Source organism: Eubalaena glacialis, chromosome 19 (genome assembly GCF_028564815.1).
Source record: "Eubalaena glacialis isolate mEubGla1 chromosome 19, mEubGla1.1.hap2.+ XY, whole genome shotgun sequence".
Lineage (NCBI taxonomy): Eukaryota > Metazoa > Chordata > Mammalia > Artiodactyla > Balaenidae > Eubalaena > Eubalaena glacialis.
In genome coordinates this window covers 12,875,437-13,154,828 of record NC_083734.1, presented here as the reverse complement: position 1 = coordinate 13,154,828, position 279,392 = coordinate 12,875,437, and the positions used below count along the sequence as shown (strand labels likewise).

General features: G+C 50.2%; 11 protein-coding genes across 16 annotated transcripts; 3 read left to right on the top strand and 8 right to left on the bottom strand.

Annotated features, from left to right (window-relative positions):
- Positions 1-6,323: 6,323 nt before the first annotated feature.
- Positions 6,324-30,242, bottom strand: TRPV1 (transient receptor potential cation channel subfamily V member 1). The gene is made up of 15 exons (XM_061175510.1): positions 29,941-30,242; positions 29,028-29,182; positions 28,801-28,953; positions 28,284-28,424; positions 27,839-28,137; positions 26,795-26,974; positions 24,080-24,238; positions 22,731-22,826; positions 21,466-21,536; positions 18,429-18,594; positions 17,928-17,994; positions 14,375-14,697; positions 13,283-13,410; positions 12,494-12,609; positions 6,324-6,496 (listed from the first exon to the last, which is right to left on the bottom strand). Exons 1-15 carry the CDS (start codon positions 30,225-30,227, stop codon positions 6,324-6,326), a joined length of 2,514 nt encoding a protein of 837 aa, XP_061031493.1. The 5' UTR covers positions 30,228-30,242.
- A 9,930-nt stretch (positions 30,243-40,172) lies between these two features.
- On the bottom strand, positions 40,173-60,377 carry SHPK (sedoheptulokinase). 2 transcript variants are annotated; one of them, XM_061175152.1, is made up of 7 exons: positions 60,142-60,377; positions 56,601-56,742; positions 50,886-51,069; positions 50,192-50,344; positions 48,754-48,929; positions 44,813-45,013; positions 40,173-42,803 (listed from the first exon to the last, which is right to left on the bottom strand). In XM_061175152.1, exons 1-7 carry the CDS (start codon positions 60,307-60,309, stop codon positions 42,391-42,393), a joined length of 1,437 nt encoding a protein of 478 aa, XP_061031135.1. In that variant the 5' UTR covers positions 60,310-60,377; the 3' UTR covers positions 40,173-42,390. The 2 variants fall into 2 exon arrangements, with proteins under 2 accessions (XP_061031135.1, XP_061031136.1); XM_061175153.1 differs by having other exon boundaries at positions 40,173-42,806; positions 60,142-60,356.
- Positions 60,378-60,824: 447 nt separating this feature from the next.
- Positions 60,825-79,731, top strand: CTNS (cystinosin, lysosomal cystine transporter). The gene is made up of 11 exons (XM_061175068.1): positions 60,825-60,913; positions 63,682-63,761; positions 67,837-67,915; positions 69,094-69,178; positions 73,510-73,613; positions 73,731-73,862; positions 74,568-74,667; positions 74,758-74,877; positions 75,938-76,108; positions 77,880-77,997; positions 78,268-79,731. The coding sequence occupies exons 2-11, from the start codon at positions 63,701-63,703 to the stop codon at positions 78,399-78,401; spliced, it is 1,104 nt and encodes a 367-aa protein (XP_061031051.1). The 5' UTR covers positions 60,825-60,913; positions 63,682-63,700; the 3' UTR covers positions 78,402-79,731.
- Positions 79,732-80,684: 953 nt separating this feature from the next.
- TAX1BP3 (Tax1 binding protein 3) lies at positions 80,685-85,660 on the bottom strand. The gene is made up of 4 exons (XM_061175240.1): positions 85,537-85,660; positions 82,426-82,545; positions 81,943-82,020; positions 80,685-81,649 (listed from the first exon to the last, which is right to left on the bottom strand). The coding sequence occupies exons 1-4, from the start codon at positions 85,573-85,575 to the stop codon at positions 81,512-81,514; spliced, it is 375 nt and encodes a 124-aa protein (XP_061031223.1). The 5' UTR covers positions 85,576-85,660; the 3' UTR covers positions 80,685-81,511.
- Positions 85,661-85,854: 194 nt separating this feature from the next.
- On the top strand, positions 85,855-86,731 carry EMC6 (ER membrane protein complex subunit 6). The gene is made up of 2 exons (XM_061176111.1): positions 85,855-85,963; positions 86,151-86,731. The coding sequence occupies exon 2, from the start codon at positions 86,199-86,201 to the stop codon at positions 86,529-86,531; it is 333 nt and encodes a 110-aa protein (XP_061032094.1). The 5' UTR covers positions 85,855-85,963; positions 86,151-86,198; the 3' UTR covers positions 86,532-86,731.
- Positions 86,732-101,548: 14,817 nt separating this feature from the next.
- Positions 101,549-111,974, bottom strand: P2RX5 (purinergic receptor P2X 5). Its single transcript, XM_061176869.1, has 13 exons — positions 111,840-111,974; positions 111,171-111,256; positions 108,112-108,262; positions 107,405-107,476; positions 107,045-107,120; positions 106,862-106,958; positions 106,528-106,608; positions 106,135-106,273; positions 105,506-105,642; positions 104,956-105,049; positions 104,741-104,806; positions 102,656-102,738; positions 101,549-101,705 (listed from the first exon to the last, which is right to left on the bottom strand). The coding sequence occupies exons 1-13, from the start codon at positions 111,972-111,974 to the stop codon at positions 101,549-101,551; spliced, it is 1,374 nt and encodes a 457-aa protein (XP_061032852.1).
- A 17,559-nt stretch (positions 111,975-129,533) lies between these two features.
- ITGAE (integrin subunit alpha E) lies at positions 129,534-184,209 on the bottom strand. The gene is made up of 31 exons (XM_061176868.1): positions 184,185-184,209; positions 173,901-174,021; positions 166,493-166,584; positions 165,173-165,240; positions 164,704-164,821; positions 164,335-164,481; positions 163,806-163,921; positions 163,057-163,208; positions 161,914-162,067; positions 161,169-161,319; positions 160,594-160,661; positions 159,170-159,305; positions 158,483-158,625; positions 157,979-158,119; positions 157,075-157,311; positions 155,917-156,047; positions 154,161-154,291; positions 152,785-152,948; positions 151,333-151,461; positions 148,278-148,351; positions 144,944-145,076; positions 143,011-143,109; positions 142,411-142,490; positions 141,634-141,711; positions 141,050-141,113; positions 140,860-140,967; positions 137,397-137,453; positions 136,975-137,070; positions 135,438-135,533; positions 130,813-130,923; positions 129,534-129,854 (listed from the first exon to the last, which is right to left on the bottom strand). The coding sequence occupies exons 1-31, from the start codon at positions 184,207-184,209 to the stop codon at positions 129,759-129,761; spliced, it is 3,516 nt and encodes a 1,171-aa protein (XP_061032851.1). The 3' UTR covers positions 129,534-129,758.
- Positions 137,657-140,075, top strand: HASPIN (histone H3 associated protein kinase). The gene has a single exon (XM_061176456.1). The coding sequence runs from the start codon at positions 137,660-137,662 to the stop codon at positions 140,003-140,005; it is 2,346 nt and encodes a 781-aa protein (XP_061032439.1). The 5' UTR covers positions 137,657-137,659; the 3' UTR covers positions 140,006-140,075.
- A 10,419-nt stretch (positions 184,210-194,628) lies between the features above and the next one.
- On the bottom strand, positions 194,629-223,419 carry NCBP3 (nuclear cap binding subunit 3). 2 transcript variants are annotated; one of them, XM_061176462.1, is made up of 14 exons: positions 223,176-223,419; positions 221,145-221,210; positions 219,133-219,238; positions 210,617-210,742; positions 208,647-208,775; positions 208,039-208,115; positions 207,188-207,296; positions 204,743-204,842; positions 204,340-204,443; positions 202,184-202,478; positions 200,570-200,724; positions 198,905-199,066; positions 197,852-198,014; positions 194,629-197,385 (listed from the first exon to the last, which is right to left on the bottom strand). In XM_061176462.1, exons 1-14 carry the CDS (start codon positions 223,356-223,358, stop codon positions 197,277-197,279), a joined length of 1,884 nt encoding a protein of 627 aa, XP_061032445.1. In that variant the 5' UTR covers positions 223,359-223,419; the 3' UTR covers positions 194,629-197,276. The 2 variants fall into 2 exon arrangements, with proteins under 2 accessions (XP_061032445.1, XP_061032446.1); XM_061176463.1 differs by having other exon boundaries at positions 207,188-207,278.
- Positions 223,420-230,554: 7,135 nt separating this feature from the next.
- CAMKK1 (calcium/calmodulin dependent protein kinase kinase 1) lies at positions 230,555-257,837 on the bottom strand. 4 transcript variants are annotated; one of them, XM_061176464.1, is made up of 19 exons: positions 257,702-257,837; positions 250,975-251,097; positions 250,458-250,859; positions 249,509-249,556; positions 248,623-248,676; positions 248,054-248,105; positions 247,668-247,801; positions 247,187-247,223; positions 246,304-246,325; positions 244,966-245,054; positions 241,521-241,720; positions 239,611-239,664; positions 238,909-238,982; positions 237,145-237,232; positions 236,796-236,924; positions 234,634-234,737; positions 233,872-233,969; positions 232,268-232,497; positions 230,555-231,526 (listed from the first exon to the last, which is right to left on the bottom strand). In XM_061176464.1, the coding sequence occupies exons 2-18, from the start codon at positions 251,005-251,007 to the stop codon at positions 232,277-232,279; spliced, it is 1,839 nt and encodes a 612-aa protein (XP_061032447.1). In that variant the 5' UTR covers positions 251,008-251,097; positions 257,702-257,837; the 3' UTR covers positions 230,555-231,526; positions 232,268-232,276. The 4 variants fall into 4 exon arrangements, 3 of the variants coding, with proteins under 3 accessions (XP_061032447.1, XP_061032448.1, XP_061032449.1); XM_061176465.1 differs by lacking the exon at positions 250,975-251,097; XM_061176466.1 differs by lacking the exons at positions 230,555-231,526; positions 233,872-233,969 and having other exon boundaries at positions 232,345-232,497.
- Positions 257,838-262,833: 4,996 nt separating this feature from the next.
- P2RX1 (purinergic receptor P2X 1) lies at positions 262,834-277,828 on the bottom strand. Its single transcript, XM_061176467.1, has 12 exons — positions 277,691-277,828; positions 268,555-268,702; positions 268,185-268,256; positions 267,660-267,729; positions 267,322-267,418; positions 266,938-267,018; positions 266,526-266,667; positions 264,760-264,887; positions 264,239-264,329; positions 263,753-263,818; positions 263,311-263,412; positions 262,834-263,204 (listed from the first exon to the last, which is right to left on the bottom strand). Exons 1-12 carry the CDS (start codon positions 277,825-277,827, stop codon positions 263,139-263,141), a joined length of 1,200 nt encoding a protein of 399 aa, XP_061032450.1. The 5' UTR covers position 277,828; the 3' UTR covers positions 262,834-263,138.
- Positions 277,829-279,392: the final 1,564 nt, after the last annotated feature.

Below are 279,392 nucleotides of genomic sequence, written 5' to 3'. Positions count from 1 at the left end.
ACCAGCCACATGGCTATCTGTCCACCTGGAGGGAGCAGCTGAGCCCCAGCCCCCTCTGTCCAGACCTGCTTTACTGATGCTCGGTAAGGGCTGGACCCCATGCGGGGCTTGGAGGGAGGTACTGGGAAGAGGAACTGATATGTCTTCCAAGGAGACTGAGGGGAACTTCGAGCTTTCTGTTGGGCGGAGGGCTGTCCAGGCAGAGGCAAAGCCTGAGCAAAGACCAGGGCTCAAGAAAGTTCGGCGAGTGGCAAGGAGCTGGTGTGGCTGGACCCGTGGGCAGTAAGAGGCTTGGGAACAGCCTGGGCCTGGAGCAGGAGCTGTGGCTGAACCTGGGGACAGCGGGGACGTGAGAGGGATCCAGGTCCTATAGGAGACAGCACAAGGGAGATGGAGGAGACCAGAGGCCAGGACGAGGCTGCCGTGGGGGCCAGCGGGGAGGTGGGCTGGCCATAGAGGAAGAGGTGGGCAGGGGAAAGGGCTGTGGGGACAGGAGGTGACTCTGCAGTTAGCGGGGGCCATTCTCAGCTTGAGCCACCCTCAGAGAACGCCCTCAGAGTCACAGGGAGCTGGGGCAGTGGGCGGGGCGGTGATTTCTGTAAGAAGAGCCCAGCTGGGTGGAGCTGGGGCCATTGGTGATCCTGACCCACATAGGAGAGCCCCCTGGAGGCAGTGTCTGGATCCGGTTGTCTTCAGACTGCAGTGAGGCTTGGAAATGGGAGAGCCTCCTCCCCCTGCCCGCGCGCCCCACCCACTAAACATGAGCAATCTTGGGAGAGGAAAGTCATCCAGGGGGTGCCCCGGAGTGCAGGCGCCTAGAGGCAGGGAGCTCTGAGGAGGCCTTAAGCATCCTATTGGGAGAGGATTGTCAGCACGCAGGTCCCTGGCCATATCCACAGTCACTGCCTGATAAGGATGGGCCGCCTTTACCACCTCCCTCAGCCCAAAATGACCTGTGGGGCTAAAGGCTGGGCTGGGCCAACACTGGAAGAGAGGGATGGAGGGCATGTCCCTTACCGCTCCCTGGGCCTCTGTTTCCCCTTCTGAAAAATGGGTCGAATGGTCCCCTACGTCTCTTATCCATGACCGCTGGCTGCTCCATCTTCTCTGCCCTGCCCGGTGAGTACGGGACAGTCCTGGGCTGCTGGAGCAGGAGGGGGTCAGAGAACTCTGGCAGGGGACTGCAGCAGCTCTAATTAGCTCCCTGAGTCACCCCATAAACCTGCGTTCCCACCTGCTGGACTCTCTTGCAGGCCTGGCCCTCACTCTATCTGGGATTGGGCGTCCTCACTTGGGAAGTGCCTCCCAAGACCTGGTACTGACTGGAATGGCCTTTCCTGGGAGACTGACCAGGCCCGGGGGCCACAGGGCCCACCCCCCATCCAGGGCTTGCTGACTCAGCTCCTATGAGCCGCCTGGGCCCTGTCCCTCTCAAGCTCTGGGGCCATCTCATCCCATCCTGAGCTCCCATCACACTGCTGCCCTGGAGAGCCACGTCCCTGGGGCCTGCGGGGGTGACAGGAGCCTCACCTCTGCCCTGGGCAGCTATGACTGTCCTCCTACCCCAATATCCCCAAACCTCAGGGAGGGGAAAGTTTCCCACATCCATCATATCCTGTGCTCTCACACATTCCCTGTGGCCAAGAGCTCATGTTCAGCTTTGTTTCCCCTGCTAGAGACCCAAGCTCCCTCCCAGCCCTCCCCTGAGGCCAACTGGCAGAGGGACACCTGAGGTCCTCGCTCTGGACACCCTGGGGCCTTGGAGGGCACTGGCTACCTGTTCGGCAAGACTCACCTGGTGAGGTCCAGGTGACAGTGGCTGCCCTTGTTCTCAGATCACCGCATGTCCGGGGCCCAAGGCCCCACAGTAGGATTATAGCTGAGGTGGTGAGAGGCTCTCATCAGAGGCAGAGGAATGGCTGAAATGAGGCGTCAGAGGCAGAACTTGCTGGGTCACCTGCCCTTGATGCCAGGCAGGCCACGCCCACCAGCCACAGCTGCAACGCCCGCCCACCCACCAAGTGCCCTGCCTGAGTCAGCCCCACACCCACAGGGCAGCCTCACCCCAGCCCAGGAGAAGGCAGGGGAGGCAGCAGGTGCTGAGGCTGAAGTTTTGGTCCCAGCTCTTCCCTCTTCTGTATTTGATGCTTCCCATCATGGGCCTCATAATAACTACTTCCCAAGGATGCTGTGAGAAGTCAGAGATCCTGCTGGTAGGAGGGCCAAATGAACTGTGGAGTGCTCAGCCCCGACCCCTGGGAGGCAAGGCCACAGCCAAGGGCTGGCCTGGTTGACCTCACAATGGCCACCCCCAAGACTTGTTTTCCGTCCTTCAAAGTCTGGGATCAAGTCCGCTCAGAGACAGAGGAAGTCCCCATTCAATGCTTCCCACCAGAAAGTGGGAAGGCAGACAGCCTCACCTCTAGACTGTATGACCTTGGGCAAGTCATTTCTCCTGAGACTCAGGTTCCTCATTGTGAAATGTGCAAAATAAACCCACCTTGCGGAGCTACCACGGGGCTTAAATGAGAGAACGTGTAGAAAAGGCGAGAACAAGGCCCAGAGCACAGAAAGGACTCCATAAACAGTGACAGCTATTAACTATTATTGTTTTTGTCCTGCATTCATTCTCCCAGCAACTGCCAGGCCACCTGCTTCCAAGGCCAGAGCATCAGGGGAGACTCTGAGCCCTCCCTCCCGGCCCAGGCCACAGCTGGGAGAGGGGGTGGAGCAAGGATGGGGCAGCCCTGCCGCTCTCCAAGAGTCACTCAGGAATTACACACCTGTTCCCACAGGCAAGGCAGGACTGGGATGGAGCAGGAAGTCTCCGCTGACAGGGGCGGCACCGGTGACTGCTGTGGCAGGGACGTCCTCAGCTGCCAAGGGGGCAAGGTCCCTTGATCTCTTGTCACAAGCTGCCAGGCCTGGGCAGAGGCAGAAGGTGGGTCAGGCTTCTGGCCATGGGACAGCAGGACCTGTGGCCAGTGAGGGGCAGAAAACCAGGCTCCGGGGCCAACAGGCTTCAGGTGTGGGTGAAGTAGGGGGCTGCTTTTGCAGTTTAAGTCAAAGGAGCCCCAAAGTTCCTAAGCGCACATCCCAATCTCATCACTGCCTGAAACTCCATTAAAGCCTGATGTTGGACCAAACGCAGTCCGCCCTCTATTGCTTCATTAATTGGCCCTCCTGACTCAGCCCCTCACCCCTCCCTGCTTGCTTCGGGCTGACTGCCTCTGAGCCCTAAGGGTGAGGCTGTTGCCCAATCTCAGCATCTGCATTTTGCCTTGTGTTAGCACATTTTCTCAATAGCCAGGCTGGCTAAAAAGGCCTCTGACTCCCACCCAAAGGTACACAGTGTGCCCAGCAAGGAGAAAAGGGAGCCCCCTCTGCTGTGTGTGGAGCAGGGGCTGGTCTGCATTCAATCCTATTTAATCCAACACATCATGAGAGCCTACAGTGGGAGGCCAGGCAGGGAAGCCAGGGGCCAGCGTGGGGTTCCGAACTGGGGAAAGTGGTCTCTACCCTCAAGGAGCTGTGAGCCACGTGGCAGCCAGGCTCGTACATGAACTGACACCCCACCGGACAGGCTACAAGGACAAAGAGGACTCAAGCCACCCAGGAGGAGGAAGTGCTTCTAATGGGAGGTGGGGGAGGGATTCAGAGAAGAGCATTTGGGTTGGACTTGGGAGGAGGGAGGACAGTCTACACAGGGAGAGCCACGGAGCAGGCACTCAGAGGCAAGAGACACAGGCACATTCAAGGTGTGGTGACGAGCTTGGGCAACATCTAAACTCAAGTCCGGCTGCAGCCAACTGAGTGGCCCCAGGCCACTGAGTCAGCCCTGACCCCTTAGGGGGACACACCAGGCAAGTGCTGAGAAGACCCACACACACACACACACACACACACACACACACACACACACACACACGTCCCAAGCCCTGCAGACATCAGGCCCAGGCTGCAGGCCCACAGGTAGCCCCTCCTCCAGGAGGGAGAAGGGAGAGGAGGGGTCTCGGGGGAGGGGGTGCAGCCAGGGAGGGGCCGACCCCTTGACCTGCTCTAGAAAATGCCCCACTTGGTGCAGTGAGGAAGGAGGGGGGACCAGGAGCCAGGCAGAGTTCCATCAGCAGCCTCAGGCCTGAGCAGACCCACCCAATGATCAGCAGCGGGTCCGTCTGCGTCCCAGTGGCCACAGATGTCCCTGGTTTAGCAGAGCTGAGCAGCCCGCCCATCAGGGATTCTGGGTGGTGACTCATGCTGCCTCCGAGTGATGGAGAGTGGAGGACATGGGAACGGAGAGAGATCAAGAGACAGCAACAGATAAAAAAAGACCAAGCTAGTTGCAGGTGTGTCCTCCTTTAAACAACCCAGGTTTACACAAAGGTTGTAATCATTCATTTTACAAAAGAACACCCATAAGATTCCTTCCAGCGCTGAGTTTGGAGGTTTGATCCAATTTGCAGAAATTTGAAAATATCTAATGTCTGCACATTGTCTGAGGGAGGCCTGCAGGTAAAACAAGGAGTCCCAAACCCAAACAGGAAGCAGAAGCCCGCACGTCTCCCTTCCAACCCTGGGCTAGGCTGGCATGCCCCAGCCCGTTCTCTGCCATGCAGCCTGGCACCACAGTCAAGTTCGGGCTTTGGAGTCAGATTTGCCTGGGGTCAGACCCAGGCATTGCTGTTTACTCGCTGTGTAAACTTACTAACTGTCCCAGTCTCAGTTTTCTCATCTATAAAATGGAGCTAATAATAGCTCTTCATGGGCTATTAGGAGGCTTAAAGGATAATGAACATGGAGCACTTCGCATAAACACTCCCTGAGTTCTAGCCGTCAGTGTTCTTCTGCTATGCTCATTTGCCGTGGTCTGGCCATGGCTCACTACACGCCCAGCCGCTTCGTCAACCAGACTCAGGCTCCTCTGTTGGGTTTGTGTGTGGAGGTAGATGTGCTGCTGGAGAACTTGGAGGAGGGGGTCCCAGTGTTCCCTCCGGATAGACCTCTCACAAAAGGGCTGAAGCCCGGCCGCAGCTAATGTCATCCTTCATCTTGAGAATCAACATCCAACAATTTCACGACTGGGCAGCTCATTCCACACTCCACAGACATAACAAAACCCGCCAGTGTTTGCGACAGAGGGCTTTTCTAGATCATTCTTTCTTACATTCTAGTCCATAAAGCAGGGATCCTCAAACTTTTCCATAAAGGGCCAGAAAGGAAATATTTTAGGCTTTGCAAGCTATTCAGTCTCTTGCAACTGCTCAGCTCTGTGTTGTAGCATGAAAGCTGCCAGAGACGGTACAGAAATGAATGGTTGCCTTGTGTTCTAATAAAAGTTTGTTAACCAAAACAGGTGGCAGGCCAGATTTGGTCCCTGGCCCACATTTTGCTAACTATGGTAGGTGTATGCATGCAGGAGTGCCCTCACCCACGGGTAACAACTACAGCCTGACCAGAGGCTCCTAGCCATACAAGGTAGTACACACACGCACGTGCACACACAGACCACATGGAGCCAATGAGCTACGCCGGCTCAATGACTGACATGGAGTTCACATTTGATATGACATATGTATTTATTTATGTACTTATCTGATGGATGGCAGGATGAGTAGAGGTGGAAGTAGGTACCACTGCAGGCGAGCAGGACTATGGCCACTACAGAGGGAAGATCATTAAAAAAATTCTTGCCACGTGGCTTTGGGACATGGTTCTGTACTTTTATTTGAACAGCGATAGAGCTAATATTTTTGGAACTGTGATGGATCACACAGAAGGAGGGAGTCACTCCGGAAACACCTGATTCTGGCAGAGCTGGGAATGGGGCCAGGTTCCCCCGCCTTCTCGGAGGAGCAACCATCGTCACCCCCAGACCACTCTGGACAGGGGAGATATTAAGCACAAAATAGGCAAGGGCTTCGGCATTTTATCTCAAAGAAGTGTTTTGTTCTAAAAGGTGTTTCCCTGGGCTTCGCTGCCTTTCACTCCCAGGAATATAAAATCAAAGGAAACTGGGGCATCGCATACATGCACGTGGCGATTTCTCATTCGCCATGTTTGATAAAGTCAGTAAAAACCGGAAAGCAATATCCTTTTGTGTTAGGAGAGTCAGTTGGGGACAGTGAGGGTTGCGTGACTATCTCTACCCGTGCATCCAGCAATGCCTCCTGCAGCTTGTTCCGTGTGGTCTAGGAAAGGGCCTGCGAGGAGGGTGCTGGTAGGGCCAGGCTGCTGAGGCATCACTGGTGGCCCCTACACACCCTCCACTGGAGACAGTCGGCTTTCCTAAGGCCCACAGGATTGAGAGCACCCTGTGTGGTCCCTCACTTCTCCCCTAAAGCAGCAGAATCCTTGATAATCTCGGCATCTTCTGGCTTGAGGGACCCCGCGAAGTGCTTCAGATGAACTTCCTCAGGCTGGGCAGGGTGCCTTTCTCGAGTACTTGCATCTCTTAAGAGGGGAACCAGGGCAAAGTTCTTCCAGTTCCTCCCTGCAGCTGAAAGATGAAATACTATTACTGCCTTGGAAGCAGCAAAACGATACCAAACAGTCGTTTGCTGGCATTACCACCCTCCAGATAAAAGGGGGCACAAGCACATCGGTGCTTCCGGAGCGCAGGGATCAGTGCCGTTTCCTCTTTCCTCACCTGGTCAAGGAGCCTCATCTGCTCTGGCAGCTCCTAAGTTCTCCTCCTCGACCCCACCCTGACTTGCTTGTGGCCTCAGGATTCTCCAGTGCTTGCTGCTCTCAGCCTCGGTTTCCTCCCTGCCCGTGTGGGAGGGAGAGCAATGCTGGGGCTGCCCTGGGAGCGGCTCCACACCAGGTCAGCTGCAGGGTGATGAACACCAGCCAAAGAATCAGGATTTGGGGTTCAGGCCCCACCAGGGAATAGTAGATTGGGAACAATGCCAAGGGAAACATGGTGACGCTGGGCCTTGAAGTGGGCTCTCATGTGTGGCCTGAAATCCCAGGAAGCCCCTGAGGAGGACCCACTGTCACCCCCATAGCAATCTCCAGCCCCTCCCTCCCCCCAGCAACCTCAGAGATGTGACAGCCAAGAGAGACAGCTGTACGTGCTCTCCTTCCACTTGCCAGAGCCCTCGTCAGCCAAGCCTTCTGGCTGGCCATCTTGGGTCTGATCTTTCTAGAAAACCAGCCTAAATTCACACCTTTCGCCCTCAGGCCACAATTCAGGCTCCTCTGCTGGTGTCCTGCACTGGTCACATCTCAAAGGCATCAGGAATATGGGAGGCTGGGCCCATTGTGACCATCCCAGCTGAATTCTCCAGGCCTTGGGTTTCCCCTGGGCCCGCAGGCTGACACTGGCCGGCCCCCGTCCACCACAGCCTGATACAAGCACCAGGAGGATGTTTCAGGGAAGGCATAGAAGCAGGAAGCCTCCACAGGGAGACAGGCCAGGTGCTTACTGAAGACACCATCTTCTGGCTGGATGCATCGTGGGGATACCCCCCCCCTCAGAGACCGCTTGGCCCAGCTCCAGTCCCTGGGCCCTCAAAGAAGGCATGGGGCTCCCAGTGCCTGCTTCCCACAGTCCTGATACGAAGACCCCCTCACGTGCTCTCCCTAGCTCAGCTACTGACCACTTTCCTCCCTGCCCTTTCTCTCTTGCGTTCCCTCACCCCTTCCCAATCACACGTGCTATGTGGGTGGGGAGAGTTCCTCGTTACCTGAATAATCTGACTATTCATTGTGGGAGTTTCCACTGTTATGAGGTTGTATAGGAAAGCAAAATCCTCAGGAAATACTCCCTAATTAAGCATAGGTGTGAAACCAGGGATCCTCTAACCATCTCCTAGCCCCTCCCCAAGTAACATGAGTGTGTGTATATCCCTGCCACTGGATCAATGTCTTTATTAATAGCACAGTGAAAGTGCGATGCCTCAAACAGCCAACAATGTCATGCAAACACAGTGCAAATCAACTGCAAAGTGAAACAGCAAATCTTGTAAAAAGGTGTGTGGTTTCATGAAATCAATAAGAGCAATGTTGGAAAACTACTCAAATCACTTGCAAAGCCATCTTTGAATGGCTCTGTGGTGAAGCTGGACCAGTTAACAACCGAAAAAGATAATAATATTATGACATGACACGGGGAGGGCTTCTAATGAAACTTGTGGGGAAAGTATAGGACTGCAGGAGGCCCTTGGGAGCACTGATGAAGCCCTTGCGTAGTTTTCCAAAAGTAAGCCTCTTAATAAAATAGATTTCCACTTCCAGCTCTGATGGAGTATCTAGTACTGGGCTAGCCATCCCGCTATAAACAATCATAAAACTGGACAAAATACATGCAGCAAATGTCTTCAGGCATAAGACAACAGACTGAGAAGCTGCAATTGCTGAGAGAAGTGAAATTCACAGGGTGAGCCCTGTGATCGCCCTAACGTATTGCTTAGGGACAAGTTCTCAGACTACAGTGCAGTGAGCTGGAGTCTAAGCGGAGCGTGGCAGTGCCTCTGAGCTAAGGAAGAAGGGAGCAGAATTTTGAGCAGCCGAAGCAGCTAGAATCTGTGGGACAGGGTGCAGGAGAAGAGGAAGAAGGGAGCTGTAGGGGTAGAGGTCCAGAAGTCTTTGGGGTGGGGTCCCCCCAAGTCCTTGGCTGACAGTTGGGCTGTACTTGCACAGGCTTCTCAGACAGTGGCTGCTATGGGGTTGAAAGTGGGACAGAGACACCAGAAGTTGAGCCGTACCGAGGGATATTGGAGATCCAGCCCAGCCAGTGGAGAGACTTCCTCACCACCCTTTTTCTACTCTGAGGATCAAGCTAAAATACCAGAAATACCCTACTTACTGTACATGCACTAGAGTAATATCTACTCAAGACCCACCCTAAAAAGCCTCAGACCAAGCCCCGACAAGATCCACAGTGGAAACAGTTTGGAGGTTGAGTCCTACAAGTTTGATGGGATTGGCAAATACCTTGGCATTTCCACAGATCTGCCACAATAAAGGTTAAAACTAAGCCTACACAAGTTCAAGGTGATTCATCAGTAACTGAACTGCCAACTAGGATAAAAATTCAATCAACTGTCTCTACAACATATTATTACAATGCCCAGTATACAATTTAAAATTACTAGACATACAAGAAGCAAGGAAATGTGACTCACAGCCAGGAAAAAACCAGTCAATAGAAACTGACCCTAAGATGGCCCAAATGTTGGATTTAGCAGATTTAGTAGGTGGACAATCAAAAGCAGTTATTATAAATATGTTCAAAGAACCAAAGGAAAACATAAGCTTAATGAGGGAACAGCTAAGGAATCTCAGGAGAGAAATGGAACCTATAAAAAAAAAGAACCGAATAGAAATTCCCTAACCAATAGCCTAACACTTGAAATGTAATATTCACTGGATGGGCTTAACAGCAGTTTAGAGACGACTGAGGAAAGTGTCAATGAATTTGGAGACAGATCAATAGAAATTATCAAATTTGAGAAATACAAAAAAATTGAGGAGAAATGAAAAAAGCCTCAGAAACCCACAGGACAATATCAAATGGTCTAACATGCATGTAAAAGGAGCAGATAGGGAGACTAAAGCAAAGTGTATATAGTTTCCAAAATATGTTTCCAAACATATTGACGTACAGATCCAAGAAGCTCAGCAAACCCCAAGCAGGATAAAACCAAAGAAAACCATACCTAAGCATATCTTAGTCAAACTGCTGAAAACCAAAGATGAAGAGAATGTTTTGAAAGCAGCCGGGGCTGGGGTTGGGGGCGGGGGCGGGGGCGTGGGAGGGCGGGGAGACACACTACAGACAGGAGAACAGCAATGCAAATTACGGGTGAATTTTCATCAGAAACAATGGAGGCCAGAGGACAGCAGAGAATCATAGTTTAAGTGTTAAAATTAAAAACAACAACAACAACAAAACCCTGTTTACTTAGAATTCTCTATCCAGTGAAAATAACCTTCAAACATGCAGATGAAATCAACATTTTCAGGTAAACAAAAGCTGATATAAAACTAATCTATACTGACAGAAATTCGATAGTTACCTGGGATGGGGAGGGTGGAATTGACTACAAAGGGGCATGAGGGTCTTTCTGCGGTGATGGAAATGTTCTGTAACTTGAGTGGGGTAGTGGTTGCCTGAGTGTGTACATTTGTCAAAACTTATCAAACTGTGCATTTAAAATGTGTGCATTTTATTGTATGTAAATTACATCTCAATAAAGTATACTTTTTAAAGTTTGTGAAATATAAAAAAATGAGCTTCTCGATGAAGCAATATCAAACATGCAGTGCCATGCTAACAGGCAAGTTTGCCTGAGAAATCATGCCCTTTCCCTGAACGAGCCAAAAAAACCCACAAAACTATCAACACTTGATTCATTTGTTCATTTAAGAATTAGCAACATTGGGCTTCCCTGGTGGCACAGTGGTTAAGAATCCGCCTGCCAATGCAGGGGACACGGTTTCGAGCCCTGGTCCGGGAAGATCCCACATGCCGCGGAGCAACTAAGCCCGTGCGTCACAACTACTGAGCCTGTGCTCTAGAGCCTGCGAGCCACAACTACTGAGGCCGCATGCGACAACTACTGAAGCCTACATGCCTAGAGCCCATGCTCTGCAACAAGAGAAGCCACCGCAATGAGAAGCCTGCGCGCCGCAACGAAGAGTAGCCCCCGCTCGCCGCAACCAGAGAAAGCCTGCACACAGCAACCGAGACCCAACGCAGCCAAAAATAAATAAATAAAATAAATAAATTTGCTTTAAAAAAAAAAAAAAAAGAATTAGCAACATCAGCAAATTGGCAAAGTAGGCAGCTCCAAACACCGATGCCTCCACAAAAACATTTTTTAAAAAGGCAGAAACTTTAGAACCAATGCAGTCAGAACTCTGGGGAACAGTCCAAGATTTATAGCAACTTAAAAATGTTAGGTAGCTAAAACTACAAAGCTCTTAAAAAAAAAAAAAAAAAACACAGGGGACAATCTTCCTGACATTGGATTTGACAATGATTTATTGGATATTACCCCCAAAGAATAGGCAACAATGGAAAATAATACATAAATTGGGCTTCATCAAAATAAACGTTTTGTACATCAAAGGGCAACTCACAGAATAGGAGAAGATATTGGCAAATCATATATCTGATAAAGAATTAATATCCGGAAGATACAAAGAACTCCTATAACTCAACAATTTAAAAAAAATTTTTTTAATGGGCAAAGGGCTTGAATAGGCATTTCTCCAAAGAATATCTATAGATGGCAAATACGCACATGAAAAGATGTTCAAAATCATTAGTCATTATGGAAATGTAAATCAATAAGATACTACTTCACATCTATTAGGATGGATATAATCAAAACAAAAACAGGAAATAACAAGTGTAGGTGAGGATATGAAACCCTGGTACGTTGCTGGTGGGAATGTAAAATGACGCAGCTGCTTTGGAAAACAGTTTGGCAGTTCCAGTTCCTCAAAAAAGTTAAACTAGAATTACCACATGATTCAGCAGATCTACTACCACCCAAAAGACTGGATAGTTGGAAATCAAAAAGAATCTCGTACACTAGTGTTCACAGGATTATTCACACTAGCCTAAAAGGTGAAAACAATCCTAATGTCAGTGAACAGATGAATGGATAAATAAAATATGGTATATACATTCAATGGAGCATTATCAAGTCAGACACAAAAGGACAAATATTGTGTGATTCCTCTTATATGAAGTACCTAGAATAGGGAAATTCATAGAGACAGAAAGTAGAATAGAGGTTACCAGGAGCTGGGAGGAGGGTGAAATGGAGATAACTGCTGAATGGGTACAGAGTTTCTGTTTGGAATAATGAAAACGTTTTGGAAATAGGTAAGAGTGATGCTTACACAACACGGTGGCTATAATTAATGCCACCAAATTGTACACTTTTAAAAAAATGATTAAAATGGCAAATTTCATGTTATATATATTTGACCACAACTTTAAAAAAAAAGAAAAACAGACTTAGTTGTAATTGTAACTCAAAATGTGTTCGATATAAGACTAGGTTTGCCTCATTTTTAGGTAAATATCTTCCATTGGACCTTTCATTTCATGTCCACTGTTAAAATGTTTACCACTAATGATTAAAGGACTTTTTTTGGTAGTGATTTTCCACAGGGCTCCTCTGTTCAAGGTGTACATTTTCTCCTCCCACTCTTCTCTCCTCTGCCTGCCTGGATGTGTTGGGCCAGGTGAGGGTCCCTGTTTGTGTCCGTAAGCCTCATGGAGCTGAGGGCAGACGCTGGGTGTGAGGACTGGGGAAGAGGAGACAGGGCACCCACAGGGAGGCTGGACGTGGGCTGACGGCTTCCTCTGGGGCACTGATGACTGGGGGGCGTGCAGAGCCAGCGGGCACGGGCACATGGTGCAGGCATGCGAGAGAGCACGGGAGCGCCCATGACTAGGTGGGTGGCTGACACCTGGGGCTGCTCCAGGAGTGGGGGACCCCGAGGCTTCAACTGCCCACCTTCCCCTCACCTCGGCCCGACCGCAGGGAGAAGCTCAGGGTGCGTTTAATGCCCTCACAGTTGCCCGGGTCTTCATTGATGATGCCCACGTTGGTGTTCCAGGTGGTCCAATTCACCTCGTCCACCCTGCAAGGGGAGGAGGTGAGGGAGCAGGGAGCTGGTGGTCCACAGCCAGCTTCCCAGCCCCGCGGGCCACGCCCGTAGACCAGGATGGGGAGACACAGCTGGCGAGAGGAGGGCCCAGAGGGGCCTGCCTTTTGGACACCACCCCTGAAGATGAGTTCTCTGACCACACTGTGGGACCCAGGAACTTTAAAGATTGGATTCCTGGTTCCGACCCTGATCGCTAGGTGACTCCTTCTGGATGCCTCATTTTCCAGTCTTTCATGTCTGGGTCCCACCATCTGGGATCTATGGTGGGGCCCCTATACCCACAGTCAACCCCTAGGGCAGCCCCTGTACCTACAGCTGCCTTGGGAGAGTCCCTTATGTTCATGACTGGGCCCAAGAAACCCTGGGAAAGGCTTATGTTCCCACAGCTGGTTCCAGGTGGGTCCTCCATACCCATGCTAAGCCCTGGAATGGCCCCTGTACCCACAGCTGGCTCCAGGTGGGTCCTCCATACCCATGCTAAGCCCTGGAATGGCCCCTGTACCCACAGCTGGCTCTGGGTGAATCCCCAGGCCCACAGGTGAGCCCTGAGTTAGGCCTCTGTACCCACAGCTGATTCTGGGTGGGTCCCAATATCCATAGCTTAGCCCCCAAGTTCCCCAAGCTTTGATTCTTGCCTGGGAATTACCTGAAACACCACCTGTAGTCGTCCTTGCCGTCAGCTGTGTACCCCACCTGCAGCAGCTTGCCTGAGCGAAAGGCCTTCCTCATACACTTAAGGAAGCTCTTCTCCGTGTCCAGGATGGTGATGGCTCTCTGCAGGACGACACAAAAGGCAGAGGGGCAGAGGGTTCATCCAGGAGCCGCCCCTGGCTGCCAGTGCCACCTGCCAAGATCAGCGTCTGCAGGGTCTCTCCCCGTCCCTGCGCCTCCGAGCCGGACCTCCAGAGCCCTCTGCACCAGGCTGGTTCCCACAGCCAGGTGGGTGCACAATCCATGGATGGAGCTCAGACCTGCACAGGCGCTGCTGGTGCCTTCCGGGTCTGGGCAGGGCAACCATGAGTTAGATGGAGTGTGCCAGCCCCCGTCCCTCCCCTGAGGAGCTCACAAAGGCGCAACGTAGTGTAGTGGTTAAGAGCATAGGCTCGGGGGTGAGACTGCCTGTGCCGAGTCCTGGCTGGGCTACTTACTGGTTACCTTGGACACAGATACCTAACTTCTCTATGCCTCGTGCCTTCATCCAAAAACAGGGAGAGTGAGAGTGCCCTCTTGGTAGCATTATTGTAGGATTAAAGAGAGCATGTAAGTAAGACACTTAGAACAGTACCTGGTGTAGAGCCAGTGCTACTTAATAAGAATGATGCTTTTATTATTAGTTGGAAAGGCAGACGCAGACCAGGTGTCTCAAAGATGCAGCTCTCAGGGCCCATCCCATATTAGCTGCTTCCCGAGTCTGGTCTCTGGTGCCCACTCTAGATGGAGTTCCTCTGCGACAGGCACCCCCGTGGGGCTGAACCCTCCATCTACTCCCCCCAGGGACTGCCCAGCCCACAGTAGACACAGAGTCTGCAAACACCCGCTGGTGACCCTGGGCAGGGACCCCCCTGTGGGGGGAGCCAGAGGGAGCCAGCTGAGGGAGAGGCTGCTGCCTGAGTCCGCCGCCTGGCTAGGCTTTCTGCACCCTCCCCAAAGCGTGCAGGGGCCCGTGCACCCAGCTGTGTGGAGCAGCAGCCAGAGCAGCCGACCCCCTCGTGCTGCACGCACCCCGCCAAGCGCCCACCTGCAGCTTCCAGATGTTCTTGCTCTCCTGTGCGATCCTGTTGACCGTCTCACCCATGAGGGCAATGAGCATGTTGAGCAGGAGGATGTACGTGAGAACCACATAGGCCAGTAACAGGATGACAAAGACAGCCTTGAAGTCATAGTTCTCCGTGAACTCCAGGTCGCCCATGCCGATGGTGAACTTGAACAGCTCCAGACACGTGGAGTACAGGCTGTTGTAGGAGCTGTCGGATGGCCGGCAGCCAGGACCTCGCCACCTGTGCGACGTCGACTCAGCCGACACGGAGTCATTCTTCCCATCCTCAATCAGTGTCACCACCGCTATAGGGCATGGCGAACATGTGGCTGGATGGAAGCCAAGACCCCAGGTTCCCCAACATGCACACCCACTACCCCCAGGATGGGTCTGCAGCAGGAACTCTGGTTTGGCTATGAGGCACCTTTGTGTGATTTTTGTTTTTAAAAGCACACCCTTGGGCTTCCCTGGTGGCGCAGTGGTTGAGAATCTGCCTGCCAATGCAGGGGACACGGGTTCGAGCCCTGGTCTGGGAAGATCCCACATGCCACGGAGCAACTAGGCCCGTGAGCCACAGCTACTGAGCCTGCGCGTCTGCAGCCTGTGCTCCGCAACAAAGAGAGGCCGCCATAGTGAGAGGCCCGCGCACCGCGATGAGAGTGGCCCCCGCTCGCCGCAACTAGAGAAAGCCCTCGCACAGAAACGAAGACCCAACACAGCCAAAAAATAAATAAATAAATGTAGTCATTTAAAAAAAAAAAAAATCTAGAAAAACAAAATAATATTTAAAAAATAAAAAAAATTTAAAAAAGCACTCCCTTCTTCAAAACTATCAGTTTTTCATAATATACTGTTTTATTAATAGAAAAATTTTATCATCATCTGCTAGGGGAAAAAATGCTAAAATAAATATATAAATATATATGCACAATGTGATACAGCCACATTTGTGCAGTGCACAAGCTGCCTAACCTTACATGTCAGCCCTGGGTCCACATCTACTTTCTCAGTCACACCTTTGTCTGCCTGTGCCCCTTAGAGGGTAGCCCAGAGCCAGCCCATTCCAGAACCATGGGGGCTAAGCAGCTCAGATCAGAATGGCTTCTTGCTGCATTCTGCACTCTTCTTTGGGAGATGTACTCCAGAGCCTGAGAGCTTCTATAGCAGTAGTGCCCCATGGTTACTGCATAACCCCCTTGGCCTTATCCCCTCCTGTGGCTCCTGATATGCAGGGCCTTCAGACCAAGTGCCAGAGCCCACAGTAATCCCTATCAGATCCCTTCCAGTCAAAGCTGCCCATCACTCCCAGACAGGATACCACGTGAACCATGTAACAGTAGGACTCAGATGGGGATCAAAGCAGGACTCAGTTGCTCAAAAAATGATGTGGTGTGTCAAAAGGGCACAGGAGCCAGCTGCAAGGGACTCCTAATGACCATTTCTCGGAGAATTTGAGCATGAAAAGAAATGATGATAGTAAGGAGTTATAACTCACTTAACAAAGTGAGAATCCACACACACACACACACACACACACACACAAAGAATCAAAGAGGCCCTACTGATGTAAATAAATAAATCAATGTAGGAGAATGGAAACCCCTTCCATTACATTACTGTAGGGAAAGCTCTTCCAGACAGTAGAATGCCAGCTAACAAACGTAGAAAGAATAAGTTAGAAAATTATCATTTGGCAACCATCACAGGATCAGGTGATTCAGGTGGGAACCATCAGTGGATGCTAAAACCACTGGGTGAAAGTTTGATGAGAAACAGGATATTTACAGTCTCAAAGCATCGCCTCACAAATTACTTATCAATTACAAAGGGAAAGATAATAACTTGACAGTGGATAAATCTGGTAGACCTACCAAAACCAAGTAACCAAAGTTAACATCACCAGAGGGAATGTAAATTGGTGCAGCTACTATGGAAAACAGTATTGAGTTTCCTTAAAAAACTAAAAATAGAGCTACCGTATGATCCAGGAATCCTACTCCTGGGCATATATCTGGAAAAAACAAAAGTTCTAACTCAAAAAGATACACGTACTCCAATGTTCATAGCATCACTATTTACAATAGCCAAGACATGGAAGCAACCTAAGTGTCCACTGACAGATGAATGGATAAAGAAGATGTGGTATATATATACAATGGAATACTACTCAGCCATAAAAAAAGAATGAAATATTGCCATTTTCAGCAACATGGATGTACCTAGAGAATATCATACTAAGTGAAGTAAGTCAGACAGAGAAAGACAAATAGTATATGATACCACTTATATGTGTAATCTAAAAAATAATATTAATGAATCTATAAGCAAAATAGAAACAGACTCACAGACATATAAAACAAAACTTACCATTATCAAAGGGGAAAGGGAAGAGGGGAGGGATAAATTAGGAGTATGGGATTAATAAATACAAACTGCTATACATAAAATAGATAAGCAACGAGGATATACTGTATAGCATAGGGAACTATAGTCAATATTTTGTAATAAACTATAATGGAAAATAACCTGAAAAAACATACATATATATGTGTAACTGAATCACTTTGCTATACACCTGAAACTAACACAATATTGTAAATCAATTATACTTCAATTTTAAAAAAAGAACCACAAAGTTATCACCAGAAATGGGACAGACAGACATCATGGGACTCCTGATATAAGGAAGACACACATTACTTCACTGACATTCTGACCAAACATGTATACCTAAATCTAATTGTGAGGAAACATCAGACAGACCCAAACTGAGAGACATTGTAAAAACTGGCCTTTTCTCAATAAAAATGCTAAGATCACAAAAGAGAAGGAAAGATTGAGGAACTGCTCCCAAATGAAGGAGACTAAACAGACTTGACAAGTGAATGTAATGTGTGATCTGGGATTTTCATTTCTGTAAAAGATATTTTTAGGACAATTGGTGAAATTTGAATAAGGCTGGAAAATTAGCTAATAGTCCTGTATTGATATTAATTTCTTGATTTTGATCATTATGCTGTGTTTATGTAAGAGAATGTTCTTGTTTTTAGGAAATACACACTGAAGTATTTAGCAGTAAAGGACTGATCATGTCTGCAACTCACTCTGTTCTTTTAAGTATGGTGTAGTGTGTGTGTGTGTGTGTGTGTGTGTGTGTATGTGCGTAGCTGGGAGAGAAAGTGATTTTTTAAATGTGGTAAAATTTGGGGAATCTGGGTAACGACTATAGAGAAGTTATTTGTACTATTCTTGTGACTTTTCTGAAATAACATCAAAATTTTAAAAAATTTTAATTGAGCCAAAATGCAGCTATACTATAGGTAAGCAGCACTTCATACCTCTAAAATGACTTAAAGTCTTTTATGAATCAATTTCTAGGTTCTCCTACTATTTCAGTGTATTCACTGGCCATCTGCTCTGTCACCTGCAGACACACACCCCGGTGGGCCTCTCCCCACCCAGCCCTGCAGGGTCCTCAGGAAGCTGAGGTCAGCGGGAGCCCCTGCCCCCCACCAGCCCTGACCAAGCCCGTTACCTGTGGAAAACCCAAATAAGAAAACGAGGTAAACAAACATGAAGCGACACAGGTCTCTCAGGATCATCTGCAGGAGAGAGCAGGCTTGTCAGAAGCAAATCAAGGCCGGGGAGGGGCCAAGGGAAGGGCCAGGACTGGGTCAGCCTGGGGGTTCATCTTGAGCCCAAGTGGAATCAGAGGACAGACAGGTAGGTTTGGTTTGGTGGTTTTCAGCTCAGGTGTCATGAGGGAGTCACCACAGCTCCCCCCACCCCACCCATGGGCCTTTTTCTGGTGGGAGAGGGGGGCCTGGCATGTGGCGGGTCAAGTTTCAGGGGAGCCCTCCAAAGCTGGGTCAAGGCCGGATTGCCTCATTGTTGGGGAATTCTCTGCAAAAGTGGGTCTTAAAGCAGCACTTCCCCAGACAACGCACAGAGGGTGGATGGAGTTTGTGGGACCAGGCCCCACACGCTCAGGAGGTAAACAGGCTCTGCGGAGAACTGCTCAGGCACCGGCACCCACCTTCTCAATCATGACAGCATAGATGCCCATCTGCTGGAAGCCGCGGGTGTAGTAGAGCATGTTGGTCCAGCCCATGGCCAGGGAGAAAACCATGGAGGCCACGTACTCCTTGCAGTGGCAGAAGTATAGCACGACGGTCCCCAGCATGAACAGTGACTGCACAAAGCTGACAGGGGAGGGACAGCAAGCCCTGTCCATGGGCACAGGGGGGCCTGCACCCTCACAGACAAGACCCCAGATGCCTGGACCTCTCCTCAGAGGCACAGCCCCAGGCCACGGGTGAGCTGGGGATGGCTGTCTTCCCTCCTTTAGCCCATGAGTCTCAGTGGGAGGAGTATCGCTCCCAAGAGGCAAAAATCTGTTCGGGGGGCGGGGGGAGGGGGTGTTGCATGTGCAAACTCTTATCCTTTTTACACGCAAAACACAGATATAAATACAGTACATAAACGCATATATAGTATATTTGTGGTAGGAGATTTCATGGGAGGGGCAATTAGGAAAAAAATTTCTAAAAAGGCAATAATGAAAAAAGGCTGAGAAACAGGGCTGTAGCCCCCATAGCCTCCCTGCCCAGTCCCTGGGAACAATAGCCTCAGGGACAACAGAGAACCTAGGAGGCCTAGGCCTCTGAGGAGGGCAGGCTGTGCTCTTCTGAAAGAGCCACAGGAAGAGTCTGCTGGTCACACCCTCAAACTCAGGAGCAGAGCCAGGGAAGATGTCCTTTCACTCTTTAGTCTGGTGAGGGCTGCCCTAGTCGGAGCCCTGGACAGGCTGGAGGACGTCTGGACGATCCTATGATCATTATCCTACGACGATCCTATGACAGGGTCTGCTCAGTGGTCCCTTCTTTACTTATTCATCCCAGGTCTCCTTGTTCATCATGGCCTCCTTGTTCATCATGGCCTCCTCCCGGAAGTGCCCGCCCAACAGCTGCATTAACACAGAAGACCACACTGACCACCCGACTTCCCATTTGTGTGTGAGAACCCAGCAAAAAGCCACCTCTGTGCTGATGTGAGTGTACTGAAAACTAGTGTCCCTAAACTGGCTCGTTAATCGGAGTTCTGCTGCAAAGAAAAACTATTCCTCGGCATCTGCAGACCCTTGGCCAAAATAAGAACTGACGCCAGCTGACATAGGCAAATGGAGTCCCCACCTAGGAATTCTGGAAGCTGGGAAGTAGTGAACAAATGGAAACTGACCTAGCAGACCCAAGAAAGCCAAATCCAAATCCATAGTGGGGAAACCTGAGAACCAACTCGTTTAATCAAGGAAACTCAAAAGGCTTAGGCACCTCTGGAGGGGAGGTGAAGAGACTGACATGAGTAAGAGTGGAGGTGTTGTCTCTGAGGAAGATAAAACAGAGGGTCTTTGGACCCGGTTTCATCAGACACCCATGAAAGCACTGGTATTTTACCCAAAACAGGAGATTATGTGATTTCTATACAAGACATTACGTAAAGCCCTCTTCTCCACTCAGCTCTCAGGAAGCTGGCAGTTAGACTTCTTCCCTCCGGATAGAAGATTGAAAAGATGCAACAGATTGACTTTGGACATTCTCCAACAAATTGTTTATCCAGACCAGACTATAATGGAGCTAAAAATTGATAAGCCCCATTCACACATTAAGAGCTTCCAACCAGCTTTTCAGTCCTCCACTCTTAATCATGAGCAGACGTCAAAGATTTCCAAATATTCTGAGAATGCCCTCTATATGAAAGAGAGAACAAAACAAGCAAATGGGAATCAACAATTTGGAGAAAACAAAAGCTATGCAAAAAGAAAAGAATTACCAAAAACTATCTTAATAGTCGTAGAGAGACAAAAGAAGATATTGCATCTATGAAACAAGAATAAAGTGTTATAAAAGGGAACAAATAGGAGCTTCCCTGGTGGCTCAGTGGTTAAGAATCCGCCTGCCAGTGCAGGGGACACGGTTTCAAGCCCTGGTCCAGGAGGATCCCACATGCCGCAGAGCAACTAGGCCCGTGCACCACAACTACTGAGCCTGTGCTCTGGAGCCTGTGAGCCACAACTGCTGAAGCCCGCGCGCCTAGAGCCCATGCTCCACAACAAGACAAGCGACTGCGATGAGAAGCCCGCGCACCGCAACAAAGAGAAACCCCGGCTCGCAACAACTAGAGAAAGCCCACGTGCAGCAACAAAGACCCAACGCAGCCAAAAATAAATAAATAAATAAACTTATTTTTAAAAAAATTAAAAAGGGAACAAATAGAATTTTTTAAAAAGAGCACTTAGGAATTAAAAACATGATATCAAAAATAATAAACTCAATAGAAAGACTGGAAATTAAAATTGATTTGAACCTCCCAGAAAGAAGAGCCAAAAATAAGGAGACAGAACACAAGTGAAAACATGTAAGAACTAGTTCAGGACTAGGTCAGGAGGTTCAATATACAAATCACAGGAGTTCCAGAAGAGAGATCAAGAAATAATTCAAGAAAATATACAAAAAATAAAGGACATAAATTTATAGATTGAAAGAGCCCACTAAGTACCCAGAACATTGGATAAAGATAAATCTGCATCAAGAAACATCAAGTTTCCAAACACTAGGAATAAACAGAAGATACTATAGGTTTACAAAGAGAAAAACCAAAACAGGTCTTAAAAGAGGATTCAGAATCAGAATGGCTTTGGACTTGTCACATTTAATATTGAAAGCAAAGAAAAAATGGAGAAATAGCTTCAAAATTTTAAAAGAATCTTATACCCAACCTCGCTATCAACCAAATGTGAAGGTTTAGTAGAAATATTTTCAGATGTGCCAGATTTAAAAGAAATTCCCTAGCACCTGGAACATACCTGGCGCAGAGTGGACCCTCAGTATTCCTCACCCAACAAACGTTTATTGGGTGCCTTCCATCATTCATTCAACATGTTTGTGAAGCCCTACTATGTTCCAGGCCCAGCGGATGTGAGAGAATGAGTGAGAATGAGCTGATTGCTGTAACCCCAGGTCTCATGGCCAAAAGATGCTATCTGCTACAGGGGCATAAAAGTCAGTATCACTTACAAAAGCATCTCACTGTAGCTGTCCACAAACAAGGTCTTCAGTGATGGCCGTCTCTGCAGGAAATATTGAATCTGCAGGTAAACAGAGTAAGATCCCAGGAAAGGTTAAACGGTGAGCGCCCAGAATGCTTCCTAAATGGAGCCACGATGGACCATGGGAGTGCATCAAAGCAAAGATAATGAAGACAGTGGAACAGGATGGCTCAGGCTAATGGGATAATGTTATGTACTCGGTCAGGAAGATTTTTTAGAATAGAGTGGAATTACAGCTATACCTAGAAGCAAAGATGGGAAGGAAAACCACCAAAATGTTATTAATTGTTGTGCTTGAATGATGGAATTGGGTGATTTTTTTTCCTTCTTTTTAATTTGTACTTTTTCTTCCTAATTTTCTCAAAGAAGTTTGAATTACAGTAAAAATTCTTTAACCATCCTCCACCGAACTAACTCTCCAGGACAAACCAGTGCTCTCCACTCCCCGAAAACATTCTGACAGATGCCCACAGTGCATGCTCCTCTCCAGGACACCCACACCCTCCTTGCCCTCGCACTGGGTAATCCTGTTTGCCAATAATGCTTTTTGCCCACCACACTTGCTACTGCAGCTTTGTACTTTACTATAATATAAACTAGGAGTGTGAAAATAAACAGAAACAGTTGTTTCTGTGAAGACAGAGTCCAGTGATTTGGAAAGACTCCTTAAAGGTGAGTAACTGAAAAAAAAAAAAGAGGTGCAGCTTAGATCAAAAAGATTAAGGGAAAAAAATCACAGTAATCTCAAATTCTGCATTCAGGTCCCTTTGTACGTGCAACAGTGGTTCCACATATATTAGAAGAATGGCCAAGGAATATGCGTGTTCGAGTTTTTAGTTAAAATAAAATGGTTCCAGTATACATATAGATTTCTTTCATTATTCTGAGCTTTAATGGGCTGTTTCAATTAATTAAACAACTACTAGTCATGATCCTGTCTCTTAAGAGGCTTCCACTCTATCTCTGTAATTAAATATTACATTCAGTGGAGAGCCCTGACTGCCGGTCTTCAAGCATGACTGCCCTGGGTCTGCAGGGACCCACTGGGCAAACCTGCACCCTCCCACAGCCGTGAATGCCTGAGGGTTCTCATCTTCACCTGTGTGTCTCTAAGCTCCTCTATCAGGGCTATTACGTGGCTGATGAATTAAAAAGTGGGTGAGCACTGAGTGAGTCTCTTGACTTTTTGTTTTGGTGATAGTGGAAACTCATGCAATTGGAAGGAATGCTTACCCCTCGGAAAAAAAAGTAGACTCCCCCTGCTACAGAAAGAATCTCTCCAGTGACTCGGAAATAGCCCCCAACGGTGTGTTTCAGCTTAAAGGGAGGCTGCAAAGGGCAGAGAAGTTAGTGATTCCATTCACTCATTCATTCACTCAACAAACATTTACCTGGTACAGAGCCCTGCGATTAAGACCCAGCCCCTTCTGGAGAGGTTCAGCCTCCATCAGGAGAGAGAGACACAAATAAAGACAATGCATAATTATGGGGACACCTGCAAGGAGGCCCCTCTGTGGGACCTGATTTCCAAAGTGGCAGCTTCCAGCTGCTAAGAGGAGTGTCCTTACTGTACTGTGCTGTCTCCTGGATGATATCCTAACCTGGAGCTCTGCTTGGCTGGGAGGACGGTGGTGGCAATAGGTGGAGGCACCCTCACAGATCCAATGTCATGTGCTTCCTGCTGTTCCCACAGCCTATGGCGAACCCCTGGTCTCCCAGAACTGTCAAGGTTCCCCACGGATGGTGGAGGGAGAGACGTCACACACACACACACACACGCGCGCGTGTGTGTGTCGTCCTTGTGTTTCAGCCACAGTTTTCCAGGGTGGGTTTCCTTCCAGCCTATCATCCATGTTTCATAAGCACTAGTTCACTAGCTTGTCTCATTAGCACATATTTCTTTTCTCTTAAAATAAAGTCATTAGATGGCCTTAATAGTTGTATAGAAATCCGGTTTCACCTAACTAGGAAGTTGAGTTTTTCAAACAAATTTACAAGCAAGGCAACCTGGAGATAAAGGCAGCAAGTTAAGTGCTTGGATATTGAATGGAAAGGACTCAATTCAGAAACTTGAGGGAGTCTGTGGCTCCTGGTAGCGGAAAAAGTCTGGTCTTAAGTTAATCTGATGCATAACGCAGGGCCTGGCTTAGAAGAAGCGCTCAAAGTATATGTCCAGGGAATGAATAATGTGCAAGTGAGTGAACAAAAGCAGGCAGGGGAGCGGGCTGGCAATGTGCTCAGGGCTGACGCCACCTGGGACCCTGAAGACACCCAGCCGAGCGGAGAGCTGCTTCTAGAGCCCCAGTTCCTGCATCCTTTCTAACCTAGTACTCCCCCTCTGCACTCAGGGACCTCAGCGACCACAGGCTTGGCCTCTCAGAACCCGGAGGCTAAAGGAGGGGCTGAGAACAGGAGGGGGGTGTGAGACGACCAGGAGAGGGAGGACCGAGCACAGGAACGTAAGATCTCCAGGTGACTCTTCCATGTCTCCAGGGTCTGGCCTGGGCCCGTGGTCTTGGGGTCTTATAGGAACGCCCACCCCCTCCCCTCGTCCCCCGCAGAGGCCCGAGCCTCAGGCGCACCCGGCCTTCCACAGGCCTGTAGTAGGCGGCCGTGGTGAAGATGATCATATACAGGCAGTAGATGAAGAAGTTGAAGTAGAAGATGCGCTTGACGAATCTGTCCCACTTGTCCTGCAGGAGGCGGTTGAGCGGCTCCACTAAGAGCATGTCATGGCGATTCTAAGGGGAGCAAAAAGAAGTGAGGCTCACCCGCGCACCAGGACCCATCTCACAGGACCACATCACACCCACGTCTCTGCATGACCACGCCCTCAGCCCGAGCAGCAGCGGAGGGTCACAGCTGGCTCCCCACGTGGCCCACCCTGCGGGCCTCAGTGTCTCTGTTGTGCAGCGAACAAGGGGTGAAATCGGACACATGACCCTAAGAGCCCCTGACACTCGAGAGCGTACCAGTGTTGCCCGACATTCTATGCCCACTCTCTGTAATAACGCTCTTCCAAGAGCCTACATCCTTGCTATTCCCACAGTATCGGGAAGAGGCTGGCACAGGCAGAGCCTAGCATGAGGCTGCTCGGGGAGGGGCCTCTGCATTCCTTAATTCTCCCATTTCCGGCCCTGAGTCAGACAGGCTATCCAGATGGGAGTGGCAATTACCTACGCACGAGACTGAAGGGAACGAGGAAGTCTTTCCTGCCATGAGTGGGCCCAGTGCCTGGGATACCACCATTACAAGTATTGCTTTGGGGCAAAAGTCTCACATCAACGAGCTCTCTGTAAAGTTCAAGTATTCCTAGGATGTGGATGAGCCAAAATCAGGTCATCCTAGCCTTTTTGGGCCGTTGAGTGCAACTCTGGCCCAGGCTGGAGCTCCCCAAATAAGGTCCATGGTCAGTGTCTTCTTGAGTACCTTTGGGGATGGGAAGCCCTCTGCTGCCCCAAGAAGCTTGTCAGGAAATTCTGCTCTCTGGAGCAAAGTTGGTCTTCTCTGCTTCCCACCAGTGGTCCCTGCTCTGCACTTGGGGCCCCAGTACTGCATTCCAGCCCTTGAAAGCCTCCAGAGATGTGCAGATGGCAGCCGTGGCCCCGGAGCCTTCTCCTCTCTAGGCCAAACACCCCAGTCCTTCTTGAGGTTGTTTCCTACCTGGGCCAGCCCTCTGGGAACACTTAATCAGGGATTCTGAGTCAGAGGGCCCAGATTCAGCATGGCAGCCCAGGTGGGTGCTGACAGGACAGAACAAAGCAAGCCAGGCCTCTCCCTTCTCTGGATTCTGCCCCCGTAGATGCAGCCTCTGCCCTGTGAGACATCATGGCAGCCCGTCATCACCAACAGCACAGACTGCAGCCCCCAAAGTCAGCCTCAGGGCCCGGAGCATCTGTCACCTTAGAAAGAGGGGACAGCAGTGGTGGAAGGATAAACTTTTCATTAAGTGGCATTGGGACCCTCATTTGGAAACAAAATAAGTAAGATGCCTACCTCACACCTACACAAAAATCAATTCTTGATAAATTTAAAAGCCAAACATAAAATACCTACAAAGGACCTAAATATAAGTTTTGGAAGATATGTGTGCAATCTTGAAGTGGAAAAGGCTTTCCAAAGCAAGACACAAGTCACAAAAGCTATGAAAGAAAAAGTCTAACCAATTCGACTCTCAAAATGAAAACTTTTTATAAGCAAATGATTCAAATTAAGTTTGCAAGAGACTAGGAGAAAATAAGATATCTGAAACATGTGCAATAGAGAAAGGATCAATTCATTTTATAACGAGAGCGTCTACGCACTAAAAGGGTAAGGCAAACAGTCCAGTAGAAGAGATGGCAAAGGACAATGAACAGGAGATCTACCAAAGAAATTTGAATGGTCGAAAACACATGAAAAAATTCTCAACCTCACGGTAATCAAGAAAACAAGAATTAAGACATCAATGAGATAGCATTTTGGGCTCCATGGGCTTAAACTAGGTTAAAAAAAAAAGATTGGTAATACCCAGGTTGGCAAGGACACAGGTAGATGTGTACCCATGGGTGGTGGGCAAGTGCATTCATGCAATCTTTTTGGAGGCCATACTTTCTGACTTAGCAATTCCAGTTCCAGGTGTCCTTCATAGAAAAATTCTCAAACCCATGCCAAGTGGCCGGTAGCATCGTAGTAGGAAAAAAAATAACGAAATAACTCAAATGTCATTCTGTGGATATTTACTCCCCATTCCTACTATGGAATACGTGCAGTAATTTTTTTTTAATACAGCAGACTCATATGTGCTGATATAAAACTATCTACAGGGACTTCCCTGGCGGTCCAGTGGTTAGGACTCCGCGTTTCCACTGAAGGGGGCCCGGGTCTGATCCCTGGTTGCGGAAGATCTCGTGAGCCGAGCAGCGCAGCCAAAATAAAAAATTTTTAAATTTAAAAAATAAAACATGCCACTAAGTGAAAAACATGGTTGTTCTGTACTATATATAGTATAATCCCATTTATATAAACAAAATGAAGCTACATGTTTTTATATGGTAGAAAAGGAGGATTCTTTTCTTGTCTATGTATTTTTGAAATATTTAAGTTTTATGGGAATATTATCATATATTGACTGTATGATGCAGTAAGACATTCGGTGGGAATGAATGGGGAGATGAGACCGCAGGGTGTAGGCCCCGGGTAGCAGGCTTCCACTGATGGGACGACAGGCAGAGCCAGATTAGGGAGTGGGGGTAGGGGCTGGGGTGCAGTGAGACCCAAAGCCCTTCCTGGCTGGGTCCCAGCCTCGGCCCACTCACAGGTGTCTCACTGCTGCTGTAGGCAATCACCTCCAGCACTGAGTTCTTCTCACAGGTGTCGATGCAGGACAGGTCATACAGTGAGGAGTGCACGGGCCCATAGGCCCACTCGGTGAACTTCCTGGACAGGTGCCTGCACTCGGGCTCCTGGATCTCCCTCTGGAGAATATAGGCCAGGACCTGCCCCAGGGATACAAGAGCCTGTTAGAGGTCAGCCTGGGGCCCTGCACAGGCTGCATCCCTACCAGCTCTGCTCCAAGAATAATTCTGCTTCCCAGCCCATTGGAGACCCCACCCAAGTCCCAGGAGAGTCCCACCCCCATCTAGCAGGCTCCTGACCACCATCAAGATCAATTTCCCACTGCCTCAGACCCCAACTGCAGCCACATCGGACCCATCACCTGATCACACCTGGCCCCCCATTTCTCCCATCTCCCAGTGAAGGACTGCAGTGGTCCACTCTAGAAAACCTCAAGCCAGAAGAAAATAAAATCCAAGAAATAAAACCAAGGTTATAAAGGTTATAAAACCAATGTTTTCATCCTAAGAGACTCAGTATGAACAGAGTCAAGCTCCCAGAATCCTCTGGTACTGAGAAGCCCCTTCCCCTCCAGTTCCCAATTGCCCAGCCCCACCTTCAGCCTTCCATGGCCTGACATCATCCACAGGCTTGGGCCTGCCCCACCCCATTAGGACCCCATATCACCCAAAAGTCCTACCTTCCATGAAAAAACACCAACAGCTTCTCTTTCCATTTCACCCTCAGCTCAACCCACCCCCATCCCCAGACCCCAGCACCCCACCCCCATTCTGCGTCTTGTCGGTGGTGCTCAGTGTTGGAAACCAGAAACGGCCACGCGTGAGCTGATGAATTCTGCTCGGCATCTCACAATTCCCCTGGCTGACTCTAATGCCCCCTGCCCTCCCTCTACAGGCTGGTGGGGCAGCACCAGGGCTCTGTGCACTGGCGATGCCAGAAGCTTAGGAAGGTAGGCAGGCCCCTCCCACAGCACCCCCTGCTCAGGCCTGATGCCACCTCCCTACCCCGATCTTCCCACTCCTGGCAGCCAGAGCCAACGGCGTCAGCCCCTTCTTGTTGGTGAGCTCCTCCAGCTTCAGCGCAGGGTGGAGTCTGGCCCCCAGGATCAGAATCTCATTGTACATGCTCGTCACAAACTTGGTGTTGTCGGCCGTGTTGTCAGCCACCTCCACCAGCGCGTGCAGCACAGTGTTGCCCATCGAGTCCCTGGCGCTGATGTCGGCCGACTGCCAGGAGTTCTGCAGCAGGAACTTCACGGTGCCCAGCTGGTTGGTGCACGCAGCCAGGGAGAGGGGCAGCTCACCTGCAGCCAACACAGGCAAGCGGTGGGCTTCCCCAGGAAGAGGCTGGCCCTTGCACCACCCGGCCTCCAACTCCCCCCCGTCTCCACCTCAAACCTCCCCTTAGCAATCATCGAAAAGCCAAGTGTCTACTGCGTGGTCTCCCCACCAAAATAGAAGCCAGGCCGCCCTTTGGTTTTCTTAAAGAAGTCCCCATTGGCCGCGGCCTGGACGTCGGCCCCGTTCTCCACCAGGAGGGTCACCAGTGCCATGTTCCGTCTCTCGATGGCAATGTGCAGTGCCGTCTGGCCTGTGGAGGACGCGTGCTGTTGGCTTTGTGCCCGTAGTCCTGCGGGGGCTGCCCAGACAGGTGCCGGGGGTGGGCCTGGGCAGAACATGCAGAATGACCCCCCACCAAAGGAGGCCCAAGGAGGCCCTGAGGCAGGAGTAGAGACCCCCAGAACAGGGAGCTGAAGGAATCAAAATTGCCCAAGTGTAAGGAGCACCAAGCCATCGGCGGGGGGGGGGGGGGGGGGCGGGGTGTGCAGGGACCCCCAGGACCAGGAGATCCCGACTCAGTGGCTGGGCAGGGAGTAAGGAGCTCAGAGGCTTTCCCGAGCGTGACGGTGCCCTCCTGGCTCCAGGCAAGCTTGCGGGCAGAGCCGTGCCGGCCCGGGCCTCCTAACCCTTGTAGTAGCTGTCCGTGTAGCTGGCGTTGACCAGCTCCTTCAGGCTGTCCGTCTGCCGGGCGATCTCCAGGAGCAGCGGGATGGTGTCGTTCTGCCCGTTGTGCAGGTTGAGCATGGCTTTCAGCAGGCAGGTCTTCCCCGTGTCCGGGTCTGCAAGACAAAGTGGGGGTCAGAGCAGGCAGCACGGCGGGGCCGCTCCCGGGACCTGGCGGCTTCTGGGCCACCTTTGAATTCGCTGTCCGTGAGATGCTTCTTGCTCTTCTTCAGAAAGAGCAGCAGGCTCTGCAGCTTCTTGCAGTTATTCTGAGCAACTGCTTCAAAGATCTTCCTGCGATCGTAGAGCTTGAGGTTCTCGGCAGCAGAGTCCTGGGGCGGCTGCCTATGGACCAGAAAACACCTTCGTTTCATACTCTGGTCTCAGCGCGGAGGCCTTCAGAGCCTGTCAGGGAGCACAGCTAAACCCCGAGGCAAACCGAAAGGGGAAAAAACATGATACAAAACCCACCGCTCAGTCCAGGCTGTAACAGGGAACAATGGGGCGCGTGTACCCCCGTTCTGTCCCCACCCTGTGTGTAGGCATCATCTAGAAAGTCTTTGCAGCCTCCACTTCCTCCAATACCCAGGCCACTCACTTCTCTGCCTGCTCAGAGGCTGGGGGACCCTGGAGGGGATGGAGGGCAGGGGTTTGGCTGGCCTCTGCTAAGTGAAGAAGCATCCTCACAGGGCCACAGAAGTCATCCAGCTCTGTGCAGCCCCTGTCCTGCTTCGGAGGAGGTGGGAGGCCTGGTGGTCTCTCACTGGAACTGTTTTGTACTCTGTCTAAAAGCATCCTGCGCTTGAGCCTTCCAACTTAAAGTCCTCATGATTAGGGCTGGTGAGCATTCTAGGCCTGGACCCAGAGATTGGCCAGCAGCTAGGATCAGCATATATGCCAGCATGTGTGGCCACATGTCCCGAAGGTCCTATGAGTACAGACGCTGGACCAGGCGACCTCTGGAGGCCCCCCAGCTCCCTAGCTCTATGACCTTCAGCCCATAAACTCGAGTATCACATGGTGTCTCCACGGCTGGGGCCTCAGCCAGCTGGGCCAGTTAGGCTCCTGGTGGAGAGCGAGACTGAGCTCCAGATGCAGCTTACCTGGCACAGGTGGGACCATCCCCAGGCCTCTGGACGATGACAACAGGGCTGACTGTGATGGCCGGGCAGGATGCCAGCTGACCTTCCTCAGAAGAGCAGTCCATGAGGGATGTGTCCTCCGAATCACCCTTTCCAAAGAGCCGGCTGCGGCTCTTGGCCACAGGGAAGCTGTGGGGCTTGGCTGGAGCTGGCCTGGAGTTAGGGTCTCCATCTAGGGGCTCTGGGCAGGAGTCCTCTTGAGGCAGGTCCTGAGATTCCCATAAGTCTGAGCTCCCCCATTTCTTCATCCTGTCAGATCCTCTGTGGCCCAAGAGGCGGCCTGCGGGCAGCCACCAAGATCGGGTTTGTTCCCAGCTGGAGGGCTGCATGACCCTAGCCCCCACTGCCCTTGTTGCAAAGGCCCCTGTGAAGCAGGACAGTCCAGAAGTCCAACAGCTGCTGCCCCCAGCCTTCCAGAAAGGAAGCTTTCAGGGGTGTTGTACCTCCCACCCCAGAGGCCTCAGGGGGAGCAGGCCTAGCAGCCCCATGGCCAACAGCCTCCAGGGATGAATGAGCCCCCAGCTTGGAACCATCAGGATGGATGGATCACTCCTCTTCTCTGGGCCTCAGTTGCCTTGTCTGCAGAGTAGGGATGATAACCACTGCTCTGCCTCCCTCCAAGATCAGAATAAGGGAAACAGGAGGAGAGGCTATCTCTGGCTGTGCATTTGGGGAGGAGCTCAGTGATGAGGATGGCTCAGCCCCAAAGAGCCGAGCAGTCTGCGTCCCCAGGAGCAAGGTGGCTGGCAGAGACCGACACTCACACTCCACACTGCATGGGCCCTTGGGTGCTGCGTGTCCCCCCCGCCCCCCATCAGCCACGCACTCTCCTGCCTTTGCTCTTCGGCCTGGCTGCTGCAACTGTTGAGTGTGCAGGGGATTTTTTGCACTTTTCGTCATCTTTGTGAAATTTGTATATTTCAAGCATCCTGGCCCGGAACTTTTAGACTTTAAGTGATTCAGGGTCGGTGGGCCTTCTAGGCCTGAACACCTGGAGTTACGCTGGCAGCTAGTGCCAGCACCTATGGCTGTAAACTTGTGTTGATACTGTTTTCCACTCCTTCTCAACCTCTTTTCCTACTCTTCCCCTCCCGACTGGGCATCATCACTCCCCGGTACCCAGCACTGTCCCACATCTCAGGGACCTTGGCCTCCACTGTGCCTCCACATGGGGTGCTTTTTCCTCCTTCTCCTCTTGTCCAAACCGCACCACCACTCAGATGCCGCCTCCCCACTGATGCCACTTCCTCCACGTCCCCGAATCCCTGCAATGATCGTGCTGCACCCTTCCCCCTCCAGAGGGGCCCAGCTCATTTCATCCCTCCTCACAGCCCTCTTAGCACCGTCCACCATGCAGTCTAGCAATTTCTATGCGTCACCGTTTTCTCTGCTCCCTGCCCTGTGAACTCCACCTGGGCAGGGCACTTGCCAGATCCATGTCTTTACGAAAAAAAAGCTGTGCTGGGAAATGAGTGAGATCAGATACAGACCCTTCTAGCTCCCATTTCCATAGGAAGTTAGAGAGATTCATGTTCCGGCAGTGGCTGGATTCCAGAAAACAGCAACTGAAGGAATGGGAGGCTTCTCAAGCCTGCACGTTCAAGTGAAAGTTCAGGCAGTGAAAACTCAGAGCATGTGGCTGGGCTGTGACAATAACTCGGCTATGATCTGATGCCCAGATCCAGGTGGAAAAAGAGGCAGCCTCACCATTTCGCATCCTGTGAATAGGACAGACGATGACTACAGGCTCGTTTCCCCTCCTGCCTGTTGTTCTGCATTCAGGAGGGCCTGAGTCTTTCTCTGATTCATCCATTAGGTGGAAACCCTGCTGCAGGAAGTATGCCCGGCCACAGAAAGCCCCACTTCCAACCAACACCCATGTGTGCATCCCATCATTCAACACCCATCCACTGACACTACTGGGTGCCCAGCCCTGTGCTGGGGGCACAGAGAGGACTGAGACCCCGTCGGAGACAGAAACCAGGTGCTGGCTGGGGCAGGGGAACCACAGCAGGGCCCGGGGTGCTGAAGAAGTCTTCATGGAGGAGGTGACAGATGAGCTGGGCCTGGAAGTGGAACAAGGCTGGGCTGGGACTAGGGAAGAGGATGGAGATCCCCAGAGTAGCTGATGAAGAGGAAGTCAGTGGGGTCAGAACCAGATGGCTGTCAGCCCTGAATGCCAAGGAACAAGATGTGGACATTATTGCTCAGATGGCAGGAAGCCATGAGAAGCTTCCCATCAAAGTCTGTTCATAGGATGGGGATCGTATTGGTGATTAAAAGGCACAGGAGGCTAATGAGAATGAGAAGAATTGATGTGTTTGAGCCCATGCTATGCAAAGGAAAACACTGTTCTAACACTTTACAGGCACTCACTCGCTTTATTCTCACATCTCTAAGAAGGAAATATTTTACAGATGAGGAAACTGAGGCACAGAGCAATTATATTACTTACCGGAGGTCACACAGTTAGTAAAAGGTGGAACCTGGATTTGATCCCAGGCAGCCTGGCTCCCGAGCCTCTCTAGCACTCTGCCATCCCTCCGGAAGGCTCAGGGCTCTTTCTTAGCCATGAAAATCAGCCCCTGACCTCACACCAAGAGCTGGGGGCCAATCAGACCAGGCCCTCCCAGCCCTGGGGCCAGGCAGGTGGGGACAATGCCCTTTCATTCAGAAGCCCCAAACCTGTAGCACCCTCCTGCTCAAAACAAGCATCCCAAGAAGCTCAAAACCCCAAAACAAACACAAATCAGGTCCAGGCCATATGCCAGGCCTGGCTCTCCCAGGAATGTCTCCCTTTGGATAAGGCTGGCTGCAAAACCAAAAATAAACCTGCTTCCCAACTAGCAGCTCTTAACAGCCCGGCAAGAGAGCACCTATTAGCAGGAGGCTCAATAAACCTTTCAGTGATGTTCTTTCATGCAGCTTTGCCTCATTCTCTGACTGGTCCAAATCTAACCAGACTCAGTAAGCATGAAGCAGCCCACACAGTGCTATCAGTCAGTCAGTCAACAAACCCTGAATCTGCCCTGCAGACCCTGCACCTGATTCCCTACTGGAGACCAAGCTTCTCCCAGGACAGAGGGAGGGACAGGGACTAAGAGGCCATTTGCTCTAGGCTGGGAGGGTGAACAGGGACAAGATAGTCTGCACTGCCAGGCCTGACGTGTGCCCAGCACTTGTGCCCCACGGCAATGCACCTGTCAGAATCAAACATTCTGCAGAGATGGGGGAATTTCCAACCGTGTTTTGGGGTGTCTGATGGAGATGGTGCTTCTGTTTTACATAAGATTCACAAATTCACCAATATGGACTAAAGGATGGTCTTGAGAAAAGACTTTGCCCAGCAAAGGCCTGGTTTCGCCTCTGGGTCTTTCTCAACCCCAGAGCCAGGAAGGACACTGCCCACCACCTGGGAGAGGCCTCCCTTCCCCTCTCCCCAATCCAGGTGAGACATCCTGGGGTACAGCTCTCCTCCTCCCCTCTCTGCCCAAAGCATCCATCTGCATCTGGCTTCCGTTCAGGCTTTTGGGAGCTGGTCCAGCACCCGGCCTTGATCATTCTCGTCTCCTACTGAGCATCTCCTAAAGAGGGATGGAGAGTTGGGTTTGCAACCCATGGATGAAGAGCCAGAGGAAGCCGACCAAAAACAGAGAGTGGAGGCTAGACAAGGACCCAGGGCTCCTGCCTGCCGGCCCAGCGCTCCTTCACTCCAGAGAGGACTACGCACCGAATCCTCCAGCCACAAACCGCTGGCCTCTGCAGCAGCCAAAGCCTCTTCACCCCAGGATGCCTCTGGTGCAGATAATACACAGTGATAATAGCAACCTCCGCTCTCACTTACCAAGTGCTCACAATTAGCTAGGCTAAGTGCCCTACGACTCCGGCACCACTTAAGACTCACCGTGGGCTTTGAGGAAGCCACTGTTATTACCCCCAGGTTTCAGATGGGGTAAGTGAGGCGCCGAGAGGCTAGTTGAACAGCCCGTAGTCACACAGCTGGGAAGAGGCATACCCCAGCTTTTGACAGCTCACTATGCTGTCAAACGCTTTTAGATGTTTCTAAAAGCGAACATCCAACTACAGAAGGGACTCACCAGCTAGACGCAGGCACACCCCAGACCCAGCAGGCGCGGCGAGCTCAAAGGCCGTTCTACTCGAAGGGAGAGTTGAGCTGCTGTGGGGAGAAGAGGTGCCTCCCCTGCCTCCCTCCGTGAGGGTCCACGGCCCCTCCCCGGGCTGCGGCTGCTCCGCACTGACAGGGATGGGCTGTGGGCGCGCTCTGGCACTCAAGGAAAACGTTTCCAGCAACGGTAGCAGCTGCTGTTGCTGAGGCTCCGATTCCCAGAGGACCCCAAAGTCTTTCCCATCATTTTTGCCCTTTTTTCAGAAACCACTTAGCTGCTGCCCTTCCTCCAACCATGCCAGGGCCACAATGCAATTAGCCACACGCAGCCCAGAACCAGCCAGAGCTGGTGACCTCAGCTCTCAAGGAAGAAGGGCGCTGCTCAGGCCTCCCAAACCCACCACTCCTGCAGACAGGGTGGTCTGGGGAAACAGCTCAACAAATGCACTTTCACAACCAGAGATGTAAATGGAGCACTGCTCCATTTTCAAAATGCAGAAGGAATGGGAAGGGTCGTGTCACCCATCATGCAGTCCTGGCCTGGCAATTAGGGACCTCCTGGTTTTGAGTGCTGCCTTTGCACCAACTCTGTGTGACCTAGAACAAGTCCCTAGCTCTCTTGGGCCTCTCATTCCCTGTGTGCCCAAATCTGGGGCAGGGATGATGGTGGGGGCACTTCTGCATCTGCCAGTTCCGGCCTTTCTCAATTGGGGTTCCTCACGGAACCACAGAACAGAGAAAATGATGAGGGTTTATTTTCTAACGCCTCCTAGTATGATCCTAAAGGAACAAGAGAAAAGTTAATTCATCACTTCCAATAGGGCTTCATTCCCTCCCGGAAACTGGCTGAGAAAAGTCTCAAAGTCTTACCAGGTGTGCATACAGGCTGCCGCCCAAAATGCCTGAGAAGCTGACCTAGCAGCTGCCCCTGGGAACTCGATAGGACTCCAATAAGCTGCGGGTCAGACACAGCCTGAAAAGAGCAGCCACATGCCAGAAAGGCCTCTTGTAGCCCTGCCTGGAGTAGCTTACGAGCTCCGACCCCTGAGTCAGGCACTGAAGTGCAGACACCACATGGATCCGGCATGCCTTTCTACAGTTTACAAAAAGCTTTCGCCACCCACTCTCCTAGGCCACGCGACAACCCTGCACAGTGGGAGGGTAGAGACTGTCGTAGCCATTTTACAGATGAGAAATCTGTGACATCTAGCAATTAGATGATTGCCCAAGTCACACTGCTGGTTGGGCCAGGAAGCTGGGCCCATTCCACCACGCCATACCATGTCCCCTGCTTGCACACCTTTTCATATGTGTGCCGTTTGATATGTGCCTAAAATTGAAGCTAAAATGCTTCAATTAAAATGAAACTTGGGGGACTTCCCTGGCTGTCTGGTGATTAAGACTCTGAGCTTCCACTGCAGGGGGCTCGGCTTCGATCCCTGGTCAGGGAACTAAGATCCCACATGCTGCACAGCCAAAACAAAAATAAAAAATAAAATGAAATGAAATTTTGGAATGACTAAGAACCTACTGTATAGTGCAGGGAACTCTACTCAATACTCTGTAATGGCCTATATGGGAATAAAATCTAAAAAAGAGGGGATATATGTATATGTATAACTGATTCACTTTGCCGTACTGCAGAAACTAACACGACATTGTAAATCAGCTATACTCCAATAAAAATTAATTTTTGAAAAAATGAAACTTGGAATTCATTCTTTTTTTTTTTTTGGAAATTGTGGTAAAATACGTATAACTTAAAAGTTACCGTTTTAAGCATTTTTAAGTGTACAGTTGAGTAGCATTAAATACACCTCGGTATGGAGACAGTGCCATGCAGACACTGGGTCAGGCACAGCCCCTGGCTCACACACTGCCTGGGCCAGGCCGGGGTCTCAGCCCTGAGCTGCCCCCCGGGCACAGGGGGGGAGACATCTGAGAAAGGCACTGAGAGAACCGGCCAGCCCAGGAGCAATGTCCAGCAAAGTGGTGGGTCACACTTCTCCACCAGGACCGTCCCCTTAGCCTCCAAGGTGATTTTTGCCTCTGGTGAGGACAACACGTGTCACTAAATGTGTCCCCTTTGTAACAGAGCCACTGGGGCTCACAACATCCCAGAGTCTACCTGGTACCGCACATGCTCCGAGGGCTGCAGGGGAAATCCTGGCCCTTCTCCTCCTTCCCCGACAGCTCCATGTTGGTCTCCTTGGCTGCCTCTCCTCGCCAAGCCTTTCCCCTCCACACAGGTGCTCCTTGGGACCCTTACCTCCTTCTTCCCCTCTCTGAGACCCTCACCCCTCCAAGAACCCATCTGACATTCCCAAGCCAGCGACTCCTTCACCCGGGGGGTCCAGCCCTGCCCTCTCCCCTGGGCTCCATCCCTGCCTCCCGGAATCTCCAGGTAAAGACCACAAACCCCTTCCCCTCAGCACAGCCCAAGATGGACTCCTCTTCCCTCCACATTCCCTCCCCTCAATGCCCCTGCCTATAAAGGCACCAACTTTCTTCTGGTCACTAAGTCCGGCATGCTTTGTCCTCTCTACCCTCTCCTTCTCTGTCCTCGCTGTCTGGGCTGTTTCTGTGGCTCACGTCCATCCCTCTCGGCAGCTGGCAGACAGTTCTCACCAGAAGTCCCAGAAGTGCCTCCTTTTCCCAGTCTAGGCTTCCCAGCCTGCCACCTCCCAGTCCATAGTCCTAGAACATTGTCCTGATCGTGGCCCCCTTACCAATCAAGGCCCCACCCCTCCACCTGGCACCCTGAGCCCACATCCCCAGTCCCCTCTCCCACCGTGGCCCACCTCCTCCTATCACCTAGACACACCTCCTCCCCAGTCACACCAACGGTGCCTGCCTCCACGCTTTTCCCTCGCCCTCCCTCTGCCCAACATCCATCCCACTCAACCCACCGTTACGGCCCAAGTGGCAGGTGAGACCTATGGATGCTGAGATTCTATCATTCAAATCCCACCTCCTCCAAACGATGCCTTCCTGGGACTACTGGTACATTTGATCACAATGACAACAATAATGGCAGACAGAGTGCCAGGTTCTGGGATAAGCACTTTATATGCACTATCTCATTGGACCCTTGCAAAGTTTCACGAGGTGAGTACCATTTTGTCCCCACTTTACAGATGAGGAAATGAAGAGCAGACAGGCTACGTAACCTGCCCAAGAACAGTGACAACTGTACTAGTCTCAGCTGGAGCTTCCTAAAATTTGTATTGAGCTTTAACTTCTCTGATGTTTGTACCCGGCTTTGCAGATTTTAATGGCTCCTGGGTGACACAGGCTCTGGCGCCCTCCGTTTCCCTCTCCAAGCCTAGCTCCGTGACTTTCCCAAAGGTGCATGCTGGCCCGGCTTTATCTGAACAGCACCTGCCCTGAGTGGTTCCACTAAAGTTCAGAAAACAGTGTTGGGACAGGACCTCAGGGCTGGGCCTCACCACCATCAGTGTGGTTTCTGGGTCGTAATTTGAAACACTGTGTTCTTGGATCTATGTAATGATGTGCCCATTAAAACTCCTTGTAAGTAGATCATGTTTTAATGATGACCTCTGGGAGCGGGCACTCCCTCCAAGCTCTGATGGGTACCAGAGGCAGCACGGGAAAGTGCTGGAGGTCTCACAGCAGGTGTCTGGTGTGACCTAGACTAAAACTGCTAACGTCAATAATGGCCACAGGTCTCTCTCTCTTTCTGTGTTACCACCATGGGGCACAGTGACCCTGGCAATGGGAGCCTAATAGATTTTTTTCATCCACCTGGGTTCTTCTCGGATTTGAAACCAGACTTTCTGGCACAGCTAGAAACCAGCAAACTCCCATGGGCTGAAAAAGGCTGATTACCAAAGTCGGGAACACTCATCCTGCCACCTCGGGAGGAACCTGGTGGGAAGCAGGCCGTGCTAGATCCAGCCCCATGGAGACTGGTGAAGGCACCACCGCAGGCACCCGTAACGCCCACATGCCCCCCCCACCCCCCCACCCCCCGCCAAGGACAGTGACAACACTACTAGTCTTGTCTAGAGCTTTCTAAATCTTGCACTGAGATTTCTAAATCTTGTCCTGATTTATGTGTCTTGCCTCCCAAATTTTAAATGGCTTCATGGGTCCAAGATTCAGATGGAAAACAGCAAACCTGGAAGAAAACTACTTTCATTTTCTCATTTGGTCTGTGCATTAGTGTCACCAGGTACTCACATGAGTCAGCTCCCGTGGAGGGGAAGGGTCTGTGAGAGGGGTCTGTGTGCTGCAGAAGCAGATCGGCTGGCCATCTGAGCTGGGGAGGGAGCCGACATCCACTCGGCACCCCATGGCTGAGCCCTGCTCTGCAGAGCTGGGACCCAGAGAGGGACCAGAACAGAGTGAGAAGTGGTTGGCGGGGTGCAGGCAGAGAATGGAAGCAGGAGTGAGGAGGCCCAGCTGTGTCAGATGCCAGCTGCATGAACTTGGGCGGTAGCTGAAGCTCCGGGCCTGCTTCTTCATCCACAAAACAGGTGAGAACACCTGCCTGGCCTGCTTTCAGGGGCTTTGCTGGGGATTAGCAAGGATATGGATGTGAATGGGCTCTGTGAGCTGGTAAGTCTCCAGGCAGGTCTGGGGGGTTGTACATCTCCTCATTATTTCAGCTCACATCTGCTGACTGCTGAACTGTATCCGGCCATTAGCTCGAGGTGGTGACTAATTGTTTTCTGATGAAAAAAACAAAATTTCCTTAATGTTCATGAGTCATGCAATGAGCATCTCTATACCAAGAACATCTCACTTTCAAAGATGTGGCCTGTTCATCTAATCATGCCTGAGAAGCGGTCAGGTGTGACCCACCCTCTTTCCTGAGGCCCACTGTGCACTTTGTGAACCCAGAGCGGTGAGTAGGGTGAATAGGGTGGTCTCTGCCCTCCAGGAGGCTGGGATGGATAAGGAGGAAGACCTGCTAGGCTCTCTCTGACGCTTACAGGGTGGGGCTCCCTGTAACAGGCACAAACCAGGAGCCAACAGGCCGTGCCAACAGCAAACATTGAGCGAGGTCCTGGATGCAGGTGTAATCCGGTGGCAAATATGCTGCAGGGGGACTGCAGCTGGCGGATGGCATCAGAGTCAGGCCTTGGACAAGGTGTAGGGTTCTGCCTTGTGAGGTGGACAACAGCCCAAGTTCAGATGCAGGAGGAGGACAGGGCAGAGAACACCTAATAGGGACCCCGCCCCCAAGGAGCTTTCAGTCCACTTTGAGAAGAAAAGGAAAACAGAGAACATGAAAACCACATAAACATCATATGTATGTAGTCAAAGGCCAAAGGATGGTGTGTGTGGCCGGGACAGGGGAGCGAGCGGGAGGGCTGGCGTTCACTCCTCTGCCCCTGGTTGGTTCCAGCCTCACCATCTCTCACAGGCTGTTTTCTAGGTTCCTCTAATTGGGACCCTTCTCCTACCATCCATCCTCCAATCCAGAACACACACTGCCAGCTATTCTCCCAAAGCCCAAGAATCCCCAATCCCCTCCCTCCCCTCCACTGCCCACAGGAGAAAGTCCAAACTCTCTGGCATCCACCACCCTTCCCCGTCTGCCCAACATTTTCAGCCACCACTCCCACGACACCCTTGCACCTGCCCTATGACCAAGTGACACCAGACAATTCACACACCCTGGTCAGGCCAATCACTTTAACATAAACACATTTGCCTAACCTGACCTCGCTGCCTAGAATGCCAAAGAAAGCGGGCTCTGGGTTTGGAATCCTAGAGTCGTGATCTTACGTAAGTTACTTAACGTTTCTGTGTTTCGGTTTCTTCATCTGTGAAATGGGGATAATATACCCACCTTCTAGGATTATTGTGAAGATCAAATGAGTTCAAACAAGTAGAGCCCAGATTAGCTTCTAGCCCATTGCAGGTACTCAAAAAACGCTAACTTTTGTTAGTAGCAATGGACTGAAACTTTCCAAGGTTTAGTTTTTCGATGTCACTTGCATGAAGAACGAATTGCTCCTCCTTCTGGGCATGTGGGTAAATCTGTTATAGCGTTTATTTCATTCCCTAGTGATGGGAATTCAACAATACATCACCGTGCCTGATAGAACACCCATCTCATAGTAGATGCTTCATAAATATGACTCACCTGGGTCTATGCTGGGACTTCTCAGGCACAGTGTCTACCATGGCTGTAGCAGTCAGGATGAACTAAGTTTTCCTGTGGTAACAAACAGCTCCCAAATCTCAGTAGCATCAGACATCAAAGGTTTATTTCTCAGCCACACTATGAGTCACTTGCTGTTTTGTGAGGGCTCTACACCACATTGCACTCATGTGGGACCCAGGGCAGCAGAGCCTCCTCTCTGGGACACCCCAGGTCACTTACAGCAAAGGGAACAGAGTGTGGCAAATCTCACATTGGCTCCAAAGGGCTTCTGCCTGGAAGCGACAAACTTCTATTGACGTTTTACTGGCCAAAGCAAATCAGGAGGGAAAGTGCCAGCCTACCATGTGCTTAAGATCAGGATATTGGCAAACAGCCCTAATGACCCAGTTCCTCATCTGAGGATCAGGATGGTACCTCCTGAGAGCGACAGCAGAAGCAACGAGTGGTTTATGACTTCAGCCTGGAGAAATGAGGCCCAGGCAGCTGTACTCAAACCCCTGCAGAGGCTCCAGGCCAAGTGCAATAGAAATGACAACAGGACTACCAGCTGGCAAGCTTGGACTGTGCAAGGCTTAGCCCTCAGAGGTAGAGTGGACACGCGGAAAGGGGACAGAGAGTTATGGTGCTTTGCAGGATACCTATCCAGCTCCTAATTTACATTTAGACTCCACCCACAGCATCCTGGGAATGCAAGACAGGCTGCCTCCCTGACGTCGGAGGGCCAGCTCCTCCTGATGGACAGGGCTCTCTGCTATCCTTTGGCCCATCCCGAGGTGACTTCTCTCTCAAAATGATGGTGTCAACACATTCTGGCCGAGAGAACAATTACATGACATTCCTGAGTGATCTGCAGCTGCTTGTCCCAGCAGAACCATGCGGCAGGCAGGGCTTCTGCAAGGACAACCTACAAATGATCCCCAGAGTTATGTCCAACCTCCCAAACCCAGCTCCGCGGCAGTGCCAGATTTACAGTCTTCCCAACGCAGAGAGGTGTGTTTTACTAAAGGGACAAGGCTCTGGAGGAATGAACTTTAGTATCTGAAATTCAATCAGCACAGCCAGGCAGATTAAGAGTTTCAGACAATCACATAAAGTGGCATTTACAGAGAGACATGACTGCTTCCCAAACTCACAGTTGCCCAGGTGCCTCAGAGTCAGGCACCTGGGATCACCCTTGAGAGTGTGGAAGTAGACACAGAGACGGTGGCCCTCTCCTGGAAGCCATTCCATGGTCATCCTACCAACCACGGGAAGGTTTAAGATGCTCTGGGATCCCTGCAGAGATGCCGACTCAAGTGGGATGTTTCTGCGAGCCAGGCACACATGGCGGGCCAGCAAGGCCCACACCAGGAGAAAGAAGAGCTGGGGCATTTGGAACAAGGGATTCTCTCTGCTTTCTCTCTAACAGGAGCATGCGCAGCTGCATCCCTTTCCTTGGAAGGCTTCCCAGGGATGCACAGGGGCAAAAACACACGGCTGCACAGACACACTCTTGGAAAAGAGTCTTGCTGGTGTCTGGTCAGACTCTTGGGAACAACATGCCTGAACGGTGGCATTATGCAGCATCTGTCCCCTTGGCTGGTCATGCCATCCACGTTTTCTTCTCTGTTCTGTGCCTTCAAGCCAGCTGTGCTGTGAGGGACCATGGCAGCACCAAGCAGGCTCTCCTTGGAGGGGAGGTACATGGCAAGAAGGCCAGCACAGATCCCTGCATCTTCATCTCAGCCAGCCTGCATCACTGTCCTTGGGTCGCCTCCTGCCCCAGCTAGCCGGCTGTGGCCAGAGAAGAACAAGATTGGGAAAGGGGCCTCAGGGTCACGTGGCACAATCCAGTAGGGAAGACTCTTCCAACAGTACATGTGACCCATCTTTCCCTTTCTCTCTCTCTCTCCCACATTTACATTTGCAACCAGCTCTCAGGTGAGTCTCTTTCAGAAGGCACTGATTTGGGATCTGGTTGATGACTCCTGGCTGCATTATTAGAGTGAGTGTGCCCTGAAGATTGGTCCTTGGTCAAAATGATGTCCTGAGAACAAGCATTGCTTAAAACTGCCCACAGAGCTGTCCAGGAAAAGCATGATCCCAAGATAAGGAGCGGAACGTTAATTAGATAAATTTTGCAACAGTCCTTTGGCCAATGAGTGTGCTAATACTCCTGCTGGTTAAGGTTTCTCTGGAGCATAACCAGAGCGGCCCCTACAGCTGCGTCTACATCCTGCCCATAGGACACTGGGAAAGGGAAAGCCCTCTGCACCTCCTGCTTCAGCACCTCGTTCCTGGACAGCGCACTCCCACTGCCGATCACCCGCTCCACGCCCCACTCTTGGAGCTGCTGAAAAGGAAGCATTGAGTGCAGGTTCTGAACGATGCCTCTGCACAGGGCCCGGGTCACGTGCCCCAGGGAGAGGTCAGAGGAGGAGATTCTGGTCACTGAGGCCAGCTGGTCTGGCAGGTGCCTCTCGCCCAGCACTGTTGGAGTGATGGTTAGGCAGGTGTCTCTCTGCTGTGCAGCAGCCTGGATCATGCGTGAGTACACAGTGGATTCTTCAATCTCCAGGCCTGCTGGGAACAGAGAAGGCCTGTGTGAGTTCATGGACCCCCTCGCTGCAGGCTTCAGAGTTCCCAGGGGGCAAGGATAGGTTGACTTGCTGCCTCTCCTCACTGTGGCTGGCTGCTTCCCAGCTCAGGACTCAGATATTCTGGCTAGCTGTGCTCTGCTCCAGACCCCAGCCAGCTTTCTCACTACAGACCCCAGCCCAACCTTCAAGGATAGATCTTGTAAGCGCTGCTGTGGGTCCTAACCATCCCGCAGCTGTGGGACTCTTGGTCCTAAGTGGACCAAATGCATACACTGATCAATAAGTATCATCACACCTGTTATTAGAGTCACAGGCATCCCAGGACCACAGTGCTGATCACAGCCCAGCCTGCCCCTCGGCAGAGGTTACGAACAACCAGTCTAGACCAGAGCTCAGAGTTCAATATGCATATGAATCACTCAGGGATCTTATTAAAACACAGCTTCTGATTCAGTGTGCCTGGGGTGGGGCCTGAGATGCTGCACTTGTCATCAGCTCCCAGAGGAAGCCAGTGCAGCTGGCCTGAGGACCACGCTTTTTGAGTAGAAGGTTCTAGATCAGTGCTTACCAACACTTGAGAGCACAGAATCACCTGAGGAACTTTTATAAAATGCCGTGCTCAGGCCCCACTCCTCTCCCCCAAGCCAAATAATCAGCTTTTCTAGGGGTGAAACTAGGACATCAACATTGTTTTTAAAACTCCACGAGTATTTCCAATGTATGGCCAAAAGTCCCCACGGAGTCTCAACATCAGCACATTTAACTTATACAAACTCAACTATACACCCTCAGGAAGGAGAAAGAAAAAACTATATTTTTTTCAATCAAATGAAACAATGTAGACCTTTCACAGGAGGTTAAGTTATATAAACTACTAGCCTTCAAAGCACCCTCTGTTTCATCAAAATAAGAACCATGAAAATGCAAAAGACTTTTCTTTTTGAAAAGCTTAGAGAAAAATTAAGTATTACCTACTCTTTCAGGGGTGAGCAAAACAGTCACTTCTGTATAAAGAGAAACACCAACCAACTCAGTAAACAGTTGACAGACTCGACCCAGTTAAAGCAGTATCTGAGTAAAGGGCTTGCCTGAAGGTTCTGATGACTGGTTCTGCATCTTTAAAACCTTTCTTGATGCAAGGCAAAACAAGATCAAAGTTCTGTTCTTTAAGTGGAGCATTCCTGAGGGATTCCCAGCCAAGGTGGCAGAGCTTACCTGCAATCCTGACACCCCCAGCCAGCCTGGAAGGACCGACGTGGGTCAGCAACACCTGTCTGCATGACCAGTATGAACTTCCCAGATGCTCCCTGTGGCCTGTGCCCCACCTAGTTATTCTGTTGGATGTTTCCTGAAATGACCTGATTTTGAGCTCCTACAAGTGACCCATGCATCTGATGAGCATGATTTCTGTTTCTAGACAGCTGGCCAGAAATTTCATTTCCACCCTAAGTACTTAGAAAGGGAACCTCTCCTGGAAGAAAGAGGTTACATCTTTCTCTGTTAATACAGAGCAGAGGAAGGCCTGATCAATTCCACCCTGAAGAGAGCAGGAAGACATCAGAGTTTCCAGGGACCCTTCCAAGAAAGGAGGAGAGGTGCTACTTGCCAGGAATAAGTGCTACCAGTCTTTTCACTCATTCATGTTTGATCATTTTATTCTCCGCTGTCTGTAGCCATCAGAAGGCAAACCTCAAATGCAAGGTTACTGACAGAGAAAGTAATAGCGGGGCCAGGGAGAGCCAGGAGACTATTAGGATACTCCACAGTCAAGGTTAGGGGAGAAGGTGCACCTCAAAAAAGAGAGTAGGTGATGGCAGCTCAGAAGTTGAAAGAAGGCTACAAGCTCAGATCCCTAAGGACAGAGGGAATGTGCTAGAATCTGGCTGGCTCTCAGACAAGAATCTAGAAACTTACAGCACATTCAGCACCAGGACACTGCCACGTAGAAAGGACAAGCAGAGAACACACCACTGTGTGGGCCACCCTTACCTAGATCCGCCATCCACTGGACCAGCATGTGGACGAACATGGCCAGCACGTTGCCCCCATTGAGTGATGCTGCCACCGCCAGGTAGGTCCTGTCAAAGTACGGGAAGTAGGCGACTGGAGCTGCAGGGTCTGGAGTCTGCACTGGCTGGAATCCTGAAGGCATGGAGGCTACCAGCTGCACCGAGGTGCTGATGTTGAGAACTGGATGGGGTCCAAAGAAAGCAGAGGTTAGGCCTGTTGGGCTAACTCAGAGGCCACAAGTCATAACAGGGTCGGGGGAGAGTGTGCCACAAATTCCTGGAGACTCCTCCTTTCAGGAGGCAGAGCCTAATTCTCCTCCCCTGAGTGTGGGCTGGACTCAGTGACTGGCTTCTAATGAAGAGAGTAAAACAGAAGTGACAGTGTGTGACTCTGGAGACCAGGTCATAAAAGGGCACTGCAGCTTCCGTCTTGATCACTTGCTCCGGGGGAGGCAGGTACCACATCGTAAGCAGCCCTATGGAGAGGCCCACTGGATGGTTGCTGGCATAACTGACCCCATCTTGGGCCCGTACGGTCCCCCCTGTCCTTCCGCTGACCCTACCCAGGACTGTACTAGCTGGTGAATCACTCCTCTGTCGTCAAGGGCTTTGTAGTTAGTAGATATTGTTTAACAACGGTCAGGGCCAGGTGGCCTCTATGCTCTGTTAGTTCCCAAACTATGCTGACTTTTGCTGATGTCTTCCCAGAGCCCATGAGACTAGTTACCCATTCAATCATCTTAACTTAGGGGTGCATGTCCTGTTTCCAGGCACCCACCCTCACGTCCTAGGTTAACTATAAAACTGTCCCAAAGGCCCCTTGGTGGTGCAGAATGCAGCTGCCAAGGCTTCCAGATCATTGTCTGCCTGATCCCACTCTGTAAATTACCCTAAAATAAACTGACCCATTGATTATATGGAGCTGCCTGCCTCATTTTTCAGTCTCAAGATGCATTCTCAGTTCGGTGGGTACTTTTCATTCCCTCCGTCCTCCAACACCTACAAGGAGCTGAGGCCTCCTGCCAAGAGCCACATGAGTGAGATGAGAAGTGGATCCTCCAGCCCAGTCAAGCCTTCGGATGACTGCAGTCCCAGCCGACTGACAGTGTGATTGCAATCTCACAAGGGACCGTGAGCCAGACCATCCAGCCACACCTAGACTCCTGACTCTCAGAAACTGTGTGAGATAATAAGTGTTTGCTGTTTTAGGCTACTAAGTATTGGAGTGATTTGTTACACAGCAATAAGCTACTATTCACAGAGAGTCAGACCTCAGCCCAAGTGTTTTGTTCTTTGGGAGGTTTCATTCATTTTTGGTGGGTACCACCTCCTTCTCATTTCCAAGGTGTGCTTCTCAACCTCCCTCCACCAGCAGGGATGCTCCCAGACCTAGAACAGAGGGGATGATTTTCTCCTCTAGATGGAGGCCAGAGCCTACAGACTGTCCCAGGAGTCTCTCCTCCATTTCTCACGAGATCTGGCCAGAAAGCCTGTTCCTCTCAGTCTGTTGGGGCTAAACTAACTGAGGTCAGCATCCAACTATCCTACCTACTGTGAGGCAGAGGCAAGGAGAGTGAAAACAAGTCTCAGAAAGTCAATAACCTTGACTTCCTGCCACATCAAGCCTTTCACCATGGCGATAAACCAGAAGCATCATGCCCTCCACCTATCCCCTCGGGGGGAAGTGTCAATGAAGGGGGCTGACCAGCCTTGCCCATGGACACCACACAGCTGAGCACAGGCCAGTCTAGAACCAGAGGCCACAACGAGCTCAGTGAAGACGGAGCCTAAATCTTAGCTTCTTCCCATTTGACCAGCGCCTCACTCACCATCTAGAAAGGACATTTATATCCAGGCACATGACAGCTCTCTGTGGAGGGAACAGCCTAAGATTTGAAGACTACCAGGTAGGCGGAAAGAGCCAGGCTCTTTACAGGCACCATCCCAGTGCATCACGACAACTGCCCCATGAGAAAGGCATCATCATCCTCATTTTGGATGATGACAAGGGCTCAGGGAGAAAATTCAGGAGAAAAAGTCGGGATTTTTGACCTTAAAAGATTTTATCACATATTTGCGCAAACAAAAGTGGCAGAATCTGGATATATGTACGTGTATAACAGATTCACTTTGTTATACACCTGAAACTAACACAACATTGTAAATCAACTATATTCCAATAAAAATTTTTTTTTAAAGTGGCAGAATCTCACCTTTCCCTCTCACCTAATCTTGAATTAAGAGGAATTACTACCAAACACAAAACAAAAAGTCACTTGAAATTTTATTTTTTAAGAATGTAATAAAATAGTAATAAACTACTGCTTCAGAGGATAGTGCTGGTCAGAGTTTTTAAACTCAGTGTTAAATTGTAATAGTTCTAACTGATGGAGGAAAAAAGATGTGACGACAAAGAAAATCCGAGTAAGATGAATGACTTCTCTGTTCCCCTTGATAACAAGGCGGGGCTCTCAAAGTGGGCCCACTCGGCCAGGCTGCCCTGAGGATCAAATGAAACACACAGCCTGCAATCACCCTGCTCGGGCAGGCAGACCCAAAGTCTACCCCAGCCCCAGGAGGGGCAAACGACAGCCCCCAGGCCATATCTAGCCTGCCATCTGTTTTTGTATGGCCCAGGAGTTAAGAAAGGCTTTTACATTTTTTTTTTAATGATAGCTTTATTGAGATGTAATTCAAAAAATTCACCATAAAATGCACCCTTTTAAAGTGTACAGTTCTGTGCTTTTTAGTATATTCACAGAGTTGTACAAACATCACTGAGATCTAATTTTAGGACATTTTCACCACTCCAGAAAGAAATCCCATACTGGTTAGCAATCAACCCCATGTCCCAGCCCTAGACAACCATGAATCTGCTTTCTGTCTCTATGGATTTGCCTATTCTGGACATTTCACAGGAATGGAATAATATACTATGTGGCCTTTCACTTTCATTCACATGTTATAGCATTTTAGCTCTGTGGATACACCACATTTTTAAAATCCATTTATCAGTCGATGGGCATTTGGGTTGTTTCTACATTTTGGCTATTATGAATGAGGCTGCTAGGAACATTTGTGTACAAGTTTTTTGTGCGGACATGTGTTTTCAATTCTCTTGCGTGTACACATAGGAGTGGAATGGCTGGGTCCCATGGTAATTCCATGTTTAACTTTTGAAGAACTGCTAGACTGTTTTCCAAAGGGACTGCACCATTTTACAATCCCAGTAGCATGTTCTTACCTTTTTAAAAGGTTGAAAAGAAATGAAAAGGAGAAGAATATTTCATGACACATGAAAATTTTATGAAATTCAGCATCTATAAATAAAGTTTTATTGGAACACAGCTATACCTACTCACTTATGCATTGGCTATGGCTGCTTTCCTGCCCCAACAGCTGTTAAGTAGTTATGATAGAAACAAAATGGCCCACAAAGCTTAAAATATTTACAATCTGGCCCTTTACAGGAAAACTTTGCCAGCCCCTGCCCTGGATTGCTGTCTCCCCTTCACTGTGACTCTCTTACATGGAATACAGGGAAGTCTGCGCTTCTACTCAGATCCGAGGAACTTTCATTGACAAACACACAATAACAAAAACCCTAATCTATTGAATAATAATCTATTTTCTTGGTCATGGAGACACATAGAAACCAGCCAACTAGAGAGTCATTTCCCTCACCTGTCTCTAGAGCAGAAAGGCACAGACTGTGGTCAGGACAGAAATTGCCCTGCTGAATTGTAAGCTCCCGGGGCAGGGGCTGCACCTGCAGGGATGATGGTGTTTTTCATGTTTGTAGAATAATGGTCAAGAGGACGCTGCGACTGCTGGCTATGTGTGCCCCTCGGACCCTGGCACAGAGCTGGGGCTCAGGAGGCCCCAGTAGAAGTCTGAGGAGAGAACCAAAGACAGACTTACCTGCATCTGTCCTTTGGGCCATACAGGAATAGACAGAGGCCTGCAAATCCCCCAAGGCCACGCCCACCTGTGTCCCCTTTGGGATCTCAAACCAGGCCTGGGAAGTTCTGCCTGCCACGTTGCCAGGCTCGGTGACGTCCGGGAGCAGGTGGACGGGAAAGCCTGCGTCCCTCAGTCTGCAAACCAAAAGTGGACAGCATATCTACCTGGTGCTTGGTTTTCTGTTGTTTCCAGGAAACTCAGCAACGGAAAGCGCAATAGGATACACATTCAAGAAGAGAGGGCAGAATCCAGTGTTTTCACAGAGGGCCTCTTTGGCTTTTTTTATACCATGAGGAAAAGCCTTGAGTTATTTAAAGAGTGAACCCTGGCTTTCAAGAGCTTGGGATGGGCCTTTTGGAGAAGAACGCAACCAGTTTGAGCAGAGGTGGTCAGAAAGAACTGGATAAGAAGCAGATTTCATCGGCATCCAGCCTCCTGCGTTTGCAGGGAGAGCAAACACTGTGCAAAGGGAGGAAGCTGGAGTTTTAGAGCAAAGTCACAGCTGGTTAGCACAGGCCAAACCAAAGTCAAACCCATCAGTCTCCTGAATACCAAATGCATCCATCACTCGCGGTTAGTGAACACGGGGCTGCCAATTTTATAAAACATGCTGGAAAGTCCTTTACCTGAACTACCAGGTGCTTTTTGTTTTATTACAGAGCTCAGAATTTGGGCCCTGAAGGCAGTGAACTTATAGGGCACTGGACTTCTGGACCTGAAAAGGCAAATGATTGTTTAAAGGGAGCTTAAAAGGCATCCCTTAAGCCTACTACTTCCATTTCTTAACCCTATTTTAAAATACATTAGGGTAGGGGAGAGAGATAGTTAGGGAATTTGGGATTGACATGTACACACTGCTATATTTTAAATGGATAACCCACAAGGACCTACTGTATAGCACAGGGAACTCTGCTCAATATTATGTAACAACCTAAATGGGAAAAGAATTTGAAAAAGAATAGATACATGTATATGTATAACTGAATCACGTTGCTGTACACCTGAAACTAACACAACATTGTTAATCAACTATATTCCAATATAAAATAAAAAGTTAAAAAAATAAAATAAAATAAAATATGTTAAAGAATGAAAGTTGTTCTTTGGAATCTACGGGCTGGCTCAGGGCACAGAAAGAACTGGGGAGCCCACCCTAGGTCTGGGCAACAGTGGAGGAGCAGGCAGCGTGGCGTGGTGGGTGGCGCCCCTCCCCAAGAACTTCACTTACAGTCAGGCCCACCCATGCCCAGGGACTGGAACAGGCTGGAGGGCGTTGGAACCTGATTCTTGGCCTCGTGGAATCCTCCATTATTCCCAGATGGGAAAGCCCCACTGAAGCTCCCGCTTTAGAGATTCTGCCCTTCAGCCTCAAGCCAGCCTGCGTGGTTATACTCACATCTCCAAGTTCCAGCTTTGGCTCCTGGTGTTGAAATATCCCCAGCTAGCGGCATTCTGGTCGGACATCAGGGGTCTTGTCAAGCCACACAGCATGGCAACCACATAGTCATGGATAGTGCCAGCTGCATCGTAGGACTTCAGGAACTCTGGGCTGTTTTTGATACCCCAAACAATTCAACGTGGTTTAATATTGACTTGAAAGCATGTGCTGCACCTAACTGTGGGCAGTGTGGACTAGACATGGCATAGCTGAGTAGCAGCCAGAACCCCACAGGCTGTGGATCCCCAGCAGCTGAACCTCCCAACCCCTCCAAGCCAAGCTGGCCAGAGTCAGCCTTAGGGGAGGGTACTCATAGGAGGACACACCGTGCCTGGGAAAGCAGGACATCAGCCGTTCTCAGCAGCCCTGATCCCACCGTGAACCCATCATGTGATCCTTGGCAAGTCCCTTGCCCTCTCGGGTCTCTTCTTTCCCCCTCTAGGTGAGAATCAGATAACAAATAAGAGCCCTCTGCAAAATGAAGCAGCGGTAGACCAAGTCTAAGTCTTGTGACTACACCCTGTGCTGGGCCACATTCACTGAGGGACAATCCAGCACATGGAGTGATGCTGACCAGCTAGAGGTACAGCTCCCTAGCCACTCTCGTCCCCCTGCAAATCCGTCACCCAATTCAAAGAACAGGTGTCCGTACCTATTTTTCAAAAGCCAGAAGATGGTTGCACAGCCAAACCCCGTGGCCACACTGAGATGAGACTCTGGCTGGGGCAGAGAAGCCAGGAACTTGCTGCCACACCGGCCATCCTGCCACGTTACCAAGTGGCTCACGGCTCTGGGCTCGAACACAGGGGCAGCCCCTGCCTTTGTCCATTCACAACCTGGAACGAAGGAGATGACCAAAAATGGAGAAAAGAGCAACGGACCGGCACCAGCATGTCCTTGAGACTACTCTGCTAGTGAGGTTATAGGACAGACTTTATCACCCATGGCAACGCTTCACTCACACTCAGGGGTTCTGGCCAGTACCCAGAAGAGCAGGGAGTGGATGGACATAGAGATTGTCATCCTGAGTGAAGTAAGGCAGACAGAGAAAGGCAAGTGATATCATATGATATCACTTATATGTGGAATCTAAAAAAAAAAAAAAAAAATAGAGGTACAAATGAACTTATTTACAAAACAGAAATAGAGTCACAGATGTAGAAAACAAACTTATGGTTACCAGGGGGGAATGGGGTGGGGGAGAGATAAACTGGGAGATTGGGATTGAGATATACACAATGCTATGTATAAAATAGATAACTAATAAGGACCTAACTAATAAGGACCTGGAGGTCCAGTGGTTAGGACTCAGTGCTTTCACTGCTGAGGGTCCAGTTCAATCCCTGGTCAGGGAACTAAGATTCCACAGGCCCCAAGGCGCGGCCTTAAAAAAAAAGAAAGAAAGAAAGAAAGAAAGGACCTACTGTATAGCACAGGGAACTCTACTCAATCCCTCTGTAATGACCTATATGGGAAAAGCATCTAAAAAAGACTGGATATATGTATATGTATAACTGATTCACTTTGCTGTACAGCAGAAACTAACACATTGTAAATCAACTATACGCCAATAAAAATCATTTAAAAAAAAAAAAAGAAGAGCAGGGAAGCGGTCACAGATATATGCACCTGAAGCTTATTAAGTTTCACCCAGGAAGGGGGAGTAAGCTGGGGATGGGATGGTCCACCCTCACAACTACGTTTCTGCCTAAAGCTGGGTTTCTTATCTCAGCCCTAAAGCTGGACATCTGCGGCTTTTTTTTCAACCCTTTTATCTGCTTCCAAAACTCTTTTGACCCTTTTTCTCCTTTTTACTTTTAGGACTATCATCTTTATTTTGTTTGTGTTATAAAATAAATACGGAGTTCTTACCATGTACCAGGTATTGTTCAAAGCACTTTAAAAATATTAATTTTTTTAATCTACATATTAGCCTTACAACATAGGTGTGATATTTATCCCCATTTTCACATAAGACGTATAAAGCTCAGAGAAGCTTTAAAAATCTTGTCAAAGATCACATAGCTACTAAGTGGTAGAGGCAGGATTCAAGTCCAGACAGTCTGTTCCAGAATCTGGCCTGATGGATGTTCTTTCTCTCATTTTCTTCTTCTTTTTTGGCAAAAAATAATAATAATAATAATTTAAAAAAATTTTAATTATACAAATGATAAGTGAATGCATTCTCAACATAAAATGTTCAGATATTACAGATAAAGCAAAAGGCCTGTTTGACCATCCCCATCAGAGTCCCAGCCCCCTTCCTGTCATTGTTAGCACCTGTAGAGTGTTTTTGGGTTTTTTTTTTTTATTTTTTGGCCGCGCAGCATGTGGGATCTTAGTTCCCTGACCAGGGATCGAACCTGCACCTCCTGCACTGGAAGCACGGAGTCTTAACCACTGGGCCGCCAGGGACGTCCCGTTGTTGGGTTTTTATACTCACACAACATACTCTCTTTGGTTTGGTTGATTTGCGCTGGGTTTTATTCTATTTTGGTTTTGTCTGTTTTTTAAAAACAAACAGTACTCTACTGTATGTATTTTTCTAGTGGTTGTTTTTATCATCCAGCAACATGTCCTAGAATTCTTTCCACGTTAGTACATGTGAACGCACCTGATTCTTTTCAACTACTGCATACCATTCTACAGCGTGGGGTACCAACATTTATTTAACCACTCCCCCATGGGTAAACGTCACAGCTTTCACTACAATAAACAAGGATGCCATGAGTGACCATGATTATGCCTCTTTTGCATATACATGTTAAAGTCCTTTTCCTGAACAGATTTTAAGTAGTAGGGCCACTGAGTCATAGTAACTCTTATTTTTACAGTGTATAATTTAAAAGCTTTATCCTCACCCCGCGCAATTAGCAAATGGGTTTCATATTAGTTCAGTTGGAAGTTTTCTTCCTGTAGTTGCTATAACTCTCTTATTTTTAACACCCTGCCAAACTGCCCTCCAAAACGGCCAAGCTAATATATACTACCAGGAGTGGTATTTTAAAAAACCAATTTTCCACCCACTTTGCCAACTCTTGACATTCTCAAACTGCTTTCTTACAATCCAGTGGGTGGAAAATGATTTCTCGTTGTTGTTTTCCTCTGCATTTTCCTAATTCCTAATGACACTGAGCATCTTTTCATATGCTTATTAGCTATTTGTATTTCCTCTTCTAGGAATTGCCTGTTGGTTTCCTCTGCCCATTTTTCCACAGGGCCATTGGTCCTTTCTTTGTTATTTGTTCTTTATATGCACCCATATTCGTCCTTTGTCTACTATATACTAGTGAATAATTTCTCCCTGTCTGCTGCTGGCCTTTTAGCTTGATTTTATGATCCCCACTTCTCTCCTGCTATTACTGAACCTGAAAATGGAATGTGGAAACTGGTGTAACCACAGGCCTCTCAGAAGACGCTAGTCACTCCCTCTCTTCTCCTCCAATTGGCGCCCTTGTGGAAGCACTTAGCTCTCTGCTCAGGTTACTGGTGTCTGTCTGTGTTGACTGCCTTGAGCGAGCCCTGGAAGACAAGGGCTGCATACCGTTTCTATGTCTCCCGCGGGGCCCAGCACAGAGCCTCATATATTGTAGGTCCCGAAACCAAACTGAATTACAGCCGCTATTAAAAGCAGAACGACTTGATCTCAAATATGATTTCACTCACTCTGCTAAGCAGGTATCATCGTCAAACAGTGGCTCTCCTCCTTCCCAGAAACAGAAACCAAAACAAGAAGGCATGCAGGTGGGCTCCATGAAATATTAAGCAGCTCTCTCCACCGATGTGGGCGATGGTTTGTGTGGTCGTTACAGAGTCCAGGAGACGGGCAGAAAGGAAGGCGTGTGACCAGAGCACAATCATTAGATCTCTGCTGTCCTCTTTGGGAAGGGTTTTAGTATTAAAAGGACGTTTATTCTCGTTAATGCAAAATTAAGGAGTTTAAAAACTTTTACAACCTAGACTCCCCGTGAGAGGTCAGCCCTAACACCAGAACTGGCCTCTGGCTCCTGCTAGTAATTGGAGCCAAGCAGCTCCCGTGGTCCCAGCTGGCCTGACGACAGGCAGACAAAGGGAAAGGAGGAGGGGGAGAGCCTGGGTGGGCTTCTGCAGTCACCCAGGCCCCCCCTGGGGACTGATCAAAGGATGCACCACCAGACCCCTGTCAAGCCACCGAGAGGCAAGTCACCACTCACTTGGCCCAGGGGAATCGGAATCACTGATTCTCTAGGCAGAGGAGGGGTGAATCCAATGTCCAACCTCCTTAACTGCAGCCTCCACCCCGCAAAGTAGCCATCCATACTATGCTTAAAACACCTGCAGTAAAAAGTTGATAGTTTTGAAGCTGGGTGATGGGTATGTGTCAGTTCATAATGCTGTTCTCCCTACATTTATGTCTATGTCGAACTTTCTATAATTAAAAAAAAATTTTTTTTAACACTTGCCGTAACAGGAGCTCACAACTTCCTACAGGAGCCTAATCATTGCTTGGACATCCTGTTGGGAAATTCCTCCCTTCATTGAGCTAGTGTGTCCTCCTGTGACTCTGGTCCTCCCGGGAGACTTTCAAAGTTCAGTGTCTGAAGTCAGACAGACTTGAGTTCAAAAGCTGGAGTCACGGGACTTCCTTGGTGGCACAGTGGTTAAGAATCTGCCTGCCAATGCAGGGGACATGGGTTCGAGCCCTGGTCCGGGAAGATCCCACATGCTGCGGAGTAACTAAGCCCATGTGCCACAACTACTGAGCCTGTGCTCTAGAGCCTGTGAGCCACAACTACTGAGCTGTGACTTCAGTCACAGAGCTGCAACTACTGAAGCCCGCGCTCTTAGAGCCCGTGTTCCGCAACAAGAGAAGTCCCCGCTCGCCGCAACCAGAGAAAGCCCGCAGGCAGCAACGAAGACCCAACGCAGCCAAAAATAATAATTAATTAATTAATTTAAAAAGAGAAAAGCTGGAGTTGCTACTTGCTGCTACATGACCCCGAGCATATTATTTTATCCTCTCTGAACCTCCGGGTCTCATGGGAGAGTAATGTAACCCACGTCATAAGGGTGTTGGGAAAATTCAGTGAGATCACACAGGTAACATACTTAGCTCAGCACCTGGCATGCAAAGTGCTCACTGCTGTTTTGCTGGCTTAATACTCCTCCTAGAGGCCAAACAGAACAGGCCACCCACCTCTGCACTGTGGCAGACCTCCTGAAAGAAGACGACCAACTAAATGATGCTTAGCAACCGTGCCCATGAAAAGGATGTGCCCTGGAATTGAAAAATCACAAATGTCTGTGATTATGTTAAACAACAAAAACTATGCCTAAATTCAGAAGAGTTTCCTCTGCGTCTTGGAATCTACAGCTACACTAATCTCTTGGTTGTTGACACTGATGCTCCAAGACACTGGCACAAAGAAAGAGAAGGCTGTGGAAAATCCACTCCACTGAATCCAACAGAGAATCAGAGAGAACTCACTCTTCTCCCTCTCCCTGTTCAGGAATAATGTGTGAGTGGACAGTTCACTTCATTACATCCTTTGAACAGGACAGGATGTACACAAAATGCAAGAGGCAGCAGAATAACCGGACCCTTCACAGAGAGCCCTTGGCAGCCCTTTTCTGGTTCCAGGTGAGGCAGGAGATAGATGGGCCCCAGGCTGAGCGGTTGGAGTCTGTCCCCTGCGGGCAGATACTCCAAGATGAAGGTAATAGCGGAGCGAAGAAGAATTGAGGGCTGCCCAGATAAAAGATAAAGAGACCACATATTCTTCATTCTCGAGATCAAGGAGCCCTTCCCAACTACACATGCACAGAAAGGCTCCTCGGGGGTCAAAAAGGGAAGGGGTGCCACTCCATAGTAGGTGATGTCAACCTACCCGTAGACCTCTTTGCTAGAATCCATCTCGGCTAAGAGATGTGCGCACACACAGGGGAGGACCCTGAGATAAACCAAATATGGACTCAGAGCCAGGCAAAGCAAGATGATTGGCCAAGGGAAACTCAAAAGAAATGCCCCATGTAAGTGATTCAAACTACCACGAGGGCGCGAGCCTCTGAGAGCCTCTGCCCCTCTGAGCCTGCCTGTGTGTCTATCCACACGTACCCTTTTTCCTCCTAATAAACACTTTACTTGTTTCACTACTTTCTGTCTCTTTGTGGAAATTCATTTCTACAAAGCCGACGGGCTAGAGCCTTATCACTGGCCTCTGGTCCCTGGTGGTCTAGTGGCTAGGATTCAGCACTCTCACTGCTGCAGCCTGACTTCAGTCTCTGGCCAGGGGAACCAAAATCCTGCTTCAAGCCGCTGCAGGCCGAGGCCACCTGAGATCACAGGGTGACTGTTAACAGCACGTGATCACCCCCAAGCTCAGCATACCTTGGCCTGTTTTCCAGAACATGACTCCGTGCATCTGTCCTGACACTCCGATGCCACAGACCTTGCAGAGCTGCTGCCGGGGAAGGGCAGCAAGGCACTCGTGGAGGGCCTGGATGATTCTCCTCACATCCTGCTCTTGCCCCTGGAAACAGAACAGGATACGTTGGACAGAGGTACACACACAGGCAGGGGAAGGAGGGCAGAGGCGTCAGGGACTTCCTGGGTGGTGGCTGCCCACCTAATTCCACCGAGGTCACTTCCAGGACCTGCTGAGGGGCCTCAGGGATGGGATGTGGGCCTGAGGGTTCTCCACTACCTCCAGCGGGGCCTGGAGTAGGAATGTGGTGGGCGAGGTCCCACTTCTCCCTTCACAGATGAGGCGCCGCTGTGGGTTAAGTTCAGCCAATGGCCCGGGCTCTGCCCCCTGCTGTGGAAGAGTCTGAGCTGAGAAAAGCACTGCCCTGCCCTACAGGTGCTTACTGTCCAGCAGGACCGGAAAACACAAGAAAGACCATGCTGCAAGGAGAAATAAGGCAAAGGTCTTTGGCAAGGCACATGGAGCATTGGGGTAGAAGAAGGATGGAACCCAGCAGGGAGGAACCCAGCAGGAAAGGTGTAGGCAAGAAAGGCTTCCTGGACTAAAGCACCTGAGGACCAGCCCTAGTGTTTGCTTCAGTTCATCCGTCTGGCAAACATTTCCCGAATGCCCTGAGGGCTTGCATTTGTTCCGGGGGCAGTGCAGGCACCCCCTCCTTGGAGTTAACCCTTCGTTTGTCAGCCTGCTGGCCTTGGGCTGTGGCAGTTCTTGGCTCCAAACAAACATGATCGAAGGAGTAGAAAGAAGAAAGGTGAGGAGGGGTAGGGTTGGGGAAGGAGAGGAGAGGGAGCACAGAGCATTTTGTTGAGGAGGCAACCCTACATCCTAACAAGACTCTTTATGCAGGAGAGACTACAGTAGAACTGAGCGGGCAGTAAAAGATGGGGCAGAGAGGAGATGCCTGGCTATGCATGATCCCCCAGGAGGGAAGAAATAAGACAGCGGGCAAAGGAAGAAGGAAGCAGGGAAGAGGCATTTGTTTACACCTGCCCTGTCCAACACGCCAGTCATCAGCTACACACAGCTAGTCTGAAATGAAATCTACATACCAGATTTCAGATTTAGTACGGAAAAAAAAAAGCACAGTATCTCATTAATAATTCTATATTGATTATTACATATGGAAATGATATGCTTGGATCCATTGGGTTAAAAAAATAAGCAATGAAAATTAATTTTACGGTTCCTTTTTACTGTTTTTTGATATGGCTACCAGAAAGTTGAAAATTACATGTGAGGCTCACATTTCCACTGGACAGTGCTGGTTTAAAGAGTTCCCACGTGGCCTGAACCCAGATGGTACATGAATGCAGGACTGTTTAAAATGGACCTTGGGTGGGTGAGCTGTGTAGGTAAGGACAGTGGAGGAGTGAAACAGGCCAGAAGGGAGTGAAGACAAGGAGGCACTCAGTGTGTGGGGAGTTTTAGTGGTGAGTGTGATGGGGGAGCAATTCTTGGACAGACAATGGATACACCCACAATGTCACAGGAAAGGTGCTGCCCCCATTCCTTGATTCAGAATATCAAGTGGTCTACATTCAGATCAAATGCTAGAAATTCAGATTTGAAAAAAGAATTTAGGAACTCGTTCAACCCTCCTCCCCCACACCCCTTTTTACAGATGGGGAAACTGAGGCCCAGAGCGGTAAAATTCATAACACAGAAAGGGTCACAGAGCTTCCCTCAAAAATCTTGATATTTTAAAGTTGCAAAGAGCTAAAAGTCTGACCTTCCACATAGCTGCCAAACTTGACTGTGGAGTACACAATGCTTCTAAAGAGTGAGAAACATGGACACGAGGAAAGACCAGAGCCACCAGGTGTTTCTATAGATCAGTAGTGTTTACCCCAGCGGTGATTTTTGTCCCCTCGGGGGCATTTGGCAATATGGAGACATTTTTGGGTGTCTCAGCTGGGGAGGAGGGTTCTACTGGCATGCAGTGGGTTAGAGGCCAGGGATGTTGCTGAACATCCTACAACGCACAGGACAGCAGCCCACAACAAAGAATCATCCAACCTCCAAATATCAACAGTGCCAAGGTGAAGAAATCCTGCTATAGGTGAAATTACAACAAGGCTGTTTGTCCCAGAGCACAACACACATGTGGAGGATGCAAGGGGGGCTATTACTGGCCTCCCCTAAACCCCTCCTTAGGCAGGTGTGGAGCACTGAGCGTGCCTGTAAACACAGAACACTGTGCTGGACACTGGGGGAAGTGGGGAAAGTAGTTTTCAAGAAGTGGCCCTATTTCAAGAGAAAAGGGCTCTGCCTAAAACCCACCCCTGTAATCCCAGCTCTGCTGCTTACCCCCACAGGGTCAGAGCTGACTTTGCCTCCACTTCATGGTCCATGAAGTGAGATAATCATTCTAAAATGTCCTGATGCTCCAACCAAACTAATTTTGAAAGGCTCTATGAAAATGAGAAGTGCTCCCGAAATCTTTATCCTCTGAAATGCTTCTGAGCAAGATGGACTCTGAACCCTAAAGGACTGAGTCCAGGTATGTGGCAAGAGCTTGTGAAAAACAAAGCTATTGGGAGTGGGGTTTGGCTCAGAAAATCGAGGTCTGTGGCTGGAAGGGGCCATAGAGGTCATCTATTTCAATTATAAGAACAAGCTGAGATCCGATCCAGGAAAAAAAAAAGTCATGAGGATACACAGAAAGTTCCTTGATATTAATTTCTATTATCAATGAACTGAACATAGAGCTACCTTTCTCAGAGAATTAATGGAATCCATCTCTGAGGATTGACATCCTTTCTGAACCCACAACTTGCAATTGAGCCCACTGTGGTGAAATTCTCCATTTCTATCTTGTAGCTTTCACAAAACACTAGTTTTCGTGTAGAATTATCAATCTGACCTTTTTCTAACATTTTAATTGAGGTATCTCTCAATGTCTATCTGTCCTGACGTCTTTCTTCCAAGGTGTCTCAGCCTTTGGGGCCAGGGGACTTTTGCTGTCCAAGTGTTTGAGTTCCTCCACCCACAATCCACTCCTGCGGGATGAGAGAGGGGCAGGTTACGCTGGATTTTGCGTCTGATTTCTCAAGGAAAACCCAGACACCGCCCTAGGGAACAAGCTGAATCCTGAATTTGAGGACACCTGCAGATGTGAGGAGCAGAGAGCCGCAAGAATGAGAAGGCGGCCTGAGATCGCTCCATATGCAGGAGAGCAATTTCCTGCAGGTCAGGATACAGAAAGTGGAGGGCAGAGAGCACGGGGATATAGCGCCAAGGTCAAGGCTCCCAAAGAAGGCCCGAGAGTGGGGAGATCGGTGCCAGCAGGTGGGAAAGCTCCTGGGAGGAGATCTATCGGATCGAGGGAGTTGCAGCGGGCAGGCAGAGATCAGGCAGGCTGGAGCAGTCAGGGAGACTTCTGTGAGGAGGAAGAGGGTGTCTGGAGGCTCCTGGAGGCGGCGAGGCTCCAGGGCGCTGCCTCACCTGGGGCCCCGCCGCCGCGCTCTGGGCCGCCGTCTCGGCCCGCGCAGGCCGGGCACAGCTCGCCAGTACCACGAACCCGGAAGGGTCGCCGCGCGCGGCCTCCACCAGGGCCGCCTTCACAGACGTGGTGCCCAGGTCGATGCCGAGAGTGACAGACCGTGCAGCCATGACAGCGATTGAGTCTGGGGCCGGGGCGCCCCTTCCAGCACACTTCACCCGGGACAGAGGCGCCGAGGCGGGGCCTCGCCTGCCAATCTTTCCAGCCACGCGCAACACGACGAATTCTCTTCTTCCCATTGGTTGAGGAAGGCCGAGTCCCGCGCACCTCGAGAGACGGGCCCCGGCTATAGGCGGAGCCGCGGTGGAAGGCGGAACCTACAGGCCCCGCCCCGCAGGGCAGGGTTTGCGATGTGGCCCGAGGCTTCGGCCTTGCTCACCAAAGTACCAATACCCCGAGTCTCGCTGGGGGATGCGAGAGCTTCTGTGACCCTAATAGTGACTTAACCCTCCCACATATCCGAGCCCCCATGTCTGCCAAGTTGCCTGAGACCCTCCGCTCCTCCCCAGCCCCAAACTGTCTTGCTGAGACGCGGGAAAACTACAGCTCCCAGGGTGCATCGCGCCGAGACCTGTACGCCGCGGATCAGGTGGCTCGAGTCAGGTGACTTCTGGTCCGCCCCACACTAAGTCAAGCCGGCCGGAGGAAGGTGGTACAGTCCGAAGCGGCTCCTGCGTCCCGTCTGGTCGGTCCCCTGAGTCTAGAGGACCTCAGGTGAGAGCCGACGCGGCTCCGACAGCCTCCCCGCCTCATTTCCCAGGCGGACCCCCTGAGGCCTAGAGACTGGCACGGCAAGTCAGTTCGGCAGCCTGCCGCGCATCCAGCCTCCCTCAGCCGCGCCAGGGTCCCTTCCCCGGCCACTAGTCCCGGCCTCGAGGCACCGGACAGCCCCCGGGTTGAAGGGCTCGGGTGGTAGTGAGTGGAGGCAGGGGACACCGGGCTGCTGAGGTGGTGTGGGAGGCTCTATTCCAGTGCAAGTTAGCGTCCCTTCCCCACTTTCTGCTTAGTTGTTGCCTGAATCTGGGTCGCAGAGTTTGCAGATTGCTTGGTAGAGGGGAGACACTGAGAGGACCACGTCAGGAACTCCTTTTGGGGTGCTGAGCGCCGGGCTGGGCTACGGGGGAGTGGGCAGGACGAGACCCGGCCCCGCCCTCCGGGCCTTTCAAGCTGGAGGAAGGGAGACTACTGGGCCCTGCCTTTTTCAACAATGTTGAGGAAAATTACAACCTAGGCTTCGGGAGAGCCTGCTAAGTGCCCTAGGCAACAGTTGTACTTCCTTTACATCGTTGTTTCTCCACCTTTCTTTCTTACCAACCCCTTCCCCTTGAAATTTTAATATTGCTGATAAAAGGACCACAAATCCTGCTTAACGTGTCATTTCATTTAAGTCCTATGATTTAGTTCCCACTGTCCCTGTTTTCACTTTAGGAAATTGGAGCTTGAGGAGGTTAAGCAGCACCCCAGAGTCACACAGCTAATAAATGGGGAGCTCAGGTTCAAACCTGTGCAGTCACTCTCCAGGGCACACATTCCTTGCCACTATCTGTTTTACTTCTCCAAGAGAAGAAGATCCAGGGAGTTCCAGGTTGTACAACAGGTGACAGGATTAACCGGATACCTGACCAAGTGGAGCTACCACAGGAAACCCCTGACCCCAGGTTGCCCCTGGGAGGGGATTGGGAGTGGGAGGCTTCTTGAAGCAGGTGGCATCTGAGTGAGGCCTAGAATATATCAATAGAATTTACACAGGAAGAGCAGCATGCCAGACAGAACCCATTGTGGTGAAATTCTCCATTTCTACCTCATAGCATTCACAAAACACTAGTTTTTGTGTATAATTATAATTTTTAATATTTTATTTATTTATTTATGCATGCATGCATGCATGCTGTGCCAGGTCTTAGTTGCGGCACGCGGGATCTTTAGTTGCGGCATGTGGACTGTTAGTTGTGGCGTGCATGCGGAATCTAGTTCCCCTGCCAGGGATCAAACCCGGGCCCCCTGCATTGGGAGTGCGCAATCTTACCCACTGGACCACTAGGGAAGTCCCTGTGTATAATTTTAACCTGATCTTTTTGAAACATGTAATCGAGCACATATCTCTCAAGTTCGTTATATCTGTCCTAATGTCTTTCCTCCAAGGTGTGTCAGCGTCTGGGACCAGGGAACTTCTGCTGTCCAAGAGTTTGAGTTCCTCAGTCTACATTCCAATCCTGTGGAATGAGACAGGAGCCGGTTAGGCCTGATTCTGCGCCTGAGTTCTCAAGGAAAACCCAGACTCTGCCCTGGGGAACAAAGTGAATCCTGAGCTTGAGGACATCAGCTAGTGTGAAGAGCAGAGAGTGGCAAGAATGAGAGGGGGGCCATTCCACATACACAGGAGAGCAATTTCCCGCAGGTCAGGGTACAGAAAGCAGAGGGGCAGAGAGCACAGGGATACAGCGCCAAGGGCAAGGCCCCCAGGGGAGACCAGAGAGTGGGGAGATGGGTGCCGGCAGGTGGGAAAGCTCCTGAGATAAGACCCAATGATCGGGGGAGCTGCAGCAGGCAGAGAGGCCCCTGGAGGAGACGGAGGGGCAGTGGAGGTCAGGCAGGCTGAAGCAGTCAGGGAGACTTTTTCGAGGAAGGGGAGTATCAGGAGGGTTCTTGAGGCCTTTTGGGGAAACTGAAACCAGAGTGGGGGCAGGGATGTTTCCACACAGACCTCTCATGGCTCTCCAACAGTTTGCAGGAATCCCCAGAGGCTGTCACAGGTGGCGGGGCAGAGCACTGTACACTGAAGCAGCATGTGGAAGCCAAGTTACAGATATTTATGCTCACCTGCCCCATCTTGACCCTTGGTTCACCTGTTGTGCGTGGGGGTTATGGGTACGCAGCAACGCATCTCCTTCACTTAACCAATGAGCTGCTACGGGGCTGATCCGGGGCTTGTCCCACACTGGGTCCCCTTTGTGAATGATCCCTGCCGGTCCCAGAGAAGTGACACTTGTCAAACAAAAAAGTCCTAATCAAGGGTCGGTTGGTAGCATTAACCCATAGACGCTTATCCCAGGACAGGAAATGAAGTTAATTTCCTTAAGGTTTATAGGTTCACAAAGTCAAATATCTGACCACAGTTTTAATATCTTCTGGAAAAAAGAACCCCCAGCCAATAAGGCTGCATTCTTTCTTTCTGTTTACTAGGTTGCACAAAGCAGTTGAAGAGGGAAAAATTCAGCATTTGTCCACTTCCTCAGGGTGGGACCTTACACAACCCACTTAGCCTCTCTGAGCCCATTTCCCCACATGTCCAAGAAAGATACGTCCTCCCTGGGGTCCCCTTCTCCAAGCTGGTGATACAAAGCCCATTGAAGTCACAGGTGTGAAGTGAAAGTCCTTTATGAACTGTCGGTGCCATGGTTCCAGGTGGCTTATTGTCCTCTTGTTGCTGAGCTGATCCAACTTTAACCTGAACTTCTCTTGCTGTTTGTTTTTCTTCCTAGTTCATTGAAATCGAGGAACATGATAAGGAGGTGGCTGGTTATTTTTATCCTTTTTCCCCTGAAGCTCATAGAGAAATGTGGTAAGTTTAGAAATGGATAAAGAGGGAAATGGAGTAAGTAGTCTGACTTGTTTGCCGCCAAAAGTTCAGGACCATCCAGATTGCATGTGTCTGCCTGCCCCTTGGCTAGGTGGGCACCCAGTGAGTGGAGCAGACCGAGGTCTGGAGTCCTGGAGTTTTACAGGGAGCCAGATGGTTCCACAGATAATTAGCCTTCTGCCCCGGGGTCCCTATTCCCTTTTCTGTATCACCAACATCAAACTGTGGAGCTCCGAAAATCTGGGATAATATCTGTAGAGAAGAGCTTGTGTTCCCACCCTGTGGACCTCACGGAGGGAGTTATGGGTCCTGGGAGATGCTGCAGAAGCAGGTGAGGTGGTCACCTTGTTGCACCTGGTTCTGCCAAGCCGTAGACACCTGAGGAGCCTGCCCGGCATCCCCTGGTACGATGAGAAAGCTCTTCCCTTAGACAGGGACCGAGGAGCCAGGGTGAAGCAGGGCTAGGGGCCTCACAGAATTCAGGCTGGTTGTCGAAAAACACGTCAGGGTTTGTGCATCCTTGTGAGGCTTGACCTTCAGAGCAGGGCCCTTAGAGGCCTGTATCATTCCATCAATTCTCCACTGCCCAAACATTGCTGAAATTCCTTCCACGAAAAGCTGTGTAGAGCCTCCAAGGACACCAGGCCCATTATTTTGATCATCTGGCTGTTGTCAAAAATCAAATACATCTTGGGAATTCCCTGGCAGTCCAGTGGTTAAGACTCGGTGCTTTCACTGCCAAGGGCCCGGGTTCAATCCCCGGTCAGGGAACTAAGATCCCACAAGCCTTGCAGCGCAGCCAAAAACAAATCAAATACATCTTAAAACCCCCAACTAAAGTTTCCAAATTAACCTTATACAAACTGTGCAAACCCTTGCCAAAGCTTCCCAAGAGCCACGCTCAGTGGGTGCACTGCTCCAATTATTTGGCCTCTTGAGTCTCTGAGAAAACACAGGTCATCTGATCAGCTCTTCCAGGTTTGTTAAACAATCAGTCATGTCACCTTGTAGTCACACCTTGTGGGTAAGCAATTTCCGAGAAAGAAGAGGTTTCTTCCAAGAAAGAAAGAACACCACGGAGTCCGGTGTTCTTCCAGACGAATGCCAGAGCCCCACTCCAGACCTGCCGGATCATATTGTCTGGGACTAAGGCCCAAAAGTGTGTACATGAGCCTTGGCCCGCTTTAAATAAAGCTCCATTAGTTATGCTAATGCATTGCCCTAGGAAAGAAGAACAAATCCAACTGCCACCACTCGATTATACAGAGGGCTGACTTAGGCCCAGAGAGGGTAGAAGTCTCTCCCAAAGTCACACAGCTACAAAGTAACAAGGATGGGACCCAAATAGGACCCCTGCTCCATTGTATCACTTTTCCCTTTTTCCTGAATGTCATAAGAGAATAGTCGGAGCCACCATAAAATCAAGTAACTGGAATTAGGTTTCTGACCTCATTGTGCTGTGCCTGTCTTGTCTCTGCTTTCGGGCGTGGTAATAGAGGACCAATGATGAGATCATTTGCCTTCAGAGTTTTTTTGCCCCTGACTTCTTTGGGGGGAATCTTGAGGTGCTGCCACCTAGTGGCAAGGACTTGCGCTCTGGACCAGGCCGGCCTAGGTTTAAATCTTGCCTCTACCGTTTCTGAGCTGTGTGAGCAGGACACTTGTCCTCATGGGATTCTCCACTTTCTTCTATCCGAAATAGGGATCACGTTGCCCGTCTCTCACTGTTATAGTAATTAGAGAATGGGAGTTCACAGTACAGCAGAGTGACTGGCGTGGGGTGGGAGGCATAGTGGGAGATGTGCCAATAAGGATTAGTTTTTAAAATGCAAAGACTCTCCTTGGGGGAACCTTCAGGTAGTCTCACCAAGACTCATTTGGTTATTCAGATGTGGTGTCCAGAGACTCCTGCCCTGGGGCAAACTTTAAAACATGGTTTCCCTGGATATGATATGATGCCAGCTTCCTAACTGCCTCCCATCTTGGGCTAAAAAATGTCCTGCAGGGTTTACATGATGATAAGAATAGTCACCAGCAATTATTTCGTACTCAGGCTGTGTGGAAATTGCATCACAGACGTCACCACGCTTTATCTTCACAGTGCCCCTGGGAGGGAGGTAGTGCTGTGCTCTCCATTTCACAGGTGAGGAAGTGGAGGCTCAGTGAGGTTAAGTACCTTACTCTCGGTCACACAGCTGCTGAGCGCTGCCATCTTCCTTGGGGCTAAGTGAGGGGAAGTGGTTGAACGCTGACCTGGTTCTCTGAGAGCTCACAACCTCCTCTTAAAATGCAAAGTCTGGAAGAGTCAAGGCCATGCGGATCTCCCACTCACCCTGACCACAGTCCCAGCAGAGCCCCAGGGACCCAGAATGTGGGTGGCTACCTGGCATCACTTTCAGTATCCCTGTCCTGGGCAGGATCTTGCTTATCTGATGTGGTCCTCAGGCTCTAGGTAGAAAGTAACAGCAGGGACCTTTAAGTCCTCCTACCTCAGCTGTGCAGCCCAGAACAGAGCCTCGGGCTGGTATGAGAGGGGTGAGTGTGAACAAGGAGGGGCAGAGCTGCCTCCAGGCCCCAAGGATACACCTAAGGAGGGGGTGGGGGGCGGGGACCATCCTACTCTGCTCTGGGCAGCTTGGCCTCCCAAGGGCCAGGGTGGGGACTGCAACGGACTGTGGGAATCAGCTTGGAGACTTGCAGGCACGGGCCGGAGCCTGCATCTGAATCCACCTGCAGGCCAGCCTGGACGAAGTGGCTCAGGTAGGGTCTGAGGTCCCCGGTCACAGAGCCAGGCCCCAGAGTGCAAGTTTCAGGCTGGCAGGTTCCCTTGGAGGAGATGAGGTTACTCTCTGCACCCCCCCTCCCTTCCCCCGCTCCCGCCAAGGTGTCCGGACAGAGGAAGAGAAACTACTAGGGAGGAGAACTGAGAAGGGGCTCAGACAGTGGAGGTTGAATTAGGGAACTTTTAAGTTTCCTTCCAACCTGAGCATCTAAAATTTCAGTTCTTCGTCTCTGCCTTTGAGGGGTCTGGGGAGACCTGGAGGGAGAAAGGAGACCTGGGCCCCACCTGTAGCCCCTACGCCGACAAGGACCATCTTCATCAAACTGAGCACCTGCTTTCCCCTGTGGACCCCCTTCCCAGCCCAGTCTAGATTCGTGATCACACCTTAGGCTGCGAAGGCCCTCAGGCGAGGGAGGTGAAGTAGACGCGTGCCTGGGGCAGTGAGAACACCTGGGTCTCGGGGGCTGCCCAGAGAACACAGGAAGAGGTCAGAGAGAAGCTAACTCACTCCTGGTCTGTGGCCAAGTTGCCCTGGAGTGTTTGGCTTCCCAAATCTGCTTCCTCCCTCACCCCCGAGGCCTATCTGTCTACCTCCTGCGTTAGCATCTTAATGCCAAGAAGAAATCTCCCATAGTGAAACTGTGTGCTGTTCACCAGTCTCTCCCGAGTCCCCAGCAGAGTCAGCCTCCGGAAGGGGATCAATGAATGGGGTGAGCTGGGTTTGTACAGGAGCCCAAAGGCAGTTTTTTAGAAACAGGTTAGCTGGGCCCCAGGTGTCTCTCTGAGACTACAGGAAGGGACAGGACCGGTTCTGCAGGGCCAATTTAGCTCCACGAACAGAGGAAACCATTGTGCTTTCCATCTGAAGAGGTGGTTTAAGCCCACGTGTTCCAGTCCCAGATTGTGGCTTGATTTCCTTTGAGCCAGTTGGGCCAAAAACTGGGACCAGGTTTTGGGCTCCATGGTTTCTATTTCTGGGTGAGTCCTACAGACCCCCAGAGCTCATCGGTGGGGGAGGAGGAAGCTACAGCATCTCCTGCTCAGGCCTGTGTCTCCCTCTGTTTCTGGCAGCAGGAGGGGAAAGAGCATAACAAGGGCATTTCCAGGCCCATCACTCACTTAGCCCCTCAGGATCTCAGAGTCTTTGCCTAGGGGATAGAGGTGGTTATAAATCAGACTTCACAAGTTCAAGCGGCAGGGGCCCTCCTCCCAGCGTCTCAGTGGGCCTGAGTTCTCTGACCTCATGACTCATGCCACTGATTTGGGTCGTTCCAGAGTCCACGGTCAACTTCTCTGTTCCTCCCACCGTGAAGCTGGAAAATGGAAGCTCCACCAACGTCAGCATCTCCCTCCCGTAAGTTCCCAGGCCCAGCTTTGTCCTCAGCCCGGCTCGTTCACCCCACAGCTGGGTCAGGGCTGACCCCCGGCTCAGTCTGTTCATATTTTAAGTGTGATGCCCTTGCCTCTTCACTTTAAGACAAGCCAGGGAAAGAAAGGCAGCGGCCCTAGGCTGCAGACCGAGGTCCCAAAGTCTCTCTCACCCCAACCGCTGAATCCTTGCTTCCAGTGGGAGGAGGATGACACGTGAGCCTTTTCCCCAGCTGAGAAGAGTCCTTGAGTGACCAGCAGTTGATGCCAGACTTCCAAGTGGTCCTTTCCAAGGTTTGAAGTATTTGAAGAGAGCCCTGAAGGTTGGGGCCAAGGAGCGAAGTCGCTTGGCAGTGCTTCTGAGATCACGTCCAACTGCATTGGGTGGATCCCACTGTGCAGCACTCCTGCTCGGCCTTGTCTGAGAGTCTCTCTAGCTGCCCTCTGCTGGTTCCCGCACGAGGGTGCCAACCTAGTCCAGACCGTGCCAGAGAGCCTACCTCCTCTGTATCCTTCCCTGCTTTTCCCAACTCTTGCCTCCCAGCCATGAGGATTCCCCAAAATGAAGATGTGGAACCCTGTTATTTTCTTCTCTTTACCCTTCTCCCTTTTCCTCACCTCTCCTGGGACGTCTGATCTCAAACCAAAGCTTTGGGACCAAGGCTCCCTAACAGACCCGCATTCCATCCCCAGATCCTGCCACTTTTGCACATCGACACCTTGTAAATCTGACACATCACCCCCTCAGCACAACTCTCCTCTCTGCAGAATTCTTAAGCAGCTTTCCACCGCCTTCCAAATTAACTCCAGGCCTCTAACCCCAGACTTGAGGTCCCTATGGGCTGCTCCCAGAGAGACATATCTCACTGACATATCTCATATCCCTGCTACCTGACCCTTCTCAGAAGCCTTTCCCACCAGAGCAGATGGCATGGTCCTGTCGGCCTCTGGACACCTCATGTGGCATTCACAGCCAGTTTCCCACCTTCTCGTGTTCTCACTGGCCACAGGGACCCTACCTCTCAACCCCCCAGGGCCAAGCACATAGCAGAGCCTCACCCTAATTGCTTGAGAAATGACAGGCCTGCTGTGAAATCCAGAGGGCTGGTTGAGATCTCACAGAGTACAACTTCTCAGCAGTAACCAGACTCTTGTCCTCCACAGGCGGGCTTTAAATGCAACCTTGGTGATCACTTTTGAAATCACATTTCGTTCAAAAAACGTTACTATCCTTCAGCTCCCTGATGAAGTAAGTAATGAATCATAACTGAGGGGCAGAAAACTACTGGATAACAAAACACATTTTAACTAAGTGCTTGTGTAAATAGGCCACCTTGTTTTTATACCGTGGGCTGCCCCTGTCCTATTATTCTAGAAATCTCAGATTTGGGCTTTGTTAGTCTCTTTGAGGATGGACGTTTTATGCTATGTAGATGGAATTAGGAAGGTGATGGTAAGAAATCTGAGGCAGAAATGGTTCTGAGAGTGTAGAAGAAATTCTTAAGATAGTTTATTTTTGTTTTTTTTTAAAAATTAATTTATTTTTGGCTGTGTTGGGTCTTCGTTTCTGTGCGAGGGCTTTCTCTAGTTGTGGCAAGCGGAGGCCACTCTTCATCGCGGTGCGCGGGCCTCTCACTGTTGCGGCCTCTCCTGCTGCGGAGCACAGGCGCCAGACGCGCAGGCTCAGTAGTTGTGGCTCACGGGCCTAGTCGCTCCGCGGCATGTGGGATCCTCCCAGACCAGGGCCCAAACCCGTGTCCCCTGCATTAGCAGGCAGACCCCCAACCACTGCGCCACCAGGGAAGCCCCTTAAGATGGTTTTTTAAGACATTGCTGCTCAAAGAGCATCCACGGACTAGGAGCGTTGTCTCTGCTTTAAAATCTTTTCTTTTTAATTGAAGTATAGTTGATTTACAATGTTATATTAGTTTCAGGTATACAGCAAAGTGATTCAGTTATACATACACATATGTATATATATTCTTTTATGTATATATTCTTTTTCAGATTCTTTTCCCTTATAGGTTATTAGAAAATATTGAATGTAATTCCCTGTGTTACACAGTAGGTCCTCGTTGGTTATCTATTTTATATATAATAGTGTGTATATGTTAATCCCAAACTCCTAATTTATCCCTCCCCGCTAAAACTTTTTAGAAATGCCCTATCCCAGACCTACTGATTAAAAATCTGCATATAAGCAAGATTCCCCAGATGATTTGGGTCCACATTAAAGTTTGCAAAGCACTGTTCTGAGATCCCATTGGATGAGTGTTATTTCCAAAAACCAGTGCCAGAGGCTGTCTGATATAATAGTGATGACTATTTATAGTCTTTATACATTTATCTGTTAATACATACCCTGCTTCCACCTTACCAAGGTTTTGAGCCAACTACCAATCAACCTGATTTTAAAACAAATTTTAAAACAAAGTAGGGGGAAAAAAAGAAACCAGACAAGATGAACACAGGGATGAAATTGATAGCCGTGAGGCTCAGCATGAGGCCCTGTGTGGTCGTAGAAATGAGCTGCAAATCAGCTCTGAGCCCCCTCGCAAGCAAACAGTATTGACTCATAATCAGATAAAGAGCGTCTACCTAAAGGACCTGAGTGAGAGGGAAGTCTCATCTCATAGACAGGGCCATTTCCCACAACTTCCCCCTCCTGCCCCGGGGTGTGAGGCCTGCTGCAGGGTAAGAAAAGCCGTTGGTTCTAAGAGCAGGTTGTGGTACTTAGCCCTCAGAGGTCTGGCTTGATCCACAGATCAAATTTAGACTCTGCGGAATGGACGCTGATCACTGAGTTTAAGGGCCAAACATCTAAGGGAAAGATTAATCTTTTAAAAATAAGTGAAAGTCAAGCATAACCTTAAGCCAAAAAAAAAAAAAAAAAGCCTGGACTGTATGATTCTTTGTGTGTAAAGTGCAAACACAGACAAAGCAGATCTATGGTGTTAGAAGAGTGGTTTCCCAACTGGTTTGCAAGGCAGAGATAGAGACACACGTGTAGAGAACAAACATATGGACACCAAGGGGGGAAAGTCGGGGCGGGGGTGGGGGGGATGAATTGGGATTGACATGTATACACTAATATGTATAAAATAGATAACTAATAAGAACCTGCTGTACAAATAAATAAATAAAATACTCCTATAGTAAAAAAAAAAAAAAAATAGTTTCCTTTTGGGATCAGCGGTGACCAAAAGGGAACAGAACACGGCTTCTGGGGTCTGGAAATGTTCCATTTCTTGATCTGGGTGCTGGGTGCACTTTTCTGCACATATGTTATAGTTCAATTTTTTTTTTAAGAATTTAATTTAATTTTATTTATTTATTTATTTATTTTTGGCTGTGTTGGGTCTTCGTTGCTGTGCACAGGCTTTCCCTAGTTGTGAGAGCGGGGGCTACTCTTCGTTGTGGTGCACGGGCTTCTCATTGCGGTGGCTTCTCTTGTTGCGGAGCATGGGCTCTAGGCATGCGGGCTTCAGTAGTTGTGGCACACGGGCTCAGTAGTTGTGGCACACGGGCCTCAGTAGTTGTGGCGTGCGGGCTCTAGAGTGCAGGCTCAGTACTTGCGGCGAACGGACTTAGTTGCTCTGTGGAACGTGGGATCTTCCCGGACCAGGGCTCGAACCCGTGTCCCCCGCGTTAGCAGGTTCTTAACCACTGCGCCACCAGGGAAGTCCCTTGTTCAATTTATTTATTATTATTATTTTTTTAGCGTAATGGTGGCAAATCCGTTTGTAGAATGACCTATCTGGGCACCAACCCACTCTTCCAGGCTCATGCCTCCCTGACCCATCCCTTTCTCTAACTACTCCTGTCTACTCCCTGTGCCTTTGGAAACCACTGGGTAGAACTTGGGGGTCAGGCAGGCGGTCTAGGAGCCTGCCCTGTGAGCCACAGGTGAGGTACATCACCCTGACACATCTCAGTTTCCTCATCTGTGGACAGAAGGTTAATAATGTCTCCTTGACAGGGCTGTGAGGATTAAAAGCAGTAGCAAGTATGAAATGTCTAGGATTGCAGCTGGCACATAGAAAGAAAGCACTCAGAAAAAAGATAGCAATACATTTTGCTGTGGACCTAAAACTGCTCTAAAAGATAAAGTTTATTGATTAAAAAAATTAAAAGCAGGACTTCCCTGGTGGCGCAGTGGTTAGGAATCCACCTGCCAATGCAGGGGACACGGGTTCGAGCCCTGGTCCGGGAAGATCCCACATGTCACGGAGCAACTAAGCCCATGCGCCATAACTACTGAAGCCTGCACGCCTAGAGTCCGTGCTCTGCAACAGGAGAAGCCACCGCAATGAGAAGCCCGTCGACACAACTAGAGAAAGCCCACGCGCAGCAACGAAGACCCAACGCAGCCAAGAATAAAAATTAATTACTAAAAAAATTAAAAGCAATTGTTATGATTTCATTCTGCCTGTATCAGTTAATTTCCAATCGGAAGATTTTCCTCTTACCTAGTTCTAGAAGGGACCTGGTGGCCACTTAGAAATATGCAAACAACAGTTGCCAGGAAAATCTCTAAAAATAAGAACAAATGAGGATGGGAAAGTAAAAGAGCCAAGAGTAGTACGTGTCATGAAGATGTAGCTCACAAGACATTGGCCACGAATTGGATCCCAGGCTTTGCAGCAGCCACTTACACCATTTCAATTGTCCTGCCAAAGCCCCCTGATTTCTGGGGATAAGAGCAGAAAGACAGTGTTCAAGGGTCCCTGAAGAAGCCACTGCAATCCAGTGAGCCGCATCCTCATGGTGCCCACAACATGGGTGGGAGGCGGGGCCTGAAGCATCATCCAGGGAATGAAGAGATGGGGGCAGGGGCACAGTGTGGTTCAGTAAAGGTATAACCCGCTCCCTGCCACACTCAGGATTTGAGAGCGTCAGGAAGCATGATTGGGAGGTCAGAAGTTGCAGGTAGGCCTCCACGTACTGTTTCTTGGAGCAGAGCTTTCGATGAAATTGGGCAGAAATGAGGGTAAGGATGTTCTCCCTGCCGGGCGTCTGGTGTGTGCACCTCTTCTGTTTTGTCGCTTGGCAGCCAGGCTGGGCGTGGGGCAGACATCCCTCTGTAGATCTGGAAGAGCCGTCCGTAGTAACGGAAGTAGAGGTAATAGCAGTCATCGTAGGGTAGTAGTGATGGTAAACACTTCACAGCTTGCTGCATGTCAGGCTCGGTGCCGTAAGCTTTATGGACATTATGTTGTTCAGAGCAACCCTGTAAGGTAGACACTTGTGTTATCCCCTTTTACAGATAAGCAAACCAAGATCGGAGCTCAAATAACTTGCCCGAGATCGAATGGCTAGTGAGATGAAGAGGGCCCTCCCACCATCCCTCAGAGATAAGCCAGGGGAGGGCCTGAGGGCAGGGCCCTCCTGCTCAGAAAGTCTGACACTGATGTGTGGGGGTTCCAGCTGGCTGATTAGTCCAACATTTCTCCCTCCTGTTAGGAAGCTCCTAGAAGGCAGGGGCTGTGTGTGACCTGTCCCTCCGTTCCCTAGTGCATGGCCTGGAGCTGGGGTCCCAGTAACTACGGGGTGCTGGACCTGATTCAGTTTTCCTAACAGGTTGTGGTCCCTCCCGGCGTGACAAATTCCTCTTTTCAAGTGACGTCTCAAAATGTTGGACAAGTTACCACTTATCTGCACGGAAATCACTCCAACCAGACCAGGTAGGCTGGCCTCCGCCCATGTGGGCCCTAAATGATGAGAAGGGGGATGGTGCTGGCAGGTGGGGTTTCCTCCAGAAGTCCAGCCCCAGCTCATCCCGGTCCCCACATTCTCTCCAGCCCAAGGATACGCTTCTCCGTGATCCACAGCAATGTCGTCAGCATCATAAACCAGGTGATCGGCTGGATCTACTTTGTGGCCTGGTCCATCTCCTTCTACCCGCAGGTGATCACCAACTGGAAGCGGAAAAGGTAACCCATGGAGCTTCACATGCAGCTTCACCTGGGGCTGGTAGGATGGGCATTCCAATGAGGCTGTGGGCAGCCTGGGTTCTGACTTACCCCTCTGCTCTTCTTTCTTCCTGTCCTTTCTTAAAAGTGGTCTGATGTGAAAGTTCTAAGCACCTGTGTAGGACTTGCAGTGCTGGCATTTGGTCTCTTGGGCAATTCAGCCCCTCCCTGCAAAAGCAACAAAATGGGGCTTCTCAGTTGAAGTGGAGAAGGGGCTGGGTGGGAGGAGCCCACCTGAATCTGCTGTGCTCCTGGTCCACGCAGCCCTGGAGGAATTTGTGTCAAGTTGTGCCCCAGTGCAGGAGTTGGATCCTTCGGCCTCGGAGACGAAAGCTGGCCCACCTTGATTTTAAAGACAAGGGCCCAGGCTTCATGCACCAAGGACACCTAGGCCACCAAGGAACGTGGGCCTCTGAGGGGCTGCTGAGCTGGGAACCAGGGAGGGAGGCGCTTCCTCTCTGCAGGAAGCCTCCAGACAATCCCAGGAGGGTGGGGTTCGGTGGCATTGGGGGTGGCATGGAAAGGGACCTGAGGACTGTGCGCTCCTTGAGGGAGCCAGGCCCTCCTTCCTGTGTGCTGGGAGCTCTGTCCCCTCCAGCCCCCGGCGGCCCCCAGTCTCACCCCCTGCTCCGCTTTGTCTCCCCGTCCCCCCACCCGCCTCCTCAGTGTCGTGGGTTTGAGCTTTGACTTCGTGGCCCTGAACCTGATGGGCTTCGTGGCCTACAGCGTGTTCAACATTGGCCTCCTCTGGGTGCCCTCCATCAAGGTACGGCCCTGCTCACCCCTGCAACCCAGTCAGAGCTGTCCGGTGGTCTGTCCACCCCTCACCCCCCAGCTTCTCTCCACTCCCAAACAGGAGCAGTTTCTCCTCAAATACCCCAATGGCGTGAACCCCGTGGACAGTAATGACGTCTTCTTCAGCCTGCACGCGGTCGCCCTCACCCTGGTTATCATGGTGCAGTGCTTCCTGTACGAGGTGAGCAGTGACCCTGGCACCCGCCGCAGCCTGCGCTGCCCAGGCCAACACCCAGCAGCACCTGCTGCCCATACCTGCCGTTTTACAGGAGACGTGGAAACCCCCAGAAGGGGAATGTGTCCGTTCACTCACATCTGCTGGCCTATTATCCAGACCCCATGCTGGGCACAGGGAACACCCCGTAAGCCCAAGTCCTCAGGCCGCCCCAGGTCTGGGGTGAGGGACACAGAGGGAGGCAGTGATGACCCAGCAGGCTGAGAGCTGAGCGGGCAGGGAGAGCACAGGCAGCTCGTGGGCCCCACGACTCAGCCAGGGAGGAGGGGGAAAGAGGGCACTGAGTTGTGGTCCGTGGAATGAGTGAAGTTCCCATGGCGATGGGGAAGAGGGCCAGGGTGGGGCACCCCAGCTGGCGGACAGAACTGTGAAGGCCAGGGAGCAGCGAGAGGGACCGTGAGCAGGTGGGGGTGGCCAGGGTGGCAGTGGAGGGAGCAGGAGAGGTCCTGGGGGGCTCTGGGGGCCGGGCTGAGGAGCCCGGGCACAGCTGTGTTGCTGGAGGGCCGTCTGCTGTCTCAGCAGGGAAGGACGTCGTTCGTTAGTGCGTATTTCAGGGCATCGCTGATGCTACTGTTTCCTTTCACTTCCCTTTGGGTGCACCACTTCCCTTGGGGAGTTCTCTTCCCACACACAAGGCCAGCCAGAACTGCTTGGCCCCCACCTTCACGAATCTTCTAGGTTTTCTTACCCTTTGCTGAGAAGGTTAGATGAGGGAGGGTTGCTTTTGGGAAAAAGATTCCAGAGCCAATCAGGCTCCCTCGGGTCGTGGAAGGAGCCTGGGCCGAGATGAGGTGCCAGGCCTCCAGCGTGATGGGGGCCATGTCCCCAGCACCCTTCACTCCTGGTGGGCTGTGAGGGACCCCGCTCTGCAACATGGGAACAAGAAGCAAACGGGCTCTTCAAGTCCAAGAGGATGGAACCAGAGACCCTGATAGTGACAAGGTACGGTTGGTGCTGGGCTCTCTGCACCCCACCCACCCCTTCCCCTTCCCCGTCTCATCCTCAGCGAGGCAACCAGCGGGTGTCCTGGCTGGCCATCAGCTTCCTCGTGCTCTCCTGGCTCTTCACACTCATCACCCTGATCATGGCCGCGGTCAGGGCCACTACGTGGCTGCAGTTTCTCTTCTGCTTCTCCTACATCAAGCTGGCGGTGACGCTGGTCAAGTATTTTCCACAGGTACCTCCAGGGTCTGCTTGCCTTTTCCACAGGTACCTCCAGGGTCTGGCCGTTAGCGTGAGAGGGATGAGACACAGACCCTGGACCCGGCTTCCTTGGGGCAGCTTCTGGCCGGGGTGAGATGTGGATGGAAAGCTACAGGGAGGAGGCTGGCAAGCCCAGCAGGAGTGGGGCCTCACAGAAAACCGGCTGTGACCACTACCTGCTCTTCCCAGGGGCTGGGAATCCCACGGGGAAGTCAGTGGCCGCTTCTCTGACTCACGCTCAGCTCTGAGAGTCAAGGGTCGTGCAGGTCACTCCCATCTCTCTCCAGCCCCACCTTTCTAATGACTTCAGCTTTGCCCCCCACCCTACCACCGCCACCCATTACCACCAACTGATGACCCTGACGAGCCACAGCAGGGTACCAGGAAGATGAGGTGGGAGGGGGGAGCCCACCACCATTCAGGGTCCTCGTTGTGAGCCCTCAGCACCCTCCCTCGAGTACTCAAACAGTCCTATTCAGAGCTGGGTCAGACACAGCTTAATAGTCAAACACAGCTTGCCCCGCAGGTGGAATGGCCCGGGAGAGGGTCAGGTGTAGAAGAACTGCCAACTGCAGGCTGAATCTAGGCCCTCGCGTTTAACTCGCCTTCCCAGCACAGGGAACCTTGTGTTCCATGGGCCCAGGAAGGAGAGCATTTTGGCCAGAGTCAGGGCCAGTACCCTGGAGGGCATTGGAGACAGAGCCATCCGCTTAAGGATGAGCAGGACTCGGTTCCGTGGACAAGAGAGAAGGGGCGCTCAGGCCGGGGCAGCCTGCACAAAGGCACAGGCAGAGAAGACCTTGCCGGCCCAGCACTGTGCAGCCAGGAAGGTGGGGCCAGGTCCCGGGGCGCTTGGGAAGGCGGCTTCAGAGTCGGGGGGAGGCTTTGGGGGAAGTGGGGCCTCAGTCCCTGAGCGTGGGAAGGCTCGGGCCTGGGAAACCTGGGAGGCAGGAGCCCCAGTTAGAGATGTTTGGAACCGTCCAGGACTGGAGAGGTGGCAGCAAATACAGAAGAGGGTGGGAGAGGGCAAAGAAGGGGAACTGACAGGTGGCTAACTGGGAGAAGACCACTACAGAGGCCAAGCCGTCCGCCCGGGTGGTGGGAAGGGAGGTCAACGGTCAGAGAAGCCCAGAGGGCACTGGCAGCAGGAAGAGGGGCGATGTGCAAGTGGGCTGGACCTGGGAAGCCCGAGGTGGAGGCCCCAGAGCCCAACCAGGGCTGAGGAGGGAGTTAAGTCCACTCTGCAGATGGGGAGACTAAGGCTGGGAGAATTCAAGTAACTCTCCCAGCGTAACATAGCTCCTCCGATGGTGGAGCTGGGATTCCAAACCAGGCCATCGGACTCCCAGGCCATGTTCATAAGCACAACATGAATTCAGTCCAGGCTGAGTTTGGGGAGATTCTCCATTTGAAGGTGAGCAGAAAACTCAGAGTTGCTGGAAAGCCGGGATAGGGAGGGCTGAAGAGGATGGAGAGGCAGCAGCTCCCCATCCCTCTGCCGGGGTTGGGAGGTGCGAGGGAAGGAGGAGGAGGGCTCTGCTGAGCACGCAGATGCGACCCCAGGACCCGCCCAAACCGTGCCCTCAGCCGAGGCTTGTCGGAGCCCAAAGGTCATTGTGTTTTTGGAGCTGAGGTCCAAGCGCATGAGTGGGAGGAATGAGAGCCGCTCTTGTTTGGAGCGGCGGTCACGAGGTGCAGGAGGCCGCCACTCAGCCCCCTCACCGCCCTCCGTCTGTCTGGCCCAGGCCTACTTGAACTTTTACTACAAAAGCACCGAGGGCTGGAGCATTGGCAACGTGCTTCTGGACTTCACTGGGGGCAGCTTCAGCCTCCTGCAGATGTCCCTCCAGTCCTACAACAACGGTGAGTCAGCCGGCAGGCCCGCCCACTTGGCGGGCTAGAGGCACAGGGCGGGGCCAGGCTTCCCGGAAACCACCCCTCCCCGACTTGGGGAATCCTAGCCAGTCCCAGCCCCCAAGGTGAGGCTCACCTCGGGGCTTTGGCAGCTAGAGGATTTGTGGTTTCCTGGGCAGATGAGCACCCCCGCCCCCCCGCAGCCCCACGTGCTCCAGCTGCTTCAGGAGCTGCCAACCTAAAACCAAAACCAATCCCATCCCTTCTGGCTGCTAACAGACCAGTGGACGCTGATCTTTGGAGACCCGACCAAGTTTGGCCTCGGCATCTTCTCCATCTTCTTCGATGTTGTCTTCTTCATCCAGCATTTCTGCTTGTACAGAAAGAAACCAGGGTATGACCAGCTGAACTAGCTCCTAGGGACCCAGCGGAAACAGCCCAGGCCCTGGGCCCTGGTGGGCAAGTTTCCACCAGGAAGGCTGAAGAAGCCGTCTGGAGTGCCGGGCTGGCTCCATGTGGAGAAGCACTCTCTTCCTCAGGGCCAAACTCCTTAAACTTGAACCAGCCTGCCTTTGTCCAGGACTCTTCCAGGCCAGGGAGGAACCTACCTCTGGGATAGGCACCTGACTGTGTGCAGAGATTAATGGCCAGGCCATTGGCGGCCCCTCCCAGACTCCCCAGAGGTCTCAGCCCCTCCCAGGCCTTCCTGGCCAGGCATCTGGCCCTCCTGCATCTTGATGCTGCATCTCTATTTTCTTCAAGGCTTCAGGCAGCACACAGAGCTTCTGGCAGCCGTCCCAGGCAGGATTGAGCACTGAGCTTGCAGCCAAAGGCCTCGCCCCAAGCAACCAGTGTTTCTGGGAGCAGCTTGAAGGACTGACCTTGCAGCTGGGAGAGCCAAGGGCGCTTTGCTGCCACTGCTGTGTTCAGAGACCAAGCAGCCAGGTGCCGTGGCCAATAGACCCGAGGTGCTGGTGCTGGTGGCAGGGGGACTAGGACTTTGGGGTTAGGCCTTGGGGTCCCTCCTCTGAAGGCTGCATTCTCTGAGCGCTCACTGTCCTGACACTCATTCTACGTAAATCCACTTCCACGACTGCAATCACAGGGGGCCCAGGCCAGGCTCTGGTAAAGAAACAGTATTTCTGAGCCTTGAGGTACCCAACAGATTGGTTCAGAACCGGGCTCACATCCAACACTCTCTGGATCCTTATCACACTAACGACCCTTTTGGATTTTTCATAGGGATGTTTTGGGAGTGAGTGGCTTACTTTCTTCTGCTTCTGCCTATCTCCACTTACCCATAGTCAGGCCCCAAGCCCCTCCAACTGCTCCTTACCCTGAGTCTGGAGTACAGGACACACACACACACCAGTCTGTGCCTTAGATGCCTGTTAGACTTGCCAGGTGGTGAAAACAGCTCCCCTGACGGGGAGGGCAGGCCCCCTTCCCTCACTTTACCCAGACCCCTACCTGAGACTCACCAATTTGTGGCTGTTCAGGAGCCTCAGATAAGGACTTAAGACCACCTCACACAATCCTCGTGGGCCCAACCTGATCCCAAAGCCCCTCCTTTCCCACTCCAAGCAGTTGTCCTTCCTTTGGAGGAGGGGAGGGGAGGGGAGGGGAGGGTCCCAGGACGTGCCTTGTACATGCCATGAGCTTGTCAATCCACTGTCATAGTTAACCACGAGATCAACATGAGGGGCCTCTGTCCTTAATTAAACCTGATTCATTTCCTCTGCACACTGAGCATTTGCCAGATGCAGGAGGCAGGGGTGTTGGCTTCAGAACCAAGTCCTTGGGGCTTAGGGAGACAGCCTCAGTCACTCGTGTAAGGAAATGCGTGGGATTTCGAAGTTCGCTGATTCCAAGGTGGCTGCGTGCCGACCCGGCATTTCATCAGGGGAGCTCTGTTGGGTGGCACAAGATGCCTACCTGCTCAGGGCCAGGTAGGTCCCACAGGGACCCTGTCTGTGTTACCAAGGGCATGGCACTCAGGCTGTGGTTGTGAGCACGGGTTGGATGAGGTCTTTAAGGACACGCGGGGGAAGGGTGGGGGAGGAAGTCTTCCAGATCCTCTAGCCAGGTATAAGTATCAAAAAACTTAGGATCTTGTTTCCCTAAAGCAGAAACTGCAGCTTGACCAAGCCCACACGCCTGTTTTATTTGGGCCACCCAGTCTGTGATTGGGTACCACACTTTAAAGATGGGAGACTGCAAAAATTTGACTTGGCAGTGCTAGGTGGGTCCATGAGTGGCAACAATTCCCAGAGCTGGTAATGCAGCCAGTGCTGGGCCAAGCAAAGGCCTCAGTGCTCCCCAGCTCACCCCCATCTCCTCAGATCACAGCCCCTGGAAACACTTGGGGCTGCATCCCTGGCTGTGCTAAACTGAATGCTCTTAAGAGTCTTAGCGGGTGGATGTTCTCCCTTGGTGTCCATGAGGTCCCTCCCCAATAGGAGCTGAGGCTAGGTTACATGAGGGAAGTTGGGGGTTCCTGGCCCAGTTCCAGTGAAGGTACTCCCAGACATTCCCACGGGGGCGGCCCTGGCCAAGCACAGCGTCAGCGGCCTTGGGGTTAGTTGGGCTTTGTCCAGAGCAGCAGGGGCCAAGTCAGCCAGCCTTACAACCAAAGCTCTCTCACAATTCACCCCCAAATATCCCTATCTCATGTCTCAGCAAAGACCTCTGATGAATGAATTCCAGCACTGTTTATTGGGCACAAGACGTGGGGTGGCTTCCTACTGCCCCATTTCCACAGTAACCAAAGCAAGGCTGGTTCCCTTGCTAAGAGTAATCCCCAGATGTGAATTAGCCGAATTCGAAAGTTGAACTGGCATCTTCAAAGAGTAAGATAAAAACGCTTTGTATCAAAGTTTTGATTAAAAAATACAAAGGTTAAACCCAAAGGCATAGAGGAAAATGGCAATCCTGAGAACTGCCCTGAAATGTCAGCCTCAAACCTTATCTGAATCCTGTAAGCAGGTGAACCCTGGGGAGGCCCATACCCCTTGTGGGGCGGGAGTGCGACGGGGTGAACTGCGAGCCTGCCTGGCTTCCATCTGGACAAACTTTCGTAGCGTCTCTGGCAGTGAGTCGAGTCCCCGCTGGGAAACACAGGGAAAAGCATGGGGCACAGGCACTGCGGAGCCAAGACTCGGGGGCAGTGCCCAGCCCTGCGTTTCCCAGCTACATGGTGCTCTCAGGAAGGGGGGGCCCCCTGCTCGCCTGCTGTGGCCCGGCAGCAGGGTCTGGGGGCCAAGCCTTGGTCACAGATTGGGGACTGACTCCAAATCAGCTCCAGGCCCTTGTTTCCAGTCCTCAGTGTCCAAGGGAGAGAGCTGGTCCCAGAGCTTCGGGCCCGTGGTGGGAGAGGGGAAGGCAGGTCAGGCCTCTGGGACTAGCTCTTGCCCTTCTAGGCGGGGGCCCAGCAACGAGCAGAAGCCAGGACGAGGGGCAGTGTGTGGAAGTGGTGTCGCCGTACAAAGGGCGGGCAGGCATGAGTCGGGGGCCCTGGCGGCTGCTAGGACAGCATGGACTGCTGCACGGCCTTCTGCAGCGACTGCCGCGTCACCAGCAGACGCACCACCTCCTCCGAGCGCTTGGTGAGCCGCTTCCGGGCCTGGTCGTGTGTGACCATGGTCATGTCCCAGCCGTTCACCTGACCCAGAGAGAGAACACAGCCCCCCTCAGCTCGCCGCCTTCTGGGATCTGAAAGTAGGACGGGCTTTGAGAGGCCTGGGTCTCGCAAGCTGGGGATGCCAAGCACCACCTCACATGCGCACACAGCGGAGAGCCAGCTTCCTCTGGGGGCGACGCCAGTATGGGCTCCAAAACGACTTCGGTGATTCTCCCAGGTGCCCAGGGAGGCAGGCAGGGGCAGCCCTACCACCCCCAAGTGCTTTAGACCCTCTGGCCCAAACCTTGTTTTTCCTCCTTTGGGACATCTGTTACCTGCATGATCTTGTCCCCAATCTGCAGCCCAGCAATTTCCGCAGGGCCTCCTTCGGATACCCGTGTGACGTAAATGCCCTGGAAACAGACAGCCCAAGTCAAGCACTGGGGTCACTGGACTGGCCTCTTATCCACAGAGCAAAGCCCAGCATGGCATACTCCTAGCCGTCTGTCTGTCCCGCACCCAGTATCCCCCAGCACAAGCTGTGTCGAACAGCCAAGGGAGAAGTAGAGTAGCCCCATGGATGCTACAGCCCCTGCTGCTAGCCTCCTGGGCTCTCTCTGAGCAGGCCTTCCTAGTGCTGGGAGGGCTGGGAGGCCCACCCCTACTTATTCCCACCAGATCATTTCTTGGACCTTCTTAGAGAGGACCGTTTGAGAGAGATGAGGTCTGCTCCTTCCACAAAGGCCCAGGAAGCAGAGACCCACCATCTCAGGCCTCTGTGCCCCACAGCGAGGTCCCCAGACCCTAGTCCTCCTCACCTTGTCCGTCTTATCTTCTGAGAAAGGATTCTGGGAGGGATCCTGGTCAATTCCACCTCCAATGCTGAAGCCCAGGATTAAGTTCTCACCTTGACGCAACTTGTGAATTTCAACTCTTTGCTGGCAAAGAGAAAAAGCGAGTTGGGGACGAGTGGGTATGGAGAGCAAATGTGTGGTCTGTGTCCCCTGCAGCAGCCTCAGGCGGCTGGGTAGGCTCAGAGCCATGCCACGGGGGTGGGGCCCAGGGCCTCCTGCAGGAATCCAGCTGGTCACCAGCCTGGGAGGCTGGGGGGTTGAGACTCATAACTCAGCCACATCAACCCACCCACACAACCCTCAGTCCCAACCTCTCCCAGCTTCCTCTGTCTCAGGCACCAGCCTTCTCAACACATGCTAAGCCCCTCCTGGCCCAAGAGCCAGGGTGCTTTGGCTGCTCTGAAGGAGGGCCTTTGTCCCAGGTGAGAGACCATACAGGGCAGGAGAGGTCAGGCCCTGAGAAAGAATGCAGGCATACTGCTGAGGCAGCTCAGATTGCTGAGCCAGCCCTGTCAAGGGCAAGCCCAGAGATGCTCGGGAAAAGCAGAGATCAAACTTGCACAGAAAGGAGGACGGGCTGTCATGGCCAAAGGAACAGGAGCAGAGGCTTGAAGGTGCTATGGATACATATCCATGAGACTGGAGTGTACAGCACAGGACCCAAACTGGGAGGTGAGATGAGGCTGAGCCCAGGTCAGGAAGGCCAGGGAGTGCAGGCCCAGGAGACTGGCCCAGAGGGAGGGGGCATCTCCCTAAGCCCCAGGCCCTGCTCTTGTGCAGTGGAGGAGGTGGAGAAGGGGCCTAGGGCTCTCCCACCATACTCTGAGGTTGCGGTCCCCATCTGTGCCAAGCTTCTTTCAAAGCCCTCAGCAGCCACCCTCCAGTCACCAGATGCTGGGAGCCAGACCGATTGCCCCACCCCAAAAGTTGACAGTTTTAACAGAAGAAAAACACAAAGCAAACGGTGACTTGATCTGGACTTGAGGGGCTTCACAAAGGAGCACCAGGCATTGGGCTGACCAGGATTTTGGCCACCTGACCTTGATTCTAGGCCCACTGGAGCTCTCAGAAATTGGGGAGTAGGGCTGGGGTCGGGCCTGATGGTAGATCATGGTCAGGTGTGATGCTAGAATGACCACTCAGGCAGTCGGTAGGGGAACAGATGTCTCAGAGAGGTGGGATGTGGAGGCCAGGGGACATGAGCTACTTAGGAAGTGAGATCAACAGACTCCAGACTGTTCATGGCCGAAAGGAGCCAAGGCGAGCTCCTGGCTGGCCACCTGGCCTGGCTGAACACAACCATCTCCCAGATGGGGACCCGAGAGGAGAAGGAGCATGTTGAGCTGGAGAGCCAGGAGCCATCCAGGCAGGTGTTCAGAAGGTAGACCGGCCTATGGAGCCAGAGTTCAGAGGAGAGGCCAAAATAGTTTTAACATTCTCAAAATGTTATCTACATGGGAGAGGGCACAGGGTAGGGAGGAGCCTCTTCCACCCCCATCCCCGATCCAAGACACAAGAGGGAGAGGCCAGACCCCACCCACCGTATTCAGACATGTTCCTAGTGTGAGAAGAATTGGAAGGTCATGGTCCTAGAGTTTTGAGGAAGGCCCGGGGACCAGTCATGACCTGCAGTAAGGGGGTTGCCGGAAGCGTGACACCTGAGGCCCACTGGACCTAGTTCCTCATGCGCAAACGTGTGCGCTCCTCCAGGCCTGCCTCTGCCTCCTCTGACACACACCTTTGCGCACCTTTGACTCACCCTTAAGATCAGAAAGAAGTACAGGCTCTACGACTGGGAGACAAGGCCCCGTCACTGACTTGCTGGGTGAGGTCAGGCAGGTTACTGCCTCTCTCTGGTTCCCCACCTGCACCCCTTTTTTCCAGCTAAGGAGCAAACCTGACCCCTTCTCTCTGGGGCAGCTAGAGAGCTGGAAAAGGCAGGCTGGTGCAGCCAGGGTGAAGCTGAAGACAGCTGTCAGCAGGTCCAACAATGTCTCCTCCTAGCCCAGGCCTGAGCTGGTGCTCTAAGCTGACCCTCACGTGTCAGCTTTATCAGTGGCTGCCTGTTCACACCACCTGACTGCAGGAGTCCCCAACACGCCCATCTGAGATACTGCAGCCAGTCCCAGGGCCCCAGGACTGGGACTTCCACCTGACCCGTGCCCTGTCCAGCAGGCATTTCTTCTCAGAGACCTGGCTCCTTCCTGAGGTCTTCTTCACACGACTGAGCATGACCAGACTTCTCTCTGGGACTCAATTTCCCCACTTCAGCCACAGAGTGGGCCTCCAGGCCCCATCCAGCTGTGGCATTGGCATCTGGGTCTAATGTCCCAGCCTCCCTTTGCCTATTCTAATAGCACTTGGCACCCAAGACCAGCCAAGGGAGGAGACAGGGGCCTGAGCTGACCCCAAAGGGTCTCCTCAGGCCCCAAGTGCCAGGTAGGGGACCTGGACTTTGCCCCAAGGGCTGGGGTTCCAGGGAACGTTCGGAGCAGGATCGAACCAGTTGTATGAGCCTTCACTCTGGACCGGGGGGCGATGGGTCCGAGAAGGAAAGGCTGCAGGGGAGGGGGGAGGGGCTGCTATGTTGGCCCCGACCACCTCCACCCCGCAAGTCTCCCTCTGGGCGGCGGCGCCGGCTGGAGCGGAGGAAGCACTTCCTCATTCCAGAGGCTGCGACTCATGGACGTCGGGGCCGGCGCCCGCCACCCGCGGCTGCCCGGCTGGGGACACAGATCCGGGAAGTGGGCGCTTTCCCAGACTCCCACAGCAGGGGCCTTTCTCCTCAATCTTCCCTGCCCCGGCCGGCTGAGAGGAGCCCAACGCAGTGGCGTTGGTGCGCGGGGTCTGGCCTCGATCCCGGCTCCTCAGGAGGCGCTTGGGTCCCAGCCATCTCTGTTGCATGGCTGGGGAAGACCGCGGCTCCGCTCCGGCAGAGCGGGAACCGGAGCTCTGGCTGCGAGTTTGCAGGAGACCCGGGCTCGACGCTTTGTCAACGTGTTTGGGGTGTCAGTTTACCTATCTGCAAAGTGGGGTCAAGCCAAGACGAGGAGGAGCCCGCGCGAGACCACTCACCACCACGGCGGTGACCGGCTGGCCCGGGACGTAGGACATCGCGACCCCAATCTGGTAACCAAGCACCGCTCAGTGAAGTCCGCAGCGAAAATCCCCAAGGCCTCGCCCTCTCTGGTTAACAAAGGCCGCCCAGCCCGGCCCGCCCCCTCATGAATAGTTAACGACGCTCCAGCCAATCACCGGCCGGAGCGCTCTCGGGCTTTCGGAAGTCCCAGCGCGCGCATAGAAAAGCGGAGAGAGGGGTGGAGCGTGCTCGGGGCACCCGCGGCGCATGCGCCAGAGGGGGTCGGGGGGGGTGGTGCGAGTTCCTGGCGACTGCGCAGGCTGGCCGTCCCAGCATCCTCCAGTGCAAGATGGCGCCGCGCGAATCCCTACCACAGGCTGCCTGAGGGAGCGTCGAGCTACTGCGTCCGCCGCCGGGTTCCAGGTAACTGGGCGAGTCTGGGAGGGAAATGCAGATGTGCCGCCGGCAACCCCGAGCCCTCAGCCTTTTCAGCGTCTTTCGAAGGTCCGAGACTGAGGGGTGCGAGGTCTCCGCAGCCCCAGGGGGAGGGGCGGCGCGAACTCAACTCGCCACGCTCCGGGCGCCACCTGTAACTTGGTTCTTTCCGCAGCCCCGCGTTGCTCCACGAGAAAGCAGAGGCCGAGCCCGGGCGGGTGCGATGGCCGCTGTGGTGGCCAAGCGGGAGGGGCCGCCGTTCATCAGCGAGGCCGCTGTGCGGGGCAACGCCGCCGTCCTGGATTACTGCCGGACCTCGGTGTCGGCGCTGTCAGGGGCCACGGCCGGCATCCTCGGCCTCACCGGCCTCTACGGCTTCATCTTCTACCTGCTCGCCTCCATCCTGCTCTCCCTGCTCTTAATTCTCAAGGCGGGAAGGAGGTGGAACAAATATTTTAAGTCGCGAAGACCTCTCTTTACAGGAGGTCTCATCGGAGGCCTCTTCACCTACGTCCTGTTCTGGACATTCCTCTACGGCATGGTGCACGTCTACTGAAACGTGGGCAGGGATGACTTTTTTAAAAAAACAAAAAAACAAAACAGATTGGGAGGACTGTTGCCAGAAATTAACACCAGGTAGACTTACCTAGTTTTTAAATTGTTGGAGTCGCCGCTTGTCCTGTAACGTTATAAATAATTTATATCTTAAGACAAAGAGCCTGTACTGTTCTTCAGATTAAATGAAGCGTGAGACCCTTTGTGGAGTTTTTTTCCTACCTTAACGCGTACCCCCTGGCTGCCATGGGTGCAAAATCGCCCGGTATTGACTCCGGGAGAGCTGGGACTGCGCCTTAGTTTCCTGTCCTTTCCTTGCATTTACACATAGGCCCCTCAGAGAGGGGCCACTAGGGCCTGAATAAGGAGAGAACTTACCGTTAACATCCTGAGAACTAATAACAGTTAATATTTATTAAGTGTGCCTTGTATGCCAAGCATTGTACCTTGTACCTTTTACACTCGTTACTTCGTTAATTCTAGCAATGTCCTTATGGGGTAGATGTGATTATTATTCCCCATTGATGAACCTGAGGCTCAGAGAGGCTAAATACCTCTGCCGGAGGAGGCACAGCTAGGAAGAGGCAGAGCCAGGATTCAAATGTAGGTCTCTTAATTGCTCTTACTGTATTGGCTGACTGTACCTTTTCAGAACCCAGCCTTCCCTCCCAACCACTACTCTCAAGGTATGAGTGGTGTCATTTCAGTTCCATTTCACCTAGTTAGAGCTAGCTGTTTCCAGTTTTTAAAAAGCAAGCTCTTTTTTTCTAGACACTGTCTAGTGAGAATTAAACAGACTGGATGATTAAGCTAATCTATGGGCTTGTCTAGAGTGTAAATGCCTCTGTCTATATGCTAATCCATGATCCCTCCCTGTCAGGAGGCTTATCTTAGAATAAAATGCATACATTTAATTGAGAAATAAATATTGCATTAGCGTTAAGTAAGGAACACGTTGCTTGTGGAATTTATAGTTTTAACTGGGAAGACCAGCATTACCTGATTTCACAAATAGTCAGATTATAAGAGCTATGAAGAGAGTACACGGGAGCCCCAAATCTAACCCAGGTTGCGGGGTAGCTTGCTTTTTTTTTTTTAATTTTATTTTATTTTTTATACAGCAGGTTCTTATTAGTTATCCATTTTATACATATTAGTGTATATATGTCAATCCGAAACTCCCAATTCATCCCACCACCACCACCATGACTACCCCCCCCCCCCCCCCGCCGCTTTCCCCACTTGGTGTCCATACGTTTGTTCTCTACATCTGTGTCCCAATTTCTGCCCTGCAAACCGGTTCATCTGTACCATTTTTCTAGGATCCACATATATGCGTTAATACAAGATACTTGTTTTTCTCTTTCTGACTTACTTCACTCTGTATGACAGTCTCTGGATTCATCCACGTCTCTACAAATGACCCAATTTTGTTCCTCTTTATGGCTGAGTAATATTCCATTGTATATACGTACCACATCTTTATCCATTCGTCTGTCGATGGGCATTTAGGTTGCTTCCATGACCTGGCTATTGTAAATAGTGCTGCAATGAACATTGGGGTGCATGTGTCTTTTTGAATTATGATTTCTCTGGGTATATGCCCAGTAGTGGGATTGCTGGGTCATATGGTAATTCTGTTTTTAGGTTTTTTTTTTTTTTTAAGATTTATTTTATTGATTAATTGATTGATTGATTGATTGCTATGTTGGGTCTTCGTTTCTGTGCTAGGGCTTTCTCTAGTTGCGGCAAGCGGGGGTCACTCTTCATCACGGTGCGCGGGCCTCTCACTATCGTGGCCTCTCTTGTTGCGGAGCACAGGCTCCAGACGCGCAAGCGCAGTAGCTGTGGCTCACGGGCCCAGTCGCTCCGCGGCATGTGGGATCTTCCCAGACCAGGGCTCGAACCTGTGTCCCCTGCATTAGCAGGCAGATTCTCAACCACTGCGCCACCAGGGAAGCCCTGTTTTTAGGTTTTTAAGGAACCTCCATACTGTTCTCCAAGGTGGCTGTATCAATTTACATTCCCACCAACAGTGCAAGAGGGTTCCCTTCTCTCCACACCTTCTCCAGCATTTATTGTTTGTAGATTTTCTGATGATGCCCATTCTAACTGATGTGAAGTGATACCTCGTAGTTTTGATTTGCATTTCTCTAATAATTAGTGATGTTGAGCAGCTTTTCATGTGCTTCTTGGCCATCTGTATGTCTTCTTTGGAGAAATGTCTATTTAGGTCTTCTGCCCATTTTTGGATTGGGTTGTTTGTTTTTTTAATATTGAGCTGCATGAGCTATTTATATATTTTGGAGATTAATCCTTTGTCCGATGATTCGTTTGCAAATGTTTTCTCCCGTTCTGAGGGCTGTCTTTTCGTCTTGTTTGTAGTTTCCTTTGCTTTACAAAAGCTTTTAAGTTTCATTGGGTCCCATTTGTTTATTTTTATTTTTATTTCCATTACTCTAGGAGGTGGGTCAAAAAAGATCTTGCTGTGATTTATGTCTAACAGTGTTCTTCCTATGTTTTCCTTTAAGAGTTTTATAGTGTCTGGTCTTACATTTAGGTCTCTAATCCATTTTGAGTTTATTTTTGTGTATGGTGTTAGGGAGTGTTCTAATTTCATTCTTTTACATGTAGCTGTCCAGTTTTCCCAGCACCACTTATTGAAGAGACTGTCTTTTCTCTATTGTATATCCTTGCCTCCTTTGTCATAGATTAGTTGACCATAGGTGCGTGGGTTTATCTCTGGGCTTTCTATCCTGTTCCATTGACCTATATTTCTGTTTTTGTGCCAGTACCATATTGTCTTGATTACTGTAGCTTTGTAGTATAGTCTGAAGTCAGGGAGTCTGATTCCTCCAGCTGTTTTTTTTCCCTCAAGACCACTTTGGCTATTCGGGGAATTTTGTGTCTCCATTCAAATTTTAAGATTTTTTTGTTCTAGTTCTGCAAAAAATGCCATTGGTAATTTGATAGGGATTGCACTGAATCTGTAGATTGCTTTGGGTAGTATAGTCATTTTCACAATATTGATTCTTCCAATCCAAGAACATGGTATATCTCTCTATCTGTTTGTATCATCTTTAATTTCTTTCATCAGTGTCTTATAGTTTTCTGCATATGGGTCTTTTGTCTCCCTAGGTAGGTTTATTCCTAGGTATTTTATTCCTTTTGTTGCAGTGGTAAATGGGAGAGTTTCCTTAATTTCTCTTTCAGATTTTTCATCATTAGTGTATAGGAGTACAAGAGATGTCTGTGTATTAATTTTGTATCCTGCAACTTTGCCAAATTCATTGATTAGCTCTAGTAGTTTTCTGGTGGCATCTTTAGGATTCTCTATGTATAGTATCATGTCATCTGCAAACAGTAACAGTTTTACTTCTTCTTTTCCAATTTGTATTCCTTTTGTATTTTTTTCTTTGATTGCCGTGGCTAGGACTTCCAAAACTATGTTGAATAATACTGGTGAGAGTGGACATCCTTGTCTTGTTCCTGATGTTAGAGGAAATGCTTTCAGTTTTTCACCATTGAGAATGATGTTTGCTGTGGGTTTGTTGTAGATGGCCTTTATTATGTTGAGGTAGGTTCCCTCTATGCCCACTTTCTGGAGAATTTTTATCATAAGTGGGAATTGAATTTTGTCAAAAGCTTTTTCTGCATCTATTGAGATTATCATATGGTTTTTATTCAGTTTGTTAATATGGTGTATCACATTGAGTGATTTGCGTATATTGAAGAATCCTTGCATCCCTGGGATAAATCCCACTTGATCATGGTGTATGATCCTTTTAATGTGTTGTTGGATTCTGCTTGCTAGTATTCTGTTGAGGATTTTTGCATCTATATTCATCAGTGAAATTGGTCTGTAATTTTCTTTTTTTGTAGTATCTTTGTCTGGTTTTGGTATCAGGGTGATGGTGGCCTCATAGAATGAGTTTGAGAGTGTTCCTTCCTCTGCAATTTTTTGGACGAGTTTGAGAAGGATGGGTGTTAGCTCTTCTCTGAATGTTTGATAGAATTCACCTGTGAAGCCATCTGGTACTGGACTTTTGTTTGTTGGAAGATTTTTAATCACAGTTTCAATTTCATTCCTTGTGATTGGTCTGTTCATAGTTTCTATTTTTTCCTGGTTCACTCTTGGAAGGTTATACCTTTCTAAGAATTTGTCCATTTCTTCCAGGTTGTCCATTTTATTGGCTTGTCGTAGTCTCTTAGGATGCTTTGTATTTCTGCGGTGTCTGTTGTAACTTCTCCTTTTCCATTTCTAATTTTATTGATTTGAGTCCTCTCCCTCTTTTTCTTGATGAGTCTGGCTAATGGCTTATCAATTTTGTTTATCTTCTCAAAGAACCAGCTTTTAGTTTTATTGATCTTTGCTATTGTTTTCTTTGTTTCTATTTCATTTATTTCTGCTCTGGTCTTTATGATTTCTTTCCTTCTACTAACTTTGGGTTTTGTTTGTTCTTCTTCCTCTAGTTCCTTTAGGTGTAAGGTTAGATTGTTTATTTGAGATGTTTGTTGTTTCTTGAGGTAGGATTGTATTGCTATAAACTTCCCTCTTAGAACTGCTTTTGCTGCATCCCATAGGTTTTGGATCGTTGTGTTTTCATTGTCATCTGTCTCTAGGTATTTTTTGATTTCGTCTTTGATATCTTCAGTGATCTCTTGGTTATTTAGTAACGTATTGTTTAGCCTCCATGTGTTTGTGTTTTTTACGTTTTTTTCCCTGTAATTGATTTCTAATCTCATAGCGTTGTGGTCAGAAAAGATGCTTGATATGATTTCAGTTTTCTTAAATTTACTGAGGCTTGATTTGTGACCCAAGATGTGATCTATCCTGGAGAATGTTTCATGCGCACTTGAGAAGAAAGTGTAATCTGCTGTTTTTGGATGGAATGTCCTATAAATATCAATTAAATCTATCTGGTCTGTTGTGTCATTTGAAGCTTGTGTTTCCTTATTAATTTTCTGTTTGGATGATCTGTCCGTTGGTGTAAGTGAGGTGTTAAAGTCCCCCACTATTACTGTGTTACTGTCAGTTTCCTCTTTTATAGCTGTTAGCAGTTGCCTTATGTATTGAGGTGCTCCTATGTTGGGTGCATGTATATTTGTAATTGTTATATCTTCTTCTTGGATTGATCCCTTGATCATTATGTAGTGTCCTTCCTTGTCTCTTGTAAAATTCTTTATTTTAAAGTCTATTTTATCTGATATGAGAATTGCTACTCCAGCTTTCTTTTGATTTCCATTTGCATGGAATATCTTTTTCCATCCCCTCACTTTTAGTCTGTATGTGTCCCTAGGTCTGAAGTGGGTCTCTTGTAGACAGCATATATATGGGTCTTGTTTTTGTATCCGTTCAGTGAGCCTGTGTCTCTTGGTTGGAGCATTTAATCCATTCACGTTTAAGGTAATTATCGATGTGTATGTTCCTATTATCATTTTCTTAATTGTTTTGGGTTTGTTTTTGTAGGTCCTTTTCTTCTCTTGTGTTTCCCACTTAGAGAAGTTCCTTTAGCATTTGTTGTGGAGCTGGTTTGGTGGTGCTGAATTCTCTTAGCTTTTGTTTGTCTGTAAAGCTTTTGATTTCTCCATCGAATCTGAATGCGATCCTTGCCAGGTAGATTAATCTTGGTTGTAGGTTCTTCCCTTTCATCACTTTAAATATGTCATGCCACTCCCTTCTGGCTTGTAGAGTTTCTGCTGAGAAATCAGCTGTTAACCTATGGGAGTTCCCTTGTATGTTATTTGTCGTTTTTCCCTTGCTGCTTTCAATAATTTTTCTTTGTCTTTAATTTTTGCCAATTTAATTACTATGTGTCCGGGCCTGTTTCTCCTTGGGTTTATCCTGTATGGGATTCTCTGTACTTGCTGGACTTGGGTGGCTATTACCTTTCCCATGTTAGGGAAATTTTCGACTATAATCTCTTCAGATATTTTCTCTGGTCCTTTCTCTCTTTCTTCTCCTTCTGGGACCCCTATAATATGAATGTTGCTTCATTTAATGTTGTCCCAGAGGTCTCTTAGGCTGTCTTCATTTCTTTTCATTCTTTTTTCTTTATTCTGTTTAGCAGCAGTGAATTCCACCATTCTGTCTTCCAGGTCACTTATCCGTTCTTCTGCCTCAGTTATTCTGCTATTGATTCCTTCTAGTGTATTTTTCATTTCAGTTACTGTATTGTTCATCTCTGTTTGTTCATTCTTTAATTCTTCTAGGTCTTTGTTAAACATTTCTTGCATCTTCTCGATCTTTGCCTCCATTCTTTTTCCGAGGTCCTGGATCATCTGCACTATCATTATTCTGAATTCTTTTTCTGAAGGTTGCCTATCTCCACTTCATTTAGTTGTTTTTCTGGGGTTTTTTCTTGTTCCTTCATCTGGTACATAGACCTCTGCCTTTTCATCTTGTTTGTCTTTCTGTGAATGTGGTTTTTGTTCCACAGGCTGCAGGATTGTAGTTCTTGCTTCTGCTGTCTGCCCTCTGGTGGATGAGGCTATCTAAGAGGCTTGTGCAAGTTTCCTGATGGGAGGGACTTGTGGTAGGTAGAGCTGGCTGTTGCTCTGGTGGGCAGAGCTCAGTAAAACTTTAATCCTAATCCGCTTGTCTGCTGGTGGTTGGGGCTGGGTTCCCTCCCTGTTGGTTGTTTGGCCTGAGGCAACCCAACACTGGAGCCTACCCGCTCTTTGGTGGGCCTAATGGTGGACACTGGGATGGCTCATGCCAAGGAGTACTTACCTGCTCTTTGGTGGGCCTAATGGTGGACTCTGGGATGGCTCACGCCAAGGAGTACTTCCCAGAACTTCTGCTGCCAGTGTCCTTGTCCTCACAGTGAGACACAGCCACCCCCCCCCGCCCCCCGCCTCTGCAGGAGACCCTCCAACACTAGCAGGTAGGTCTGGTTCAGTCTCCTGTGGGGTCACTGCTCCTTCCCCTGTGTCCCGATGCGCACACTACTTTGTGTGTGCCCTCCAAGAGTGGAGTCTCTGTTTCCCCCAGTCCTGTCGAAGTCCTGCAATCAAATCCCACTGGCCTTCAAAGTCTGATTCTCTACAAATTCCTCCTCCCGTTGCTGGACATCAGGTTGGGAAGCCTGATGTGGGGCTCAGAACCTTCACTCCAGTGGGTGGACTTCTGTGGTATAAGTATTCTCCGGTTTGTGAGTCACCCACCCAGCAGTTATGGGATTTGATTTTTTGTGATTGTGCCCCTCCTACCGTCTCATTGTGGCTTCTCCTTTGTCTTTGGATGTGGGGTATCTTTTTTGGTGAGTTCCAGTGTCTTCCTGTCGATGATTGTTCAGCAGTTGGTTGTGATTCCGATGCTCTCACAAGAGGGAGTGAGAGCACGTCGTTCTACTCCGCCATCTTGAACCAATCTCTCAATTTATTTATTTTATTTATTTATTTTTGGCTGCATTGCGTCTTAGTTGCTGCGCGCGGGCTTTCTCTAGTTGTGTCAACGGGCTTCTCATTGCGGTGGCTTCTCTTGTCGTGGAGCATGGGCTGTAGGTGCACAGGCTTCAGTAGTTGTGGCATGTGGGCTCAGTGGCATGTGGGCTCAGTAGCTGTGGCTCGCGGGCTGTAGAGCGCAGGCTCAGTAGCTGTGGCGCACGGGCTTAGTATCTCCGTGGCATGTGGGATCTTCCCGGACCAGGGCTCGAACTCATGTCCCCTGCATTGGCAGGCGGATTCTTAACCACTGAGCCACCAGGGAAGCCCACGGGGTAGCTTCTTTGAGGAAATAACATTACAATTAGGAAGCAAAGGTTGAGTAACAGTCAAGTGTGGAGAAGGGGTTACTTGCAAGAAAGTGCATGTGTGAGGGCCATTGAGAACAAAGGAGTTTGGCCTGTGTCTGAAAAGTTAGAGAGAAGAGGCCCTGAGGTAGAGCACAGTGGGAGGTTTTGCTGCTGAACTAAACTTGGGTCCACTTGTCCATGCGCAGTAAAACCAATCTACTTACACTGGGTTGTGGTGAAGGAAAGTGCAGTGCTTATTGCAGGCGCAAAGCAAGGAGACCAGGCAGCTAGTGCTCAAAAGGCCCAAACTCCCCGAAGGCTTTCAGGGAAAGGTTTTTTAAGACAGGGTGAGGGAGAGGGTTGCAGGGTGCATGATCAACCTGTGGACAGTCTTCTGATTGGTTGCTGTTGAGGTGACCAGGAGTTAACATCATCAACCTTCTGGTTCTAACGGGTCTGGGGTCTACGTGCTTGTGGGCAGCATACAGTTAACTTCTTCCACCTGGTGAGGGTTTCATTATCTGCAAAACAGCTCAAAGAACCTGGCTCAGAATGTTATCTATAGCCCTTGAGGAGGAGCTAAAGGTCTTTGACTTAGTTTAGCTATTATTTGCTTAGCTATTATTTTGTCTTGCTTGACTGTTTTCCTTTCTTTCTGTGTTTTCTCACTTCTCTGATTAAATTTCTTTGGAACTGGGGGAAAGCCTAGGAAGCTAAAGGTTTTCTACAGACAAGAGGCAGGTGGAGGACATTCTGTCCTGGGAAGGCCACATAGGGTCTTGCTCAATTACAGTTTGCCCTTGATACTAATAGCAGTTGGGTGGAGCCTTTGAAAGTTTTAGCTAGGAGTGATGTGATCAGATTGGGACTTTAGAAAAGAATCAGTTTTAGATCAGAAGGGGATCTGAGAGCTTGAATTCAGGTCCCCTTTTACAGATAGTAGGTGACCTGTGACCAATAGCAGAGGCCCAGGCCTCCTGAATCCCACTTTGGGCTGTGGGCCAGATGTTTTCACATGAAGCCAAGAAGCGGCTGAGGTGATAGCTTTGCGTCCTTCTCCCAGTGACCACCTCTGAACCCTTTCTCTGACCACCAACGAAGATGCTCACGTTCATGGTTTACACACCCCACCCCCTCTCCCAACCTCCCCGGTCCTTTCAGGGACTTCTCTAAGTGGGAAGGGAGGGTTCAGTCCTGATGCAGAGTGAGTCCTGCTGGGGGGTCTGGGGAAAAGTGAGCTGATTTACTTAACCATTCCTCTATTGTTGGGCAGTAAAACTGTTTGGAATGTTATTATAAAAAAGACTGCAGTGCATGTCTTCACATCTATATCATTTTGAGGGAATTTAATAAGCTACTAGAAGATAAAAACTTGATTCCAAATGCTTTCCAGAGTTTTATCAGATTATACTCATTAAATGAAAAGGACCAGTTTTATCAGTGCCTTCCTAGTCGTTTAATGTTTGCTCGAGTTTCCTTTCACTTGAATTTCTTTGCAAGACAATAAGGAAAGTAATATATTGCTCACTATTTGTTTCTTGTGTCTGCCTCTTTTGGTCTTGCCTTCTTTACATTTTCCTCTAAAACACCAGGTATCCATGAAAATATGAAGGAGAAAAAATCAGGACACATTTAAAGTTAACACCTTTTATTGTTGTATAACCAAATTAAAATGTCAGAAAATACATATATTGGTCAGGACCCAGAAAATGCTTGCCATCTCCCCCCTTTAATTCTGTGTGCTGGCCTAAGGGGAAACAGCTGAAAGAAAGGTGTCTTTTTTTTTTAATTTTTTTTGCTGCATTGGGTCTTCGCTGCTGTGCGCGGGCTTTCTCTAGTTGCGGCGAGTGGGGACTACTCTTCATTGCGGTGCGCAGGCTTCTCATTGCCATGACTTCTCTTGTTGCGGAGCACGGGCTCTAGGCGCACGGGCCTCAGTAGTTGTGGCACGTGGGCTCAGTAGTTGTGGCTCACGGGCTCTAGAGCGCAGGCTCAGTAGTTGTGGCGCGCGAGCTTAGTTGCTCCGCAGCATGTGGGATCTTTCCGGACCAGGGCTCGAACCCGTGTTCCCTGCATTGGCAGGTGGATTCTTAACCACCGTGCCACCAGGGAAGTCCCGAAAGGTGTCTTTTGTAGAAAGCATTCTTGGGTCCACTGGAGGATATGCTCTGAGGAGAGTTGTACCACTTGGGGAGGTGGGGGGCAGGTTGAAACCAAGTGGAGCCCTTTTCCAGACATGCAAATTGCCATTCCAAATGGGGTGATTTAAGGACTTCCCAGGGCACTGCAGACCGTAGCTGGGGTTCTCAGAGACACCTGGAGGAAGTCACATTCCCCCCTTTATGACTGGTTCCCCAGGGGTCAGCTAGCCACTGAGAAAGGAACTGATGGGGTTGGGGGGCACAAAAAGGCATCCATGACTGATCAGTCCTGATGACCACTGCATCAGGAGTAAAGGGTACTTTGCGCTTTTTTTTTTTTTTTAATAAATTTATTTTATTTATTTTTGGCTGCACTGGGTCTTTGTTGCTGCGCACGGGTTTTTCTCTAGTTGCGGCGAGCCGGGGCCACTCTTCGCCGCGTTGCGCAGGCCTCTCATTGCGGTGGCCTCTCCTGTTGTGGAGCACGGGCTCTAGGTGCGTGGGCCTCAGCTGCTGTGGCTCACAGGCTTCAGAGCACAGGCTCAATAGTTGTGGCACACGGGCCCAGCTGCTTCGTGGCATGTGGGATCTTCCCAGACCAGGGCTCAAACCCATGTCCCCTGCACTGGCAGGCAGATTCTCAATCACTGCGCCACCAGGGAAGACCGCACTTTGTTCTTTCAATGGCTGGTCCCTATGATGTCACATTAATAGCACCCAATTTAAAACTTTCCCATTGGCCAGCATCATGGTACTCCAAAGGCATGGAATAGGTAGATGGCTTTAGGCCAGGGCTTGAACATAAGCATAGACAATTCTTGTGATACTGAAATGTCAGCATGGAAAGATCTTGAGAGGCTGGCATGATCATCTTTCTGATGAGGTGCATCGAGGGAAAGGGGCTTTCCCAAGTTTGAAAAGTGCTCAAATTCCTGCTTCTCTTCTTCCCACTTCAAAGCCAGTTTCTGTAGGATTAATGAGCCTCCCACTCATTCACCAAGTTTATGCAAAAACGCGGGCGGGGGTGGTGCTGTGCAAAAGCAAGGGAACTGGCTGTGTGTGACACCATCCAGAAGCTTTGATGGGGGCCACTGGCCAGTCTGGCTTCCTGAGCATGGGGCCTCTGACATGTAGGGGAGAGGCCACCTGGAAAGCTTTGCTGGACTTGAAGAAACAATTAGGTTAAGTCCTCCATGGCAGTAAGTTTAAAGGGGCAACCCTTAAAATTAAAGAACGTCAACTTGATGAAAGACTCACAGAAGCTGCTCCAGTGACACCGTCTGTCTGCATTCCAGTTCCTCAGTTGCTCTTTCTCACGTCTTTTCTACGTGTGGTTCCCTGACCTGGATGCTTCCCCCGTCACCTAGTTAGACTGCTACTAACCTTTCTGACTTCAACTTGTGTGTCACTTCCTTGTGGAAACCTGGCCACTCCTCACTGAGGACTCTCAAAGCACCCCATCCTGTTTGTGATTGATGTGTGACCCCTAGACTCTGAGCACCTGGGCAGGGACCGTTTCTGTGCTGCTCGCCACTGTGTCACCAGCATTTAGTCCAACACCTGACACAGTAGGTACTCAATAAATATTTACTGACTGATGGAATAACTAGGGAGACATTTCCATTCCAGTATAAAACAGCACAACTGTCCCCAAGTGTTATGGCTGCTGCCAAGCGATTCCAAAAACAGGTTAAAAGAAACCAGACCAACTCCTAAGCAGCTGTGACCCATGCCCTTTTTACTGCCAAACATATGAGTAACATGCTGTGTTATCAGATCCAAGGGTTAGCCTTAGAGAGGAAGTGAAACACCACAGCAAATCACCTGGATTTTTCACTTTCTCTTCAGACAGCAGGTTGGGCTTGCTGACAGGTCACCTAGCAGCCCAGGGGAGGAGCTGCTTGATCTAGAAGGGGTCCTGTTCTGGGGACCACGCCCCTGTGCCCCAGAGGCTGGCCTCGCCAGAGACCTTTCCACCCCTCCAACCCTCTTGTCCAAAGGCCCCAGTGGAAGGGTGTTTCCTCCCCGCTAGAGTCAGGGCAGATGCTCAAACGGCACCCAGGTTTGCTGGGTGATGGGCAGCACTGCAGGCCTTGGCTGCCAGGTGGTTTCAACAACCGTGATTGAGTTCTAGATCCCTCCCCTTGCGTTTACGCTGGGGCTCCTCCGCCAGTGCAGAGGGAGAAGCGAGCCAGCCGGCTCCCCAGCCCAGCATATTCTCTCGCATCTGACAGAGGAGACTTGGTCTGACTGCAGGCGGCAGGAAAAGTTCATTTCCTGAGGGAAGGCGTGAGTAACCCAGTGGATTCTCAGCAAGACAGGTGAGCCTCTTGGAATTGGTAACACAGGTTGCCTCAGGGAACGGGTGGGAGGGAAGCTTTTCACTTCTTTTCTTTTGTACCTCTTAAATTTTGAGTCATTTAAGTATGACCTAGTCAAAATATTTTAATTTGAATGAATTGAGCATAATGCCACTTTCCTGAGGGAGGGAAGGGGGGAATCTGCTTGGTCTCACGGTAGCTTGCAGTAAGTCTGACCTGGAAATTGACGCCACTCACCAAAGCTGACCTTTTCAGAACCAGGCTTTGTATATCTCCTCAAGCACTGCTTCTCAAACTTTCGCGTGCACATGAATCACCTGGGAGTCTTGTTGAAATGCAGGTTCTGATTTAGGGGGATGAGGGAGGGGCCTGAGACTGCATTTCTAACAAGCTCCCAGACGATGCAGATGCTGCTGGTCCACGGACCACACTTTGAGTAGCAATGCTTTACAGCCACTGAGGGAGGGGGTTGAGGGCCAACCTAGTAACAACTGTTTCCACTAGACGATTGAGCGCCATTCGTCATCTCATTAGCCCTTCAGATGGAGCCTTAGAGGAGACAGGGAGGGAAGCCGAGCAGGGACACTGCAAGCCCCACAGAACAGCAAGAGCCAAACCACACAGGCAGATGCGTCTCTCATCTGGGTGAGACGCTATCCCCTGAGCTTCCCGAGGCTCTCCTTCCTCATGGCCAGCTGCCTCCTCACAGGTCCAGTCCTTTCCCAGTTGCCTCCTTGGCCACCTTTAAATTTCACGCCTGGGGGCAAGGCCAAATGTCCCCTTGGGTGTTGGCCAAGGTCTTTCTCTGAGGAGCCATCGTTCGCTCTAGGGATTTGTGCAGGTCTCAGCTAGAGGCTGGAGGAAGGCCGGATTGCTGGGCCCAGCTGTCATGTCTGTCGGCTCTGAAGGGAATTACATGCGTGCCCCCCTCCCTGGGGGCCAGGTCAGTGTCTCATTCAAGCATCTTTTGGACAGGGCCCAGCCCACAGCAGGCATCAGTGTTTGCTGTGTGAATGAATGAATAACTGAATGCCCTACTAAGTTCTTGGGAAAAATGAAAACACTTTAGGCCCCTGGCCTGCCCTCCACCCCTCCCCTCCCCAGGGCCTCTTCTGCATGAGCCCCTGTGGCCACTGGGAGGCTCCCCTCCCCCCACACACAACAAAAAGCTTGTAGCAGGATCCCAGAGCGCAGGAGGGATGGCTGTGCCTGGAAGCCCCGTCCCATGGGGATGACGATGACTCTTCCCAGTCCAGAGCTGTGGGCAGTTCTGCCCTCAAATCTTCACCAAATCTGCTGTCAGCCGACAGCTCTGGCTATGCCTCCACGGTCTGCAGGTTCTGCAGCTGCTCCACGTTCACCTTTCCATTCCCCTGGCGGCCAGACCTGTGTGTGGGCGGATGGGGGCACTGAGGACGCTTGGGAGCCCTGCAGGCAGGGACGGCCTCCCTAAAGGCAGACTCGCCTGCAGAAGCTCTGGCTGGCAGCGCGGCAGTGAGCGTTCGCAGAGAGCGGCAGTCTGAGGGGTCCCTGGCCGCAGCCCAGGCACGGGGAGGCGCTCAGGCCACGGCCTCTGGAGCTGGCCCAGCAATGAGCAGCCGCCGCGGCCCCACAGCAACAGGCGAGGCTGGCCAAGACCAGCAGGGCAACCGCTCTCTCGCAGGGGAAGGAGCTCAGGTGAGCACCCAGAAAGTGACAGTCAGGGAGCACGTGGGGGGCTGCTGGCACAGGCGTACCCCAGCAGATCTCCCAGCCTCTCCATCTTTCTTTCCTCACTCCTCTCCATCCTTTGCCTTCCCTCTCCATCCTGGCTCACCGCTCTCTCTTTCCCTGCCCAGGCCCAGCTCCCCACTGGAGGCTGCCAATCGCTGAGTCAGCAGAGAATGGATGCTCGAAGCAGAGGGCAGCCAGCCCCAGGTCAGTGAACGCCTCTGACGTAGTTGACGAGAGGAGAGTCAGGGAACCCTACTCACTGAGCTGGAGGTTCCCCTGTGTCCAGCCCCCCGGAACAAAAGGGAAAACAAACAGGCCCAGAAAGGGCCAGGCACCTGCTCAGGGGCACATAGCGAGGCAGGGAAGCAGAGCAGGCCCGAGGGCTGCCTCCTGACTCAGCCCAGGGCTCCCTCCCATGCCAGGCTGTGGTCAGGTCTACAGAAAGCGCCAGGCTGCCCGGGGCTTCTGGGCAGTGCTCAGGGAAGGGCAGCCTGCAGGTCACCTGTCAGCACAGCCACCACTGTCCTCAGGCTAGGGCAGCTCCAGAATTTCCACATCAAAGAGGAGCTTAGGGGAGGCATCTGATGAGGCGTGGAGGGATGAAGGGCTCGGTAAGGCAAAATAACCTGATGGAGAACTGGATTCTAGGAACCCACTGCCCAGGTTCAAATCCCAGCTCTGCCATTTATTAGCTGTGTGACTTGAGCAAGTTACTTGACCTCTCTGAGCCTCAGTTTCCTCATTAGTAGAACAGGGAATATTAATGTCCACCTCATTAGGTTGCTGAAAAGAGTTCACATGTACAAAGAACTCAGAGCAGTGCCCAGCAGGGTAAGCCTGAGTAAATGATAGTACTGTTACTGTCTTAACATGGGCACAGCATAGCAAGCAGACAGGTTTGTGGTCACTCAGGGGTACTGGAGGGTAACAGGCATCGTGGAGGGGCTAAAGCACCACCAGCACCCCTCCCCCCAGAGTCCAGCTTGGATGGGCTCTGCTGGGTCCCTGGCATCCTGCCTTGTGGCCAGGTCACCCAGAGCAGGGAGCACAGTAGCCAGCTGGGCTGTCTCTGCGGGCCTCGTTTCTGGCCCTTGGCTGGGCAGCCCCTCACCTGGCGGGCTGGAGGAGCTGCCCACACACACAGCCATTCTCCTTCTGGGCGCCGCCTCCATCCTGCACCTCTGGCTGCTCCGCCAGCCCCGCCGCGTCTGGGGCCACGCTCTGCTGCGAGGACTCTGCCATTCGGGCGAGGACCTCTAGGTCCCTGGGCAGGACATGACCCATTAACCCTGGCCTGTGGGTCCCACCTCCTCCCTGGGACTGGTGAGCCACTCGCCCTGCAGGGGGCACCCCTCTTCCCCCAGCAGCTCAGCAGGGGTGGCAGGTGCAGTCAGGGCTCAGGGCTCAGCCTGAGAACCAGGGCTGGGGTTCAGTCCAGGCAGATGATGTGGGCTGGCCCTCCGCCCCGTCCCAGGTTGGGGTGGGACTGAGGGAGCAGCGCCCAGTGCCTGTCCAGAGCCCACCATCTGCAATTTCCCTTTCCCATCCCAGCTCCTCCAGAAAGCCTTCTGCAAGGGCTGGGCCAGAGCCCCTTGCCCCTTCCTGTGCACCCAGCCATCAGGACCTCCCACTCATACTGTTCTCCTCCTCTGAACGAACGAACACACACACACACACACACACACACCCCACACCCTCCCCCCAAGCCCACTGCCCAAGAGAGCCTGGAACAGTGGGGGGAAAAAAAAATCCGTTTTTTTTTTTCCTTCCCTTACCACTCCAGCTTCCCTCAACCCAAGCTCACCAGGACCACCAAGTCCAAGAATCCTAAAATTATAGGTGCTGGAAGGCACTGTATGTAAACCAACACTCTCATCTCACAGAGAGAGAAACTGAGGCCCAAGGCGGCCTGGGACTGGTCCAAAGTCACCTGGGGAGACAGTGGCAGGGCCAGGCCTGGAAACCAGGTCTCCTGCCCATGGCCTGGGTGGTCTGGTCTTCTGCCAGCTGCTCTGAAGTAGAATCCAGTTTTGTTAAGCCGGTACTCAGAACATTCCGCCTTACCCAGCCCTTCCAAGGGAGCTCCCCGTATTCAGCCGTGCCTCTACCCCCCCAAACGCCGACATAAAACCAGGGTAAGGGTTCTGAGCCAGGGAGGGGGAGAGGCTGACCTAGTGGGCTCCCCTAGGGCCGCTGGGAGGAAGCATAACTGACCTCACTTCCTCGTATTTCTTGTCTCGGTAAAAGTGGCTCTTTTTGATGAAGTAGATGAGTACCAGGTCGCAGAAGAAAGACCCCTGCAAAAGAGTTGGGGTCCCTGACTCAGAATCCTAGACTTCCAGAGAGCACCCGGCCACTTGACACCAACTATATCCCATTTGATCCTGCAGCAACCCCTGAGGGGGGCTGCGCTCAGAAAGAGGCACCTTTGTCCAAGGCCACAAAGCTGGTCCGCGGTAGAGCCAGCCTGTGGTCCGTCTGACCCCTCAGGTTGAGCACCCCGCACTACCCTGATGCCATCGAATCACGCCTTCAGCCAGTGTCTGCTGAGCACTCGCCAGTGCCAGGCACTGCCCTGGGGTGCGGGAAAGAGTAAGACAGACAATGAGACCCCCTGGGGACTCCCCCTCTGGTGCAGGAGACGAGCATATAAATTGTAAATTATGACAGAGGAGTGACCACGTCCCATGATGGGGAGAGGAGCAGGGGGAGCAGAGAGAAGATGGGACTCTGCTCAGCCTGGGGAGGGACATCTGGGCCGAGTCTTGAGGCTGAATAGGATTGTATATAAGGACAAAGGAAGGAACGCTCGGGAAGGGCACTGCAGAGGACAGGCTCGTCACGCCTGGGAACAGGGCCAGGAACAGAACTGTGGCAGTGCGGGAAGATCCCTCTAGTAGGCAGTGAGAGAGGGACTGGAGGGTATCTGAACAACAGGGACACCACAGCAGCGGTCAAGGAAAGATGAGGCCTGAGCCAACCCAGCGGACCGACCCACTGACGCCTGAACACAAGCTCTTCAGACTAGAGTGGATGGCGCAAATACCAGTCTCCTCCACCAGAGGGCGACTCCACCCACTGCACAGAGAGGAGGGGGGTGGGGGTGGGAGAGGGTTGGTGGAGGACCACAGGTGAACCAGGTCCTCTGACCCTGGGCATGGCACAACTCCCCCCCCCCCCCCCAGATGCCAAAAAGGTTATCAATTCCTTGTTCCACAGAGAACACTCCTCCCACCCCCCACCCAGCCTCTACCACTTTTTCCCGTTACCTTCATTCCACAAGTGTGTCCCCAGATGCCTGTGTTCTGAATTACCCACATCATAAGAAAGTGATGTCTGAAGGTGGCCCCTGTCTAGGGAAGTTACCTATGCAAACATGCAGGGCTCCCCAACAATGTTGCTGCAGTTAAGAGGAGTCCCTTGGGGCCCACTTTCATCCACTGACCACCTCTCAGGAGCATGGCCTCTTTGAGTCCTGCGACAGGACACGGTGTTCCTGGTCTCAATAAAAAGTCAGTCCTAGGTCCTCCTGGAAGCCCCCATGGGGCTGCTGTGACCTGGGACAGGGCTGCCAGAAACCTTGGCAAGGGGCTTGCTGGTATGGGTGTGAGCCACTCTGATGACTGCCTTGTCTTTAAAAAACTTCCAGAAAAACAAAGGGGCATAAAAGATCCAGGGGAAGCCTTTCCCTGCCCTCCAGCTGTTACTTCCTCTCCGGTGGCCCCTCTGCCCAACTGAAGGGATAGACCTGGACTACAGCCTGACTTCCCTGCCTCTCATCTTTTTAGCCCCGTGATTCACACCCAGGGGGCAGTTTGGCGATGTCTGGAGACATTTTTGGCCATCACAGCTGTGGGGGAAGGTGCTGCTGGCGTCTGGTGGGTAGAGGCCGAGGACGCTGTCAGACACCCTACAATGCACACAGTCGCCCCACAAAAAAAGTGATCTGGCCCTACATGTCAACAGGGCCGTGGCTGAGAAGCCCTGTGTATAGCCGGATCCTGCCTCTTTCTAGCAGAAGTAGAGACAAGGCTGCGCAGGATCCCAGAGAACCCCCAGCTGCAGAGCCACAGGCAGAAGCCTCTCTGGCTCTGGAAACAGAAACCCAGGCAGTCATGGCCACCTGGGGGCTGCTGGAGGGGTGTGAAGTCCCAGAGAGCCCTCTTCACCCCCATCCGCACTGACCTCCCCAGTTCTGGTTCTTTCTGGAGCACTGGGACAACTCCCCTGGGGCAGTGTCCCCCCTGCCCGCTCCCGCAGGTGCTCGGAGGGTAAAGGGGGTGGGGGAGAGGTACTCACCACACCCATAAGCGCCACCCCTGAGCCCACGTTGATGATTGTGGGGATGATGTTGAACTTCCCTGCCTGGAGCCCAGAGAGACAAGGTCGGGTGAGGAAGGCAGCAGGACAGCAGGATCCCCAGGGACTCCACCAGAGCCAGCCTGGGGTCCCCCCAGCATGCCCCACCCTCCCAGGACCTGCCCAGCTTCAGAAGGGGCGCCTCACCCACACACCTTGCCATTCACCATCACATCAAAGCGGATCCCGTAGGCTTTAAACAGCGTGCGGAACTCCACCCCAGCTGCGTCTCGGTAATACTTGGCAAACCTGGGGGAGACACGGCTCGGGGAGCCCTCGGCCTGCCTGGGTCTTCCCTGTTTGGCAATACAGGCTCCGCTGCCTTGGAGATTTATAACCCCCCCACCCCAGGACCCTGGCATTCAGCAGCCCCAGGAAAGGTTGGAGACCCCCTTGCTGATGTGAAATAAAAGATTCGTTCAGATCTTTGAAGTTCTTGCCAGACGTTCCCCAAGAGGCAAGGGCTTTCCCACTACTGCTGGGCCAACCCGGGCCACCAAGGCACTGATGGGCCTGACCCAGGCCTCAGCTTCAGGGCAAGTCCAGAGCCATGGCTGATGCTTCTCTCCCAGAGGCCCCCTGGCGGCCTCCCTGCACCTCCCACTCTGACACCCACCCCCAGGAAGGGGTGTCATAGCACTGGCACCCAGGCAAGGACACGAAATGTGGACAGGGTCATTAGGTGGCAGACTTAGCCCCAGTTACCTGAAGTTGTACCCAGAAGAGAGAGAGTTTTCTGAAAATCTGTTGTCCAGACGGTTAAAATAATAGCGAGGGTAACATTCAGAGGGAGCTCTATCAAGGTCACAGTTCCATTCAATCTGAATTCCTATCACACCACCCTTGATGCAAAAGAGACAAGAATCAGTGCACAGAACTTTCTGGAGATTGAGAAGTCACAGACCAGCTCTTCATGGAGAGCTCGGGCAGGGGGTTGGCCCCACTGGAGCATCCTTCCAGGAGGGAAGTAGAAGGCCCAGGGTTCACACCTCTGGGGTGACTGAGAAAAGTACGTCGCTGACAGCCCATACCCTCCTGCTTCGCGCTCCAGGGAGAAGGGAATGACCCGAGCGAGCACCTACTGCAGGACTGGCACCTCACACCACAGCCAGGGTGCCAGTGGGGCTCCTGGCTCGGTTTCAGCGGATGCCCCAGGACTCAGAAGCAGACGCAGGTGCAAGTGTGGCCCTCACCGCGTGCAGCACAGCTAATTCTGAGACAGTCCCTGGGCAGGTGACTGCAGGGCCACCGCATCCCATGGGTCCTCCTCCACACCCCCTCCTCATTGCAGAGCTCAAAGCTCAAGCCCAGAGCCCTCCAGCCCCACCACCCACCTGCACAGCTATCTCCTGGAAGCTGCTCCCCGTCCAGCTGACCACAGACCCAAGTCGGAAGATGGGGCAGTAGGGGTCCTTGGGGCCATATTTACAGGACTTCAGGAAAGCTCTGTCTGTGGTGTCCAGCACATTTGTCCTGGGTGGAGGCCATGAAGAGCCAGTGAAAGGAAGGTGAGACTTGCTGTTCCCAGGCCAGAAACCGGGCCTGACCCACACTGAGCCCTTGACTTTAGCCCCTCCTCAGATCCTGACTGCTTTCCCACCCCCAACAACCTCCAGTAAGAAAGGACACAGCCCTGCCGCCACTGCACGGGAAAGGGTGCCCCCTCATCACCCAGTGGGTCATTCCACACTGCGTCACATACACACCATGCACGCGGGCCCACGTACTTGGAGAAGTTGAATTTGGGGAAACGAATGAAGTTCTTTATGTAAACAGTGAAGTCTTCAGCTCCGCCCAGGAGTGGCTTCCTGAAAACCAAGGCAGGACAGTCTGCTCAGGAGGCCCTGCCCCGCCCCCTCCATGCCTGTGCTGAGGCTGAAGCCTGTCTGCTCCCTGGGTGCCCTGGAGTCTTTGCAGAGGACAGTCAATTTGATCATGTCGGGGTGGTCCTGGGGCCTTTGTGGGGTGTCCTGGCTTCTTCCGCAGGACACGTCTCCACCATCGGGCTGGGACCCGCTGCCCAGGGCTGGGCCTCAGGGTCCCGAGGTTACAGCCACTCACGCGGGCCTGGACTTTGTCTCCACCGGGCACCAGGCGAAGATCTCACAGGTGCCCTTTTGCTCGCTCCCCACCCGCAGACAGCGGCCAGTCCTCACTCCTGCAAGGGTGGGAGACGGACAATGCCAGGAACCTCCTGGTTCCAACTCCCCTTCTGCCCCCAGCCCTGTCTACTCCAGGCCTCACCATTTCCAGCCACAACCGGCTCCCCAGGAGGGCAGTCGCTGTCCTCACAGCACAAGGCATCCGGAATGCTTTCACTCTGCCAGGAGAGAAAGGGTGCCTGGCGGGGGGAGGTGCCTGCAGGGGCCCCTTCTCAGAACCAGGTCCCACCCCAGGGTGAGGCCAGGGGTTCCTCCCCTGCCTGTGGCGGCTCAACCCTTGAGAACCTGCTTCTCCCCTGAACAGTGCAGGTATGCACACTGGTGCACACATCCCCCAGGGCCCTTGGAGGGGGTCGAAACCCCTGCCTCAGGAGAGGGGTGGACCCCAAGTACTGCTGGCAGCTCTCCCACCCCCTCCCCAGTTCTCTGCACCAAGACGCACCTCGGCACAGGTTTCCTGCCGCTGGTTGGGGGTCACGACCAGGTTGGTGATTACAAAGAAGACATTCTCTCCCTGAGAAACCAGAGGGAGGTTGAGGAACCCCTTCCTGCCACTGGGGTCCCCCCTTCCCGGGGCTGCCTGGCAGGTGGTGGGACCTCTGCATGGGTGTTGCAGACACTGGGGCCACAAAATCAGTGGATCCCACCCACGAGCCCACTGACCTCGGAGTCCCAGAGCAGGTGTCCTTAGAGGGGTCTCTTCCATGCCCACAACCCCAAACCATTCTGACCTCAGCCCCCAGGGTCCAAGCTGAGATACAGGAGGAGAGAGAGGAGAAGGGGCAGTGATAAGATGGCCCGGCCCCGGCCCAGGGAACTGCTCCCAGGGACAGCGGCCAGTATAAGGGCGGGGCTGTCGGTGCCAGGCCACCCGACTCACACTGACCTGCAAGTTCTCTGGGTCCCATTTGGTCTCAACAGGCTCAGGGTTTGATGGGAACAGAGCAGCCCCGTAAGGCACAGTTGGGGAGGGCTGGGGTTTGGCATGGGGGAAAGGACCTGGGCAGAGTCTATCTGCAAACCCTGCAGCCGTCCCAGGCCAAGGGAGACAGTGAATGGAGGTCCCTGGGTCCCCAAGCAGTTTCCCATGTCACCCACCCGGATCCAGACCCTGCCAGCCTGGGCCCTTGTGCTGGGTGGGGCTCAGACCTGGGGTGGGATGACATAGTCGGCAACATCCCAGAGCCGCTCCCCAAGCTCTGAGGTGTTGGTGAAGGTCACACCCTTGACTTTGGTGATAATGCTGCTCTGCAGGGACGAGTCGGTGTCTTGGTAACATTTCTTCACCAGGAACACCCAACTGCAGGGAGGGGCAAGCAGGTGGGCGTCAGCCTCATTGCTGCCCTCAGGAAGTTTCCCCAGGCCCCCAGGGTGTGGAGGGGGCAGGCTTGGGGCTCCACCTTTCCCACCAGCTCCTGGGCAGGAGTCACAACTCCCTCTGCCGCCTGAAAGCCAGTCCTGCAAGCAGCAGAGGTGACAAGCAACCCCAGAAGCGAGAGGCTGCTGCTCTCAGGAGCCAAGGCCCTGCAGCCGGGCAAGCTAGGGATGAAACCGGCTCACCCCGCACTTGCCATGTGACCTCGGGTGAGCCAATGAACTCTGGGGGTCAACACAGGGCTAAGTGCACCTCCTTCCAGAGGGGTGAGGATGGTTAAAGGACATGGTGCACAACCTGGAACTTATCAGGAGGAGACCTCAGACAGACCCAAACTGAGGGGCATTCTACAAAATTAGAGTGCAAAATCCTGTACTCTTTGACACCCAAAACACAAGCAACAAAAGAAAAAATAGGTAAGTTGGACTTGATCCAAATTAAGAACTTTTTTGTGCATCAAAGGACACTATCGACAAAGTGAAAAGACAACCCAGAGAATGGGAGAAAATATTTGTGGGTCACATAACTGATAAGGGTCTAGTACCCAGAATATACAAAGAAGTCTTACAACTCAACAATAAAAAAGACAAGTAATCCAATTTAAATATGGGCTAAGGATTTGAATAGATATTTCTCCAAGAAAGACATACAAATGGCCAATAAGCCCGTGAAAAGATGCTCAACATCTTTAGTCAGGAAATGCAAATCAAAAACCACAGTGAGACAGTACTTCACACCCAATAAGACAGCTGTAATCCAAAAAATGGAAAATAACAAGTGTTGGTGAGGATGCAGAAAAATTGGTACTTGCTAGTGGGAATGTAAAAAGGTGTAGGTGCCGTGGAAAGCAGTTGGGTAGTTGCTCAAAAGGTTACCATATGACCTAGCAATTCCACTCCTAAGTATGTACCCAAGATAATTGAAATCATATGTCCACACAAAAACTTACACATGAATGTTCTTAGCAGCATTATTCCTAATAGCCAAAAAGTAGAAACAATCCAAATGTCCAACAGATGAATGCATAAACAAAATGTGGTGTATCCATACAATGAGATATTATTCAGCAATTAAAGGAATAATTTACTGACACAGGCTACAGTATGTATAAATCTTGAAAACATTATGCTAAGTGAAAGAAGCCAGACAAAAAAGGCCACATGTTGTAATGATTTGATTTATATGAAATGTCCAGAATGGGCTATAGAGACAAAAAGTAGATTAGTGGTTACCAAGGGATGGTGGTAGGGGAGAATTGCAAATGGCTGTTAATAGACACAGGTTTCTTTTGGGGGTGATGGAAACGTCCTGGAATTAGATAGTGGTGATGGTTGTACAACATTGTGAATGTACTAAAAACCACTGAATTGTGTAATTTAACATGGTTAAAATGATGAATTACATGCTATGTGAGTTTTACCTCAATTTAAAAATGGTTTTTAAAAGATCCTGCACTCAAAAAAAAAAAAAAAAAAAAAGATCCTGCACTCTCCAAAAAATGTCAGTGTCATAAGATACAAAGACTCAGGAGTGATTCCAGATTAAAGGAGACATGACAACTGAACACAAGACATGATTTCGGATTTTCTTTTCTTATAAAGGTAATTTTGGGGACAATTTACAAAAGGTCTATTGCGTAGATGATAATATTTTTATGTTAATTTCTGAATTTTCATGCTTGTACTTCATTAAATAAGAGAATTCCTTGTTTTTAAGAAATACACATGGAAGTATTTAGGAGTCAAGAGACATCATGCCTGCAACCTACTCAACAGAAAAAAATTGCACATGTATACACACACATAGAAAGAGAAAGGGATAAGGACAACACAAATGTAGTAAAATGTTAACATTTGAGGAATCTAGGTGAAGGGCATTAAAAAAACTGTACTACTCTTAAAACTTTTCTGTGAGTATAAATTACATCAAAATACAAAAAAATACATTTTTTTAATGAGACGGCACACGTAAATTGCTTAGCACAGCGAGTGCCAGGCACAGAGGAGGAGCTCAGTGAATTTAACACATCAACTTATTACTGAGGTTACTGTTAATTAGAGATTGTCCAGGTCAACCCCCCTTGGTAAAGTTGGGAAAACTGCGGCCAGAAGAGGGCAGGAAGCCGCCTTCCTGAGGTCATGCAGCAGTGCTGTGGGATGCCCTGCCTCTCCCAGGCACCAACCAGGATGCTTCCACCCTCATCTCTGGGGGCAGAGCTGGCATGTCCTGGGCCCTAGGCTGTCCCATCTCCAAGGACCTCTGAGAGGGTTGTGACCCTTGAGCCAACCAGCCATTTTAGTAGGGACACACTGGGCCTGGCCTGGACAGAAACATTCAGCAAATACTCAAGGGACAACCACCACCATTCATTCACTCATTCGTTTCACACCTGTCCCCTAAGCAGTTAGGGGACATCAGGCAGGCCCCGCCCTCATGGCGTCCCCAGACTGACAAGGGCAGTCAGCACAAACATTAAGCAGATGATCCCCTGAATAAGCATGTAATTGCATTGTGGGAATTCTGGGGAGGAGCATCAAGAGCCCAGGTGTGAAGGATGAGTGGGCGCCAACCACGTAGGGGAGGAAAGGGAAGCCTGGCTGAGGAGCAGTAAGCCAAAAGGCCCTCAGGTGGGGGGCAGCCAGGTGCCTTAGGGATGAAGCTCGGGGATGAAGCCCAGCCTCCGGGTGGGAGCGAGGTGAGGTCAGGGCTGCCCTCCCTGGAGGAGCCTCTGCTGCTCCCCAAGTCAGGAAGTAGGAGGGACTCAACAGCATTAACTAAAGGAATAAAAGAGGCACATCCGCATCCCAGTTGTCTGGTGTCATTTCGTCTTCACCTGTCCCCTCCCTGCTTGGGGGTGAGGCCTCTGAACAGTGCCTGGCTGACCCCAAGGAGCTGCCCCTCAGCTGATGGTGCCAGCTCCTGCAGGGCGGGGGAGGGGGGCAGACAGGAGAGCTGGGTGCCAGGGAGGGTACAGGGTTTCGGGGCAGGACCCCCAGAGAGGCCAGCCACGGGTGGGGCGAGCTAGCCAGAAGGGAGTTCTGGGACATGCCAGGCTCATGAGTTGCCCCTGCCGGGAGCTTGGCACTGAGTTCAGTGACTATAAATAAACCACCGGGGGCCTGGGCCAGCCCGGGCTAGGGCCCAGGGGGGCTGCCATGACAGCTGCAGCCCAAGCCCCTGCAGCCTCGCCCCCTTCCCAAAGCCCCAGCACTGGGGGCCCCAGCCCTGGAGGAAGGAACTGCCCACGGAAAGCCTCACAAATGGGGGAACCCAGGAACCCCGGCGCATCTCATCACCTCAAGAGCCCCTGGAGAGTTGAGGGCTCCCTCCTTACCCCCACCCTTAAGCCCAACGGTACAAGAAGGGCCGCCTCCCCGAGCAGGGTCCCAGAGCCCAGTCACAGGGCACCCCCGGCGCCCCCAGGCCAATTCCCAGCCCCCGGAGGCCACAGCTAAGGCCCCGGCCGGCCCTTCCCCCTCCCCGAGCCCCGGAGAACTCACACCACCAGGTAGGTCAGGATGGAGACCTGCAGCAGCCGGTAGAGCAGGCCCACCTTCTTGTTCTTGGCGATGACGTACTTCTCGGTCTTGTAGTCTAAGAGCGACTGGTAGAGCCCTTTGCAGCCCGCCTGCCCCATGACGCCGGCTCACCTGTCCCGCGATCGCGTCGCCACACGTGTGCCGCATGGAGCCGCCCCCGCCGCCGCCCGGCCCCCAGTGTGGGCACCGCTGCGCCCGGGTGCGCGGCTCACCGGGCGGGGGCCGGCGGTTGGCGAGGCCGCGGCAGCGCCGCCCGAGGACAGGCGGGGGCCTCGGACTGCGACCTTGCCTCCTCCCCTGACTGTGACAGTGACACCGCCGGACCGCCGCCCGGCCACTGGCCTGCGAGGGCCCTCCCGGCGATCGCCGCCCGGGAGGGGTGCGGTGAGAAGAGGGTCTCCTTTGGAAGCAACGCCCCCCCTTCTCCGCCCCCAAAGAAATCCCGGGGTTCCTCCTACTGAATGGCCGGGGAAACTGAGGCCAGGGGAGGGGGACCTACAACACAGGAAGTGGAGGCGAAGAGGGGATAAAGAGCATTGACAGAAAGATACAAACAGGTTTCTTGATTTTTCTTGCTCCTTGGGGCAACCCTCGCCCTCCCCTCACAGGATGGGGGCTGGGATGAAGTGCGCGTTCCTACTGCAGCAGCTGTGGCCCGTTTAAACCCCACACTCCGGGGGAGTCAGTTGCCAGGCAGGCCCCAGTGGCCAGAGCAAGGAGAACTCTGTAGGGCAGGGAGGAGGGGTGGGGTGGGGATGGGGAGACAGGCAGCCAAGGCCTGGGATCTTCAAGATGCCTGGAGAGAGGGCGGGGCCAGCTGTGGAAATGCTCCCAAAGCAAGAGATGGACCTCATCTAAGCTGCTGAATCTGCAACCCCTCACCGACACAGTGGAATTGAATTAGAGGCGGTGGGAACGGAGATGAGGACACCTCTGAGAAGATCAGGTTCAGAACGTGGGACAGCCATCGAGAGGCGGGGTCCTGGCTGAGCTCGGTGTGCGTGTGCACGTGGTGCTGGGCTGTGCACGCTCGTTTTCTGCATTTCACTCACTGCCAGCCTGCAGTCTGACCGGAAGCGGTCCTGCTCCTCTCCCTAGCCTGCCTCTCACACAGGAGTAAGTTCCCTTCCCTGAACCACAGGCTCTGGGAGTTGGGAGTTGGGGGTTGGAAGGGACCCTAAAGTTCACCAGGTGTGACCTCCTCTCAAAGTAAAAGCCCCAGGGCAGCACGTCTCCAGTTTTAGTTTTAGTGAGCGTGGGTATCATTTGGAAGAAAAAATGCAAATTCCTGGGCCCCGCCCCAAATATTTTCATTCCCTTAAGACTAGGATGGGGCCTGCAAATCTGTATTTTGCTCTCAAGCTGCCATTTCGGAAGCACAGATTTTTGCAACTGTTCATCAATTTCAATTCAAATGCCATTTCCTTAAAAAAAAAAAAAAAAGTCCTGTTCTTACTACCACCCACCAAAAGCGCCTCCACCCCAAACACTTTCTATCCCATTACCCCTTCTTATTCCCTTAGAGCCCCTGTCACTCTTGAATATGATCTTATTTACTTATTGTCTGTGTCCCCCACTAAGACCATAAGCTCCAGGAGGGCGGGGACCTTGCCTTTGGCCATCTCTGCACCCCACGCCCACCGCTATGACTGCTATATAATATGTCAGTACATATTTGTTGAGTGAAACTCAGGCCTGACTTTTTAAACAGAGAGATTTCAGCTGCCACCCTGTTCCAGTCATGACTGGGGATTTTGGAAGCTGACATCATCCAGGGGGAAAGGCTTAGGAATTGTCACCAGGCCTCCCTTCCTCACTCTCCTGCCAGCCTCTTCCTCAGCCCTCCCCTCACACGGCTCTCCAACACTCAGAGGAGATGCAGCCTCAGTGGAGTGACATCACGCCTTATGAGGAGGCCCACCAACCTGCTCGTTTGCCCTCCAGTGTGGGCAGCCCCTCCTGAACCCCCCATGGCCCAGCCAAGACTAGGCTGCAGTTTCTGACAGAACTATCCAGATGCTTTACAGACCACGTGAGGGACATCCAAAGGGGAAAGCGCTGCTCTCAGGGCTAGGGCCAGACCCCTCCTTGTGGGCTCCCTCACAGCTTCTTAGGCTAGATCCAGACCCATTAGTGGGTCAGGACATCAGTTTACTGGGTTCCAACCAGCATATTCACAAAAAGAAAATATCAGAGTGTGTTTAAGGAAGTAAGTGTAGACAGTTTGGTGAAATGTTTGTTTGAAGTATGTGTGTGCGTATAATGACGTGTAATATATTTCTTCTTGTGGGTCATGGTCAAAACAATGTGAAAAATACTTCCCTGGAGCTGCAAACCTAAGTATCTGCAATCTACCTCCGTATCACTGGGGCTGGCTCACCTCCCCAAGTTCAGATCTAACTCCCATTATACCCAAAGTGGGAGAAGGGGTCTTTGCTTTTTTATTGGCCTCACATGCAGAAGTTCCCATTACCAGGGATCGAACCTGCACCCCCTGCAGTGGAAGCGCCAAGTCTTAACCACTGGACCACCAGGGAAGTACCAGGGTCTTTGCTTTTTACGTTTGCATTATTAGAAGTTCAAGTCAGGGATGTTTCCAAATCCAAGATGAATTCTTCACTTGAATGAAAACTGCCTGCTGTCTTTGAGTGGTTTTTCCAGTCTCTACCTAAACCCATCTCAACAGGCACCCTGTTCAAATGATCTTCGCCACCACTACTGTGCGAATGCTTATCAGCTTAGCAAGTAGTAAGTCAGGGGTCAGGGGTGAATGGCTAGTCCTCAAAGTAGTCAAAGCCCCCTTCCCTCGCCTCCCCCAAAGGCATCCACATCATGCTTCATTATAATGAGTGTCGTCCACCTTAAAGAAAGGGGCTGGCAGCGAAGGGCTTGACCAATCTCATCTGGTTCGTAAGACTGTCTCGTTGGATGATTTAAGGTAGCTGCAGTGAAGTGATGGGGAATTATAAAATGAACTCAAAAAATATTCTCCAAAAAATTAAAAGGAAGCAAAAGAGAAATAAAATACAAATCTCATAAAATAACACGGTCCTTGGAGGAGAGGTTCAGAGGTTACTTATACCTAACGAACGAGGTTCAATTTCCCACCCCAGAGGAGAGGAGGGCTCAAGCGAGGCCTGAGATAGGAAATCTGAATCTGTCCTAGGACACAAAAGGAAGTCATCACAAGGCAAGGAGAACCCTCCTTCAGAGCCCGAAATATCCTGGATGACCTAGAAGGGACAAGAGTGGGAGAGGCGTGGCATGGAAAGGGTTTCATGAAGCAATTCATCCTTTAATTTTTCTTTTGCTCTGAGGAGTCCTGCTCTGATAAACACATTCCATTAATAGACATTACTGGTCCATTTAAGAAATAGCATTTCTCAGGGTATATGCCCAGTAGTGGGACTGCTGGGTCATATGGTAGTTCTATTTTTAGTTTTTTAAGGAACCTCCATACTGTTTTCCATAGTGGTTGTTATCAATTTACATTCCCACCAACAGTGCAGGAGGGTTCCCTTTTCACCACACCCTCTCCAGCATTTATTGTTTGTAGATTTTTTGATGATGGCCATTCTGACTGGCATGAGGTGATACATCATTGTAGTTTTGATCTGCATTTCTCTAATAATTAGCGATGGTGAGCAGAGTGAAGTATGTCAGAGAGAGAAAAACAAATACCGTATTCTAACGCATATATATGGAATCTAAAAAAAAAAAAAATGGTACTGACAAACCTAGTTGCAGCGCAGGAATAAAGAGGTAGACATAGAAAATGGACTGAGGACTTAGGGTGGGAGGGCGAAACTGGGATAAAGTGAGAGTAGCATTGACATATACACACTACCAAATGTAAAATAGTTGGCTGGTGGGAAGCAGCAGCATAGCACAGGGAGAGCGGCTCGGTGCTTTGCGATGACCTAGAGGTGTGGGATACAGAGGATGGGAGGGAGGCTCAAGAGGGAGGGGATATGGGGACATGTGTATGCATATGGCTGATTCGCTTTGTTGTGCAACATCAACTAACACAGTATTGTGAAGCAATTATACTCCAATAAAGATTAAAAAATTAAAAAAAAAAGAAATAGCAGATATTAATGTTGCTTCAAAGAGTCAACAGAAAGAAGGAAGCCTGTCTCTGCAGGAAGCATTTCTGAGTCCTGTCTTAAGTGATGGGTTCTTACTCATTACTCAGTTCTCAGAATGTGACCTGGGGAAAAACTCCACTGAGGTGTCACTTTAAAAGAATAAACCGTCAAATGCTGGTTCACTGGGCACTGAAAAGGATGAAGGTTCAAACTCAAACCGACCAAACCCACACAGCGGCGCCAGCACGAACGCGGTACACGGTAGAGAAAGATGGTCTTGCTCCGGCTCCTGCGGCCTGCAGGGCTTTCCCCACAGCCTTCACGGAGCAGCCCTCGTCCATCCCCACCTCTCCCTCCTCGAGTTCACAGGATTGTAGTGGTGCACCGAGAGCCAGCAGGACATCCTCGCGTGAGACCCGAGAGTGGGCGCGGCGTCCACAGCTCCTGCACTCAGCCCTCCCATAGAGTCTTCCTCTTTGTTGCAGTCTCTATCCCCACCGGCCTTTCTGGCCTCACAAGCCCTTTACGCACACCAGCTTCAGGGGAACTGACTGACAGCTTTATCACATCCCGCACTTTCCAACCCCTGTGCCTTTGCTCAGGCGGGTCTCTCCTCAGTGCTTCATGGCTTCAAGGCTCAGCCTTTACAGGGCTTTGTCTCCTTCACAAAGGCCTCCTGGATCCCTCTCCTTCTTTAAATTCCCGAAGGACAGGATCCGATCCGTATGTTTCAGGGAGTTACAGCTGAGTGCGTATCTTATCTGTCCTATAGGGCTATGAAGGCAGAAAAGGCTTTACCACTCTGCTCCACTGGGTCTATAATGAGATAACTGGTCATCCAGAACAGAAGGGGGGATGGGGGGAGGGAGGGAAGGAGGAAGGGGGGAAGGTTGATTCCTGATCATCCTGCCTCTACCCATTAGCCTGCATATTTGACGTGTCAAGAGTAGAGTGACTAAGCTTTTTTTTTTTTTTTTTCCGGTGAAGCCTTTATTTTTGAGTGTATATTTCAACAGAGATAATTCTACTACAGCATTATGTTAAATTTGTCTCCTGAAGCAACTTGTTAGTCATCAAGACTCCAAGTCTGTGCTGAGCGCTACCCATTGACAAAGCGTAATCAGATGAACAAACCCTGATCTCATTAACTAGTATCTCACAGGGTATGGGTCTTGACATCAAAGATCACCCAGAGTGCTTGCCCCAAAAGCCAATTCCTAAGCCCAAGCCAGACTAGAGCATCAGGACCTTTAGTGGGTAGAGCCCAGGAACCTGAAGAGCTGAGCTCCACCTGTGCCTCTTCCCCAGCAACGCCTATAAACCTCCACTACACCTGAGCTGCCACTCCCCTACACCCTGCCCGCCTGTAATGAAGCTTCTGTGGAAAAACATTAGACCTGAAGATTCCTCCTTAAACTAGCTGATGGCCTCGGGCAAGTTGTTTCCTCCTCCACGGAACAGCTAATGGTGCCTGGAGTGACTGATAGGCGGCTGCAAAAGTACAAAGCCTGGGGTAGAACAGATGCTTTTTCTTAAATGACCCAGCCTAAACAGAGTAGGTCTGTGAAGCTGGATGGAAAAATATGTTACGTATTTATTTTTACTACACTTTAACTGAAATTTAACATTTCCTTCAATTATGAATGTAGGCAACAAACCATAAGAGTATTAGCAGTACCTGTATCTTAACACCAATAGAAATTACAGATATTTTCCCATTTTTCTTTCTTAATAAAGAAGTATGTATCTCCATATCGTAAAAAAAATTTTTAATATTCTGATCACTGTTTCAATATAACTGGTTCTTTATAAACTTATATATTTAAAAACAAGCTGATGGATGGATAGATGGAAAAATACGATAAAGCAAGCATGGTAAAATGTTAATGGAAGAAGCCAGGTGTTCAGTGTAAAATTCAATTTTTCTGTATGTTTGAAGATGTTCATAATAAAATGGTGGGAAATTATCTGAGAAGGCGTCCCTAGGCTTCAGCAGATCGACAAACGGGTCTATGGCAAACAAACAAGTTAGGAACCCCTGACCTAGAGGTACTAGTGTCCTTAACTTGCTACTCTACCCGTGAGTTCTTCACCTAGGAGGCAAAGGACCCCAAGCCCCAGTGTAGAATCCAGGAGTTAGGCTGGTAGCCTTTCCTAGACTAGGAAATCAAAAGGTTTGCAGAACCAAAGTGGGCCAGTGGGGTTTTCTCCCACCCCAGCAGTCCAACGTTAATCTCAGACCTCACAGCTCTCAAGAGAGGAAAAAATTCCTGACCACATTCATCTTTGCTCAAAATTACACCTGCTCCAATACAGAAGTGGCAAAATACTATAAACAACTTAAATGTTCATCAATAATGGTGTAGTTAAATAAATTATGGTACCTCCCAAAACAGATACACAGGACAACAAACCATCCATTAAAAAGAATAAAATAGATTTCCAGTTCATATAAAATGATCTCCAAGATAGATTAGTAAATGAAAAAAAGCAAAATACAGAAGAGAGTATACATTATATACTACGATTTGCAATTTTAAAGGATGTTTTTATATGCATAAACTCTCTCTTGAAGAATGCACACAAAAAAGAAACTGGTAATCCTGGTTTTCTCAGAGGAAAAAAAAAATGGACAACTGGGGGCCTGGGGCATGAGGGAGACTGATTTTTGCATTGTTTGAATTCTGTTATCATGAGTATGAACCATTACCACGTGAAGAGAATAAATAAATTCACTGTTCCTGAAAAAAATAAAAAGAAAGAAAGAAAAAATTACCCCAGGGTAGGACACTAGTCAAACCCAGGAAACAAGGCCAAGAGCTCGAGAACATCTGTCAGTGCTCTGGGCAGGGCTAGCCCAGGCCCACTTCCCAGACCCTGGAGAGAAGATGCCTCCCCAGAGAGCACACCTTCAATCCCCCGACCACTCAGGACTGCAGCTGGTTATAGGTCCTAGGAGTTGACCAACCAGACCCAGAATCCAATCCTGGGGCAGAGGGAGGGGGAGCAGAGCTGCCAGCTGCCTCTCCTGGAGGCTGGCACCCTGGTCCTGTCTTCCCTGTGATACTTAGGAAGAGTTCCTCATTTAGACAGACCACCAGCAATACTACTGCTTCCTAATGCCCAGCAGCAAATCTGCAAGACTCAGTTCCCCCGCTTCTGGAGAGCACATTGCTCTCTAAGTCAAATCACCCTTACTTGCAGGATACAAAATTAATGCACAGAAATCTCTTGCATTCCTATTCACTAATGATGAAAAATCTGAAAGAGAAACTAAGGAAACACTCCCATTTACCACTGCAACAAAAAGAATAAAATACCTAGGAATAAACCTACCTAGGGAGACAAAAGACCTGTATGCAGAAAACTATAAGACACTGATGAAAGAAATTAAAGAAGATACCAACAGATGGAGAGATATACCATGTTCTTGGATTGGAAGAATCAATATTGTGAAAATGACTATACTACCCAAAGCAATCTACAGATTCAATGCAATCCCTATCAAATTACCAATGGCACTTTTTACGGAACTAGAACAAAAAATCTTAAAATTTGGATGGAGACACAAAAGACCCCGAATAGGGCTTCCCTGGTGGCACAGTGGTTGAGAATCTGCCTGCCAATGCAGGGGACACAGGTTCGAGCCCTGGTCTGGGAAGATCCCACATGCCGCAGAGCAACTGGGCCCGTGAGCCACAATTACTGAGCCTGCGCGTCTGGAGCCTGTGCTCCGCAACAAGAGAGGCCGTGATAGTGAGAGGCCCGCGCACCGCGATGAAGAGTGGCCCCCGCTTGCCACAACTAGAGAAAGCCCTCGCACAGAAACAAAGACCCAACACAGCCATAAATAAATAACTTAAAAAAAAAAAAAAAAAAAAAGACCCCGAATAGCCAAAGCAGTCTTGAGGGAAAGAAACCGAGCTGGAGGAATCAGACTCCCTGACTTCAGACTATACTATAAAGCTACTGTAATCAAGACAATATGGCACTGGCACAAAAACAGAAACATAGATCAATGGAACAAGATAGAAAGCCCAGAGATAAACCCACGTACCTATGGTCAACTAATCTATGACAAAGGAGGCAAGGATATACAATGGAGAAAAGACAGTCTCTTCAATAAGTGGTGCTGGGAAAACTGGACAGCTACATGTAAAAGAATGAAATTAGAACACTCCCTAACACCATACACAAAAATAAACTCAAAATGGATTAGAGACCTAAATGTAAGACCGGACACTATAAAACTCTTAGAGGAAAACATAGGAAGAACACTCTTTGATGTAAATCACAGCAAGATCTTTTTTGATCCACCTCCTAGAGTAATGGAAATAAAAACAAAAATAAACAAATGGGACCTAATGAAACTTCAAAGCTTTTGCACAGCAAAGGAAACTACAAACAAGACGAAAAGACAACCCTCAGAATGGGAGAAAATATTTGCAAATGAATCAACGGACAAAGGATTAATCTCCAAAATATATAAACAGCTCATGCAGCTCAATATTAAAAAAACAAACAACCCAATCCAAAAATGGGCAGAAGACCTAAATAGACATTTCTCCAAAGAAGACATACAGATGGCCAAGAAGCACATGAAAAGCTGCTCAACATCACTAATTATTAGAGAAATGCAAATCAAAACTACAATGAGGTATCACCTCACACCAGTTAGAATAGGCATCATCAGAAAATCTACAAACAACAAATGCTGGAGAGGGTGTAGAGAAAAGGGAACCCTTTTGCACTGTTGGTGGGAATGTAAATTGATACAGCCACTATGGAGAACAGTATGGAGGGTCCTTAAAAAACTAAAAATAGAATTACCATATGATCCAGCAATCCCACCACTGGGCATATACCCAGAGAAAACCATAATTCAAAAAGACACACCTACCCCAGTGTTCACTGCAGCACTATTTACAATAGCCAGGTCACAGAAGCAACCTAAATGCCCATCGACAGATGAATGGATAAAGAAGATGTGGTACATATATACAATGGAATATTACTCAGCCATAAAAAGGAACGAAATTGGGTCATTTGTTGAGATGTGGATGGATCTAGAGACTGTCATACCGAGTGATGTAAGTCAGAAAGAGAAAAATAAATATCGTATATTAACGCATATATGTGGAACCTAGAAAAATGGTACAGATGAACCGGTTTGCAGGGCAGAAATTGAGACACAGATGTAGAGAACAAACGGATGGACACCAACGGGGGAAAGCAGTGGGGGGTGGGGGTGGGGGTGTGATGAATTGGGAGATTGGGATTGACATGTATACACTGATGTGTATAAAACTGATGACTAATAAGAACCTGCTGTATAAAAAAAAAATAAAATTAAATTTAAAATTTAAAAAAAATTTGAAGAAAATGTTGATAGATTCACATAAGTGAATATATCTATAATAGATTCAAATGAAAAATAAAAGAAAACTGCAATGCATGGAAATATTATTTTAGGAAAGATTTATATAGCTATGACAGTAAGCCTTCCTATTCAGGAACTTGGTGTGGCCTGCCATATGTGCAGATCTTATTTTGTGTCCTTCAGTAAGATTTCACATTTCTTTTATTTAGGTTCTTTAACATTTTGTTAAGTTTAAAATAGTGTGTATTATAAGCGGTATATTTTCCCCTGTCCATTTCTAACTGGCTACTACTCATATTAAAAACAAAAACAATAAGAAAAACATAAACAAAACCCAACTTATCAGTTTGTGTCTTATGTAACTTTATAACTTCTTATAAATTCTTATACCACTTTATAAATTCTCTTTTTAATTCTAGTAATCTTTTACTAGATTCTCATGGGTTTTTGAGACCTCTACAATTACAGACAAATTATGCTTTTCTAATATTACAAAATTATTTCATACCCTTATCTATTTCATCAGACTGGATCTCGACAAACAATGAATCACATTATTAAGAGTCAGTATCTCCTGTGCCTGATTTTAAGGAAACAGCCTCAGAAATTTGCCATTTAGCATGATATTTGCTAAAAATTTTTGGTAAATGTCTTTATCATTATGCAATAACTTCCTTCCCTTCCTAACCTACTTAGAAGTTTTATTAGGAAAAGTTGCTAAGTGTTATCAGATCCCTTCGTAGCATTTTTCATATAACCTAATTGTTTTTCTCCTTTAATTTGCTGTTGTAAAAAATTCAAGTTTTGTTTTAATTCAGACTTCATCTTTAATACTTGACAATGAGACTGCCCTAAGACCAGAAAGTGCCAGATGCCATCCAGGAGCGACTGGAAGGACACTACATAATGCCTCTCTTTGTCCTGATTAATGTTTTGGACACTGAATTCTGCTTTTTCAAATATGAAAATTGCCACCCCTCCTTCATTTTTGTTTGCATTTTCCCAATATCTTTGTCTATTTATTTTTCAAATTGCTTGTTATCTTGTTTTACAAGTGTTTCTTCAAATAATACACATTTGAATCTGACTTTTCAGCCCATCTGACAGTCTCTGTCTCCTGAGTTCATTCACGCTTAGGGAAGTAATTAATGTATTTGGTTTTATTCCTTCCATCTTAAATACAATCTCACTTTCCTTCTTCTTACTTTTGTTGCTGAATTAGCCATTTTTCGTCCCTGTCATTTTTTCCTGTTCCTTTTTCCTCCCTGTCATTCCTCTGTTTGCCTTTCTTTCCAGTCAATTTTGAAGTCCTACTGTGCTTTAAAGATCAGCTCATGCCTACATATTCCTGAGTCATCTTCAAATATATATATTCTATCAAAAGAAAATAATAATGTTATACAATATGTGGGGGCTTCCCTAGTGGCGCAGTGGTTAAGAATCTGCCTGCAAATGCAGGGGACACGGGTTCGAGCCCTGGTCCGGGAAGATCCCACATGCCGGGGAGCAACTAAGCCCGTGCGCCACAACTACTGAGCCTGCGCTCTAGAGCCCACGTGCCACAACTACTGAAGCTCACGCTCCTAGAGCCCGTGCTCGGCAACAAGAGAAGCCACCGCAATGAGAGTCCCGCACACCACAACGAAGAGTAGCCCCCGCTCGCCACAACTAGAGAAAGCCCATGCACAGCAACGAAGACCCAATGCAGCCAAAATTAAATTAATTAATTTAAAAAAATGTTATACAACATGTATTTTTATACTATATGTATTTTTAACACACGTGCACCAAGCATCTATAGCTGCTCACACCTCCCTCAACCCCAAACAGGATAGAAGCTTTAGTTCTAGGTTACTGTTAAGTTTTTCTTTAAAGGATGACTCTTCTATTTCAAAAGTCCCTACTTAGCATTTATATGACAAAGTCCTAGTCACATTATTATTATCTATTTAACTTTAATAATACATATATTGCAAGGTTCGTTGCTCCCATTATTCCTCTCCTTTTTGTCTTTCCCTATCTTGGGATTTCTGTTCTGAACCAACTGTCATTTGATAGAGTATTTCCCCAAGTGTTGTCCTCAGATAAGTACATGGACAGAATACTTTTTAAACGCCTGCACTTCTGAAAATGTTTATTTTGCCCTGACGAATGGTATCTTTTCCTGGTTGTTAATTTTGGGGCCTTAGTCTTCTTCCCTCAGGATTCTACAAATGTGGCTCCAGGAATTTAACTGCTAGTGTTGCTGATAAAAAAAGTCTGAAGCTAATTGATTCTCTTTCCATTGCAAATAAATAATCTGTTCTTTGGGTCTCAAAACTTTAAGATTCGTCCTTATCCTTGGACTTCAGGAATTTCACCAACATGTGTCTACACATATATTCTTATGTTAATCCTGCCTGGGAGTCAGAAAGACAATTACTTCTCTACTTATTTCTTTTCTACCTCCAGACTCCTTTATTTCATGTTATGACTTCTGGATCTGTCTTTTGAATTTATCTCTAGATAATTCTATTCTACATTGTCGGGTATATCTTGAGCTTCCAGATGTGACTCAAGAAGTATCATAATCATAATCTTTACCTATTTAATTTTTTAATCAAAAATTAAATTTGTTGTATATGAAAGCTGTTAAGAGTAAATCCTAAGTGTTCTCATCACAAGAAAAAATTTTTTTTTCTATTTCTTTAATTTTGTATCTACAGGAGATAATGGATGTTCACTAAATTTACTGTGGTCATCACTTCATGATGCATGTAAGTCAAGTCATTATGTTGTACACCTTAAACTTACACAGTGCTGGATGCCAGTTATATCTCAGTAAAACTGGAAGAAAAAAATTAAATTTGTTCTGATTGCAAAAAAAAAAAAAATCATTCCATTTCATGGGAAAATACACGGTCTTGCCGATATTAAAAAAAAAAAAAAAGGAAAGTAAAGCTACAATTATATACCCATTAAGCAAACAAAGTAAAAACAGAGATCCCAGGCTCGTTCATGCTGCTGATAACCACGTAATGTGGTTCAATCTTTCTGGAAAGCTATTTGGCATTGAAGGGCAATTACCAAAATGTGTTTAAGTCCACTTCTGGAAAAAGCTTTACAAAGTGTAATGACCTACACAAATTTAAGTTACTGATTTCCCCAAACACACATTAACCCAAGGTGTTGCCTTTCCCTATCCCCCCAAACCTGCATTCAGCAGCAGCATTTTGTCTCTGACACTGCTCCTTGAAAATGGTCATAAATTATCACAAATGGTAGAAGTTATGATCCTGTTTATGTAAAACACACACAAAACAAAACCCAAAAACCCAGGTACTTGTATATGTACATATGTGACTATTTACAAAAGCACCAAATATGGTCTGGAAGGATACATGCTAAGCCAGCTGACCTCAGCTTCTAAGGAGGGGCACAGGATGGGGCAAGGTTGTGACTAAAGCACATTTTCACTTTTCACTCTGATCTCACTCTGAGAGTGTATCTACGTATTACTTACATACTTTTCAAAACGTCCTTCCACTAATCAAAATAAAGTCAACTGGAGTTGGGAATTGTCTATTTAGGTGCATCCAGCTACCTCCTGAACTCTTGATATTTGAACAACTGCCCTTCCTGAAGTGATTAAGAGTCCCTTGATTCCATTTACTAGAGCTGTTCTTAAAGTAATGGTAAAATTCTGGCACTATTGCAAGGTTATAATTAGGGCTAGGAGACCCCAAAATACCTACAGCCTGATCTTAACCAAATATCCCTCCTTGTATGGATATTACAGAAAATGTGCACAGACTAATATACTAGTACAGATAATTTTAGACTGCTGGGCTTGGCTGAATGGAATGCTCCTTTCTCAATGTCTAATTAGGCCTAAATAGTTTGACCAATTTAGATATTCACATCTGCTTATTTCATCCCTCCAACAATCAAATTCAAAGTTCAGATGTTATCATGAGAGAGAAAGGTTATTTGAATCAGCACTCACTAGCCTGTAGCAGGGGAGATGAAAACAAGAGAAACCACAGGGGCACTTTCCCCCATGCTAGTGTGCAGCTGGCCCCATCTTAGTCCTTTTCTGGCCGGGACACTGGCCCTGTGACATGACCCACTGTCCTTGGATCTATGCAAGCTTTGGCATGTCCTGTTCCCAGGCAGAGGAGGGTGAACAGGAAATGGGAAAGGTCTGGCACTAGACGGGCATCTTTTAGAAGGAAGACAAGGCTTTGGCCCAAGCCACAGCACATGAATTTATACAGTGTAACCATGTCTCCATTTAAGTCTCTTCCTCCTCACAGACTGGTCCCTTACGAAGCCTCCTGACTACAATGACATTGGTCTAACCCAATCAGATCAGCCCAGCTCAGTCAGTCAATAGCTTACAGATGGTCAATATAAGTCTTGGCTGTTACAATCGAAGTGGGATCTTATTTGCTATAAAAAAAAGTATAAAAGCAGGGACTAAAAGTCACCTATAATAATGAAAACTTGGACACAACTCCTGAGCCCACCAACAGGGAAACACCTAAGCAAACTTACTTCTTTCTTTTCCTTCAAAGGCACACCTCAGAGATATTGCAAGTTCGTTTCCAGACCACCACAATGAAGCAAATATCATGATAAAGCAAGTCATACAAATCTTTGGTTTCCCAGTACATATAAAAGTTATGTTTACACTATACTGTAGTCTATTAAGTGTGTCATAGCATTATGTCTAACAGAACAATGTACATACCTTAATTTAAAAATAAAAAACAAAAAAATTACAATAGTAACATCAAAGATCACAGATCACCATAACAAATGTAATAAAAGTTTGAAATATTTCAGAAATTACCAAAAACGTGACAGAGACACGAAGTGAGCAAATGCTGTTGGAAAAATGGTGCTGACAGACTTGTTCAACACAGGGCTGCCACCAACCATCAGTTTGTAAAAAATGCAGTACCTGCAAAACCCAATAAAGGAAAGTGCAATAAAACAACATGTGTCTGTAAATAAGATACATTAATAAATGTAGCAGCACTGAAAAACAGAGAATGGTATAATAAAGGGACCAACATATAAAGGAATTCCTGAAACAAATAAAGCAGACGGATTCTGATCAACAGAAAAGCTGATCATGCCAGACAGGCAAGATAAAGGGCTCCATGAGAAGTGGACGGGACCCCAACCAAGCCCCAGTGACCGCCCAGAGGCAGAGTGGCAGGGAGTGGGACCGAGGGCAGGCTGTGAGGCAGGCAGAGGGCATGCAAAGCTCCCATGAAAGTCAGGCCCAGGGATAACTGCTCAGAGCCCCACAAGTTCCAGCCAAAGACGTAAGGATGAGAAAAAGTATATCAGAAAGACTCCAAATTACCATTATGTGCAGATAGGATTTTGAAATCAACAGAAAAGCTATTAAAAAACCGAGTCCAGTAAGATGGCAGATAAGATAAATATTCAAAACAACCAATACAAACTCTATATAATCAGGGGGAAAAAAGGTATTTTTCAGAGTAGCAGTAAAAAATATAAAAATGTAAATGCAAAATATAATACAGCTGGAAATTAAAATCTTTGTAAATTAAGACCTCTCTGAAGAAAATTACAAATCTTGTTGCAGGGTGTTTTAAAAAATCTCAGCAAGTGGAGAAATGCCATACTTCTTTTTTTTCCTTTTTCTTTTTTTGATGGCTAAGAAGTGGGTTTATTTAGAGAGAAACACACTCCCCAGACAGAGTGGGGGCCGTCTCAGAAGGCAGGAGGCCAGAAATGTCATATTTCTAAGTAAGAAGATAATACTATAAAGATAATGATTCTCCCCAACTTAATCTGTACATTTAAATTAAAACCCCAAAAGGTTTCTTTTGGGATTCTGAAAAACTGATACTATGAATTACCTGAAAAAACACAATCAATAATTAAAAAAAAAATAAGAATGAAAATGACCTATCAGATAATCAAAATTTACTGCAAGGTTAAAAAGAAGGCTGATATCAAAAACAGAACACCATTTCCACACTGATCAGATTAGCAAAACAGTTAAAATTTGATGATGCCCAGTGGTGGCAAGGGCACAGAGTGGCACTTACATATATTCTAAGTGGGACTGCAAACTGGTAAACTTTTTTGGAGGTCAAGTCACATCATATGTTGAAATATTTTATGTTTTAAAAAATTTTTAATTTAATTTAATTTATTTTTGTTTCTAGAAGCTGCACCACGCGGCACGTGGGATCTTAGTTCCCTGACCAGGGATCAAACCTAAGCTCCCTGCACTGGAAGCGCAGAGTCTTAACGACTGGACCACCAGGGACGTCCCATGTATCGAAATTTTAAATGCACATAACCTTTGAGTCAGTAATTGTGCTGAGAACTTACCCATCACTATACTTGAAAAGTGTGCCAGGATACCTGTTTAAAGATGTTCATCGCACCTTTTCTTTGTAATAAAAAAAGAAATGGAAATAACCTAAATACCCACCTGTGGGGACTTCACAAGTAAACTCCGACACATCCACATATAACATAGTATATTATGGAGCTGTTAAAAAGAACAGGGTAGATCTGCAGGTGCTGCTAGTGAAAGACTTTTCTAAGGTCTATGAGATGAAACAGCAAGGGGTGGAACACTGCAAACAATTCAATCTCACTGAAAACGTTTATACTGGTATGCATAGGAATATTTTGAAGGAATATCTGAAAAACCATTAACAGTGGTTGCTTTTGGAAAGAGACATTAGAGGTGGGAGAGGAGAGGGAGACTGCCTTTTCATTTTTTAGATCCCTTTCTGCTGTTTTGAACTTTTTATTTGCATAATGCTAAAAACTGTGGTTCCTTCCATTGTGGTACTGGCACAGGAACAAACAGATCAATGAAACAAAACTAGATTTCCACTAGTGTGTGTGTGTGTGTGTGTGTGTGTGTATACACACTAGTATATATATTCTAATATATATTTGAATAAATGATAAACTGTTATTCATCTGGAAATAATAATATAGTTAGACTTTAGGTCATCAAGAAAACAGAAACTGGGATTTCCCAGGTGGCACAGTGGTTAAGAATCCGCCTGCCAACGCAGGGGACATGGGTTTAAGCCCTGGTCCAGGAAGATCCCAGATGCTGCGGAGCAACTAAGCCCGTGCACCACAACTACTGAGCCTGCGCTCTAGAGCCCGCGAGCCATAACTACTGAGCCGACATGCCACAACTGCTGAGGCCCGTGTGCCTAGAGCCCGGGCTCTGCAATAAGAGAGGCCACTGCAATGAGAGGCCCGTGCACCGCAACTAGGATCAGCCCGCGCTCGCCACAACTAGACAAAGCCTGCGCACAGCAACGAAGACCCAACGCAGCCAAAAAAAATAAAGAAAGAAAATAAAATAAAAAAGAAAATCAGTTATGCATCCGGGGAAAAAAAAACAACTCAGGTTAAATTCCCTAATTCACACCTTATACCCACATAAATTTTAGAAAAAAATCAAAATTTAGAAGAAATAACAATGAAAGCACCTGAATTAGATAAAGAAGACCAAGGGATCAGAGGGATTACTTTCTACATTATATACGTCTGCACTGTTTAATTGTTTGCAATGACTTTTATTACCCAGGAAAACAAAGACTGTCCCACTGCAGGTTTGGGAGTGGGGAGATACGGTCAAGTTTTAACAGCATGGAGCATACAAATAAAATAAAATCAGATACGAAGAGCGAAGCCAGCCTGTAAGTAGGCCCTAATCTTGATTCCACCTCCTCCTGCGGATGAGCGAGCGCTCTCTCACTGAGGCACGATGGTCCCCTGAGCAACTCACTCAGCAGGAAGCCAGGCGACGATCGGCACAGGATGTTAAGTAGACACTACAAAACAAAGTCCTGGCCTTCTCCTCTCCCCCCTTGTTCCTGTTTTGGTGACCTCCGTTTTTCCACTTTTTACATTTGTCCTGGGGGTGCTTTTTTGTGGCCTCATTTGAAATAATAGGCCACATCTTAGGATCTGAAAGTGCCAAACTAGGAGCTGCTTTCGACCACTGTCCCCCAAGCTATACTTCGTGGAACACTATTTTGGAAGATGTTAACAGAAACAGCAGGAAAAAAGCTCTCTTAGGCAAATAAGGCTGGGAAATGCTGTATAACTGCATAACCTCCTCTTGCGGGGGCGGGGGGGGGAATCACAAAGTATATTATATTTGCATATTAAAGGCACATCTGTAAAGAAAACAGTTTTATTTAATACCAAATGTCTCCCAAGTTTCATTTTTGCACAATGCACAGACACTTTGGGGACAATGTATGGTTAAAAAACAACATTCCACAAAACAATGTGCTAGATTCTGCTCTCGATCATCCTAAAGGAAAAGTAATCCACAGGACACCAAGTCTCTAGAAGTCTCCAGGACTGGTTGGTACTCTCTCCCAATGGATGAGGAAGCTGGTCTAATTTTCTTCTTCCAGTAGATTCTCTGATTTCAGCTGGGCCTTCCTTATTCTCTCCAAGTTCAGTTGTTGGTATTTTCTTTTAAAAAAGCCACACTAAAACAAAGGGAGGGAAGCCCAATTACAGGCCTAACCTAACCATCTGTTTTAGAAAACCATCTACCTGGTTGTTGCCAAAATAGCCCCCATGCTCCTCTGCTTCCTCTGAATCTCTCCTGATAATCCAATCCTTCAAGACCCATCTTAAATACTGCCTTTCCACAAGCCTTTCCTGTGCTCAGTCCCCAGTCAGAAGTGATTTTCCACTTTCCTCTGAACCCCCAGAGCACTTTAACATTTTTAACTTAACTAATTCTGCAAAGTACTACAGTTTCAGCTGTACTGGGTCATATATCTATGTAAAAGTACTCAGCCTACTGGGCTGAGGGTAGAAAGAGATCAAGTACAGCCTCCTACACATCAAGAAACTCACAACCTAGTGAGAAGAGAAATAACTGGAATATAGTGTGACGACTACCCCTTGGAAGGGTTTCTAGAGGGGAGCTCAAAGGAAAAGCATAAAGCTCAGCTCAGAGGACTCAGGAATCTCTGGGCTGAGTTTTAAGGGAAGAGTGAGAGCAAGTCAAAAAGAAGGAAAGGGCTTACGGGTGTAGAGAGCCTAACTGCTAACACAGAGACACGAACCTATTTAGTTCAGTGTGTTGAGAAAAAAGCAAGACTTAAGGGTGGAGAAAGTAGAGGCCAGAGTGGAAGGTCTTGAATAGCAGTGAAAGAGTCTCAACATCAAAACAGGGGAAGGAAAGGAAAGGACTTAAATAGGGGAACGACAATCAGGTTTGTTTTAGGAAAACATCTCTGTACTCCAATTCTTCAATTAGATCTTTATCTTCTTCAGACAGAAACTGTCTTACTCATTTGCCTCAACAGGCGCGTAGTTGAAGGAAGAGGGGAAGGTGGTCACGAGGCCAGGGAAGCTGCTCTAGGTCAGGGGCTGGCTGTCCTAAGGAGGACTGTGCCCAACACCAGAACCTTTATGAACATGAGTGGAACCGACCTTGACTAGGATGACTATAATCACGATCAAAACCAGAAGGCCACCAACACTGCTTTTAATAATGAGAGACAGAGAATACGCCTCCTCATCTTTCAGGAAGATGACAGTGATCTGGAACAAAACAAAGAGATCATCCAATAAGTCAGGTAAGGCAAAATGAGAAAAAAATTTCACGTTATTTTAAGGAGCAAAACGTGAGAACTTGGCAACATACAGTGTATTGATCAAAACTGATGACAGGGGACTTCCCTGGTGGTGCAGTGGTTAAGAATCCGCCTGCCAATGCAGGGGACACAGGTTCAAGCCCTGGTCCAGGAAGATCCCACATGCCGCGGAGCAACTAAGCCCATGCGCCACAACTACTGAGCCCACATGCCACAACTACTGAAGCCTGCGCGCCTAGAGCCTGTGCTCTGCAACAAGAGAAGCCACCGCAATGAGAAGCCCGTGCAATGCAACGAAGAGTAGCCCCCGCTCGCCGCAACTAGAGAAAGCCCACACGCAGCAACGAAGACCCAACGCAGCCAAAAGTAAATTAAATAAATAAATAAATAAATAAATAAATAAAAATACTGATGGAATTTTAAAAAAAGTGTACACACCAATGGTTTTTAGTATATATACATTAAAAAAACTGATGACAGTAAAGCAAAAAGCTAAACATTTCCTGATGCAGCATCTAAAATTATCTGATGAGATTTCTGGTTTCTGCTTCCACATGTAAGGAGCTTGGAAGTCACCACTCCATGCTAACAAGTAAAAAGCTGAACAAACTGAAAAATCAACAATTTTTGGATCCCTAAGACAGCAGAGGCCACAAGGCAAATTGCTGCCCCCAAGAGCGGAGGGAGAGACAGAGAGACTGACACAGAGAGCAGAGGCTCACCAGCACCAGGGAAGGAAAACCTGAACTGCAACTGATGGGCTGCTGGAAGCGCAGTGCTGACAACCCTGGGGCTTACAAACTCCAGGAAACCCAGTCGCGGGGCTGAGGTTTTCTCCAGGAGCTTGACCAGGTTCCCACAGTAAATACTGGAGAAAAAACCCTTCATGCTTCCAGCAGGGGGAGGGGAAGAGGAACCATTCTGAAATAAGCCAGAGAACTCTCATCTTAACAAGGCCTGTCCTCAGGGGAAACTAGTTAACTAGCCTAACCTGCTGGGTAATATCAGAGCCTAACTGTCCTGGGGGAAGGGAAGTACCCAACTCAAGCCCACTCTAGCCATCCTGTCCCACCTAATGGGGTTGAAAAAGACTGAGAAACAGGGGTGAAGTTCGCAGTCCAGAGGCACAGGCTCATTAAAAGACTGAGGCCTAATCACAGAACGACAGCACACTGCCTCTCCCCAACACCTCACCACATTCATGAAGGTCCGTCTACAGCAGTTCCTTTTACCTGGTACAGCGTGTCCAGCTACCAAGAGAAAATTACCAGGCATACCAAAAAGCAAAAAAACACAACTTGAAGAGACAGAGCAAGCATCAGAACCAGACACGGCGAGAATGTTGGAATTATCAGACCAGGAATTTAAAACAACCATGATGAATATGCTAAGGGCTCTAATGGTTAGAGCAGTCAGCACGCATGAACAAAGAAAAAGAGCAGACAGGCAATGTAAGTGGACAGATGGAAATCCTAAGAAAGAACCAAAAAGAAACGTTAGAGATGAAAACCCGCTGTAACAGGAAATGAAGAATGCCTATGATGCGCTCATTAGTAGACTGGACATGGCTGAGGAGAGAATCTCTGAGCTAGAGATAGCAACAGAATCCTCGAAAAGCAAAGAAAACAAACACTAAAAACAAAACGAAAGAAAAAAAAAACCAGAGCACAGGAAAATTATCTGATGACCAAAATACTTTATACAAACTATTTTGCTCTCTTATCTAGGAGAGTTAAGTCTGCCAGGAGACTGTGACCTTCTGTTTGAGAGAGAGAGAGAGATTCTATATTAAGGAGTCTCTGACAGTTCAATAGAGGGTCCCAACAAATTAAGATCTCTAGGTTTTAAAGAACACTGAAAGACGGAAAATCAAGATTCTACATCCAGGTATGCCCCAAGCTCACCATCTTCAAAATGATTTCTAAGTCCCTTCCAACTCTGTTCTGACAACTCTTTTTGATCTTCCCTAATGACTGATAGGACATTTTCTGACATGAAATACATGACAAAGATAAGGGTCTGCTCTTCACCAGACTAACGTCAGTGACACAGTAATAAATGCAAAATGGCATCCACGTGTACTATTGAAAAGCCCTTCCATTAGAAGTCATCCCAGCATTACTGTCCAGAGGCCCTCTCCATCCCAGGGCTCAAGTGGAAAACCCAAGGGATGTGCTTCCCAAGTGAGACCCAGACATGGCCCTCCCAAGTTGTGCCCAGCACACAGACCATGGCCAGAAGGCCATCAAGACATCTCTGCCTGCCCAAAACACTGAATTCCCTTCATCCAAGTGTTCAAGCACCAAGGTTAGGGATGCTTTGGAGAGAATTTCTGTATGGGATGGAAGGCTGGACAAATTTACCTTTGAGGCCTCTTCCAATTAAGTCATAAACACTTCCAAGGGTTGACCCTCCAGGCACTGTTTAACTCATACAAGCTGAACTTAAGTTCTGGGCCTTGGGAATAGCGAGGGAGCAACTCAACAGAGAAGAAGAACAGGAAGAGAGCTGGTTTTTTCCTTCATGGAAGAGTAAAGTGGGGGGCAGCGGGGAGTATGGGGAGAAGACTTGAGAACCTGAGGTTTAAGAAAGTAATGAAAGGAAGTCCCAAGATGACAGTAATGTAACATGTCAGGTTTGAGTAGAAGTACTCCTATTTCTCAAAGCCTCTTCCCTTTTTCCTCTTCCCAAACCACAGGTTCTTAAAGTGCCCTAAAGGTGTCCTGGTAGAGGTGAAGGGAGAAGCAGGACACAGAATACCCCTGTTTGTAGCAAACACTCTTGGTGGCCCACCCAACAGCCATTCTCTCCTTTCCTAGTTTGTTCAGAAGTCATGACTGGTCTAAGCTGATCATGACAAAGTCATCCCGCTTTGCCAGTGACTGACATGAGATCTAGTTCTCACTAATAAGTTATAAGGAGATTATCTGCTGGGAGTTTTTAGGAAAATTGTCCTCCTTGAAAAGGGAAGGCTGGAATTCCCTGGCAGTCCAATGGCTAGGACGCTGCGCTTCCACTGCAGTGGGCATGGGTTCAATCCCTGGTTGGGGAACTAAGATCCCACATGCCACACATAGTACAGCCAAAAAAAAAAAAAGAAAAAAAGAAAGAAAGAAAAGGGAAGACAAATGAGGAAAAACTCCTTTTGCTACTGACCTCTTGGCTTCCTATTTTGTACACTGCCATGTGAAAATATATCGCTGGGAGAAGTGCAAAGTGGCAACTTTGTGGCAGCCACAAGGGAAGGCGTCCCCAGCACACGGATGGTAGAGCACAAGATTCAAAGGAGCCAGGCCGTTGACACTGGTCTGCCTCCCTCACTGGATAAACAACAGAGGCCTTTATGGCACATTAGCACTAGTGTCTTGCAGCTGAAATGTAAATACTTTGCTTGGGGTCCTGAATTTTAAAAAAGGAAAATCATCGTGGGGACTCTATGCTATAGAAATAAAAGCATCAGTAAGTAAAAGGGGGGAATTTATACATAAATTATTTAAGAATGTGCATGTAAGAAACTGTTAACAGTAATTCCCTTTGGGAAGAGGGAATCAGGGGTGTGGAAAGGGGGAAGTAAAGGAACCATTATTTTTTGTTTGGGATCTTTGTGTAAGGCTTGGATTTTCTTGCTTTTCTATTTAGTAAAAAAAAATCTGAGCAATGGGATAATGGGGCACTTTTCTTTCTTCCATATCATTTTCTGTATTAGAAATACTTAAAAATAAAAGGAAATGTTTTTCCTAACATGTTTGGAGAACTGCGCCTTTCCCCTCCTCCAGGGAGGAAATCAGAGGACCTAATGTTTAGCGATCCAGCCTCACCCTCTTGACATTCCTTCCAATACTGAATCATGCCTAACTACAGAGCTCACAGATGGACCATCTCTGACGCCGGCAGCACATCTAGGTGAGTGTCAACAAGAATGACAATTCAGGGTGGCACACACAGTATTCGGCCCACAGACCACAAAGGTCAGTCTGACTTGCAGTCGTACTTCTGCAAAACGAATCCAAGGGTTCTAGTACTTAGTCTAAGACTTATAAAAAAATTATGCATTCCTGAGTATTGTAACTGTGCAACATTGTAACTAAACACTGATACCACACACTAAGAAGAGAGTTGTTATATACCCCCTCCCCAAAAATTTCTCACCTAAGAAATTTAAAAAAAAAAACATTTTCAAATCAAAGTATATATAGCTGTTGATTCCAGCCTAGTTATTTCAACTGAGACTTCCTCTGCTTAGGTCTCTTATTCAGTTGCCTCATTTCAGAGACAGAAAAACTGAGGCAGAAGCTGAGTAACTCAAGGTCACGGAGGCAGTTGCTGGCAGAGTCAAGATCAGAGGTGATAAGACTAAAACATGGAAGAGGGCAACAGCCAAGTGTCTGTACGGGGGCGCTAAGGCCAGGCACAGTTTTCCCAGGACATCACCCAGAAAACGAGAAGACAGCCAGGGATTACCTTAGTTCTATGGTTCTCTGCATTGAGCCCCTCATATAGAGATTTGTTGAAAGATATTTCACCAAGGATCTGCAGCTCAGTCACATCTCTTCGTAACTATAAGATGGGGAAGAAAAAAAAACGAAACACATTTTAGACATGGACTTACTGTTCCTTTTTTTTTTTTTTTTTAGTTAACTGTTTAAAAAGTTTTTATTGGAGTATAGTTGATTTAAAACAGACTTACTGTTCTTGGACAGCACTAATCATCTGTCCCTTTAAACGTGTTCCTTCTCCAGTATTCCTCAGCAACCACAAAGTTACCCAAGCAAGAAAACTGCAGTTATACCTCAACTTTTCCCTTATCCTTTACTTCATGCCACACCCTCATTGACCTAGCCACACGCCCCAAGTCAGTTGTTGATGATTCTTTTTTTTTTAGCCTCTCTTGCACCTGTCCCTTTTTCTCCATCCTCATTGCTACTTCTTCAGCTCAGATCTCATCATTCTCACCTGGATCATCACAAGACGTTAAACTAGACTTTAGTCCCTACCTTTTTTTTTTTTTTTTTTTTTTTTTTTGCGAGGGCTTTCTCCAGTTGCGGCAAGTGGGGGCCACTCTTCATCGCGGTGCGCGGGCCTCTCACTATCGCGGCCTCTCTTGTTGCGGAGCACAGGCTCCAGACGCGCAGGCTCAGTAATTGTGGCTCACGGGCCCAGTTGCTCCGCGGCATGTGGGATCCTCCCAGACCAGGGCGCGAACCCGTGTCCCCTGCATTGGCAGGCAGACTCCCAACCACTGCGCCACCAGGGAAGCCCTAGTCCCTACCTTTGAATGAGTCATCAGGGAAGGCCTAAGAGGTAACATGTGAGTTAAATATAAGAAGAAATCACATACATGGAGATCTATGAGAAAAGCAGTGTCATGCAGAAGGAACAGCAAGTACAAAGAACCTGTGGCCAGAACAATATTGGCAAACTGGAGTATAAGAAGCAGGGAAGAGGCGGGTACTAGGAGATTAAGTTGAAGAAGCAAGCAGAGACCAGATCACAGGGTGCCTTGCACACCACTGAAAAAGACAAATTTTAATCTAAGTGTATTCAATCTTTTTTTAAAAGCAGATAAGTGGCACAGTGTCTTCTTTTAAAACATAGCTGTTATATGAAGAACGTTTGTAGAGAGCATGGCAAAAGCAGAGGCAAGAGCAGAGAGAAGGATAGTGCAATAAACCCAGTAAGAGGGGTGGCCTGAACTACAACAGTACCAGTGGAGATGGAGAGAAGTTAATGGATTTAGAATATACTGGGGGGGCAGGGGGTAGACTCACAGAGCTTGCTGCTGGAACAGATATGGGGATGAAAGAAAAGGAATCGCAAGTAATTCCTAGAATTCCTAGTAAGTAACCCGAATAAGTTACCCTAGTTAGTAACCCTGAGTAAGTGGGTAAGCAACAGGTTGGGATAGGAGGTGGATCAAGAGACCTGTTTTGGACATGTTATATTTGGAGATGCTATTATCCTTCTTAGGGTAACAGCAGGAGAATCAAATCTCAAGTACCTGTTCTGATTGACTCAAGGAGACCTCTGCAGCCACGGTTACATTTTCTCTATCCGAGGTGACGTTACAGCTCACTGAATGCCATTCTTCCACATGCTGGAAGAAGGTGTGTGTTAGTTGGCACAATTCCTCTTCGGGTGGAAAAGCCGGGAATTTTAACACTTGGCACACAGAGCACCTCAAGGTCCCGGAATAGAGGGTGTGAGCAGTTTCTGCGCTCACTTGGCTCGAGCAAAGCCGCAACCCCGGCAAACGTGACCCAGTGTAGAGGCTAAGGGGCGCCTTGGGACCGCCCTGCCTGTGCTTTCAGGGGAAACCTCGGAAAAGTAGAATCCGTGCGTCTCACGTCACCCGCTTCAGAACCTCTCCCTCCCTGCCGCCCCGCCCCGCCCCGCCCCGGCCTCTCGGACGACCGCGCTCACCTGAACCAGATCGCTCCCACAAACGCGCTCCGGACTCTGGGTGCACACAGTGTGAGCCTGAAACAAGACCCATTCCCGCGACGCAATGAGAAAGCCAAACCGCCATACTTATCCGCCCTCTCCCACTTCCCGCGAGACCCATCGTGATTTGCGGGCGCGAGGCCGGGCGCTAGGACCCGGCGGGCAGGCGAGCCGGGGCTCGGGTCTGTGTCTCTAAGAAGTCTCGCGGTGTTTGCATTTGAACTGCCTGGCGGGGGTCGGCGATGGCGGCGTCACTCCCGCGACCCGGCAGTCAGCTCTTTCGAACGTATGGGGTAGCCGGCGGCGGGGGACCGCGGCGGCGTCCGGGCCAGGCAGCGGTGCAGTGGTTCCCGCCGCAAGACCGGAAGCGTTTCTTCAGCAGCAGTAGCAGCGACGCCAGCGGCGGCGGCCCCTCGCAGTCTGTCGTCTCCGACGATCCTGACGACCCCGACTTCCGCGGCAGCCCGGTGGGTCAGCGGCGGAGGCGCGCTGGCGGCCGACTCTCCAAGGACCGGCCGAGTCTGATCGCGACCCCGAGACGCCTGAGGCTGCGAGCGCGGTGCCCGCAGAAGTGCAGCACCCCTTGCGGCCCGCTCGGACCGCCGCCCTTCCCCAACGGCCACCCAGGCCTCCTGAGCCCGGACCTCAGTGTGTGCGGCCAGCCCAGGGACGGCGGCGAGCTGGGCACCAGTGCCTCCCTGTTGAGTTCTCCGGCCTCTCCCGGCCCCGGGTCCCCTGCGCCAGGAGACAGCATCTGCGCCGACCCCTCCGCCTTTCTGGATGCAGCCTCTGAAGCTCCGAGCGGCTTCCAACTCCCAGAAGCTTCCCTGGACCAGGCACCTCCCCCCTCTTCCCAGGAGGCAGAGACAGCAGGAGGCAGGATCACCAGGTTGGCCCACCAAGCCCGTGCCAGCCTCAGGTCAGCTCTCTGTAGCTTTTTGGACTCAGGAAATCCTGAGGATTCTGAGCCTGGGCCAGATGGGAAGAATATGTGGGAGTCCTGCTGTGACAGGGAACTGGTAGGGAGGAGGCTGGAGAGCCCAGGTTTATCCAGCACGGGTAAGAAGAGGGCCACGGACCAGGACTCCGGTCGAGAGGCTGGGTCTCAGGAGGCTGTCCAGATAGGATACGGGGAGGCCCGTGGGTGCAAGGGCGGTATGGCACCTGGGAAAAGCAACAGGCCTGAGAGAACCGGGCCAAGACGGAAAAGGAAGCATCAAGAGACAGCAGAAACCTCCCTCTGCCATCACCACCAGTTTAAAAAAGGCCAAAAGATGGAAAATGATTCATTCGTCACCCAGGACCTGACTCGTTTACAGAATGCCTGCTCTTGGACCAAAGCCAGGGCCTCCTTCAGCTTCCACAAGAAGAAGATGGTGACCGCCGTGTCAAAAGTGTGCAGCGTCTACACCATTGCCAGTTCTCTCTCTGATTCCCTCATATCAGAATATTCAAACCTTCCTGTCACAAACAGAACAAACAGTGCCCTGTACCCTTGGCACTTCTCCTCCATGTATTTGCTCACCCCCTTAAAGACACTACATGCCACAGAAAAAAAAGCATCCGATGCAGAAAAGGTTTATGGGGAATGCAGTCAGGAGGGTCCTATCCCCTTCAGCGACTGCCTTTCCTCAGAAAAACTGGAATGCTGTGAGAAGATTGGGGAAGGGGTGTTTGGTGAAGTGTTTCAAACAGTTGCTAACCACACACCTGTAGCCCTAAAAATCATTGCTATTGAAGGACAGAAGTTAGTCAATGGAGCTCATCAGAAAACTTTTGAGGAAATCCTGCCAGAGATCATCATCTCCAAAGAGTTGAGCCTCTTGTCTGATGAGGTATGCAACCGTACAGAAGGCTTCATTGGGCTGAACTCGGTACACTGTGTTCAAGGATCTTACCCTCCCTTGCTCCTCCAGGCCTGGGATCGCTATAACTCAACCAAAGGGTCTGCAAATGACCGGCCTGACTTTTTTGAGGAAGACCAGCTCTTCATCGTGCTGGAATTTGAGTTTGGAGGGATCGACTTAGAGCAAATGAGAACGAAGCTGTCCTCCATCGCCACTGCAAAGAGCATTCTGCACCAGATCACCGCGTCCCTTGCCGTGGCAGAGGCATCGCTGAACTTTGAGCACCGAGACTTGCACTGGGGGAACGTGCTCTTAAAGAAAACCAGCCTCAAAGAGCTCCACTACACCCTCAATGGGAAGACGAGGTCCATCCCCACCCGAGGGCTACAGGTCAACATCATCGACTACACCCTGTCACGCTTGGAGCGGGACGGGATCGTGGTTTTCTGTGACATTTCCATGGACCAAGACCTGTTTACAGGAGAAGGTGACTACCAGTTTGAGATCTACAGGCTGATGAGGAAGGAAAACAACAACTGCTGGGACGAATATCACCCTTATAACAACGTGCTCTGGCTACACTACCTCACAGATAAGATCCTGAAACAAATGACCTTCAAGACCAAAGGTAACACCCCTGCCTTGAAGCAAATGAGGAGAAAGATCAAGCATTTCCATCAGACTATGTTGAACTTCAGCTCTGCCACAGACCTGCTCTGCCAGCACAGTCTGTTTAAGTAAGCTGGGGTTGCTGACCGCCCCCAAAGGAGAGGGCACAGGTCTGGAAGCCCCTGATGCCGTTTTTAACCTCTATCCCCACAGCAGGGTGGGATTCCTGTTCTTAACAGGTTTCCAATCAGCTTTTCAAACAAGAATTTTGTTTCCAAGTGGAAGCTGAAATGTTTGTTGAAATGTTTAAACTTAACAAATATTCTTTAAAAATAAACTATACATGAGAACAAGTGTTTACAACTGAAAAGCCCTCTTTCTGTCAGCAGACTCCATTTTGTAAATTCCTTTCCACATGTTCCTTTTTGAGCCTTGACACTTTGTGTAGCCTGAGCAGGAAAAAAAAAGGAACGCCCAGGCCTCAGCTGTCACACTGATCAGAGCCTGTCGCCGTAGGTGTCATAAGGCTGGCTTTGACAGACGAGGAGCCAACTGAGCAAAGAGGCTGTAGCAGAGCAGAGTCCTGGCAGACAGACTGCAAGGCAAGCGGGAAGGAAGACGGTAGGCAGTTTACAGGGGGACGTGCGAGAAATGCCACATGTTTATCAAGCTCATTGGCCAGTCACAAAGAGAAGCAGAATTTATCGATGATTTTCAAATGGAAAATAAATTTCTCCATGGCTGCTCAAAAGGTTTGAATTTTGCTTATTTTTTCATCAAGGGAAGAAAAACTGGAATGTCGCTTTAAGGGCTGAGTGGTTAATATTCCTTGTGAACATGACTTCGGTAATTTACTCCTAAAATGTGTTCCCAGGTTAACTAATCTTTTTCTACTCCTTTTCTAGAGTTCTAGTTTTTATACCTTTGAGAATCCACAGTCACTCTGGAAAGAGATGTGATGGTGATATAGAACCACCTCTATGTACCTGAGTCTTGGTCAGGTTCTTCACTCTTATGACCTGGAAACCTTGTAATTTAACTGGAACACAAATTTGCAGCTGGAACTCGGCTCCAAAGAGGTTCTCCCCATGTATCTGCAAAATAAGTCAGAGTGGGAAGTCACGGCTGGTGTTGCTTTGCCACCTGTGGCTTTGCAATGACAAGCACAGCACTTACATTGAAGAGGAACTCTTTGTGGTGGGAAAGCCCCTGGCTTGTGTTCATGTATGTCACCGATGGTCTGCATTTGAGAGGACATGGGTTAGGCCTCAAGGCCCCTTTCTCATTTTAAAAAACCTCAATGCTACCAATTGGATACACTAGGACAGAGGGCACCTGATCCTTAATAGGGATCAAAGCTGAATATCAAAATGTAAGGTGGTGGTAGGGCAGGTGGGATCAGGTTAGAATATTCGAATTCTGTATATTTGGGCTGGTTCTGTATCTAATTATAATGCCTTAGAGTGGCCTTACTTTTTTCCTTCCTTTGTTCCCAATCCCATAGCCCCTCTCTTCCCTCCTTAGCATCACATCAGTTCCCTTTTGTATCAAGACCAGTTGGCACTGCTCCTCCTTTGATTATGACCATGGGGTTTCTAGGACCCAACTGTTAGTGCCCTAGACGTCATTGGGCGCCGGGGTTCTAAGCAGCCTCCTCTCAGGGAAGGGCAATGCCCACATCTACCCTGACCACAAGTTCCACCCACAAGAGAAAATGCCTGAAGCTGTCCCGCAGGTGTGGGCCCCTTGGAAGTACTTACTTGGGAAGAACTGCAATGAAGGCATGTTTGAAATGAAGGCTGTGGGTCTTACTGACCAAAGACCTTCTTTCATTGGAACTAGGAAATAAGAATGTCAGTTTATAGCACACCTGCTTTGTATACATGGCTTCTTACCTTGGCTTCCTGGGATCACTGGGGGTCAGATAGAAAAGACTCTGGGAGATAAGCAATTAGAGTGCAGAAGACGCTCTAGAAGACCATACTTAGAGAAACTGATTTTAAAAGGGTTTCTCAACCTTGATAATATTGACATTTGGGGCCAGATAAGTCTTTGTGAGAGGTTGTTCTGTATATTGTAGGATGTTTAGCAACGTTCCAGGCCTCTACTCACTAGATGCCAGTAGCACCCGCCCCAAGTGGTGCCAGTCAAAAGTGTCTTCAGGCGTTGCCCCTGGGGGCAGAATCACCCGTTGGAGAATTTTCCCAACACCGTACCCGACTCTACCCCAAACACAGAGGTTTTGCAGAAGACAGAGCTTCTCTGAAGTTAAATGAACCAGAATTAGAGCTCCAGTCCAAAGCTCATTCTTCCAGACCATACCATAGTTTTACTTTGTCAGTAAAAGAACATTTTAAATATCTTCGGTAACAAGAAGGGAAAGCCAAGTCACAGCAGGGACACACGTGCCTTCTCAGGGCTCACTGAGGTTCCCCTTCCTGGGCAGTGAGGGAGCCAGAGCTATTACGCACGCACATGGGAGGGAGGCTTCTTGCAGGGCCACAGGCTGGGCCTGCTGTGACACAGGCATTACTTACTTGGTGATTGTCACAGCGATGTCGGCTGTCCTGTTTGGAAAGGCACTCTCCTCCAGCTGCCAAACTAATGAAAAGTTTGCCTGTTTAAACAAACAAAAAAGGTCACTTGATTCCCCTTTATACCACTCACAACTCAAACTGCTTCCTACTAACTAAACAGACCTGGGAAACATAATTCATACTCCTCATGTTTTTGTAGCACAGCATGCTTCAAGGTCCGTTATTCCACGTTACGCCTCACAATGTCAGGGTGGAGTAAGTGGGGCAGACAGGATTATTCCCCTTTACAGTTGAGGACGCTGCTTCAGAGATTTCCCACAGCACAGAGATTATCAGTGGCAGATCAGGGACTCATAACTTCGGGTCTGATGCTTCTTCCATACTGCCCCCAGCTTCACTCTGCTGCACTGGGGTGCGTCAACCATTTATCTGTGGCTGTATCCCTCACCCCCACCACTCCCTACTCTCAGAGCACGCTTGGCTGCTCTGAGCACTCTAAGAGAAGTGTGGAGACCGCAACTGAGATTCTAATGAGACTGCGAAGTAGAAGACACCAATCCCAGGGTAGTGAGAAGAGTCAGCCAATCAAAACAGACTCACAGATGACCTCTTGAGTATGGGGTGACCGATCTTGCAGTTCATCACCAGGACAGAAGCAGTTGGTTTAGGGTCATCACACTGAATGTTTGGAGAAGGAGGCTGTTAACATAAAAGACGTTGTTTTTGTTTTGTTTTGTTTTGTTTTTGACATTGATTTTAAAAGGCAAAAAAAGAGCAGTTTCCTTACACCAATTCAACATGCCAGATGCCCTGCCAGGAGCCAGGGACACAAATAAATTAGACTTTGTCCTTGTCTCCCTCACAAGCTGGGCAGAAGGGCTCAATACTAGATGGTTGAGGAATTTAAATACAAGGCCTAAGGAGTGGTTCTGTGAGAGTAGTACAGAGAAAAGCAGTAGAGAAAGATGAGGTCCAACCAGGAGGATTCAAAGTCTTCATGGGAAAGGAGACATTTGAACTGGGCCTTGGACCAATGCAGATTTCATGTACTGAGCCAGGCAGGAAGGCCAGCATGAGCCCAAGCACTGCCATGCAGCCTTTTTCAGCCACGGTTCCTCATCCAGACCACTGAATACAGAAAATGACTTGAGTGACTACTATTTTCTTAATTCTCTCAAGGATGTTGCATCTAGTTCCATTCTAGATGCTTAGGAGATCATGGCATTCTTCTCATGTATTGGATGCTGTCTTAGCCCAAATAGCCTCAGACCACTAGGGACACACTCGTAGTATGACAAAGCCAGGTTTGTTGACTCATTACAATGAGGAAAACTGCACTGTGGTGTATCCCACCAAACAAAGGAAAAAATAGTTATTAAAGGATTCTGGGGAAAGGTGGAATTCGGGGAAAATGTAAACAAAGCAGTGTTTTGATAGGCCCAAAACAAAGCAGGGCTGTGTGTAAAAGGGCCACTCAGCATCAGGTCTGGACTGCAAAGTGGACTCAGGGACCCATTTCCTTGGAAACTATTAAGGTGAATGTGAAAAGTTACGTCCAGAAACATTTTATCTGAAGCTCCAAGCCTCAGATGGAAAATGAGAGAGCTTCTCTTTGTCAAAGTGGCTTAGACTCTCCAGGCAAGAGTAAGATGGTTTCATAATTACAGATAAAACTTCAAACAGCAAAGTTGCTGACTGCCTATGATTTTAGGGAACAAAATTTCTCAGTGTTACAATACTTTACAGCTGCAGGGTGTCCTTGGGAGAAATACTGTTTCCTAGTATCTTGCAGCTGGTTTTGAGTCTGTGCTCCCAGGCTGATGAAAGGCTGAGCAGACTCTTACTTTCCAGTCCAAGCTACTTTATTAGAGATTATCTCTCTCTCAGAACTCTAGTTAAGAAAGGCTGCAAGGGGACTTCCCTTGTGGCGCAGTGGTTAAGAATCCGCCTGCCAATCAATGCAGGGGACACGGGTTCGAGCCCTGGTCCGGGAAGATCCCACATGCCATGGAGCAACAAATCCCGTGTGCCACAACTACTGAGCCTGCACTCTAGAGCACGCGAGCCACAACTACTGAGCCCGCGTGCCACAACGACTGAAGCCCGCGCACCTAGAGCCCAGCTCCGCAACAAGAGAAGCCACCGCAATGAGAAGACCACACACCGCACGAAGAGTAGCCCCCGCTCGCCGCAACTAGAGAAAGCCCGCGTGCAGCAACGAAGACCCAATGCAGCCAAAAATGAATAAATAAAATAAATAAATTTATTAAAAAAAAAAAAAAAGAAAGGCTGCAAGCAAAAGGAGTGATTGGGCAGCAAAATAGCACCATTGAAGATTTTTAAAGCAGAGAATGACATGATTGGATCCACGGCATATAGTTGGATTAGAGGGGGGATCCATCTAGTTAATAATCATTTACTGGATGGACCAGGGTGAGGCCGGAGGCAGAGTTAGGAGGTTGCCGTAACAAAGCAAGTATGCCGGAAGGGAAAGCCATGAGCAGTGTGGTTCCCAAACTGCTGTCATAGTTACCTTTTGTATCCTCTTAAACTGCAAGTTTCTGGGGTAATTCAAAGCCATGCTTGTCATGTAGGAATCTTCCCCAGAGTTAGTTAGGCTAATGTTCATGCTCAGCTCCTTTGTGAGACCCACCACCAATTCCTGCCTGCACAGGGTAGGCAAATAGATAAATGTTACCAGTTTATTTAATCTGTACAAACCTCAGTGCAATACAACAGCACCTTTTAAACTAACTTCTTAGATAAATTGCTTAAAGGATACATTTAGCCTAGATTTTCTTCCCCTCAACATAAGCAAACATCTGGACTGCCACACCTCAGCTGCTGTGTGACATGACCATTTATGTAATGTTTACCATGTGTCAAGGACTGTGTTAAATGCTTCACACGCTCAGTCAATCCTCGTAATAACCCTATGAAATAGTACGGTTGCTCTCTGTTCTATAGAGAAGGGAACAGAAGCCAAGGGAGGCTAACTAACTTGCCTGAGGTCCAGCAGCCTCAAAAGGGAGTTGGGAGAAGTGGATCTAAATCCTGTTTCTACCACCAACGCACTGTGACCCTAGGCAACGTACTTCGTGACACAAATTCATCCATCTCACATACATTTACAGAAGACTTTCTCTGTGCCAGACACCCTGCTCGACATGGGAGAAACAGCACGCGGGGGACAGATGCTGCCCCTGCCCCTGTCTTGGCCTCAGCCTTCCCACCCACAAAATCATCCCGGCCCTTCCAATTTAAAGGCTGTGGGTTAAAACATGAATCTGTTCAGCCTGGAGAAGACTTGGGGACATGTAAGTGCTTCTTTCCATCCGCTGAGGCACCATGGGGCCCCTCAGTAATTGAGACCTACAGGGAAACATATTAACAACAAAGAAAACTTTCTAACCCTCTGAAAGGTTCAAAGATGGAATGTGCAGCTCTCGAGAGTAATGTGACCTGTGTCTTGTTGTGTTGTTTTTGTTTTTATCACAGCTGAGAAAAGGATAGATTGGAGGGCTAGAGGGGGCAGAGGCAGAGCCTGTCTGGGCGATGATACAGGCCTGAAATCAGACAGTAGTAGTGGGGATGGGGAGGGGGTAGAAACCAGAGGTGATAAGGCCGTGCTAGCAAGCAACACAGAAAAGAGAGAGGAGTCGAGGATGCCTCCTGAGTTTCCAGCTTGGATGACCGAGTGGGGCTAGTCATGAGGGAGAGAACACAGGGCGAAGACCAGAGGGCGGAAGTTGATCAGATGGGTTCAGTCCAGGGCATGATGAGAGGTGCCCAGAGGATAGGAAGGCAGAGATGTTGAAATGTCAGTAAGGTATCCTGTTCTAGAGCCCAGGAGAGAGATCTGAGAGTCACTGGAATATTTACCAGGGGTTCTCAACCTGAGGGCCGGGGCAGTTTCAGAGGGCCCCAAATGCAAACACCAATGTATGCAAGTGTGATCTTCTAGGGAGAAAGCTCTGTAGTCTCCCTTAGATTCTTCAGGAGATCCACATCCACAAAAAAGGTCAAAACCATTGAGACATTTGGATGCTAAGGATTAGGTTCAATACTTTTGAAAAAAGAAGAGACTGCTGGCTGTGAACACTAGAGGGTGATGTAGGGCCAGCTGTTTCACTGTCTACTTCACAAGGACGTGGCTGGGACGGCTTTCTTGGCTGTAATTAATTCTGTTAGAAACAACTGCGTCTCCTTGTTAGGCTGGCTTCCAAAGCACTCAAAAGCCTTGAATTGGATCCTTAGTGACTGAGAGGGGCAGCGCTAAGCCATCCACATCTGAAACGCCAGTCCTGCAAATGTCTATGAGAAGGCTTACCAGGACTCAGAGAACAGTGCTCTTCCCCAGAGATGCCAACTCCGGCCAACTGGCCATCAGTGCCATGTCACACACACAGCACTAGGAGTCACGGAAGGCATTTTAAGACCACCACATGTCCAAAACCAAACTCATGATCTCTTCCTCCCCACCCTGCCTTCCAAAACAATTCTTCCAAAAGCTTCCCTAATTCGGTTCTTGACATCACCATCATTCTAGAATGCAGTGTGGTCCGACAGAACTTTGGCAGTAATGAAAATGACCTATTCTGCGCTGTTCAATACCACTAGCCATATGCGGATACTGAGCACATGAAATGGGCCTAGTGCAACTAAGGAACTAAAATTTAATTTTAATTAATTTCAATTTAAATAACCAAGTGTGACCAGAGCCTATTGTATTGGACAGCACAGTTCTAGATGCTCAGGCTGAAGTGTGGAAAGACTTCTTAGACCCCTCTCTTTCTCTCACTCCCCACATCCAATCTGTCATCCAATCCTTTGGGCTCTAACTTCAAAATATAACCACCTTCATTGCTACCACCCTGGCCTAAGTCACATCACTTCTCACCCGAGTTACTAAAATAGCTCCCTACTATTGTCCCGCCTCCTCCAATGTAGGAGCCTACAGTCTACTCTCAACACAGCAGCAAGAATGATCCTATTAAAGTGCACGGTCATGTCATTCCTCTGACTTCTCAGCTCGCGGTAAAAGTCCTCATGGAGATGCAGCCACGTATGACCTTTCCTCCCCTCACGTGACCTCTCCCTCCCTCATCTACTGCAACTATGCTGGTGTCCTGGCTCTTCCTCCCAACTCCAGGGCATTTGCAGGTGCTCTTCCTTCAGACACCTGCAGAGTTCATTCCTCCACCTCCTCTTGCACGCACCCAAATGTCACCTTCTCCATGAGCATTCTCCTGACCACTCTATTTAAAACTGCCACCCCACCTCGCCCCGGCATTCCCTCCCACCTTCGCTGCCTTCTTTCTCTTCATAGTGTTGATACATCTCATCAACACAAAGTTGACTTATTATCTTCTCCCCCTAAAAGCACCAGGAGGGCCGGGATTTTTGTGTGTTGCTTACTGATGTATCTCTAGCACCTCGAGTGCTGGGCACAGAGGAGATGCTCCATAAATATGCAGTGAATTAAGTAATTTGGTTAAGAGGTGAGCCAGGGAAGGGGTTACCTCTAACTGAGGTGGTCCTAGCAGTGAGAGACACTGAGTTACGAAAATAGCGTTGTCCGGGATGTCCAGAGACCTGGGTGTAAGTTCACCCAATGATCATGTGACCCCACACAGGCCCTCAACTACTGAGTCTGTTGCCTAATCTATAAAATAGGAATACAAATTTCTGTCTTTCCTCCCTCCTTGGGTGCGTGGGGAAGCAAGAGATAATAAGTGCAGAAGCCCTTTGTGGGCCATGAGGGGAAGGGGGAGGAAGTGAGCGATCCCTCCTGGTGAGGGGTTTGCCCAGGTAAGCCTTCAGGAGGAAGTTAACTGCAGAAACCGTGACGACTGGATTCAACTCACTGAGAGAGGGTGGTGGCCAACTGTAGCTCAGCGACACAAAACAGCTTATTCTTGCAGGCCTTCTCGTAGGGCAGCTGTAACCAGACAGAGAGGGGCAGGATCAGCCCAGGGACCCCGCCATCCCTGCCTTGCTTCATGATCTTCTCCTTAGGACAGTCCTGTCCCTCCTGCTGACTCTGACAAGTGCAGGTGAAGGTTGACAGGCTGGGGTTGTGTCCACATGGCCATGAGAGCTGTGACTGTGACATTCCTTGGCTTGTCAGGGATGGGGATGTGCTTGGTCCTACAACACAGGTACCATGCGTCAGGCCACTGGCCAAGGTCAAAAATGGGGTGACCTTTGTGAAACGGTGGGAGTGCCTGTCACTTTCATATTATGCTAATTAAGCAGCAACACTCACAACTCACTATTTTGAACATTTGGGGGAGGAAAACCCAGGTGAAGAAAAGCTTCCTTAGTCCTCTTAAGTAGAGCAGCAACAGCAAGGGACAAAAGGGGGTACATGACAAATATTGTCAAGGTCCAGTCCCGTGAGGTCCTCTACCCCCATGGCTAGTCTTCTCTGTAGGTTAAATATTCTCCCTTGCAATCTTGCCTACACCAAACAAATTCAGAAAGTCGCACTGGGTCCAAAAGGCCCAGTCAAGGTTGAAAAGCTCCAGCTCAGGCTGAAAACAAGTTTTCTAAAGGAGCTGGTCTATTTTTTATTCTGAAGGAACCACAGCCAGCTCTCTAACTGGGGAATCTCTGCATTTATCTTCCCAGCAGCCAGTGACCATTGCAGCAGCTTTATTAAACAGCAGCAAGGACTGTTTCCATGACCTGGAGCTAGAGTGGGAGCCCAGAGCTAGAAAGAAAACCTTCTGCTTCCCAGAGAAGGGAGATGCAGTTCGCAGAAGTCAGACCTTGGAGCTCTATCTGACTGGGTCAACAATTGGGGGCAGGCTTTTTTAGTTTTGTTTTTAATACAGCCAAGCAGCCTGCTCTCTTTCAGCAGGATTACAACACCCTAAGCTCCCAGCTAGAACTCATTCTCTGGAAACATCTATGTGCCTAACCTAACCATTTCTCCTCATCCATTTTATCAGTGGGATAATTTTTTAAAAATCTCTTTGCCAAACCATCAAACTAATAATTGATTAAGGTAAGAATCCTGAATGGATGTTAAACAGGATATATGCATAATCTCAAAGCATCTCCCCCTAAGATACTTATTAATTACAAAGGGAAATAGCACCAGGAATGGGACAAATTAACATGACGTGCCTCGGATACGATGCACTTAGAGGGATGAGACTTCATTTCTGGGATATTCCTGCCCAAAATGCATAACCTGAATCTAACCATGAGGAAACATCAGACAAAGTCAGGCTGAGGAATATTCTACAGTATAACTGGCCTGTACCCTTCAAGAATGTTAAGGTCATTAAAGACAAAGAAAGATTGAGAAATTATTCGAGATTAAAGGAGACTAAACAAAAGTAATGAATTATCCTGATCCAGAAAAAAATTTTTTTCTTTTGCTAAAAAGGACATTAATAGGACAACTGGTGATATTTGAATAAAGTTTATAGATTATAGTATTTCATCATTGTAAATTTCCTGATTTTGATCATTGTACTGTGGTTATGTAAGAGAGTGTCCTTGTTTTTTAGGAAATACATACTGAATGAAGTATTGGGAGTAAAGAGGCATCATATCTGTAACTAACTCTCAAATGGTTCAGAAATATAAATTTCTGAGACTACATATGTATATATGTAAGATATATATGAGATTTTATATATAGAGAGAGAGAGAGACAGAGAATAAAGCAAATGTGATAAAAGGTTAAAATGTTAACATCTGGGGAATCTGGATAAAGGATGGGAATTCTTTGGACAATTCTAACTTTTTAGTAAGCAAAATATTTCAAACTAAAGTTTTCTTAAAACAGAATATATATAATTAGTGATAATCTGCTTATTGACAAAACTTTATTATATTAGTTCTCCCAGTCTTTTCTGAACCATCTGTCAATGCCAAATTTTAAAAAATTATTTAGAAAATTAATATACTATTATAAATTTAAAATAAATTTGCCTAAAAAATTAAAATGAGAATCTGCTCGTCGGGAACCTGATTCTCCCTCTTCCTGGGCAGACGAGCAATAGGAACAGTCACCCTGATTATGTTGTTCTCTTATTTCTATTTACCATTCGTGATTGATGCATTGGGTGTTAACCAAAACTGGAGCTAAAGGCTTATATAACTGAATTAATATAGAGCATTCTTGTACAAATATTGGACAGTTGTGTCCTATGATTACCTAGAAATATACTTCTGCTACCTGAAGCTTTTCTGTGCCAGCATGAACTACTTTTGGCTTATTTTTATTTTTGGGGGTTCAATGCATTCCAGCTAACTGTAATTATTACTTTTCAATGCTCATGTTATCACTTCTTTGATCCTGCTGATTTTTCTGTACCCCATAAGACTGTCTAAATGAACACTGACAGGGCCTGAGTGGGAACAAAATCTCCTTAGATATCATAGAATCAAGAAATTTTACTGTTTTTTTTCCCTCTCTGATTTCCTGTAGTTATGAGAAAAGTTTTTTGTGACACTATCCATCTGCTAGGGTATAGGTCTGGTGGGCCATTCAGCCTGAAGGCCTGGGCAGGACCTGGGCAGGCAGGTATGCCAAAGGGCATCCTCTCTGCAGTGCGGGGCAGGTGGGCTCCAGTCCAGTCCCCACACAGGACCCTCACCACACCGTTATCAGAGACTCTTGCCAAGGTGGGCAATGTATTCATATGCTTCATTAAATATGTAGCAGGCACTTTTTGTGAACATAAAAGAACTAGCCTTGGGGGTGGTGTGGAGACGTGTATTACCCACCAGTGAGGTCCTGGGCAAATTAACACCATCTCAGGAACTCTATATCCCCATTTGTACAGTGAGGGGCCTAAATGCTGTCTGAAGACCCTCCCAACTTTAACATTCTTTGAAGATAGGGGAGCAGGTACTTTTAGGGGGATGGCTCCCAGGAGAGTCTGGTCCTAGCTGAGTCACCTGGAAGATGGCAGAGGGCTCAGCATAGAAGTCCAGGATAGGCTGGGGATGGTCCCTCCGGCCCTCGGGGGTCTGGAGTTGGTAGCTGACCTTGACACTGATGTTGGAGAAGCAGTCCTCCTGACAGAGCTGCAGAGTCACCAAGGAATGCAGGGTTGGAGTTGGATGTGGGGGAGAAGATGACAAGGAGAATACTTTTAACTTTGATGTAGTCACAATAAGAAATAAACAATGAAAGTGGTTAAGCCAGGATTCCTAAGCCTCTTCCAAATAAGCCAGGCTGCCAAGAGCACTGGGAAAATCCCCCTTGATCTGCCATGGCCTCGGGCATCATAACTCCCTATGGTTCCTGCCCCAATCACAAAGGGATTCTGGCCATTGGGAGTTAAAAACTGGCCTGGGCTTTATTCAGAGTACAAAGGGGAGCCATGAAAGGGAAGAGTCATGGTCACATCTGTGTCTACAAAGATCTTTCTCTAAGCAACATGGAGGATATACTAGAGAAATAAAAACTGAAGACCAGGAGATGGCCTGGGATGCTGTTTGCCATTCTCTTTATTTATTGAGCCTTTTTGCCAGGTGGGAGCTTTGAACACCTGAGAGTAGGTAAGCACGATTCCCAGGTGGAAAAGGTAGTTATGCTTGTATTTAAGGAAGCCATAGATTTGCTAGAAACTCGTTCTTAATCCATTTAACAATCAACAGACGTGGGAACAGATGTGTAGTAAGAAGCATAATTTACGAGTTTATTGGAATAAATGATCCTTTTAGGTCCACAACTCTGGGTCCTGTCAGGCTCTGGGTCCTGACAAATACATTTCTTATGTCTCTAGGCACATTTGTCAGGAGTAAACTTTTATAAATCACAACTTTTGTCTTTCTGTTTCTACTTTCTCTCGTTCAGGTTTTCTGATGTTGACTCACGCAAGGGCCCTCTGCCCCACTTTTATTATCAGGTGAGGGAGGGAGCCCTGTTATTCCCAATTTATTACCAAGAAAAATGTCAGCAGTTAGAGAATTTCCCTTTTTGTCCAGTTTCTAGGAAGCTCAGAGATCTACATAGTGTTCGATTTTGGTAGGTTTCTTTTTTTTCTGACCACTCTGCACAGCATGCGGGATCTTAGTTCCTGACCAGGGATCGAACCCATGCCCCCTGCAGTGGAAGTGAGGAGTCTTAACCACTGGACCGCCAGGGAAGTCCCTCGGTAGGTGCCGCTTGTGGGATCTTAGTTCCCTGACCAGGGATCAAATCCGGGCCCTCAGCAGTGAAAGCACAGAGTACTAACCACTGGACCGCCAGGGAATTCCCCCATCATCTGGTTCTCAATCTATTATGATTAGTTCAGTTGCCTCATTTGTGTGTATGGGTATGTGTGTTTCATTGCATGCACCTCAGTTCTTTTCTCAACCATACAGACCCCTCTAGACTTTTCTGGAAACTCCTCCACTTACCTGTCCCTCTGTGGGAACCAGCAGGAAGGGCTCACAGAGACGGGGGCCCGTGCCCCACTCCCTAAGGGAGCTCTGACACAGCCTCTCATCTGAACACTGCAGCCTTTTCCTCTGCTTCACCACATCCACGTCCAAAGTGAAGTTCAGAGAGGTCTCTTTGAGGCCTGGGAATGAAGACCAGGTCTTCCTGATGAGACTGGGACGGGCAAGCCCCAGACAGAGGGCCCTCCCATGAGTCCCTCCTGAGTGGTGCCCCCACGTAGGCACTTCCCCAAGTTTCTTCTTCATTTCAAAGGTACTTTTCTCATGTCTTCTGGCACCCAGCTAGGGTCCCTCAGTGCACCAGCCCCAAACCTGGAGCAGCACATCCCAGGGGCTGAGTCAGTCTTCCCTAGGGGAAGAAGCGCTTAGGGGGAGGCCGGGATTGAGGGGGGAAATGAGGAGGAGCAAAAAGTCAAGGAATGGAGAGAGAAACCATAGAGTAAAACCTGAGGATAACAGAGCTGGAGGCACCTTGTAGACTACCTGGGCCAGCTCCCTTACTGTGGAGAAAAGAAACCAGGGCCCAGAGAGTGAAAGACGCCCTCCCAGTGTCACACAGCCACCCAGCAGCTGCCATTCGGGCTCTGTGGCCTGAATCTTTCAGCCTATACAGCTGGAACTGATAGGCCTGCCCTTTCCTAATTAACAGATTTGATCATGGACTCTTGCAGTAAAGCCAGCCCACCTGGGAGAGCACATTCTGACCTGCAGGAAGCAGGGAGACATCTCCAGGATTGTTACTGAGAGATTAAGCCCTGGGGACGGTTGCTGGGGGATTGTTCTGGCGGGGATCTCTTGGGTTGGCGGTAAGTACCTGGGTTGTGAAAGCCATGCCTTCTGGAAGTTCTCCCAACCAGTGCCAACTAAGGGGATGGGAAGGGAGGCCAGGCCTCCGGCAGGTTATCCAATCCCCCTGGGCCAGGGAGACACAGTGAGCAGGGAAGGGGAGAAGATGTAAATCAGGGAGAAAGAGGACAGGCACTTCTCAGGAGCCCTACACACATGCACAGGTGTGGGCACAGTAGGTGGAGATGGAGAAGTGCCGGCCCTTTTCTGAGTCTTCTTTCAGAAACTCAACCCTTCAACCCAAGGAAGGGATCCAGTGCCCCTTTTCCCAACAGGGTCAGAGAGACCCCTTCAGAGTGTAGACTTGACAGCAGATCACCCTTTTCTGGGGCGGTTCCCATTAAATTGAACCTAAGGTCAAAGGAGCTAAAGTCTAATAGAGGGATTTCATAACACCCTGCCCCCACCCAGCCCTCTCTTCCTGCCCCCGACTGAAGCCAACAGGGACTGACCACAGCACTGGACGGGTCAACTAGGTTGCCTGTTACCTGACTCAGCAGCTGGCGACACATAGCTGACTTCAAAACACAAATTCACATTCACGCTGCTGTAGAAGCCAATGGGCAGTGCCTTGGGGGTGAAGGTCATGGACAGCTTCAGACGAACCACAGGTCTTGAGCTAAACAAGACAGCAAAGAGGACCATGAGAAGGGACCACAGGACTTCTGGATCAGTGCCTGGGCTCCTTCCTTCATTCAATGAATATATATTGAACACCTCTCTTATGCCAAGTGCTATTCTGAGTCTTCAGGGTACTACAGGGAAAGAGATAAGGCCTGCTCTAGTGGGAAAACAGACAACAAGCAAATAAACAAGAAGAAACAGGAAAATCCTATGTACAGGAAATGCTATGATAAAAATAAAATAGGATTGGGACTTCCCTGTCGGTCCAGTGGTTAAGACTCTGTGCTTCCACTGCAGGGGGCCCGGGTTCGATCCCTGGTCAGGGAACTGAGATCCTGCATGCCGCGCAGTGTGGCCGAAAAATAACTAACTAACTAACTAAATAAATAAATAAATAAAATAGGATAAGGTAATAGAGACTGGGGGCTACTTAGCTGGTGGTCAGGGATGGCCTCACAAATGAGGAGACGTTTAAGTTGAGCTCTGTTACCGAGAAAGAGCCCACTCTGTGAAGATCTAGGGGAACTGCATTACAGGCAGAAAGCACAGCTGATACAAAGGGCCTGTGGTAGGAATGAGTTTGCTTTGTTTGAGGAACACAAAAGTCAGCATAACTGGGGCACAAGTAGTGAGACAGAGAGTAGACAAGTGGCGGGGATGGAGGGGTCTGCAGGGCCAGGCCATGGTAAGGAATTCTGATTTTACTCTACGTGGGAACCACTGAGGGGTTCTGAGCAGCAGAATGCAGGGGTCTCTCTGGCTGCTGTGGAGAACGGAGCACAGGGAGTAGAAGCAGGGAAGGACGCCATGGCAGTGGTCCAGGCGAGAGGTGACCATGTCATCAACTACTAGGAAGTACTTTGGAGGCAGAGCCAACAAAAACTTGTTGATGGGATGGCAGGGAAAGGAAAAAGAGGAATCAAGGATGACTCTTGGGTTTTTATCCTGAACAAATGGCACCCTTTGCTGAGATGGGAAGCTCGGGGAGGGGCAGGTGGGGACAATGAAGGGTGGGTGGGAATGAGTCCTTTTTTTTGGCCGCCCCACGGGGTTTGGGGGATCTTAGTTCCCTGACCAGGGACTGAACCCACGCCCTCTGCAGTGAAAGCACCGAGTCCTAACCACTGGACAGCCAGGGAAGTCCCCTTTTTTGTTTTGTTTTTAGACATGGTAACTTTGCGATGCCTGTGTTGAATAAACAGCCGAGTCTGGAGCTTTGCGGAGAGCACAGGGCAGATTGGTGCCCCGCCAGATTATTTATAGCCATGGGACTTGATCACTCACTTACGGATGGAGCACAGAAGCTCTGAAATTAGTAATAGTAATAATAGCAGCCATCCCTGAGCACCGTGCTAAATACTTTGCATAGATCCTCTCAGTCCTCCTAACTCTGTGAGGTAGGTGCATTGTTATTCCCATTTATAGATAAGAAAATTGGGACTTAGAAATTCTGCCCAAGGGCACACCGTTAAGTGCAAGCTGAGGTTCAAACCCAGTTGGGCAGAGCCGGTGCCCTTAACCACTGCACTTACTCCCTCCCATCAGTGCCTGGTGTCTTCATGAGGTCACTTAGGGCAGGGCAACTGGGTGAAGCTGCCAGAAGGCAGAGCAGACCCCTACCGGAGCACAGCCGCCTGGCCCAGAGCGCCCACAGTGATGTCAGCAAGGCCGTCGCCACTGAAATCTAAGCCACCTGCCACCGATGTGCCGAAGTACTGGAGTCCTGGGGCCACCACTGAGGCTCTGATCCTCTGTGGATCGAGAAACACAGGTGTCAGGGAGGGAAAGGGGTTTCCTTTTGGTTTAACTCAATCAGCAGATTAGCCTTTGTCCCCACCCCAGGGAGCCCTCAGCTGAGGAACTGGAAAGAAAACGTCAAGGTTCTCCCAGGGAGGCTTGAAGGGGGGTGGGGCTTGACAGGGAGAGTAAGGAGAGCAGGGGGTGGGGAAGAGTAGGGTCGTCCCAGGAAACAGTCAGGGGTCAGTGCAGCGGGCACAGGGAGTACTGGGCACGAGCAGTCCTCCTGGGGGGCTGAGGGGAGGGTGGCTCTGAACTACATTTCAGAAACACCACTGAAGCACAGGGTGGAAGATGGGGAAGAGGAAGGAGCCAGGGCAGGGGTGGTGGGGACGGAGAGGAGGGGCTGGGTTTGGGAGACAGTAGGATCTTTAGGAGGCAGAGGCCGACAGGCTGAGCTGAGGTCTGGGATTAGCCCGGTTTCTGCTGTGAGCAGGGGAGGGGTAGGGCCCAGAGGAGCAGCAGGTCTAGGGAAGAGGATGCTTTCAGCTAGCTGGACATCCTGAGAGTGAGACGCTGGAGGCCGTCCAGGGGAGGGGCTCAGGAGCAGCTGGACACACAGGGCTGAAGCCTGGAGAGAAACTGCAGCTGGATGTGAGTGAAAGTGCCCATAAAAGATGTAGCGTGGAAGTTGGCAATGGATTCCTGGGGGATGAGAGCTAGGCTTGGGGTGGGGGGAGGGGCTGGGTGGGAGACAGGAGCCAGAGAAGGGACAGAGAGAGGAGAGAGGATCTGAGGCAGGCCCATGGTCAGGAAAGCCAAAGAAGGAGGGAGTCACAGGTCAGGAAAGTACATGGATGTTGCCCCAACCTCTAGCCCCACGGGCAGGGTCTGAGCTGGGAACCTCCAAGTGACTTCTGTCCTTCAGCCCCCTGGGACCTGCCTGGCACTTAGGACTGGAGCTGGCTTGGGTCTCAGGCCATCATATCTGGGGAAGGTCAGAGTCCCAGAGTAGAGGCAAGAGAGAGCCCTGCGGATCACCTGTGGCTGGTAGGTAGAGAGGTCAGCCAGCTGGTTGGTAGAGTGTCCATTGTAGATGTACACGCTGCCGAAGCCTACACCATCATCTGCCCCAAAGTCTTCCAGGGGGGCCCCGATGGCCACATCTATGAGCTCATCCTGACTGATATCCCCCACTGTCGCCATGGCAAAGCCAAATCGCGCATAAGTTAACCTGGGGTGCCCACTCAGCGTGCGTACCAAGGAGAAGGAACCATCCTGTAAGGCAGAGAGGCAGCTCAGCCCTCAAGACAGGGATGCGGGGTGCCCACCCCATTGCCACCCCAGGAAGCATGCTCAAGGACTTGTTGATTCTGATTCTCCAGCAGGGAGGGAGTCTGTGGCTCAGAAGGGGCAAGAGACCTTCCCAAGTTTGCACAGTGAGTGAGTGGTGAAGCTGGAGTCCTCCTGCCTTGCAGTCTAGGACCAAGAGCTGCACCCCTCTGCTCCCATGATTGGGGTACTGGACTGGCAATCAGGAGGCCTGGCTTCTCGCCTTGGTTCCACCACACACTTGCTCTGTAAACTGGAGCAAGTCTCAACATCACTGAGCCTCAGCGTTCTCATCTGTAAAATGGGAGTAACAGCTGCCTCCCATAGTTACTGTGAGAAACAAGTGAGATCACAGACAGGATGTGCTTTGTCAACCGTGCAGCTATTTGCGATGTCATCATCATCAACATGAGATGATGGGGTGGGGAAAGTAAGAAAGTGGGGGAGGGGACGGAGGGGAGCAGTCACCCCACCAGGCTGCCATCCACCCTGAGCTCCCCATCACCGCCCTCTGGTGCAAGGCAGGGCCGGGGCGCTCCCAGCCTCTGTCACCTCAGCCCCAGGCTGATCAGCCACAGCCTCAGCCAACTTGCGAAGATGGTGACTCTCCCACCTGCTTGTTCACACGGTACACATAGACTCTGCCCTCCTCGCCTTGAACGTGGTAAAACGGGGCGGCCACCAGCAACAAGTCTGTGGTCCCATCCATGTCGACGTCCACAGGGCACAGCTCAGAGCCAAAATAGGACCCCATCTGCAGGCCAGAGGGAACGCAGCTCACGGGGAGTGCCGGGGAGGCACGCCCCCACCGCCAGACCCCTCAGCAAAGCTAGACCTCTGCTCTTGCTCTTCCTGGACCACCAAATTTGGGTCAGACCAGATCAATTTGTTCACCAGAATAACACAGGAGACTGGGTGAACAGCCTGATCCCCCACGGCAGGGGAAACCAGCTGGCGCTCAAGACACGCAGAGCCGGGGCGGAGGCTGAGTTTTGCCTGAGTTCTGCCCAGGCTGGGTCCCCAACCCACTGTGTGCCCTGGAGCCCACCCCTTTCCCTCTGGGACCTCCAGATCCCCATCTGTAATAACGGGGGCGGGGGTCCTTCTCCAGCAGTACCTGCTCGCCCTCCAGCACTGGTACAAAGTTGGTCTCTTTGCCCTCCTTCCGGAGCTCAAACACAGCCCCTCGCTGCTTGTGCCGTGGAGCCCCTGCCACATAGGAGAGGCCACAGGCCTTGTGCAGCACAGCCACCGAGTAACCTGTGGGGGGGTGGGGAACTGTGATCAGGACCTCCCACCGGGCCACTCCTTTGTCCCCCCCCACCTTCCCAGCCAGGACTTCGAAGCAGCTTGGGCAGGGAGGCAGAAATGGAGAGACTATCTTTCTCGTCCTTTTAAAATCATCAGCGGTGGCTCCACTTTCCATGCGGCTGCTCACACACATGTGCCCCACTACATAGATGGGATAGACACACACGATCATACATACAGCTTCACTCAAAATACACTCCACACACATTCATCACCCACGTTCATCACAAACGCAGTGCATGAAGACTGAGGGGGGGTGAAGGGTCACCCACCGCCATTGCTAATGGAGAGGCCCTACCTCCCTAGGCAGCTGCCGGGCCCTGGCGCTTTGGTACCAAACAGGCCTAATTCTCAGCCTCAGGCTCCCTAAGTGGGGCCCGTCCCTCAGTCCATGTGACCGACCTGGGCCCTCTCCAGCTAGGAAGCCCACTGCAGCCTGTGTCCCTGTACAGGCCCCGCCCACACCCAGGTAGCCTCCAGGCCCCGCCCTCACCCAGGTAGCTGTACTGCACAGCCTTGGCATCCACTGCCGTCTGGTTCAGGAAGCGGCCCTTGCGGCTGCTCATGTTGTAGAACAGCGTGCCCCCCGACCAGTCGAAGGCCCCTACAGCACCGAGCAGCACCTGCCCCTGCAGGGGACAAGGGTTGGCGGCCATCTGAGCGGGAGGGACCCAGGGCCAGCCAGGGTGGCCTTGGGTCTACCTGCCAGCACAGCAAACCTTGCAGGGGGGATGAGGGGCATTCAATGCACCCGGCCAGAGATGCAGGAGGAAGGCGAGAGGCAAACACTGGGTTCCTGCCTTGTACCCATGACCCTGTCAGGGCAGCTGTCCCTGCAGTACCAGCAACCCCCGGGGCAGAAATCCAACCTGGGGCCCAGATGTTGAGCATTTAAAAAAGTATGACTGAGGGACTTCCCTGGTGGCACAGTGGTTAAGAATCCACTTGCCAATGCAGGGGACACAGGTTCAAGCCCTGGTCCGGGAAGATCCCACATGCCGTGGAGCAACTAAGCCCGTGCGCCACAACTACTGAGCCTGCGCTCTAGAGCCTGTGAGCCACAACTAGTGAGCCCTCGTGCCACAACTACTAAAGCCTGTGTGCCTACAGCCCGTGCTCCGCAAGAGAAGCCCCCACTCGCCGCAACTAGAGAAAGCCCGCGTGCAGCAACGAAGACCCAACACAGCCAAAAATAAATAAATTTAAATAAATTTTAAAAAAAAAGTACGACTGAGCAAAATGGGGCTCATGTCCTCCGAGGCTGCACAGCCTGAGTCTGGCACCCAAGGCCCACTAGTGTCGAGTGACGTGCTAACCGCGCTTCCACCACATGCAAGGACGGTGTCCTCACTGCCCATATCCCTCCCCGTCTGTGGGGAACAGGGCCTCTGGTGGGGAGAAGTACCCGGCTTGGTAGGCAAGCCCCAGGCCTGGGTGTTACCAGTCTGTGTTAAGGAAGCTGCTTAATCCTTGAGTGCAGGACGAAATGACCTCCTGTTATAAACAGGGCCGTTCTCTCCTTGACCTCAAAGGTCCAGGTTAGGGCGAGCACACAGAAGTGTTTTCCTTTGTCCTAAAATGGCTCTTTCATGGGACTTCCCTGGCGGTCCAGTGGTTGAGACTTTGCCTTCCAATGCAGGGCGCACAGGTTTGATCCCGGGTTGGGGAGCTAAGATCCCACATGCCTCGGGGCCAAAAAAACAAAATATAAAACAGAAGCAATATTGTAACAAATTCAATAAAGACTTTAAAAATGGTTCACATCAAAAAATCTTTACGAAAAAAAAAATCTTAAATTGGCTCCTTCAGAGGCCTCACCACAGGAGGGCACTGAGAGCCAGGGGACCCTGAGTCCCTGGGAGTCACCGGGGCCCCTCCTCTGTGGAGAGCCTGCCTGGCGCTGAGTCGGCCACGTACCTCGTCCAGGATCTGGGCGCTGAACCCGACCTGTGCCAGCTGGTAGTGGAGGGCATCTCCGACTGTGCCTGGAAGCCAAGAAGCCCAGTGAGACTGCTGTGGGCCGAAGTGAAGGGAGAAACCAAGTCGGGGAAGGGTCCGGCTTGGCCTCCTCCCAGAGGGAAGGATGTTCTGGTAGGATGGGACGAGCATCAGGCTGGAGTAGAGATCTGGGTCCTGCTTTAGCAGCTACTGGCAGCAGAGCTGGGAAGAGGGCTGTCCCCTCCCTCTTCCTGGGCCTGAGTTTCCTCACCTGGGAGCTCCTGGGAGCAGGAATCATGCCCCAGTCATCCCTCTTCCTCCAGCACCAGAAAGAGCTTCTCATCAGAGTTTCATGGAATTTGGGGGAAGTGAGGAAGGCTGGGGATATTGTTGCCTTTTTTAGAGATGGAACAGCTGAGGCTCAGAGAAGTGACAGGAGTTGCCAGCGTGCCACATGGAGGGAGGACAGGAGCGGGGCTGGAGCGCGGGCCTCGGGCCTCCTGCTGAATTGCCGAGGGGGCCGCCACAGGGTGGCCAGGGACCTGGAGCCTCACCTTCCACGCTAATGATGCTCTGCTGCAGTTTGCTCAGCAGCCCATCCAGCGCTGAGTAGTTGGTCACCTTGAAGGCATGGTCCTCATCGGGGTCCGAGGCGATCAGCTTCAGCTCGTTGTACGCCCTAGTTTTATTAAATGCATCTCCCACCTGCACAGAGGCCCTGGGTCAGTGGGCCAGCTCCACGAGGGCTCTCCAGGCCCGGAGAGAGCGCTGAGCCCCTCCGTCTGGCCTTCAGGGCCCCCCATCACCTACCTCCTCCTTTCCCTGCTCCCTGCTCCCTTCTCTCCCACACACTCTACGTGTGTTTTCCTGAACACACCAGGCTCCTCACCTCTGCCCATGCTATTCCCTCTGCCTGCAGAGCCCTTCCTGCCTCCCCTGTGCCCTAGGTCAGCTACTCCTCTTTGTCCTCCAAGACTCAGTTCAGCACCAGCTCCTCCTGGAACCTTCCCTGACATCCCTCCTGTGGGCTCCCAGGGTGTCCACTGCTCTCCCCATCACTGCTGGGTGAGTGAGCTGTGACCACCACTGGGAAATGAGCCGTCTGGGGGAAGACCCTGAGTGGGGTGGGGGGGTGCGGGGTGCATGGGACACGGGGGCTGAAAGAAGAGAAGTTGGTGAGTGTTTGTGACTGCAGCAGGGTTTGGTAAGCTGCTTACTGAAGCCCTTCTAGGAGCCCTGGCTCCTCCCCACCCCAGGCTGTACAGGGTCATGAGGTACCCCCCAGCTCCTGGTTCTTACCCCAATGGCAAAGCGCTCAACACCTTGCATCTTTGTGGAGTCGATGACAGTCGTGAGGCTGAGGGGGTCCCCGAATATGTCCCCATCAGTGAGCACCACCATGACCTTGGATGCCTTTTCTCTGGAGCCATGGCTTGGTGTGAAGATGTTGTCTCTAAATCGGGGAGAGTAAAGGGAGAGAACTTTGCCAAAGGGATGACTGAGCCCTGGAGAGATTTTATTCACTGACCTGTTTTAGAATTGAAGAGGATTAAGGAGCCCTCCTGGGAGAACAAAGGCCCAAAGAGGGGTGGTGATGTCCCTGGGTACACAGCTGGGTGGGTGGAGGTGAGGCTGCAACACAGGTATTCTTACCCCTCACCTGCTCCCAACAGAAAGGTGCTGGACAACTAGAGAAAGCCAGTGCACAGCAACGAAGACCCAATGCAGCCAAAAATAAGTAAATAAATAAATTTATTTTTAAAAAAAGAAAAAGAAAGGTGCTGGACAGCACTGGAGTCTATTCCTCGTGTGTACGTGTGGGAATAATAATGATATTAAAAACAGTGGCTAAGATTTACATAGAACTTAGGTGCCAGGCACTCTGGTATGCACCGTACATATTTTAAGGCAAGTACTATTATTATTATTATTATTATTACTGGCCACACCCTGCGGCTTGCAGGATCTTAGTTCCCCGACCAGGGATTGAACCCTGGCCTCAGCAGTGAAAGCGCCAAGTCCTAACCACTGGACCACCAGGGAATTCCCTATTATTCTCATTTTAAAAGTGAGAAAATTGAAGCATAGAGAGGTTAGGCAACTCGCCCAAGGTCTCACGAGTACAAACTGTAGCTGGGATTGAACCCAGGGAGCCTCCCCACTAAGCCCCTCTGATAAGCACTGTGCCCTACCGCTGCTCGCAGGAGGAGTCTTTGGAAGAATTTTTGGAGGACTGTCTTGGGGTGTCATCTATCAGCCAAGGCTGGGTTGGAAGACCTCACAGTGTCCCCTTTCAGCCAAGGAAGAGCCTGAACCCTGACCCTCTCCTCTACACAGTCTGTCCAGCCACCTTCTCCAGGTAGGATGCCTCAGAGCCTCTGGGCAGGGCCGTAGACTGGCACTCAGTAGGTGTACAGGTAATTCTGTTGCCCTCACACTCACAGGACGTGCTGCATGGCAGAGGCAGTCTTGGTGACATTCCCCACTTGAGTGATGTTCTGGACTCTGGCGAGGGAGGCTGTAACGTCTTGGCTGTCCTGAAGGTCAAGCTCTGTCTGGATGACTTCCCCATATTGCACCAGGGCAAAGCTGCACTGCAGGGGAGGGGCCGAGAGGGAAGGAGTTTGGCAGAGTTGCCCAAGGCCACCCCTGCCCCTTAGATGGCTCCGCCTGGAAGCAGTGGAAGAATCCACTCATTCCTCCTAGTCTCTGCGCAGGAGGAGATGCTCAGGCAGAGGGAAATCTCTAAGCCAGTGGGGTGGAGGAAGGTGTGATAGTAATGGCTCCCAGTGAATCACAGACTTCTCCTTGAATCCATGTCCCTGTGTAGTCCCCCTCTTCCACACTGACTCCGGGATAGGCCAGGTGATTTGCTTTGGCCCATGGGACATCAGCAAATGTGATATAATCAGAGGTTTGGAAAGTGCTTGCCATGAAAGAGTTGGGCTGGGCTGCTGGAGACCCATGGTCCAGACAAGCGAGGGCATCTTAGGGTCCAGTCAAGCAACCAGATGTCTGCAGCTGCAGGAATAACTCTAGGCAAGACCAGCAAAAGAACCACCCAGCTGAGCCCAGACCGAACAGCTGACCCATAGAAGGAGGGCAGATCACTGGTGGATGTTTTGAGGCGGTTTGTTCACAGCGGTAGATAACACACAAGCTGTGTGAGTCCAGCTCTTAGGGAAGCCCACCTCAAAGCACTTCTCATAGATGTTCTTCATCATGTTGGAGATGAAGTCTTTGGCTCTCTGGAAGTCTGGGGGATCAATGCTTCCTGAGCCATCCAGGATGATGGCGATCTCGGTGCCTGGGCCAAAACAGGGAACAGGTCAGGAGTGGGCTTGGCATCTGGGGCAGGAGTGAGGGCAACTCGTCCTGCCCTGAAGGGCACCCACCCAGTTCAAGCCCTGAGGACTCAGTTCAGGGAGGGCATCGGTGCCGTTCCCAAGAGTGAAGCCTTTGTCTCAGAGGCAGAGAGAGAGCCAGAACCTGCTCAGGCTCTGACATGCTACGTGAGTCACTCCCAGCACCCCCACTCTCTGGGCCTCAGTTTTCCCGTCTGTAAGATGGAGAGAGACAGGGCTGGGACTGGCCAGGCCTGTAGAATCCAGCCACTGCTCTCCATCTCTTGGACCTAGGCACGCCTCACCCCTGGAGGTCGCCAGCCTAGGGAGTCAGCTCTGACAGCTCTGGGAGCAACCCAGATTTGCCTCTTCTCACCAGCTGCCTCCTCGTCCTCGTCCTCTGTCTCCTCCTCCTCCTCCACCTTCAAATCCCGGCGCTGCCTGGCTGTGTTCTCCATGCTGCCTTTTCTGTTCCTGGAGCAGTCTCCAGCATCCACAGGGGCATCAGGGTCCAGTAATTTTTCTTTAAAAAGTACACATGGAAGAGCTCAGAGTCAGACGGCCTCTTCGTTCACCTCCAGGTAAGCCTGCTCTTAGCTCTGCCCTGGTTCCTTCACATGGGGCCTAAGCCTGCCTTGCCCTCTCCGGGCCTCTGTGTCCCTCTGCATCTACCACGGGCTGGCGCCTCTTCTTGCAGACCCCAGGATATCCCTTCAGAGCTGTCCAACGAGGGTCCAGTCCTTACCAAGATCGGAGAAGTAGACCTGGGCACGGGGACGGAGGTCAGGGGCCAGCAGGATGCAGTTGCCTGTGAGCTCTGAGCTGAGGCTCTGGGGCCACCGGGTCGGCACTTGAATGCAGATCTAGAGGAGGGGGAGAAAAGGAGGGGAAAGCCCGGGTCACCCCCAGCCCAGGCCCCCTCGTCGCAGCCACACCCACACCCCCACGTCAGAACCCAGTGGCTCAACCAGGCAGGGGACGCAGGAACAGCTTGCTCACCCCTCACCAGGGGTAGGAGTCGCTGCCAGGGTCAGTGTGCTGGGTCACACAGAGTACCCAGCTCAGAGCCGCTGTCAGCCCTGGGGCTGCCGGGGATACCGTTGGGCTCAGCCCTGAGAATAACACGCCAGTCAGGACTGGTATCCACACGGTCAACCACAGGGGTAGCACCAGCTCCCCAAGGCCCTCCATCCTCCCTCGCCACACATACTCACCAAAACACCATGGTGGTTCCGGACAACTGTCACTCCACGGTACTTCCTCTTTGGGATGGGGACATTCTCTGAAACAGTGAGGCCCAGGTAAGGAGGGGGAAATGCTGGGAGGCAACCCAGGAGCCAAGGTCAGAGGGCACAGGGCCATCTTGGTCAAAGCCCCATGAGGAAGAGCTGGCCACTCAAGAGCATCCTCTAGAAGCTGGATGGGGGGGGCCTTCAAGGAGAGGCCTCTCTCCCAGGCTCATTTGGTGTCTCATTCAACATAAGCCCCGTGATGTCTGCTCTGTGCCCGGCCTGCGACAGATGGTGATAGGGATCCAGAAACACTGAGACCTGGTGCTGGTCCTCCAGGGGCCCCTGGGCTGGTGGGCAGGCAGGCAGAGAAGCACCAGCTGGCAGGTGTGTGCAGCACCAGGGAGGAATGGCAAGAGGCTGAGGGACTGGCCCTAGAATCCAATGAACTCTCCCCTCTCAAAGTCCCGTCTCCGGGGAATCTTACTGCCCCACATCCCCAGGGGCAGAAGTGTAGCTCCTTCCCCTCCCTCCCCACTGTGGGCCTCAGGAGACTTGCATTTTTGAGTCCCAGGACCACTCAGTCGCCCTGCTGGACCGTGTACCCTTCTGAGGCAGAGATGGAGGCTGTTCAACACAGCGCCTCCCACAGAGACCAGGACCCCACCTGACATGGCCCAGCGGTCGTCAGCAAAGTGGGCCTTCAGTTGGGCTGGGCGGGATGGGGAGAGTTTGGTCAACGAGCGAATTAGGTCCATTCCTTTGTTCATTCAAACAGCATTATTGAGCGCCTAATATATGGCAGACCCCATGCTAGGCGCTCGGATGGCCACAGTTAGATTGCGGGGTGGCGGTGGGGGGAAGGGCTGGGTTCTGTTGAGGCGTGGTGAGTTGCGGTAGGTTGGGTTTTGGAATCGGGTGGAGTTGGGTTTGCATCTGTGGTGCTGCTCAGATGCGTGACCTTAGTCATAGTGGAAACCAAAGGACTTCTCTGAACTGTAGCTTTCTCTTCTGTAAAATGGTGTGGTTTTGAGGATTAAAAGTCTGCGAAGCACTTAGCAGAGTGTCAGGTGACTCAGTAAGCACTCCATCCATTTTAGGTTTCATTTTTGTTGTTAGGATTGGGTCCGGAAAGGTGGGTTGGGGGTTAGGGTTGGGTAGGGATGGGATTGGGCACCAGGATGGAAGGCTTGCTGTGGCTGGTGGTGGAGTCTAGGGCGGAGAGACCGGAATGGTTGGGCTGAATGAGTGGGATTCCTAGAAAGGAGGTCCTGGGAGCATTCCCGGGAGCAGGGGCTGACTTACCTACTGGCTGGCAATGGAGCTCATCCTGAATGAGGGAACACTGATACAGGGGCCCTGCCGTCCTGCTGGTTCTGGGGCTGGTGACCAGGAGCCTGAGCCAAAGAGTAGGCAGCAAAGTTGAGCTGGTCAACGATTCCCTTTTCCTCCCTACCTGCCCAGACACAGTCCTTCCATTCCAGGCCCACAGACCCACAGGTTCCCTGTGGGGAAAACTATGGAGAAGACCAGACCTGGAAAGGCGGGCAGGCTCCCAGCCCAGGATGGTGGATCTGCATTACGAGGGAGGCATGGGCTCAACATTTGCACAGCTCCAGGCAGGAAATGGCTAAATGCATCCCCTCTCTGCCTGTTGGCCCACCCTGACAGAAATGGGGTGATACTGGTGGTAAATAAAGACTCGCTGCTCTTTGATGGCGGTGGGGGGAACCAGGAAGCCACCAGCAGCACAGTTGCTTCTGTTGGGGGCAGTGCTGCCTCCCTAGTGGCTGCAAGGGCGCCTGCCCCACCTGGCCCCAGTGACAGCACTTCCTGAGAAGAGCAAACTTGTGCCCCTCTCCTAGGGGCAGGTCAGAACTGGAGGTTCTGGGCCCCTCAGCCTGGTTAAGGCAGCCTCAGGAGACGTGATTCCCAATGGCAAACTCTGCCCCCTGCCCAGGGAGACAGCAGAGAGCCAGCGTCAGCCTAAACATTCTCAGTGTGCATGCTGCCCAGGGAGGATCAGGGCTGCCCCGAGACAGGGAGAGAGCTCCCCAACCTAGGAGCTGTGAGTAGGGGGTGTTGGGGAAGGGGCCCGAGGCTGAGCTTGGTAACAGTGAACCAAGTCCAAGGTTTTATGCTGAGGGCAGTAGGAAGCCACAGAGGACTTTATAAAGGGGAAGCTTTATAAAGGGGAAGCTTTATAAAGGGGATTAGACAGGTCATGATAAGTTACAGTGGTTTGGGGGCCAGGAACGAGGTCATGTTTCCACTTCCTCACCTCCCGTTACTTGACATTTTAAAAAATTATGAAATATATCATTCACTTATCTCCATGGGTGACAGGATAATAATAAAATCTACACCTGTGTGTGTGCCCTACCCAGCTTACCCCACCCCAAGCTGACTTCCACCCCTGACAGGGCTCCTGTCAAGGTCAGCGGTGGTCCACACATTGCCAAATCCAAGGGACACCTTTCTGCCCTCATCTTCCTCAACCTCTCAACAGCCCGGGGCATAAGTAACCATCTCTCCCTTGAATCACTTTCTTTTTGATTCCCCTGACCTCTCTCACTACTCCTTCTCAAACTCCTTTGCTTGCTCATTCACTGTCTGACTTCTAAATGTCACTGGTGTCCCGGGGCTGGGTCCCTGTTTTCCTCGCCCACACACTCTCCCTGGTGATTGATCCCCTCCAATCCCTGGCTTCAATACACCTATCAGTGCTGACATTCCCACCTTTATATCTGCAATGCTAGCATCCCTCCACCAGAAGCCAGACCAGCACAGCTCTAGAAAGCAGAATAATGACCTGCCCCGCACAGAGAAGTCCATGTCCTAATCCCCAGAGCCCATGAATACGCTACTTTTTATGGCAAAAGGGACTTCGTAGATTAAGTTAAAGATCTTGTGTTGGGGAATTTATCCTGGATTATCTGGGTAGGCCCAATGTAATCACAAGGGTCCTTATCAGACCCTTTAAAAATGGAGGAAGGGGTCACAAGCCAAGGAATGCAGGCAGCGCCTAGAACCTAAAGGAAGTGAGGAAACAGATACTCCCCTTGAGGCTCTAGAAGGAACACAGTCCTGCTAATGCCTTGATTTCAGCTCAGTAAGACCCACTTTGGACATCTGACCTCCAAAACTGTAAGATAATAATTTGTGCTGTTTTAAGCCACTAAGTTTGTGGTGAATTGTTACAGCAGCCCTAGGAAACTAATAAATAAACAACTGCCCATTGTCTAATAGGCATCTCAAACTTAGAATGTTCGAAACAGAACTATGGTCTTGTTCTCCCTTGCCTGAACTGAACCGTTCCATCTTCCCTGACACAATACATGGCACCACCAACCACTATGTTCTGAAGTCCAAAGCCTGGGGGCACCCTTGCTTCGTCTTTTCACTCATCCCCTTCATCAAATCCATCAGTAAACCCTGTTGGTTCTCCTCCAAACTATATCTAGAGAGCATCTCTTCTGTTTCCCCTGCCACCATCATCTTGCCTGGTGTGTAGTAATAGCCCCCTGTTATTTTTTCTGTTGTTTGCTTTTTAAATTTGCTCCTGGGACTTCCTCGGTGGTGCAGTGGGTAAGACTCCGAGCTCCCAATGCAGGGGGCCCAGGTTCGATCCCTGGTAGGGGAACTAGATCCCGCATGCATGCCACAACGAAGATCCCACGTGCCTCAGCTAAGACCCGGCATAGGCAAATGAGTAAATAATAAATAAATATTTTTTTAAATAAAATAAAAAATAAAATAAATTTACCCTTGTAAATTACACCACGTCACTCCCCTGTTTCAGCTGCCTCCCATGCACTTAGGCAAAGAGTCCATACCCCTTGCTGCAGCCCACGGGGCCTTACACGATCTAGCACCTCCCCACCGCTGAGACTCCGCTCCTGCTCCTTTGCTCTCCAAGCTCTAGCCCCACACTGGCTGGCTTCCGTTCCTAGGCTGCCCCCAGCTCTTTCCTGGCTCGGGCCCTCTGTCTTGCTGTGCCCCCTCTCTCCCCAACCTGGCTCATTCTCATTCCTTGGCCTCGCTTAACTGTCACCTCCTCACAAATGCTTTCTCCAACCAGCCTCACCTCACAACCCAGTTACTCTGCTTTGCATCGTCCCATTTATTTCCTTCCCAGAACTTGTCCCCGTTTGATAGCATCCTGTTTACTTGTTTACTGTTTATCATCTGTCTCTCCCCCTAGACTGTAAGTTCCCCAAGGATCTTGTCTCTCTTGTTTGCCATGCTATCTCCAGCACCTGGAACAGCGGCTGGCACAGAGCAGGGGTTTGGTAAACATTTGTTAAATGACGACTGAACAACAGCCGAGGCAGCACATGAGGGGGCTAATCTGGGGCAAGGCTGAGGGGCAGAGGACCACGGGCAGCTGAGCTCTGTGGGCTTGCAGCTGAGCCCCTAAATTAGGTCGCCTGCTCAACAACCTTGCCTCTTTCCCCAGACCCCTCCCAGCCTGAGCCTCAGCCCTGGGCCCAGCACCTTATTCTCTGCTCCCCTGCAAAGGTGGGCTCAGAACTGGGATCCAACCCGACCACGTCTTGGTGGGGTAGGTGCAGGCCTGGAATAGCCTCAGCTCTCCTTCCTCCTCTAGGCCTTGGCCCAAGCTGCTTCTTCCACTTGCAATGCCTTTCAGCTCCTTTTCCTGCAGAACAATCTTCCCAAGCGCCAGCTCCTCAGGAAGCCTTCCCAAAAGAAGGAGCACCTTGACCCCCTCCAAGCCCTCCAGGAAGCCCTCACTACTGGACACCTACACTTATCCCTGGCTTTTGTTCCCACCTAGACTGTGAGTTCTGGAGAGATGACCATGGACAGCTGCACAGGCTGTTCACTGCAGAACCCAAGGTTGCCACCCATATCACAGTCACGCAATGCCAGGGGCCCGGGGCCCCGTCTGAGCTGCCTCTGCCACCCACCCCTTTAACCATCTCCACCGTGGTGGGTGGTCTCTTGATCTCCAAGTTTATCGACTGAGTGGCTGGCAAACTAAACTATAACTGAGCTCACCATCAGCTGACAGCCCCAGGGACCCTATTACCTGGGCTGAGTACAGCCCAGCTCCTGGCTTCACCCAGCTGTAACTAATCTCTGTCCTCAGAGTCTATTCCTATACCGCCCAGGGGGAAGGCCTTCGTTACATTCCACTCCACCCCACTGCAGCGGCCAAGTCCATGATGCTGCCAGCCCTGGCTGTTACATCTTACAGAGAAACAACATGAGGGAGAGAGAGGCACGTGTCATCCTTGCACGAGGAGCCCAGCCTGTTCCTCTGTGGCCGGGGCGGCCAGAAGCGCGCTTCCTGCCCTGTGCAGCAGCCCGTGGTCTCAGGCTCCAAGGTTTGAGGCAGGAACCCAGAGGTGCCTCCCACCACATCCTTCTCCCCTGCACGTTCAAACCCGTGAGACCCTCTCTGCTTCAGCAGGTGTTCAGGGAGGTTTTCTTGGGCCCAAGTGGGCTCTTCCCCCGCCCCTGGGGGGCTCGGAGGCTTCTGCTCTGGGTACTTCGAAGTCCCCTCCTCCACTGTGGCCTTTCGGCTTGGCCTTTTTTTTAATATATAAATTTATTTATTTTATTTATTAATTTTTGGCTGTGTTGGGCCTTTGTTGCTGTGTGCCGGTTTTCTCTAGTTGCGGCGAGTGGGGGCCACTCCTCGCTGAGGTGCGTGGGCTTCTCATTGCAGTGGCTTCTCTTGTTGCGGAGCACGGGCTCTAGGCGTGTGGGCTTCAGTAGTTGAGGCATGTGGGCTCCATAGTTGTGGCTCACAGGCTCCAGAGCGCAGGCTCAGTAGTTGTGGCGCATGGGCTTAGCTACTCCACAGCATGCGGGATCTTCCCAGACCAGGGCTCGAAAAGGTGTCCCCCGCGTTGGCAGGCAGATTCCCAACCACAGCGCCACCAGGGAAGCCCTCGGCTTGGCTTCTGAGGGAGGGGGGTTAAAGTCTGTTGGGTCTGAAGCTGGAGTGGGGAGGGCCCTGCTGGGGTACTGGAGGGAGGGGGCTGGGCAGGAGATGGTCACAACATGGCTGAAACCCGGCCTTGACCTTGACGAGTGGGGGGAGTGCAGAACGCTCACGCATTGCAAACTTTGGTAAAACTGAATGCTGACCCAGCGTAGAAGCCACGATCCAGCAATTCCACTGCTGGGCACCCTGTGCCTGATAAAAAGAAGTGCATTCACCCAGTGAAAGAAAGTGCAGAGCTGGGCCGGGGGTGGGAGCGGGGGTTAACTCTCGCCTGGGATGTGCATGGAAGGGAGCACGTGGCTGCAGGGGGCTTATGCGAGGCTGGTCCTGTTCTGCCTCTTGATCTGGACGCCGCTTACGTGGGTGGCTCACTTTGTGAACATTCGCTGAGCGGTACTCTGATGACATGCAGTTTTCTGTGCAATAGTGCAGCAATAAAACTTTACCAAGACAAAACACAGCAATGCTTACTTTTAATTCTTCTTCCTGGAGCCAGAACATTCCTAACAACCTTCTCACCACCCTTCAAGCCTTTCAGGCTCCCCAAACCTTTGTGCCGGGTGACAAAGCATGGCCCACCTCCCCCATCCAATGTCTCATCACGCTCAGTTTCAGCCACCAACACCTTCCCAGCCCCCCCACCTGGCTCAGGCTGGCTTCCAGACTTCTGACCAAGCTGCTCTCAGCCCCGACTCCCCCTCCCATGCCTTCTCACACTAATTCCTATTCAGCCCCTAAGTCCCAGTGTCGAGGTACATCCTTTGGCTGAAGGACACACGCGCCTCTATGTCCCCAATGCACCCTGGACGTCCCCACAGAGCAGTCTTCACTCCTCCTGTCATCGACCAACTTGTCTGTTTCCCGCAAGAGCCTGGGAGCTCCATGAGGGCAGGGACTGTGTCTCCTTTAGTATCTTATCCCCCTAGCTTTGCCTGGCACTGAGTAGATGCTCCATAAATACTGATGAATGAATGAATGAGTGAATGGGCCCTGCCCTCACCACTTAAACTTAAATCTAATGGTCACCAGCCCCTTCACTGGACAGTGAGGAAATCAAGCATGGGGTCCGAGCCTGCCTGGCTGGCGTGGTCATGGCCCAAGTCCAGGGCTATGAGGCTGCCTCGGGAGCCACCACTGCCCACCCATCTGCCACCAAACAGAGCTCCACTCAGCCAGGAGCCCTGAGTGCCTCACCTGGCTCTGCCTCAAAGCTATCTGGACCCTGGGCTCATGGCTCAGGGGTGCCAGGTCTGAAGGAAGCCCCTCACCATGGACCAGAAGCAAAGCAGCGGCAGGTGAGGGGGTGGAGCAGGGAACCAGCCAGGGGCAGCTGGGCAGTGGAGCAAGCACAGAAAGAGCCCTGCCACGAACAAGACAGGGAGAGGAAGGGCTGCTCTAGAGTAAGGGAGACTAAAGAGATACAGCCACGATACGCAACACAGGAACCTTGACTGAACCCTGGCTTCAAAATGAGCAGCTCTAAACGTCATCTTGGTGACAACAGGGGACGTTGGAGTGTGTGTCGTGACCCTTCACTGCAGAACTTCTCCTAAAACCAAAGACATGTCTCTAATCAGCACACCACCACTACCTCCATCTGATAGAATCTACATTTGATTTACTTGCTTCTTGTCTATTTCCCCTGAGCATAAGGCTTTGTGTCTGCTTTGCTCACCACTGTTCCCTCAGGGCCTGGCACACAGTAGGTGCTCTTGTATAAATGCTTGCGGAGTGAATGGCCATGGTATAAATGATTCTACAACTTGCCTTTTTCATTTTACAATGTGTTTCGAGACTGATCCGGTTCATAACCACTGCACTCAATTCGTTCATTTTACCTGCTTTCAGTGTCTCATTGGATGACTCACACCTCATGTCTTCCATTTTTCCGACGATGCTTATTTCAAAACAATGTCACAGTCAATATCTCTAGGTGTGCCCCAAAAGTTCCCTAGGGTTGGTATCTGGGGGTGGAATCTCTGAATCAAGGGCTGCCTGCATCCTCAGCTCTACCTGATATGGCAAAATGATTCTGCCAGGTGGTTATACCAACTCACATTCCTACAAGTTCCTGTTTCACCACATCCTTACCAGCAGAATGCTATCAGACTTAAAATGTTTTACTTATCTAATTGGTGGGTACAGATGAGAAGTTTAAAATACAAAGTAATGCGTATTGATCTTAAATTTGGCCGGAAATTGTGCCAAACACTTTATGTGCATGAACTCAAATACTCTTTGCCACAACCCTGTGAGGTAGGAAAATATCACCCCCACTGCAGAGATGAGAAACTGAGGCTGGGGGTTGCGTGCCTTGCTATAAATACAGAGCGAAGCTGTCACCGAACCACGGCGACCAGATGCACAGCCTCCTGGTAACCACCACGCCCGCCTGCCTCATATTTTCCATTTAAAAGAAATATTTTCCGTCACTGTCCAAAATTTCTATGTTGAGCACGTTACTTTTGTAACAGACAAAAGAGCCTGGATAAACTTTATTTTTAAAGTTTTTTAGCCTCCCCTCCCCCACCCCCGGAGAGGCCAGGGTGAGGAGAGGGGCCGGGGCTGGGAGAACGGGCCCTGAGCTAATGGCCTCTCCCCTGCACGCCCTTCTGAAAGGGGGTTCTCCCCAGGCTGGGGGGTGGGGTGCCGAGGCCTTGTCTGGGGGCCTTCTCAGGCTCCCGGAGGGCTCCTCAGTCCTCACGCACACTGCCCCGTGCGCCAGGCCGCACTCACCAGGTCTGGTTGGTGCTGGAGTCCTGATGCAGAAGGGAGTTGAGCACGTAGGGGACGTCTCCCTTGGGAGTCACCCAGGTCCGGACCATGTCCACGTTGAAGGCGGCCAGGGGAGCCAGGCCTGAAAAGAAAAGAAGAACATTTAAAAAGAGAGGCACCGTTGTTCCATCACATCCTGCAGTGCCACTATCCCCATTTTACAGATGAGGAAAGCGAGACTCCCAAGGATTTTTTTTTTTGGATGCACCGCATGGCATGTGGGATCTTAGTTCCCTGACCAGGAATCAGACCCATGCCCCATGCAGTGGAAGTGCGGAATCTTAACCACTGGACCACCAGGGAAGTCCCCCCCTACCAAGAATCTTTTTTCCATGGGAATAGGACTGGAATGCAGGCGTGTCTGACCCAGAGCCCCTGGTCCTCCTACTAAACCAAGCTGTGTTGGCACCAAGTCCCCCTCCTCCAGGAGGCCTTCCTTGGTTCTGTCCCAGAGCACTTGCTACCTTCTCACACCTCCCACTGTGCACTTTCTACACCTGCCACGGAGCACATGCTCATCACCGTGTCATGTACCAAAGTTAAAATAGACTACGGGCCCCAGGGTGAGGGTCTGCATACATTCTGTCTACGTACCTGCCCATCAAGTGACCCAAGAGAGAACACGTGTCCTCAAAAATACCTCAGAAAAAGAATGTTTATAGCAGCTTTATTTGTAACAGTCCCAAACTGGAAACAACCCAAATGTCCATCAACTGGGGAATCGATAAACTGACATATTCAGACCATGGAATACTACTCAGGAGTAAAAAGGAACGAACAATTGACACACACAGCAAGATGGGTGAATCATGAATATCATTATGCTCAGTGAAAGAAGTCTTACATAAAAGAGTATCTACTGTATGATTCCATTTATATGATGTTCTAGAACCAGCAAAACTAATCTATAGCAAAAAAAAAATATTGCCTGGGCTGATGCGGGATGGGGATTAACTGGGAAGGAGCAGAAAGGAGCTTCCTGGGGTGATGGAAATATCCTATATCTCTATAGGAGTTTGGATTACAAAGGTGTGCATTGTCAAAAATACATCAAATGGTCCACTTAAAATTTGTGTGTTTCACCGTAGGTAAATTTTACCTCAAAAAAAAAAAAGAACCATAAGGAAATACTGAACTCTAGTTGATATGTATGATGAAATGTTTAGGGATGAAGTGTGCTGATGTCTGCAATTTACTTTGAAATGCATCAAAATATAAGACGGCTTGATGGATGGATAGATGAATATATATGGATGGATATAAATAAACATATTTTTATATATGTCAATTACAATTGTCAACATTTTGTTATATTTGCACTATCACACACATATTTTACATATATGTAATATACAAAAATATATATATTGTAAAATCTATACATTGTAAAATCTAAGTGTTGTATGTGGTTGTCCACTGCACAAGTTTTTCAAATTTTCTGTACGTTTGAAATTCTTCACTAAAAATTTTGGGGGGAAAATTGATATAGACAAATTGTCCCCCAAAGAGGCTGTGCCAATTCATATTCCAAAAACAGAATGGAAGGCCTATTTCCTCACAGCATCGCTTGAGCAGACTGTGCGGACCTCCTCATCCTTGTTTTAAAAGAGTATCTCATCATTTTGTTCCCAAACTATTTTTTAGGGCTTCCCTGGTGGTGCAGTGGTTAAGAATCCGCCTGCCAATGCAGGGGACACGGGTTTGAGTCCTGCTCGGGGAAGATCCCACATGCCGCGGAGCAACTAAGCCCATGCGCCACAGCTACTGAGCCTGCGCTCTAGAGCCCGCGAGCCACAACTACTGAAGCCCACGTGCCACAACTACTGAACTCGCGTGTCACAACTACTGAAGCCCATGTGCCACAACTACTGAACCTGCATGCCACAACTACTGAAGCCCATGTGCCACAACTACTGAAGCCCGTGCACGCCTAGAGCCTGTGCTCCGCAACAAGAGAAGCCACCGCAATGAGAAGCCCGCGCACCTCAAGGAAGAGCAGCCCCCCGCTCACCGCAACTAGAGAAAGCCCGTGTGCAGCAACGAAGACCCAACACACAGCCCCCACAAAATTAATTAATTAATTAAATTTTTTTTTAAAGCCCAGCTCTTTAAAAAAAAAAAAATTTGAAAAAAAACCCTATTTTTTACATTATGAGTAAAGTCAAGCCTCTTATTATAAGTTTGTTTCCTGCTTATTCATATACATTATCCATTTTTATGAGGTCTTTATTGTTTTCTTACTAATTTATAAGAGCCTTTTGTCCAAAAGAAATTGTCAACGTGTTAGAGACTGTTTCTCACTTAGCTGTTTGTTTGACTGGCTTATATTTTTCCCCACATCTACATTTATTATGTAGTCAAATTATTTTTCCTGTATGACTCGAGTTTTGTGTCATGCTTCCCCACTCAGAGATTATTTAATTCACTCATGCTTTCTTTGATATTTTCTTTGTTTCATTTCTTGTGCTTGAGTCTTTGATTCATCTAGACTTTATTTTTGCATATATCCGGCTTTACTTTTTCTCCCCCCAAAATGAAATTGTCTCAACATTACTTCTCAAATAGCTCATATTATCCCCGCAGATCTGAAATACCACCTTTATCATTCTCAGAATTCTCATGTGCGTTTTGGCATCTCCAGGGACTCAGTTCTGCCCCATTGACCTTACTGTCTCCTGCTTGGACACATTCATTAGTCTCCTGACCTTTCTCTTCCAAGACTTCTCCCTCCGGGTACATCCTTTCCGTACCAGTTGCCAGAAAGAATTTTTAAAAGCATGCTACTCCACTGCTTAAAATTCTAACTTCTTGGAAATTAAGCAATGTACTTCTAAATAACCTAGGGCCAAAGATAAAATCATAATGGAAACTTTAAAATATTTTGAACTGAATGAGAATTAACATAGGACAAATCAAAACTTGTGTGATACAGTTAAAGCAGTGCTTAGAGGAAACGCAGAGCCTTAAATGCATATGCTAAAAAAAAAAAGAAAGGCTGAAAACCAGTTATCTAATATTCCATCTCAAAAAGCTAAACGAATAGCAAATCAAGCCCAGAGAGAGTACAGGAAGAAATAAAGACATGAGCATATATCAGTGAAATAGAAAACTAACCTACAGTAGGGAAAATCAACAAAGCTAAAGTTTAGTTTTTCGAAAGAGTAATATAACTGATAAAACCCCCTAGCAACACTGATCAAGAAAAAAAAAAAGGCAAACACATAAATTACCAATATGAATGAAAAGAGGACATCAGAACAGAGCCTAAGACATTTATGAAATAATAAGAGGATAGTATATACAACTTTATGCCAGTAAGCTTGACAATTTAGGTGAAAAGGACAAATTCTTTGAAAAATAAATTTACCAAAACTGACAAAAGAAGTGAAATCTGAATAATCCCAAATTTTAAAAACTGAATCCATTAACTCCAGGCCCAGATGGCTTCACTAGTGAGCTCTCCCAAACACGTAAAGAAGAAATACCAATCTTACATGAACTGTTCCAGAGAAGAGAAAATGAGAGAACACTTTCCAATCATTTTGTGGGGCCAGCATGACATTGATATTAGCACCTGACAAGAGCGACACATGAAAGGAAAATTAGCAATCTCTCTCTTGAACGTAGATGCAAAAATCCTAAACAAAACATTAGCAAATCAAACCCAGGGGTATATAAAAAGCATAATACCTTACAACCAAGTGGAGTTTATTTCAGGAATGCAAGAGTGGTGTGACGTTCGAAAAGAATCAATTTATTCATCATGTTAACAGAAAAAAGAGGAGAAAAAAAATCATATGATCATTATGATAGAGGCTGAAAAAGGTATTTGATAAAATACAATACTGATTTGTAATTTAAAAAATTCATAGCAAACTAGGAATAGAAGGGAATGTCTTTAATCAAGAATATCCACAAAAATCCTTCAGCAAACATCATTCTTTTTTTTAAATTTTTTTTTTTTAATTTTTGGCCACACCACGTGGCACACGGGATCTTAGTTCCCCAACCAGGGATAGAACCCACGCCCCCTGTGGTGGAATTGCAGAGTCTTAACCACTGCACTGCCAGGGTTATTTTATTTTATTTTTATTTTATTTTATTTTTTTATTTTATGCCACGCAGCTTGTGGGATCTCATTACCCTGAACAGGGACTGAACCCACGCCCTCGGCAGTGAAAGCGTGGAGTCCTAACCAACCACTGGACCGCCAGGGAATTCCCAACATCATTCTTATTGGTGAGTTATTGAAAGCTTTCCCCCTAAAATCAGAAATGAAACAGGGATGCTCACTCTTACCACCTCTAGTCAACATTTTACTGGAGGTTTCACAGCAGTAAGAAAAAAGAAAAAATACAGAGCACAAAGATTAAAAAGGAAAAAAATAAAACTGTCATTATTTGCAGATGACATGATTAAATAAGTAGATTGAAAAATCCAACAGATCCACAAACATTGAGAATTAATAAGTGCCTTGAGCAAGGTCATGGGATACAGAGGCAAAATACAAAGAACCATTGTACTTCTATGCACCATCAATGATCAAATGAAGAATGAAAAATTTTAAAAGATGCCGTTAACAAAAGCCATAAAAAAATCAAGTGTCTAAAAGTAACTCTAACTAGAGATATGCAAAACCTCTACACTAAGAACTATTAAAAGATTGGGAGAGATTAAAGATCTAAAATGAAGGAACAGATGATGTTCATGAATTAGAAGATTCCATGTTGTTGTCAGTTATCACTATATTGATCTATAGCTTCAATACAACCACAATCAACATCCTAGCAAATTATTGGGGGAAGGGTGATGTTAACAAGCCAATTTAAAAAATTTATATGAAAATGCAAAGGGCAAGAATAGTCAGGCACTCTTGAAGAAGAATAACAAAATTTGGGGACTTATCATTTATCAAGATTATTATAAATTTATAGTTATTAAAACAGAATTATATTGGCACAAGGATAGAAAACAGATCAATGGGACAGAGAGTCCAGAAACATATGGGCACCTGATTTATGACAAAGGTGACAGTGAGGAACAGTGGTGAAAGAATGCTCTTTTAAATAAATCGTGCTGGGTCACTTGGATATCAATATTGAAAAAAAAATTAATCTTGACTCTTCTCTCACATCATACACAAAAAGTCAGTTCCTGATGAACTGAAGATTTAAATGTGGACTTAGATAGACCATATATCTAAATATGAAAAATGAAACAATGAAGCTTTTAAGAGAAAACAAAGGACCTTGGGGTAGACAGATATTTTTTAAACAGGACACAAAAAACACTAGCTATAAAGGAAAGAATTGATAAGCTGAACTTCATTAAACTTAAGAATTTCTGTTTATCAAAAGACATCATTAAGAATGAAGAGGCAAGCCACGGAGAGAGAAAAGATGTTTGCAATACAAATATCTGACAAAAGATTCATATCAGAATCTGTAAAGAGTTTCTACAGATCAATAAGAAAAAGGCATGTAAGCCAACAGAAAAAGGACATTTCACAAAAGAGATTATCCAAATAGCCAGCAATCATATGAGAAGGCACCATTAGACTTCACAGAAAGGCAAACTGAGATCACCATGTGATACCACTACACACCCACCAGAATGGCTAAAATGAAAAAGAAAATACCAAGTGCTGACAATGATGTGGGGCTACTAGAACCCTCAAATACTGCTGGTGGGAATGTAAATCAGTACAATCACTTTAGAAAACCGTTTAGCAGTTATCAACTAAAGCTGAGCATATGTGTAACTCATGACCCAGCAATCCTACCCTAAGGCAAAACCCCAATAGAAATGTGTTCATATATTCACAAAAAGACATGTACAAGAATTTTCATAGCCTCACTATTCATAACAACCCCAAACTGGAACAACCCAAATATCCATCAACAGTAGAAAAAATATGCTGTGGTATATTCACCAATGGAACACTCTACAGCAATGAAAATAATCAACAACAAGGTGGGTTGGATCTCATAAATACAGGAGCAAAACAGAACATACTGTATAATTCCATTTATTCAAAGTTCAAAACAGGCAAACTAATCCATGGTATCAGAGGTCAGGAGAGTGGTTACTCTTGGGGGTAAGGTAATAACTGGAGGGGGCCACGGGAGGTACTTCTGGGATGTTGGTAATGTCCTCTGTTTCTTGAAATTGGTATCAGCATGTGGATTTGATTTAATCTGAAAATTCACTGATCTGAATTTGTCCATTTTTGCATGTATTGTCTTCAAAAAAGTTTACATTAAAAAATAATAAGTGCGGGGAGGAGGGAGGGATAAATTAGGAGTTTGGGATTAACAGATACACACCACTATATATAAAATAGGTAAACAACAAGGATTTACTGTATAGCACAGGGAACTATGTTCAATATCTTGTAATAACCTATAATTAAAAGAATATGAAAAGAATATATATGTATATGTATGTATGTATAACGGAATCACTTCGCTGTACGCCTGAAACTAGCACAGTATTGTAAATCAACTACAGTTCAATAAAAAAATAATAATTGCAAGTGTCTGAAGCACATTGAATACACAAAAATTCCAGGGGTTCATAATGATACTTAAAAGACAGAAAGAAAACAAAAATAAATCAAAACACTGCATTTTTCACCATTGTAAGTAATGAGGGCATTATGCCCTTACTCTGAAAATTGACTATTAAAGGGAAAGCATTAAGCAATTTTTTTGCCTTTCCTGTATGCGCTGCATTTCAGGGTCACCAAATGGTCCTAGTTGACCACAAAAAGTTCTTTACAGAAGAATCGTTACTAATGAATGTGGAAGGAATAATACAACCATAAAAACACAATTTTGCAAGTCATAATGAAATACAACAATTAAATCAGGCCACGATCATCAATGGATGAAACTAGTTAGATGAAATTTTGATAGAGCACTTCACAATTAGGCTGACCCCCGCCCCAGCCCACTAGTTCATCTCAGCGCAGCTAAGAGTGGGCCCCCCAGGCATGTGTGCCTCCTAGTATGACCCCCTAGGAAGAATACTGGGGCCCAAGATACTGCATTTCTAACAGCTCCCATGTGATGCCCAGGCTGCTAGTCATCAGACCACACTGAGAAGCAACTCTCTAAAATACGTCGGCAAAGGAAACAGAAAAAAGGGAGTGAGATAAATGCAGGACGTATGGCAAAATCCTCCTGATTGTTTAGAGGATGCTCGCCAAAAAAGTTAAACCTGAATTTAATGAAGGCATTAGCCCTAACTTCCAAGTCTCGGGTAATGTAGGGGATTGAAGGACCAATCACATCGAGAGGAAGCAAACGCACAAACCCTGAAGATGTTCTGCAAGACAAGCAACTGAGCTCTGCAGTAAAGTGAAGATTTGAAACAGACACACAAACCTCAAAAATGAGCAAGGGGGTCACTCTAGACTAAGAAAGGCATAGCAACCACACGTGATGTGTGGGTCTTGTTTGGCTCTTGATTTGAACTGTTAGAAATAGACATTTTGAGACAGTCAGGAAGATTTGAGTTAAGAACTGGGTATTAGATGATACCAAAGAATTACTGTTAATTTTGTTGGGTAATGACAACATTATGGCTGTGTAAGAAAACATCCCCAAGTACTTCAGAAATGTGTATTGAAGTACTGAAGGGTGAAATGACTGATGTTGGGGATTTTCTTTCAAACAATGCTTCCGAAACATTAATGTGCAAATGAATCACCCAAGTATCTTCTTAAAAATGCAGATTCTGATTCAGTAGGTCAGGGAGTGGGGCTAAGATCCTAGTCTAACCGCCGCTAAGTGATGCCAGGCTGCTGTTGGTCCCCAGACCAAACTGCGAGCAGCAAGGCTTTAAAATACTTTGGTAAAGGAAACAAAAAGGGACAGTGAGATATATAAATGCAGCAAGCGCAGCAAGATCTTGATAGCTGTGTCATCTGGGTGATGGGTATATTGGGTTTATTAATGTTATTTGCTTTATTTTTGTACATGCTTAAAACTTTGTTAAAAACCAACCTTCCAGGGACTTCCCTGGTGGTCCAGTGGGTAAGACTCTGTGCTCCCAATGCAGGGGGCCTGGGTTTGATCCCTGGTCGGGAACTACAATCCACATACATGCCACAACTAAGAGCCCGCATGCCACAACTAAAAGATCCTGCGTGCCGCAACTAAGACCCTGTGCAGCCAAAATAGATAAAACATTAAAAAAAAAACACAAAAAACCAACCTTCCAAAGGCTGAAGGAGCAGGCACCCTGTGAGAGGGTAGTGTCCACTCTCTCCTCTCAATTCCCAGTCCCCCTCCCCAAGCCTGGCACAAAATAGGCATCTGTACTTTATTCCTTTCCCTTTATACCTCTGCCTTGCCTGGAATGATTGGTGGTGACTCATAAAAATATACCATGTGCTAAAATAAAACTTGTTTTAAAATAATGGGGCAGGTCAGAAAAACTAAAAAGGGAGAACTACCCACTTCTTACAAGGGGCGACCGGAAGGCATTCTTTCCCCCTTTTACCATCTGTGTGACTTAACAGACATGAATTGAAACCCCTGTGATAAGTCCAGTCTCCTCCCCCGGCATCCATGGTACCTCCCTGCCCAGCCCAGTGCCCCCTCTGCCAGCTCTGCTCTCTGGCTCGACACCCCACTTCCTGAACACCATCTGCATACCTCCCACCGCAGGGCCTTTGCACAAGCGGTTCCCTCTGCCCAGTGTGCCTTCCTCGTCACTCTCCCACCTCTGCCCCATCCTTTGGGGCCCTGCCCCAGGAGCCAATCCAGATTCTCAGTCAGAGTACCCCAGTGGTCCCTGAGCTCTCTCGGCATCCTGTGGGGTCTCTGTCTGGCTCTGACTAAATCGTGTCTGGGTCAGAGTGATCTGTGATAAAGTCTGTCTCCCCAAAACTGTAATCTGATTTGAGTCATCCATGACACACCCCCAACCACAGAGTCCAGCTCAGCACAGTGCCAGGCCCAGATGAGGTGCCCTGGAAACATCAAAGAGGGCCAGAGATTCCTGATCCCCTACCCCACGCCCCCATCCCCATTTTTGCTTTGTTCAACGGAGGGATCTTGGTGCAAGATTCTTGAGGGGTGGGAAAGGGGAGGAGATAAGCAGAGAGACCATTACAGCCACCATCCTGGACCACCTGCTGTCTTCCAGGTACCATACTCAGGTGCTGAGGCTCAGAGAGGTCGGGTGATTGCTCGTGGCTCATCAGCAAATTGAAATTTGTGTCTGGGGCCCAGGTCTGCCTATTTCTAAAGCCTTTAATAAAAGCTGGAGGCACTGCGGGGGCGAGGGGGGGTATGGTGTAAACAGAGACCTGGCTCCCTGTCGTGCCAGCAGCTCAGAGCTGGGGCAGAGCTCTGGGTTATCGAGCTGGTGATTAGGTGAGTGAGAACACATTTATGTGTGTGTGTGTTCAGGAGTGTCACCGGGTCCGCTGAGCTTTCCCATAAGGCCAGCCAGTGCCTGGGGTCCGCCAGGCGCGGGCCGCCTTGCTGGGGCAGACTTCCCCCAGGCCCCTGCCATGGTCTCTCTGCTCGGGCTGTGCCTCCGTCAGGGGACCCCCTCTCTTCCCACTTCCCACTTCGACTCAGAGAAGAGAGCATGAGCCCAGGAGGGAGACAGTCCTGAGTCCAAATCCTCGCTCTGCCACGGAGCCCCTGAAGGACCTTGGGCTTGTCACTTCACCCCAGTCTCCCCATCTGTGATTGGGACCGTGCAGACTAGTGGGGCAAGGCCGGGCGCAGCATCTGACATCTTGCAGGCTCAGTATGTGGGTGCTAATGTCAGTGTTATAACCACAAGGGAGGCCTGTCACGTTCTCTGACAGCCTTGCCCTCCAGCTCAAGCCCCCCTCTCGGGCTGCCAGTGGTGAGAGCCCTGCTGAACCAGAGTCTGTCGCCACGCCGCCCACAGGGCCGCCTCTCCAAGCTGTCCCTGCCACACAGGCCTGCTGAGTCAGAGTCCCCTCCATCCTGTCAGCCACCACTGCCCGCACCCACCCCCTATCTCCCCCATCACGCCGGGCACTTTAAATATACATTCTCACAGTGCTGTTCTCGGTTTAGCAAACTGAACCCGGAGGGGTGGATGCAGGGCAGGGAACGGTTTGCCTGAACTTATACAAGGAGCCGGGCCATAGAACTAGGACTAGATCCAGCCGTCCTGACGCCCAGTCCAGAGCACCCAGAAAGGCCTGCAGGCCGCCTGTCCCGTGGGGCAGCTCACCCTCCACCCACCCACCTGGGTCTTCCATGTTGAGCCTCATCGTCTCAGCCCCAAACCTCATACCTCGGTCCCCCACCCTGGCCCCCTTCACAGGCTACCTAATAACCATGGCCGACAGGTCTGGAGCAGACAGGGCTGTGCTCTGTGCTAAAGTGCTTGTGGATTTTCCTCCTCAACATTTCTCGTAAGTGTCTCCCCCTCCCCATGCCCTCCGGCCCCAGCCCCCCCGGACGGGACCTCGGCAGCGGCTCCTCACGGGCCGATCTGCCTCCCCTTTCTCCAGGACTCCGCCTTCTACACCACAGGCACGTCCCATTGTCACCTCCGGGCTAGGGGCCTGCTGGCCTTCCCACTGCCCTCAGGGTGTGGCCCGAGCTCCCTCAGCCTGGCACTCTGGGCCCCCACACTCTCCACCAGCACCCTGACCACCCACATGGCCCCCAGCTTCTCCCCAGGCCAGCCTCCCAGAGAAGGTCGGAGGCGTCTGGCTCCTGCGTGGACCGCTCTCCACACCTGGCTGGCCCACGAAAGCTGTGCTCGTCTTACCTCTGCCTGGGACGCCCTTTCCCCATCCCCTGTGTGCCACCTGAAGGCATTCTCAGTGGGCCCTCCGGCTGGGGACAGAGGGTCAGGGTCATGGTGTGCGTGCGGCCTGCTCCCCCCTTGGGCCCAGCGTGTCCCGGTTGTGGCACGCAGGCAGCGTCAGAGCAGACAGCTTTCTGTCCCCACTCAAGCCTCACCCTGCGTCTCCTTAAACACACTCCTTACACCCGGGTCTCTGTCCATACTGTTTCTCCTGCACAGAAAGCCTCCCTCTCGCCCCGCACCACCTGTCTGCACTTGCTACGCACCTCCCCCATCCTCAGGGCCACCGCGGACACTACGGTCCCCCACCCTCAATGGCCAAGGTTTCCCATCACACACTTGCACTCAGGTCTGGGGTTGTGCCCCGGGCAGAGGCAGGTCTGACACCTCCCCACTCCCCCAGCAGGACCCAGCAGGGCCCCAGGCCCCAGCCTGAAGTTGGTGCGACAGCAGAGCCGGCCCTGGACTGCTGGCTTGTGTACCACTGTAAGGTTTTACAGGCCACTAGCACAGTTCCCTTCCTCACACGAGCGATGGAGACGCAACCTCTGAGACCCTGGGGGGAGAAGTGAGTGGCTGTGGTCACAGAATGAGTCAGGGTGAAGACTGACCTGGGAACAGCAGGCTGCATGGTAGCAGGATGAGATGGGCAGCTCCAGGGTTTCAGTGTGTTTGTATCTGCATCTGACTGCCTCAGACAACTCATGTTATCTCATCTGCTCCCCCAGATGAGAAGTGGGCATCACCACAGTGGGTGCTTGGGAAGGGTGGAAGGTCAGGCCAGGAACAGTTTGGATTCTCTCCAGCCTAGGGAGGTGCAGCCAGACACAGGATGCAGGGCCCTGGGCCTGGGGTCACTGTCTGAGGGGCTCCTCCACCCTCCCTGGCATCTCCTTGTCACTTTCTCAGACTCTCTCCAGCTCTTAAGACTCAGCGCCAATCTCACTTCCTCCAGGAAGCTCTTCATGATTGGTCCATCCCTAAATCTCAGGACCTCACAGCTTGGAGCAGAACTGTCACAGTTCCACTTCTCCCACTCAGACTGGAGCTGCTGGGGCCCTGCTCTTACCCCCAGCCCATAGCATAGCCGAGGTGCGGGGTAAGTGATCTCATTGCACTTCTGCTCCATCTTGCTCTCTGCTGCCCGTCAGCCTGGGGAGTGCCTTAGCCTCAGAAGGGGTTTGATAAATGTCATCTGGATTGACATTGCTGAAAAAGGTGCTGGGGTGATAACGGGTCCTTCCAGAGGCCACAGAAGACAGAGACAACCAGAAGACCAGAGTGACACCAGGGTTAGTGTCCCAGGCCACGGGGTATTCTAGAGCTGGGAGGCAGGCAGAGGCTTGGGCTTGAGCCCCGTTTCTACTAGTACTTGCTTGTAACTATGGCCAGTCATTACCCCTCTCTGGGCCACAGTCACCTCCTCTCTACTGGGATGGGGTGGACCAGGGTATGGACACACTTGGTGATGGGGGATCAAAGCCTTAAGCCATAAAAAGCGTGAGACCTTCTCCACACACCACATGTAACTGAAAGTAAAGGGAAGTCTAAACTGTAAAGTAAGGAAAAGGAAGTTCAACAAAGTTTTGATCTTTCTACGATGACTATTTTGATGTTTTTTAAATATCAAATGTTAAAAGGTATCCAAAAATGTATGCTTTGCTCGTGCCCCCATGCACGTTTGGCCTGCCTCTTGGGTGATCTGGCCCCATGGTGGGTGCTAATTCTGAGCCCCCTCCCAGCCTGGCCTCAGCTCTCAGCCACCGTCTGGCGTTCACTAGCTGGCCCCCACCCATCCCTTAGGGAGAACTCAGGCTCCCAGCAGCCCTGACACTACACCTGCCTGATGTCCAGTCTCATTCTTCTGACCAGCTCCTGGCCAGCGCAGGAGGCCCCCGGGAAGCCTGCCAGATCACTACACAGGACCACCCTCACCTCAGGCTTGATCTGAGCAGCGCCCAGGGGCTCGCTGACCACGCTTATTCTCATCCCTGGGGCCTGGTGGCTGGGTGCAGGCTCCTGGCTTGGCTTGCCCCAAGGGGCTTCCATAGGAGTTTTAAAGGCCATATGGGACCCCAGGCAGTGGAGAGGGCATGTCCCCTCCCCCATACAGGTTCTCGTAGGGGCCCTAACATCAGGAACAGGAAGCAGGCTCCCCCTACGCGTTCGCCGCACACAGGGTCCTCACCCTCCTCAGCTAAACCAGGGGGCTCTGCTGGGCGGGTGGGCCGCACCAGCCTCCACACTCTGGGGACAAGCTTGGCACAGACCTGAGGGGCTGCCTGGAGTGGGTTCCAGGGGAGAGGGCCTGCGTGGGGAGGGGAGCTGGCGGGAGGAACAGGAGGCAGAGCCCTGGAGTCCAAAGCCACACGCTGTCAGCAGCCAACAGAGCCTCAGAGGTCCTTCCTAGCCTGGGGGTCTGACCCACGGAGCAAGACGGGCTTCCAGGGGGGAGTCCCCAGACTTTCTCTGACCTCGGGCTCTGAGCCCCACCAGACACACAGATGGACAGGCTGTGCAGCCCCTCGGGGCAGGGGGTGAGGCTGACTTACTGGTCATGCAGAGCAGAGTATGGAAGAGCCACATCCTGGCTGGAGCAGAGGCAGCGGCGTGGGCCTCGACTTGCTCAGCTTCCCTCCTCAGCTCCAGGGCTCGGGCAGCCAGGAGGCGGGGACAGAGGCGCACACACAGGCAAGGACCACAGGCAGACAGGCACTTTCAAGTAGACACAGACGCTCCACTTGTACACAGCTGGCTGCGTAGCTTCCTCAGCAGTTGTGGGCTGGGTCCTGGGAGCTTAGAGACACCTGCCAGCCCTGCCCCATCACCCACGCTTTGGTGGAACAGTGAGCCGAGGTTTGGCCTGGGAACAGGGCTGGATGATCTCAGCAGATGTGTGAGGTGCAGGAGCAGTATTAATCCAGCCGTTGTTTATCACCCACGTGGGTGGCTCCCAGCCCCATGCCCTGCCCCGGAACCCGCCACTACACACCTCACCCCAGCGCCCGGCCCAGGGTCCTTCCTACAGAAAGCACCCTCACAGCTCGGGGCTCCGGCACTCCGCCTGTGCATGCGAGGCCCTGAGACTGCGGAGGGTCAGGTGAGTGGGAAGACCCACGCGCTGCCTGAATCGCTGCCTCAGTGCAGCTTTGGCTGCATTCTCTTTAACACCTGACTACAGCCCATGATGTGGAACTAACCTAACAGAGCTCTGGGATACCAGAACAACGGAAGAAGTGAAACTCCATGCATCTTTCAGCACACCTTTGATCCAACCCAGCAGCCCAGAGGACACACTGCCAACGGCCTGCAGTCATATTTAAATGCCAACTTCACGATCTGTCCAACTTTCCCTGTGTGACCACGTCTGTCGCAGAAGGAATTCTCTCCCGCCCCTCTGCTTCCCAGACTGTTGGCCGTGCAGAGCTGCGCTGTCCAACAGAACTCGGCGATGAGGGTCTAGAGCCGCACGGCCCAACATGGGAGCCCCTAGCCACACGTGGCTACTGAGCCCTTGAAATGTCACCAGTCACTGAGGAACTGAATTTCCAATTTTATTTAATATTAATTAATTTACAAGCAAAAAGGCAGGGGACTCTGTGTCTCTCTCACATGAATGTCTGCATCTCCAGGGAGAGCACTTTGAAGTGTTAATATAAGTGTTAAAACACAGCAGACAATGGTGTTGACTTAATGACTAGATGAAAATCAATTTTATCTTGTTTCTCACAGTGAAAGCCTGCTTGGCCAAAGTTCTGTAAAGACTGATGTCACTTATAACATTCTTGCATTGTTTGCTTTGGTCTGACAAAATACCTCCAACTAGCACGATAGTTCCCTGATGTTACACGGTTGTTAGAATAGAGATTACGGTTCACTGTTTTTCACAGTATATACCTTCCAACAGAGAAGTTAAACAGATGAGAAAGCAAAGCTCCGGGTCTGATGAGTCGTCTGCCAGAGCACAACGAAGATCATCCGAAGTTGGCTTAACCTCGTCATAGGCCAGGGTGCTGGTTGTCTTCCCACACTCAGGGCTCAGTGACTCTTTCCCTCCCTGTTCCCAGTGCCAGGGGCACTTGGCAGAGCAAGGAGGGGCTCCCCTCCCACCACTGGCCCAGAGCGGGAGAGAACAGACCCAGGCCGCAGAGCAGGGCAGCAGTAGGGACAGGTTGGAACCCACGACTGCAGCCTGCTGGAGGTTTCTGAGAGAAAACAGGACTTTAGTTTGGAGTGTGAACTTTAGGACATCTCTGGAGGCCGGGCAAAGTTGATGAGTGGATGCTGGAACAGGTGCAGGGCCATTTTCTGCATCTTTGGAGACTTCCAGAAGGCTGACTCATCCTGCATCCATCCGAGATGTATTTTCCAAGCTTGTTGGTGCCAGCACAGCAGACCCCTGATCACGAGCACGCAGGGGCCCTTCAAGCCCTTCTGACAGTAACTGCTGTCCCCACAAACCCAGACTTAAGGTCCCAAGTCAGAGCCAGGCTATATAATCCTCCCGGTTCACAGAGCCTAATGCAAGGCTGGGCATTTCAGTAGCTACATCCAAAAGCAATGTGAAAATGGCTTCTTAACTCATTTTACTCTAAACAAATGTTAAGGGACCAACTTGAGGGAATTCTACAACATAACCGGACTGAACACTTCAAAAACGTCAATATCATAAAAGGCAAAGAAAGGCAAAAGAATTGCTCCACATTATAAGAGACTAAAGACAGGATATTAACTGTAGTGTGTGATCCTGGATTGTATCCTGGACCAGAAAAAAACATTATTGCGACAGTTGGCAAAATTGAAGCATGAACCACGGATTAGGTATTACTGTACTGATTAAAATTATACATTTCCTGAATTTGATAACAATACTCTGGTCATATGAGAGAATGCCCTTGTTCTTAGAAAATGTACACTAAAGTATTACATTTAGGGAGTAAAGGGACGCGATGTATGCAAATAACTCTCAAACAGTTCGTGGTTGGTGGGGGACAAGGGGGTGAGGGGGGAGGGAGGGGAGGAAGAAAAGAATGAATAGTGAAATGTGGCAAAATGTTCTTTGTTCTACCCTCGAAACTATTCTGTAATTGTTCAATTATTTCACCATAAAAAGTTTTAAAAGTTAGGGGATGGAGGACACACGTTCAGCCTGAGCTAAAAGGACTAACTGCTTTGTCTGGAGAGTGAGTGGACAGCACAACTCACCAGGGGATGGGGGCTGTCCCCACAGGCCTGCCTCATCGCCCCCAGACACAGGAAACATTGCTAATTACCCACTTGCCTTCTGAGTCCTAGGAGGCTGGGAGGAGGGCATTTGGAAGAGTGAGGATGTTACTGAGACTAGACACGGGACTGCAGCGGAGGACAGAGCTGGCAAAGGGGCACCGGGAAGACTGAAAAGCAGTCGTAATCACTCCCATTGACTGAGCGTCAGGAGGGGACGCAGACTCAGTGCCAAGGGCCTTCCACGCAAGCCCTCATCTGATCCTCACAGCCACCATACTCGGTTATCCCGATTTTGCAGATGAGGATGCTGGCTCAGAGGTAGAGGTTAAGTAATTTGCCCAAGGCCATATGGCTAGTAAGTGGCCGAGGTGGACTCAAATGGGTCTGTTTCCTCCAGAACCAGGACTCTGAACTACAAACCCTACTGCCTTCAGACCCATGGATCAAAATCCCTCCCAGTCTGTGAGCTTTTAAAAAGCAGTGACCTCATTCCACAAACACATACTGGGACCCTTGCATTACTGGGTGCCATGGACTGAACTGTGTCCCCCTCCCCAAATTCATATGTTGGCGCCATAACCCCCAATGTGACTACATTTGGAGATAGAGCCTTTAGGAGATAATTAAGATCAAAAAGGTAGGGCCCAGGACTTCCCTGGTGGCGCACTGATTAAGAATCTGTCTGCCAGTGCAGGGGACACAGGTTCAAGCCCTGGTCGGGGAAGAACCCACATGCCATGGAGCAACTAAGCCCGTGCGCCACAACTACGGAGCCTGCGCTCTAGAGCCCGCGAGCCACGACTACTGAGCCCGCGTGCCACAACTACTGAAGCCATGCACCTAGAGCCCATGCTCTGCAACGAGAGAAGCCACCGCAATGAGAAGCCTGTGCACCGCAACGAAGAGTAGCCCCCGCTCACCGCAACTACAGAAAGCCCGCGCACAGCAACGAAGACCCAAGGCAGCCAAAAATAAATAAAATTAAAAAAAAAAAAAAAAGGTAGGGCCCTAATCCAATAGGCTTGGTGGCTTGAGAAGAGGAAGAGACATCTCTCTCTCCAAGCGCACACACCAAGGAAAGGCCATGTGAGCACACAGTGAGATGCTGTCTGCAAGCCAAGAAGAGAGGCCTCGTGCGAACCCAACTCCTAGCACCCTGATCCTGGACTTCGACCTTTAGACCGTGAGAAAATAAACTTCTGTTATTTAAGCCACCCAGTCCACGGCATTTTGTTAGAGCAGCTGAGCTGATTAAGACACTGGGCTACCTCCTAAAAAATCTCCCAAGTGAAACACAGAATGGTGCGTGTGCACTGGGGAAGGGGGGCCGAGGGGGGAAGGGAGCAAGGGAGAGGATCTCCTTCTCCCTTCATAACGCAGGGCTGGGGAGGGGGTGTTGCACTGGCTCATGGAACCAAGGGTGCAAGGGCTTAGGCCTCTTGCTTGCCCCCAACTCCTTCCCATCCAACTTACACTCCTGATGCTCCTTGGGAAAGCTCAGCAAAGATCCTAGAACTCACATTAGCACTAGAAGGAAACCTGGAGGTCATCCCACTTGAGCCCTTCATCTGACAGGCAGGGACACTGAGGTCCCAAGAAGCGAAGGGACTCGCTTGGGTTTTTTTTCAAGTCTGCAGATGAGATGAAACGAATCCCCAAGGCTCCGGGCCCAGCCCCAGGCGTCACCCCATTTGACCTCCCCACAAAAGACATTCTACCTGAGCAAAAAAGTGCCGTCTCCTGCTCACGGGCCCTCTGAGGAACTCCTGCCACTGAGAAGAGGTGACGCATTAAACACATGATAGCCCCAGGAAGGGACGGGAAGGCCTCGTCACCTCTCCTCCTGTCGATGGTGTGGTCTCTTGCTCTAACCAACAATGGTCCCGAGGCAGGGGTGACACAGTCTGAGGTAACACAAAATCTCAACAACTGAAGACTCTGTCATCCAGAGGGGGCCTCTGGAGTTGCTCCAACAAAACCAGCTAAGAACCCCGGGTGCCGGGTGCTGACTTTGGTGGGTTAAAGACCACCCATACCCTAGAGTTGTATTTATAGCAGAGCAAAAGCCCACTGCAATGCCTCACAACTATTAGAAATACGCTTTTGAGCCAGCATTTCCCTAACCGCTCCCAGGAACATCCAAGTTCTGTGAAACGTTCATAGAATTTCATTTTTTTAAAAAAGGCTACAGTATTATTTTTCTTCTAAGATTTATTTTATAAACATGTAAGAAAAGTTCTACATTATTATTGGTCAGACTACACAACAACAGTCTGCCTTGAAGCCAGTATGCTGTTCTCAAGATGATCAAAGACATTCTGTCCTTTTAGTTCTTCAAAGAAAAAAATGGTTTGACTTCTAATTTACTTCTTATTGTGTAAGATTTAAAAGCAAATACTTGTACATCAACTTATTTGTGCAGCAATTAATTAATCTGTGAAGCCGTCATTTGCTGTTAACTTTAATCCAAATTGCCTGTTAGCATTTCACCACAACTTTAAAACTGCTCCGCATGACAGCGGGAAGCCTACTTTAGGCAAAAGAGCTGCTGCCAGGAACGAGTCCTGTTTCTTTGTGTCTTCTTTGGGCTGCTGTCACTTCCTCACCAATTGGATCAGATGCTAAGAATCGGCCCAGCAGTCTCTCTTTGGGGCCTCTGATCCATCCGCCGGCTTCCTTTCTTGGTCTCCTGGGTGCAGATGAATGCTTTCTAAAAAATATTCTGGATTATCTACATGACTCTCTAGCAAATTCTTTATAAAGCCAGGTAAGCTTCAGCTCAGATATAGCCAGATCATCAAAATTTGAATTTCATGGAGGTCTACTTGATGAGATTCTTTCTTATGCAAGTGCAACTTATGCACTTGTGAACAACCTTCCTCTTTTTTGAATCGGGTAGTCTCCGCTAGAAGCAGACTAGCCTGCAGACAAAGGTGCCAGAGCTGGGTTGGGTTCCCACAATTCATTCATTTGCCAAACACTTTTTAGGCACCATTTACTCTGGACTGGCCTGGTAGGAGGAACAGAGATAACAACATGAAGAAGCCTGCTCACAGGGGCTGCTAGCAGGGAAAACAAAACATGAAAATAAAGTGTTGTGTGTACAAGGCAGAACCACGAGGACTAGCCTGTAGGAGGATGCCGGGGCTTCAGAGAATGGCGCTGTTCCGGCAGCTGGGGAATTTACACATCCAGCTATGTGTATAGGGGATCTGCCAGGTGCCAGGCACGGCACTCGGACTGGGGAACCCCATGACCAAGCCAGATGTGGCCCTGCTCTCACGGAGCTCACAGTCTAACAAAAAGACAAAGTAGGAAGAGGGAACTGCGATCCAGTGTACCGGTGTGCTGGCTTGAGGGGGTACAGAGATTTGGCATTACATACATATTTCACTTAGGCAAACATAACGGTATTGGTCTGAAAAAGTTAGGAAAAAGAAAAAAGACAAGGAAAACAATTTTAAGCCATCTGGGCCATTCCATCTGCCCCTCCGCTCCCCGAGCAGACAGGCGGGAGGGCCTGAGGTGAGCCTGTGCCCCTGCTGCTCCTGTGGCCTGTCTCGGTTCCCAAGAGCCTCTTCAAAAGCGAACTGCTCGCCTCGGTGTGAGTCTAACACCTACAAATAAGTGTTGCTTGCATAACACGGCCCTATTTGCATGCTAACCACTTCTCCTGGTGCTCAGCTAAAGAGACTGTGACCTATTCCCGCACAGGCAGGAACCAGCCGCACTGCACCTCGCGATAATGGTCTTCAACATGGCGCCTTCCTCAGGGTGTCCGAAAGGAGTTTTGATTACACTCAAGTTTTATCCTAGGCATGACTTTATAACCTAACCCTGGAATGTAACAAGACTCCTTCGTGGCAGTACCACGGGACACATAACAGGGCCAATAACCTGGCTCTGGAAGTTGCAGGTAGCTTCCTGGAGAGGTTTATAAGTCCTTGAGGATGAGGGAGAGGAGAAGGCAAAGCTGAGGTGGGATGAGGAGAGGACCAGCGGGGTGTGTCACTGGGGGGAGGAACAGCACTGAGCAAAGGCTGGGAGGCTGGTGAGATCAAGATGCCTCCAGGAAACCAGTAAGCAGAAAGTAGGGGAGGATGGGGAGAAGAGGCTAGAGATACTGCCAGAGGCTAGATCTTGACCAGCCTTGTGAGCTATCAAAGGAGTTCAGAATTTATCCCATCGGCAATGGTGATGCTTTTAGGCAGAGGAGTAATAGGAATAACCTTCTTAAGGATGTTCATCCTGAAGCACATGAAAAGATGCCCAACATCATTAGTCATCAAGGAAATGCAAATCAAAACCATAATGAGATACCAATTCACATCAAAAAATAACAAGTCTTGACAAAGATGTGGAAAAATTGGAACCCTCATAACGTTGCTGGGGGGAATGGAAAATGATGCAGCCACTTGGAAAAACAGTCTGGCAGCTCTTCAAAAGGTTAAAGATAGAGATACCAGAGGACCCAGCAATTCCACTCCTAGGTATATAACCCAAGAGTAATGAAAACATACGTCCATGTAAAAACTTGTACATGAATTTTCACAGCAGCATTATTCATAACAGCCAAAAAGTAGAAACCCACCGGTCCATCAACTGATGAATGGATAAACAAAATATGGTATATCCACACGATGGGACATTACTCAGCAATAAAAAGAAATGAAGTACTGATATATATTACAACATGGATGAACCTCGAAAATATGTTTAGTTAAAGAAACCAGTCACAAACAGCCACAAAGTGTATCATTCCCATTTATATGAAATGTTCAGAATAGATAAATCCATAGAGACAAAAAGTAGTTAGTGGTTGCCAGTGGGGAAGAAGGAATGGGGTACTGTGAATGGGTACAGGGTTTCTTTTTGATGATGAAAATATTCTAACATTGATTATGGCAATGGATGCACAACTCTGTGAATATACTAAAAGCCACTGAAGTGTACACTTTAAATGCGTGAACTGTATGCTATGTAAATTATATCTCAATAAAGCTGCTAACAACACCGAAAGTTCATCCCAGCTGCAGTGTGCAGAATGGAGAGGGAGAGACAGGGGAGAGGAACCAGTAAAGAGGCTGCTGCGGGGATGGAGTGGGAGAAGACAGTTTCTGACCTAAGGCGAGGGACTCATGGGGTCAGGCTAGAGGAGGCCAGGGGAGGAGAGGTTCCATTGTGTGCTGGGCTCCACAAGCTCTCCTGGGTAGTTGGCACCTCTCCCAAGGCGGAGAGTGGAAAACAGAAATGAGGTATCTGTAAGTATTATCAAGCAGCAAAAACGTATCTAAAATCTCATATGTGTAAAGACTAAACCGACTGTCCATCTTTGCTCCCCAACTCCCAAGAAAGGGCCTGGGCTTCCAGAGCACTCGTAAGATGCTGCAAGATCTGAGTGCTTGAGTGGGCTGGCGAGTGAGAGGCTAAGGCCAGTAACTTTGGGAAATAAAACTTAACGTCTTTAAAGGTAATTTTCTGGGCTCTGCGTGTTTGTGAGAACTGCAAGCCTGCTGAAGTAGGCATTTTTCTTGGTCACGTCAGTTTTAACTACACACCACCGCCCTTCCTGAAAGTCTTCCTTGATCCCTAGCAGAAGACTGGTGAGGGCTGAAAGGCCATGGGACAAGTGGGCCTGAACTACTGGTGGGAAAGGGTCATGACTGGGAAACACAAGGGAAAGTCTGAGAAGGGGAGTTTTCTGAACACTGCAGAGAGCATGTCAGTGGGGACCCTGACCACGGGGACCTCTTTGTCTCACTAGGGGCCCAGAGACTGGAATGGGGTGGGGGTAGTCCCGTCCACAACCTCATGCACACCCTCAGTTGTCTCCTTGACCCTCCCTGCACCTGCCGCAGACACTGGTGCTGGCCAGCCCGCTGCAGCCACCGCTCTGACACAGCAAAACACCATTAAGACGCACCAACGAAGCCAGCAGCTCTGGTACCAGCCCATTCATTTGCTAGAAGGGGAAACTGAGGCCCAGGCCCACGGAGCAGAGCCAGGGGTCAGCGTCTCTGACTCTACAGCCCCTGCACTTCTCACTTGACCAACCGCCCAGACCCTGGCCCCTCCTCAAGAACCTGGTTCTCAGCTGTGTGCTTCATGGGCAAAGAGCTGAGAAACCTCAGAAACCTTAGGTCTCAACTGGCAGAGAAACCCGAACCAGCTCTTTCCTAGAATCCCACTAGGAAGCTGAAACATATCATGGTTACATGCTCTCATCTTTCTACAGGGAGGGAAAAAGCAGGTTAACCAACAAAATATGGACAACACAGTTCTTGTTGCAACTCTCAAGTCTCCCCGCCTTTCTTTATTAAACAAAGCGTTCGTTCCGCCCTCCATCGCACCACACTGCAATCAACTAATCATGTGACCATTAGCTCAGGCACGAGCAAAGATCTCTAGAACCCTGAGCTGCACTGGGTGCTGAACATTCCAGACAGGTGAGGGGTTGTGACATCACACAAGCAACACAGGCTTTATTCTCTTTAACTCCTAAGCTCTACTGAATTGAAGTAAAACACTATTTTTAAGCCTGCAGAGGAATACAACACTAAATACTTCAAAATAAAAATCAGACAGGAAGACAAAATAATCTACCACCTTCTCATGGTAAAATAAACTGAAAGGAGTTTAGAAATAAATGAACTAAAATTTCTATAACTATTATCTTATTTGCCAGTTTTGAAGAAGTCTCCAAGTGCCAGAACTTGGAGACAGAAAGAATAAATAACAGTGTATCACTTCTGAAGTGATTATAAATGACAGGTTCCCATCTCAGGTGGATGGGTATTTTTCCCTACAGCGGCCAAAAAGCAAGTTAAACTCTATGTACAACAGACAGACTATACACTTAGGATCATTTAAAAATAATGAGGCTCCCCTCTTTGCCTTCTTCCAAAGTATATAATATATATTTAACAGCACATAAGAAGACACCACTTGAGCTTCCCTCGTAGCCAACAGGAAGTATTTTCACATATAAAAATTAAAAATTTTAACTTTTAAATCATTAATATTTTTCAAACATAATACAGACTTAAAAATTGTTCAACATTAACCCATGACCCCACCCCTAGCACAAAAATCCACCCCAAATCCCAAAGTCACAGTTTTTTGTTCCTAAAAATCCCACAGCACTGAACTTGATCTTCACTTCAAGCTGATCACTAACAAGGCCCCCTAACAGAAATCCCCAGGGAGGAACGAAGGGCGATCGACGCTGCGGCTCTTATCTACCTGGGCGGCACGGGTGCACCTCTGAGGTCAGGTCCATGAGATTCGGCCCCCACACTAGGATCCTGGAAGGGTGAGCTGGCAGCTTCCCTCATCTTCCCCCTCGAAGGCTGTCCAATAAGCACCTGGGAATTGACTTTTCTTGGGAAAAGGGTGCTGGTAACAGCTGTCAGGGCCAAGGCAATAGTGAGAAGTTCAGTCCTCTGCTCTTTGGATGAACTGTGTAAAACATTTCTTTCAAAAGACACAATGTTAAAAATATTAAGAAAAACGTCTACAAAATCTGGAGGGCTGCCTTTTCCTCAAAGGGTAAAGCTTGTGGGGTGGTGGGAAAAGAACTGAGGGCCCAGAACTATAACTCTGCAGCAAAAGATTAGATAGATGCCCTTCAAAACATGTCACATTCGTAAGATGTCTTGCTGAAGTAGCAAGAGCGGAGGGTGACTGCGTGAGCAAGAACAGGAGGGGCGCCAACTCCCGCACGGGGGGTTCCTACTGTGCACCCCACCCTGCACAAGAATGTCAGGCTTTAGGGCAGCCGCCTTGGGCCCCAAGGGCATCAGGACTCTGCCTCTGAACCAGAGCTGCTTTCCCGACTAACTTCAATCTGGAGAGATGGTAAGTTATCTAACCGGCTCTTCTTTTGGCGAGACTGTTCTTTCTCCTTAATCAGAGCCCCCCATGCCCTTTGCAGCTCGGAGTCGTCTTCCTCTGTGCCGGGAGCCCTGTGATCCACTTTCTTCGTGTTCTTTTCTTTGGTCTTGGGTGCAGATCCTAAGCGAGTCCATAAACTACCTGTTTGGGTGAGAAGGCATTTCAGCTCTGGCAGTCGATGCTGAGAAACAGGGGCACTGGCAACACCTGACGTGCAGGAAGCATGGGGCGGGGGGCGGGGGTGGGGGCGGCGGGGGGTTGTCCGTGGCACCTGCAACCATGGTGCAGCCTTGGGCAGATCCTCTCCTTTCCCTGGCTGCAGTCCCCTGCCTGCAGACTGAGAGAACTGGACCCAACGGGAGATTCTCTCAGCTCAGGGATATGTGCCCCCCGACCCCACCCTACCCTGTGCTAGGCACATCAGAATCACCTGGGAGGCTGCTTATACTACACCTGCCCCTGCCTGGTGAGACTCACCATCCCGTCCATGTACAACTTCATTCTGCCAGGACTGGGCCATTCCCAGATCTTCCCAGCCACAACATTCTGCAAACTGATGGGCCTGCTACACTGTCAACTTCCAGATTCTGCCCACTCTCCATTAATTTTTCACATATTAATATTTAACAAGAGAGAAATACATGGAATTTCATAAGATAGCCACTCTGTAAGGCAATTAAAAGTTTTATTTATAAAAGCTGTAACAATGTGGAAAAATGACTACGATAAGATACTATACGAAAATAGTAGTATATGTATATGGGCAAAGACTGGAATAGCATGAAACTAAAAAGTATTTGTGTTAAACAGAAAGAATGAGGGGTGAGTTTTTTTTCCCATTTTCTAAATTTTCCACACTGTTACCATTATGATGATGATGATGATGATGACGACTATAATGAAAGAGGAAAAATAATTTATTTTTGTCATAGGCTATTTCCTGCCTTCTGCTAACAAAGTATTTCTGTGCTACACCCATTGTCTCTGCTCTTACCCAGTTCCCTTCCCCATCAGTTTTCAGTGTTACCAACCTGATTTCTTCTCCCGAGTATCAGAGTAGAGGCCTTTAACATCTTGCCTGGGAACACCTAGCCTACTATGTACATCAGAAAAGGGCTCTCTCCGAACGACTGGGTTACTACTAAAAGCCTTTTCCGGAGAATGTGGTCTTTTTCCTAATCGCTGGCGTATATCTAGAAAAAGAAAAAAAGTACTACCGTGACCACGTGCATATGCTTTGCTATCTGTACTGTCAACCTGAGATCTCTGCAGGACCTGGTACCAAATCTCCCCGAGATTTGGACATGTGCTGGACTTGGGGCCCAGCACAACCAGGCTTCTAAGAGCCTTCCCTCTACAGAGTCTGGATTCTCTGGGAAAATTCAAATGAGAATCCCCAGGGGCTCGCAGGGGTAAAAATCCTTAGCTGACTGCTCCAGAAAGGAACTTCTGAGGCAGAATTGTCTGCTTTGTGTTTTCTGTAGTAGAATCAAGCAGAGCAAATAATTTACGAACATTTCGGCTTACAAGAAATACTGCAAGCTCCCTGAGGACAGAAGCCGCAATCTCTGAACATATAAGAAGCTCTCAATAAACTATTACGTTGAACAATAGATGTAATGAGACTGACAAAAAGCAAAGGATCAAGCGAAAATGTCCCAAATCAAATTTGTTTTTCCTCCAACCCCCGCCCCCCCAGAAATCTGCCTGTCCTCCTGAGCTCCCTCTCACAATAACAGCAACCACAAAAACACATTTATTAGCAAGTCCCTGGGCTGGGCTTTCACCCACCTTGCCTATGCTCTCTGAGGACAGCACCCCCACCTTTCAGCCCCTCAGGCCTGAGCCTCTTGGCTTCTCTCCCTTTCCTCCCGCACTTCCCAGTGCTGAGTCTTCTTCCTCTCCAAGGTTGACACTGTCATCAATTCTGCCTCCACTGTCCCTGATCTAGTTCAGGCCCGTGTTACTTACTTAACTCTCTATCACACCCTACGCCGCCACCAAGTTACCTTTCTAAAATAGATATAAGATCAGGTTGCTTCCCACCTCAAAAAAATTAGGTTTGCCAACTGAGATCCTATTTCCTGTCCAAGGCCTCACTCCACAGCCACGTGCTCTGAGAAGCATTCCACGACAGATCCTCCCCCAACAGATCCACCTCCCCTCTCTGCTCCCACAGCCCACTGCTTGCAGTGCCCTATCACAGCACTTACTCCATTCTGCTTCAGGTGGAATTATCTGAATGTGTGCCCTATGTTTTTCCATCTGAATTCTATGATGACTTTGCATCCCCTGCAAAGACTTCTAACACTCCCAGCACCTAGCCCTGGCACATAGCAGGCATGGCCAAGTACCCACTATACGCCGCGTGTTTGCACATATAAACTAACCAGTTCAAACTCTTAACCATTTATACAACAACCTGACTTAATTTCTATTATCCTTATGTATAACGTATACCAATGACATACAGAGTAAAATAATTGTTTGGGACAAAAATATTGAAAATGAGTATTGCAAAAGTCTGATTAAATTTCATGTCCTAAAGTTCCAGTGCCTAACCCAAAATTTAGAAGTGATGAATCAGGACAACTAAATTGGTCCGTAAATGACAGTGTTTTATCCAAGAACCTATCCCTGTCTGCATTTGCTTTCTGGAACTCAGAATGAAGCCCAGATACACAACTCAACAATACCTGTTTTAGTACTGCTGCCAGGTGGCCGTGGACGTGTGTGTTGACGTTTTTCATCTAACAAATGTCGGACATCTGCAAATTTCTCAGGTGTTAATTTGTTACCAATTCGGTTTTTTATATTGCTTGTAGATAGAGTATCTGCCCTCATGGAGTTCCTTTAAAAAGGGGGGTGGAGGAACAGTAAACCAACTTGAACTGTGGGATAACACTCATACAACAATCTCATACACTCTGGAAACACAATTTAAGAAACCCGATCTAACATGGCCAACGTTCACTTATAACACCATAAACCAGTAATTATTTGCTTACAAAAGCCACGACCAGCCTGCTGTAAAGAGGCTGCTTGGGGCGAGCAGGCCCCTGAGTCTTCCGGGGTGGTTTCCACACACGGCATCTGCGAGCTATCGCAGAGCACGTACCTGCGAGCCCCCTCCTCCTGGGACAAACGCTAAGTAGAGGCCTGCAGAGGGCTGGAGGGCTGGTTGTTGTCTAGATACAACAGAGTCTAAAACCCCTTTCGTTAAAGGACAGACGCCTCTGTCAAAGACCTCTCCCACCACGTCAGGGGACGAGTTCCATTATTCTGGCAGCATTTGTCACTGGAAAGTTCTCTGAAAACTAAAAATAAGGATGTGAACAAGGCCATACAAACCAGCCAGCTTAAAAGTTTTTTCTTCCCTTTTCCCAAACACGCCATCAAGAACTCTTAGAGAGCACCCCAGCCTCCAGCCCTCTCTGATCCATGCATACGCGATCTGCCCTCAGGAATCTGCTCAGCTCCACTGGTCATCAAAGAACACATATTAAAATAACTGTATTTTTTCGTCCATGAATAGCAAAAATCAGAGTGATAATACCTAAGGTTGGTGAATTATGTAGGCAACAGGTGGTAATTTGAGTAAAACCTTTTTGGAAGGAAATTTAGCAACATCACATTTTAAAACACGTGCCTTGTCTTATGCAGTAACTAGAATTTATCTAGTTGGTGCAACAGTAAGAAAACAGAAATCCAGGGAATCCCCTGGCGGTCCAGTGGTTAGGACACCGCACTTTCACTGCCGAGGGCCCAGGTTTGATCCCTGGTTGGGGAACTAAGATCCTGAGAGCCGCATGGCGTGGCCAAGGAAAAAAAAACAAAACAGAAATCTCCATCAATAAGGGACTGGTTAAATAAACAATGACACTTTCAAACAATGGACTACATACAGTTGAAAAAATAGCAGATGTCTACACTATATTAAATGGAAAAAGCATATGTCAAAACAATATAACTTAATTTTTGTACAAATATATTTATAATTTCTCTATGTGTTATGTATACACATAAAACTAGCAGGAAAGTAATTCACCCAATGGCTAACAGTCGTTCTCTTAGAAGAGGATGAGATTACAGGTGACTTCACTTTCTATATCATCTATAGTTTTTATAACAAGGATCACCTCTTGTACATTAAGAGGAAAAATCAGACGCTTTTATTCAAATTCTACAAAGGACTGAAATTAGAAAAGATAAAAGTGGATATAAAATTAAGAGGTATTAAGAAGAAGTTAGTAATTGGTATTCAAATCAAATTAAAAGCTAGCACTGATAAAAAGAAAAACTATTTTCACCTGATATTTTTCAACTGCGATTCCACTTCGTCAGCATACATCGTCATTTTCATGCTCTTCTTCGGTGAAGGAGTGGAAATCATTTTCAGTTCTAGATCATAGTCCATTTCATCCGAGTCTGAGCTGCTGGCACTGGACCGCCGAGATGTGCTCCGCTCCCGGGTCTGCTTGAGGGCTGGGAGCTCCTCGTGGTACTCCACCACCACCCTGTCATCAGCATCCATGTCCTGGTCCTCCTCTTCCTCCTCCTCCTCTTCCTCCTCTTCAATGGGTTCCTCAGGAACATTCACTAGTCCTAAGGAATTTAACCAAAAAACATTAGGAAAAGCCCTAAAACTAACAAATCCAATTTTCTATTCTACGTCAGTGACCTTTTTAAAAGATGGGATTCCCATCCTTAGAGTTTATTGGGGCATTATCTATAATAGTGCTAATCTGGTTACCATTCTGATCCCTGCAACAAAGAATGTCTAGGTAAAGTATGAACTAGCAGCCTGATGCAATATTACAAAGTTATCTAAAATACAGACCCTCATCATTATTCACAGATTCTGTATTTGTGAATTTGCCAATTTTATTGGTAACTCCAGAATCAAAACCCATGGCACTTTCGTGGTCATTTGTGGACATGCATAGGAGCAGCAAAAAATTTGAGGCACCAGCCATGCATGTTCCCAGCTGCGGGCAAACAAAGCCACATCCTTTTTGTTTCATCTCTCACACTGTAAACAAGTGTCTTTTTTGCAGTCCAGTGAGTGCTAATTTTTAACACTTTTGTGGCTATTATTGGTGATTTCCCTGTTTAAAATAGCCTCTGAGCACAGTTCCAAAGCTGTCTAGTGTTCCTAAACACAAGAAGGCTGTGATGTGCCGTATGGAGAAAATACGTGTGTTAGATAACCTTTGTTCGGGCATGAGTTACACTGCTGCTGGCCTTGAGTCCAATGTTAATGAATCAACAGTATGTAGTAAATAAGGTGTCTTTAAGCAGAAACACAGATCAAACAAGGTTATATATTGATCAGTTGACAAAAATGGTGTGATTAGAGTCTCTGAATGGTTTTCAATGATCACGATGACTTTATAGAACATAACCACCATGAATAATGAAATGTACCTTTAAAGGTCATGGAAAAATGCTTGTAAGTGGAATGCTTGAAGCAGAATATAAAATATATGTCCACAACAGTTATTACAGTATTTACTGTGAAAAGAGACAAAGGAAAAATGTAAAATGAAATCAGTTGTTAATCTTGGAGTGCTAGAATTAGAGGCAATTTGTTTTTTTAATTTCTTTAGTATGAATATAAAGATTATATAATGAAAATATCTTAAAGTAACTGAAATTGGAAAAGCCTAACTGTGTATCAGAAAAGTATGTGCGTTAACATGCAGATTTCAAATATACAAGTTTGGATATTCACATTAAATTAAAATGTAGAGATTTCACCTCTCACTGTCCCTATTACAATGATAAATGTGTATGCGTGTTATTCTGTGTTTGTATGCTGACTTGGCTGGTTCTACAAAGCATATAGAAGATTTTCACAGATCAGATTCAATATAAAAACAAATCTTTATAAAACATAATGAAAATGGTTCTTTCACAATCAGCACCAAAAGGAAGGAAGAAAGGAAGGGAGGAAGGGAGGAGGGGAGGAGGGGAGGTAGGGAGGGGGAGAGAGAGGAAGAGAAAAAGAGAAAAAAGAAGGAAGAAACAAAATGAAACTCAAGTCATGATATCCCACTTTACTGAGGCATTCACGTGCACAAGCCAATAAGCACAGAACGCTAAACATAGCAGCTTATTTTCATCAGACAAAGAAACGATAAAATCAACTCATCCAACAAAACAATTAAATTTTTTTTCACGCAGCTTTTGATATTAATAGGAAAATTAGATTCCTAAGAAAAGTTTTAATTTTTCCTACATCTTGCCTTTATTGTTAGAACAGCTTTTATAAAATCATTTGACCTCTTTGTATGGGCAATTTCAAATTAATTGTGACTTGACTTACTTTCCTATATGTTGGCAGAGGGTGAGGGCAAGGAAGAGAGGATGATAAAGTTTGGAACCTTAAGAGACTGTATTAAGAATAAAAATATGATTTCAGGAGCCAAACATGTGTCTACCCAAGAGTTGAGCAGGCAACTACCGGAATGTCGGTGTTTATAGGATGTCAAGCCAACGTCGTCCCCAATCAGGGCTCTCTTCTTGATCACATCCCGCTGAATGCGACGGGAATGGTATCTTCGCTTCCTGCAACATTGCCAAAATAAGCACATAATCAAAAACCAACAGGAAGGGCCTTGAAATCCACTAGTTAATTTCAACTACACCCTGACACAATGTTAGGTGCTGAAACAGAGATATTTCACATGAAACTGAAAGTCAGCATTCTCACACCATTTACCACAGTTAAAAATCTTGAATTCTTTCTTCTTGTCTTCCTTCATGTCCACACATGGTGTTGACATTCCACTGCAGAATACCAACTGAAGGATTATGAAAAGCTTACGTACTATTTAAACTATTGTATTTTAAGGTTTTGGACTCACCAAGAATTACTAAGAATTCCTTTCATGCCTCCGTAATTTGGATTCCCATATTTCATGTAATACTGACTTCTTCTCGCTGCTCCAAGTTCCTTTTTGTCATCTAAAAATTAATTACAACAGTTACCAAGGATTTCCTGTGAGTGTGAAGACAATGTTGAATGGGTTTAAAAAAAAAAAGAATGTTTTTCATGGCTGGGATCAGATCAGCACAATCTGCCAACAAAAGGGAAAGATGCACTATAAACACTCACTCTCTGAATGCCTCCTAACGCAGTGCCTTGTGGAGGGGGTGGAGTAAAATTCAGAGATGAGGGAGGTTAAGCTGCTGTTAGGGAGCTGACTTCATAGAGAAAATACCACTAACAACAATACAATATACTAGGTTCCAAGAAGCATAGGAGAGCATCAGTTATCACCAGTGTTCAGGAATCAAAAAGGCTTTTAGAAGAGGTGGCATTTTCACTGCCCCCTGAAAGATGATATTCATTTCTGAATGACAACACTCCAATAACACAGAATCAGGGGCAAAGAAACAGATTATACATAGGTCCATATATTTGGCAAACCATTTTTTTCCCAGTTTACCGTGATGTTCCTCAAAATGGCTTAAGGAAAACAGCACAGCACCATATATCCAGAATGCACACAAATGGTCCTTCGAATAAGTAAATGAAGAAAAGACCCCATTTATCAAGTTAAAATGACAGTTAACAGGAAGAAAAGGTGGTCAGTGAGCACACATATTTTCATAATATAAAGGTCTCTTGACAGCTCCCTGAGCACTCACTGAACGCAACAGATGAACACCAATGAGAATGTACCCAGTGCTAGAGATAAATTTGGTGGCACAAACCAGAATGTGCACCCTACAAAAAACGTGCCCACCAGCTCCCTGGAGAAATGGCTGATTCCAGATCTGGGGCAGGGAAAGTACAAGTTGAGTCTGGCAAAACAAGATGTTTTATTGCGCCATAAAGTAAGAAAGAACTCAAAGAATCATAAAGGCGTGTCAAAAGAACACAGTTTGAAGAGGCTCTACTGGCCAAATCCAAAATAATTTGTGAATCAAAATAATGATAGAATGGATGATAACCCATTGAATAAAACTCCATGAATCTAAACTGATATAAGTAAAAAAGATAAGTAAATACATAAACAAATGGGTAAAAAGGGAAAGCTCTTCCTTACAACAGACTGCCAACTAATAAATGAGAGAGTTAAAAAGTCATCAATGGATCTAAAGCTATTGCATGGAAGTTGGATGAGGAACAGGCTATTTACATAACCTCAAAGCATCTCCCCACAAACCTTTAAATTATAAATGGAAAAAGAGTAACTTTATAGTGGAGAAACCTGGCGAACATTACCTTAACCAAGTGATAAAAGCTAACATCCTCAGGAAGGGGACAAATAAATACAATGTGCCTCCTGATATGATGCACTGAAAATGACACAATGTCACTTCTGTGGTATAAACGCACAACCCGAATTTAATTAGGAGACATCAGACAAACTAAGGGGCAGCCTATAAAATAATGAGCCTGTCCTCTTTAAAAATGTCCCAGTCAAGGAAAACAAAGGAGTAGTTCCATATTCAGGGAGACTAAGGCGACATGGCAGACTTAAACACCCAGTCCTGGAGTGGATCCTAGTTCAGTGGGGGAGTAGTATAAAGAATAATCCAAATGTCTTTGATAATCATCATCATTGTCATCAGCAGCAGCAGCATGAACTGTTAACACTTACACAGCACTCACTGTGTGCCAGGCAGTTTTTTTTCCCCCAGGTAGTTTTAATATACAGAGTGGGGAGCTGGTACAATCTGAATGTGGACTCCGAGTTAGGTAACAGTATTGTATTAATGCTAAGTTCCCTGATTTTGATAACTGTGTGTAAAACGAAGTCCTTGTTCTTCAGAAATATTTACTGAAGTATTCAGGGGTGAAGAGGTGTCATTTCCAATTAACTCTCAACGGACTCAAACCACCGCCCCCCACACACACACACATTATTAATGCGTACCAAAATCATTATGTGTAAACAGCCTTACGAATTGTTAAGAGGCTTTTAATTCTTTAGAGAATTAGAGTTGAATGGTACTACTAGCAATGTCCAAGAAGATATTGCTGTGATACATAAAATACAATTTTAAAGTTTTCATAGTTCAGATGATAAACTGGCGGAAAAGCACATGGGACAAACCAGCTTTAACAGAAAATAACTTACTTTAGCTAGAAACCACAAAAGTATACAAATAACTAATATTCACTTTCAATGTCTGAAATTCCAACTCAGGCAGCAAGTCATTGATTTTATAAGCACAGAATATTATAGTTTGAAGGATCTTTGAGATTACTTGACCTAAGTTCTGATTCAAAAGAGAAGGTGTCACTCAATAAAAATCACTTCGATTAAAAATAAAAATCAATACCAATTATCATTTACCTTTTGTAGCAAATCTCATGAATAATCTATTTCCTTTAGCAAGTTTGTTAGCTGGACGAAGATCATTTCTTAGCAGAGACTCTTCTTCTACCTGAGACAACGTGTCCAACTTAAGAAAAAAGAGCATTTTCGACATAAAAATTAAAGCCTTTTTCATATTCATTCAGCAGCAAAGTTACCATTGATTAAGAAAGCAATGTACCTTTAATAATACCCATCAGCATTACAGCACCAGTTCCTCTGCAGGATGTCTAAGTCAGAGGTCTTCCCTGACCACCTTGTCTAAAAGAATCGTCTCCATCATTCTCTATCTGCTTACCCTTCTTTACTTTTCTTCACAGCACTCATCACTTCCTGACATTATATTACATATCTGTGTATCAGTGTATTGTCTGTCTTCCCCACTAGAATGGAAGCTCCAACAGGGCAAGGACTTTGTTTTGCTTGACGCTATATCCCCAGCACCTAGAATTTGGTATATGGTAGGCACTTAACAAATAATTTTAAAATGAATACACTTTAATATTTCCAACAATAGTACATACACCATTAGGAAATATGCCATTACTTGCTATTCCTTAATTTTACTGATTCGATAGCATTTCAAAGGATTTCTCAATAAAACCATTTCCTTTCATACAGAAGTGTGAGTACTAAGATCTCAAGATGAATCATTCATTATAGCCACACAAACTTAAAGGCCAAGAGCCTGGTGCCCCCTCAGGAGGTGTAATGGTGAAAGCCAGAGGAAGAACACAAAGTACTGTATTAAGTCTTTAAGGCTTAAATACCAAGACAGTAAGCAGTTGTTTACAGTGAAACCTTACAGACACTTTTGCCCTCTCACTGACCTCTACATCACTTGCGTTCTCATCTTCAACTTCTCCTTCTTCAGCCTCATCGTCATCGGAACTGTCTTCTTGCTTGTCTAAAATGGAACATGAGGGACAAGATGAATCTTAACTCCATCTCATACATGCTAAGTCTAATATTTTCTCCTCCTCTTTACTAATGATCCAAAGCATCATAGCTTATTTCAGAAATAACTGGCGATGAGATGCTATATAACACTGCACAGAAACTCAAGTTGTAAAGGACAGGACTTTTAGCCCCAAAGTCCCTCCTTTGTGGTCAGTTACCTTTTTTTTTTTTAATTTTATTTATTTATTTATTTATTTATTTATTTATGGCTGTGTTGGATCTTCGTTTCTGTGCGAGGGCTTTCTCTAGTTGCGGCAAGTGGGGGCCACTCTTCATCGCGGTGCGCGGGCCTCTCACTATCGCGGCCTCTCTTGTTGCCGAGCACAGGCTCCAGACGCGCAGGCTCAGTAGCTGTGGCTCACGGGCCCAGTTGCTCCGTGGCATGTGGGATCTTCCCAGACCAGGGCTCGAACCCGTGTCCCCTGCATTAGCAGGCAGATTCTCAACCACTGCGCCACCAGGGAAGCCCCTCAGTTACCTTTTTTACTTTTCTCAGATGACTTGTCCTCATTGGCATCCCTGCTTCTTATCTTATCCAGGGCTGGCAGGGAACTCATATTGATAAGGGCTCGTGTGGCTGTCATTTCATCCAACCAAACCACGTTACCTAAAATAAGATAACACGTTACATCACATCCAAATGGTTAAGTTTCTTGAGAACAGAGACTACATCATATTCATTGCTAAAGTCTCATTCAGCTATGGACTGGCATCAGTAAATGTACACCAACTAATGAACGGAACTATAGAACCTGGTAGTAAAACTTCTTTGATAAAATCAACCTAGAGCTGCATTCCCAAACTGGGTCCCACAAAATAATGGTCAAGTACTCCATGAAAAAGGGTTCTGTATATTAAAACTGCCTGGCATACAGTGGGTGTTATACATAAGTGTTAGCAGTTCTTGATGATGATGATGGTGAAAATTCTCAAATAAATTTGGATTATCCTTTATTCTACTGCCCCCTACATGGAAGCCCTCTGCTGTTCCTTGTTATCCAGACATGCTAAATGATGTTTCCCTACTGTGAAGTGTGGGTGATGATGGCATCCATGGGATATATAGAATGGAGGCGTGACAGCCACCTGGCTTTGCAGCAATCAATTTAATTTGCTTCTTTAAGAGAATTTAGCAAGAAAAGGTTTTTGAGAAGTTTAACTTTAAAGCAGCATTTCTCAAACTTATGTTACTCCTGTATCTCAGTTTGGGAAATGAAGGTCTAAAGATTCTCATCTTTGTTAATAATATGCCACATGGTCTTGAGCAAATAATCTCCCGCTTCTGTTTCTCAGTTTCTGATGTACGATACGAGATAGTTCAACTGGATGATTCTAAGGGTTCCTCTGACTCTAACATCCCTTAGCTACAGTTTTAATTAGCTAAATCAGGCGTTAGCAAATCCAGCCCACCACCTGCTCTCATTGATTCATTCATCCATCCATCCATCACCCATCCATTTATCTATACTTGTACCGGCTTTATTTAGTTATAACTAACGTACGATAAACTACACACCTGCCACCTGTTTTTGTAAACAAAGTTCTACAGAGAACAGCCAGGCTCATTCAGTTATATTGTCTATGGCTGCTTTCATGCTACAACGGCAAAGCTGGGTAGATTCCACAGAGACTATATGGCCTGCAAAGCCTACAATATTTATCATCCAGCCCTTTATAAAAAAAGGCTTGCCATCCCCTGATTTGGATGGTCTAAGTTAAGAAAAAAGAAAAAAGGAGAAAAACATTTACTCAGTCATGCTTCTTCTTCTTCCAATGAATTAACATCTAAGAAAGCAGCCGGGAAAACCAGGTCAGCACACTGGCAGAAAGTAAAGCCAGACTAGAAGTGAGTCAAGACAAGAAGCCAGCAGAGTGGGTACCAAAGGTCATGCCAGACTTGGAGAGGGGATGCAAGTTAAAAATTACAGTTAGCTCACAAGTGGAACAGCCCCCAGATTAGGGCCAGCAGATGAAGCTCCAGAAAACACAGTCCAAAGCAAGCAGAGATGAGAGGTCTGGCACTGTGTCAGAGGGCTCTGGTCTAGTTCTAGGTCAGAGATAGCCCTCTGAAAAGCTGTATGGCAAGTTGCAATGACAAAGTCTAAAGCCCTGAAAATGCAGCCCCAAGTCTATGCAGTTGGACCCACCCCTTTGTTGGGAAACTGTGGGTGTTAAGAGAGGCCTCAGTCATGTACCCCGGACTCAGCTGCCAACAACCAACCTCCTAGAGGCCTGATCACCACCTCTGAGCTGACTTAGAACACGCATGGAGTATGATCTGGCAGACTGGTTAACGCACTCTGGTTCTCAGCAGTGGGCAATTTTTTCTCTCCTAGGCTAAAGGCAGAGGTTAGCCATAGTCTGGCCAAAATCATTCACCATTTGAGATGGCAAAAATTCTTTTAAAATCATAAACAAAAGCATATTCAAGTAACTTGGGTTACTTACAGGAGGTATCATCCAACCACTCAATGTGGGCCGGAGGATATTCTTTAAAATAGGAAAAGACATCCTGGGTACTCATCTCATCTACGCCGCAAATGTAGATTGTCTCCAGTCTCACTTTGGGGATTGCTAGAAAAACAAGACACCTGCTGTTGCACAATCCACCAGGAGCCCATTGTAACAGTTCAGATAATAGGTATTTTCAAAAGAAATATGCTGAAAGAGATGATAATTATTTCAAAAGAAAATGACACTTGACAGTAAGGTAAACTATTTTAATTTTTATCACACAGCAGCAATAGCATTAAACAAATGACTATTCAGAATGGGCTTATTAGGCTGAGAAAGATTAAACAAATGGTGTTGATAATATACATGATACCTCGTATCAAAATGACCTGTAATAATAAAAGCAATACCGAATTCAACAGGATTATTCATTGAACCTGATACACTGATTCTAAAATTTTTTAAAGATATGTCAATGAGAAATGTGCGATAGTCAAAGACAGTTCTGAAAAGAAGAAGAGACACTGCCCCTAGATGTAAAGCAAAGTATGACAGTAGAGCAAAGAAATCCTACAAATCAATAGAAAATGACAGCCCCAAATAAAAATGGGCAAAGGACATGAGCAGGCAAGTCACACAAAAAGAAAGAGAAAAGGCCAATAAACATGAAGAAATGGTTGACCTCACTACTATCAGGATAATCCACCTTAAAACAAGATATCAGTTTTCACTGACCAGGTTTTTTTGTTTGTTTGTTTTTTAAATTTATTTATTTTTGGCTGTGTTGGGTCTTCGTTGCTGCGCACGGGCTTTCTCTAGTTGCGGCGAGCGGTGGCTACTCTTCATTGCGGTGCGCAGGCTTCTCATTGTGGTGGCTTCTCTTGTTGCGGAGCACAGGCTCTAGGCGCGCGGGCTTCAGTAGTGGCTCACGGGCTCTAGAGCGCAGGATCAGTAGTTGTGGAGCACGGGCTTAGTTGCTCCGCAGCATGTGGGATCTTCCCGGACCAGGGCTCAAACCCGTGTCCCCTACATTGGCAGGCGGATTCTTAACCACTGTGCCACCAGGGAAGCCCACTATGTTTTTAATTCATGTCTTTTAGTATCAATTGGATGCAGTGTGGAGGAAAGAGCCGCTCCCTCTGCTGGTGGGAGTGTGAACTGGCACAGCCACTCTGAAGGGCAACTAGGAGTGTCTATTACAAATGTAATTTAGCACATGCCCTATAGGCATAGGAATTCTCTTCAGTATCTATCCTAAACACACATGGGTTCACAGAGTGGTTCACACAAAGATGTTTGTTGCAGCACTATTTTAATACCCAGTAGCTATCAGAGTAATAAATTATGGTTTATCTATATTAAATGAATCATGGTTTATCCATATTATAGAATATTAAGCAGTTAAAAACAATGACATAATTTATTATATACCATGGAAAGATTCTAAGACACATTACTGAGTGAAAAAAAGCTGCAGAAAAATACATACATTAAAAAAATTAAAACATAAATATCACCATATATTTTCTAAGGGTATAATAAATAAATATATATTTGTGTACACAAATACATAGAAGAAAGTCTGGAATAATTCACTCCACACTGATAAGAGCTGTTACCTCTGGGAAGGAAGAAATGTTGAAGGCTGTGGTCTAAAGGAACCTCAGCCTTACCAGAATTGTGTTAATTTTTTACTAAATACTTTAAGCACATTATCTCATTTAATCTTTCTAATTGTGAAATATGCAAATATATCAACAAAGAAAAAATATTTTTTAAATACCTGTATATCCACCACCTAGCTTTACGCCTAAATTCTTAAAAAGATTTGAGGCAAATAAAACACTACATATAAAACTAGGGCCTGGGCTTCCCTGGTGGTGCAGTGGTTAAGAATCCGCCTGCCAGCACAGGGGACATGGGTTTGAGCCCTGGTCTGGGAAGATCCCACATGCCGCGGAGCAACTAAGCCCGTGCGCCACAACTACTGAGCCTGCGCTCTAGAGCCCGGGAGCCACAACTACTGAGCCTGCGAGCCACAACTCCTGAAGCCCAGGTGCCTAGAGCCCATGCTCTGCAACGAGAAGCCACCACAATGAGAAACCCATGCACTGCAGCGTAGCCCCCGCTCACCTCAACTAGAGAAAGCCCGCACACAGCAACAAAGACCCAATGCAGCCAAAAATAAATAAATAAAATAAATTAAAAAAAAAAACCCTAGGGCCTGTGTAAGCTCTCCACGTCCCTTCTCTCCCCGACTTCTCCAAAGTAGTTCTGTCAAGAAGTCAGCATCTGGGACTTCCCTGGTGGCGCAGTGGTTAAGAATCCGCCTGCCAATGCAAGGGACACAGGTTCGAGCCCTGGTCCAGGAAGATCCCACATGCCACGGAGCAACTAAGCCCGTGCACCACAACTACTGAGCTCGCATGCCACAATTACTGAAGCCCGTGCGCCTAGAGCCCGTGCTCCGCAACAAGACAAGCCACTGCAATGAGAAGCCCGTGCAACAAAGAGTAGCCCCTGCTCGCCGCAACTAGAGAAAGCCCACGTGCAGCAATGAAGACACAACACAGCCAAAAAAATTAACTAATTAAAAAAAAAAAAAAGAATTCAGCATCCATTACTCCTAAATATGTTTTTATATGTCATATATTTTATTTAAAACAAATGAACTTGAAATACATGTGAATACTTTCAGATAAAAGTTTTTTAATTTTTTTTTTTGTCATTTTGAAGAGTAAAAGATAGGTTTAATGGGAGCCCATTAGGTGTGGCCAGAATAAATCAGGTAAGTATCTTCCTGCCAACTCAGATTCATGAAGACAGAGATACCATCAAGACTTATGAATCCTGGGACTTCCCTGGTGGTCCAGTGGTTAAGAATCTGTGCTTCCACTGCTGAGGGGATGAGTTCAATCCCTGCTCAGGGAACTAAGATCCTGCACGCTGCATGGTGCGGCCAAAAAAAAAAATAAGACTTATGAATCCTTAGCAAGTCCTTATTAGTGACCAGCAGTGCAACAATGAACAGAACCCCAAATGAGATGGATGTCCACACTGGACATGCAGAGTAACTCTACCACGCAGGATGGGAAACTGAAGAGGTAGCCCAGGGGACCTTCTCAGTTCTTCAAGCTAAAAGCCATGATTTTGGAGGAAAAAATCCTATGGGAAGTAAAGAGATGGTTTTGAAGAGGGTAAACAACAAGGAGAGCTCCTGGTGAGGGTAGAGGAATCAGACTGAGGAACAGGCAGAAGAAAATCTTGTAGGAGATGCTGATATGAAGGATTTAATCATATATGAGACAAGCTCAAGATTTGATGGAAGCCTGCCAATGTCACTGCTTAAAATAAAACAAAGCAACAAAGAAGGCGCCTAGATTTATGCCCAGATGATGAGAAAGGACTAATTGCTGAGGTGGCAGTGAACAAATGGACTGGGGAAAGAGAACTGGGCATTTACTGAGTGTTGACTACAAGCAAGGTGGTGAGGGAATCATCTTGGATTTTCCAACAGGAAAGAAGACAATGAATGACAGGTCGTAGGACACAAAACTCAAGTCTTTAGGAAAGCAGATTTCTGAAAATCCAGAGAAAAAGTAGCCAGTTTCAAAGCCTCAGATTAGAATGATCAAAAAATTTGGAAGACACTAAATATAGTAACTCAGAGTATGAGAGGTGATCCCAAGAAAAGAGAAAGCAGCAAAGCTTAGGTGAGCACAACTCACCAAAGAACACATATGGGAGACAGATAAAGGGTAAATTACCAATATAAGAGAATAAATGTAAGAAATGTACGAATCTGAAAGACTACATCAGGCTCTATAATAACGTGGAAAACGCTGATGACAGACTGTCAAGTGAAAAGGAAGAAAGCAGTAGGACTACAAAGGGAAAAGCAAAAATAAAGTCCATACCCAGAAAAGATTAGAAGGAAATGCACAAAATGTTGACAATGACTGCATTTGGGTGGTGCACTGTAGGCAACTTTTCTTCTTACTTTACTTTGCAAATTTTCTTTGGTGGACATGAATTGTTTGTCTAACATCTAATGAAGAAAAGGTTACAGTCCAGAGCAAACAGGCTCATCAAAAATGCCGATGGGGGACTTCCCTGGTGGTCCAGTGGTTAGGACTCGGCGCGTTCTCTGCCATGGCCCCGGGTTCAATCCCTGGTCGGGGAACTAAGATCCCACAAGCCGAGCGGCACGGCCCAAAAAAAAAAAAAAAAGAAAAAAGAAAAAAAAGCCAATGGTTGTTTTTTTTTTTCCAAGTGTTTGGAGCAGCGTTGCTTCGGGAAAATGACGCAGGAAAAAGGGCAGAACTGTTGATCTATTTTGCTGTACTACTAAAGGACAGTAGAATAGCTATCATTAAGTAAGAACTAAAACCCAAGATAGGTGACAAGGGCTTCAGAAATACTTTTAATAGATTTATATCTTCTAATCTAGAATTACACCCCACTGTACTAACCAAAACACAAAGCAGTGATTTCAGAATTAGGTAGTAATCTCTAAAAAGTTGCAGGGAAGGAACGAGGTACCTTAAAGCCTTGAGAAGGACGAATTCTGTACTGATTTTCAGAAAAGAGGAAAAGAGAAATTCCCAAACAATGCAAAAGATTGTCATTCTCTGAAATTTTTTAAAAATAGCTTATCAGACAGAATCTCTGATCCCTTAAGAAACCAAGTCTTTCCCACAGGAAATGACATGAGTTCACTAAGAAGCAAGCCAGCTAACCTCTTTTCTTTTTTGATTGGATTAGGAGGCAAAGAAATTCAAAGAATACCACAGACACGTTCTATCTCAAGTTTATTAAGGCATGTAATCTAGTTCCCCATGACAATAAAATGATAGGTGGGCCTGATAACAGAATAAGACTATAATTCATGGATCTGTGTGTCATGGCATGATACGGGATTATCCTGTTTGACATTTACCAACAACTGGATAAAGATGCAGAAGCCATGCATACCAAAGTGAGGAGTGCAGCTAAAATGCTGAAAGGCAGAGTCAAGACGAAAATTAACTCCGTAGCCTGAAATGGAGTCTTGAAATCAAGATGTAATTTAATAGAGATAAATAAAAAGGCAACTTTTTAAAATGTCTCAAGTACAAGATGAGAAAGACTGTTTTGATAGGCGCAATTCCTGAGGGAAAGAACTGGTGCTTTGGTTGACTAGAAGATGACTACTATGAAATGGCTGGGACAGAAACCGTGGTCAGAGTCCTCCCATGCATTGCACGAATCCGACCAAATCTGGAATCTGACCTCATCTGATGAAGGACATTTAGAAACTGGGAAGGGTCTAAAGGAGGGAGACCAGAAAGTCATGTCGCATAAGAAAGTTTAGGGAATGGGCTGTCCATTCCTTCACCTGAAGAGTTACTGTGTGAATGAGGAAAGGACTTAATGTTGTTCTAAGAGTTACACAATAACTAATAGACAGAAATTACTAGAAAGCAATTTTTGTTCAACATGAAGAAGTATCCAAAAACAAGACCGTGGAGACTTCCCTGGCGGTCCAGTGGTTAAGACTATGTGCTTCCATTGCAAGGGGCACGGATTCAATCCCTGGTTGGGGAACTAAAATCTCACATGCCACAGGGTGCGGCCAAAAAAAAAAAAGAAAGAAAGATAAATAAATAAACAGTGTGCATGCCTTAATTAAAACAAAAACAAAAACAAAAACAAGACTGACTGCTTCATAAATAGTTCTCATGCCACCACTAGGAAGTGTTCAGGCAGAGGCCAAAGGACCATCGGGAACTTTGCCAAAAGGCCTGCAGCACTGGGCAGGAGGTGGGATCCAGATGACCTCTAAGGTCCCTTCCAACCATGAGAGCTTTGATCTTGGAGATAAAGAGAAGCTGCTTGACACTGTCACTCAGAAGTAGCGAGTTACTCTTGATGAGGACTGGTCTAGTGCAGCGCATCCCAAACCGCATCCCTGAAGCTGGCAGAGAGGTTAGGAACACAGGCTTCAGTCAGACCAGCCTTCGAATCCCAGCCTTGCTACTTACTACCTGTGGGACATTGGGCAAGTTTCTCAACCTCTCAGCACCTTACTTTCCTCACCAGTAAAACAGAAATGACAAATACTTTCCCTGCAACAGGGTTGTTGGAAGGATAAGCTAACCACATAGCAGAGTGATTGGCACATAGTAAGCATTTATCAAATGGTGTATTTTATTACTGTTGATATTAATAAGAAGAAATAACTTGACACCTACTGTGGCTGCAGGAATCAAGATGCTTACTCCAATGTCCCCATTCTCCCAAGAGGCTGGACCACTTAGATGACTGTTTGGAAGATGGAGAATGCCAGATAATAATAATAACTAACATTTACTATATGCCAGACACCACTCTAAGAATCATAACATTTTGTTAGAGCCTCCCAACCACCCTATAAGAACTAACGTTAACCTGCCTTTCCAGATGAGGAAACTGAGGTTCTTAGAGGCTAAACAACTTACCTAAGGTCAAAGAGCTAGAAAGTGACAAGTCAGGATCTGAATACAGGCAGTCAGACTTCAGAACCCATGCTCTTAACCACAACACCAGTGGTTCTCAATCCTAACTGCACATTAGAACTACCTGAGGAGATATAAAAATAATAACTATCTCTGAGATCTGTCCAAACCCATTCTCCCACTCTAATTTAAATTGATCTGGGAAAGGCAGCAGGGTTCTCTGGAGTTCAAGAACACACTCCAAAGCCATGCTGCCTCCTGGATCAAAAACAGGTTGTAATGAGCAACTGACATTCCAGGCAGATCTACTGTTTTTAGGAGAATCTTTAAAACCATGAGATCGGGATTACTTTTCAAAAAAACATTTTTTTAAAAACTAAAATTTAACCCCGAAAGTGATCATTTTCAGGAAGGTATCCTATTCCCATTTTACGACAAGGAAAGCGAGACCTAAAAAGGTTCACTAACTCGCCCGCATTCACTAAGGAACTGAGACTAGATCCCAGGAGGGCTCAGCACTCTAAAGAGCCCCAACACAGGTGGGAAGAGAGGCTGAAGTGGGTAATTAGGGATGCTTCACAGAGGCAGTGACATCTGAACCAGACAAAGCATGGGACAAGGAAGGGCAAATCAACAGAGTGACAGGCATGAGCCAGATCAGAAGCAAGATGTCACGAGGAATGCTTACAGGACTAGAAGTAAACAGGTGGGGTGCTTTCAAGGTGGAGTTGTAAGAGAGGCCTCAGACATCTGCTTGGGTCTAGACTGTGCAGGCACATGAATGCCAAGCTGCACAGCTGGGCTTGGCCTTCATAGGACTTTTCCTGAAACAGAAATCCACTCAAGCAGATGCCTGGACGCCTGGCCTGCAAAGGAACCAAGTTCATATTTCCAAATTGAACTCATTATGCAGAAAAAAGGAGTAAAGCAGCATCCAGAGTTGAGCTCTGCATCCGAGCTACTCTGTCCACTGGCATGGAATGAGGTTTGGGTCTCTGGTATCATATCACATATTGTAAGGCAATAGAGCAAAGTAGTTAAGAGCAAGGCTTTAGAGTCAGATAAACCTGGGTTCTAACCCTGACTCTACTTTTACTAGCTGTGTAAACCTGGGCATTTATTTAACTTCTTTGGGCCTGTTTCCTTTGTAAAATAGGGATAAAAATACATTCCTCATGGGGTTGTTGTGAGAAATGAGTACGAAACAAATATGTAACCTGCTAATTAACACAGTGCCTGGTAAGAGAGCAAGTTCCCAACAAACAGTCGCTATTCTTTCATTCATTCAACATGTTTTTATCAAACAAGCAAGCCTAGAGAAACTCACACAGCAGAGCACAGACCTTTAACATGCATTCAGAAGGCTGCCTATTAAGCCCTTCACAAATCCCAAATTTGCAAATACAACAGAGGGCGATCATTTGCATTTATGGAATAATAAATATGACTGTGAACTCACTAAAAGGGTAATAATAATTTTCCCCTCTATTTATAAATTGCTTTCGAAAATTGGGGTAGATTACTAGATATGATAATTCAGGGTGAGTTTCAGGAAGCATAATACTTACCCTAACAAAACACAAAAATAAAGTAAAATCACAAGCTTGTATCAACCGAAGTATTAATGGTATCCCCCCCACCAATCTGACTCCCCTAAAAGAGAGTCTCACTGTGATACACTCCCACTACATTTAAAGGCAAAGAAAAGTTAACACTTCTATGTTAAAAGCAGAAAATGAGTAAGAGTCCATAGAACCACAGTTCTAATCTCAGCTCTGCCACCAACTAGGTGACGTACTCTGGGGCATCTCAGAGAAGACAATCTCCTTTCTTCCAGCTCTAACATCTGAGAGACAGATAATGCAGCTCAACTTTAACAGGTCACCTCAGAAATGGGGAATTCACAAGTTCCTTCCTTTGGCAGTATCTGGATGAGGACTGGACATGCAAGGCAAGGCCAGAAGCATGAGGCCATGGCAGGGAAAAGTCATTCTCTGGGAAAAAGTGGAAAAATTCCCCCCAAACACCCTGTACCTTTCTTCATCATGTCTCGGTCCAAGGCCACATTTCTTTGGGCAAGATTTACTTCTGATCGAAAATGGAAGCGCTTGGCTCGCTGTTCTTTCTTTTCAATTGCTTCCTAGAAGGTACAGAAAAAGCCAAAGAAGTGAAACATGGAGGAGGAAAGTTAAATCACAAACACAAAATGATGCATCAGTGACAAGTAACTTAGAAGAAATACGCAACATTGTGCCTTTAATAATTTTTGCAAAGAACTAGATATTCACAGTCAATGACTGGGAGGGTGTACACTAATAGTGCTATAATTTGTAATAATCTCTACAATGATTCAATGCCTATCACTGTATCTGGGACATAATAGGAATTCAATGAATATTTGTTGATTCAGTGAGTAATGAATAATGGTTTGACATTTATTATTAGGAATCATGCAAACAAATTGTAACTAAACAATCTTAACATTCCAATTTTCCAGGTGCAGAAACTGAGGCACAAAGAAAGTTAAAAGGTTTGCTAGAGGCACTTCAGCTAATAAGGGGCAGATCTTCTGATCTCAGTGCTATTTCTAGAAGCCCCACCACCACCCCCATTTCACAAAGTCTGTGTGCATGGTAATCACATCTATCACATTATTTCTGCCTGAGCAGTCCACTCCCTAAAGCTTTTTCTGCATTTGAAAATAACATTGAAGCAAAGAAACTCTCTCCTCTATTCTAAACTTGTGTCCACAGAATTGCCAGTTTTCATCTATAAGTGACAAGAAGCATTGATGCTCTCCAGAAAACAAAACAATCAGTTTCCTAAATTTTTTTCCAAGAGGTAAAATAAATCCAGGTCCAACTATGGGTTTCTGATAGCTTTTAGGAACCTTCACGAATTGTATATTGACTTTGCCACACTAATTGAAGGTCTGACTATAGAAAGCTTGTGGGGATTGGTAAAGCAGCAACACTTCTGTTATTTCCCAATAGTTATGCTAATTTTCTTCACTTAAGTTTTCCCAGTGGAAACAACTAATCTACCTTCCTTTAGTAAGACTGAAGTACCAATTCTTGGCTACCACCCTTTCCCCCATATATTTGTTTCATATAATGGTAAATGGTGTAGGCTTAAGAAGAGTACTGTACACTTCTTTTTCAATTACAATAAGAAAACATCTTCACTTTATTCTATTTTCTCGTCAAAAAAGATGATCAGTTCTTTCTTTTGGCCTTTAGGCAATCAGAGACTGATTGAGACCCAGATAAAACACAAAAAAGTAAGCATGACATACTTATTTTTATTTTTGCTTTCATACATCCAATATAGTAACACAGTATTATTTATTCAGAATTGTAACTTAAACTCTGTTCAGAACTTAATTGCACACATTAAAATCAGAAACAATGTTTAAGCTGAATATCATCAGCAATTAAAGCAACAAATAAGTATCAACTGTTTATTGTAAAGAAAATAATATGTTTGGTTCTGTGAAGAGTTACAGTGAAGCTGGTAATCTAGTAACAGCAATCACTAAATAAAAGGCAATACTCCCAGGTACTGAGAATAATTCAGTCCACTTGGCCTTCAAAGTTTAGCCACACACACATTCAGGAAATCCTATTTTTCTAGGCCTCAACCAGTGAGGAATAAAGACATTTACTAAGGGCCTACTATGTGCAAGGCACTTTCATGTTTTGCTTCATTTAAAGTGGAAACAGTTTACACATTTTTAAAGAATGGACAGCATAAAAAAAGCACTCCAGTGCAGAACTTTTTCTTGGACATGGTTAAGCACAGGCATCTAGGTACAGTGACTGTATCTTCTCATGGATTCAACAACACACAAATGCTGTCTGAATGTTTTCAGGATGCATGAAGGCATCACTGTATAACACAAAATTTAAACCTAAAAAAAAAGTTTCAATCCAACAACAAAAGAAAAAAGGAGGTAAAGAATAACTGCTGTTCTACAACTCCTAGAGATTTGTTCATTAAGTTCACTTGCTTCTCAAAATGAATAAATTAATCATGGTCTGTCTTACCTTGGAGGTGACATCGATTCCAGTGATGAAGCTGCCAGCCTTATTTTCATATCTTCTGCTTGTGTCCTAACAGGAAGGGGATGGGTGAGAATTGCTAACGAGCAACTGACGACAAGCACATGATAAACAACAGCCTGACAACCGATTCCTTCTGGATAGTCGTTCTTTTCAGCAATCCTTCCCCTGCCCTGACAACCCCATATTATGGGGAAGCCTGTCCCAGTGACTCCATGTAGCAATCAACCACTCTACCAAGAAGGCTTTTCTAGGCCTATCCACAACCTAAAGTAATTCCATCTACTGAAGGTATCCGTGTAAATGAAAATCTAAAGGCGTTCGTGAAAAATATCCAAGATGAGGCACAGTCACTTATCTCCTCAACCCAGACTGGACAAATTCATTGTGCCAGGCCACCAGATGGAGCACAAGTCTTCACCAAAATGCAGAAAGTCAGGACTCACCTCGACCTTCTGGGGAAAACACAGCACAGTGCAATGAAAATAGGATGGGATTTGGAAGCCTGGGGACTCAAATCGCAGCTCTGACGTTCACTGATTACATGACACTGTACAATTCCTTTGGCCTCTCTGGGCCTAGGTTTCCTCTGTGGTATCTGCCTACCTTTCTGACCTCTTTTAACTGCTCTCCCACTTGTGCTACAGAACTTTACCTTTCTCCAACAAAACAATCTTGTTCCCATCTCAGAGCCTCTGCACTTACTGTTGCCCCTGCTGGGAACGCTCTCTTCCAAATCTGCACATGGCTGGTTCCTTTTTGTCACTTAGGGTTCAGCTTAAATTTCACTATCTCAGAGGACTTTCCTGACCATCCTATGCCATTCTGCTTCCTGCTCTGCACACCCTCCCTGCCCTCTGCACGCTTCCATCCCATTAACATGCTTTATTCTCTCCACAGCACTCACCACTACCGTAAATTATTAGTTTACTTGTGTCCCCCCAACTGGAACATAAACTCCAGGACACAGTCTGGTCTTGATCTTGGTCAAGTGCCTAGGACTGTGGCTGGCACTAAGTGGGGGACGCAATAAGTACATGTTGAACTGAATGAATGAAGGGATGATAACACCTACTTCACAACCTCAGTGATATTTTAAATGATATAATGTAGTAAATGGTAAAATGCCACTATGTTAATTGTTGTTGCCAGAGTCATTATAATTTACTGTCTTTAGTGCTCTTACCTTTTTTTTTTTTTTAACCTTTTTCCATAATCTTAATTTAAAAGCAAGACTAGCAGCCATGTGCTAAAAAGTAGTCCCTGTTAGGTGAGAAATTAAGTACATGAGAGGAGCCATGCAGGCCTGAGACCAGCCCTAAGAACCGGACACAAGACCACCAAACCACAAGCAAAAACACCTCTCAGCATCCCCATTATGATAAAACAGGGACCAAGGACCACTGCTGGTTCACTGATGTTTTGTTTTCATTAAGGGTGAGATGCTGGAGCCACGGTGTAACAGCGGAGCCGCGCGGGGACAAGATGACCCCCAAGTCACAACAGAAACACTGAGTTTCTGCAGCTGACAAGCCCAGCTCTCCCAAGGGAAACCGCGAGTGCTATGTTTAACAGACACCAGCTCCACCGGAGCAGGACCCACAAGGAGACCGGGATGCCCGCGCCACTCGACAGTTCTTTCTGGGCCGCTCCTGGTTCTGTTCCCGCCCGGGGCTCGCCCTTTATCTCAAGCCTCCAGATAAGCCCAACCCTTCCTCATTCACCCTCTTGCACAGACTGACTCGGAGGGGCAGCGAAGGGGGTGTCCTCAACTACCCCCAGCTCTTCCCCACCTCCTCCAGCCCCCTCAACACCCATTTCCGGGCGCCCCAGCGTCCTTTCTCTCGCTCCCCGTCTCTGCTCAAGCCTGCCGCCCCCGCCCCCCGGGCGCTCGCCCCCCTCATCCCTTCCACAGACTTCCCCCGGCCCCGGCCACCTCCCCTTCCGGCCCCCTCCGGCGCGGGACACTCGCTCAGCGACCTCCTCCTCGCCCTCGCCCCCGCCCCCCGCCCGTACCGGGATCAGTTCCTTCAGCGAGCGCCGAACCGGCACGACCTCCAGCTCGCCCTCCTCCACCTCCATGGGCTCCGGCTCGCCGCGGTCCAAACCTGACTCCGCTTCAGGCGACGGGGGCCCCAAGGCCGGCCCCGCCGGGACCTCCGCCTTCACCGACACTCGCAGGCCCCGTGCGGCCGCCATCGCCGCCCGCCGGCCGCACCACTGAGAGCTCGCCCCGCACACCGCGGGCTAGAGCGCCACTGCCACGGGCCACGGAGCAGCCGCTACCTAGAGCGTCGCCTGCTGCGGCTAGAAGGCTCTCTTCAGCGCCGACGCCCCCTGGTGGTGGGAGGAACCCTGGAGGGCTGGAGCGGGATCTGGTGAAGAGGAGGCGGGACCGAGTGGGAACGGGGGCAGGGCCTGCTGGAGGGGGCGGGGCCTGGAGCAGTTCGCTACAGTCTGGGCTTAGAATATAGCTACACCTTGAGCAGTAAACTTGTAATCAAAGCTAATTTTACTGAATTATCATTACCTGCCAGTGACTGTTCCAAGCGCTTGAATCCTCACAACAACCCTATGAAGTTACTACTATTACTATACCCATTTCACATTTGAGGAAACTGAGGCATTGAAATTTACCCAAGGTGACAGGCTATTTAAAGGACAAAATCCGGATGTGAGCCTTGGCAACCAGAATGAGCCTTGGTCTATCACTTCTGGGCAAGTCTGTAGGTTTACAATGCACTTGCCTTGACAACCTTTGTCTCTTTCAAGTCTCCCAATAGTTGGCCCATTTTACATACCGCAAAATTGAGACTCCAAGAGGGTAGTGAGCTTGAACGCCAATTTCGTGTCTCCCAAGGGCTCGGTCTACTGGAGACTTCTGAGTATGGTTTCTTGCGGACATTTCTAACAAGAACCTGGTTAGGAGGGAGGGAGTGTCCTCTAGGCTTCCAGAGGGCGCCACTGGTCAGTTTTTGCTTTGAGTCCTGATTTTGCACCTTCCTCCCTGGGCTAGTTCTGACCCCTTTCTGGTCCCGTCTTCCCATCTGAGGAGGGTGGAGGTGGGATCCTAGGGTCTCCAAGGCCTTACCAGCTCTGACAATGGAGAAGCAAATAATTATAAACCAAGGGAGAACATGATCAATATCAGACACACCTGGGTCTCAAGCTGGCTGGCTCTGCTCCTTACACCACATGTGACCTTGAGCAAGCTACTTAACCCTGTGGAATTTCAATTTCTTCATCAGTAAAATGGGTCATTACCCACCATGGGAGGTTGTGAGGCTTAAATGAGATAATTATATGTAGATACAGGATCAAACAGAAGGGGTACAGTACATCATAGTTTTTTGTTTGTTTTTGCTTTTTTAAAAATATGGTCTAAAACAGAGCAAACATGAGATGGAGCTCTTTAGAGGGCTAGTTTTCCTTGATGAAAGGGACACATAGCAGTTACAAGATTGGGTTAAATGCATGGAATGCACTTGCATGAATTTTAAAGAACATTTCAAAGAAAGTTTGTGCTTAGCTGGCCAGCTTTGGGCCACAGTCACAGACCATGCCATTACATGTATTCCATAGGCCTGAGGGGGTGGGGAATGGGGAGAGGAGGAAGCAATCCCTCCTCACCTATGGACATCAGGAGGCCAGCAGAGAAGGTTGGGCAGGCCCCTCTCCCTGCAGGGTAAGAGCCTTGAGGACTCAGGCATTGCAATTCAGCACAGTTCAGAGGAGAACCAGCTCCCTGGGGGACCTCTGGCTGGCACGAGACTCAGGAATCCAGAGCAAGCCAGGGCATCCAGCAAACACCAGAGGTCCTAGACTCCTGTCAGAAAAGCCCTTGATGCCTGTACCTTTCTGTTCACCTAACTCACCCCCACCGCCCCCTTCCTTTCCTCAGTGCAGCCTGCTGAGGTGAGGTCATAGCACTAGTAGTGGCGAAGAACAATTTTCAAAAAAGTTTAAAAACATGACTCCCAAATATTAAATGAACACGTCAAAGCTTTTAATCCTCATTAATGAATGAGGACATCAGTAAGATTTTATATATTTATTTATTTATTTATGTATTTATTTTTAGCTGCATTGGGTCTTCATTGCTGTGCGCGGGCTTTCTCTAGTTGCGGTGAGCGGGGGCTACTCTTCGTTGCGGCGCACGGGCTTCTCATTGCGATGGCTTCTCTTGTTGTGGAGCACGGGTTCTAGGCGTGCGGGCTCAGTAGTTGTGGCTCACAGGCTCTAGAGCGCAGGCTCAGCAGTTGTGGCGCACGGGCTTGGTTGCTCCGCGGCATATGGGATCTTCCCGGACCAGGGCTCGAACCCATGTCCCCTGTATTGGCAGGCGGATTCCCAACCACTACACCACCAGGGAAGTCCCCAGGAAGATATTAAGACTAGTTCAAAAGAGAATTTGAGCATGAATACCAAGTTGGTCAAAGGAATATTGAAATGAATTTAACCACAGAGGTTAATGCTCTACAAGGCAAGAAACTGTAACCTTTGGGGTTCCCTTTTCTACCAGACAGAAAATATTTGCATTACTATTGGACGAGAATTATTTACTCAAAAGAAATAAATTTTAAAAAAGAATTATTTGCTTATTGTGACTTTTCTATAAATTAACCTCTGCCCTTACAGAGTTGTAAAATACCCTAATCAATAGTAAATCGGGGGCTTCCCTGGTGGCGCAGTGGTTGAGAATCTGCCTGCCAATGCGGGGGACACGGGTTCGAGCCCTGGTCTGGGAGGATCCCACATGCTGCGGAGCAACTGGGCCCGTGAGCCGCAATTACTGAGCCTGCGCGTTTGGAGCCTGTGCTCCGCAACAAGAGAGGCCGCGATAATGAGAGGCCCGTGCACCGCGATGAGGAGTGGTCCCCACTTGCCGCAACTGGAGAAAGCCCTCGCACAGAAACGAAGACCCAACACAGCCATAAATAAATAAATAAATAAATAAATAAATAAAAATTGTATAACTTTAAAAAAAAAAAAAGTAAATCGGAAGTCAAACCAAGGTACCCATCCCTAGAGAATGAGATGATCCCAGGTGGAATAGGCATGTTAGATAGCAGCTGGCACTATACTGAGACATCAGTGTGGCTCTCTTTCCTATTCCTTTTTCTTATTTCCAATGTCTGGATAATTTTCTATTAATAGAAGAAACCAGGAGAGTGGGATACTGAGACAGACTGGAGAGTTTCATAATAGAAGTGATCAAGTGTCACATACAGGACTTCCCTGGTGACGCAGTGGTTAAGAATCCGTCTGCCAATGCAGGGGACACGGGTTCGAGCCCTGGTCCGGGAAGATCCCACATGCCGCGGAGCAACTAATCCCATGCACCACAACTACTGAGCCTGAACTCTGGAGCCTGCGAGCCACAACTACCGAGCCCGCGTGCCACAACTACTGAAGCCCGCACGCCTAGAGCCCGTGCTCCGCAACAAGAGAAGCCCCCACTTACCGCAACTAGAGAAAGCCCACGCACGGCAACAAAGACCCAATGCAGCCCAAAATAAATAAATAAATAAATAACATTTTAAAAAAATACATAATGTCATATATCCACCTTTAAAAAAAAAAATGTACCACACTAAGGCAGATGTTACTAACAGGGGAAACTGGGGGGCAGGAGAGGCAGGTGAGAGGGTGTATGGGACTCTGTACTTTCTACTCATTTTTTCTGTCAACCTAAAACTGTTCCAAAAAATAAAGTCTGTTTGTTAAAACAACAACAACAACAAAACCTAGACACCCAGACTACATCCCAGACCAAAATAAATCAGAATCTCTAAGGGTGGATGATTTTTTAAAAGCTCCCTAGGAGATTTTAGCATGTAGCCAGGTTGATAACTGATGTTTACGCTGAATTGGGAGTGGGAGAGGGCAGACTACAGCTGGGAGCCCTCGCTCAGCTCGGGTGCATCTCCCAGGGAGGTGGGTGGATGTTGGCGAGATTACCTGAAAGAAGACGAGAGCACCTGAGGGCATGTGGATCCTCTCCTGTGAAAGCTCCGTGCCTCAAGGCGGATCCCCCGCACCTGGGGGAGACCGAGGGCGAAGAAGTTTAACTAGCCCCTTCCCATGTTGCGGTTCCCCATTGTTGTGGCCCCATTCCTTCAGTGTGGACCTGTGCCTAGGCCATGGGGAAGGGAGGGTCTTGGGGAGACCGAAGGATGGGGGGCGGGGAGGGGTTGTCAAAGGGCTCTCCATGCGGAGAGCATCAGCCAATAGCGCAGACTGTGACTAGAACAAGCAGGGGCGAGCGCTGCTGCGGACTGGACAGAGCGAGCCAGGAAGTAACAGGGAAGAAGGAGTCCGCGCAGAGGGCATCTGAGAGAGGAGCCAGGAGGGGTTCTTCCTGTGTGCCTGGGAGTGTGGGACAGCAGCCTTCAGAACGCCAAGGGGGTGGAAATTGGGAAATAGTTAAGGAAAGACCTGAGCTAGTTTGCAGGCTGAGGAGCAGGGAGGGAAGACCAGAAAAGGCCAGAGATATACAGGCCAGGCAAGAGGCTTACGAGGGATCAGGTGGAGAGAATGGAGTTCCCAGAGGGAAGGTCCCACTCTTGCGATTTAGTTGAGAGATGCTTTTCCAATGGTCTTCATCATGGCGGATCAGTGAGTGGACAGATAACAAGTTGTGAAAGTGACTCAGCCGGTAGGTAAGGCTGCAATCCCTGGGCCCTGTTTCCAGTCTTATAGGAGATGAACCAGACACCAGACCACATGCCAAGGGTGCCTCTGGGGCTGTGGACCAGGGAAGGCTTCCTGGAGGAGGTGACTTGGAGATGGTGGGGGCCTAGGCAGCGGGGAGAGCATGGAAGTTGACCACAAAGCTGGCATGGGCTAATGATAAACTGTCAGCCCGACCTGGGTGGGAACTGGCAACTGCCTGGAGAGTGAGAGGTCCCAGACTTTGTTCCCTGGGTCATGCTAGCTGGAGAAGTGGATGTATCTGAGACCTCAGAGGGCAGATCCAGGTCAGTCTGTGTGTGTGTGTGAGTGCACGCGTGCACGCAGGAAGGGACCAGAGACAGGAGGTGGCCATTTAAGCCATGGACACCCAGTCCTTCAGGAGGCTGAAGCAGTGCAGGGAGCGGCCAGGGCTTTGTTCTGCAGGTGAGACAGAGGACAGTCTCCTCCCAGCCCCTCCTGGTCTCCTTCTGGGCCTCAGTTGATCCCCAGGGCTCAGTACCACCCACCGCATGGCTCCCCAGCCTCCCTCAGTGGAACCCCAGTGGCCCAGGAGGCAGCCCCATAGATAGGCCTGCTTGTTTGCCCAAGGGGAGGTTGCGTAGGTGTGCCAGCCTGTGTGTGGTGGGGGGGAATCCATAACCTGTGAGGTGTTTATATGAGTCCCAGTGCATCTGGGTGTTCCCCTGGGAAAACTGGAACCCTCAGTGGCCCTGACCACCCATCCCTCCTCTCCTTCAGGCTGAGACCATATAGGATGATAGAGGTTGGGGGGAGCAGAGACCAGGCAAAGTTCCTGTGGGATCCGGAGCCCAGAGACATTCTCCGCGAGGAACCAGGACCTCCCAGGGCAAACCTCGGACTGCCCCGAGCCTTCAGCTGGACACCCCAAGCCTTCAGCTGGACAAACCTCGGACTGCCCCGAGCCTTCAGCTGGACACCCTGGCCTGGGCTCAGCTCCCCTGTGTAGTTAGGCCTGGGAGTGCAGCCTCCATCTCCGATCTTCCCAGGTGTCCTTCCCCGTGTGCAGGGCTCTCGGGTTTTCCCAGCCGCTGACGTGGGAACCTGAGTGGGGGTGTGGGCAGGAGGCCTGGGCTCTGGCCTGGCTCTTCCCTAACTCGCTGTGTGACTCTGAGCCTCAGTTTCCCTACCTTAGCGTGCCACGTAGAGTGGTCGTCCTCGTGGCGAAATGACATCGTGGTCCTATTCGAAGCTCCTGTGCGTGACAATCTGTACTGTCAAACCCAGGCACAAGGTTTGGTGACCAACGCCTGGGATGAACCGACCTGAGGATTTTTCCGACTGCAGAATAGGCCTTGGAGGGTGGGGCCGACACTGATGAACAGAGGCAGGGATGGGGGACAGCCGTGTCTGGGAGGAGTGAGTGAGTCTGAAGAGCCGTGGGGAGCAAGGAGTGGCTGGAGGGAGGGTGGGCGGGGCATGGGTCAGGAGAGCGTCCAGGGAGGCCTGCGAGGCTAATGGCAATGGCCTCAAACCCCAGGCCGAGCACTGAGAGGGGTGGGCGTGGTCAGGTGGGTGCCCAAAGACCACTCTGGCAGCTTGTAGGAGGATGGATTGGAGCACTGAGGACCAAGCCAGAGACCAGTAAGGAAGTGAGAGGTGGTGGGTCCAAAATTGAGGGACAGCGAGGGTCGGGAGGGAGTGGCATTTGGGGAATTTCTGCCTGGCCAGGACCCCCTCCTGCAGAGGGCCTGGTGTAGCCCTCCTGGGACCTTTGCAGGATGACCAGGAAACAGGCAGGAACAGCTTTGGTCTCCATTTCTCAGATAGAAAAACTGATCACCATGATGGGCAGCCTCTGGCTTGATCTCCTTCTGGTTGGTCTCCAGTAGCACCTGGTGAGGGGCTCTGCAGATGAGCAAATACCAGTCATGCAGAACATGTTGAGCTTCTGGTCTCTAAGGCTGGCTTCAGGCAGCCCCAGAGGCAGAAAGTTCTTTGGGTTTTTTTTTTTAAGGGTCTCATTTGCTGAGTACTTACTATGTACCAAGCACTACGTCAGATGCTTGGCACAAATACCTCATTTAACCTCACAAGAACCCCATGAGGAGGTGCTGATATTGTCTGCATTGTACCAATAAGGAAGCTGAGACTCCTCTGATGACTTGCAAAGGGCACACAGCTATTAGATGGCAAAGCTTGGATTCAAGATGAAGGCTATCTGACTTCAAAGATGACTTTTCTCATCATGGCCATGGAGAGGCCTCCTATGAGCAGGGAGCTGCCGGGTCCAAACAGTTGGTACCAGTGCCCAAGGCTAAGGGGGCACTGGGAGGACACTGGCCCATATCACAGGGACTCCTGTGAGGCTTCACTTGGGACTTCTGCCCCATGAGGAGTAGCACTGGCTCCCAAGGACCAGACCTTGGCCTCCTTGGGCCCCTGCAAAACAGGCAGAATGCCCTGATGGGCCACCCACTGGCTCCCAAACACCCTGTTCTTCCGAAGGAGGGGCCACAGGACCTACCCAGGAGACTGAGCCACATCCTGGACTGTAGTCCCTCACCCTCCAAATCAACCCTCCCTCCCTCCCTCCCCCACCCCCAGAGCTCCTCCCACTATTGTCCTACTCAGACCCCTGCAGAAAAGTTAGCAAAGCCAGCTGGTGAGAAAGAACACATCCAGATGCAGAAAATGTACATACCAAGTTTTGGGGGTTTGTTTTGTTTTGTTTTGTTTTAACTCAAGAAAGGGCTTTTATTATTTTTAACTCACTTCCTAGGAAGTTAATTTTTAAAACACTCATATGGAGTTTGTCCGTCCCTTGTGCTACATTCAGAAACAATGATGCCAACCCAAACGCTCAGTGATGGGGTGAGCACGGGCAATGAAGCCGGGCCCACCTTTGAGCTCTGCGAGGGGGGAGCGTGTTCCTGAAACCCCTACCCTCCAAGACCCCAGTGCAGAGATGCTCAGGGAAAACGTGCTGATCTGTGAATGGCCTCCCATGAACTCTATAAAAGTGTTCTTAAGAACAGTACCGCATTATTGTTTAAGCCCTGGGTTACAATGCCTTAGTGCAGAGGAGCAGGGAGAAATGTGGACCCAGTGACAACTGGATGCGTTCTGCTCAGAGCCTTAAATAAACATAGACACTATATTACAGATGCACGTGCCGGTGCAAGACATGCCGTGTGCAGCAGATGGGCACGCATGGGCGTGCGTGCACGGAGAGGCGATGTACAGCCACAGGCACAGACACACACGGGACGCGGCCTTCCTCCAGCCGCACCTCCTTCCCTTCCAAACAGAGTACTCCCGCAACAGGAACCCCGTGAGGGTGACTGAAATCCTGCGTCTGGCCCATGTTTTCAGGGCAGGTATTTGAGTCCTGCTTTATTTTCCTTTGGGGGTCAGTCTCTTCAGCATTTGGTCAGTCAAGGCCAAGCCAGCCAGCCAGGCACTGATCCCAGAGAGAAGTCGGCTCCAGCTCTGAGCAGGCGGGATGACAACTGTCCTGGGGTGAGTCAGCGACAAAAGGCCCACCTCTCCGTGGCCACCTGCCAGCGTGCACACCCCACCAGGGTTCCTGCTCTAGCGAGGCCTCCAACCTGGGCAGTTGGTCCTTCATCATTGGAACACGAGGGCAGCTTCTGGGACCAGATGGGGAGGCCGGTGCTGGATCGAAGACTGGATTTCGGTTACTTCAGCATCTGCAAGGTCACAGCCCTGTGAGTCCAGGGCCCTCGGTCGATGTCAGCCCTGGTATCTCTGGCAGCCACGGCTCTGGGGAGCCACGGGGGGAGGGAGGGAGGCGGGCAGGGAAGGGTGGTGCTCCTGGTTCGGGCCTCTGCTCAAAGCCTCACTCAGCCCATCCTCCAGAGTGTGAAACACAATCCGGGAAGGCCAGTCCAATCCACTTGGCTGCCAAGTGATGGTGGGTATGCTGGGAACCACCCAAAGCTGGAGGAAAGCTCGATACGTGTTCCCAGGCAGAGCTTTGCACCTGCCTCCCCCACCAAGTTACCAAAAAAAAGATAACAAAAACGGAATCTGGATTCTCCAATACTGGCCCCCGCCCCAGTGAGGCCCAGGAATACCCACCAAGGGCTCAGAGCCTCAACGTCAGTGTTCTCAGTAGACAAGAGCTCTGGCAGCGCCCCCCTGAGGAGGGCAGGGTACACCCCTCCTTGTGCAGGTGGCAGCTGAGCCACGCCCGCCCAGCCTCTGCAGTGGTAGCAAACGAGGCTTCCACCTGCCATCTTGGTTTCCTGCCTCCTGCCCCTGGGCCTTGCCAACCAGCCGGTGAGGTTTCTAAGGCACCACGGGCACCCAGCTTCCCCAAAGAATGGGTCCCGCCAGGGAGAGCCAGGACGAAACAAAAGGCTTTGTGGGAGCCCTACCCCCCCAAACCCCGGGTGACACACATTCCGATCCTGTCCCTGGACACGCACTTGCGGAGGTCATGCAGCACGACAGGGGAGGAGGGCCGGGAGAGGGGCCGCAGTCCCCAGCCCCCTGCCCGCAGGGCCGGCTGTTGGCAGGAGGGCAGTGGGCCTTTGGAGGCGCAGGATGAGCGTGCTGCCGGCGGCCCTGGGCGCATGCAGGAGCTCAGGACGCAGCCTCATCTTCTTGGACGCCGGGGAGCTCCGGGCTTTTGCCTCCTTCACCACACCCGTCTTTCCTGTTCAGGGGACACCAGAGGCAGAGGGACCTCAGGGGTCAGAACATGCATGCACGAGGACACTCACACACACTCACAGGCATTTATATCCACATCTCTCAAATCCCCCCTCACCTACTTTCTAAGCTCATCTCAGTCTCACCCTCCCGCACTGTGGTCCCTTGCTGGTTTCCTCAGCCCTAGTCTCAGCCCACAACCCTCCAAGGCTCCCTACTGCCTGGAGACGAAGTCTAGATTTCCCAGCCTGGCTTCCGGAGCCTCTCCAGATCTGACCTTCCTGAGCTGACTTCTCTGCATCCTCAAGGACCAGCCAGGTCACAGGCCTCCTAGGTTGGCCTAGATCAGCCCCCATGGTCCTGGGTCGAAGGGCTTTGGTTTTGCATTTTCTTTTCTTTGTTCACAGGACAGATTCTACCGATCGGTTTCAGGATTCTGTCACATATCCAGTAGATTCCTGTATCTGCTTTTTTCCCCTAAGACCTTTTTTTTAAAAACATGATCAATGAGTGGATTTTGATACCTTTAAAAAGGATCAATCCCATTTAAATCTACTGTAGAGTTTCAACAATTATCCCGAAGCATAAAAAACAGAGACAATCAAGGACAAATGTTGGGACTCTGATGAGGTAAAACCTGCTTTTCAAAATTAAACTTGAGTCACAGAACTATAGAATGTTATAGCTGGGAAGTATTAAGCCCAATCCCTTCACAGTCCAGATGAAGGAACTGACCTGTCTCCCCATTAACATGTCCATGAAAGGACAACGATTGCCTTGTTCAGTTGTACTCTTGATGCCCAGCCCTGTGCCCTGCGTGGATGCGTCCCTGGCCTGTGACTGGCCTGAACCACCACTAGGGGGCGCCTGGTCACAGACACTGAGCTGGAGACCAGACGTCCAGGTTTGCGCCTCATGGTCCTAATTTCTGCCTGTTGTCCCCGGCATAGTTAGTAATAGCTTCCTCTTTCGCTCTCCAGAGTGGCTCCATTTGGACACAGAATATGTGGTCCCCTACACTATGCCCAATTCCAGCATCGCAGCCCGCAGATCTAAAAGAGCCCAGGGAACCCCTTCCCTAGGCCTGGCCACCTCACAGAAGAGACAGGGAACAGGAAGTAAGCTTTGGACAGTCGAGGCCTCTCCCAGGCCCCAGAGCTCACCCCACTTAGGCCAGGGAGTCTGTCAAGAGGAGGGCAAGAGGTTGGCACATGGACCTCCCTGGGTGCAAGCAACCTCTGGCAGGGAGCAGACACCAGCTTGTCCACTATGATGGGACCCCGTACGTCTGAAGAGGGTGGTCTCACACAGACGAAACCCACATCTGGGCCCCTGGACGGCACAAGTGAAACTGCTCCTTCCCCAGAGGCCGACGTACCTGGACGGCGGCCGCTGCTCACCTCCCAGGGGGGCACATCTCCTCCGCAGAGCGGGCTGGCTGGCACAGCCCCTCTGTCCCGCAGCTCCCTTCGCAGGCTAGAGGAAGGCGACCCAAGTCCCAGGACCACATTCTGGTCCAGGACCCCCTTACTGTTTTCTCTCTGCAGGTCTGTGCGCGAACTCCAGCAGGCCTTGTCAGCATCCCAAACTTTTATTTCAGTGGAAGAAGGTGGAAACGCTGAGGGCAAGGCTCACGGAGGTCTGGGGAACTGCTTTTCTGCCCTCCCCCAGGAGGTGGCGAATGTACCTGCCGGGCTCTCAGGCGGGAGCCTGCAGCACTGGGGGTTCCTCTTCCCTGGCCCATCATCGTCGTCACCAGTCTGCCTGTCCTTACTCGCTGAGCAAGCATTTACGAAGTGCTGACTGGGTGCACGGCCTCGGCAATGGCCGGATGTATAGCACAGGCCACTCAGGAAGGCAGCTGACCCACCCCGCCCCCAGACCAGGAAGAGTCAGCAGAAGTGTCCCTCCCTCCACACACAAACCAACCTTCTACAAAGAGGTCTGCCTGCAAACCTCGACTAGGCTGCCGTGGGCTGAGAACAGAGGTGCAGACAGGGCCCTGCTCTGAGGCCTGGCCGAGTCCCCAGGCTCCGGGCTTAGCCTGCACAGCCTGGTGATGCTGAGAGTGAGGGGAGGGGCCACAGCCCTCACCCCGCCGCAGGGAGCACCCTGTAGGCCTCAGCCCACCAGTACTTACGACAATAAGCTTCCCGGGGCAGACATGGATCGCTCTTCCCTCCGCGCCTGGGGCTCAAACGGGTTCCCAAAGGAACGCTTTCTCAGCATGGACTTAACCAGGATCTGGGGAAGACACATCAGCGTGAGGGACACAGGCCCCCGGGTTCCCAGACGCACTGGCAGCCTCCACCCTGCCGCCCGGACGGGGAGGCTGCTGGGTGGGCCCTGCTGAAGCTCCCTTTCCTTGGGCAGAGCAAGGAAGAGTATCCCAAGCAGAAGAAATGGCAAGAGCACGGAGGGGAGGTGGTTGAGGGTGAATTCCGGGAATGGCGAGGAGCCCAGTGCATCTGGTGCGTGGGGGGCACAGAGGCCAGGAGCCGACCAGGAAGGGTCTGGAATGCCAGGCTGAGGGCATGGGGAGTGCAATTAGGAAATGCCTTCTGGCTACACAGGAAGGATGGAGTTGAGAAGAGGTTGTCCCAGGGGCCAGAGAGGAGCTGCGCAGTGGCCTGGGGGGATGCCAGGAGGGGACAGGCTGCTGTGCCCGAGCTCTCTGACTTTGTCCCTCCTCCCGCTACAAGGACAGCTCCATCCTCCTGCCCACACGCACGCAAATTCTCACACACCAGCATAGCATCAGGGGTGCCTTCACTTCTTCCCTCCTTCCTTCTTCCTTCCAACAGAAAGTATTTACTGAGCGCCTACATATGCCAGACACTATTCGAGGCACCGGGACCACAATGAGACAAAAATTCTTGCCCTCATAGAGTTTATATTCTAGTTGCGGGGACAGGCAATAAATAAGACAGATCAGTAGAATATATGTTAGTTAGTGGTAAGGGCTCAGGAGGAAAAAATAAAACAAGGAAGGGGGATAAGGTATGACAAAGAGGAGGTTGGAATTTTCGATAAGGGGCCGGGAAGGTTCACTCACTTCTCACTGAGAAGGTGACTGTGGAGTGAAGACCTGAAGGGATGAGGAAGCAGCCCTGCGGACATCTGGGCCAGAGGACCCCAGGCGGAGGTAAGGGATGTTCAAAGGCACTGGGGCGGCAGCTTGCGTGGCAGGTGGTTGGAGTGAACGAGGGAGGAGAGGAGGTGGGCAGGGGAAAGGGGGGCAGGCAGGCCATGCAGGGTCTGGCAGGCAGTCAGGCGCGTGGCTCTTACTCTGAGCAACATGGGAGCCTGAATGAGCAGGGTCTGAGATGAGAAGGGACATGACCAGGTCACTGGACCACCCTGGCTGCTGAGTTGAGTGTTAACTGTAGTGGGGGCAAGCGTGGAGGAAGGGCAGGGGGACAACCTGGGAGGCGATTCCAGTGGTTTAGAAAAGAGAGTATGGTGGTTAAGACCACGGAAGTGGAAATAGGGACCCTACGGGAGCTGACAATTCCAGGGACCCCATACAGCCCTGGAGCTCTGTAGAGCACGGGACCTTAGCCCGCTGGCCCTACTGGACCCAGTAGGGAGGCATGAAGTGCACAGGCCAGACCCCATGCCAGGCACAGGCCCCAGCTCGCTCTCCTGGCCTTGTGCTCACCCCGACTCACTGTGAAACCTCAGCGCAGGGCAAGCCATGGCTCTCAGTGTCCCCCCCAAAAAAAAACCAGATGGCCATCAGGGGCTACGTTAATAACTTCCAACTGTTAACGTGGTAGATGTCCAGAGGAGGATGCGAAAAGCTGAAACATGAGAGGAGAGCGGAGGGAGCACACAAGTGGTGTCTGTCTGACATGCGGGGGCCCCGGGACCACGTCTCCAAATCAAAGGCATCCTAGGCCTTTTCCCTGTCATGTCCTTGGCACCTAATCCAGTGCTTGGAAAATAGCAGAAGTTCAATAAACGTTAGGAAGGAAGAAAGAGAGGGAGGGAGGGAGGAAGGAAGGAAGGAAATGCTTCTCCGGTCGTGGTGAATGTTGACACTCAGTGAGGGCAGTATATTTAAATCATTCGCTCTCCTCACCACACCTCCTGGTCTCCCTCCCACGAGGCTAAATAATGTGACCTTGTTCCTGTGGGCCTCTAGTGGAACGGTGGCCTCAGGGGCCCAGCATCGGGGCTGGACAACCAGGAAGCCCTCTGCCCCCCACAGGGCCCAGCACAGAGCTAGTCTCAGGCGGCAGCCTCGCCTCCCTCTCCGGCCCTCCCAGGAGTCGGCGCCTTCCACCCCCATCCTCTTACCACCGTGGTCCAGCTGGGGATGAGCTTGACTGAGTTCTTCACCTCCTCCTCGGTCACCTCCACCACGGTGCAATGCTCCTCCTCCGAGGGAAGGGGCTCCTCCCCATTCTTGGTCACCCAGGGATGCAACTGCGGAGCAGAGGGCAGGGAGGGTCAGGGCCACAGGCGACAGACATCGGCGAGCAAGGGACCCAGGCATTCCACCAGCAGTCGCCTTGAGGGTCCAAAGCCCCAAAACCCCAAACCCCAACCCAATACACAGATGTCCCCGGTGTAAGGCTCCCCAGAAGGGGAAACCGAGGCCTGTTTTCTGTGGCCCAGCCCAGCCCAGCACCTCTGGTTCCCCAACCTTGATGTCTGGCACCCCAATTCTTGTTTCAGGGTTCTTGTCTAGCATCTTCAGGATTAAGTCCTTGAGCTCTTCGCTGACCTTTGGCCTAAAGAAGGGGAAGGAAGGAGATGAGGGAGAGACAGCTGATGGTCCTTTACTTCCCACCTCTCCATCCCACCCTGCTCCAGGCTTCCCTGATCAATGCACACCAGGGCAGAGACACCGCCGACCCTCCTTCTCAGAGAGCAGGAGGGACACCCCCAAAGGTACCAGGGTGGAAGGAGAGAGTTCCAGAACAAGCGTATGGATATCCTTCTCCCCTGAGTATGAAGTAAAGCAGTCTCCCTCAAGGGGCAGAGGTCACAGACACAAACGGGGTCCCATGGGTGCTGGACACCCCCTGGGAGGCAGAGATGGCAAGGATAATGCGAGAAGAGTCGCTTTATGGGACCCCCAAGAGGCCTTCGCCCCCACTCACCATCTTATCTTCTCCTCTGCCTGAGAGGTGGCCAGGGAAGATACCCATTTGACATAGAAGGAAGCCGAGGCTCACCGCCACCCAGAAGAGGGAGGGCAGGGGTGAGACTCAGGGGGAGGAGAGCAGGACTCAGCCCCGCATCAGCTTCGACTGTCTTTGCTTAAACTTCAGGCTTCGTTGCTACTTAAATTCTTGGGAGAAGGAACCTACTCTCAGGGCTATGACCTTGGCTCCCTCTGCTGTCCTAGATACTTAATCCCTTTTCAAACTCCTGGGCTGGGGAGAAGGATATACCGCGGGGGGGAGGGGGAGGGAAGGCTGGGAGATAGGCAGTCACGGGAAAGGGGAGGAAGCCAGTGCCGTGGGGATGGCGGCAGGGATCGGGGAGCCGGCGGCAGGTGAGCAGGTGGGGGGACCCAGAGGTCCTTGAATGCGAGGGCCAGGGCGTGCCTCTTCTTGTGGGCTTTGGGAAGCCTTGGAAAAACTTTCAGCAGGCGGCGTGGTGAGATCTGTTGCGCTTCATCAGGGTCACTCTGGCCTGACTGCAGTAGTTGGACAAGGCAGAGGCCTGAACTAGGCAGGTGGTGCCGTTGGCAATGGAACCAAGAGAAATGTAAGAGGTGGACTCAGCACGGCTTGGGGCCGGACAGGAAATGGGTGCAAGGGGCAGGGACACCAAGGACAACTCCCAGGTTGGTTTCTGACCTGGGCACTCTGCGCAGATGGTAAAAGGGCCCTGAAAAGTGAGGCGTTAGGGGACTCAGCCTGGCTGCCATGGTAGCTGGCATCATAATTGGAAGAACCGTGGATGGGAGGGGAGGCCTCTCCAAACAGTCCTTCTGGGCTCAGAGACCTCAGTCACAAAGGAAGGGGCAAGGGGGAGGGAGTGGCTTCAAATCCCAGACCCACTGAGCCTCCACTTTTCCATCTGTGAAACGGGGGAGCGCACTGGCATCGTGAAGCACCCCCACCCCGTGTGGAGAAGGTGGAGTTTCCCCGCGGGTGCAGGGTCTGCATGGGGTTGATGCCACTGGCCTCCTGGAGGCCTTCAGTGAAGAAGCAGGATAAATGTGTGACCTGGGGTCATCCCTGCCCCACTCCCAGCCTCAGAGTTCCCATCTGTTCAATGAGATCCAACCCAGATGTCTGAGACCCCGCTCACATCTCCCTCCATTTGCTCCCAGGGAGCAGCACCCCAACCTCCAGATCTGCAGGCTGGGGTGGGGCCCGGAAAGGACAAAAGCTCTGCTAAAACCCAGGCACGCCTCCCTGGGGGTGGGCGGGGCCCGTGGTGGACAACTCACTCCTCCGGGAACACAATGGGCTCATTCTTGATCTTGCGATGCAGGGCCAGGATGAAATCATCGATGAATGGGCACTGCAGTGGGGAGAGACAAAGGATGCGGGGCCCAGCGCCTCAGCTCGTTGGGGGCAGCTCCAGGCTCCTCGTGAGATGGGGGGGACCTCGTCTAACTTGTTCAGGTCCTAGCCCACAGGAGATGCTCAACAAACGTGGACCGAACGAATGAGTGCATGACAACCACTCACAGCAAGGCCTGCACTGCCGGGGCCTGAAGTTTGGGAACATGTTCCCTGAGATTCCCTCCTGTGCCTCAGCACGGTCCCTGGAGTGGGAGCACCTGCGGACGGGGATCTCGGCACGTCAAGGTTGGGTATCCGGCCTGACCCAGAGCAGAGGTCAAGGACAATTTGTTGAATGAATGAATGAGTGAATATGTGAATGAATGAATGGCACCATCTACACCTCCCTTGGGATGTCTGCTGTCCCAGGACTCCTGCACATGAATCCATCCCCCCAAGGGGACAAGAGGAGAACAGAAAAGTCCCTTTTCCTTCCATCTTCTCTGAGCTGGGTGGGCTCTTTCAAAAGTCATTTTACTTAAGGACACAAAGGCAGGGCCTGCATCTGTCATGCATCCTGGCCCATGGTGCCCAGCCCACGGTGCCAGGGCTGCCCCAGCTCTGCCAGCCCACCCAGCACTCACCTTCCCATAGACAAAGCAGTACAGCGTGACCCCTGTGGCCCATACGTCCAAGGCCTAGAAAGAAACAGCTCATATCAGTCCCCCAAAAGGAATTGACACCCCTTGGTCACCCAGCTTCAGTGGGCCATGGGAGAGGGCAAGTGGGGAACCTCCTTCCTCAGTCATGTATTCACTCAACAAACACTTCCAGGCCCCTGTTCCATGCTGGACCCTGTGCTGAGCACTGGGGACACAGGGACAGCCAGACCAGGGCCCTTGCTGTCAAGGGTTTCCAAGTCTCCTTGGAATGGGCCCAAACCAGATATGTTTCCAGCTCAACAGGTACAAAACCCCCTTCATCTACAGGGTCGCATTTGCTGTACACACGACACAGACGCACCCCAGAAACGACAGTATATGTTGAACTTATACTCGCTAAACCAGCTCTGGCTTTGAGAAGTCATCCCTCTTCCTGATGATCCACTGGAAAAGCCACCATCCACCTTCTTTCTGACACCAGAACAGCCCCTGGCCCTCAGCAACCTCCACAGCCCCTTGGGGTTTCCCTGCACCCTTGAATGTGCCCTCTCTCTACAAGTTCCTCCTCTGGAACCCCACCTCCTCTCCTGGTATCCACTTTCTCTCTTATGTGAATGATTCTCAAATCTTTGCCTACGTATTCCTGCCACAGATGCCTCATCTGAATCCAATCAGGGAACACCAGACAAATGCAAACTGACACCATTCTACAAAATAACAGGACTGTTCTCTTCAAAAATGTCAAGGCCAAGCCACTTTTCCAGGTTAAAGGACCCCAAAGAGACATGACAAGTGAATGCAGTGACTGACCCTGAATCAGATCCCGGACCAGAAAAAGAAAAGGCATTAAAGGACAGTATGGGGACAACTGATGAAATCTGAATAAGGTCGATTAGATAACAGTCTTTTATCGATGATAAATGTCCTAACTTTGATAACTGTACTGAGGTTATGTAAGAGAATGTCCTTGTTCTCAGAAAATATCTCCAGAAGTATTTAGTGATAAAGGGGCATAATGTCTCCAACTTCTATAAATATAGGGAGAGACAGTGAAAAGGTAAATGGGACAAAATGTCAATAATTGGTGAATCTGAATAAAAGATATAGGGGAATGTTTTGTATTATTCTTGCAATTTTTCTGTAAATTTGGAATTATATCAAAATTAAAAGTTAAAAAAAAAAAATCTCTATCTACAGCCGTCTCCTGAGCTCCACACTCACACACGTGTCCAAGTGCCTCTCGACCATTTCCTCCATGGCAGGACCACAGTGGGGCAGCCAATACTTCACAGGGTAGAGCAGGATGTGCCCGGGGACACACAGAACCACAGTCCCTGCTCAGAAAGCTTTGCCACTGCCTCTGTCACTTAGGACAAAGCCCAGACCCTTAGGACTTCCAGACCCTTTAAACTCTGCCCAAGTCCCACTGTGCCCCTCAGTTCTCTTGTATGTTCTCTGGGCTCCACCTCCTGCTCAAATTCTTCCCATTCTTCAAGGCCTAGTTCAAAGGCTGCTGTATCCAAGAAGTCAGGGGAACCTCTGATGTCCCCCCAGACACGAGCTCTCCTGCCCTGGCACCATGACCAGAAGGGCAGGGAGCTGGGCCGTCCAGGCTCCGTCTGTTCCACAGCCCAGCCCAGAACTCAGCACAGAGCAGCTGGCGGGAAGTACCTGCAGGGAAGACTTGGGGCCGTTTTGCTGGAGAACGAGAGGAGGCCCAAGTTGGGGGAGTTTGTTGGACTCCAGAAGGAGGCAAACATGAGGGAGGGGACCATGTTCGGTCCCTCCTGAGACATTGGACCCTGGCACCCTCAGGTTGGAAATGGGACCCCGTGGCACGTACTCCCACCCCTCCACCTGAACCCCAACCCAGCCCGGGTCCTGGGAGCCACCTTCCCACTGAAGCTCTGGCCGGACTCAGAAATGGCCTCGGGGGCCATGAACGCTGGGGTCCCGGCCGTGCTGGACAGCCGAGCGTCGTTCCCCTCAAACTGGTTGCTGACGCCGAAGTCGGCGATCTTCACGTGCCCGTCGTCCCCCAGGAGCAGGTTGGATGGCTTGATGTCCCTGTGGATGATCTTCTGGTAGTGCACTGCAGAGAGAGGCAGCTCGAGCGCTGGCCTGGGGCCCTGCCGCCCAGACCCCCCACCTGCTCTCGCCTGGCCGTGGAGGCTGCCTCAAACTCCAGGAGAGAAGGAGCTGGGACTTCCCGTCCCCCGCACACATGCATCTCTCGAGGACCTCGGAAGAGGACTTCAGGGCCCCCTGCTCAGCTATGCAGTGAAGACACTAACCTAGGCTGTTAGTAACAGAGCCAGGACTGGACTCTTAGGAATCTTTGGACCCCAAGTCCAGTGCTCTCTCCATGGCAATCAAGGCACCTGCCACTGAGGGTGGACGTCAGAGGAAACTGGGGGAAGGGGTCCTCCATAGGCCATCCCTGGCCCTCCCATGTGAGTGTTGTCTACAGGCTTGAAGCCCATCAAAATCTTTCCCCAGTTCCATCCCCCCACCCAGCCTGTCACAGCTGTCCCTGTTCCTCGGACTGAGGGTGGGATTGTGGGGTATCCTGCAGAGGTACCGCCTCAGCCCTAGGGACTCTGGGCTGATGCGGTTTTGGAGAGGGAGGGCACCCCAGGCCTTGGGACTGCCGGGATGAATGTGGCCGGGGTAAGGGTCGGCCCTCTCTAGTAGGCTGAGCGCCCACCCTGCTTCCTGGGTCCAGCACTGCCGGGAAGAGACGGGCAGCTCAGGCTGAGATGGCCAGCGATGTCCCAGCAGAGAAAAGGCACTGACCTCATCCCACAGCCATCCACTTATGGGCTCCCTGCTCAACAAATACGTTCCCCTGGACCAACAGACCCCAGGATGTTGGAGAGGAGGGAAGATGGAACGGGAAGGAGGGAAGGGGAGGAGGAAGGAGAAGGAGAGGAAGGCTGGGGGCAGAGGGAGTGAGCATCATATATTAATAACAACAGGACCCATGGCCCTATAGCGATTGCCTCCTATGTGCCAGGTACACACAAAGCATTTGACACACACCCATCAGAACACAGAGGCTCAGAAGGCTGTGTATTTGACCATGGAAAGTGGGCTCAGATTCTTATCTCAAACCCTGGCATCTCCCTTGAACTCCCAGCTCTTTATCCACATGGATATCCCATAGACACCTCAACATATACCTCAGTATTTGTCATTCACATATTTAATTGAGAACTTGATTTCTCTTGTCTGCAACCCCCGCCCCTCCCCGCCCCCCCTCCCCCCCCTGCCTAAACACACACACACACCACCACCACCAAACAAACAGAACAGAAAAGCTCTGCTCCTCTTCTAGTCTTTCCCATTCAGTCAATGGCCATATTATCAGCTGCTCAGGCCAAAAATCTCAACTCCTCTCTCCTTCAGACCCCACATCCAATTCATCAGCACGTTCTAAGGACTGGACCTCTGAGATATATTCCAGAGCCGACTGCTTCTCCTACCTGCATGGCTGCACTTGCCCCGTCTGTAAGAATCAGGCCTGAGCCTCCCCGACCACAGGGCCTTCCCCGGGCAGCCTCAGCTCTCCCTTCTGGGGGCCAGAATCACAAGGCGGGTCTTCAGCACCGGGTGCCACCATTTGTCTGCCTGTCCAGTCCCTGGTGCTGACCGGATCACTCCAGAAAGCCCTTCATCCTGGTTAGCTGGGTCTTGATGAGGCTTTACCCGAGAGCCAGATGGGATTAGCTTGTTTTTTTTTGTTTTTTTGTTTTGTTTTTTTTTGCAGGGAGAGAGGATGGGAGACAACAGGCCCAGGACAAGAAGTGGGTGGAAGCCGAGCTGGTATAGGGTTGTGTCTGCTGCCGACCACACCAGGGTGAAATACCCCCTTCTCACACCTCTAGGCCCTTGTTAGGGACTTTCTGCAAAGCCCTCCCCTCTCTGTGCCTCAGTTTCCCCATAGGCACAAAGACAGCATTAAAATGAAGGCACTGGAGTGGCTCAAATGAGATAAAGACATTCACTGCAGGTCAAACCTCAGCTGGTCCTCACCTGTTCCCCTAGGGAGAGAATATGCTTCTGATAAACCAAGCCGAGATTTCAGAGGGATGGGCTGTGCCCCACTCCCCAAACCAGGCCAGAACCCTAGGTGCCTGCAGGCCCCATGACCAGTTAGTCACCCAGTGCTGCCCACCCCACCTCGTTCACATTTGCTCCCTGCTGCCACTGCCCTAATCCAGGCCTCACCATCTGTCAGTTGGGCTGTAGAACCAGCCTCCTCCCTGACCAGCTGGTGGCCTCTTGCCCTCCATCCAACCACCATACATTGCCAGACAGAGCTTTCCAAGACACAAATCCTATCACTCCCCTCCCCTGCTCGAAGCCCTCAGGGGCTCACAAGGCTGACAGGATAAAGTCATGAAAGTCCTCTATGGAGGCATTCCCAGCCCTCGAGTGCAGCCTGGACAGTGTTTACAGCATCGTCTTTCCCTAACCCTGGCTCCCAGGTTGGACTTAACCAAATTGAACTTTTCCCCAGTCTCAAATAGTACTCCCCTCTGTGCCGCTGTCATGCAGTTCTCTCCGCCTGGTGTACTCCCTCCCACCATGCCTCAAACTAGCCAACGAACTCCTACTCATCTTTCAGGACCCTACTCATAAGTGGCCTCCTCCAGGAAGCCACCCCTGGTCCCTTAGTGCTCTGACAGCCCCTGTGCCTCCCCAGCCTTGGCAGGCACTGCTTAGGTTCCCGTCCCTCCCACTAGGCTGCAAGATCCTTGAGATCACTTCTGGGTCTTTGGCATCTACATGCCCCCAGCTGGCACTTAGTAGGTACTCGTAAATGGATAAATGAATGAATAAATGAATTCCACAGATAGAGGCTAAACTAACATCCTCCCTTCTGAGCTCTCATCACCTTAGGGCCCCTCACAGTAAACCGACTCTGCTACCACCCACTGGCCCCATGCCAGGACAGACTCTTCCTCGAGCCGCTGGACGTAAATTCCTTCCCACAGCTCTCGAGGCCCAGTGGAGAGGCTAAGCTTGGCTAAGAACTCAGCAGAGGTGAGATACATGCTGAACATCCAAGGCGCAGGCCGACACGGTGACGACCAGGCGCCGAGAAGGACCTGGCGCATGCCCAGTGAAGTCTGCCGCCACCCTACCTGTTCAGGAAGTTTCGGCCCCGCCCACAGGCCCATTTCCCCACCCCCAGCTAAAGATGATTGGTAGATCAGCACTGACTGACAGGAACTGCTCAGAGCCTGCTCAGCTTGGGCTCCGTCTCCTCTTGTGTCCCCTCCACTCCCCCCGGGTCTCCAGCCCCAGGGGGGCAGGCAGCCCCTCACTCACAGTACTCAAGACCCAGGATGATGTCCCTCAGGTAGAGACGAGCTTGCTCCTCGGGGAAGGGCTTGTCGCAGGGCACTTCCATGACCGGCCTATGGGGAGGGCGGGGAGGAGGGACGTTTAGCCGGAATCAGGATGAGTAAAGGCAGATGTCAGGTGGAGGGGAACAGGGGCTGGGCCGTACAGACCCCTCGGGACCTTTTGGGAGCCCTCTATGCTCGAACGGGTCCCTAAAACCCAAGATAGTAGCTTCCTCTCCCATATAATGAAAATTTGAAAACACGCATAGACGCAAATATCCCTTTTCAATGACTACAATTTCAAATTAGCTTTATCTTAATTTCTGATTGGCTTGGTAGTCCTTCTTCTAAGTACTTAATTATCTATAATCAAACAGTCGTGAAGATCACATTTAGAGCAGTGTTTTCAAACTGTAGGTCCAGGACCAAGAAGGTCATGAACTCAATTCAGTGGATGCCTACTGCTTTTTTTTTTTTTTTTTTCCTAATGAAGTAGAATATATCAGAGTATATCACATGTAATACACTGTTTTATAAAACTTTGGTTTCAATTACAGATATGGATGGCAATGTAAAACTTGTATTTCTTACTTTGAATGGAGGTCAAAAATGCTGAAAGCCCCTGAGTCTTAAAAGGACACCACTCCCTGCCCCTTCCCCAAATTGGTCTTTAGGTAGCCTCCCAGGCAGAGAGACAAGTCACAGCCTGTATTCAAGGCCTTGGCAGTTAGGGCCCCCAGTCCACCCAGCCCCGTGCCCTTTACTGCATGTCTGCTGTTCTGCACATACCCTGAGAAGGTCAGACAAGGCAAACATGAGTTACAACCCTAGATTTCATCAGTGACTTGCTGTGTGACTTTGGGCAAGCCACTTACCCTCTCTGAACCTCAGCTTCCCTTCTTGTAAATGGGAGTGAATGGGGTCCCAGCCACCCAACTCACAATCTTGTAAAACTGAAAGAACTCTTTGTGATTTGAATACAGATGAGAGTTGTGTTCCATCTCTATACTTTTGCTGGAGAAATATTCCTTTCTTCTCCCTCTTCTCCATCAAAATCTTCTTTCCAGTTCTTCAAGGCCTGGCTTGAAACCCACCCCCTCTTCCTGAGGCCTCCCTGGCTATTCCAGTCTCACTGACACCACCGGCCTTCAAAGAATCATCCTCTTGGTCTCTCGTTCTGCCCCCACTTCCCAACCCAGACCACAGCTCCCTAAGGACAGAGCCTGGACCTCTTTTTTTCACTAGAGTAGCTGACCCCAGGACTAGGGATACAGGGAGGGAAAGGAAGACTTGACCTGCCTGATCGGGATGGGGAACTCACCCCTTTCTCAGGAGGTCAAACACTGAAAGAAAAGAGAAGAAAAGAAGAGTAGGTAAGGTGCAGCCAGGCTGAAAAAACAGCCGATGCCAAGGTTCCTCCCTGTTCTGGAGGGTGGGAGAGGGGGCAGGCATCCAGGCATACCTGAGGGAGGGATAGGACAGGGGTCCCAGGGTATCAGAGGAAGTAAATGAGAGTGGGTCGACTATGGACCTGCCTCACTAGATTCTCAGGTGCCGAGTGAGGACCATCAACATAGACCCCTTTTATAGGGGGGAAACTGAACCTCAGAGAAAGGGCAGGAATTTTCCTACAGGTCATAGCAGATAGGCAGGTAGGAGAGGGAGTGGAGGCTAAAGACTTGGCCTCTGATTCCTAAGCCAGTGTTCCTTCTGGCCCATTCCCTGAGAGCCGCTAAGCCCAGCCCTGAATCAGGCACCAAGGACTTAAGTAATAACAACAGCATACTATTACTAATAATAGCTAATGTGTCTTGTACATAATAACTCATTTACTTCTCACATCAACACTATGAGGTAGATACCATTATTATCCCCATTTTACAGGTGAGGAAACTGAGGCACAGAGTTATCAGATGGGGTCTGGGAACCCACATCACGTAGCCTACTTCCTGTATCTATCTGATCCACCATCTCTCCGATCAGTGGAGTGGGGGCTTGGGAATATTTGTTGAGTCTAACTGGATATTCTGAGCCTGGCTCAGCAGGGCTGGGCAAGAGAATCTGGGCCTTGAGAACATGTGTTTCCTCCCTGGCCCCAGGAGGTCAGTGCGTTGCACACGGCCCATCTGAACGTCAAGTGTGTTCCCGGGGAGCACTCAGACCCACCGGGGTAAGCTGCTTTGGGGCTGAGCTGGGTCACTCACCCAAATAGAGATTGTCCTCAGCTGGGTCATCCAGGACCTGGTGAGAGGGAGCAGACATGAGGGTGAGTCTTGGGGAGTTATGGGGTGGGCATCCCAGGCTTCCTCATCCTCACCAGCCCCAGGACCCCTAGTGTGCTCCGCAGCCACCCTGGATGATGGAGCAGGAATTATGCAGGCACCAGGCAGATGAGGCCTCAGAAATCACTGGCCCCGACCTGGGTTCACCACATGGCACCCAGCCCCTCTTCCCCTCCTGCCATGATGGGGGCTCACTTCTTGCCTCTGGGGCAGCTCGTCCCCCTCCATGAGAACTTGAGAACATCCCAGACCAGCCTGAACTGACCCCAGAAGCCTCCCGGCAGTCCCCACTCCAATTCTGGCCCTGCCCTTGGCATATTTCCCTCAGCAGGATCCCTGGGTCCGTGCCAAGTGCCCCCTGCACCAGAGGCTACTCCACAGGCCTCACTGATTCACCACCTACCTCGATCAGCTTGACCACATTCACGTGGTCCAGCTTCTTCAGGATGGCAATCTCCTGGTACACCCGCTCCAGGGGCAGCAGCTGCTTGGCTGGTCCTCCCTGGGCAGCCTGGGACCCTCTAGGGGGAGGGCGACCTGTGACCAGGAAGGGGAGTCCAGCCAGTTGCAGAAGGCTGGGCCTCACCACGGCCCTGCGACCAGCCTCAAGCAAGAATCTTGCAAGACCATGGCCTTGGCCTCAACCCCCCAAGCACAGTCCCACCACCAGGCCTTTGCTCACGCTCTCCCTGTCTACCCCCAGTCCTAACAAAAACCAGCCTCCGAGGTCTCCTCCCCCTCTGCCCCCAGGCCAGGAGCTCCCAAGCCCAGGACCAGACAGGTACGTACGTGGAAAGCCATACTGCTTCAGTAACTTCTTCTTGGAAAGAACTTTCATTGCCTGAGGAGGGAGGGGCAGACATGTCACTTGTGTGAAGCCACCAGGGGTTAGAACAGGCTGGTTACATGTGGACTGAGGTCCAGAAAGGCACACGAGCATCTGCCACTGGCACTGAGGATATGGACTGGCTGCAGTTATGCTGGGTTAGGAGGTAGCCATACCTGAACCTAGGCCTTACCCCTATTCCCCCCAACAAGCCTTTCTAGAGCTCTCCCCTTGGAGGCATCCCACCTCTGCTTGCATATTACCAGGGTCAAGAAGCTCATTCCCGAGAATTCCCTGGTGGTCCAGTGGTTAAGAATCTGCCTTCCGATGCAGGGGACGTGGGTTCGATCCCTGGTCAGAGAACTAAGATCCCACATGCCGCGGGGCAATGAAGCCCACGCACCACAACTAAAGAGCCTGCATGCTGCAACTAGAGGGAGCTCACTCCCTTCACAGGCAGCCTTGTCCTCTGTCTTAGCACAGCATCTGCCCACCCCCCAGCCTCCTAGGGCCCAGCTATCCCCAGACTCACATAGTGCCTGTCTTCACTTTCGTTGTAGGCCAGCCTCACCACGCCGTAGGCACCCTGCAGATAGGCACAGGTCAGCCCCCACTGGACAGGACAGCCTCCCCCAGCACTAGCCCAGGGGAAGGGGAGCCTGAACGGCTCCAGCCCCCTCCTCCCGCTTCCCATCTCCACCCCTGCCACCAGTGGGCATAAATTTCAGGCAGGCAGGGAGAGGGCTCCTATGCCCTGGTCACTGCCCCTGCCGGGCTCAACACAGCTCTATGCCTTCCCCAGTCCCTTCCATCAAAAACTCTGGGGAGGGCACTTCCCTGGTGGTGCAGTGGTTAAGAAGCTGCCTGCCAATGCAGGGGACACAGGTTCGAGCGCTTGTCTGGGAAGATCCCACATGCCGCGGAGCAACTAAGCCCATGTGCCACAACTACTGAGCCTGCGCTCTAGAGCCCGCGAGCCACAACTACTGAGTCCATGTGCCACAGCTACTGAAGCCCACGCGCCTAGAGCCCGTGTTCCACATTAAGAGAAACCACCGCAATGAGGAGCCCGCGCACCACAACGAAGAGTAGCCCCCGCTCACCACAACTAGAGAAAGCCCGCGCGCAGCATTGAAGACCCAACACAGCCAAAAACAAATAAATAAATAAATTTATAAAAAAACAAAAAACAAAAAAACTCTGGGGAGTCAGGAATCAGGAGTCGTCTCCCACCCCCCACCCCAGGTGTTTCCTATAGAGGACAAAACTTTCCTCATTTCCAGGCTAGGACCTTCTTGGCCCAGCCTCACATTCCCAGAGGAGGAGAGGGGATTTTGCCAAGCAGAGGATCTGGACAGGCTGCCTCCGCAAATCCCCCAGACAAGTTCCCACTGCTCCTGGCCTGCCCCCAGGCCTACCTTGCCAATCTCACTCTGCAGCTTGTACTGGTTCAGCTGCACACAGTCCTGGTGGGGGAAAGAGAGAGGACATCAGGTAAAGCTTGATCCAGAAGCAGCACTGCTCCCACTCCAGGAGCACGTCCAGGGCCCCATCCTGGCCCCAGGCCCCTTGCTCCCAGACCCTGGGTCTCACCAACCTTTCAAGTTTACATAGGCAAGTGAGGTGGTGCCAATGCCAAAAGTGACGCCGAAAGTGACAAGGAGACTTGGACAATGTTTGAAAACATGAATGGTGAACCACGCCTATGCTTTGCTCCCTAGGAAGTGGTGGAAAAATGCACTGATTCCTACCTGGATGCTGGGGGCTGGGAGACCCTGATGGGAGAAACCCATGAGCAAGTATTTCCAGAAGCAGCTGAATGAGGAGACTGCATGGACAAGAAAGATGAGGAGAGCCTTGGGGACAGGAGACCAGAGCCCTGGCTCAGGCGTGAAAAGCTCAGCTTCTGAAGCCTGTAGATTGCTCATACTTGGGTTCCCTTTCAGATCTAAGTGGCAAGGACAGAGCCCAGAGGCTGGAAGCATGCTGGCAGCTTCTGAGTCAGAGCAGACTCTAAGAGGCAGGATTAGAGGTGGAAGGCTCAAGCTGGGGAAGACTTGGGGGACAGGAGGACACACTGTCTATCTTCAAATCTCTAAGAGGACTTCTTGGGGGAACAAGGGAGGGACCTATTTCCTAGGCCTGGACTGGGGGTGGGAATGGTGAGACTTACAGGAGGCAGCAATTGGCTCAGATGAAGCTCCCCCGAGTGGGAAGAGACCGTGTAGTGAGGTAGTGAGCTCCTCAGTTCTGGGGGTATTCAAACCAAAGGCTAGACAGCTGTGTGGCAGGGATAGGAACTGCAAAGGGTCTTCACTGAGGACTACTGAAAAGCTCATGGGCACCCCCTAGCTCTGCCCCACCAACCTCTGCGTCCGAGATGGCCACGTGGTGGGACTCGATGGTGGGCCTGCGCCACGCCCGTGGGGAGATGTGGCTGGCAGGCCCTGTGGCGTAAGGTCCAGCCTGGGCCTCCAGGCAGCTCCCCGCTGGCTGCTCCTGCAGGGAGAACTTCCTAGCCGAGAGGCTGGGCCGGGCGGCGGGGCATCTTGAAGTACCACCGGGGATCACGGAGGCAGCTCTGGCCCGTGATGGAGGGTCCACACAGTTCCTGGTGGGCTCTGGGCTGCCATCCGTCTCCCCCAAGTGGGCCACATCCATGGCTGCCACTCGCTCCACCAACTCTGCCCGAGGGTCCTGGCAGCAGACCGCTGGGCCCCCCTCCATTGCCACAGTCAGGGGGTTCCTCTGTGCAGCCTTATTGGGAACCTGAGAAAAGAGGGCAGAGGAGCCTTCAATCCTGGCCACAGAGCAAGGAGGTCAGATTTCCAGGCCCTTCTCCCATCATAGCCACAAACTGTGAGTCCCACCTCCATGTCTTTACCTGGCCTGTTCCCTCTGCCTGGGTTGCCAGCATCCAAACTCAGGTCTCCCTACTAACTAAAGGAATTCCAGGAACTCATCTGGCTCTGCTGCACACCAGCCCTCTAGACCTCAGTGTCTGCATCTGTAAAACAGGCACAGTCACATCAGCCTTCCTGGCTTCACAGGGAAGCAGGGAGAATCTGATATTCTGGAGTCAGGACAGACAGACATGGGCAGAACACTGGAGGCCCAGCAGTACTGGGAGAAACAGAGCCCCAGGTCAGCTCAGGCCCCCATCCAGCAGACAGCCCAGTGACTCACAGCCCCACCCCCTGACAACAGAGCATTCCAATGCTGCTGCTGTTGCCGCCTGGAAGCTGAGCTGGGCTCCTCATTCTCCAGGCACCCCCCTCCACCTGTCACTGCTTCCAGGAAGACTTCCCTGGGTCTCCAGCCTCTCCCACCCGTCTCACCTCCTCCAGGAGACCTCTCCAGGGCCACAGGGCAAGTCTCCCATTGCTCCCTTCCCTGCCCTAGCAGAGCCGGCAACCCAGGACAGAGTCCTTTAGAGGAAGGGGCTGCTACTTTGGTGATTGTGAAGAGAGACTTCACTGCACTTATTTCTCCTGGTTTTTCCTTCCAGTTTATTCATGTGGCTAAAATGTTCCCCACATCTGTTCAGGCTGAGATGCTCTCCCTGGCCTGGCCTTATATCCACCGTGGCCCTATTGCAGTCTGAGCCCCCATCTAGGCTCCAGGCCAAGGACTAACTCCAGCTTGAACCCCAAACCAACCTCCAACATGCAGCCCCAGCCCTCGCACTCGACTGCAACTCTGGGCTGAACCCTGACCCAGGGCTGAACCCTGATACTCAGGCTGGGACTCCATTTCTGCCCCAGGCTGAGCATTGGCCCCACCCCACTCGATGCCCCTCCCCTTTCCTGGACCAGACTCAGCATCTTCTCAGGAAAAGGAAGTAAGTGGACTCCTGACCCTCTGCCCTTCCTGTCTGGTGGTAACTTGCGCTGTCACCACACAACAATTTTGAGAACATGGTCTCCGTTACACCCCTTATTCCCCCATCACCTTGCTTTGACAGATGTCAAGGAGGCAGGGTTCACTGGAGTCCACTGGCCACAGAGGAGCCTGGGCTGGGTTCCAGTCCTGCCTGCCAACCTACTGTGGGCCCTGGGCAGCTCCTTCCTGACTCTGAGCCTCAGTCTCCCCATCTGTACCACAGATGCAGGACCTTCCCAGATTCCTAGGGCCACAGCAAAACTTGGAGATGGATTGTGGGTAAGGGTGTGGTCCAGACCCCCTGTGCCTGGCACACAGTGTATTGTATGAGTGGAAGCCTGGTGGAGCTGATGTTGGCATGCAGAAAGGAAGGGAGAAGGGAATTTAGGAAAAGACATGGACACTGGACCTAAAGGAGTGAGGGGAGTGGGGGTTGGTGAGGCTAGAGCATCAGGGAGGCCTCCCTGGAGGAGGTGAGAGTGGCAAGTAGGAGTAGAACACTGGGGAGGACTCTCTGAAGTAGGTGAGGAAGGGAGTAGGGCTGGAGCATCATGGAGGCCTCCTTGGAGGAGGTGGAATGGGATTAGAGCATCAGGGAGGCTTTGGGAACCAGATGGTTGCAGGAAGGAAGAAGCCAAGGCTAAAGGGAGCCCTAAAAGCCTGGCCCACCCTGTAGGTGGCTCACCCTGCCGCCCCTCCCCCTCACTCTGTAGGCCCTTTTTCTCCCACCAGAATATAAACTCCACAGGTTAGGGCTCTTGTCTGCCTTGTCGCCATAAGATGACTGGCGTCAGCAGCAATGCCTGGCACAGAGTAGCAGTAAATATTTTTTGAATGAATGAGTGGTTGCCATAGTGATCATTACAGTCCTGGCCCCATTAGACAGATGGAAAAGCAGAGAGAGGAGAGGAGACCCCAAGGAGCCTAAGCCCCAGCCCATGGCAGGGAACGAATGGCAGTGTGCGGAACTCCTGTCCTCTTGTCCACAGCAGTGACCGGGGGGACTGAGAGTCACCACAGGCAGAGGCCACAGGCTGCCCTAGCCCATCAAATTTGCATAAGATTTCCCTGAGGCTGTTACCCCAGCCACAGGCCATCCTCCTTCAACTCTCTTTCCCTCTTTTCTCAGATTGGGAAAGTAGGGCCCAGCAAGGGGCAGGGATGGGTCTGAGGTCACACAGCAGGTCAGGGCAGAGCCTTCCTGCTCCAGTTTGGGGCCCTGTTACCTGGTTGAGGACCCAGGCTCTGAAGCCAGGCTGCCAGGCTACGCTCCTTCCTGGCCATGTGCCCATGGGCAGGTGACTGCACTCTGTGCCTGGGTTTTCCCCATCTGCAGAATGAGGTTAACAGCAGTATCACCCGCCCGCGGGGCTGTGAAAAGGAGTGAACACCCTTCCCGGGCTCAGAACCAGCCCTGCCACTAACGAAGCCCCGTAAAACGGAGTTGTGCTGCTGTTGTTGTGATTGCCTGGGACACACGGTGGCCCAGATGGATGCGCGGGCGGCACAAGACAGCTGTGAGGGCTGACGTCAGGCCCTCCGCCCTCCCTCCCGCCTGGATCAAATTCAGGTGACTAAGCACGTCTGTGCAGGAGGCGCCCCGGGGAGGCCCCAGGTTCCTGCCTCGTGTCCAGGCGACAGGGCCGTGTGTCCGCGTGAGAGAGTACGTGTAAGCAGGGCTGTAGGCTCGGGGTGACAGCGTGTGTGGGGGGTGGGGGGCGGGGGCGGCGGAACACACACAGGAGGGCATCTGCACGGAAACAAAAATCTATGGGTGTGGTCTATACTCGTGGATAAGTGTGTTCACGTGCATTGTGTGCCTTTAGGTCTTTGTGTATGTGTGCCCCAGAATGGGGGGTGGGGCCTGCGCCCCCGGGGGCCATAGGAACCTGATCCCACAGAGTCACGTTTGAACTTCCCACATGGTCAACAGTCTACCAGCCTGGGGCTGCCTGCTGGGCTGGGCTGTGTGTCTTGGGCAGGACCCACCCCTCTCTGGAGGCTCACCCAGGGGGTCTCTCAAGGCCCTCCCTAAGCTGAGGCCTCCGTGCACACTACGTAGAAACTGACTCAGCAGGTGGCTAGGAGCCACATGGGCAAATAGAAGGACAGACAGGCTGGCACCCAGGCCCAGGGCAGAGCAAGGACTCCTATGGGCATGGGGAGCCTCCCAGGGACCAGCCTGGTCCGCAGCCGAGAATGGCCAGGCTCAGGCCCTCCCTCACTGAAAACTGCCACCCCAGTCTGTCCTCCCAGCCTGTGGCTGTGCTGTCTGGACAAATCACTGAACTTCTTGGCGCCTCAGCTTGCTCATCTGTGAATTGCACAGATAGCCACCATCGTGCTGCCTCCCAGGGCTATGGGAGGAAATGCATGAGACTGTGAACGTTGAAGCGGATTGTGCCTGAGTGATGTGGAGCTGGGATGAGTCTGTGGCACAGCTACCGAGAGCGAGCCCTGATGTACATACAAAGCACAGCCCCATATCTGCCCCCGCTCCCAGGTGGCCTGGCGCATTACCCCCTCAGGCTTCTCCTCCCAGGCTATGTCCCTCATCCGCAGGTGTCTGGCTATTTCCAAGGGATGCAGACCCTGGCTCCAGACCTTGCTTGGCCAGGCCTCCCCCTCAGGATGTGCCTCATCACCTGGGTCCCTCGGAGGAGGCCCAGCGCAGGACAGAGCAGGGGTATCCTGCTCTCATCCACGCTGGTTCAAGCAGCCCCTCCTGGGATGACTTCAGGGACTAGTCAGGCCTCACCCTGAGTTCTGGAAGGCTGCTGGGAACCTCAGGGCAAGGTTGAGCAGGGGACCAGCTATCATCTAGGCAAGACAAGCTGTGGCCCTGGCTGGCAGAGTGCAGGCCAGAAGGGAAAGCTGTAAGGAGGTGGTCCAGTCACCCGGGCCAGACACAGAAAGTGGCCTTGACATCACTGGGCTGCCTCACAGGAGCCATGTTTATGCTCCTGACAAGTGTCTGGATGGCCCTGGCAACGGGTGGCCTCTGTGGCTCCCACCCCCGCCCGGGATGACTCAGTCCCCTCGAGGGAGGCCCAGGCGTCTGGTGCCAAGTCATGCTCGAGGACGCCTGCTGTGATGACGCGCCCGGCCCCCCCATTCCCAGGGAGGCCCCAGGCACCGAGATGGGCTCTGTGCCTGATTCAGCACGGCAGCCCTCAGCACATCCTGAGCGCCCTTGGCTGATGGTCTCCAGGCCTCCCCCTCTCCCTCTGCCCCTCCGCATCCTCCATACCAGGTCTGCGCCTCCTCCCCTCCGTGTTCCCTGGCAGCTCGGTTCCAATGAGGCTCCAATTCAACTCAGCATTTCCCCAAGTCTGCTCTTCCTCCTCTGTCCCCATTGCTGAGACGAGTGCCCCCCGCCACCAGTTCTCCCAGCCCAGAAACCCAGGAGCCCTCCTTATCAGCCATCTTTTCCCTTTTGCCCATCCTTATCCCCCCTAACCCCACACTTACTCTCCACTCTGGCTGCAAGTCCCAAACTGCAGACTCTGTTCTGCTGCCAGGCCTTTGTCCAAGCTGTGCCTTCTGCCAGAACACACCTCCCTCTCCTTTGCTGCTGGAGGGCAGTTCAGACATCTCCTTCCTGATCTCCCCACTGCTGTGCTGGATGAGGTCACTGAGCCCAACTCCTTAAAAAGTCCAGACGCAGACCTCCACTTTCCTTCCCCCCTGTTTCCGCCACACAGGCCACCCGCCTCCAGGCTCACACCCCAACCCCACCACACCCCATCCTCCAGACCAGTTGCTAGAGGGAATATTCCTAACATGCAAATTTGGTCTCAGTTCTTCCAGACCTGGCCTTCCGGGATCTTGGAATCTGGAGGACAGAAGAGCAGGAGACCTAGACTCAGACTGGGGCTCACAGGCTAGGGAGCAGCCAGGGACACAGACTTCTGGGACGCAAACCCAGAGTCATTCATTCATGCAAGAAAAACTCATTGAGCACCTGCTCTATGTGCCCAGGCACTGTGCTAGGTGCCAGGAAATAAAGCAGCGAACCAAAAAGACCAAGTCCCTGCTCTGATGAAGTTTAATTTCTAGTGGGGCAAGAAGCAACAAACAAGAAAGCCAGGAATTAATAGACGGTATGTCAAACAGTACATGCTATGGAGAAGAAATACAATCGTGTCAGGGGAATCAAGAGTGAGGCACTGGGGGGTGCTATTTATACAGGGCAATCAGGAGAGGCCTTTCTGATGCAGGATTTGAGCAGAATCTGAAGGAAGTGAGGGAGCGAACAGTGTGGACAGCTGGGGAGGGCATTTTAGGCACAGCAACCGCAAAGGCTGTGAGGTGAGACGGTGCTTGCACTGTCTGAGGAACAGCAAGGAGGCCGATGTCACCAGGGTGGGGTGTCCACGTGTGAGAGGTACCTGATGGCAAGCAGAGTTACACCTGGATGACAAGGCCCAGTCATTCACTGTGCCTGGCCTCAGGGATGGCTTCCTGGAGGAGGTGGCATTTAAGCTCTTTCATGATTGCTGAGTACGGGTTTCAGAGGAGAGGATAGAAGTTCACACTGTGCATGACAGAGAGCCATTTCCTGGCTGGGGCTCAGGGCTTGGCTTTGGGGGTCTTTTTGGACAGAGACCAGGAGGCCTCGAAAGCCAGAGGAAGGTTTTGAGTAGGGGAGTGACTCGATTTGGATGAGGTTTTAAAAAACGATCCCTCTGCCTTCTGTGGGGACTGAGGGTAAGAGGCCAAGGAAGGGGCAGGAGTCCCCAGAGTCTGTGGGCCTAGGACACGGTCTGGCACACAGTAGGTGCTCAGTCCGTATGCACTGAAGGAAGGAGTGAGGGCTGTGAGGGCAGCCAGTGCACCCTCAAGGACACAAGCTGTGTGCTCCTCCCACCCCCCGGCCCACTTGGCAGATATACAGCCCCATAGGAGCCCACCGAGGCACAGTCCTGTGACCCGGGACACAGCCTTCTCTACACACCCCTGCACCCTCAAGATACACACACACACACACACACACACACACACACACACACCCCACTCCCGGAGCAAGCACACGCCGATGTCCGCGTGACCCGCCCGCACACACCACTCCATCCTGTAATGCACACAGGCACACTCCTGTGCCCACGTGACACACGCACACCCGCTCCAAACACCACACACAGGTCCCTGTGCACGTGTGCACCCTCCGAGCCACCAGTTCTGTGCCTGTCGGGCCGCCGAAACCGCAGCATCCACCTCCGCCGCCCCCCTCCACCCCCGCCCCAAACAGGGAGGAGTGCGCAGCTAAAGCCACGCGCGTCGCATCTGTCCCATTCATCCCCCCGCCCCAGCTCCAGCACGAAGACTCGGAGGTGGGCAGTGTGGGAGGAGCGCTCCGCGCAGATCCACACGTGGGTTCACCTGTCTGGGCCCACTCCGCATAGACACGGCCTCCCACCAAGAGCTGGGGCGGGGGTAGTGCGCCAAGTATGGACGCGGTCCCGCAGACCAGAGCTGGGAAAGGGACGCAGACGGCGGGGCGCCCTCATAGATGCGGTCCCGGATGCCAGCGCAGACAGAAGCAGGCTCCGGGAGGCACCTCATAGACTGGGCCCCGCAGACCGAAGGGGGAGGATCCCCTCATGGACTAGTTCTCGGCTGTCCTCGTAGACGCAGACCATCCTTCTCGCCTGCAGGCTCCGAGCAGACGTTCAGGCGTTCGTCCCCTCCCGCTCCCCTGCCCCGGCCCCCTCCCAGCCGACCCCTACCTCGGCGCCCAGCGACAGTCTCCGCGGCCCTGAGGATGGTCAGGCTCGCTCCCGCGGCGCGCACCCCGCCCCGCCCGCCTATCCAGGGCCGAGATCACGGAGCTCAGACCGCCGGCCCCTGGGCTCCAAGCGGCGCTCGCTCCCCAGCCAGCCGCCGCGCTCGGCGCGCGCTCATTGGCCTGGCCGCGCGGCCCCCCTCCGGCGCCGCCCAATCAGAGCCCAGGACTCCTGCCCGGCTCCTGGAAGGGAGGGGCCGCGGCGGGCGGTGGCTCTGGAGGGGTACCTCCCCCTGCGGCTGGACCGGCCTCGTCACGCCCCCATCGCCCCGCGGCAGGGTACCTGGGGTCCCCCGAAATCCCTCCAGGCCGCGGCCTGGGCCCCTAAGCTGGGCCTGGAGGGTACGGTTGCTTCCCCCCCAAAACCCTTTGTACCCCAACCATCGCGGCCTGGCAGGGGCAAGGGCGCACCCCCTGCCCCCGGAGTGGGGGGCGGGGATGAGGCGCAGTGAGTACTAGGGGAGGGGCGAAGCGAGATCAGCAAAGAGATGGGGCCCGGGCCCAGGGCCAGGGAGGAAGGCCCTGAATGGTACACTCAGGGGTTCAGCCTTCTGCTGCGTGGGGGGTAGGAGAAACGGGAAGCGGTTTTAACAGAATGCTGGGGTCATAGTCGGATTCTCATTTGGGGAAGGGCTCTGTGAGCAGGCAGCAGGAATGGCGAGCTGGGGCAGGACGTCTTGACCTTCGCGGTAGCCCACCTCTCCCCTGGCGAGCTCATCAACTCTTGGTTCAATTACACTCTACACTTGTGTATCTATCCTCTGGCACCTCACCCCACCACTTGTCCAAGACAGAGCCCCATATCACTCCCCCAAACCTGGCCTCTTATGTCCCTGTCTCAGTCTGGAGCCAGACACCTGGGAGTCATCATAGCCTACCGCTTACCTGTTCCAACCAGTAGATCACCAAGTCCTGCCCACGCTGCTTCTTAAATATCCCTGGGATCCATCCACTTTTTTCTGCTTCTCTGCCCCTCCCTTGGCTCAGGTCACTATCTTCTCGCACCTGAATTGCTACAGCAGTCTCCTCATTGGCCTCCCAGCCCCGTGCAGCCTCATTGCCCTCCCGCACGGCCCCCACCCACTTGCTTTTCTCCACCTGGTGGAGAATATTTTAGAAACACAAGTCCAACTGGTCAGCTCCTGCTTCGGAATCTTCCATGGCTCACCAGTGCCCTGAGAATAGATCTAATCAGGCCCTCCATGACCTCAGTCCTAATCACCTGCCTCACTCCTTTCAGGACTTGGTTCAATGCCCCTTCTGCCAGAAACACTCCCCTATGAGCTCACTGCCCAGCATGGGTTAGCAAGTCCTCTTAGGAACTTCCTTGAAGTGAGCATCTGTTTACCTGCCTGTTCCTCCTCTGGACTGGGAGCTCCTTGAGGGCAAGGACCATGCCTGATTCATCCAGCACAAAGCCTGACACGTTGCTTAAAAGATGTTTGTCGAATGAATAATTAATTGGATATGGCAATTAGGGGGTTGGATGTGTGTGGTTGGAGCTCAGGAAACAGGGCTGGGCCAGTGAGACAGTTTTGGGAGTTGTCCGAAGGGACCCATAGTAGGGCCATGGGAAAGCCTGAGATAACTTCAGGGTAAATAAACAGGGGCTGAGGACAGAACACTTGCTTTTAGGGGGAAAAATTTCTGTACCAGGTAGGATCGTTTTGACTTAGATAACAGAAATTCCATGTAAGAGCCTCAGGGAAGACAGTCCTGGGCTGGTATTGTAAGCAGATGGGGTAGGGGGGTCCCCGAGGAAAAGAACCAGATGTAGCATTTTGACATAAGAGAAGCCATTTTTGACCTAAGCCGTTTTTGTAATCTAAGCCTGGCCACAATGCTTGTCCTTGAACAGGTCTCAGTAATTAATGATCATAAGGGAACAAAAGAATGCAGGAAGAAACAGCTGTTATCAGGTGGAGAAATAACAATAGCAAAGATAATATAGCAGTTGTAAAGACTCCCAGTTCTGTTTGAGTACTTCAGATTAGCCTGAAGTACTTTCTTAAAAGAGCTGTTTTGCAGAATTTAAACCCCCTTCAACCACCAGATCAACTAGAACCTGAGGGATGATGTTGATCTTTTCTGACCCTTCTGTCAACCTTTGCCCCAATTCTATGATGTGTACACTGCCCAAGCCTCTTCACGAATATGCATGTACCCGTAGCTTAACACTTCCCCAATTTTGCCATTCGGGGAGACACTGCTTTGGGAAAGATCCCCAGTGTTCTCCTTACTTGCCTCAAGTAATAAGTGCCTCCTTCTCCCACTCTTTGGCTTGGTTGTGTCTTTTGGCTCAACACCCACCAGCAGGTGAACCCAGTTTTGGGGTAACAGTATGGCAGCTGTGCTCCACAAAGACCTCCCAGATGTGGCTCTTTCCACTCACTACTCCAGCCACTTCTGGATTTGACTCTTGTCCTCGTGATTCAGGATGGGGGCTAGAGCTCCAACCATCACATACACATTCCAGGCAGTGGGATGGAGACAAGGATGAAGAAGAAGAGGGCAAAGGATCTGCACCAGCTCTCTTTTAAGGAAAGTTCCCAGAAGGTGTCACATGACACTTCCACATACATCCGATTAGCTATAACTTATTCACATGACCAGACCCAGAGGCAAGAGAAGGCTGGGAAATGCAGCTTCCATTCTAGGCAGCCACATACCCAGCCAAGAACCTGGGGACAGCTAGCTGACTCCGCCATTGAAAGAGAGGATAGAGGCAGGGGCAGAGCACTACAGTGTGCCAGGCTCTGTGCTAGGTACTTTACGTATCTTATCTTACCCCAACCTGAGTAGAGGCTCTTATTATCCCTGACTCACAGAGGAGGCTTGGAGAGTTAAGCAACTTGCCCAAGGACACACAGTGACAGAGCTGCAACTGAAAACTATCTTATCCCTACACCCCAGGCTGGCTGGAAAATCTGGAGAGGGTGGGTCCTAGGAGCTGCTGGAAGGAAATCTTTCAACAAAGGAGGGCTCAGCCAACAGTGTCAGAGGCTGACAGGCCGAGCAGGATATGGGCTGAAGTGTCTGCTTGGATTTGGCAACAAGGATGCCACTGGTAACCTTGGCAAGGGCATCTAGAAGTGGGGGTAGGGGCTGGAGGCCAATTGTAGAGGGTGGGAGCCAGAGGGAAGTGTAGACTGGTCTTTCTGGAATGGTGGTGGCAGTGAACGGAGAGCAGACAGAGCAGCAGGGAAATGTGGGCTGCGAGGAGGCAGAAGAGGAGCGGGAGAGAGGAGAGGCAGCCTCCAGGCTGGGTGAGGTGTGATTTCCAAGGAGGAATCCTCTGCTCACTCGGGAGGGAAGGGGACAGGAGGTGCATAAGCAGGTAGATCTGGAGAAGGAAGGGAGGGAAGAAGAGGGAGTTCCTGTCTTGTAAAATCCGAGGGATGGCTCTTGGCCGGGGAAGAGGGCAGGAGGCCAAGGGCCTGAGGGAGAGGGGAGGGGCTAGCCTGTGATGTTCAATATGGTAGCCACTAGCCAGCCACACCTGGCGAGTTAAATTCAAATGAATAAAATAAAAAATTCAGTTCCTTGGTTGCATGAGCCACATCTTAAATATTTAACGTCCACATGTGAATACTACGTTGGACAACACAGATAGAGAATGTTCCATCACTGGTGTTGGACAACGCTGGTCTAGACAGAGCATGGTGATGGGGGTGCCCAGAGACCCTGCTTGGCTGGAGGGTCATGCCCACAGCAGGGTCCCTGGAGGATCCTTCCACACTGTCTCCAGTCAAGACCTCCCTCCCCTCTTTGGGATTCCATCCGATCTCCCTCCTGGGACAGCCAGCCCCTTCCTCACCCCTGCTTTCATGAGGCCACTCCTGGGGTCTCTGCTTGTCCCAGTGCCAGGCCTTTCAAAGCGGGGGGAGGGGCACGTGGAGGATTGGGAAGAGCTCCAATGATCGGGGCTGTGCCAGGACAGCGGCCCGTGGATGGAGGTGAGCTGACGCCCAGCACTGCCTCTGCATAAGGGTCAGCTCACCACCTCCCACGGAGAGACCCAAAAGGATCTCAAAGATCGCTCAGCTTAGCCCCATGTTTCACAGCTGTGGACACTGGGTTTCAGAGAGGGCTGGGAAGAAAGGGCAGAAGGCAGAGGTTTGAACTCATTCACCAATCCTTTTATTATACTCCAGCCCTTGATTTCCCAGACGTTGTGTTCAGACAGAGCCGGGCAGGCCTCGGGAGCTGGGGCTGGCTCACAGGCAGAGAGCCCAGGATTCGGCTGAGGCTCCCACCCTGACCAGAGGTAGCTGAGTAAGGATTCATCACTAGAAGGGGCTGTCCTGGCCTGACACACTTGAGGAGAAGCACATCCCCACAGAGGCGGGGTGGCATGGACCATGAGTCTGTGCCTGGGGGTGTAGGTGTGTTCAGATGGTTGTGTTTGCAGGGCCCAAGCTGTTCAAACACACAGTGTGGATGGGAGGGGGGCTGTGTGTGTGGGTGAGTGTGCACGTGGAGGGGGAGTGCATGAGACACCGTGTGGCTTGTGAGCACACCACACACCTGCTCAAGGCCCGCACCTGCCAGGGGATGCCGGCCCCAGCTAAGTCTGATACCTGATCAGGAGCGGTTCTAAAACTTAGGTCCTGAAAATGACCTGAAGAGTTTGCTATGCTTGCAGACCATGTGACCAGACGTGGAGTTTCTGGTTCAGGAGGTCTGGGGTGCACCCAGTTGCTGGCACTGCTTTTCTTTTTTTTTTTTCCTTTGGCCTTGCAGCTTGTGAGATCCTAGTTCCCCGACCAGGGATCGAACCCAGGCCCCTTGGCAATGAAAGCGCAGAGTCCTAAACACTGGACTGCCAGGGAACTCCCAGGTGCCAGCACAGTTGATAAGCATCCCAGGGAAATCTGGGGCCAGTAAGAAACAGGGTTCAAGCAGAGCTGTCCAACACAACTTCCTGCGATGCTGGAAACGTTCCATGTGGTTCAATAGGGCAACCACAGCCATATGTGTGTATTCAGCAGTTGTAATGTGGCTATTTGAGGAACTGAAGTTTTAATTTTATTCAATCTTAATTAATTTAAATAGTCACCGATGGCTAGTGGCTGCCATATGGGAGAGCAGAGGTCTGGAGACATGAGGGAGTAGGATGGATGGACAAGGACCCAGAGGGAGAAGCATAAAACCCCGGACCAGGAGTGAGTGAGGCCGGGGTGAGGCTCCCTTGGGGGCTGCAGAGTTGGAGCCAGAGCCCAGCATTGTGCAGGTCTCTCCCAGAGTCCACCCTGAGCTTCCGGCAACCTGGTGTCTGCCTGGCTGAGAGGGTGGGAGCGCTCCTGGGGAAACCCCTCCGCCCTGGCTGGGACCCCACCAGGCTCCCCGCCTACTGTGTCCGGTAGGAGTGGGGGCGGAGGTCAGGATGTCTTCATGTTCTCCTGCAGGCCCAGCGTGGAGCTGGCGGCCGCAGGGTCGTGCTCCCCCTGTGTAAACATTGGGGGGATGAAAGTCACCCCCGGGGAAGCAGCTGGTCCCCGCAGACACGCAGGCCTGGGGCCTCCGAAGGGCTGACTCAGGGAGTTCTCTTACCGTCCCTGGCCCCATGTCCTCCGCGTACTTGAACTTCTTCTGCTTGTAGTAGTGCCTCCTGGGCAGGATGTGGAGCAGCAGCAGGTCACAGAGAACCGTGGCCTGAGGGCGGGGCGGGGCGGAGAGCGCAGGGGATCTGGGGGCAGCGGCGGGACCCTCCACTCCCCACCTCAGCCTCTGCTGACCGCGGGGGCCAGGCTGAGTCCTCTCCAGACCTCAGGTCCTGGTGGGGACGAGGCACTGCAGGCCCCATCCCACCTCTGTCCTGCCCCAGCTCTGGGCCCCAGTTTCCTCAGACATACTGTGTGTGGGTCTAGGGAGGTGGGGTGGGCTCAGTAATAGGGAACAATCTCGGTCAGGTCTGGGGTGGGAGACTTGTTGCTGAGGTGTGGAAGGGGGGGGCCTGACCCCAGCGCAGTGACCCCATGACCTCAGCACTTACCACCCCAAAGATGCCAATCCCAGAGCCAATGGTGGTCATGGTGGGGATGATGTCAAACTTGCCAGCCTGGTGGCAGGGCCCAGGGGAAAGAAGGGTTAACAGTCAGAAGGGTCTGGTGGAAAAGGCCTTCCTCAGGAGCCCTGAGACCAGGCCGGGGGCCAGGGGCCTTCCCCACCCTCCACTGGTAGCTGGTCCCACAGCCTGCTGCCCATGGCTCTGGCTCTGCATGGAGACCCAGCTGCTGGTCAGGAGCCCTGGGTTGTGACCTTGGCTCTGCCCTCCCTGGACACAGGGAGACAGTGAGGGAGGTGTGGTCACAGGCTGGAAAGCCCTGCCCTCAACAGCACCTGGGTCCCTCTGTTATCAGATATAGAAGTGCTGAATGAGGCCCAACCAACTTCCTGTTGCCTCTAACCACAGACACCCAACAAGCACCAGCAGGAACTGAGAATGTGTCTCTGGCTACCCCTCACACTGGACACTCACCTTGCCGTCCACGAGGATGTCAAAGCGAATCCCAAACACCTTGAAGAGGTGCCGGTAGTTGGTCCCATTCTCCACGAAGTGCCTGGCAAACCTTGGGGAAGGGGAGAGGTTGCAGAAGAGGGTGATGGAGAACTGTCTTGGGTCCAGAGTTCCCAGAGCATCAGGGATACAGGAGCCCTTAGAGGTCCATGAGGACAGCCCCATGCCCCCCAACATTATATAGAGGGGGAATCGCAGGCCTCATTCCAGGAATACTGTATTCAACCGCTGCCCTAACTCCTGATGTCGGCAATTTCCCCAGCCAGTCCTGGCCAGGTGGGCCTCAAGGGAACCGAGAGCCAGGGGTAGGGCTCAGGCCTCTAAGCTCGTGCTCCCTGCTTGGCCAATTCCAGGAGAATGGGAGTTTCCTAGGATCCACTGCTCCCCTCCCGGGGACACTTGCTTGGCCTTAAGGGGTTCTGGGAGTAGAAAAGCCCACAGGACCCCAAGGAAGGAGGCACTGGTGGGGGCCCGGCAGGCACCTGAAGTTGAAGCCTTGAGACAGGTTTTTCTCTTCATACAGCCCGTGGAACTCATAGACGGGTTTGCAGTGTCGCACATGCCAATCCAGGTCACAGTGCCAGTCGATGGTGATGCCTACCACCCCGCCCTACCAGGGACACAGGCCCTCAAGATCCAGGGTTTAGGATCAAGAACTCCTGCCTTACAGCTGATGCAGCTGTTTTCTGTTTGTTTGAGAAGAGACACTGAGAAGCTGCTTCAGTGTTGAGGTCTCGTCACCTTCTCTGGTCCTGCCTCCCACCCATCACATTCCAGCTTTCTGACAGTTTCTAGAATACACCAGGTTCTTCCTACCTCAGGGCCTTTGCACATGCAGTCACTCTCCCCCCGCCCGCCACCATTCCCCACAAGGCTGGTTCTTTCTCATCCTTTGGTCATTTCTCCTGGGAAGTCTTCCCTGACCACCACCCCCAGTCTAAAATATGACCTTGTGATCCCCTCTGTGTTTTCTTCTAGAACACGTGTCACTTTGTAACCACACATTTATTTTGTGTGATTATTAACGCATCTCTTCCAAGACTGTCAACTCCACAAGGGTGGAGCTGTCTGTTTCATTTGCACTGATTCCTGAGTCACAGCGCAGGAGGCAAGTAAATAGCTGTTGAATTAAAGAGGGAGTCTGTAAAGACATGGGCTGGGAAGAGAAAACCTGAGAAAGTGAAGCTCCTCTGGCAAGGCAAGGATCAGGGATAGGTGGGCTGAGCAAGAGGAGAGCTGGGTGTGGAGCTGGGCAGCTAGGCGGGAGGCTAGGTGCCTACAGACAATGGTGATGGGTGAGAAGTTCCTACTGGGGGTGGCAGGGAGATTTTTAGGAACAGGGGAAACTAACATTCAGCTTTCTGGTCCTGTGTGTTGCTACCGTGTAAACCCCGTCCAGGGGTTGGCAAACTGAGGCCTCAGGGCCGAATCTGTTTACACATTGCCTGTGGCTGCCTTTGCCCCATAGCAGCTGACCCGGGTAGCTGGAACAGAGACCATGTGACCTGTGGCCCATACTTATTCTCTGGCCCTTTAAAGTTTGCTGACCCGTGTTCTCCATAAAGGCACTGTGGGTGAGTTGTTTTGGTGTGTGATGTCACAGAGAGGGGCTGATTTCCATCCCTGGATCCCACAGGAGCATATGATAAAGATCACAAAGGAGCATGTACCTAGGATGCCTTGGGCCAGGCCACCCTGAAGTGCTGTCCCGTGCCCTCAAGACAATCCCGAGAGACTTGTACTATTATTGCTCCCACTTTACAGGTGCAAAAGCTCAGACACACTGAAGGTAAGAGACTTGTCTGAGCCAGGATCTCAACCCAGTCAGACAGGTCTGTGCTCCTTATAAGGTATCGTTTCTCTAGGAATCCCAAGTGACTGTGTGCATCTCAGCCTCCAGAATTCCCAGGAAACCTGGGCAGGCACAGGATTTCTCAGGGCCATGGGCCATGGGATTTAAGCTGCTTGTATCTAATATTTAAAAAACAGTGGGCCCTCGGAAGACACCCAGGTGACATCTGCCTATGGCCATTCATTCTGGGCACCTCCTCTGTGCCAGGTCCATGCCAGGCCCTGCTGAGGACACAGGCCTGAACCACAGGGGCCCCCAGTATTAGGGGCTAGATCTATATATATGCTCGGCCCACGCTAGGGACTGGGTGGGGTGTGGTGGTTAACTGGGCCTGAAAAGTCTTTTTTGGCCTGATGATCTGGGGGCCCAGCCCTCCCCACTCGCCTGGCACCATACCTTCTCGGCCAAGGTGCTAAAATTCTGGCCTGACTCTTGTACCACATAGCCGAGCTTGAAAACTGGGCACAGTGGGTGCAAGGTCTTGTGATAGAGGCAGGTCTTCATGTAGGCGGCATCTACCTCCTCCACCAGGTTGCGCCTACAGGGGCAGAGGGCATTGGTGGTGGCAGCATGCCAGCTGGGAGGGCACCCACCATGCCCGGGAGCTCTGGGGACCCCTCCCGGGCCCTAGAGATGCCCCTTCCCTAGCCCTTGGAGACTGAAGGCAGCCCACCCCAGGGGCCCAGCCCAAGCTTCTGCCTCCCAGAAGGAAATCAGCATGAGTGCAGGGTGACAGAGGTGACAGGTTGAGACCAGCTGGAGCAGCCTCCGAGAGCCGCCTGCATTTCTGCCCGCTTTTCCCACAAACCTGGTGACCTTGAAGCGTGGAAAGCTGATGCTGTTCTTGATGAAAAGAGTGAAGTTCTCGGCCTCTCGGAGAAGGGCAGGGCTGGAGGAGACGGCACTCACTCACTGCCCCCTGCCCAGGAGTCCTTCGTGTGCCTACCAGAGCTGGGCTTGGTGTATGGGGCTGTGAGAGCCTATGGGATCTTCCTGAGTCATTGGAGGGGTGGGCATGCTGTAATGTGGACTCTCAGGCCCCTTGAGCAGAGGCTGGGGCATCTTTGGCCTGAGCTGCACAGATGGGGTGAGGGTGGGGTTGGAAGAAGGGGGGACAGAGCACAGATCCAGATGCCCCTCTAGTCTGGGCTGGGGACCCTGCTCCCAGCTCCCTGGAAGGACAGGGCATTACCATGGGATGTTGTCATCCACCTCCACGGGGCACCAGCCAAAGATCTCACACGTATGCACGATGTCGTTGAAGGCCACACACTTGCCTGTGCGGATGCCTGGAGCAAGGGTGGAACCCCTGGGTGTCCACCCCAAGCTGGGGGTGCAGAGGAGAACCCCCAGGCCCCACTCCTAGGAGCCCCCATTGATGGGGCGCCCAAGAGCAGAAGCCTGGCTGGTTCTGGGACAGGGGAGGCCAAGGTCAAGGTGGCGGGAGGAGAGAGAGCAGGAAGGACTTCCTGGTGGAGGAAGCCTGGAGCTGACAGGCTGTGGAGGGGGACAGGAGGAGGCCGACCTTACCTTGAGCCTTCCTTTCTGCCTTTCCCGGGGTGCAGCCACTATTATTCGTGCACGTGCCCCCTTCCGGGTTCTGGGGAAGGGGAGAGCTGCTGACCCCAGGCCCCCTGGGTAGGGTCCTAAGAAGATCCCCTCCCCCGCATGGCCCTAGGGTGTGGGGCAGAGTCTCAGACCCCTTTGGAGTGACCCTTACTCACAGCCTCCTTCCCCCAGTCCCCCCCCAGGACCCTCTGGGCTCATGCCCAGCTGCCCCAGTGCTGATGTCAGCCAGCAGGGGTAGGGGAGGTTGGGGCTTGGGGGTTGGGCAGGCACTGAGGCTCAGCATCCTGCTTGGCACACAGCTGGGAGGGAAGACTCAGCAACTGCCAGTGGTGGGCCATTACTGTGTGTGAACTTATGCCTGAAATTCCACCACTGTGGTGCCGCAGGAAGCCTATCTGGCTTCCCCTCCAATGCCCAAGGGGACCTCCTCTTCTATGTTATTTTTCACTGTGGGTCCAAGAAGGGGGGATGGGCAACAGTCCTCACCTCTGCACAGTGGCCTTTGGCCTGCCGGGGGGTCGCGATAAAATTGGTCATGACCACAAAGGAGCTGTCCCCCTGGAAGTGAGAGGCAGGGGGAGGGGAGGGCAGGGCTCTGAGCTGGGGGAAGAGCCCCAAGAACCCAAGCACTGCCCTAGCAAGCCCCCAGAACCCACATGACACCCAGCAGCCTCCATAACCCATGACATCAGACCGGGGTGATGTTACGAGGCTGCTTCCGCCCCTCATTCACAGGGAATCTGAGGCCCACAGAGAGAGAGGAGCTAGGCTGGTCCCACAGGGAGGTGGGACAGAGCCTAACCCAGCTCAGCCAGCAAGCCCTGTGGGTGGAAGGTGCACCCCCAAGTCTGCTCACCTGGGCCGGGAAGACGTAGTCAGCCACATCCCAGACCTGGGGGCCCAGGCTTGGGAGCTTCGTCACAGCCAGACCCTTGAGTTTCACAGACACGCTGCTGATGAGGCCACTCGAGGTCTGGTAGCCCTTCTCATAGACAAACACCCACCTGCAGGGGGATTAGGGGGGCAGAGGGGCCAGAGTTGGCCGGAGCCATTCAAGGATGGCATGAGGCTGTGGGCCACCGCCCCTTCCGGCACCAGCTGGACGTGTCAAGTCCTTTCCCTTCCCCTCCCCAGATGCGCCTCTGAGCCACTCTCCATTCCTAAAGCTACATCTTGGACTGGAGGCTGGAAATCCTCACCTGCTCCCCCTGCTGGCCTGTGCCTGGAGTTCCACCATTCTTTTCACTATGAAAATACTATTATTGGTTGGCCAGGGAGCAGAGCCCCTGCAGGTCTCTTTCAGAGCCTTTTCCAAGAGTAGCATTTATTGGAGGCCAAGCTGCTTGGACTCCAATCTTCATCCCTATCTCCTTCCTTCCTGAGTTCTTCCCGCTGAGAAAGAGCAGAGTATGATGATGGCCGAGAGCCTGGCCTTTGGTGCCCAAGAGTCTGGGCTTGAATCTCACAGGCTATATGATCTGGGGTAAACTAGTCTCTGTTTAGGGCAAGTCCCTCTCTGTTTCAGTTTCCTTGTAAAATGTAAACAGTAATAGTACCAATACTACTTAAGTTGTGAGTTAATGCCTGTGAAAGCACTTGGAATGGGAACTGGCATGGGCTAAGCACTATATAGACATTAGCTACTATTATCTCAGCCATGCTGGGAGCTCTTGGGGAGGGGGACTGACTGGAAGGGAAACCAGAGGGGCAAGTGGCCCTTTGAAGGGCTCACAGCAACTGGCCCCAGATGAGGCCCTTGTGGGTGTGGGTCAGGCTGGAGGCCTCCCAGGTTTCTCAGGAAATTCTGGCCTTCCCCTCCCAGCATCAAGAACCCCTGTTCCTCTGGGTTCTCCACTTTCAATCTGGGAGGTTTAGTGGGGTCAACCTCCCTCCTAGGCCCACAGTGGGGGGCACATGATCAGGGTTTGCCAATCAATGTTCCATTGCCTTAGCAAGAGCAATGGGTCTAAGGATGGGCACACGGCCCCGAGGAGTTTCAGCAACGCGGCCAGAATTTTTCTGGGAATTACTGGGAAAGAGACATTCTCTCTGTTGGGTTGCTAAGCAAGGTATGGTTAGTCATCTGTGTTACCTCACGGAGAGAGCAAGCCTGAGAATGAAGCCAACTTAGAGAAAAGCCAGGCCAGTAGATGGAGAGGGGCAGACTCCTGACAATGTTGCTTGAGCACCTGGATCCTGCCATACCTGAAGCATGTTGAAAAGTCACTTCTGGACTTTTCAGTTATACAAGTTAATAAATTCTTTTCCTTTATTTAAGCCAGTTTGGGTTTGGTTTCCGTTGCTTACAAGTGAGAGTTCTGGATAATACTTCTCTCCAGGGTGTGGTCCCCTTCCTTCAGGAAAGAATCTTGGCGATTCATTGTAACTCTGTGTGTGTGTGTGTGTGTGTGTGTGGTGTGTGTGTGTGTGTGTGTGTGTCCATGGTATCCATCAGAGTGTGTAGCTGTGTATCTCCAGGGCAAATCTGTGAGCACACTTGTGGCTGTGGCTGACTGTGGGGAGATGTGTTTCTGCCCCTATCACCCCTCACCCTACCTTTAGCCCACCCGTCCAAAGCAGAGCTCAGAGCCCCTCTTCTGTCCCTCAGAGCTCAGGACCCATGACAGAATTCTCCAGGCCTCCTATTCCCAGTCACCACTAGCTCTCTGGGGGCTGTCTCCTTGTTCTAGGCTCCAGGAAGGCAGCCCACCAGTGTCCTCCTCTCCCCTCCTATAGTCTACACCTCTCCTTCTCCAAGCCCCCTCGCCCCCCAAAGCCTGGTGCTGGAGCCCAGACAACCCCTCTCAAGCTTAAGCATGGTCACTGCTGCCCCCTGCAGGTCTCAGATGGCAACAGGTGAGGCATGACAAAGGCTCCCGATCCTCAGTGTCCTGGGCCTGCCTGCTTGCCTCCAGCCCCATCAGGGAGGGTCGGGCATCACCTATCCCCCACTCTCCTTAGGTTCCTTCCTCCAGGAAGGCTTCTGGCTCCATGCCCAAGTTTGAAGTTGCTATTGAGGGGGACGATGGGGAGCTGCTCCGTATTCTGAACACCCTGCAGGAGAGAGAGGTCACGGGCCTGCCTCTTGGGCCCCCCCATCCCTGACATCCTAGTAGCAGCATTTCTCTCTTGGCTCAAAACCAACTCCTCACCGTATAGATAGAAAAACTGAGGCCTGAGGGAGTGTCCCTCCCGAGTCAGAGGCAGACCCAGGCTCGAGGCTCCCCAGCCCAGGACCCCGGCCCCTCCACTGAGCAGCCTGGCATCAATGTGTCTGCCAGGAGCCACACGGAGGCTGTGCCCTGGGGCTGATGTAGCCATTCCAGGCTGTGTCCGTTCCCAGGGGCTGTCAGTCCTGTGGCCCAAATCTGACATCAGTGACCTCGGTTCTGATAATACCAGAATGACCATTGCGCCAGGCCTGTCCCTCCAAAGCCATGCTCACCTTGACCTGGTCTTGTGGCCAACACCCCAGGAAGGCCACCAAGGGGGGCCTGATGCCAAAGACACCAGCATCTTCAGAAGCCCCTCCCCTTCTAGAAATTCTCTTTCCCATTCTCTCCTCCTCATCCTCAGTAGTCTCTGTTCTTCAACAGCCCCTTGTGGAAGAGGTCACGTGGTGGAGTGGCTGAGAGTGTGGCCTCTGGAGTCACAGAAGCTGAGGTTCACATACCAGCACTGCCACTCACCAGCTGTGTGGCTTCAGGCTAAAGACTAAACCTCTCTGAGCACTAGATGTCTCAGTAAAAGGAGGTGAAGGCACCTACCTCAAAGATGCTGATCGTTCAACAAATATTTACAAGCAAGGCCCTACCCCTCACTGAGCCATGGGCTGGGCTCCAGGAAGAAAAAGAGTCTAGGTGATTGTTTGGAGGATGTTCCCATGAGTTCTTTTTAAGGAAATTAACACAGTGCTTGGCATGCAGCAAGCACATAATAAATAATCCTATTTATTTACGGTCTCTGGTCCTCCTTCACCAATTCCTCCTTAAATGTCGATCTGCCCCCAACCTCTGGCTTCCATTCTCAGCCCAGGCAGAACCTTGTGTGTGCTGTTGCAGGCACACTTTGTCCCCAATTTTTTATCTCCACTTCTGCACTCTCCTCCGAGATTCAGTTCCACACATTCAGTCATTCAACAGATATTTATTTATCGGACCCCTATTATGCGCCAAGGAAAAACAAACCAAAATTCTGCGCTCAAAGAACTTATATAGGGGCTTCCCTAGTGGTCCAGTGGTTAAGACTCCAATGCAGGGGGCCCAGGTTCGATCCCTGGTGAGGGAACTAGATTCCCACATGCCAACGAAGATCCTGCATGCCGCAACTAAGACCCGGCGCAGCCAAATAAATAAACATTAAAAAAAAAAAGAACTTATATAAATGTTGAATCTCCAACTGTTTGGTGACACAGATTCCTCCCCCCTGCCCTGCCTACCCTCCCACCCCCCTCTCAGACATCTCATAGGTACCTCCAACTTAACTTGACCCTTTGGAAAACAGTCTGGAAGTTCCTCAGAAAGTTAAACATGGAATTACCATTTGACCCAGTAACTTCACTCCTAGAACCAAATACCCAAGAGAACTGAAAACATGTCCACATAGAAACTTACATGCAAATGTTCACAACATTATTCACAAGCAAAAAGTGGAAACAACCCAAATGTCCAGCTAAGTGTGGAATTTCCATACAATGGAATATTATTCAACCATTAAAAGGACTGAAGAACTGAAACATGTTACAACCAACGTGGATGAACCTTGCAAACATGGTGCTAAGTGAAAGAAGCCAGACACAAAAAGGCCACATATTGCATGATTTTATCTATATGAAATGTCCAGAAGAGGCAGAGTAAGGGGTAGGGAGGCACAACGGGGAGTGATTGCTAAGGGGTATGAGGTTCCTTTTGGAATAGTGCAAATGTTCTGGAATTAGATAGTGGTGATGGTTGCACAACTTTGTGATTATACTAAAAACCACCAACTTGTGTATTTTAAAAGGATGAATGTTATGACTTGCGAAATCCATCTCAAAACAAAAATTCAACCGGACCAAACTGAATGCCTCATCTTCCCACAGAACTTGCTCCTCTGGTGCCCTCATCCTGAAGGATGGCGCCATACTTACCCCAACCCCCAGGCTCACAGCCTGGACATGGCACCCTCCCTCTCATGCCCACATTCCTTGCATCCCTCCATCCTTCCCATCTCCCCTTGGCTTTCATCAAAGAACCCAGAGGGCTTCTTGTGGGGAGGCTGAGACACAAGAGGAGCTGGGGCAGATGCCAGGGCAGCTCTGGCGTGGGGCAGGGAGGACAGGTCGTGTGGCTGGTGATACAGGGTATAGCCTTGGGCCACATGCTATCGGGCAGAGCATCCTTGGAGAGAGGCAAGACCAGACTCCGGGCCCAGGAGGGACTGAGTTCAGAGCTGGGGCCCACAATGGGACTCAGAGGTTAAGCAACATGCAGTCTGCAGACAAGTCAGGCTGATGATTTATGTCTTTAAGTGTTTTGACTGAATCACCAACCTCTAAAAACCAAGAGATGTTCCTTTCACCCATAATTTCCAATTTCCCACTGCTCTTGAGAAGTCAGGAACTCTGGCCATGCTGGGCACATGTCCTGATGCAGCAACGGTGGGCAGAAGCTGAGCTGTGGCCACCCCCAGTGCGGGGCCCGCTGGGATGATGACCTGTCTTCCATGCTCGCTGCTTCTGCCTTGGCCTCACCCTCTCCTCTCATCACTGCTGCCTCTTCACAGCTGTCCTGCCTCTGGCCTCCACCCCCTACCCCAGCACCTGCCTGCCCTGGGCCTTCCCCTGTTAGACATCCTTCCATGGCTCCCCACCACCTGCAGGAGAAAGCCCACGTCCCTCAGCTCAGCATTGAGAGGCCTGAGCCAGTGGCCCTGCTCACTCTTCCACCTCCTCTCCCTTGTCTCTATTCATGCTCCCTCAGCCTAGCCCTAGTGACTCTTTGGGTATTCCTTCCCTGCCCCAGGACCTTTGATCACACTCTGCTTTCCAGCAGGAGTGGCTGGACCGAGGTGGGTACCCAACCAGGCTCCACCAGTCAGGACATTCCCTTTCCTTGGCCACAACGACTGGTTCTGGGATGGGCACACGACCCAACCACAGCCAGTAAGAGCTGGACCTGGGACTTTTGCTGGAACTCTGGAGGAGAAGACACTTTTGTGCCCCAGGGCTGCTGGTGGCCATTTTTCCACTCTGAGGGCAGAGAGCCTGCCTGAGAATGAGGCCTCCACAGAGGAAAGCAGAGCCGAGACGATCCTGGCTAGCTTCCTTGGAGAACCCAATGGGACCAACCTGAATTCCTCATCTTCCCATAGAATGTGCTCCTGCACCCTCATCAGGGAGGATCCAGCCAGGCCTGAAGCCCACATTGATTTTTCAGTTACACAAACCAGTTAATACCCTCATCCTTCCTTTTTAATCCATTTTGATTGGATTTCTGTCCCTAGGAACCAAGAAGTTCCAGCTAATTCATCCTCAGCTTCTCTCTCTCCCCCTGCCCACCCTGTACCCCACCTCTGTCCCAGGGAACCTGACACAGGCCTAGGCACAGAAAAGATGCTATGGAAGTGTCCCTGGATGTGTCTCTCCCAGCAATAATTTGTATCTCTCCTTATCTCTGATTGGTGCACTCCAAGATCAGAGGCATGTGATTTCATGAGCTCTGTGTAGGGGCGCACAGGAGGTCCAAGGGAAAGCCAAGAGCAGGACTGCCTGGACTAGAGCCTCCAGGCCTTTGCTCAAGGCTGGTTCCACCACTGTGCCACCTCCTCCAGGAAGTCTTCCCAGGCTCCCCCCCCCAAGCGGCATTCATAAATCCCCTTGAGACCCTCCTGTGTGTGCAGCCAGAGCCCCCCAGGCAGGGACATATCCCAGCACACCTCTTGTATGGGCCTGCGAGGTCATGGATGACAGCCCACTGCCTGCACACCTCCAGTTACAGAGAGCTCATCACCTCCCAGGAGACAGCTCTAACGGCAAATTAACCATCCCAATTTGAGATAAAAAGAGTGACATCGGGCTTCCCTGATGGCGCAGTGGTTGAGAATCTGCCTGCCAATGCGGGGGACACGGGTTCAAGCCCTGGTCTGGGAAGATCCCACATGCCGCGGAGCGGCTAGGCCTGTGAGCCACAACTACTGAGCCCGTGCATCTGGAGCCTGTGCTCCGCAACAAGAGAGGCCGCGATGGTGAGAGGCCCGCGCACCGCGATGAAGAGTGGCCCCCGCTCGCTGCAAGTAGAGAGAGCCCTTGCACAGAAGCGAGGACCCAACACAGCCAAGGATAAATTAATTAATTAATTAATTAATTAATTAATTAATTAAAAAAAAAAAAAAAAAGAGTGACATCTTAGCTCAGGCCGCCAGGGCCTCAGGTTCGCTCCCTCCACTTGCCCTCGACTTCCCGGAAGATTGTGACTGACAGAGAAAACAGCCTCAGTTTCCCTCCTCGGAGTCTGTTCGGGTTCTCAGCATCTCAGCTTCTCTGCCTCTGTCTCAGTAATTCCCTCTCCATATCTGAGCGTCAGGGCCTCTCTCTTCATCTGAGTGTTGTGTTCCAATGTCTGTCCCTCTGTCCAGTTCTGTCTCTGTGTCTGCCCACCCCCCATCTGGACTATCTCTCTGTCTCTGGGGTTGGGGTGTCTGGCTCTTCTATGCTCCTCTCTGTACCCCTGCAATGCCCACAGGACCAGAGAGTCTGACAGACAGGGGGGGCCTTGGGAAGGGGGGGGGTAATTAAAGAAAGGCCATCCCTCCTCAGGAAAGGGCAAATTATTGAGCCTGCGGACAATGTCTTTGGAGGGGGTCCCCTAACCCCTGCTCCGTGGAACTGCTGGGAAACCGAGGTCTGAAATTGTAAGACCAAGTGCAGGCTGGGTTTGGTCAGCAGTTGCGGGCGCCTAGCTGAGCGGTCAGTGCAGCAGTGGGCAGTGGCCAGATGAGGGCACCAGAGACAGCAGGAGTGGCAGCCCCAGCTGGAGTCTGGGCATTAGTGGGCGTTTCCAGGGACTCTGCCTTCCTCCCTCTGCTCTGTGACTTGGGCAGGTCAGTGCCCCTCTCTGAGCATGTTTCCTTTCCAGGATATTAAGACCAACTTTGGAGTCACACAGCTGGATTCAAATCCTGGTTCAGCCTTTTTCTAGCTGTGAGAACCAGGCTAAATCATCCAGTGTCTCTGAGTCTCACCGACACTGAGGAGGCCACGTCCATTTGGAAACTGAGCGCACTGTCTTGGGAGAGAGGAAGGGAAGGAGGGAGGTCGTGAGGTCCCCGTCACTGGAGGCATGTGTTCAGGACTGGATGGTGGCTTGGAGCATATGCTGCAGCTGGGGGTGGGGTGGGAGGACTGTCCCTTTCCCTCTGACAGTCTGTGACCAACACACAAAAGGAGGTCTGGTGCCGCTCCCAGTGCTGATCCGAAAGCAGAAATAGGGAACCATAGGGGCCACGGTGAGGACAACATTCTCCCAGCCTCTTGGTGGGAGGGATGGGCTGAGCCTGGGTGGGCAAGCTCTCTCTTCCCTGGAGGGTCAGGAGTGTGGCTAATGGTGGAAACACATCGGGGCCCCATTAGAAGGGTTCTCAGAGCCCTTGTGAGGAGGGAAAGAAGAAGGCAGAGTCAAGGCTGGGGATCAGGAGGCCCCAGTTCTAACTGGGCCTGGATGCTGACTTGCTGTGTGACCTGGAAACCCCACTGCTCCCCCTCTGGGTCTCTTTCCCTCACAAGCTCAATGACACCACAGATATCAAATTGGTTTGTGAACAGTAAGGAGGCAGAGTCCGAAAGGTGTCGGAGCGCTGGGTCGTGGCCCTGGCTCCACCCAACCAGCTCTGAGGCCTCAGGGGTGGGATGGATGGGGCAGAGGGAAGGTTGTTTTGGATGCCAGAGGCCCTGGGGGAACCAGGTGGTCACTGGCCTCCTGGTCAGCCCGCCCTAGTTTGGTCTCACAGCAAAAACGGGGACATGGAGACCAGAGGGGCAGGGCTGCTGGGTGCCCCAGACCCCCCAGCGGGGGCTGAACCCCCTTCAGTGGCCTTGAGGCCTCCAGGACCCCCCTGTGGAGTCAATGTAAGTGGACATAGTATCCCTGACACAGGGGCGCCCAGCCCCAGGGGCACCCCCAGCAGCCACACCCGATAGGCTCGTGCCCAGACACACGAGGGCACGTGCACCCCACACAGAGCCCTGGGTACGACACACACGCATCCACACACCACACACACGTGTAATCACATAAGCACCTGCCCAGACAGCCAGACCGATCTCAGGAAGATGGCCTTTGCGTGGGTCCCAGAACAGCAGCCCACAGGGGAGTCCCACCTACTTCTGCCCCTGCACCCCTGGGATGGTGGGACAGGTCCCCCAATGCCCAGAAAGGAGCTGTCATCCTCAGGACCAGAATGGACCTCCCACCTCTGCGTGACATGCCACCATTAAGGCACCAGGTGTTCTGAATTTGAAGGTTTCTCTGCTCAGGTTCTGGAATAGACCAGGATGCCTTTACTTTAGGCAGGGCAGGTAAGAGCAAGGCCCGTCCCACTCTGGCCTGTAAAGTGGGGTGCGGCCTCCATCTCTCAGGAGCTACGTGGCTTGGCTGGGAGGTCAGAGGTGGAAGGGCTCTGGCTGGGGCTGGCTGGGGCCTTGGCCTCTGACGCCTCCCACCCCTTGAGGGAACCGTTAGCAGTGAGTCAGTTCCTCAGAGCCCAGAGGCTCTGCCTCTTGTTCACCACATGACCGGAGGCAGGGCTGCCCCTCGTCCCAGTGTCCCCGTCTAGGCAGCGGGTTAGCAGGCTTCCCTTCCTTCTGAATGGCACCAGAAGGGTTTGTCAGGAAGCATGACAGGCCACGGAGAGAAAGGGGGGCTCTTTGGGGTCATGGGAAGCATCGCAGAGCCTGGAGGACAGGCCCGGGTTGGGGGCTGGTGCAGGAGGGCAGCAGGGAGGGGGTCCAGACTCACCCAATGACGTAGACCAGAACCACGAGCTGGATCAGGCGGAAGACGACGCCCACCTTCTTGTTGCGCACAAGCACCATTCGGGGGGTGTCGTACTCAAAGAAGAAGGCGGCCAGCTCGTCCTGGAGCCGCCGCGCCATGGTGGCCCAGCTGGGGGCTGAGAACCGAGCCCCCTGCACGGCCTTGGCTCCCGGGGTGAGCCAGGCGTCAACACCCACGTCTACAGCGAAGCTTCTAGGGGTTTCCCAGCCCCTTATGAAGAGCAGGGTGGGACAGGTGGGGCCAGAGGTCAGGAGTCAGAGGTCAGTTGTCAGCATTTGAGTTGGGAGGGAGAGTCCTTGGGTGGTCAGAGCCGCTCTTGGCCCCTGGCAGGCAATGAACTGTGGACCAGCTGTGCCTGTGGACAAATAAATTCCCAAAGATAGATGGGGGCGGGGCCGGGGGGCCACCCAGGCCCGGCCCCACTGCCCCTCCTGGCTCCGCCTGGGCCCTGCTGGGCCTCCGGAAATGGGAGCTGTTGGCAGGAAACCATGGGCCACCCGTCACAAGGCAACGATAAAGCTGTCAGCCCCCCACGAGCTTGGTAGAACAGAGCTGGGGGCTCAGGCCAGGGCCTGGGTGGAGTGGCCTCAGGCTGGAGCCCTCCCCAATGCAGGGACCCATCTCGTATCCAAACATCCTCCCCACCCTACCTTGGCCCCCAGGTGGAAAGCTCAGTCCCTGGGAGTCTACAGCCAGGAGGGCAGAGAGGAAGGAGGGCTGCTTCCGGTCCAGCTGCCTGACACTTCCTGAACCTGTGGCAGGACCCCCACCCCGCCCTTATAGACCACCTTCCATCCACCCATCCCTTTGGGTCTGAGCCTGGCCCGTGCCCAATCAACCTCAGTGTCGGGCTGGCAACTCCATCCCCCGACCTCTCTTGTCCTGGCCGCACCTCCACTACCCTGAAACCAGCACAGGGCGCAGGAACCCAGACACGGCGAGGGCCGCGTTTGTTACACATCACTGTCGGGCTCCCAGAGCCCAGCAGGGAAAGCCTGACATCAGACTGCCTCAGTGAACACCCCTGGCTGTGCTGCTTGCTGTGGGGGCCTGGGTACCTTGCCTCACCTCCCTGAGCTTGCTTCCTCATCTGTGAAATGGGGCAATAATGGGACTTTCCTCATAGGTAGAGGCCAGGGGATGGGTCCTGACAACACTGAGGACAGAGAAATTGAGGCCACTCCTGCAGCCCCTGCCCTCAACCCCAACCCAGGCCCTGAAAGCAGGGGCCCTGGGGTCTGGGCTGGGGCAGGTCCTGTGTTAACTCTCCGAGCATCAGAGCCGGAGGCTAACTCCCAACTTCCCTCTCATTTTGCAGGTGAGGAAACTAGAGCTCAGAGAGGAGAAATGAATTGCCCAAGCGCAACCTGCACGGTACAGGAAGCCCCCGCTTGAAGCAGGAAGGTCTCCCTGGCCCTCCCTCCACCCAGGCTGGGTGTCCTCAGGGCTCCCCGCCTCCGCCCGCCCCATCCAGGCTGCCCCACCCTGAAGGCTGATGGGAGTCTTCTTCCTGGCAGGCCTTTAGCTGGGAAATCACTCTGGGCAAGGAGCCAGGCCCCGGGGCTGGGAATCCCAGCCTCCTGTCTGAGTAGAGCTGCCTTCTAGACAGCAAGGGGCCCCCAAAAAGGGCCCCTCCAGCACCCCAGGCCAATCCCCCCATCAA

Bases quoted from the DNA above. Each gene is read 5' to 3' on its own strand.
- TRPV1 (XM_061175510.1), bottom strand. From the start codon at position 30,227: ATGAAGAAATGGGGGAGCTCAGACTTATGGGAATCTCAGGACCTGCCT. The intron at 28,138-28,283 runs GTGGGGAGACCA...TGTTGGCTGCAG, and splicing joins GCGGCCTGGCTTCTATTTTG to GTGAGCTGCCCCTCTCCCTG. The intron at 18,595-21,465 runs GTAAGTGATACT...CTCCCCTGTCAG, and splicing joins AGCTACAGTGAGATGCTTTT to CTTTGTGCAGTCACTGTTCA.
- SHPK (XM_061175153.1), bottom strand. From the start codon at position 60,309: ATGGCTGCACGGTCTGTCACTCTCGGCATCGACCTGGGCACCACGTCT. The intron at 50,345-50,885 runs GTACGGACACCT...TATCAAAAACAG, and splicing joins TTCTGGCTTTTGAAAAATAG to CCCAGAGTTCCTGAAGTCCT. The intron at 45,014-48,753 runs GTAAGTCTGTCT...GACCCCATCCAG, and splicing joins GGCCCAAAGGACAGATGCAG to TTCTCAACATCAGCACCTCG.
- CTNS (XM_061175068.1), top strand. From the start codon at position 63,701: ATGATAAGGAGGTGGCTGGTTATTTTTATCCTTTTTCCCCTGAAGCTC. The intron at 63,762-67,836 runs GTAAGTTTAGAA...GGGTCGTTCCAG, and splicing joins GAAGCTCATAGAGAAATGTG to AGTCCACGGTCAACTTCTCT. The intron at 73,863-74,567 runs GTAACCCATGGA...CCGCCTCCTCAG, and splicing joins ACCAACTGGAAGCGGAAAAG to TGTCGTGGGTTTGAGCTTTG.
- TAX1BP3 (XM_061175240.1), bottom strand. From the start codon at position 85,575: ATGTCCTACGTCCCGGGCCAGCCGGTCACCGCCGTGGTG. The intron at 82,546-85,536 runs GTGAGTGGTCTC...TCTCTTTGCCAG, and splicing joins AGCCGGTCACCGCCGTGGTG to CAAAGAGTTGAAATTCACAA. The intron at 82,021-82,425 runs GTGAGGAGGACT...GTCTGTTTCCAG, and splicing joins CAGAAGATAAGACGGACAAG to GGCATTTACGTCACACGGGT.
- EMC6 (XM_061176111.1), top strand. From the start codon at position 86,199: ATGGCCGCTGTGGTGGCCAAGCGGGAGGGGCCGCCGTTCATCAGCGAG.
- P2RX5 (XM_061176869.1), bottom strand. From the start codon at position 111,974: ATGGGGCAGGCGGGCTGCAAAGGGCTCTACCAGTCGCTCTTAGACTAC. The intron at 111,257-111,839 runs GTGTGAGTTCTC...CCCGCCCTGCAG, and splicing joins CCATCCTGACCTACCTGGTG to GAGCTGGCACCATCAGCTGA. The intron at 106,959-107,044 runs GTGAGGCCTGGA...CCACCCTTGCAG, and splicing joins GCCGGTTGTGGCTGGAAATG to GAGTGAGGACTGGCCGCTGT.
- HASPIN (XM_061176456.1), top strand. From the start codon at position 137,660: ATGGCGGCGTCACTCCCGCGACCCGGCAGTCAGCTCTTTCGAACGTAT.
- ITGAE (XM_061176868.1), bottom strand. From the start codon at position 184,209: ATGAGGCTCAACATGGAAGACCCAG. The intron at 163,922-164,334 runs GTGAGAAGAGGC...GTTTTGGCCCAG, and splicing joins CGAGGACGAGGAGGCAGCTG to GCACCGAGATCGCCATCATC. The intron at 141,712-142,410 runs GTAAGTAATGCC...CTTATTTCCTAG, and splicing joins ATCGCTGTGACAATCACCAA to TTCCAATGAAAGAAGGTCTT.
- NCBP3 (XM_061176462.1), bottom strand. From the start codon at position 223,358: ATGGCGGCCGCACGGGGCCTGCGAGTGTCGGTGAAGGCGGAGGTCCCG. The intron at 210,743-219,132 runs GTACAGGGTGTT...TTGTTTTTCTAG, and splicing joins CCGAGACATGATGAAGAAAG to CAATCCCCAAAGTGAGACTG. The intron at 207,297-208,038 runs GTCAGTGAGAGG...TTTTTTCTTAAG, and splicing joins AGAACGCAAGTGATGTAGAG to TTGGACACGTTGTCTCAGGT.
- CAMKK1 (XM_061176464.1), bottom strand. From the start codon at position 251,007: ATGCTGGCAACCCAGGCAGAGGGAACAGGCCAG. The intron at 246,326-247,186 runs GTGAGTGACCCA...CTTTTCTTTCAG, and splicing joins TGAGGACAATCTCTATTTGG to TGTTTGACCTCCTGAGAAAG. The intron at 239,665-241,520 runs GTGGCTCCCAGG...GTTTCTTTCTAG, and splicing joins GCCAGAGCTTCAGTGGGAAG to GCCTTGGACGTATGGGCCAC.
- P2RX1 (XM_061176467.1), bottom strand. From the start codon at position 277,827: ATGGCGCGGCGGCTCCAGGACGAGCTGGCCGCCTTCTTCTTTGAGTAC. The intron at 267,019-267,321 runs GTAATGCCCTGT...CGTCTCCTCCAG, and splicing joins GTGGATGACAACATCCCATG to CCCTGCCCTTCTCCGAGAGG. The intron at 263,819-264,238 runs GTGAGTGTCCAG...CCCTGCCACCAG, and splicing joins ACATCCTCGTGGACGGCAAG to GCTGGCAAGTTTGACATCAT.